Source organism: Bufo bufo, chromosome 5 (genome assembly GCF_905171765.1).
Source record: "Bufo bufo chromosome 5, aBufBuf1.1, whole genome shotgun sequence".
NCBI lineage: Eukaryota > Metazoa > Chordata > Amphibia > Anura > Bufonidae > Bufo > Bufo bufo.
In genome coordinates, this window is record NC_053393.1 from 507,062,911 (window position 1) to 507,351,268 (window position 288,358).

Sequence of the window (288,358 nt, forward strand, 5' to 3'; positions counted from 1 at the left end):
AGGAATGAGCAAATTTTGCGTTATGAATTTCCTTCACACTTCGTTCGGTGGTAAAAGCAGAATTGCGTTCTGGATTCCATTGCCATGACGCAATGCCTTTAGAGGCATTACGTCATAATAGAAGTCTATGGACTGCAAAACCGATCCGTCCTGTTTTCGTTCTGCAGGAGAGGACTCCCCTGCATAACAGAAACGGGACGGATCCGTTATGCAGCCCAAATACTTCTATTATGACGGGATGCCTCTAAAGGCATTCCGTCATAGTCCGTGGTAACTGAATCCAGAACGCAGTTCTGCTTTTACCATCAAACGAATTTCAAAATATGAAATTCGCTGATTTCTAAACCTGAGCCCTCAAGTGCAGTCTTCTATGGTGGCTCCTTCTACTAGTGTAGATACACAAGTCTGCTCAGGTGGAAGGAGATACGACTTGTCACATTGAGCGTTCCTCGGGTTGTTTAGTTGGTGCAGACGCACACATTAACACATTTTGTTACAGCGTAGCCACCCTTTTTTTTTTTCATGCTGTTTTTTTAATGCCAAAATCAGGTGTGGAGAGAAAACATTAAGAATAGATACGACTTTTTTTTTTTTTTATCCACTCCTGGTTTTGGCTCCAGAAAGCCTGAATGTGCGGCAGCCCCCTTAGGACATTTTTACCAGTCTTCACACAGGTGATGTAGATGTGAAATGGCGACTTTCGTCTAGTATTTCCTTCAACTGGAGCAGTGTTGTGGTAACCACCACAGTATCACTTCTAAGTCCCAGCTCATATCTCCTGACCTCATTATAGCTACGCATAATATGGCTCAGGCTACAAGACACGTGTCACGTAACAAAAGTAGGGCGACTAGGGATGAGCGAATCGACTTCGGATGAAACATCCAAAATTGATTCGCATAAAACTTTGTTTCAATACTGTATGGAGCGAGCGCTCTGTACAGTATTAGAATGTATTGGCTCCGATGAGACGAAGTTATTACTTCGCGAAGTCTCACGAGACTTCACATAATAACTTCAGAAATTGACTTAGACTGTAAAAAAAAAAAAAAAAACATTTCCTGAACTATGGTTTGTTTCCAAGTGGTACTTTGGAACCGAACCTGAGTTTCGGAAACGTTTTTTTTTTTTATGCAAGACTTCGTGAAGTAATAACTTATTGAAGTATTGAAACAAAGATTTATGCGAATCGACTTTGGATGTTTCATCCGAAGTCGATTAGCTCATCCCTAATGGCGACATCTGTCTCTAAAAAGTTGCGTGATATTTTTTGTAATTGTTTCTGAAAGGGACATGCTGCAACTGTGACGCAACAGTTGCACAAAAATCCGACTTGGAGGGATTTTTTTATTTTTTTTAAATAACTGACCTGTCGCAGTATGTCACATGTCTGATTGTAACACAATGTTGTCTTCTAGCATGAAATGAGATCAGAGAGAATGTTTCACATGAGACGTCAGCTGACGGGACTGTAGTCATTTTTAACCTCTATCTCAAAAAACGGCTGAGAATTTTTAATAAAGACCAATTTAAAAAGTTTTATTTATTTTTTAAGCGTAAAATGCAGTTATTAAAAAAAAAATAAAAAAATCGCCCCCATAGGTGTCCATAGCTTTTAAGAAGCAGAAGCTGCTTCTTAAAGGCTAGTTACTACTCCTAATGATAGCAGCTCCACAATAAATACATTTGTCCTCTTCACCCCAGCCCGGTCAGTATTTTAGCATGGTCAAAAAGGCAGACACTCTGTTTAAAGACCTATTGCAATAATGTAAAAAAATATCCAAATACAATTAAAATGAAAGAATCTAATTCGTGACTTACAAAAATTCATACTTATAAAACCCCACCAAAAAAAACTAAGCATTCCACTCCTTTTTTTTTGTAGAGGAGGCAACTAAGAAAAAAAAAAAATTGGAGCAGTTTTGAGGGACAAGGTTCTGCTATAAAAAAAACTTACTAAATCAAAAATACCAGTTATCTTGGTTCACAAATCTACATGTGATAAGAGTTCTTCACGTGCATCCACCATACTGTCCTAAGAGATGGCTGGGTCTTTCAGTGTGATTGGTGACCAGGGGCCAATTTGAAGCCTTTACATATACATTTGTGGACATGGCAGCAGCGCCTTTCATTAAGGTAACCCGTATGTTTAGGTTTAGTGATATTTCGAGGGGTGTTTTGTATTCAACGCAGAGCTTTGCTGTGAAATATTGTTTGTATCCGAAGATCTAAAACCTTTCATTCTAACGCTCTCTTCTTATAAAACACAAACTCTATAAAGTAATTGTTCCTTTATTTTCAAATTGGATTTTTTTTCATTTGTATATAACCTGTTAAAATTTTATGTACAGTCTTTTATAATAAACCATTCTCCTATGTAATCCAAACGCAGCATTTGTTTCAGAATGGCGCTTGTCGATCACGGGAAGAATGACAAAAAATATTCACATTGCGTGTCATGGTCTTTTATTGTTTGCACAGGTTTTGGCCACAAGAAGACATGTAGCGCGGAACACACAGCAGATACATTCAGTGCATTAAGGTGACGGCAGAATTGTCAATGGCATCACAAGGCCGCAGCGTCCCAACATGGTTTTTAAAAATGTCTCCATAAGTCCTACATATACAATTCTATCTGTAGGCATTGATAAAGGAGTTGTGCAGTACCAACCTACAAGTGGTGCCGCCACTACACCCCCTATAACGGCTGATTTGAAAGGGCACATTATAAAGGTATCACAAGGGGGCTGTTTCTCCTGAGGCACAGAAACTGCGCCACTCTTATTCATAGGCTGTGTCAGGTATTACATGCAATAGGTCTGAGCTGCAACACCAGACAGTCCAAGGACAAGAGTGGTACTGGTTCTGGAAAAGTAGATTGAATTGATATGGCACAGGTCAGAGACAGCTCTGCAGACCCTCTAAAGTTAAGGACAGAAGTAGTGGGGTCTGCCTACAACCCTGCCCACATACAGTGGCCAATGGCTGCCTGATTTTTGAGGGTAATGGCTTTACCGGAAAAATCATGCACCCATTGGGCACCAGGGTTTTGGCCCCATGTGGATGGCGCATTATCTCTGCCTACCCTCGTTGCAGCACATTGAGAATTCTGCCCCAGAGAGTTCACAGGCGTAAACGAGGCTCGAAACAATGGCCAGATACAAAAAAGAAAATAGCAGCTGTGGCACAGATAATGGCAGTCTGAGATATGTTGCCTCCTAGCATTAAATGATTGTTTATGAGGTCAGGAGATCAGAGAGAAGGTTTCACATGAGCCATCAGCTGACGGGACTGTAGTGATTTTTAACCTCTATCTCAAAAATGGCTGAGAATTTTTAATAAACACCAATTTCCCCCAAAAATATTTTTTGCCTAAAATGAGTAAAATACAGTAATTAAAAACCGATGGGCTAAAAAACGTGTTTCATTGCTTAAGGTACATGGAATTTTTAATTTTTTTTTTACTTTTAAAACTCCTCTCTCAGGTCTGCTATCTGCCCTGAGGATACAATAGGATGAGGGGGGGCTACAAAGTTCTGCAATATACAAAGTCACAGCACGTAGTGAGTCCAGGGGTCATCTTCCCCTGTTACTGATTGACTGTGATACATGGAAAACTGTCCTTTCCTCCAATCAGACATTGCACATTGGTAGGGAAAAAATAATAATATAATAATTCCAATTATCACAACAATTTCCATGTAGTCAAAATTGCCGTAATCCAACATTTCTCGTTCATAGCAAAGTTGAGCGGGGCTGGGACTACACTGACGTGTGACACTGCGGTTAATGATAGTCAGTGTGGTTGTGCTGCTACAGTATGTGCAACATGTTGGAGGTTAGATACCGATACTGAATTGATTTTAACTTTGGACCTACAATCCCATAATAAATGTGATTGTATCTAGACAGTGCTGTAAAATTCAGAAAAATTATGTGCAGCACCAAGGGAACGTGGACCAAGATCCACAATTTCTGCTGCACGATAAGCCAACCAATAGGTTGTATAACACTTGATATGTGCCTGCAGCAGGTCTATTGCGGATTTCACGCTTTGCAGGGGTTCAAATCCACAGCCATGTCTGCTGCAAAAAAAAAAGGAAAAAAGAAGATCATGAAATGTATTTTTTGTCACTGGTCCTGTGTGCACGGACCCTCAAAGTTATGTTCCTGATAGGAATAGTTTACATGGCATCATCTGGGGGAAAATTCTTTCAGAGACCCAATAGTGGAGTAACCGCTCACTAAGGCTACATAATCTTTAAACCATGATGGCATAGTTAGGCTACTTTCACACTAGCGTTTTTTGCGGGTCCATCATTGGACCGCTTGTGAGAGCCCATGACGGATCTCAGAAACGGAAACCAAAACGCCAGTGTAAAAGTAGCCTTATCAGGTAGGATATGCCAGTCAATCGGCTGGGTCCTGAGGGCAAGGGACTGGCTGTGGTTTCTGTACCAGTCAAAAGGTCAGGTGCCCACAAAAGTAATAATGTAGCCAAAAAGGCCACATGTATAAAAACTAATGCAGACAAACAATGGGACAGTTACCTATAGAAACCTATCAGTTCACATACATATTTTTTTTCGAACATTAAAGGGGCCGCCTCATCTAAGATATTGGTGGCATAGCGCTAGGATATTAGATAGGTGCGGATCCCACCTCTGAGACCCGCTTCTATTTCCAGAACAGGACGGAGAGCAGCTGTGCGTGTTTGGCCGCCCTCCATTTATTTCTATAGGACTGCCGAAAATACTGGCTTGGCTATCTTCAGTAGTACCCCATCTCCAAAAGGGGCCTCAGAAAGTGAAGGAGAGCACACTGCGCATGTGCTGCGTGCTCTCCATCCATTTATTTATTTGGAAGCTCCAAAAACAGAAGTCCGATAGAAATGAATGGAGAGCGCAGTGCGCAGGCCCGGACTGCTGGAGATAGCTGAGCCAATCAAAAATAAAACGGAAGGTGTCCAAGCATGAGGCTGCTCACTTTGGGGGGTCCCGTTTTGGAGATAGGAGCAGGTCTCAGATGAGGGACCCCCACCTATCTGATATTGGTGACATATCCTATCGATAGGCCCTTTATTAAAAAAAAAATTGATTGCTATGGGCAATTGCAGGAGCTCTAAGCAGGAGTGATGTCCCATGTTCCTAAAAGGCTTGTCTACTTCTGGCTAATTCAATAGTGGTCTAGAAGGACAGTGGTCACGAAAGCCTTTCATATCACTACTGCATTGAAAGAGCGAGGAGAAAGATGAAATGTCCACCGAGCAGGGGTATACGGTATATACATTCACATACATAGAAGACCCATGGTTCTCTTCTGACTATTGGAATGGTGTTAGTGCCCGTCACAAGTCTTGGGATCCTGAGATTTTTCTAAGTTTGCAAGGCTTCATGAATATCAACCGGGGCCCCTCCGGTCCTAACCATTAGCCTTGTTTGGTTCAGGACCTAAATGTTTATTTTAGCCAAAGATTTGGAAAAAAACACAAATATACAATTATAGTGGCTGAAATGACAAACGATGGGAGTAGTGCTGTTGGCGTTACTGGTAGATAATAGATGCAGCTGTGGTTTTATATAGTCATTTCCACTCCCCCAACTAGAAATCCATAAAAATACAAAATATATATATATCACGAGATGTCCAATAAGGTATGCAAAGGGTTAGCGGACCCGTCACCTCCCCCTTACTTCTCTGTTGTAAATATTAGTATTCCCCACAAATCTCTTTGTGGAGGTCAGTATTGTGCACTTCCTCTATTATTCCTCCTAGAAAATTAGGACTACATTAACCACTGACTGTGTAGGGACAAGATGAAGGATAACACCCAGCTGTCAATGTATTCATACTCTATTAGGGGGAATGACACACAGATTTCTAAGTAAAGATGCCCTAAATGTTTTAGTTTTTAAGGTGAATACAAGTATTTACTAAAAATGATGTCATGAGAGGTGATCGAGATAAAATCTTATATAACCAGTCAAATGTGACCTGAGGGCTGAAATTCAGAAACGCTGCATTAGAGGAACACCAAGCCTAGAAAAGAATGATAGAAGAACATGCAGAATGTCTTGCATCTTCCAGAAGAGATTGGGGATGAAAAACCAGTATCACCTATCCACAGGATAAGAAATAAACCATCACTGGTCCCGAGGATAGGTCACCAGTATTAAAGTCTTGGAAAAGCTTTTTAAGGGCTCATTCAGACGGCGGTATGCTGTCTGCAAAAATGCGGATCAGTTGCAGACCTTTCCACCTCTATGGGGCTCTTTTCTTCCGTTCTACGGCGCCACAAAACAAATAAAACACTTGTCAGTGAAAATGAGGACATGTCCCCATTGAAGTCTATAAGTCCGCAAAAATGCAGAATGCAATCTGATTTTGCAGACATACTGAACTGTCTGCAGAAAAACGGATCCGCATTTTGCGGACATCGTACTGCCGTCCAAATGAGCCCTAACACTCAGTGGGGCACATTTACTATAGACTGGCCTTTTATACACCAATCCTAGGACTCATGCACGCGACCATATGCATTTTGCAGGCCGCAAAATGCGCATCCACGAAATAAAGATACTGTCTGTTTTGCCGCCAAATATAGGCCATGTTCGATCTTTTTGCAGAACGGACAGACGGAGGCGGAAAGCACACAGATCATCCCTGTCCGTTCTGCAAAATGACACCAGACCGCTGACCCATTGAAGTCAATGGGTTTGCAAAGAAATAAAAACTGGACCACAAGATGCATACGGTTGTGTGCACAAAGACGAAGGCTAAATTCCGCTGGAGTAAGATGCATCTAATTTATTAAAGGGGTTATCAAAGACAAAAAATAATAATAAATGTACCGCCTATGCCCAGGCCTCTCACACCGAATCTACTTACCCGGCTCCCCGTGCCGCTCCTGGCCTCCGCTGCTTCTCCCTGTGCGCGGATGGAAACATCCGATGTCAGGGGAGCAGCCAATTGCAGGGGAGGCTACGGAGGCTTGTCCCCGTCCGCCATTTACTGCTGCCCCTGACACCGGATGTTTTCATCCGAGCACGGGGAGAAGCAGCAGCAGCAGTGTAGGGAGCCAGGTAAGTATATTCAGTGTGAGGGGCCTGGGCATATGGGGGACATTTTTTAGTCTCAGATAACCCCTTTAAGAGGTGCACACCTCTTAACAAATGTACCGCATCTTGTACTGCCCATGTGCCACATGCTGCAATCTATGCCGGTTCCTAGCTTTCGGTTATAATTGACACCAAATTATTGTAAATGTGTCCCTCCTCTGTTAAGCTCCGTCGACTTCTCTAGAGAGAGAATGGCGGAGAACTGTCAAAAGTCTCCAGTTTTGTGCAGAATGCCTTTTGATCTGAAATTTGCAACTTTTCTGCCAGAATTGGCGTGCAACTTTGGTAAGCGTGCTGCAAACAGAGCCATGGCGGAGGTGGATTGTTCTACCGCTAGACGCGGGACAGTGAGAGGGGATATAGCCGACCTCCTGGGAAATACACATCAATCAGGTCTGACCGCAATACCAGACAACATAGGAGGACGGAGAGAATTACTATGGTCAGTGTTCCTTTAATGCCAAAACATCCGCTCTCCAATTTTAGATGAATGGCACAATGATTGAGACATGGGGGCTGAAGAATTTGACTAAAAAGATAATTACCGCCGCCACGTGCCAGATTATTGGATATTATTTCACCCTACACAGTCTCTAATACCTCAAGGCCGTCCAACCAGTCGCTGCCACTTCGTTCTGTTTCAATGATAATATTAATATTCGATTAAGAGCTAGGATAAAAAAAAAATACAATTAAAAAATAACTTCTTTGAGATCCAGAATAGATTTTATGCTTTTAAATAGATTTTGCCCCCTCTCTTTTAGACATAATATGGCTTTTACACTGATAAAACCTAAATCTTTAAAAAAAAATACAGTACTGTCACGGTGAAAGGCGTAATAAACATCTCGCAGGTTCTTCTCGAAAAGTCTTTTTGGTGGCCCGCACAGGAAACCGGCTGTGTTTCGGTAAGTGTGGCTCGAGGCACTGTTTGGTGGTAGCTGCCTGGTGCAGTTCAGGTTCTCCATCACTTGTCCCTTGTTAGCACAGTTTCTGTCAGCTGAATGAGAGCGTCTCTCTCGGGGGACGGCTGCAGTTTGCTGATCTCTCGGATTGCTTCGCTACAGTAGCGCTGGGCGAGGTAGGTGGTTTGGTGGACACCGTCACTCTGGTCAGCGGACAGAAAGAGAAGTTACTCGTCGGCTCAGGTTATCATACAGGGACGGCATCACGTTTTCTGATACAAGTGTTTATCGCTGGTCACTGGCGGCAGATTCACCGATAACCTAATGTCTATGGAGGCTGGCAGGACATCAAGGTCACGATTAGAGGGGGATCAAGGAGGTAAATGAGTCTCTGCTGGAGATAAGCGGTGACAGGTTCCTGGACTTGCTCTATTGGGTGTTTAGGTGCAATTATTTTACGAGCACCCACATATAGCCCAATGTGTACTAACGGGACAAGTCCTCATAAGCATGGCAGTGTGAACATCCATGTCATACAGAGCGGTAACATGGCATCTATCACCCACTGGCTCGTGCTACACCACAGTGCATCTCCGATTTTATACTGAGCCCCCCCCGGGGTTAGGCTGGCTCCGCTGTATGTAGTATTAGGGTTATTCACTAATATTCACTTTAGAAAAAAGACGACTGAGGGGAGATCTAATTACTATGTATAAATATATCAGGGGTCAGTACAGAGATCTCTCCCATCATCTATTTATCCCCAGGACTGTGACTGTGACGAGGGGACATCATCTGCGTCTGGAGGAAAGAAGGTTTCTACACAAACATAGAAGAGGATTCTTTACGGTAAGAGCAGTGAGACTATGGAACTCTCTGCCTGAGGAGGTGGTGATGGGGAGTACACTAAAGGAATTCAAGAGGGGCCTGGATGTGTTTCTGGGGTGTAATAATATTACAGGCTATAGCTACTAGAGAGGGGTCGTTGATCCAGGGAGTTATTCTGATTGCCTGATTGGAGTCGGGAAGGAATTTTTTATTCCCCTAAAGTGAGGAAAATTGGCTTCTACCTCACAGGTTTTTTTTTTGCCTTCCTCTGGATCAACTTGCAGGATGACAGGCCGAACTGGATGGACAAATGTCTTTTTTTTGGCCTTATATACTATGTTATTATTGAGGTATTGCTTCCAGAGTACAATACGGTCTCTGTGGGCCCATAAGGATGCCAGAAGGCACTGCACTAGATCTGCGCACATAGCTTTGGCGTGTGAATGAGGCCTAATGCTACACTGAAACAAAATAAAAACCTGATAGTGTGCCAATTGTTCAAGGCCATTTTCTGGCCATCAACCCTCCCCCCATAGTGCCACCAGTATGATTAATGACCCACCCGTTAGTGGCCCCCAGCATTATGAATGCCCCCCATTAGCGGCCCCAGTATTATGACTGCCCCCATTAGTGGCCCCCAGTATCATGAATGCCCCCATTAGTGGCCACCAATATTATAAATGCCCCCCTCCCCCTTAGCGGCCCCAGTATTATGACTGCCCCCATTAGTGGCTCCCACTATCCCCCCTTTCGCCCTTATTCTGCTTGTGTAAAAAAAATTTTTTTTAAATAATACCTTATCCACTTGCTCGCGCAGCGACACCCGCTCCTCACTGGATCTAGCAGGAAAGGACCTGTGCTCCCAGTGTGGTGATGTCATCTCTCTGGGAATGTCAGGTCCTTCTGCATCCAGTGAAGAGCAAGTGTCCCTGCGCGAGCGAGTGGATGAGGTGTTAAATAAAAGTGCACCCATTTTTTTTGTGCACTCCTGTCTAAATGACTGTTAAAAAAGGTCTCATTGATTTCAATGGGGTCTGCCTGGCCCTGAAAACAGACAAAAATAGGACACTATTCACTGGCCCTTAAAATAAAAACATCCATGTGAATAGTCTTTGAATTGACTTCAATTGGCTCTAAAAAATGGCTGTTACAAATAAAAGGTCTGTCACACGCCCGTTGCTCTCTGCCGTGTGATTGTGGCTGAAGCGTCACTTCAGTACCAGGAATACATTACAGAGTGCGATTCTCTGTCGACACAATTCCTTAACAGTTTGTCGGAGTTCCCTTATGCTGGTCTGTGGTGAAGGTTCCCAGCAGTCAGTAACATTACGTTTGTATCCCCATATTGTGCATCTTACCTGTCTGACATACTGCCATGCTTGTTCAACGTCTCCCGGTAAACTGAATCTCCTCATTATCAAAGCGTTCAGCTCGGGGAACTACAGGCAGAAGACACACCATTAATAATCATACAATATCCACATTACACTGGGACTGCCGATTAGATCAGTCATGGTGTTTGGTATAGGACGGCAGGGAAAGCCTGATGTGAAATAATCAGAGGTACGCTGAACCAATCATACAGAACATGGAATAGAAGACGCAGGGTTTATCCCGCCATGCCTCACCTTTTGACAAGCGAATAAAACTGGACCGGTGGCTAATCCTAATTTCAGATCTGCAGCCGCTGGTTTTCCCAACTGATCAGCACAAGATGTATAATCTAAGACATCATCGATGAGCTACAAGGTGGAACACATTAGACGTGATGTAAGCAATAACATAACAGCTGCCCCCATAGATTGTGGGGATACGGGGTGTCCAGCGAAATCACTTTCAGCAGCTACAATAATGACAAAGTGATGTTTAAGCCTAAATCATGCAAATACACTGAGCTTGACGCGCTACCATTAGCCATTCTTACCCTGGATGACCCAAACCTTCCAAGGCTAAGCTTAAACTGTATAGTAAACAGGGCACTCAAGGAAACGGTGACCATGCATTAGAAGCAAATATGAGCTTTATTAATAAAATATAGTTAATAAATAGTGAATCACAATTAGAAATGCAATACAATAAACTACAAATAAAATATAATCGATTGGCCAAACCAGTATATAATCGATAATCCGATCCAATATTATCAATTATATACTGGTTTGGCCAATCGATTATATTTTATTTGTAGTTTATTGTATTGCATTTCTAATTGTGATTCACTATTTATTAACTATATTTTATTAATAAAGCTCATATTTGCTTCTAATACATGGTCACGGTTTCCTTGAGTGCCCTGTTTACTATATATTTTATGCTCTTTTGTATTGAGTGAGTGGTCTCAATTAACAGGAGCACCTGGTGTCGTTTAGGTGTTCTTAGTGTGACATCTTATTTATTTATTCATAAGCTTAAACTGTCCCTAAATGTTTTTAAAAGTTTTAGTTGAAGTGTTAGAAATGCCCTAAATTTTTTTTCTTCTAATATACTTTATTTTCTACATTTTACCACCAATAGAGGCCCCTGAAGTTCCTGCCTCCTGAGTGCTATTCACTGCAGGTCATACAGAATCCCTATACCGCGGCCATGCATGTGGTGTATGGATACTGGTTCGTACAATATGCGTTGCAGTGAGCTATGTATCGGCAGAAGCACACCCCGCTACTCCTGCCTGTGCCCTCCGCTGAAGGCTCTGCCATAGAACACGTGGGCAGGATACCCTAAAACAGGGATCAGCAACATTCGGCACTCCAGCTGCTGTGAAACTACAGATCCCAGCATGCACACTTATTTGGCTGCTATTGTAACTCCCATAAAAGTGCAGAGAGGATTCTGGGAGTTGTAGTTGCAGAACAGCTGGAGTGCCGGAGGTTGCCGATTCCTGCCCTGCAGAGATTTCAGCGGGGCGCAATGAGAACAGACAGGAGCAGCCATGACCTCGCTGCGCTCCGCTAACACTTCTGCATATAACATCGGTGTAGGGCAGGAATGTCAAATTAGTTGCCCTCCAGTTGTTGCAGAACTACAACTCCTAGCATGCCCTGATAGCTGGCTGGAAGTTGTAGTTTTGCAGTAGCTGGAGGGCCACGAATTTGACATATGTGGTGTAGTATCCTGCACTGAGGTTCTATGGCAGAGCTTTCAGCAGAGGGCACAGGCAAGAACAGCAAGGTGTCCTCCTGCCAGTACAGCGGTCACTACAGCGCATGTTGTACATATCAGTATCCGTACACCCCACACATGGCTGCAGTGCACGGATTCTCTATGCGCTCAAGAAGGAAGGGACTTCAGGGGACTATTTTGGTGGTAAAATTAGAAAGTAAATAAAATATTAGAATAAATATTTTAAGATATAACTAAATGGTCAACTAAAGTTATATTTTAAAGTAACTGTTGTTCTGTATTTATTTGTGTAATTTATTGGGGCAGTGATGCTGACCATTTTTGTAATATACTTTGATTACTGAAATCAGAAATTTCTATTAGAAAAATAGCTCTTAGGCCTCTTTCACACTTGCGTTGTCCGGATCCGTCGTGTACTCCATTTGCCGGAAGTGCCCGCCGGATCCGTAACACCGCAAATGAACTGAAAGCATTTGAAGACGGATCCGTCTTCAAAATGCGTTCAGTGTTACTATGGCACCCAGGACGCTATTAAAGTCCTGGTTGCCATAGTAGTAGTGGGGAGCGGGGGAGCAGTATACTTACCGTCCGTGCGGCTCCCGGGGGCGCTCCAGAATGACGTCAGGGCGCCCCATGCGCATGGATGACGTGATCCATGCGATCACGTCACCCATGCGAGTGGGGTGCCCTGATGTCACTCTGAAACGCCCGGGGAGCCGCACGGACGGCAAGTATGCTGCTCCCCCGCTCCCCACTACACTTTACCATGGCAAACAGGACTTTAGCGTCCTGGCAGCCATGGTAACCATTCAGAAAAAGCTAAACGTCGGATCCGGTAATGCGCCAAAACGACGTTTAGCTTAAGGCCGGATCCGGATTAATGCCTTTTAATGAGCATTAATTCCGGATCCGGCCTTGCGGCAAGTGTTCAGGATTTTTGACCATGCTGCGGTATTTTCTCCGGCCAAAAAACATTCCGTTCCGGAACTGAAGACATCCTGAACGGATTTCTCTCTATTCAGAATGCATTAGGATAATCCTGATCAGGATTCTTCCGGCATAGAGCCCCGACGACGGAACTCTATGCCGGAACAGAACAACGCAAGTGTGAAAGAGCCCTAAAGTGGCCCATTTTGAGCCTTAGCAACGCTCCTCTGTCTTGTTTACATAACAGTGGAGACTTGCTAACACTGACTGTTATGTAAACAGAAGACAGAGGAGCGTTGCTAAGGTTCAAAATGGGCCACTTTAGAGCTATTTTTCTAAAAGAAATGTATGATTTCAGTAATTAAAGTATATTACAAAAATGGTCAGCATCACTGCCCCTATGCATTATACAAATAAATACAGAACGACAGTTACACTTTAAATTTTTTGCATGAGACTAGTAAAAATTTTCTTTTTTTCTGGAAAAAGCACAATTTTTACCCCACAATTTTTTTTCTGGTACTGCAGTTATGACCATTCACGTAAGTGGTGCAACTTCTGGAAAAAAGCAGGTCATTTTTTTGCTACAAGAACTATGAAGGAGGATCCTGACGCAAATTTCTTAACTGACATACTGGAAGATACAATCAAGGTAATATCTACCTGGAAGGCTATTCCTATGTTCTTTCCATACTGGTATGCAATCTCATGGACCGCAGGATCAGGAGAGGCCAAGATTGACACCTGAAATTAGAGAAATGCACTGTAAATACCCCCCTTTGCGCTAATATATATGTGTATTTTTTTTTTTCTTAGACAAAGACTATAGTTTTACTAGGAACAATTAGTTCTTAAGAGTCACAAACCACATACATCTAGGTCCTAAGCTGGGTCTCCCTTGGACACGTCTGATGTAAATAGATCAGTATCTGCACAGTAGGATGGGCCACCAGTTGAGAGTTTACCCCAGGTAATCATTGATGAGGACCTATTATAGGACATTCTTTGAACTCTGCATTATGTTCCTCATTTATCCCTCAATGCAGTGTTCTAACAACAGAACTTGTATTTTAGGGCAAATAGAAGAATTTAGTAAAACAGACATGTCACAAACTGTGACAGATCCCCTTTAACTTTGAGGATGCAGCAAGAAGCCATCATAATAGAAGAACCGCCATTAAATGGGTTTTCCAGCACTCAAACATTAATGACCCATTCACAGGAGAATAAGCGTCCGACTCCCTGCACCCCTGCCGTTCAACTGTCTAAAGGGGACAAGCGCTGCGGCCATAGCATACCAAGCAGAGCGCCATACATTGTATTGTGGCTGCTCTTTGTATTGCAGCTCGGTTCCATTCACCTGAATGGGAGTGAGCTACACAAAGGCCATGTGACCAATGGACATGACGTCACAGGCCGAGGAAGAGTTCATGGTTATCGCCCAAGCGATGGGGCCCCATCAACAGCTGATCGGTGGGGGTGCTGAGAGATGGATCTCCATTAATCAGATAGATATTGACCTATCCTTATGAAAGGTCATCAATACTGAAATCCTGGAAGACCCCTTTAACGGGGCTGTCCAGTGTCATGATATTAATGACTAATCCTCAGGATGGCTCATCAATATGAAATTGGCGGGGGTCCAACACACCCACACTGTTCAACTGTTTAAAGAGGCCGAGGCTTTCGTGTGCGAGTGCTACCACCCTCTTCAGTGTTTACCTGCGCGGCGATGAAACTGCAGGTAACCACTGAAGAGGACAACCACCGTAGCCGATCATGGGGGTCAGACCCCCGCCGATCTGATATCGATATCCTGAGAATAGATCAATGTCATGCACAACCCCTTTAATTATCTACCAATGTTAATAAAAATCTATTTGGGAGGAAGTGAGTGAACGCAGTCTGCGTGTAACGATCTGTATATGGCCTCTTGCACATGACCGTATTTTTTGCAGATCGCAAAATACATACGGATAACATCCGTGTGCATTCCGTATTTTGCGTAACGGAACAGATGGCCCCTAATAGAACAGTCCTATCCTTGTCCGTAATGCGGACAATAATAGGACATGTTCTATTTTTTTGGAGGAACGGAAATACGGAAACGGAATGCACATGGAGTACCTTAATTTTTTTTTGCGGACCCATTGAAATAAATGGTTCCGTATACGGAACGGAAACGGAATGAAAATACGTTAGTGTGCAAGAGGCCTAACTGGGGGAGATTTTCCTATGGTGTTGTAAGATTAACGAGCCTACGAAGGGCAAACGTCTTAAATGTATTAAAATGGTGGACGTACCCCGATAATGGCATACAGCACACAGTCATGATAACTCACTAGGCAAGTTAGCCACTCGTACACCAATAATGGTGCGTTATGCTTAGAAAATCTCCCCAAAGTACTAGAAATAGGAGCCTGTATTGCGCCTCCTGCTAACAGAACAGTCACGAGAGCTCAGTTTGCTGCATTTAGCTAGAGAAAATGCGGAACGTACATACTGCTTTACAACTGTTGGCTATCAGACTCGCCGTCTTCTTAAACGTCTTCTCGAGGTAGTGAGCAAATCGTTCATTTTCATTTTCTTTGGAGCCCAACTGAAGAAATTCACCTAAATATCATATGATAATCAAGATTAATGCATGGGTAAATATCCATAGGGGATCATTTAAAACTCAGTTACCAATGAAAGCATTGTGCTATGGCTATATGTAAGGGTAGGATGCGGAGGTGGGGATATGTAATCTGAAAACCCGGCCATGGGCACCACCCCTGTGTACATGAAAGGAGCTGTAGTGCACGGGGTCCACTCCTTCAGTAACAGCTGACCGCCCCTAGTTGTGATTACAGAAGGCCATCTCCTCAATCCTCAGCGACCCTACAAAAGCACAAAGGCTATATTTAATTATATATAAAATTTTTACTAACCACGTACTAAATCTTCGATGACCTGAGATAACACAGAGATAACTGTGGCATTTCCGATTCGTGCCAGGGCTACAGAGGCTGCAGACAATATGTAATCGCCTGCCAGGACAGCCTGAAAAACAACCGGCAATAAAACAGGTTAGACAATTATACCCGCCTGTCCCTGATCTCACACTATGTAATATGATAGTTACGGGTCACACCGAGTACAGCTTCCTCCACAGGAGCCTCACCAAAATCATGGAAAGGCTGACTAGTCATTCTAGGTGGTTACGGGAATGCGATCAGCAATATGTCTATTAGCAGACGACTATGGGGGTCATTTATCATTCTGAAATACTCCTAAATTTGGCATATTTCAGGCGCAGATTGTGACGCAACAGCTAGTTGCGTGGCAATCTGCAAGGAAGGGGACGAGCCGGAAGACCCCTCATTTACCATTTTCTACGGCGTAGAAAAAGGTCTAAGGGTTTATTCACACATCCGTAAGTGTTTTGCGGATCCGCAAAACACAGACACTGGCAATGTGCATTCCGCAATTTGCGGACCGCACATCGCCGGCACTATAATAGAAAATGCCTAATCTTGTCCTATTCTTGTCTGCAATTGCGGACATGTTCTATTTTTTAGCAGAAGCATGGATGCGGAAGTGCGGATCCGGACAGCACATTCCGGCCCCATTGAAAATGAATGGGTCTGCACCCGTTCCGCAAAATTGCGAAACGGATGCGGACGTGTGAATGAACCCTTAATGTAAGACGGCTAGGAAGCAGTCTTACATTTAGAACTGCCTTTAGAAGCCTCAGTCTCCATAACTTCGGCGATCCACCGCCAGCTTAGGGCTGTATTAAGACAGTCGTCTAAAATGCCAGTCTTAATAAATGTGCCCCTATATGTATTAGCAGACGCCTCCTCTGATTCACATAGCAGCAGCTGCGGTAAATGCAAATCCCCCCGAGCTGTCCTCTAGGCGGCATCAGCAGAATATTGGGGACATTTCCAACGGCCTGTGTCTCGATACGCTGATGGTAACTGCTCCAAATCTTCAAAGTATTCTGTTGATACTGCCGGGAGGGCAGCTCTGCATGTCTTCTGAATGTAGACAAGACCACTGACACACTCATTTAGTGCAGATTATCTCGCCCAAAAACAAAAGAAATGGGCATGTGAAAATCAAACCGCTTGATGCTTTGTGTCCCCAAAATCTGCCATCGGCGTGAACTCAGGATACCCCCGTACACATTACATAGTTGGGCGGTCTCACTGAAAATCGGTGGATTCAACTGTCCTTAATGTGTATGCACAGTAAAAGTAATTTTTATTACTGATGACCTACCCACCGGGTAGGTCATAAGTATCTGATCGGTGGGATCTGACACTCAGGACCCCCCCCCCCCCCCAGATAATCAGCTGTTTGAGAAGGCAGTGGTGCTCGCAGTAGCAGATGTGTGACGTCACTTTCATTGGTCACATGGTCCAGGCGCAGCTCAGACCCATTGAAGTGAATGGGGCTGCGCTGCGATACCAAGCACAGCCACTATACAATGGGTGGCGCTGTGCTTGGTAAGATGTGAGGAGGCCGCAGTCTCTTCAAACAGCTGATTGGCAGACCCCCCACCGATCACATGCTGAGGATAGGTTATCAGTATCAAACACTCAGACAACCCCTTTAAATGCGGTGCCAGTGTTTCTGTTGCATCTGCTATAACTGAACACAATTTACCTTTCTTTCACCCCATATCTGGTTGACCGTCTTCTTTCCCCTCCGTGAATCAGAACCATCGATGACATCATCATGTACTAGACTCGCCGTGTGGATCATTTCAGCAATGACTGCAATAGACCGTTGGGTGGGGTGCACTTCCCTGCAGGGACAGAGAAAGGAGGACATCACACCTCCACCCCTGAACAGAATGGTACTTTGAATGAAGTGTTATTTTCATGACCTAATGGGATTAACGTAACGTGAGAAAACTGCAGCCAATGACCAGATCAGGGAGGATGGAGCCATACTTACCGGCAATTGTTATGGTGGATGTTGCAGGCTCGTGCCATTAACACCACCAGCATTGGCCTCAGTGCTTTCCCTTTTCCATCAAAATAATATTCGCACATTTCCCTCAGCTCCTGCGTCGTCATAAACAGCTCCTGTATAATAAATGGGACAAGCGAGGTCACGGGAAATCATTATTCTGCCTGAGGCACGTGAAGCGGCTATAAAGAAACGTGTCACACGAGGCCACTGCTGCTCACTAGTCACGAGACACCAGCCCCTCGTAGTCACAGCAGACCACCTCCTAGTAGTCTGATCAAGCCTTCCTCCAATTCTCCAGTAGTCTCAGCATCTGCATATAATAAACCCTCATGTTGCTCAGCAATGCGGGCACATATGAACATGGGGTCAACACAGATGCCTTCAGCTGCCAAGCGCACATGTAACAGGTCAGCCGGTGTCATAGGGACAAAACTGCTGACAGATGCCCTTTAAAGAACTTAGTAAAAAGAAGAAAGTTTGTCTATTAGTGTATACAATGTCTTGTGTTCTTAAAGGGGTTGTTTCATTTCAGCAAACGGCATTTATCATGTATATAAAGTTAAAGGGGTCTTCCAAGACTTGCATACTGATGACCCATCCTCTGTATAGGTCATCAGTATCTGATCGTGGGGGTCCGACACCCGGGACATCTTTGCTGGCCTGGTTAATTTTTCGATCGCATTATAGACTGCTCGTATCCAGGGGTTACGACCACCCTGCAATCCAGCATCGGTGGTCATGCAGGTACACTATAGAAAAATGCGCCAGCTTATGTGCACTCCCACGATCCCGGCCACCAGAGAGGTATGAAGGAATCCGGCCAGCAAAGGAGACAATATGGACAATCACAATACATTAGTAAGTGGAGGGAGACAACCGCTTGAGCAGAGAATAGAAGTTTTCAGTCATTATAGGAAATGTCTTCAAATAGGAACAGCCAAGTCTTAATATAAAATTTAAAAAAAAGGAAGATATTCTTCAGGCTGGTAATGGCGTCCTAGTGACAGATCCATGTATTCAATTTACCGTTCTAGTAAAGAGCGCTGATCTATCACGAGCGTGTCAAAATGAAATAAGAAGAAAGTAAGATGAAAAGGAAGAGAATAGATCAGGTATTCACATATTGGAAAAAAATACAAAGTATACCAAGAAACCTAAGAATAATTCACTATAATGTTCTGATGTCATCATGTGCATGAAGAATAATAATAATGTATCGATGATGTCATGTATGAGAACTACTGCCTGGGTATAAGAATCTATTTGAGGAACCAAAAAGCAAAGATGAGGCAGCACTCCGAGTATAGTGAATGGGTGGTGGACCCATTTATTCCCAAGGCAACGTTTCAGCCGCTCCACCACCCATTCACTGTACTTGGACTGCTGCCTCATCTTTGCTTTTTGGATCTTTTAGTGCACCACTGCCTATTGTCCCGGAGGGATTGCACCCGACGATTAACAGACTGTGCTGCTGTTTTCTTCTTTTTGTTTTTTGGAGGACGCTACCATTTGATACCATTCCATTCTACACTCTGACTTTCGCAGTCGGCCTGCCTTTCAATCCGCCATGTGTGAATTCTTTCCCAAGAAGAACTGTCTATAGAACCTACTTTAGCTGCTGGTGGAGTCCAACAATCAAAGCAAGGCTTACCCCTCTGCCGGAGGCCAGCAGAGAGTCACTTCTGCCCACCTACTCACCTCCTGCTAGGAGGCTACATACAAGCATGTCTATTGCCGGCTGCTGTATACATCGTCCTGCTCTATATGGAACAAGCTCAGAATTCTATATCCGTAGGAATACAAAGGATGAATTACCTTCTTGATATCCTCATAGAGATTCTTCAGATCTCTGCTCCCAAGTTTAAATGGATCCTTGTATTTGGCCTCGCTGTTGGTCTTACTGTAGCAGCACGGTACCCGGGATAAATGGAGAAGCCTGGACTGTGGCCTGCTGGAGAAGATATGAAGAGGGAAGATGTTGAGGAAATATCAAGGCCAAGTGAATGGGTAGAAGGTGCAATCCCAATGCAACCCCTTCAGAGTAAATCTCCAAAGTCTGGAAACCCAACTCTGGCAATGTCCATTCACAGACCAGAGGACCTGCGATGATGTGGCCCCTGGTCTACTTCCTAATAGCACAGGCTGGAGACATAATCTGATCTATACCAATATCTTTAGGGAGGCAATAAAAGGTTGACCTTTCGGGGATGTAAAGGAAAAAGAAAAGCATATTCATCAGACGTAATAACCTGAGAGGCCTTGGCTTCATCAAGGATAGCTTTCAATTCACGCTTGTAGATATCGGTAGGATCTCTCTCAAGGATCTCTCAGGTCTCATTATCAGACAATACATTTTTACACACATTCCTATAGTGCACCGAGTCCATGACCACAATATTGCCCCCCTTGTCAGCAGGTTTGATAATGATATGGGGGTCATCAGATAATGTAGAGATGGCAGTGGTCACCGACCGTGCAATTGGAATAATGTGAAGAGATCTTGAGGTCTTCTAGGTCTTTGGTGACCATGTTTAGAAAGACATCAATGCAGGATAAACATGTACATGTAACACACAATGGCAAAGCCCAACTGGTGTTTATGGGCATTGATCTGGTTAAACGTCCACCCAGAGGAGGTGACTGGGGTAGGAATCTCTTCCAGCGTGAATCACGCTGGATATTCTATTTAAAAACGTCTGCCCCTCTGGGTCTGAATGAGAGACTGAAATATGGCTGCTTCATCTAAGACATACATCTGCCATCTTAATTCTCTCAGGGTGTATAAATGGGGAACTTTTTGTATATAATCTGGGTTTACGATCTAGGTCTTTTGCCTCCGGTATTATCATTTTATGCGTCATCTAATTATTTCAGACTTTCTTCTAGGCTCCTGTTGTCGATAATCCTGCAATAAATGCCAAAATTATTATTATGCTGTGGTTTGTATTCACAGCGCCATTATGGATGCGCAAGACCTATGCGCCCTACATGGTTTCCAGGCAACCACATGCACCGCCTCTCCCTATCCAATTACTGGCTGCCCATCCCACGTGACCACGGCGCTGGCGCCTGACGTCACGAGCGGCGCCGTTTCCTTTAAGAGAAGCAGGCAGGTATTATTTAAACCCCACAGATTAGGTGTTTTATCGCGGCTGGTAGATCATAGTGTTGTTTATTCCCCCAACCATAGGGGATCTGCCATATAGAGGATTATCATATCCTCCTGACCGACTAGCATTGGATCACCATCTCCTTTGCAGATTTGCATCCCAGCACTCAGGGGTGGCAAATACAAGTTCATTTGCTTGACCCAGTTACTGCTGCAGGGTATATACCTGCGGCTTCTTTGTTCTTTTTTCTTGTTGCAATTTTCCCCTGAAGAGTCGACACGGACAGAAACGTGCCACGTCGGGCGGTCACTAGGAATGTATTAACTGGCCACGTTCTTTAGATTTAGGGATCAGGCCTGAAGTAGGGACAGGTATCCGGACGGGGTCGCCCCTATCGGGGCGGGTGCTCTGTATAGATAGGCAGAATGAAATCAGTCCCCTTCCCCTCTCATAGGGTCTTTTAGGGCACAGCTCTGCATCAACTTTACAGACGCCACCCCACAGCGAGACCTCGTATCCGGTATATACCCGATGTCCTTGGACACCCTCGCTGATCCCAGTATTTTCATTGGCCTGGTAAGACTGCTCGCACCTTACACCAGGTGGAGCAGGTTTATTATTTCTCTACCAGTACTGGGGTACCAGGCCTGGACCCCATATGTTTTTTAGATATTGCATCATTGTGGTGGGTTTTAGTTGCATTTTGAATTAAAAGTTATATTTTACACGTGTGGGACAGCAGCGACCGAGGACCAGGGTGTATAGATTGAACAAAACTGACCAGACCAAACTAGAATATTTGGAGATTCCCTTTAAATAAGGCAAGACTAGATCTGCCGGGTACTTACCACAAGAGAGTGCTCAGTGAGCTTCTTAAAAACATTGGCTGCATGAGGGAGCAGTGTACCTGCAAGAGAAGCAAGATGGCACCATGAGCGTCACCGCAAAAACCTCAGAAGAGCTAATCATTACCAGTCTTCAAATGTCAGAAACTGCTGGTGGTGGTCAGTGTTAGGCTACTTTCACACTAGCGGCAGGACGAATCTGACAGGCTGTTCACCCTGTCGGATCCTTCCTGCCGCTATTTTGACATGGGGACGGGGGCGGAGCTCCGGCGCAGCACGGCGAGAGGCCGTCGGACTAAAAAGTCGGACATGCAGTACTTTTAGTCCGGCGGCCTTTCGCCGTGTTGCGCCGGAGTTTTCTGCGTTCCGTATACGGAACCACTCATTTCAATGGGACCGCAAAAGATGCGGACAGCACTCTTTGTGCTGGCTGCATCCGTTGCTCCGTTCTGTGGCCCCGCAAAAATTATGAGAATGCCGTTTTGCGGACAAGAATAGGCATTTCTATAATAGGCCTCCTGTTCCGTTCCACAAATTGCAGAAGGCACACGGGCGCCATCTGTGTTTTGCGGATCCGCAGTTTGCGTACGGCAAAAAAATGGCACAGTGGTGTAAACGAGCCCTTAAGGCGATACTGATTGTGTCATGGTCTGTTCAGGGGGAAAAAAAAAAACTATAGTTTTGCACACAAGTTCAATTAGTTTTGTCTGCAACTGCGTTCACTGTTTGCTTTTTTACTGTCCGGATTGTATCTGGAAAAACTAAAGAATAACAATCTACATCTCCAGCGACCACCAGTGAAATAAATGTGCATTGTATCCGGATGTCTTCCATTTTTCACACAAGCTTAATTCACTTCTATGGAGCCAGGGCTGCGCGAAAAACGCACAATATATAGAGCATGCTGCGATTTTTCTGAATGCAGAGATAATGCACGAAAAACGATGCTCATGTGCACACCCCCCCATTGACACGAATGGGTCAGGATTCAGTCTGGATGCTGTGTGTTCACTATATGCATCACATCCAGATGGAAAACGTGCTTGTGTGAAAGAGGCCTTATTCACCAAACAGGGGGAAGTCTTTCCACTACACCTCATCTCTGTGTAGCCTCCAATTTGAGCGCAATCCCTGATGGAAAACACTGATGTGTGAATAAGGCCTCAAGTGACGATTTCCAACCTTGTGAGCACCTAGGGTGTCACCATTTAAGCAGAACAGGATTGCCATCATTATACACTGCTGAGCTCTGATACAATTAGGGACATGTATTAAAGGGGTATTCCAGTTACATTAAAGGGGTCATCCCATGATTAATGTACAAATGAAAATCAAGACATCATAAAGTACTTGACAATCTCTATCTAACAAAGCTAGAACCAGCCCTGTACCTCACATGGACCCAGGGATCTCCCCATTCATTGCTCTGCTAGATTTATGTCAAGCTGGCAGCTCGGGGGCGTGTCCATGCTCTCCCTATCAAAGCTCAAGGGGCGTGTCCATGCTCTCCCTATCAAAGCTCAGGGGGCGTGTCCATGCGCTCCCTATCACAGCTCGGGGGCGTGTCCATGCTCTCCCTATCAAAGCTCAGGGGGCGTGTCCATGCGCTCCCTATCACAGCTCAGGGGGCGTGTCCATGCGCTCCCTATCACAGCTTAGGGGGCATGTCCATGCGCTCCCTATCACAGCTTAGGGGGCATGTCCATGCGCTCCCTATCACAGCTTAGGGGGCATGTCCATGCGCTCCCTATCACAGCTCAGGGGGCATGTCCATGCGCTCCCTATCACAGCTTAGGGGGCGTGCCCATGCGCTCCCTATCACAGCTCAGGGGGCAGTTGAAGGATGAAACTGAGCATGTGCGACCATCTCAGTGAACTGGACAAATAAGAAAAAAACAGCAGGTGACACTATACAGATACATTTTATTAAATTACTCAGTGGCTATGCTAAATTTTTAATTACATGCAATTACAAAAGTATTCAGATCCAGGTGCTGGTTTGAAAACGGTAAAATATTTTTCGTGAGAACCCCAGGATAGGGGATATCTAATAGACTGGTGGGGCTCCTACTGCTGGGACCTCCACTGATCACAATAGCTCGGGAATGGATGGAGCTGCCGGTCAGGCATGCGTACAGCCACTCCATTATTTTCTAAGAGAGTTCAGGGGATAGCCAAGTACAGCACACGGCTAGCTCCAAAACTCCCATAGAAATGAATAGAGCAGCCGCACACATGCCTGACCAGCAGCTCCATTTAATTCAGGGGACTGCAGGGGATATGGAGCCCCTGTTCTTGTGATCAGTGAGGGTCCCAGCAGTAGGACCCCCACTGATCTAATAGTTATCCCTTAATGTAACCGGAATACCCGTTTAAATGTTTCCTGCCACTATTCTGGTATAATAAAGTTGCTAAGCATGGGGCACACCATATCTGCACCACAATATGCAACTATTCACTGCTCTTGTCACTTTTCAAAAGTGATAAAAAAGTGGATGGGTCTTACTGGGAGGGGGCGTGGCCAACATTTACTACCATTTACAACAGTTGCGTCTTGTGATGCGCATCATTTTGCACCATGTGCACATTTCTGCCCATAATATGCCCTTAACCCTTCGGGATGTGCGTCATATGACGCACTTCCACCTGTGTCTACAGTACAGCAAGCTACTGCCTTTCTTGTATATCGATCGTTTAGCGATATCTGGTGTGTGTCTGCACCTGGCCGTTTAAAGGGCATCTGTCAGCAGATTTGTACCTATGACACTGGCTGACCTGTTGCATGTGCACTTGGCAGCTGAAGACGTCTGTGTTGGTCCCATGTTCATCTGTGACCGCATTGCTGAGAAATATTATGTTTTAATATATACAAATGAGCACCTAGAGACTCTGCTCTCTCTGCAACTGCTGCAATTTGACAGGGCCAGGCAGGTGAGATCATATTTACACTGCCTGGCCCTATCAATCACAGTGGAGAAGGTATGACAGTTGCAGAGAGAGCAGAGCCTCTAGGTGTAATGGTAACGCCCCCGTTGCTCCTAGAGGATCATTTGCATATATTAAAACATCTTTTTTCTCAGCAATGCGGACACATATGGACATGGGACCAACACAGATGTCTTCAGCTGACAAGTGCACATGTAACAGGTCAGCCAGTGTCATAAGGACAAAACTGCTGACGGATGCCCTAAATACTGCTACATGTTCCCCTGAAGAAGCCAAAGCAAACACGCGTTGGGCGGTCCGCCATCGGTACTTTCATTATTAAGGTCATCTCTGTGTGCTTTTCTATTCTATCAGGTACTTTAGCCCCAGTGGTTTCGTGGCTCACTGTCACTGCTGTGTATTCGCACACTGCCTCAATACATACCCCCCTCCACTCGCTGACTCGTGTGACGCCGCTCCATCGGCATTTATTACTATTATGTAATGGTTATCCTCTATCCCTGTGACAGCTAACCTCCAGCACTCCAGCTGTGGTAAAACTACAACTCCCAAGATGCCCCCTTGCTTGGCTGTTCTCAGAACTCCACAGAAATGAATGGAGCATGCTGGGAGTCGTAGCTTCACCACAGCTGGAGTGCCGGAGGTCAGCCATCACTGCATGTGCCAACCACAGATGTTCCTGCTTTGTGGGTATTGTTCCCCTTTTTACGAGTGTGAAATAGCGGGAGAGGCCCGACGTATTGCAGCAGGGGGGAGTCATGGCAGAGCGGAGAGGAGGCGGCACAAGCACTAGATGGCGGCGTGCCTCACCTCTGGGCACCTTACTGGCTCATTTGCATAACAAACAAACCTGTTTTTCAGAAGATAGAAAACAAGAATCCGTAAAAGAAAGGCACATTTGGAAATCAGGTAGTAAGTGCTATAAGGCAATATCTTTATATTTCCTTTAAAGGGGTTGTCTCACTTCAGCAAATGGCATTTATCATGTAGAGAAAGTGAATACAAGCACACCCTGCAATCCATCAGCAGTGGCCGTGCTTGCACACTAAAGGCAAAAGCACCAGCCTCTCTGGTGGCCGGGATCACAGGAGCTAACCATAGGCCGGTGCTGTTGGCCAAGGTGTGCAAGCACGGCCGCCTTGTATCTGGATTGCAGAGCGGTCGTAACCATGGAAACAAGCAGTGTGTAAAGTAATGGAAAAATAAATCCGGCCAGCAAAGGAGGCAATATGGAGAATCACAATACATTAGTAAGTGCCTTGTATTAACTTTCTCTACATGATACGGTATATTTACACAGGACAGAAAACCTGCGGACGGAGGCAGGTACAATTGGAGTGGATTACAGTAGAAGAGGCTTTACAAATCTGATCAGGATTTATTATTAAAGCCTCATTTTACTCAACGGTCTGTGGACCAAAAAAAAATCCCTTTAGGGGTCTCTAATAGTAAAATGTACCTTTATCTATTCAATATTAAAACCCGAGTGTGATAAGGAAAAACTAATGTTAAACTTTTCAGAGTGCAGTGAGGTGTATTGTATAATGGACTATTAGCTGCTGATGGTTGCTAATAGCGACTCAGGGATTTTGTCCCATTCAGCAGCTATTTAAACACCCCTTATAATGTGGTCAGTTGTGGAAATGCTAAGGGCAAATCAGCTGATAAGTATGAATGATTCCCGCTAGTATCGGCAGGAGGTCGTTTTACTGCCTCTATATCCTTAATCAGAATGGAGTGTTTGCAGGGATGCGGGTGTATAACTTTATTCACAGTGAATCTGTACACTTAGCCCAGCAATCTGATACTGCATGGCTGGCTAGACTCGTCACACACTCATCTCAACTATTCTCAGCGCTCAGTACGTATTGTGTCCAGTAGTTCGAAGACCGATACAACAATTTGTAGTCCTTCTGGGCTGCCCCTGATGTGTTGCCTTGTACTCGATTTGCAACAAGTGTAGCCGGAATTGGTTACCTATATTTCACTTGGTTTGCCCTTTCCACTGACTTAAAAGGGATTCTGTCATGACATTTTAGACCTATGACCTAAACATATGGCCAGGTCCGTCCAAATAGCATGAATCCGAAATTGTACTTATTAAATGTGCCTGTGGCTCTATTAGCACATAAAACGGGTTTTTATAACCTGTCAGTCATTCACCTACCTAAGGTGCCCAAGGGGACGTTGCTTCATAAAGGGTTGCCCGGCTGCAGCCATCTCCGTCTGGTGCCCAGCGCCGCCTTCCCAGTTAAAATCGCCGCCTTCCTCACCTCAGCCCCGCCATCGTCCGATCCCTCAGGTTATGCCTAGTTCGCACGCGCGGGATCTGGCAGAGGGACCGGACGATTGCGGAGTTGGGGCTGAGGTGAGGAAGGCGGCGCTGGGCTCCAGACGGAGATGGCTGCAGCCGGGCACCCTGTATGAAGCGACGTCCCTTTGGGCACCTTAAGTAGGTGAATGACAGGTTATAAAAACCCGTTTTATATGCCAATAGAGCCACATTTAATAAGTACAGTTTCGGATTCATGCTATTTGGACGGACCTGGCCATATGTTTAGGTTATGGGCCTAAAATGTCATGACAGAATCCCTTTAAACTACTGCTACAGCCGACAACATGAATGCTCTATTACTAACTGACTTCCGCAGACATACTTCTGACTTGCTCTCAGCTTCCTAATGCTCCTATGTAACTGCTCACTGCTACACTAAACACCCCTCCCGACATGTTTCGCCACTATGCGGTAGCGGTACTAAAGCCTCATTTACTCCACGGCGCTAATCTGCGTGCTGCTGACACTTTCCACGCGGCAAACTGCGCATGCTGTGGATCTTCAAATTAAAAGCGCATTATTACGTTGTAGATGTGTTTTGCGGATTTCACTCCTTTCCATCTGTAGCCAGGGTGAAATCTGCATGGAAGGCCTCATGCACACGACCATATCTCTTCCTGGCGGTGTGCATGCCACCATTTTTTGTAAAAAAAAAAATGTTTAAACTCCTGTAGAAATGTCCTACTGTTGGCCAAAAAAACAGAAGAAGAGAATAGGACGTGCTATATCTTTTTCTCCAGGGCCATGGAAAGCACGGTGTGCATTTGCGGCCCCTTTGAAATGAAGGGGTTCCACTTCCGAGAATTGCAGATCAGTTGCGGACTGAAAATATGGTTGTGTGCATGGGGCCTTACACCGCTGAGATGTTCTGACCGGCGTGGACGTATGTGGTAAAGTAAGGTTTCTATCAATCGGAAAACACGGTGGACGCTAATCTATAACCGGCTGTAAAGATTACCCGGAGTCCACAGCTCGGCCCCCGCTGTACGTTATATGCCATGGGGTCAGAGTCTATAACATGCCCTTAGTCAAGGACAGGACGCACACGTCATACGGGGGACAGTAACTATATACATTCATACGCTGGATCCATAAACGGCACAACCCTGTGTCCCCCAGGACCAGATACAGAAGCAGGCGACCACTGCCATCCCCACTGTGCAATCTGACACCGAACATAGAAGTCAAGAGAATGTGCACAAGCTACAGCGCGGGGAGCGTGACCTGAAATGTAGCGCACGAGTAACTGCATCTGTTAGAGCAAATAGCGCACGTGAAAACGAGAAGCGCGCGGTTCAGGACCGGCGTGGAGACAGCAGCACGATGTCTGAGGCACTTCATGGGGTTTAGGCCTCCTGCTCAGGAACGCACTTGGTTTCCATGGCCACTCTGTTATTGTTTTGTTTTTTTGCAGATAGGAAGCCTGATCAGCTGTGAGGAGATTGCAGCACTGATCAGCAGGGGCGGACCCCGGACTATTTGACGGACGGTACAGCGCAGAGCACACAGTAGGGTTGACACAGCCTTGTACAGCGCAGAGCACACAGTAGGGTTGACACAGCCTTGTACAGCGCAGAGCACACAGTAGGGTTGACACAGCCTTGTACAGCGCAGAGCACACAGTAGGGTTGACACAGCCTTGTACAGCGCAGAGCACACAGTAGGGTTGACACAGCAATGTACAGCGCAGAGCACACAGTAGGGTTGACACAGCCTTGTACAGCGCAGAGCACACAGTAGGGTTGACACAGCCTTGTACAGCGCAGAGCACACAGTAGGGTTGACACAGCCTTCTACAGCGCAGAGCACACAGTAGGGTTGACACAGCCTTGTACAGCGCAGAGCACACAGTAGGGTTGACACAGCAATGTACAGCGCAGAGCACACAGTAGGGTTGACACAGCCTTGTACAGCGCAGAGCACACAGTAGGGTTGACACAGCAATGTACAGTGCAGAGCACACAGTAGGGTTGACACAGCCTTGTACAGCGCAGAGCACACAGTAGGGTTGACACAGCAATGTACAGCGCAGAGCACACAGTAGGGTTGACACAGCAATGTACAGTGCAGAGCACACAGTAGGGTTGACACAGCCTTGTACAGCGCAGAGCACACAGTAGGGTTGACACAGCCTTGTACAGTGCAGAGCACACAGTAGGGTTGACAGCCTTGTACAGCGCAGAGCACACAGTAGGGTTGACACAGCCTTGTACAGTGCAGAGCACACAGTAGGGTTGACACAGCCTTGTACAGCGCAGAGCACACAGTAGGGTTGACACAGCAATGTACAGCGCAGAGCACACAGTAGGGTTGACAGCCTTGTACAGCGCAGAGCACACAGTAGGGTTGACACAGCCTTGTACAGCGCAGAGCACACAGTAGGGTTGACACAGCAATGTACAGCGCAGAGCACACAGTAGGGTTGACACAGCCGTGGACTGTGCAGAGCACACAGTAGGGTTGACACAGCTGCCCATTAGAACCAGGCCCGGCGCAGCCTCCACCAATGAGAGCGCTCCGCACACAGCCGCATGTGCCGGTGACACCGTGACCTTCCCCCTGTCCTCACCTGCCCCGCCGCCGCCGCCGCTCTCCCTCCTCCCGCGGCCCGGCTCCAGCCTCCTCCCAGGCCAGCGTGCACTCCTCGTACCCCGGCCAGGGCGGCGGCCACCTGATGTCCACAGCACGATACCCTCCAGCCCCAGCCCATCCTCAACCTTCACTTGGTTGAGACACCAGACACTCGGCCCTCCTCCACGCCCCCTGACGCTTGTCCCGGACCCGGACGTTACGAGACGGAAGTCGGAAATGACTGTTCCGCCATATTTACTGAGGGTAAGACTACATTGGGTGTTTCGGCCCTTTCTCCCGGGTACCGGGTTTCGCATCCTCCCCGCGTTCAGTCAGGACGCAGATATAGTTGAGGAGCTGGCGGGAACCATTTGTCCCCTTGCTACGTCATTGCGCCGCCTGCCACGTTCCGCAGGAGCGGGTCTGCCAAAAGAGGCCACGCCTGCATCGCTGGATGACGTCATGGGAGCGGGGAAAGGTGCGTATGTTTACCCAGGGGCACAGAGCATGAGGCTGTATAAATGGAGACACAGAACCTGCGCCATTTGAATGAGCCACATAACGTGGCACTATATAAAAGAGGCACAGAGGCTGAAGGGCTGTATAAGGGTCAGTTCACACCATGGCTGCTACCATTAGGGCTCTTTCACACCTGCGTTCTTGTCTTCCGGCATAGAGTTCCGTCGTCGGGGCTCTATGCCGGAAGAATCCTGATCAGTTTTATCCTAATGCATTCTGAATGGAGAGTAATCCGTTCAGGATGCATCAGGATGTCTTCAGTTCCGGAACGGAACGTTTTTTGGCCGGAGAAAATACCGCAGCATGCTGCGCTTTTTGCTCCGGTCAAAAATCCTGAACACTTGCCGCAAGGCCGGATCCGGAATCAATGCCCATTGAAAGGCATTAATCCGGATCCGGCCTTACGCTAGACGTCGTTTCGGCGCATTAACGGATCCGACGTTTAGCTTTTTCTGAATGGTTACCATGCCTGCCGGGACGCTAAAGTCCTGTTTGCCATGGTAAAGTGTAGTGGGGAGCGGGGGAGCAGTGTACTTACCGTCCGTGCGGCTCCCCGGGCGCTCCAGAGTGACGTCAGGGCGCCCCACGTGATGACGTGATCGCATGGATCACGTCATCCATGCGCATGGGGCGCTCTGACGTCATTCTGGAGTGCCCCGGGAGCCGCGCGGACGGTAAGTATACTGCTCCCCCGCTCCCCACTACTACTATGGCAACCAGGACTTTAATAGCGTCTTGGCTGCCATAGTAACACTGAACGCATTTTGAAGACGGATCCGTCTTCAAATGCTTTCAGTTCACTTGCGGTGTTACGGATCCGGCGGGCACCTCCGGCAAATGGAGTACACGACGGATCCGGACAACGCAAGTGTGAAAGAGGCCTTATAAGAGCAGAATAACGGAAGTGTCAGATTCTTAACTGACCCTGGTTTCTGTTCAGGATCCCACGTAATTAGCAGGCAGGACTCTTCCGTGCTGGTTTTGCCTTAGGCCACATGCACACAAACGTTGTTTGTTTCCGTGTCTGTTCTGTTTTTTTGCGGATAGGATGCGGACCCATTCATTTCAATGGGTCCGCATCAGTATGTCCATTCCGCAGCCCCGCAAAAAATAGAACATGTCCTATTCTTGTCCGTTTTAGGCACTGTTACAATGGATCTGCAAAAAAAAAAAAAACTTATGCCATTCGTTTATTTTTTTTTCTGCGGACCGCAAAACACATACGGTCATGTGCATGTAGCCTAAACCTGTGACAGACGCCCTAAACCGAATCACTTGTGTAGATGTAGACAAGTCCCAAAAGAGGCACTGCGGAAAGGGGGCTCACGTCCTGGCTCTATATAAATAGGGCACAGAACCTAGTTTTCACTTGCAGTCCTATGTAACACCACCACAGGTAACACAGTGATACCTCTCTGAGTACAGATAATGTGGTAGATGTCACCTGCAGTCCTATGTAACACCACAGATAACACAGTGATAACACTGAGTACAGATAATGTAGTAGATGTCACCTGCAGTCCTATGTAACACCACAGATAACACAGTGATAACTCTCTGAGTACAGATAATGTAGTAGATGTCACCTGCAGTCCTATGTAACACCACAGATAACACAGTGATAACTCTCTGAGTACAGATAATGTAGTAGATGTCACCTGCAGTCCTATGTAACACCACAGATAACACAGTGATAACTCTCTGAGTACAGATAATGTAGTAGATGTCACCTGCAGTCCTATGTAACACCACAGATAATGTAGTAGCTGGTACCTCCTATGTCCATGGCTCAAATCTGGCTCTGCCTCCTGCTTGCTGTAGCCATCAATCCAAATGCTGGATAACCTCCTCGCCTGGCAGCCCCATGGAGAGATCTCCGCAAAATGCCCTGTGCAATTCAGCGCAGGGCAAAGGAGAGCATTGGAGCATGAAATGCTCCGATGCTAACATCAGGGGGGCTGCCTGGGGGAAATTATGGGTATGTCCGGGCTCAGCTCAGAACCCGGACAACCCCTTTAACCTGAATACCAATATAGTGTATCTTCCATGTACCTTATCATTTAGCTATAATAACCTGCCTGCATTCAGTGCGCCCTGCGCTGTCCATAGTGCGCCCTGCGCTGTCCATAGCGCGCCCTGCGCTGATGAATGGCAGGAAAAGTCTAAGGCATATTTGTACACCATAGACTTTTACCAGGGTGTCCACAGAGAGAGCTCTGAGTGCCGCCTCTGGCATCAGCGCCATAGGTTCGCCACCACTGATATATCCTAACACTAGAGAAAAAAAGGTAATTTTCTCAGCAATGTAACAGGTCAGCCAGTTACATAGGTACAAATCTGCTGATAGATGCCCTTTAGGCCTCAGGCACACAACCGTTGTGTGTTTTGCGGATCCGCAAAACATGGATGGCGTCCGTGTGCGTTCTGCAATTTGTGGAACGGCACGGACAGCCATTGATATAACTGCCTATTCTTGTCCGCCAAACAGACAAGAATAGGACAGGTTATATTTTTTTTGCGGACCACGGAACGAAGCAACGGATGGAAGTGAATGGGTCCGTATCCAAGCTGCAAAAACTGCGGCTCAGATGCGGACCAAAACAACGGTCGTGTGCATGAGGCCTTAAAATGAAGTTCAGTGAGAGTTCAGTTCCACAACTCCAGCTCTGCTGCATCAAGTTGAGCACCACTACGCCAGCACTGCTACATCAAATGAGTTCCAGTAGTCTAGCTCCACAGCATCAGTTTAGGTTCACTGCATCAAACCTACTACATCTGTGCATCACATCTTCTATTCTTCCTCCACTGTAGCTCATTCCTGCATCCACTCTGCTACATCAAGTCCAATACAGTGCAACCTCAACTGCATCAGGCCTCCATTTTGCCACACTGGTTCTCCAGCTCTGCGACTTCCAGTTTACTAACAGATTTCTGTTTTCTGGGGGTAAAATGTCACACAATTTGGTGTACACGATATTTAAACTTAAATTTGCAACTGGAAGGGGATACCTGGGAGGGAGCCCGCCTCTTTCTGCCGTCTTTATAATTCCTAAAGACACAAAAACAACGTAACATTTTGTGCTTATAGCATAGATGACATGCCTAAATGCAGTGCTGTCATTGGCTGCTACAGAATGTCACCAGCCGAACCGGATCTTTCCTGTTAGTGACCAGTGATGGTCAGTTCGCAGTGTTCGCGGGCTGCCATCTTTAGTAAGGTAGACTCACCCGTCCGACGATGCACAGGTAGCCGGTCTGAAATCAAATATGGTCACCGGGAGCAGGCAGTTCCGAGAACAGCCGCCGGGGGCCTTCATCGGGCTGTTCTCGGAACTGCCTGCTCCTGGTGACCATATTTTGATTTCAGACCGGCTCGCGGCACAGGCACAGGTAAGGTCTTACCTGTGCATCGCCGGACGGGTGAGTCTACCTTACTAAAGATGGCAGCCCGCATGTGTTCGCTGGTGAACACTGCGAACTGGCCATCACTGTTAGTGACGAGTATAAGGAATGGTCGGAGCTCTCAATTTCAGTAAGTGTATTTTAGAATAAATTAAGTTTTCAATATATGCAAATGAACCTCTAGGAGCAACGGGGGCGTTGCCGTTACACCTAGAGGCTTTGCTCTCTCTGCAGCTGCCGCGCCCTCTCCACTTTCATTGATAGGACCGGGCAGTGTAAGTATCATCATGCCTGTAGAGAGGGTGCGGCAGCTGCAGAGAGAGCGGAGCCTCTAGGTGTAATGGCAACGCCCACGTTGCTCCTAGAGGCTCATTTGCATATAATAAAACATAATTTTTCTCAGCAATGTGCGCACATATGAACACGGGATCAACACAGATGCCTTCAGCTACCAATTGCACATGGAATTCTATTAAAGTGTTTATTAGATTATCGCACATTGTCCAGTTTTAAATTTTTTCAGAAAAACGCTTTTAGTAAAACTTGTAGTAAATGACCCCCAATGTAAAGATGACTTTTCCATTTGTGGTATAATTTGACTTTATATGGATTATTTTGACCATAGCTCTCATTTTCCCAGTGAAGGAGGAATGACGTTTCCTCATTGATGTCCTGAAGAAGAAGCGATCTGAGTAAATGGGAAGAGGTCCTCACAATGCAGGGCGGCTGCGGTGCTCTGGTGTGTCTGTGGGCAGCACAGGGCATCTGCGGCCTGACCTGGAAACCTAACATCCCTCCAAGGGCAAGGAACGGCAAGCAGACATTCCTCATCAATACGCTGAACAGCAGTGACCACTGTCAAAGGAAACACAAAGTATCAGCCCTGGGTCTATGGAGCGCGTCGCTGGACGATGATCTCGGTACGCTCATTCTGTACTTGATAGGTTCTGTCTGAAAATATTATCAAAATAATCAACCTCTGGGTGCTGAATTATTAATCCTGGTTTAAAATCTAGTTTCAAAGGCGGGGACCTACATCGGGCACCCCCACCAATCAGCTGTGTGATATTCATGTCCTATCCTCAGGAGCAGGTCCTACACCAGGCACCCCCACCAATCAGCTGTGTGATATTCATGTCCTATCCTCAGGAGGAGGTCCTACACCAGGCACCCCCACCAATCAGCTGTGTGATATTCATGTCCTATCCTCAGGAGGAGGTCCTACACCAGGCACCCCCACCAATCAGCTGTGTGATATTCATGTCCTATCCTCAGGTGGGGGTCCTACACCAGGCACCCCCACCAATCAGCTGTGTGATATTCATGTCCTATCCTCAGGAGGAGGTCCTACACCAGGCACCCCCACCAATCAGCTGTGTGATATTTATGTCCTATCCTCAGGTGGGGGTCCTACACCAGGCACCCCCACCAATCAGCTGTGTGATATTCATGTCCTATCCTCAGGAGGGGGTCCTACACCAGGCACCCCCACCAATCAGCTGTGTGATATTTATGTCCTATCCTCAGGTGGGGGTCCTACACCAGGCACCCCCACCAATCAGCTGTGTGATATTCATGTCCTATCTTTAGGAGGAGGTCCTACACCAGGCACCCCCACCAATCAGCTGTGTGATATTTATGTCCTATCCTCAGGAGGAGGTCCTACACCAGGCACCCCCACCAATCAGCTGTGTGATATTCATGTCCTATCCTCACGAGGGGGTCCTACACCAGGCACCCCCACCAATCAGCTGTGTGATATTCATGTCCTGTCCTCAGGAGGAGGTACTACACCAGGCACCCCCACCAATCAGCTGTGTGATATTCATGTCCTATCCTCAGGAGGAGGTCCTACACCAGGCACCCCCACCAATCAGCTGTGTGATATTTATGTCCTATCCTCAGGAGGAGGTCCTACACCAGGCACCCCCACCAATCAGCTGTGTGATATTCATGTCCTATCCTCACGAGGGGGTCCTACACCAGGCACCCCCACCAATCAGCTGTGTGATATTCATGTCCTATCCTCAGGAGGAGGTCCTACACCAGGCACCCCCACCAATCAGCTGTGTGATATTCATGTCCTATCCTCAGGAGGAGGTCCTACACCAGGCACCCCCACCAATCAGCTGTGTGATATTCATGTCCTATCCTCAGGAGGAGGTCCTACACCAGGCACCCCCACCAATCAGCTGTGTGATATTTATGTCCTATCCTCAGGTGGGGGTCCTACACCAGGCACCCCCACCAATCAGCTGTGTGATATTTATGTCCTATCCTCAGGTGGGGGTCCTACACCAGGCACCCCCACCAATCAGCTGTGTGATATTTATGTCCTATCCTCAGGTGGGGGTCCTACACCAGGCACCCCCACCAATCAGCTGTTTGATATTCATGTCCTATCCTCAGGAGGAGGTACTACATCAGGCACCCCCACCAATCAGCTGTGTGATATTCATGTCCTATCCTCACGAGGGGGTCCTACACCAGGCACCCCCACCAATCAGCTGTGTGATATTCATGTCCTATCCTCAGGTGGGGGTCCTACACCAGGTACCCCCACCAATCAGCTGTGTGATATTCATGTCCTATCCTCAGGAGGAGGTCCTACACCAGGCACCCCCACCAATCAGCTGTGTGATATTCATGTCCTATCCTCAGGAGGAGGTACTACACCAGGTACCCCCACCAATCAGCTGTGTGATATTCATGTCCTATCCTCAGGAGGAGGTCCTACACCAGGCACCACCACCGATCAGCTGTGTGATATTCATGTCCTATCCTCAGGAGGAGGTACTACACCAGGCACCCCCACCAATCAGCTGTGTGATATTCATGTCCTATCCTCAGGTGGGGGTCCTACACCAGGCACCCCCACCAATCAGCTGTGTGATATTAATGTCCTATCCTCAGGAGGAGGTCCTACACCAGGCACCCCCACCAATCAGCTGTGTGATATTCATGTCCTATCCTCACGAGGGGGTCCTACACCAGGCACCCCCACCAATCAGCTGTGTGATATTCATGTCCTGTCCTCAGGAGGAGGTACAACACCAGGCACCCCCACCAATCAGCTGTGTGATATTCATGTCCTATCCTCAGGAGGAGGTCCTACACCAGGCACCCCCACCAATCAGCTGTGTGATATTCATGTCCTATCCTCAGGAGGAGGTCCTACACCAGGCACCCCCACTAATCAGCTGTGTGAATAAATCTTTTTTCACCACTGAAGATTTTAAAAACTGTCAGATGACCTATTAAAAGACTTGTCTGATTAGGACAACCCCTGTCCACATGCTGTATTTGGAACTCCTAAAAGGGAGTCTCTTGTTTGCCACCCCCTCTATGAATACTTCAGAGTCTTCTGCAGAGGAACTGCCTGGCCACCGCTTTCCCTGCCAAATCAGCTGTTTGTTGGGACGGTAAAGAGATCAGCCCTTTCACATGGAGGCTTCAAATTGTACTCGGTTGTCTCATCAGGGGACATTAAAGGGGTTGTCCCATGAAAAATATTCTGCAGTTTTCAAACCAGCACCTGGATCTGAATAGTTTTGTAATTACATGTATTTAAAAATTTAGCATAGCTGCTGAGCTATTCAATACGATGTATGTGTATAGCGCCACCTGCTGATGAGACACTCCCCTTGAGCTGTCAGCTAGCAGAGCAATGAGTGAGGAGATCTCTGGATCCACGGGAGGTCCAGGGCTGGTTCTAGCTTTGTTAGAAAGAGATTGTCATGTCCTATATGATGGCTTTACATTAGTCATGGGATAAACCCTTTAATGTGGAAAAGAACAGGTGTGTCTTTTGGTCTGATCTTGTGTACCGCCATGCGGCTGTATAGTTGGAACACATGGTTTCAATGTGTCTCACTTGTACAAGTCACTTACATGTCCGGGCACCCTTACAGGCCATGTTTTACCATAGTTTATTTTTGCCTTTTCAATTTTCAGCCAAATTGCCAATTGATTCAATCCGAAGCAATTATGTAAGAAAGGTGAAAGACTGCGTCTTCTCCCGCACCTACCCTACTCCGTTCATGACTGATGTACGTCTTGTTGCCATCTCCGAGGTAGGTCACGTATCTTCCTCTGACCACCATTGCACAGTTTACAGAGAAACTTTGTAAATTACGGTCGAGAAGAGCATTCCCTGTCTTACAGACTTCTGAAATCTCCTCACAATCCGCTGCTTGTTCAGGGTCTGCACAGAGCTTTTTCTAGCGATTTGAATTCAGAAAAGTTTAATCTTCACACCGGGCACTGCCCAATAATATATCAGAACAGCTAACTGCCCCTCTCAGGTTTACCTGGAGGCAGAGTAGACCTTAGTCTTTTTGGTGGATCCAGAGGAAGGGACTTGCTGAAGTAAACATTGGTACAAAACTTTATGGGCCTGTATATCCTATATCAGCGCTTACAGGCTGGAGGACACCCAGAGACGGCGAGAGGATGATTGCATGGGTGCCGGATATTGTAAAAACGCAGCTCAATTTTCCGCCTTTATTTTGAGCAGATAAACATTTTAAAGCCATAACTGACTAAGGCTGCATTCACACGTTTTCCGTGGTGTGTTGCGGACCCGCAAATTGCGGATCCGCAGCACACCCGCCCGGCACCCCTATAGAAATGCCTATTCTTGTCCGCCAGCAGCGGACAAGAATAGGACATGTTCTGTCTTTTGCGGAGCTGCGGACCTGAAGATCGGGGCCGCGCTCCGCAAATGCGGATGCTGACAGCACACTGTGTGCTGTCCGCATCCAGTCCGTCCCCATAGGAAAATGAACGGGTCCGCACCCGTTCCGCAAAATTGCGGAACGAATGCGGACCCATTTGCGGACGTGTGAACGTAGCCTTAACTTGTGGCCTACTTAAAGGTAACATGTCAGCAAGAGGGAGTAGTGAAAATGTGATGTTTTATTCTGCTTCTTAAAGGAGTTTTCTGGTAATAATTTTTTTTATCAAGTGCCCACAGCCTGCGCACTGAAACAAAAGATTCATACCTTCCTGCTCCGTGCCGCCCCGACGCTTTTTATATGCGGCTGGCCTGGTCACATGCACTGCTCCAGCCAATGACGGACTTCAGTGGTGACGTGGCCACCAGCAGCAGGTCACCCCTGAAGCCAGGCCCATAGCCAGCCACAGCGTGGGAGCGTATAGAGCAGAATCTGGCAGAATAAAACCTCATATTCTCACTAGTCTCCACAGAAGGTGCACTATATGGAGAAAAGTATTGGGACACCTTCACATTACATCCACACTGTAAATCCATAGGCATTAATATGGAGTTGGTCCCTCCCTTTTACAGCTAAAACAGCTTCCACCCTTCTGGGAAGACTTTCTACACGATTTTGGATTGTGTCTGTGGGAATTTTTGCTCTTTCATCCAGAACAGTTACTTATCACTCAGCAACAGTGTAAGGGTCCATTCACACGTCCGCAAAATGGGTCCGAATTCGTTCCGCAATTTTGCGGAACAGGTGCGGACCCATTCATTTTCAATGGGGCCGGAATGTGCCATCCGCACTTCCGGATCCGAACTTCCGTTCCGCAAAAAAAATAGAACATGTCCTATTTTTGTCCGCAATTGCGGACAAGAAAAGGCATTTTCTATGAGTGTGCTGGCAATGTGTGGTCCGCAAAATGCGGAATGCACATTGCCGGTATCCGTGTTTTGCGGATCCGCAAAACACATACGGACGTGTGAATGGACCCTTAGATGTGTAAAGTAGGGTTCTGCTTTTGAACCCGCTGCAATCAGCTGATCGTCAGTGAGTCCTTCTTTAGTGAAGGGATTGTCACTTTTAGGCCTCATGTACACGAAGTTCCGTGAAAATCTGCTGCCCTCGCCATTTCTGGGGGGAGTTTCTCGAAGCGGGCCACCTGATAGGCTAAAAGAGGAGGCATGTTTGTGGCTGCGCACCATAGCTCCGGGTACCAATATTTTGCAGCCGATTGCTGTGAACGCGCGGGGGCAGCTGAAAATAACGGGCTACCGCGCATGCGCGATATGTGAACGCGCCCAGAGTGCCAGGAACGCACCAGGGCAGCTTACTTTTACGGGCAATCGCGCATGCGCGATGTGTGATCGCGCCCAGGGATTGACAGGAACGCGCCAAGCTACAGGGCAGCTTATTTTCGCGGGCCACCGCGCATGCGCAGGAATAGTAAGTTATCTTAACAGGTATACAGCGCCAGGGCAGCTGAAATTTACGGGCTAGCGTGCACACGCGCTTCTCAGGAACAGTATGTTATATTTACACGGACCCTGCGCCCAGCATCACCATCACCATCACCTAATTGGCACAATAGAGGTAACTGGCACAAAAGGGGGGGAGGCATCTCATCACCATAGGGACACTGCGCCCAGCAAGCACCCCATTGGCACAGTGGAGGTAACTGGCACCAGAGGGGGCATCTCATCATCACAGGGACACTGCGGCCAGCAAGCACCCCATTGGCACAGGAGAGGTAACTGGCACCAGAGGGGGCATCTCATCATCACAGGGACACTGCGGCCAGCAAGCACCCCATTGGCACAGTGGAGGTAACTGGCACCAGAGGGGGCATCTCATCATCACAGGGACACTGCGGCCAGCAAGCACCCCATTGGCACAGGAGAGGTAACTGGCACCAGAGGGGGCATCTCATCATCACAGGGACACTGCGGCCAGCAAGCACCCCATTGGCACAGTGGAGGTAACTGGCACCAGAGAGGGCATCTCATCATCACAGGGACACTGCGCCTGCGGTCAGCAAGAACCCCATTGGCACAGTGGAGGTAACTGGCACCAGAGGGGGGAGTGGGCATCTTATTATCACAGGGACACTGCGCCTGCGGCCAGCAAGCACCCCATTGGCACAGTGGAGGTAACTCGCACCAGAGGGGGCATCTCATCATCATAGGGACACTGCGGCCAGCAAGCACCCCATTGGCACAGTGGAGGTAACTGGCACCAGAGGGGGCATCTCATCATCACAGGGACACTGTGGCCAGCAAGCACCCCATTGGCACAGTGGAGGTAACTGGCACCAGAGGGGGCATCTTATCATCACAGGGACCCTGCGTCCAGCAAGAACCCCATTGGCACAGTGGAGGTAACTGGCACCAGAAGGGGGAGTGGGCATCTTATCACAGGGACACTGCGCCTGCGGTCCTCAAGCACCCCATTGGCACAGTGGAGGTAACTGGCACCAGAGGGGGCATCTCATCATCACAGGGACACTGCGCCTGCGGCCAGCAAAAACCCCATTGGCACAGTGGAGGTAACTTGCACCGGAGGGGGCATCTCATCATCACAGGGACACTGCGCCTGCGGCCAGCAAACAAGTAAAACATGTTCTTTTTTTTGCGGTGTGGAGGCACAGAAAGAAACCCCACATAAGCACTTCGTAGTGCTTCCGTGGGGGTCTGTGCCTCCGTTCTGCACCACTCTTTCCGGACAGTGTGTACACAGCCGGTGCCCATATATATTGCGGACCCACTGTTTGCGGGTCGCAATATGGGAGCGGCCATGTGCATGAGGCCTTAGACACAGGGGCGTAGCTATAGGGGTGCAGAGGTAGCAGTCGCTACCAGGCCCAGGAGCCTGAGGGGGCCTAAAGACCCTTGTACCACATAAGAAGACACCAGTATTATAGAAAGTGCATGCCGTCGAGTTACACCTCTGGCCGGAGGGAAGGGGTTATTTAAATTTTTGCCTCAGACAGCAGGAAGGCTATGTGCGTCCCTGGCCACAAAGCACTGAGGGAACGGGGGGGCCCAAGCTGAACTCTTGCACCAGGGCCCATGAGCCCTTAGGTACGCCCCCTGCTTAGACAGACCTTTCATGTTAGAAACGTCCCTTGAAAAAGTGTGATCACAAATGGACTCCAAGCTGGTCTCCTCACCTATCAACTGTAATCTGTGGGGAAATCTAGCAGTAAGTGTGCAGTTTCCCTGCAGCGCCACCACAGGGGAATTGAAGCATTACACAGTGTCCATTCACATCAATGGATTGTCTAAATAACGCAGGACAGCACATGTCCTCCAGATGCAGAGAGGCTCTTTGTAGCTATTATGCACCTTCTACTATCTCAGAATCCTCTAATATGAGAATGGGTTTTCTAAATCAGACAAGCCGTGGCCTGGAATGCCCTTGAACCCATTTTTAGAACTAAAGTTGATATAATGTCAGTTTGGAGATCATACAACATATCCTCCCCTGATAACTTCTATCTGGGTTGGTATGCCCGCTATTGTATGTGAGATGGCACAAATATAACCCAGATCATTATTTTCGCAGGAGGTCCTGGAGAATCTGCTGGATGTGGACATGTCTGCTGTGAGCACGGACGATTTCCTGCAGTTTGTCAGCGGGGGTAAATCGATTTCAGGGTTTGCTCCTCTGACGCACAGATACGGAGGCCACCAGGTGACTGCAGATGACATTGTATAGTAGTTGCTGACGTAAGGGAATCGGTGACTTTATGTCTATATTATAGAAATTGGTAATGCAGACATAGTAAGGCTACTTTCACACTGGCGTTTTGGCTTTCCATTTGTGAGATCCATTCAGGGCTCTCACAAGAGGTTTTGGTGTCCGCTTGATGAAACTGAGCCAAACGGATCCGTCATGGCACACAATGTAAGACAATGGGGACGGATCCGTTTTCACTGACACAATCCGGCACAATAGAAAACGGATCCGTCCTACATTGACTTTCAATGGAGTTCATGACGGATCCGTCTTGGCTATGTTACAGATAATACAAACGGATCCGTTCTGAACGGATGCAGACGTTTGTATTATCTGAACGGATCTGTCTGTGCAGATCCATGATGGATCCGCACCAAACGTGAGTGTGAAAGTAGCTTAAGTTACTGAAAGTTGCTTTTTCATTTGTTCTTTTTTCTGTTTTTGCTCAAATTTCTTTAGTTTGGTGTTTGGGCAGGCCAGCTGGGAGATGGCAGAGCGCATTTGATTGCCACCTACATCAACAGGTAGCGTAAATTACCCCTGACATTAATGATGTGTGATCAAGGGACCATATCACGTGAATGAAGGAAATCAACTTGCGCATTTATACAGTTGCAAGAAAAACTATGTGAACCCTTTGGAATGATATGGATTTCTGCACAAATTGGTCATAAAATGGGATCTGATCTTCATCTAAGTCACAACAATAGACAATCACAGTCTGCTTAAACTAATAACACACAAAGAATTAAATGCTACCATGTTTTATTGAACACACCATGTAAACATTCACAGTGCAGGTGGAAAAAGTATGTGAACCCCTAGACTAATGACATCTCCAAGAGCTAATTGGAGTGAGGTGTCAGCCAACTGGAGTCCAATCAATGAGATGAGATTGGAGGTGTTGGTTACAGCTGCCCTGCCCTATAAAAAACACACACCAGTTCTGGGTTTGCTTTTCACAAGAAGCATTGCCTGATGTGAATGAAGCCTTTCACAAAAGAGCTCTCAGAAGACCTACGATTAAGAATTGTTGACTTGCATAAAGCTGCTTGCAGCGTTCGGGTGTTCGCCTAGCCGTGCGGAGGCAAGCGGAACCGTCCAGACTTACAATGTAAGTCAATGGGGACGGATCCGTTTAAAGATGACACAATATGGCTCAATCTTCAAATGGATCCGTCCCCCATTGACTTTCAATGTAGAGTCATCCGGATCCGTCTGAAGCTACTTTCACACTTAGAATTTTTTCTACAATATAATGCAGACGGATCCGTTCTGAACGGATCCCAAGTCTGCATTATATGAGCGGATCCGTCTGGGCAGACATCAGATGGACCCGCTCTGAACGGTAGTGTGAAAGTAGCCTTAAAGGGATTATCTGACTATTTGTACCTGATGACCTCTACTCTAAATAGAGAAAAAAGACCAAACCAGATAAAGTACAATAATGCCATAGTCACAAAAACATTAAAGTGCTTATGCTACGCTTATTTATAAAGTGAGATGCCTGGCAAATGGATTTTGTACAAAATCCTTTGAGCCCTGTGACGAATAGCAGACCTCGTGCCCGCTTGACGTCACCTACGTCCAGCTCACGAGCCGCGGTATGGTCACGGGTTACCAAAGCGTGACGTTACGCCCTCCAGAGGAGCAGGTAAGGTCAGCTTAGTACAGTTTACACAGACACCTCTTGTCCACTCGGGTACAGAGAGGCAACCAGCGCCTCCTCAGCCCGGGAAATCTGCCACCAGCTTCTCGTTTGATATAAGCCCGGTCCACTAACGGGATTATATAGGGTGAGAAACCAACCCGCAGTAGCTTATAACTAGGCCGAAACACAGACGTGGGGATTCGTGATTGGGATACAAGATAGCACAAGATTAAATTATATATTTAATCGCCTTAAGGGCACACTAGATATAACACTATACACACAGAGAATATATACAGTGGTCTGAGGTTACAGATACAGGCTATATGGGTACAACAGGGTTAAGCCGAGCAAAAGTCAGTTACCGGGTAGATGAAAGTTCCTTTGGGCTATAATGGTGGAATAGTCCTTGGCTGCAGTCACGTGGGGGCAGTGAAGTCAGCTGGTTCCCGGTCTCTGCAAACACATTGGCACGATGTGACCCCCTTCAGAAAAGACCCTGCCTGCTGGCTTGCATGGACTTATGACCTGTAGCCGGTCGCTCCCCTCCCCGCCTATGGGTAGGGTCCACTCCTCCTTCTCTGGTGCTGGCAGAAAATGACCCATAAAACCCCTTAGGGCTCATAGCCCCAGACCAGAATGTCGCAGGAAGATGGTTCTGGGCGCAATGTGGGCTAAAACTAGAGTCCAAGCATGGTACCGATATTTGGTTTCTGTGGGGAGATATGTATATCTCCCCTCCCGAGCATCCTAGCATCAAGCCAGGACCACGTGGATGTTTGGCTTTGCCCCAGGATCGCAAAAAGATAACCAAATTATGCCTGGGATGGACGGACGATTCATAATTCCTTATGAAATGTAGGTGCCAACATGTCTGGGAGGTATCATTGATCCTGGGCAAGGGCTGAGACCTCATGCTGGGGGTTTTCCTGCAGGATTAGCTTGCCTCCAAACTGGCTGGTTGAGGTGTGACTTTATCCACCTGGGGCCTCCTTGAAGCCTGGACCCCTGGGGGCTTTCTATCTGACAGCAGATGGCTGGGGGGTGAGAACATATTTTGCATTTACACTGACCAAGGTGAATCAAATGACAATCAGGGCTGCCAGTAAATGATAATCCATATTCCTCACAAGCCTGTCTGCCGTACGTCAAGGCGATCTCTGTAAGACGGGAACCTAACACTAAATACTACCTGTTATGCGCCATAATGGCCGCCATAAAGTTCAGGAAGTGTTGGTTCCACATGCATGCTGGGTCCACTTTGCCTTTTACCATTTTTGGTGCCATAATGGCCTCCATTACTTCCAGGGGATGCAGCTACCAACATGCATGCCGAGCCCACTCCATACCTCTCCTGGCGCCAGACGGCTTCCAATGAATGTAGTGAGAGCAGGCCACAGCTTTATACCGAAACTAATTAAAATCAGCCTATGGGGCAGAGTGCACGACTCGCTGGAGTGCCACACCTTCAGCATTGTAAATCTGCAAAAAAAGGGGGTTAGTCAGCACATCCCAGTGGATAGGTTATCAGCATCTGATCATTGGAGGTCTGACACCAGGGACCCCCGCCGATCAACTGTTTAAGAAGGCCCAGTGCTCCTGTGGCCTTCTTGCTGCTGAACCTAGACCAGTGACGTCACGAGCATTGGTCACGTAGCCTAGGGGGCCACCCAGCCCCATTCACAAAATTCCCTTCATAATAGATTGAACCCATGATGTGAATTTCATGTCAAGTGAGGTACTAATAAGAAGAAGGCTGCTCTTTGCAGGTATGATCCCTGAAATAAATAATAGCAAAATGCACAGATTACCCAGCCTGGGAAAGTACAAAGGGTTAAAAATCCAGTTTACTACCATATTACATGTGGTTAGCAGCTGTGACCTTGGCCGATGAAGATGTTCGCATTGGCCACTAGGTGTCTCCCTCACGATGTGCGGTTCAGGCACTGGCCGGCAGCTCCATAACATAGGACGCGTTACCTTACTTGCATTTGATAATGGAATATTATTGATCCCAGAAGCATCGATATTTTCCAGAGTCTGCTTGACTTAGACCTAAAATGTTTTCGTTTGAAGTGATAAAAAAAAGAGAGAAAATCAATATCAAGAACTGTAACGCCTTCTCTAAAGATGATTAAACTTTACTGAAGAGCAACGTGGGAAAACGCGTCAGCAAAGTACACCAACAACGTCCGCCTGAGACACAGAATTATGGGGTCATCTCACCACAATTAGGCATTTTTAGATTGACACTAACAGAAACCCCCAGCAACCAAGTGTTATTGCAGAGGGAAGCTGCAGGCAGCCATACATTCCCATTGCACTGCCAAGCATGTCATTTCAAGGGGTTGTGCCAAGAATTATAGTTATCCCCTATGCACAGGACAAGAACTAACTATTTATTAGTGGGGGCCCCCACAGACGGTTAGACCCCCATTAATATCTTCTGTCCTGTGGATAGGGGGTAGCAATACTTGGTACAAACCATTTAAGGACAGGTCCAATCCATATACACTAAAGCGAGGTTACAAATGCACCACTGCCCCAGCTCAAGTGCCCCCTCCATGTTTGCTTGTGTTGTGGGACATTCCCAAACGTTCCCTTAATAGAAAAACATTGAAGTTGTCGTAATGTCAGCATGTAGCCCTAGCCTTAAAGGGGTATTCTATCTGTCTGTCCATCTATATCATTTTTTTCATCCTACTATGTAAAATCTTTCTGGCAGGTACGGAGAACGATGGGAACTTCAGTTAAAGGGATCAGGAAAGACTCCTTATTCTAGGTAATACACTACCAATAAGTATAAAGGGGTTGTCCAGTTACAACACATCCGCTGTCCACAGGATCGGGGATTCGTGTCTGATCAGCAGGAGTCTGACCGCTGGGGCCCCAACTGGGTTCACATCCTCCCGTTTGAATGGAGCGACGGAGCCATTTCATATTACTGTTCATAGGGGAGTGCTTGTACTCTGCTATGTCTGGCGGTCCCACATAGCTGAATGGAGTGGCAGTGCGCCTGCCTGTCTGGCACTCCAAACGGGGGAACACTGCCCGCGTTCTCTTGATCTGCAGGAGTCGGTGGTCAGAGCCCTGCCGATCAGACACTGGATAAGTTGTTGTAATGGGACAGCCCTTTTCATGTGTGATGCATTTATATGACAGCCTTTGGTCCTTTAACTTTATCTGAAGCTGGCCATGCACATTAGGCCTCATGCACACGACCATATGTATTTTGTGGTCCATAAACCGTGGATCCACAAAATACGGATATTGTCTGTGAGCCATCTGCATTTTTTTTGCTGACTCATTGGGGTCTCGTGGACCCCAATAGGGCATATTCTATAATTTGCGGAATGGACATATGGAAGCAGAGAGTCCCAAGACTTAAATTTAACCCCTATCCACAGGGTAAGGAATAAGTATGTGAAGTTTTTATGTGAAACATATATACACTGCCTGTCCAAAAAAAAAAGTTGCCACCAGGATTTAACTACGCAAATAGTTCTGAGCCTCCTATTGGATTATTACTGCATGAACGATTATCTTTCAGCTGGCAACAAGTTATTTAACCCCAACTGGTGCAATGAGTTGCTTCTCATTCCTAAACAACCACGTCCAAAGACACATCTCGTGGTCGTGGAAAAGATGTTAGTCTATTTGAGAAGGGTCAGATCATTGGCATGCATCAAGCAGAGAAAACAGGAGATTGCAGAAACTACTAAAATTGGGTTAAGAACTGTCCAACGCATAATTAAAAACTGGAAGAATAGTAGGAACCCATCGTATTCGAGGAAGAAATGTGGCGGGAAAAAATCCTGAATGATCGTGATCGGCGATCACTTAAACATTTGGTGAAATCAATTAGAAGAAAAACAACAGTAGAACTCAGGGCTATGTTTAATAGTGAACGTAAGAGCATTTCCACACGCACAATGCGAAGGGAACTCAAGGGATTGGGACTGAACAGCTGTGTAGCCGTAAGAAAACCACTAATCAGTGAGGCAAACCAGAAGAAAAGGCTCCAATTTGCTAGGGAGCATAAAGATTGGACTCTGGAGCAATAGAAGAAGGTCATGTGGTCTGATGAGTCCAGATTTACCCTGTTCCAGAGTGATGGGCGCATCAGGGTGAGAAGAGAGGCAGATGAAGTGATGCACCCATCATGCCTAGTGCCTACTGTACAAGCCTGTGGGGGCAGTGCTATGATCTGGGGTTGCTGCAGTTGGTCAGGTCTAGGTTCAGCAACAGTATGTGCTCCAAGAATGAGGTCAGCGACTACCTGAACATACTGAATGACCAGGTTATTCCATCAATGGATTTTTTCTTCCCTGGTGGCACGGGCATATTCCAAGGTGACAATGCCAGGATTCATTGGGCTCAAATTGTGAAAGAATGGTTCAGGGAGCATGAGACATCATCTTCACACATGGATTGGCCACCACAGAGTCCAGACCTTAACCCCATTGAGAATCTTTTATTTTTTATTTTTTATTTTTTGGTGGCGACTTTTTTTTTGGACAGGCAGTGTATTTTATAAGATATAAGATATTGATTTTTTATTTTATTTCCCATGTCCCATATTTTTAAACAGTAATCCTAAAACCATGCAGTTTTTACACTGGCCACTAGACTTAGTGTCAAGACTTCCTGTTCTTTGAGAGCAACTTTGGGAGGCGCCGGCCTCTCCATAACTTCGGTGCATCCATCGCCAGTTTTAAATGTAAGACCGCTTCCTTGCTGTCTTACATTTAGACCATTTTCAATGCCTAAAACGGGCAAAAATAATGATGAATGAGACGGGCCTGCCGGCCTGTTCCCTTCCCCGCCCGTGCCACACCTACAAATGTAGTGCATGTAATAGAAATAAGAATAGCGTGAAGGTGGCGGTACCGCTGATGTCTCCAAGTAAATAGTGGATTCCCATGAACACCTGTCTGTATCAGCAGGGACTATGGTGCTCAGCCGCAAAAACACAAGAAGTTCTTACGTAATATGGGTAGGTACGCAAAAGGCAGCACTCACCACTGCAATAAAAAACTTCCTTTTTTCTTCCATCTGGATATAATAAAATTCGGAATGGGGCGGACACTTGTCTCTTACACAGAACGCGAAGTTGCGACGACCGAGGCGCGTAAGCGCGAAACGGTCGTCGCCACTTCGCGTTCTGTGTAAGAGGCAAGAGTCTGCCCCAGTCAGAATTTTATTATATCCAGATGGAATAAAAAAGAAAGTTTTTTATTGCAGTGATAAGTGCCGCCTTTTGCGTACCTACCCGTATTACCCACAATTTTAGACCTGGCAGCCTAATTTAGGCGTATTTCAGAATAGTAAATGACCCCCAATGTACAGGAGAGGACACTACTGACGTCTATGGGAGAGTTTTCTAGGCATGCTCTGTGACCTCGGCAGAGGTCAGGAGGTAGAATATAAGCAGTGATATCACCTATTGTGAATGGTGGATCCTGTGTTATCTTTACAGAGATGATACCTGTCATTGTAATGCGGTGGGTGATGATAATAAGATAGCTACTGAAAAGTTACCTGTACAGAACAGGACGTCTGAAGATTAGGCCTAGTGGCCAGTGGGAAAACTGCACTATTTTAGATACATTTTGAAATATAGCTAGTGACATGGAAAATTAAAACCAAAATTTTTTAAAATATGGGGTCATTTATGATTAGATATATGCCACTTTTTGGCGTCTATTTGTTACAGAAGTTATTTGTGGCAAAATCTGCGACTTTTGAAAATAGTAGGCCGCTCACGCCAGTGCCGAAAAAAGGGGGCGTGGGCGTGTAAAAAGGGCTTGGCCGGCGGGCCTGTCTCAATTATCATTTTCTACACCAGTTTTTGGCGTAGAAAATGACTTAAATCTACGCCAGCACGGGAGTTGGCTTGGGTTAAGACTATTAAATGTCCCCCATAATCCCGGGCTCCTCACAGTGAATATACTTACCTGGCTCCGCGCTCCCTGCGCCACTCCTGGTCCCGACACCGCCGCTGCTGCTTCTCCCCGTGCGTGGATGAAAACATCAACATTGTGAGGGGCCCGGGCATATGGGGGACATTTAATAGTCTTTGATAACCCCTTTAAGCTTGGTGTACGCCGGCGGACCATGTGCCGAAGTTATGTAGAAGCCTGCCTCAAATCTGCTGCAAAAAAAGTCTTGTTTTTCCTAAAATAAGTCTGCCACATCTCAGTGTGGTCAAAATCTACACATTTATAATAACATAACTAATATTTGGTCATTTATTCCTAGGACTGGAGATGGGAGAGCTGTGCTGCGCTCCTCTGTAAGAGAGTTCCTGTGCAGCGAGGCCATGCACTACCTGGGTGTTCCCACCAGCAGAGCCGCCAGGTACATATATACATCTCAGTCTACGCTGTCTTATGGGTGAGCTCGTTACTTTACAATGGGCAGTTTACTTAGCGTTCTCTTATAACATTTCTGAAAGAAGGTGGAGTTATTCATTAACCTGTTACAGAGGTCACTAATGGATCATAGACTAGGCCTCCGCATTTTTATCGTGGCCTAGTCTAAGCACTGCATGGGTCTTGAGAAGAGGTAGGCTTCTGCTTTGAAGGGAACCTGTCACCGGGATTTTGTGTATAGAGCTGAGGACATGGGTTGCTAGATGGCCGCTAGCACATACGCAATACCTAGTCCCCATAGCTCTGTGTGCTTGATACATATGCAAATTGACCTGAGATGAGTCCTGTATGTGACTCATCTCAGGTTAATTTGCATATGTATCAAATCGTTTTTTTTACACAATAAAAGCACACAGAGCTATGGGGACTGGGTATTGCGGATGTGCTAGAGGCCATCTAGCAACCCATGTCTTCAGCTCTATACATGAAATCCCGGTGACAGGTGCCCTTTAATGGGGCGGTTTACTGGAAGCGCTGATCTGGGCTGTTTAATGGCTTAGATGTCGTGGTCAATAGCGACCGCAACATCTAAGTGGTTTAGAGGGAGGGAGCTCCCTCTCTCAGGCATTGGCACTGCCGCGAATGAGATCACAGGGTAGAGATATCTGAGTATGGTATCTGGAGGCCTAATGAAGGCCTTCAGGCCTGCCCTCAGCGATTGCCAATACCTGAAAGTGCCTGTATAGTACTTATCAGACGATCGCATGTCAAAGTCCAATTGTGGGACTAATACACTGTAAAAATAAAAAAATTAAAAAAAAGTTCAAGTTAAAAAATACACCTTTTCCATTTAAATATGCTTTATTTCTCATCCGTATCAATTTCAGTGCAGTAATTACCATTGCTGAATAGGCAGTATAGCGTTTATTTCTCATTCGTATCATTGGTGGACACAGGCTTGACCATGGGTATGAAAAAAAAGTGTCAGCTCTTGGAATACGACAATGCACTGGTCGCACAGACATTTCCATTTCAGTGCAGTAATTACCATTGCTGAATAGGCAGTATAACGTTTATTTCTCATCCGTATCATTGGTGGACACAGGCTTGGCCATGGGTATAGCTGTTGCCGCTAGGAGGTGGACACTAAGCACAAAAAAGTGTAAGCTCCTCCCCTTCAGCTATACCCTTCCTACAGGGACTAAGCTAAATCAGTCCGAAGGTGGTGATCCGGCTGGAGCAGGGGGGCAGCAGACGCCGGACAGGGTCAGGTTCGGGTTCAGTCTGACAACTCCACTGCAGTGGCTTACCTCAATCACCAAGGAGGTGCCCGGCAGCCATGATTCTCAGCTGGGCGGAGAAACATGTTCCGGCGCTGTCGGCAGTTCACATTCTCAGTGTCGACAACAGGATCGCCGACTTCCTCAGCCGGGAGCGTCTCGATCCCGGCGAGTGGGCTCTTCACTCACAGGTCTTTCGAGCCATCTTTCGAGCCAAGAGGTGGGTCAGGTCCGAAGAACTGCCTGTCATTGTCGTGGCCCCCGATTGGCCGAGCCAGGTGTGGCACGTGTCTCTAGTCACCCTTCTTGCTGACGAACCCTGGCGTCTTCCTCTTCGGGAGGACCTCCTGTCGCAGGGGCCGATCCTCCACCCGAATTTAGGTTCGCTACATTTAACGGCATGGCTGTTGAAGCTGCTGTACTAAAGGCTTGGGGTTTCTTGGAGGCGGTGGTCCAGACCATGATTCGGGCCAGGAAGCCATTGTCTTCCCGAATCTACCATTGGACTTGGAAGTCCTACTTTAGTTGGTACGAGCGGCATCAGCTGTCTCCCGTTCAGTTCTCCTTGCCGCGTCTCTTGTCTTTTCTGCAGGCGGGCATGGAATTGGGGCTGGCTCTCAGCTCCCTCAAAGGGCAAGTTTCACCTCTCTATTCTTTTTCAGGGAAAGTGGGCATCGCTTTCGGCGGTTCGGACTTTTCTGCAGGGGGTGGCGCATGCTGCTCCCCCTTCCCGTCCTCCGTTGGATCCTTGGGATCTTAATCTAGTGCTCAACGCTCTCCAGTCTTCTCAGTTTGAGCCTTTGCAGCAGGTGTCGCTTCGCTTTCTGTCTTATAAGGTGGCATTTTTGGTGGCTATCACCTCTATCTGTAGGGTTTCGGAACTCGCAGCTCTATCATGTCGGTCGCCTTTTCTGGTCCTCCATCAGGATAAGGTAGTCCTTCGTCTTGTTCAGGCCTTCCTTCCGAAGGTGGTATCGGCATTTCATTTTAATGAGATTATTCTCCCTTCATTTTGTCCGGATCCAGCTCATCCTCGGGAGAGGTCGCTTCACACTCTGGATTTGGTACAGGCCGTTCGGGTGTATCTGTCACAGACGGCGTCTTTCCTGCGGACGGATTCCCTGTTTGTGATTCCGGAAGGGCCGAGACGAGGGCTGGCAGCGTCGAAGACTTCTATTTCCCGATGGATTCGTTTGGCCATTGCGGAAGCGTACTGCGTTAAGGATCGGGCCCCACCCTTCTGGGTAACTGCTCATTCGGCTCGGGCAGTAGGGGCCTCTTGGGCGGTGCATCACAGGGCTTCGGCCCTTCAGGTATGCAAGGTGCACACCTTCTCGTCGGCTGACGTGTCTCTGGGGCGTAGAGTTTTTCAGACGGCGGTCCACCCCGGGGACTGCTCTGTAACGTCCCATGGTCAAGCCTGTGTCCCCCAATGATACGGATGAGAAAACTAGATTTTTGTACTTAGCGTAAAATCTGTTTCTTTTCCGTTCATTGGGGGACACAGCTCCCACCCATTCTCTTGTTTATGGGCCTCTTCGGGCCTGTGTGGTCCTGGGTTTGTATATACTTTGGTTTTCCTGTTTTGTCTTACACCTCCTACTGCTTTTGCACAAACTGATTGCGCTTAGTCCCTGTAGGAAGGGTATAGCTGAAGGGATGAGCTCACACTTTTTAGTGCTTAGTGTCCGCCTCCTAGCGGCAACAGCTATACCCATGGTCAAGCCTGTGTCCCCCAATGAACGGAAGAGAAACAGATTTTACGGTAAGTACAAAAATCTAGTTTTTATATGATGTGTTTGCTATAATTTCATCCATTACCTCCTGTTTGGAGAGGGTTCTAATATTCTTAATCATTTATGGTAAGGAAGCTCCATGTTACTCATTCACTAAATAATAATTCTGCAGACAAGGGCTTTGGACAGCGGAGATGTGCCTTACATTACGTTGTAAAGTGTGCCCCCGTACAGTGCCCACCACAGTATGCCCCACCATATAGTATAGGATGTGTGTTCCTCCCACTTGTGTCCCCAGAGTTACCCCGAATCCTGGTTATCTGGCTAATGGCTTTTTCTGTTTTGTAAAACAGCCTTGTTGTGAGTGACGATGTCGTCTGGAGAGATCAGTTCTACAAGGGGAATGTTACAAAAGAACGGGGTATGTGCTGTAATCCAATGCTCCAATAATAATAGGTGTCCACTAACGATAGTGTCTCTATGTATGTTGTTATTATTATTATATGTAATTATATTGCTTACAGATGCGATAGTATAATGATTGAAAAGACAACAACTTGGAACACCCTTATACAAACTCAAATGGTCGTCAGAGAAAGGCCTGTTTCACACTTGCGTTGTTGTTTTCCGGTTTTGAGATCCGGCAGAGGATCTTAATACCGGAAGAAAGCATTTCAGTTTAGTCCTCATCTCCTTCTGAACGGACAGAGATCTGTTCAAGATGTCTTCCGTTCCGCCAGCATTCCGTTTTTGAAAGCAAGCTGAGGTTTTGTGACTGGTCATAAAAACAGGAAAAAAGATCAATGTTCAGATCAAAGAAAACAATATAAAGCTACTTTCACACTTGCGTTTGGTGCGGATCCGTCATGGACGGATCCGTTCAGATAGTACAACTGTCTGCTTCCGTTCAGAACGGATCAGTTTTAGTATAGCCAAGACGGATCAGTCTTGAACACCATTGAAAGTCAATGGAGGACGGATCCATTTTCTATTGTGCCAGATTGTGTCAGTGAAAACGGATCTGTCCCCATTCACTTACATTGTGTGTCAGGACGGATCCGTTTGGCTCAGTTTCGTCAGACGGACACCAAAACGCTGCAGGCAGCTTTTGGTGTCTGCCTCCAAAGCGGAATGGAGACTGAACTGATGCATTCTGAGCGGATCCTTCTCCATTCAGAATGCATTAAGGGCAAAACTGATCCGTTTTGGAGCGCTTGTGAGAGCCCTGAACGGATCTCACAAACTGAAAACAAAGCGCCAGTGTGAACGTAGCCTTATCTGTAACATAGACAAGACGGATCCGTCTTGAACACCATTGAAAGTCAATGGAGGACGGATCCTTTTCTATTGTGTCATAGAAAACGGATCTGTTCCCATTGACTTACATTGTGTGTCAGAACGGATCCGTTTGGCTCAGTTTCGTCAGACGGACACCAAAACGCTGCGAGCAGCGTTTTGGTGTCCGCCTCCAAAGCGGAATGGAGACGAAACGGAGGCAAAGTGATGCATTCTGAGCGGATCCTTTTCCATTCAGAATGCAGATCCGTTTTGGACCGATTCTGAGAGCCCATGACGGATCTCACAAGCGGAAAGCCAAAACGCCAGTGTAAAAGTAGTCAATGGTGACGCATCCGGTTTTTTAGGAGCCTTAGTGACTGATCCGTTTTTTTATTTCACACAACCGCATCCTAACGGAACAGATGCATCCTGATGTGCAAAATCAAAACTGATCTGTTTAGTTCTGGTATCAATGAAAGGTTCAGTTTGCCCCGCAAAAAATGAGTCCCCAAACAGCTCTGTACATATAATTACAAAAAAGTTATAGGGGTCAAAATATGGCGATAAAAAAATAAAACTGATTTTTTTTCCCCACTTTTTTATTATTTGATCACTATCAAAATGCAAGAAAAACTATACATATAAGGTATCGCCGGATTCGAACGGACCTGTAGAATGAAAGTAATTGGTCAGTTTTATCGCACATCGAACTTCGTAAATAAAAAAAAACCTAAAACAGTGGTGGAATTGCTTTTTTTTTGCAATTTCACACCTATGGATTTTTTTCCCGCTTCCCACTACATCATATGCAATATTAAATGGTGGCGTTGGAAAGTACAACTTGTCCCGCAAAAAAAAAGCCCTCATGGCTATGTGAACAGACAGACAAAAAAGTTATGGCTCTGAGAAGGCAGGAAGAGCAAAATGAAAACGCAAAAACAAAAAAACCTCCAGGGTAGAAAGGGTTAAAGTATTTTTTCTCAGGAGAACAGTATTGACTTACCCTCAGGATAAGTCATGAATTTCTGATCGGTGGAGGTTCAACTCTTTGAGCGCTGTCATACCAAGCACAGCGCTGTACGTTGTATAGTGGTTGTACATGGTATTGCAGCCCAGGCCCCTTCACTTGAATGGGACTGAGTGACACATAGGCCATGTGAGCGATAAACGTGATGTCCCTGGACTAGGAAGAGGCCGCAGCACTCACTCCTGAGGATAGGTCATCACTTTTGTACTCCTGATTTTGATTAATTGAAATGAACATTTGAAAAACTATTAAAACGCAGTAGTTCCAGGATATAAAGGTAACCCAAACCTAGTAAAGAATTGTAGAAGTAAAGTGACGTTTCTATATCTTTCCTTTCCATGTAGGAGCAGTGGTATTGAGAGTTGCCAAATCTTGGTTTCGTATTGGTTCTCTGGAAATTTTGACTAATTCTGGGGAATTTCACTTGTTGAGGTAAGAGGGATAATGTGTTTGTCACCAGCCCGTAGCAACGAGCAAAGTATTCTTCTGGAATAGTTTCTACGGATGGGATCAAAACATTAAGCTGCATTAAAGGGCATCTGTCAGCAGATTTGTAACTATGACACTGGCTGACCTGTTACATGTGTGCTTGGCAGCTGAAGACACCTGTGTTGGTCCCATGTCCATATGTGCCCACATTGCTGAGAAAAATGAAGTTTTGATATATGAAAATGAGGCTCTAGGAGCAACGGGGGCGTTATCATTGCACCTAGAGGCTCAGCTCTCTCTGCAACTGCAGTGTCCTCTGTATTTTGATTAACGGGACCAGACAGATAAAATGCCATCCTGTCTGCCTGGCCCTGTCAATCAAAGCGGAGAGAACGCGGCAGTTGCAGAGAGAGCAGGGCCTCTAGGTGTAACGGTAACGCCCCCGTTGCTCCTAGAGGCTCATTTGCATATAATAAAACATCATTTTTCTCAGCAATGCGGACACATATGGACATGGGACCAACACAGATGTCTTCAGCTGCCAAGTGCACATGTAACAGGTCGGCCAGTGTCATAGGTACAAAACTGCTGACAGATGCCCAATGTCCACCACTTTGAAAAAAAAAAAAAATGGGTCCAAATTCCCTGCATATGCAGAGCTAAACTAAACTGGGAGGAAGAAGGAGTTTACTGCATATGACTAAAGCTGGAATATACACCCCCCCCCCCCCCCCCTTGCTCCCTGATTCTGGGAGAAGATGACCATCTAATGCAATGTCCTCAAACTGCGGCCCTCCAGCTGTTGCAAAACTACAACTCCCAGCATGCCCAAACAGCCTACAGGTATCGGCCTACAGCAGGGCATTGTGGGAGTTTTACAACAGCTGGAGGGCTGCATTTTGAGGATGCCTGATCTAATGTGCATGGGGGCCGATGGAAGATCAGGAGATAAAGCTCAAGCAGCTGGATTTCCCTTTCTGTTCTTGGGGAGACAAACCCCAGCAGATGTGCTTTGCAGCAGTTTGGAGCTTTCATCTGTATGGAACCTGCATAGACGTGCAAGCTTCCATTCCCTCCGCACACGAGGGCTCAGCCATCAGCTATCTAATGTGTGTCGTTGGCCTTAACCTTAAGGGAATGTTCACTCAGAGCTTTTTGCAGCTGATTTTGACACTTACCCACCTCGAAATCAGCTTCATAAAAAGCCTCAACTACCTCCTATTGATTTTAATGGGAGTCAGCACTGTTTTTAAACTGTGCAGATTTTTTCAGCACGCTGAAATGAGAAGTGTCCTGCCCTATCTTCAGGCAGAATCAGCACTAAACGTCCTAGTCAATCAATGGTAAGCAGAAAAGAATCTAGTCTTCAGCATCCAAATCAGCTCCAAAAACAGCTTGTAATAGAACAATCTGCCCCAACAAACAAGCTGCTTTTAAGGCCGATTCAGCTCCTGTTTTTTCTCTTTCCTCTGCTTTTAAACCACGTGAACATCCCCTAAGTGACCTCCATCATGACACAGCGTGCAGTAAGCTCCTGGGATCCCCTTGGTGGTGGCCCCAGGCGGGCAGACTGTTGTCATTGAACGCTATGTCTATGCAGGGCCTTTAGAGTTCAGTATCGGAGCAACACGTTTGCAAGGTGCAGCCAGGGGCCAAATGAAGGCCTACCATGTCTGCCATTTTTGTTAATGATCGAGCAATTTGCTTTGTTGAGTCCTCTAGTCGGATTAAAGAAAATGTTTAAAAAAAAAAAAAAGCTAAATCTAAAAAGTTATAAAAAAATTAAAGAAAAATGAAAACCCCCAAAAATCCTTAATATCTGAGCAGCTCAGTAAATGTTAGTTTTCATCTAAGGCTACTTTCACACTTGCGGCAGGACGGATCCGACAGGCTGTTCACCCTGTCAGATCCGTCCTTCCGCTATTTCGCCGGACCGCCGCTCCGTCCTCATTGACTATAATGGGGACGGGGGCGGATCTCCGGCGCAGCACGGCAGTGCACGGCAGTGCACGGCGAAAGGCCGCCAGACTAAAAGTCCTGCATGTCCGACTTTTTAGTCCGGCGGCCTCTCACCGCGAACTGCCGTGCTGCGCCGGAGCTCTGCCCTCGTCCCCATTATAGTCAATGGGGACGGAGCGGCGGTCCGGCGGCACGGCGAAGTAGCGGAAGGACGGATCCGACAAGGTGAACAGCCTGTCGGATCCGTCCTGCCGCAAGTGTGAAAGTAGCCTTATTAATTATGATGTTTATATCGTCAATAAAAGACTTGTGTCGCCACTATAAGGTCATCTCTGTGCGACAGCTACATTATTACACTGCCTTTACAGTATACATTTTGTTTTTTAGGGAATTAGTTGACTTTATCATTAAAGAACACTTTCCAGCTATCATCCGAACAGATCCTAATAGAGTTTTGGTGAGACCACCCCTATATATGCAGTTTATATGCTGTATATATACCTATTATTGTTATTTTATCATGTTGATGCCACTCATGTTAAAGGCATTCTCTAACCAAGTGTAATCAGCGTAGGGCGTGTTCGCAGATAAGATTTTTGACCAGGATTTTTGTGCAGTTTCTGTACTGAAATCCACCTCTTATCAGTATACACCTGTATAAATCTCTGTGTAAGGGTGTATACAGGGATAGCCATCAGTCACTAAGAAGATGGCCCCGTTGTACAACTGAGCTCAGAAAGAGCAGACTTATAAATGTATAAATTACAGTGGTCATTTACGAAGAGATATGCGCCACGTTTTGTCCTATATCTGTTGGAGATTGTGGCCCTAGGTCTAAAAAAGGTTGCGTGGCATGGGTGGGGAAAAAGGCACGCCCGTCTCCTGTTTTAGGCCTAGAAAATGCTCTAAATCTACACCAACAAGGGAGCTGGCATAGATTTAAACAAGTGTAAAGTCCGCCTAAATTATTTGCCTCTACATAACTTAGGGGGATGCATCGCCAGCACAGGATGGACGAAGTCCGGCGTCTAAATCACCGGTCTTCAAAAATGTCCCCCTAGAAGTTTTGCTGAATCTCACCAAACTATATATCAATCTGCTCAGCTCCTTCTGCTCTATAAGGTGCTGCCTGTAGATCGCACGCCATTTCTTGGTGACAGGTTCTTTTTAACATGCACCTTATTAATATACGGTTAGTTGCACCGCAATCTGCGACTTCGCCCTGCTCACACCAGGTCTAAAATTATGAGTGTGGTGGGGAAGGGGGCTGCTAGTAGGCCCGTCTCATTCATCATTTTTTACGCCTGTTTTAGGCATAGAAAATAGTCTAAAGCTGTCTTACATTTAGAACTATTCAAGAAGTAATCACCTTTTGAATTGTTTGATGGGGATTGCCCGTTCCCGCCCTGACGTATCTGGCGGATCGTGAGCTGTCTGATCTATGCTTTGTTACATTTAGAACTGGCGCTGGATGCGCCAAGGTTATGGAGAGGCCTGCGCCTCTTCATAACTTCAACAGATCCTCCACCAGCTTTGGGCCTTTATTTAGACCGGCGTCTAAAACGCCAGTCTAAATAAATGTGCCGCTATGTATCTGCTGCTTTACCTATACGATCGGACTACCACCCACTGTGCTCGTGAGCATCAGATTGCCATCCGGAGAAACCAAAAACATCAAGGGGCCCCAGAATCACAGGATCCAGTTGTAGCTTCAGGCCCTTTATTCAATTAGGTCCATACCCCGTGACGAAGTGCGATGTTTCGGCAGTAAGACTGCATGCTTGAAAAAGGCAGTTTTACTGTCAAAACATTGCACTTTCTCGTGGTGTATGGACCTGTTTGAATAAATGGCCTGAAGCTACACCTGGATCCTGCGATGCTGTGACCTGTCGGTGTTTTTGCTTGTATACCCAGCCGCCTTCTGTCATTGGTGACAGGAGTTAGAGGAGACAGAGAAAGGTGTAAGGAAGCATTTTCTTCATCAGTACAGAAGACCCAAAGCCATAGCTTCTTTGTATTCTGTCTTAGCGTCTACTAACCGAACACTACATCATTTTATTAGCAGTTTCATATAGTAGCCCAGCGTATCCTTCGCTATAAAACACTTCCCTTAAAGGGAATCTATTACCTCTGGCAAGCCCTAATAAATACAGTAATACATGTGTTAGGCTGCCGACTCTGGATCAGTAAATTGTGTGTCGATATACACTCCCTTCCCCTAGCTGTACACCCCCAAACCAGCCATGCAGTGCATTGAGAGGACTCCTGTGCCTGCGCACATGATTGAGAGGTGTGCATTCCTCCGCTCGTTTGTGGGCGCCTAGCTGTGGAATGGGGGTGAGTATCGCAGGTCTTCTATAAATGCGTTTTTGTACTTAAAGGGGTTATCCAAGACTAAAAAATGTCCCCCATATGCCTGGGCCCCTCACAATGAATATACTTACCTGGCTCTCCGCTTCCTGTGCTGCTCCTGGTCCCCGCTCAGCCGCTGCTGATTCTCCCCGTGCATGGATGAAAACATCCAGTGTCGGGGGGTAGCAGCCAATGGCAGACGGGACGAGCCTCCCTAGCATCGCGGGTGACGCTAAGGAGGCTCGTCACCGCCTGCAAATAGGACTTGCTCCCTTAAAATAGGGCAGCATATCTGCTTTCATTTTGTCCTGTAAGAGGAGATGGAAAAGATGGACAAGTCTCCCACAAACATATCGGGATCTGCTGGTTGGTGGTGCCAACTCTTTTCTCGAGAAACAGAGAGAAATGGCTGATGCTACGGGCACTGCTATTCTGATGTGGTGAAGACAACATTGTCATACATTTCAGCTCATTGATTTTATTCAGGTGTTGGAAACCTCATAAATATAAGATTAACAGCAGATTCTGTCAAAATCAACAGGTGAAATTGAGGGGTGAGTGGCATGATGTATAACAAGACTTATCATTGCAGGCTTTCTTCAGCATAGTTGTGTCTCAGACAGCGGATATGATTGCACGGTGGATGTCTGTAGGGTTTGCACATGGTAGGTTAATACAGTAACTTCCTGATAATCCAGTAGCCTCAGGATTAATGAATTTCTTAAATCTGCAATAGTGTTTATTTGAGACTATTAGATATTTAATTTACATTATTTTGAATATCTAGACAGAGCTGCACACAACGTTTGTCTTTCACTGAGAAATGTGCACATGCCGTCAGCAGCAGTTCTCAGCTCTGATTCCAGCTCTTTGACAGCTAAGGCTACTTTCACACTTGCGTTCGGTGCGGATCCGTCTGGTATCTGCACAGACGGATCCGCACCTATAATGCAAATGCTTGCATCCGTTCAGAACGGATCCGTCTGCATAACAGCTTTTTCAGATCTGAGTTTTCACATCGTGAAAACTCAGATCCGACAGTATATTCTAACACAGAGACGTTCCCATGGTGATGGGGACGCTTCAAGTTAGAATATACTAAGAACTGTGTACATAACTGCCCCCTGCTGCCTGGCAGCACCCGATCTCTTACAGGGAGCTGTGATCCTCACAATTAACCCCTCAGGTGCCGCACCTGAGGGGTTAATTGTGCGTATCATAGCCCCCTGTAAGAGATCAGGTGCTGCCAGGCAGCAGGGGGCCAGACCCCCCTCCCTCCCCAGTTTTAAATTCATTGGTGGCCAGTGCGGCCCCCCCTCCCTCCCCAGTATTAAATTTTATTGGTGGCCAGTGCGGCCCCCCCTCCCTCCCTCCCCAGTATTAAATTCATTGGTGACCAGTGCGGCCCCCCCCTCCCTCCCCAGTATTAAATTCATTGGTGGCCAGTGCGGCCCCCCCACCTCCCTCCCCAGTATTAAATTCATTGGTGGCCAGTGCGGCTCCCCACCCTCTCCAGTATTAAATTCATTGGTGGCCAGTGCGGCCCCCCTCCCTCCCCAGTATTAAATTCATTGGTGGCCAGTGCGGCCTCCCCTCTCTCCCCCTAATTAAAATTCCCCCCCCCCCCATCATTGGTGGCAGCGGAGAGTTCAGATCGGAGTCCCAGTTTAATCGCTGGGGCTATGATCGGTTACCATGGCAGCCAAGATGCTACTGCAGTCCTGGTTGCCATGGTTACTTAGCAATTTTAGAAGCATTATACTTACTTGCACTGTCTGTGGCCGGCCGGGCGCTCCTCCTACTGGTAAGTGAAAGGTCTGTGCGGCGCATTGCTCATAGCACAGACATTTCACTTACCAGTAGGAGGAGCGCCCGGCCGGCCACAGACAGCGCAGGTAAGTGTAATGCTTCCAAAATTGCTAAGTAACCATGGCAACCAGGACTGCAGTAGTGTCTTGGCTGCCATGGTAACCGATCGGAGCCCCAGCGATTAAACTGGGACTCCGATCTGAACTCTCCGCTGCCACCAATGATGGGGGGGGGGGGTGATTTTAATTAGGGGGGGAGAGGGGAGGCCACACTGGCCACCAATGAATTTAATACTGGGGAGGGAGGGAGGGGGGCCGCACTGGCCACCAATGAATTTAATACTGGAGAGGGTGAGGAGCCGCACTGGCCACCAATGAATTTAATACTGGGGAGGGAGGGGGGGGCCGCACTGGCCACCAATGAATTTAATACTGGGGAGGGAGGGAGGGGGGGCCGCACTGGCCACCAATAAATTTAATACTACTGGGGAGGGAGGGGGGGCCGCACTGGCCACCAATGAATTTAATACTGGGGAGGGAGGGGGGGGGCACACTGGCCACCAATGAATTTAAAACTGGGGAGGGAGGGGGGTCTGGCCCCCTGCTGCCTGGCAGCACCTGATCTCTTACAGGGGGCTATGATACGCACTATTAACCCCTCAGGTGCGGCACCTGAGGGGTTAATTGTGCGGATCACAGCCCCCTGTAAGAGATCGGGTGCTGCCAGGCAGCAGGGGGCAGTTATGTACACAGTTCTCAGTATATTCTAACTTGAAGTGTCCCCATCACTATGGGAACGCCTCTGTGTTAGAATATACTGTCGGATCTGAGTTTTCATGATCTAACTCAAATCCGATGGTATATTCTAACATAGAAGCGTTCCCATGGTGATGGGGACGCTTCAAGTTAAAATATACCATCGGATTGGAGAAAACTCCGATCCGATGGTATATTAATAGGGACTCCTGACTTTACATTGAAAGTCAATAGGGGACGGATCAGTTTGCAATTGCACCATATTGTGTCAATGTCAAACGGATCCGTCCCCATTGACTTGCATTGTAAGTCAGAACGGATCCGTTTGGCTCCGCACGCCCAGGCGGACACCAAAACGCTGCAAGCTGCGTTTTGGTGTCCGCCTCCAGAGCGGAATGGAGGCGGAACGGAGCCAAACTGATGCATTCTGAAAGGATCCTTATCCATTCAGAATGCATTGGGGATGAACGGATCAGTTCGGGGCCGCTTGTGAGAGCCTTCAAACGGATCTCACAAGCGGAACCCCAAACGCAAGTGTGAAAGTAGCCTTAGATGCCACAGTCAGTAGCGACTGCAACATCTAAGTGGTTTGATAGAGGGAGAGGGCTACCTCAGTGACCCTTTTGCCCCCTGTAGCTCCATATGATGACACACAAACAAATTTTTATCTTGAAAAAGTATATCTACTAGATCACACCAGCCAAGGGAACATTATTAATAAGGTCATCCTTCAATGTTTTACTATTTATGAATATAAGACGTCATAAAGGCACATGTGTAGTAGAGTATTCAGGCTGAGCAGTCTCCTAAACTGACTGCCGGGGCTCCCGGGTCGATTTGATTCTCCTGCAGATATAAACTATCTGTGATTGCTGCTGTGAAGTTGTCCCCGGTCACAGCGCAAATCTCTGATCTGTGTTATCTTGTCTACACGCTGCTCGCGATGGGCTTATGAGACTAAAACACTGTGACCTTCCCTCCAAGTCCTTATCTCTCCTCTCATGTAGCTTTGGTGCTTGTCACAGATTTAGGAGCAGTGCTTGTAAGCATCGTATTTCATTTATTCATTTACTTTGCTTATATAGTGCCGACATATTCTGCAGCATTATGCAAAGCCCCAAAGGGTCTCTCAGTCTAGTATCCCTATCTAAGACACACATACACATGGAGGCCGGTTTCTTAGTAAGGTGATCAACCTATAATTTTGGAGTGTGAGAGAAAACCAGAATATCTGAAAATCAACACGACCATGGGAAGAACATAGAAACCCCATGCAGATGTTGGCCTTGACCACTGAGCCACCATTTTAGTAGACATTTTGATGGAAATATTGATTGGAACTACATATGGCTTGAGGAGCTTCCTGCAGTGCTGGACCACCTATCACTGGAGATAGGTGCAGGTCCGAGAGGTGGGACCTGCACCTATCTGACATTTCTGACATATCCTAGAGATATGCCACCAATGTATAAGGTGAGACAACCCTTTTAAATCACATATCCATTCAATTGAATAGGGCTGTGGACAGGCCGCTGCTGGCCACTTGTTGTGCGCGGGGCTTGCACTGTGACCCCCACCAATCCAGAGAACATAGGGGTACAGTCCAGCCTTACCCACTGATTTCGGTAGGACTAGCCGACCATCTAATTTGCATTAGATTTTCAGCTGGCATTAATTTGGTAGGTGTCGAAGAAGAAGGTAGTTGAATTTCAGCATGCCCAATCCTTAGTTCTCAAGATAAGCGACTGCCAGAAGTATCTGACAGTGACTTACTCTTTTCCCCATTTACAAGATGCACGCACAGCTAAACCGAGCATGCCTGTGTATGTCAAGGGGAAGAATAAAAGCACTGGAGAGATACAATACGGACGTTCATTCAAGGCCAGGGACTTGAAGCCCTCTGTCAGCGAGTCACCCAGCCTTTGTATAGGATAAGTAACCAATAATAAGGCAATGCTCATTTGTAAGGTTTCTGTTTTTTTGAATGCAGGTGTGTGCAATACAGATAACTTCAGCCTCCTGTCAATCACTATTGATTACGGTCCGTTTGGCTTCATGGAAAGTTACGATGCTGGTGAGATTCCTCTACCTACTGATACTCATTCTCCCTTCCTCTTCTTGAATGTGGAGGGGTATGTTATCTACTATAGACGGCCAAGGGTACATGTCTGGCAGAACGCATTTACTTATGTTTTCATTGCACAGTCCTGATCTATTGGAGGAATGTAACTGGCTGGGCATACCACATAAATGTGGCAGATTATTTTGATTATTTTCCTCCTGATTATTTTGTGCAATCAGTAAAATATGGTACAAGCGTCTATGCAAAAATATAAGTGGTTTATTTTACAATAGTTTAAAATACAATAAAAAATGAATCAACATAAATTTCAATAATATACAATGATATGCAGAACCCAGAATTCACCACTATATCGTGCCAACAAAACACTACTTAACCAACAGAAAAATATTATGCAATACGGCTTTAAAATTGTGAGAGATATACAATCAATGGATTATGCGAAAAACTCAATCAAGAAGATGACAGATACGAGCCCTTGCTGTGCCCAAAATGATGACCAATCTCAGATAATGGTAGTATTGCAACAGAACTTATAAATGATTGGCTTGATGTTGAACTAGGGAATATAAAGATTCCCAACAGAGAGTTTCTCCAATATTGTCCCCTTTATTCAGTTATATGCATCGTAACTGAAATCAGAGAGAATACTGATGTAGCAACTAACGTTACACGTCCGCAAATGAGCGGGTATCTGGCTAAGTATCAAGCCAATTAATTTAGATCAATACTACATAAAACAAAAATATACATTACCCAAGGGTCAAGTGATGTGCAGAGTCTTGGGGCAGCCAGCTCTCAAGAGTTTTTCCCGATAATCCAAATGTTTCTCCAGAAATCTATAATCCAAAATGTTTCTCCAGAGATCTCCCTTTCTTTCTTAGTTTTTTTTTTTTCTGTCTCTTTTTCTGTCTCTTTTGGGGCTGGTTTCTTAACCCAAAAGTTATCAGATGAACACACCCTCCTAGTTTGGAACTTTCCAATCATTGTTGGATGGGTGTGTGCATTGATAAGGAGCGTGACGTCATAATACTATCCAGAATGCACTTTTGCTACTGGTGTAGTATTAACTGCTCATATCTAGGTGGCACTGTTGTATAAGCTATAAGCATCATACTATTAAGGGTTAACTCATACATGCCTGATATTTTCAATACTACACACCTATGACATCTGGAGGCCTTGTCTCAGAGCCGAGGGACAAACTTTGATACATGAATGTATACTTTGAGGAACATCTAGACAATTCTCACACTGTGGAATTCATGTTCAGATAGGAAAAACAATGAAGCCTCAGAATCTGCAGGTGTGGTGTATCATCTAACTTTCTAAATGTATAATATATTGTTACAATAACACTAGCTTTTGAACAGCACAGTAATCTTCTCATGGACTTACTTTGGCCTACATGAAAATCCATACAAAACAGTGAATATAAATCAACATTGCTCTTAAAGGCAATGAATACCCATTATAACTAAAATACGTAGATATAACTGTTTACACTTATGAAAAAGCACAACAGGAGAGGTGAGTGAAACAAGCCATTTTGCCTTGTCAGTGGTATTTAGATGCAGGACTAAGACCGCAAACTGAACCTTTGCCCTGGGAGAAGGAAAGTTAGGTATGATCTTGCCTATTGACTTTATAGTGTCAGTAAAGGCCCCTTTACATGGCGCGATGTAGCAAGGGATGGAAGCACTCCTTCCCGACAATCGCCTGCTCATCAGTGAAGGAGTGTGCAGCTATTACATGCCGCAATCTCCTCCACACTATGGAAAGGAGCAATCGTTAACTCCATTGCTAGTCCCCATACAGAATTATCACTTGCCGGCAGCAGAGTGCTGTTTAGCCGGCACAATCTGCTGCAGGCAAACAATGATTTAAATGATCCTATTACCTGAATAGCAGCAGAACCTTTACACCGGCAGATCACTGTGAACAAGCGCCCGTACGAATGCTCGTTGGCGATAATCTGCTCGATTATTGGGCTCTTAAACCTCATCTCCATTCAAGTGAATAGGGCTATGCACAGACCACTGCTGGCCACTAGCTGTGTGGGGAAAAACTGTGTCCCCACCAGTCCAGAGAACATAGGGGTATAGTGCGGGTTTAGCACTGCAACCCCCTTCCCCGCTGGACCTGAGGAGGACATCATAGTTACCCGCTGCCCACCACTGGGTTCCAGCTCATTTCGGCTACTGCTGTGCCCTCATGCTCTGATCTCAGCTTGTAAACCTCTGACACGGACAAGGATCGCGTGCGCCTCTGAAGCCAATGACTGTCCAGAACGACAACATGTCTTCAAAGTGGCATTTGACACAATGATGCTTGGGGGATACATCACCACTGCAGTGGCACACGTGATCCCCATTGTTGCTGGAAGTTTATAAGTGAGGACGAACGCAGCAGTGGACCAAAGGAGCCAGAACCGAGCATCGGGAAGATGGTAAGTATGCTCTGGCCAGGCAGGGGTAGCCAAGAAGTATTAAAAAGCTGGTCTATCCCTTTAAAGGCTATGTACACCTTCAGGGGCAATTTTTTTAAGATTGCATTTTGGGCAAATTTTTTTTTGTTTCAATTGGTCTTTATTAAAAATATTGAGCCCTTCTGTCACAAAGGGTTAACAGTTTTTCTAGCTGTGTGAGTGGTACTTGCACTTTGGGCTAATAACCCTTATCTGTAAACCTTATCTGTGTACCAGGTCTAAAAAAAGGGAGTGGCATGGAAGGGGACGGGCCAGCAGGCCCATCTCATTTACCATTTTCTACACCTGTTTTAGGCGTACAAGATGGATGGTCTAAATGTAAGACCGCTCCGAAGCTGTCTTACATTTAGAACTGGCGGAGGATAATCCGAAGTTACGTAGAGGCCAGCGCCTCTTCATAACTTCAGCAGATCCACCGCCAGGTTAGAGCTTTTTAAGTCCATCGCCTACAAAGCCGGTCTTAATAAATGACCCCTTGAGTTTTAATGAGTGTTTATAAGGTCATAGATCAGAAATAAAGAGCCAGTCACCTCCCTGCCTGACGGAGCAGAGAGAAAATTCTGAACCAGCTACTAGATGAACTCAAAGCTGTGCATGAAAAACGTCTCAATATTTTTAATAAAGACAAATTGAAAAAATTATTTTTAGCTCAAAATGAGTACATTGCAATAATAAAAAAAAAATTGCCACCAAAGCTGTACATAGCCTTTAATTTTTTTGGATCAGTTGGGGGTCAGTCGGTCCCCTACTAATCAGAAGGTAATGACCTAGTTCCTTCAGTGAATAAGCCTCATTTTTTTTTTATTTTTATATTTTATAATACACAAAAACATCACTTCCTTATAGTAAAATCCCATCCACGTTCCACTTTCTTTCTTTGTTACGTTCTGTGCAGAGCACAATTGCGCGCTGAATACCTTGCCCCTAGCACGGAAGGATTTAACATATTTTCCTAAGAAAACAAATGTTCGAGATGATAGATGAGCATTGTGCGCCGGCCACAACTCACACAGATTACTCTGGTTAACATAACAGGGAACGTTTATTACGTACCACTAACAACCGAGCGCTTTACAATTTGCGTCTGCCAGGAGGATGATGGCGAAGAGCATCTGGAAATCTGTAGCCTCTCCTGCGAAAATAAATACCCTATAGCTTGCAGCGCTGTGAACGGGAAGGGTTTGGTTCCTTCTAAGCTTCTCATTTAGTTATTGAGCCAGAAATAAGGTTCATTGTTGAAATGGCTGCAATTACTATTTATTTGAATTCCCCTTTTTTTCTGTACCTCGGTAATTTGTGCTCTGTTTTCTTTAAATAGATTACGTTCCAAACACATCTGACGATGACGGGAGGTACAGGATCGGAAACCAGGCCAACGCTGGAATGTATAATCTGAACAAGCTGCTTGTAGCATTAAACCCCCTGATGGACAACAGACAAAAACAGATGTGAGTCCCCCCCCCCCCCCCCCCCTCCGTCTACCCTCAGGACCCCGTGACACTGGTATTGTGGCAGTGCAGACTGCCACTGACGGGTGTGTGCTCTTTTGCCCCTTTGAACATGTTTATACTAAATCCCTTGGAGGATCACGACGGACTTTGAAAAATGTTGTGTTGATGAATGACCAACGACAGATGGAATTAGGTGTTTATTTTTGTAAAGAAAAGACTGACCCATTTCCAAAAGCCGCATGACAGCCCACTGGAAGCCTAATAAGCCTACACGGGAAGCCTTTAGGCTACTTTCACACTCGCGTTTGGTGCGGATCCGTCATGGATCTGCACAGATGGATCCGTTCAGATAATACAGCCGTCTGCATCCGTTCAGAACGGATCCGTTTGTATTATCTGTAACATAGCCAAGACGGATCCGTTCAGATAGTACAACTGTCTGCAACCGTTCAGAACGGATCCGTTTGTATTATCTGTAACATAGCCAAGACGGATCCGTCTTGAACACCATTGAAAGTCAATGGAGGACGGATCCGTTTTCTATTGTGCCAGATTGTGTCATTGAAAACGGATCCGTCCCCATTCACTTACATTGTTTGTCAGGACAGATCCGTTTGGCTCAGTTTCATCAGACTGACACCAAAACGCTGCAAGCAGCATTTTGGTGTCAGTCTCCAAAGCGGAATGGAGACGGAATGGAGGCAAACTGATGCATTCTGAGCGGATCCTTTTCCATTCAGAATGCATTAGGGGAAAACTGATCCGTTTTGGAGCCCTGAACGGATCTCACAAACGGAAAGCCAAAACGCCAGTGTGAAAGTAGCCTTATACAGGTGAACTGCCGTACATGGTAGTCCGAGGCAGGCGTATGAGGCTTATAATCCGGTGGGACATGTGTGTTAAAATGCCTTTTTACTCTGGACAATCCTTTTTTTGCTACACATTTCGTCCGATGATAGCATTACACAATTTCCCATGGAAATCAAGGGGTATTTTACATGTCACGTGTGGTCATTTTAGGTCCTCCGGTGGGAGAGATGCTTTTTGTAGCTGCTGTAGCTTATAGATAAGAATCCTGAATAAGGACACCCCCGCTTTAAAGGGGCTGTCTTGCAATGCAAACGTATTCCCTATTCACCAGATATTCGATCAGTGGGGGGTCCAACTTCTGGGACCCCCACAGATAACAAGAACTGGGGTCCCGAGTCCTTGTATGAGTGGAGGGGTAGGTAGAACTTACATGCTGCCGCTCCATTCATTCTCTATAGGACTGCCAGAAATAGCCAAGTACAACGCTCAGGTATTTTTGACAACCAATAGAGAATGAATAGAGCGGTACTGTGCACGCTTGACCTGACGCTTCATTCATACGGGAACTCGAAAATCCTGCTCTCGTGATCGTTCGGGGGCCCAGCAGTCAGACCCCCACTGATCGGATACTTATACCCTATCCTGAGAATGACTGCAGCATCCGACTACCATGATTGATAACCATGAATAAACATAGAGCGTCATTTATTATACTGGAATACGCCATCTGTGACTTCTCCTCGCTCACGTCAGCGTGGCGGGGAAGGGGACAGGACGGCAGCCCGTCTCCTTCACTATTTTCTATACCTGTTTTAGGCGTAGAAAAAAGTCTAAATGTAAGACAGCGAGGAAGCTGTCTTACATATAGAACTGTCGCTGGATGAGCCGAAGGTATGGAGAGGCCGGCTCCTCTACCAGCTGTGGGGCTTTACTAAGACCGGCTAAAACACCGGTCTTAATAAATGTACCCCATGGTTCTGCATTGGAGCTGTATACACGAATCAGCATTATTCATTCACTTATGTAGTTAGGATGTATTGGAGCAGTAAATGCATACATACCCACTAACTGCATCCATACTGATATACTAATGTTTTGGGATTTCAGATCTTCAGCCATTCTGGCAGGCTTCCCGGATCAGTATTACCAGAGGTATGTCATTGTTGGGAATGGCCTCCTCGTGGTCGGTGCTGGTAGACAACCCATTCCTCATTCTTCCCTTTGATCACAGGTTCACAGAGCTCTTTAGGGCAAAACTGGGATTTTTAGGTGCAAGAGAAGATGACTTGTCCTTGATTGCGTCCTTTCTTAATGTAAGTGTTATTTGGCAGGTGTTCGGGTACACAGGCAGATACTGTAGTACCCTGTTTTTGTTTTCACCTCTTGCAGATGATGGAAGATACAAAGGCTGATTTTACAATGTCGTTTTGTCAGCTGAGTGAGCTAGCAGACGTCCAGCTAAGGAAGCTTACCATTCCTGAGGTACCTGCAGACGGAATAGGACCAATCCTTATCTCTGGGGGTCCGCAGAATGGAGGGGTCCCTTCATGGTTTACATAGGCACAGCACCAAACATACAGGTGCGGCTGTCCTGGTATTACAACTCAATCTCCATCATGTTCCTGATCAGTGGGGTTCCTTTAAAGTGGTGCCCCACTGATCAAATATTGATGGATAGGCCATCGATATCTAAATGTATTACCTGCTTTGGGCAGTCTCAACCTATTAGCCTTGGCAATAAGTTGATCACAAAGTACACCTCTTCTAGGACCCTCAGTGATCAGCTGTAATCTGTGAGGAAACCGGCCCTGACTTACCAAGAACGGCATCTGCCACACCGGTCTTGGTAGGGCTTTGTCACTGGAAGGCGCAGTCCATGCGCCCTTTAGTCCTCATTTGTGCCCGTTTTTTGTGTAAATGATAATAAATGTGCCAGGGCCTATGGCCCCACCCACACTGTACCCTCCCCACACCAGGGTGGCATAAATATAATTTTAGTCGAAATGGTGTTTAAAAAGCTGCAAAACTGGGTTTTGAGACTCTTGTAATGCCAAAAACATGGCGTAGGGGGATGATAAAAGTGTTTAGTTCTCCTGCAGCGCCTCCAGAGGGGAAACTAAGCATTACACTGTGCCCATTAAAATCAATGGACAGGACGGGTTTTCCAGAGCCAGAGATGCTCTTTGTAACCGCTTTACATTCTGAACAGAGGACTCTCCGCTGTTAACTAAATTGTTTTTCTAAACTGGACAACCCCTTTAAGTCCCGGAAAAGAAACCCATCTATATAATAATTTTGTGTTCTCTTGACCTTGAAGTCCTTTGTAACAGCATTGGGTACTGTGATAGCGATCAGGACCTGTTTTTTTCACACTTTAATGGAATAGGTATTTGAGAAGGATCAGTTTCAGGTACTTTCTTGCGGAGTTTCACCGACCTGTTGCTTTTATGTTTTTTGCTTATTGATTAAGGAATACTGGGCCCTACATGACATTAGCCAACATGTGGAATTCTCAGCGTGGGTCACCGCGTACCTACAAAGATTACAAAGGTAAAACAGTATGAAGATCTCAGTCCTTAGCTTCTGTTCTAATAAGTGCCATGATTTATTATCTGTGTAGGGTCTGTAAGGCTTTTGATGGGGTGTCAGTATTTTTAGGGGCAAGAATAGCACGGCAGCATTTCTTATTAGTAGCACAATTTCTGTGGCTCATCTTGAGGGGGATTGTGGAAGACCTGCATTGTAAGAGAGTAAGGTCTATGACTCCATGCTGGCACTGCCTGTGCCCTCACTGCTATTGATCAGCAAATTGCATCATTTAAATTTTTTTTCCAGGTTTTAAATATTAATGAACTATATGCTTTGGCCTGTGATGTCATGTCGATCAGTCACATGGCGTTTGTGCAGCTCAGTCCCATTCAAGTGAATTGAATTGAGCTGCAGTACCGAGCATAGCCATAGATACGATGGAAAAGTGCTGTGCTTTGGAGGGGTTGTGGGGGGGTGGGTGGGGGTTGGCTTGGTGGTGTGGTGTGGGGTTTGCCGGGAGTATGATCCCCCCCACTTATCATATAATGATTACCTATCCCGGAGCAAGAAGCCAAAGAGGGGGAAGGGGATGAGTAGAGGATTATACCGCGCAGGAGCAGCATTACTGACTAGATGCGCAGGCGCGAGATTTCAAAACAGGCTGATGATTAAGAATTTGGGGGTGCAGCTAGTCAGGAAAATCCTAAGCACAGTGGACGAATCTCAGGTAACATAAAGGAAGCAGAACTCATGTTAGATCATTTAGAGATAGGGTGGGAAAATTTCGGCAATGACTTGTGCAGTGAGGGGGCATCTGAAAAGGGCACTTTGGGGCTCATCAACTAGTATAAGTATAAGCAGAACAGACTTTTGGAAGTGGGGGGGTTAAATCGGCTGACAGGTTCGCTTTAAAGGGGTTGTTTCATCGCAGACAATGGGGGCATATCGCCAGGATATGCCCCCATAGTCTCATAGGGGCAGGTCCCACCACTGGGACCCACACTTATATCGAGAACGGAGCCCTGAAAGTGGTGGTGCACAGCCGCCCTCCATTCATTTTCTATGAGGCCGGCGAAAATAGCCGAGCGCTATTTCCATTTGGCCCATAAAAGTGAAGTGAGCGGTGGCCGGTCATATGCGGTGCGCTCCCATTCACTTCTATGGGGAGAGCGCGTGGTGGTGGCCGGACCAGAGTCCTCCAGCCACCACTTTGCAGAGCTCCATTTCCGATATAGGTGGCGGGTCCCACCACTATAAGACAATGGGAGCATATCCTAGCAATACGCCCCCATTGTCTGAGATGAGACAACCCTTTTAAGTTCCTGCCAATCAGCAATCATAGCATCTCCACATCTAAGAGACAAGAGGAGCCAGTGCTGAGCAAAGCATATATGACTGTACACTGGGCACTTGTCTCAGGTATCTTGATGCCCATGTAGGCCATTGCCTTCTGTACAATGCCACAGCGAGCATTCACATAGTGACATATACTGATGACATTATAGTAATACCAGAATACCTCCGCTTCCATTGGTGGAGGAATGCTCCAGGATACATGGATTCCATGTCTCAAATGCTGATCACAAATTGATTGTGTTTAAATTACTTTGACATAAGTTAATAATGTGTGACGGAGCTAGGACCCAGCGTGTCCGAGTGCTTCCAGATGCCTAGAATGGCTCTCGCACCCAGAAACCATCCACACCACCCATTTTATTGAGATCCGGTGAGATAACACAAGTGTGCTTGGAAGATGTGTATATTTTTATGTTTAAGGTGAAAATGCACAGGAGCACGAACGATGAGGCAATGGAAGCTGCTGCTGTAATACTGCAGGCTCTGCGGAGTAACGTGGTATCAGTACACGCTCACTACTACATGAAATGACCCATTCCGGATGTACATGTAAGGCAGCCATACCCATTAGGTAGCTGTCAGCAGAATGCTCACCTTCCCTGGACTCTTGGCTCGGTCATTCATTCCCATTAGAACTAATAAATGGCTATGTTTAAATTCAATAAGCCCTACCCTTCAGGAATCTGCATACAGGACCGGCCCAATCATCTGTATATCGTAGACGTTAGATATTTGGCCGATCCTGCTGAAGTTGGTGGGCTTGTGGTTTGGGACCTTTAGCCTTTAAAGGGGTTGTCCAGCTTCAATCCCAATTTTAGCCAGAGCCAGAACAGTGCCGTACCTAACGTTAAAAGAAAGCACTTGCCCCCTCTCTGCTGCACTGTTCCAATGCCAACCGTTCAGAACGGCTCCTTTGGGTCCCTCCCCATCATGTAAACCTACTCACACGGTCATCTGCACCACTGCAGCCAAGCATTGGCATCAGCGGTGATTTGCCCCAAGTGGCCCGTCACTGCAGAGTCATGTGCCACTTGGGGACGCGGGGACAGTGATTGGCTGCACAGATGCAAGTAACCCCCTTCTGGGAGATTACACACTGGAAAGTAGAAGGAGTCAGACTGGAGCCTCAGCACTGGAACAGAGCGGTGGGGAGCAGGCGAGTGCCTTTTAAATTTAGGTATAGTGCTGTACCTAGCCTGTCTAAAAGGGCGATTGAGGATGGACATCCCCATTAAAGTGTAACTAGTGTCAACTTATTTTTAATATAGTGTAGGGACTGGGATGTTAACATTTTTTGTAATGTACTTTATTAGGGAAAGATGTTTCTTTGGACAAGAAGACGGGGTGTAAAGGATCTGAAGAAAGCTCTAATAGTATTCCTAGGGAGAATCTGTCTTCAGTGTGCCTGTGTAAGTCAGATAGGCATGGTGATGGGCAGTGATAGGGCACAAGTACTGTATGTTACACACGGGTGTCTTCAGCGCTCAGTAGAACTGAAGACAGACTCTCCCTAGTAACGCTCCGTTAGAGCAGGGATCACCAACCCCCAGCATGCACACCTATTGTCTGTTCTTTTACATCCCATAGAAGTGAAAAGAGGATTCTGGGAGTTGTAGTTTCAGAACAGCTGGAGTGTCGGGGGTTGCTGATCCCTGAGTTAGAGCTTTGCTAAGGAGACTCTTTACACCTTGTTTTCCTGCTACAAGAACATGTTTCACTAATAAAGTATATTACAAAACATGTTTTGCACCCCTGTCCCCGCACTGAAACGACACTAACACTTTAAAGAGGTTGTCCGGGCTTTTTCTGTTGATGACCTGTCCTCAGATCGGCGGGGGTCCGGCACCTGGCACCCCCGCCGATCAGCACGTGCCGTCTTCCTGTCCGCTGCTGCTGTCCCATAGACATACAGTAGAGAGCAGGAAGAGGGAAGGCGCGCCGTCTCCTCGAACAGCTGATCGGCGGGGGTGCCAGGTGTCGGACCCCCGCTGATCTGATATTGATGAACTATACTGAGGATAAGTCATCAGTATTAAAAGCCCGGATAACCCCGTTAAGGTGTCCGCCTGCACAAATTCCATAGTCTGAAATGTACAGTGTACTTCAGATAAATTCAATTAATATTGTAAGCCTTATTTTCTCTTTTTACTTAGTAACCCACATGATTCAGATTCTAAAAGAAGACAACGGATGAAAAGTAAGATCAGTGACCGAACCATTGGGACATTGGTTTCTAATTTAGTGTGCCTTGCCATTGCTGTAGCTTCAAAGGGGTGGCCCCAACTGGTGACCGTCTGATCACCGCAGGTCTGGTTTGCTGAAACTCCTTTCAGTCAGCTGTTGCCGGAAGAAGCTGCGGGTGGTAAAACATTAGTATTACACTTAGTTTTGCATTCAGATAAATAAATGGTCATGTGGTGTATGATTGTGTGAAGTAAGCGGGATGCCCGCGGTTTATATGGGTGGGGGTCACAAGCGGAGAACGCCTGCTCCAGTATTCTATCCATGTTCGGTAACAGTTCACAGATAAAGGTTGTACAGTTGGAACTATCCCATTAAACAGAAAATCCTGGGGCAGATTTACTAATCCCTATGTAGAGTGTAACCTAAAGGTGCTATCACACCAGCAGAGGTCATACAGATCACGATAAAGGATCGAAGATGTAGCGACTCGTTAACAACGAAAATGTTGCTTATTATACACATAGATAATCATTCGTACTCGCGGTCGTTATTTATTTGCTTTTAAATCGTTCCTTGTTATTACATGTAAAGATGGGGGACAGATGCTTGGTCAGAGGGCATGTATGAGATCGTTAGCGAGTAGACGGCTCCATATTATATGAAAGATCACAATGGACGAGAAACGAGCCATTTGTCGCTCATCTTTGAATCGTTCATACTTATCACATGATTCCCATTCATTTTTGCCCTCATGCACGAGAATCTGTATGATATTCGCTCCATGTATAGGGCCTTTAGACTAAAGATGTGCTAAATCTTTCAAAGTGGATCAGGCTGGATGATTAATTTTGGCTCATCTGTAGACACTTTTGTCTAATTTTACACCACCTTTTGTTTGGCTTAATTTGCACCAAACATTTGGCACATCTTAAGGTTTTTTAAAGTGATGCTCGTCCTCAGCATAGGCCATCACTGGCTGATCGGTGGGGGTCCAACACCCCTGCCAGACAACTCATTTGAAAGAAGTCCGAGTCAGAGCTACACTGAACCATTGACCTTGTAGTTTCCGGAGCTTGCTCCCACATCGCCGCTGTCACTGCTATTGTTTATGGTGCTGTATAGCTCTGGCGCTGACTTCTATCGACAGAGCTACACAGACCAGCTGATAGGTGGGGTATGGGTGAGGGACCCCCACCAATCAGCTAGTGATGACTGTAACGGATCTCCTGGCACCCCGACCGGGTACCTCCGTCGATGGATGCTCCTAGTGCTTCCCGAGGACTCCAAGCACTCCACTTGACACCGTAAGCACTGCAGACCCCACAAACCGCCGAAGCTTGGTTGAGGTCTCGCCGTCTCCTACCCATCGTGGACCTACGACAAGGCTCCAGTGGGTGAACCTCTCCTAAATCCAGAGAGCAGGAACAGCTCTAACAAGAGCTAATAGTATAGCCAGGGGAGTATAGCAAATCTTCAGCGTATAGCAATCCCCAGTGTTGATCATTTACCCAAACACCAGCCTCAACATGATGAAGGGTAAAACAGGAACTCTTTATTGAACACACAAGCATTGACTTATACACATTTTCCAACAAGGTTACCACCCACAGGGTTTTGTAAAAACAACCAATAAACACGTACAATACAGTAAAACACTCCCACACAAAATCCTCCCCTCTGCCTGTGATACAATTACCTTACATGGGTTAATGTAATCATCACAGGCAGGAGAATACACAATGTCTTCTGTCCTGGAGACAACCGAGGGGTAATTCAATTATCTCTCAGGACAAAGGGAAATCGCCAATAGACACGTGGAGACAATAGGACAGACATCACTACTCAAATATACAATGTCCCACCCTTTACAGTACACATAGACATTTAACATATCCCAAAATGGCACGAATTAGACCAGGGGTTCAAAAGTTTAGCATGGGCTTATGAGAGGGCCCATAATCCTGGGGCAAGAGGCTGGCAAACAGGCCCCTCCAAAACCCAGTGGCGAGGTTGGTTTCGCCACAATGACCTATCCTGAGGACAGGCCATCTCTTAAAAAACCCTGAACAACCAATTTAAACTGCGTCTTTTCTTGCTAAGTCATGCTCATTTCATGCTAAATGGATGTTGCCTTTGTCGAGCTATACTCAAATGTGTCTAAAAATAATAATAATTATGGACACTAGTTTTTTAACCGCAAAATAAGATAGAATTCTGGTTTAGCTTTTTAGCTTAATAAGTCTTCCAGTGTTTTCTTCTGCTGTAATTAACCATGAGCATCGTTTGCTTACAGCTACCAACCCTAGATATATATTACGGAACTGGATGGCAGAATCTGCAGTCCGCAAGGCAGAGAGAAATGACTTTTCAGAGGTTAGTTTGGGATTAGTGAAGTTTGCAATCTATCTATCTATCTATCTATCTATCTATCTATCTATCTATCTATCTATCTATCTATCTATCTATCTATCTATCTATCTATCTATCTCATTGTTTATTTGTCTTTGCCTGATCAGAATAGACACCCCTAAAGGGGTTCTCCGGGATTTTCCTATTGATGGCCTATCCAACAGATAGGTCATTAATATGAGACCGTAGTGGTCCAACTCCCAGCACTAGAGATGAGCGAATTTCATATTTTGAAATTCGTTCACACTTCGTTTGATGGTAAAAGGTGAAATGCATTATGGATTCCGTTACCACGGACCATAACGCAATTCTATGACGGGATGAATAACGAAATGCCTTTAGAGGCATTCCGTTATTCATTCCGTCATAATAGAAGTCTATGGGCTGCAAAACTGATCCGTCCCATTTCCGTTATGCAGGGGAGTCCTCCAATGCAGGGGAGGAAGCACTGGAGCGCCCGTGAGCGCCGCAGCCTCCTCACAGCTTACCAGCTGGTTGTGCTTGGTATTGCAGTTCAACCCATTTCACTTGAATGGGACTCAGCTGCCCCTAGGCCATGTGACTGATGTATGGTAGGAAGAGGCCTAAGCACTCGCGGAGTGTGGTGTCCTTTTCATACAGCTGATCGGGAGTCCCTATCTGATATTGGCCTATCCTGATTTAGGCAATCAATATCAAAATCCCATAAATCCCATTTAATAATCTTTAGCCCCATCCTCACTTGTTCTCTTCAAGTGTGTGTGAGTGTGTAAACCTAAGTACCTTAGAATGCAATAACCACATTTTAGAAGGTTCATTTTTGAAGAGCTGGTTTGACATAATTATTAAAAGAATTGCCAGAGAATTAAGAATACAGCAAAAACGACATCAAAGCCGTCTTATGTGAAGATGCCTGCACACTGAACCCGGCATCTGCATGGAGGTCGTTTTAATAGTAAGATCTTGATTTTTCTTCTCTGTGCCACAGGTTCACCAATTGCAGAAAGTTTTACAACGACCTTTTGAAATGCAAAAGATAGCAGAACTGGCTGGATATTCCCAAGAAGCTCCAGAATGGGCCAAAGACTTGAAAGTCAGCTGCTCGTCCTGATCCAGCCTTAAAGGGGTTGTCCAAGGATTTTTCTTTTTAGATTCCCTCTACCACTCAGCTGGACCCATGACACCATCTGTACTCACCTGTTCCCCATTGCTCCATTCTAGCTCTGTGACTGCCGCACTTCTGGTCCATGTCAACTGCAAGGGTCGGCTCACCTATGCAACTGCAGCCAATAACTGGCCTCTGCACTGGCAGTCCATAAGTGCCTTGTCACTGCAAGGCCATGTCCCGCTTGAGAACACATCACTGCTGAGACCACTTTTTGGCTGCAGTGGCTTACGTGAACCTGAACCCATTCAGGAAGTGACACAAAGGTCCGAAAGTGCAGTGAAAGTCACCCTGGGAGCTACACAGAGAGCCCAAACGGAGTGGCAGGGAGCAGGTAAGTATAGATCTCTTTACAGGTCCGCTGGCTGGGTGGAGGATTAAAAAAAAACAAAAAAACTTTAAATTGTGAATGTAAAAATTATCAATAAAGTGTATATATACACCATGTGCACTGTATACTGTATGCCTGTCCACTGGGTTGATAGAAATAAATATATGTTCCCTTCCAATCAAGTGAATGGGGACGCCATACTTGTAATTGCAGAGCAGAGAAAGCAGCCCTGCCTTCTCTTCAAACAGCTGATCAGGGAGGGGGCCAGGAGACAGACCCCCGCCGATCTAATATTGATGACCTATCCTGAGGATAGGTCATCAATAGTAAAAAGTGGACAAACCCTTGAAGATACATCCACACAGGTCTTAAGCTGCTGCAGAAAAACCTCTGCGGATTTTTCTAAATCTGCCGTGAATCCATGGCAAGATCCGCATTAGTTGAAAAGGGTGAAATGCGTAGTATACATTGACATGCTGCAGATTTAAAAACCACACGTTATCTTTGTGGCTACTGTAAAATATTGCAGATTTTCCTCCTGCAGCGAGCAGGGTCTGGAAAGGACCGAACCTTTAAAGGGGTTGTCTCAATTGGGACATTTATGGCATATGCGGGTCCCATCTCTTTGACCTGCTCCTAGGTCTAGAACAGGGCGCCAACGTAAATGAAGAGCACACAGCACATGTGCTATGTCCTCTCCATTCGCTGCTATGGAACTTACAGAAATAACTGGTCGAGCTCACTCGGCATAGCAGTGAATAGAGAGCAAGTGTGGCCACCTCTCTATTCACCATCATGGGACTAATGATAGTAGGCTATTTTCAGATGAAGAATGGCCATACTTGCGTGGCTTGCTCTCCATTTACTTCGGGGTCCAGTTCTGCAGCTATTTGTCATTTATGGCATATCCTAGCAATATACCTTAAATGCCCCAGATAGGATAGCCCCTTTAACATTGACCAAATATTGTGGAAATATGAGTGCGATGGTTATTCTTGCAAGTTTCATGTGCCCTATTAGGACATCTGGAGATCATAGAGGGGATACCCCAGTAGGGACCCTTGTAGAACAACCAAGTAAAAGCATTTCCTGCTATGTCGGACCCAATCCATCCATGTGTTGGAATTTAACACGATGTTTTCTCTGCAATGTCAGGAGCAGGTGATATATATATATATGACGGATGTCATTTTAGAAGGGGTTGTTTTCAAGAGAGCCCTTTTAAAGGCATTTACCAGGACTTTAACACTGATTGCATATCCTCGGCCTGTGAGATTGCGTCTATTGGTCAAATAGCCCTTTAAGTGAATGGGACTCGAGCTGCATTACCAAGCAATGTACAGTGCTGTGATTCATATACTATGAAGTATACAGCTGGCCAGCAAGGGTGCCGGCAGTCGGATCCCCCCAGCAATCAAATATTGATGATCCATCCTGAGGATAACAGTTCATCAGTATTTAACTCCCGGAAAACCCCTTTAAATATACATTCCCATACAAAGCCATAGAACAGCCTAAAGGGGTATTCCTATGTGAGACAATGGGGGCATATCGCTAGGCTATGCCCCCATTGTCTTAAAGGGTTGGTCCCACCACTGGGACCCACACCTATATCGAGAACAGAGCGGGGAAGGTGGTGGCTGGAGGACCCCGGGTTTCTCTAGGTCCGGCCACCTCCAAGCGATCTCCCCATAGAAGTGAATGGGAGCGCACCACGCTTGCACGACCACCGCTCCCATTCATTTTGATAGAGCCTACGGAAATAGCCGAGCCAGTGCTTGGCTATTTTCGGTGGCCCCAGAGAAATGAATGGAGGGCGGCTGTGCATGTGCCACTTTCAGGGCTCCGTTCTTGGAGCCGCACCTATCAGACTCGCACCTATCTCTGGGACCTGCACCTATTAGACAATGGGGGCATATCCTAGTGATATGCCCCCATTGTCTGTGATGGGAAAACCCTTTTAACTCATTGGAATTATGAAACCTTTGTGCCTATGACATACAGTGGCGGAAATAATTATTTGACCCCTCACTGATTTTGTAAGTTTGTCCAATGACAAAGAAATGAAAAGTCTCAGAACAGTATCATTTCAATGGTAGGTTTATTGTAACAGTGGCAGATAGCACATCAAAAGGAAAATCGAAAAAATAACTTTAAATAAAAGATAGCAACTGATTTGCATTTCATTGAGTGAAATAAGTATTTGAACCCCTACCAACCATTAAGAGTTCTGGCTCCCACAGAGTGGTTAGACACTTCTACTCAATTAGTCACCCTCATTAAGGACACCTGTCTTAACTAGTCACCTGTATAAAAGACACCTGTCCACAGAATCAATCAATCAAGCAGACTCCAAACTCTCCAACATGGGAAAGACCAAAGAGCTGTCCAAGGATGTCAGAGACAAAATTGTAGACCTGCACAAGGCTGGAATGGGCTACAAAACCATTAGCAAGAAGCTGGGAGAGAAGGTGACAACTGTTGGTGCGATTGTTCGAAAATGGAAGGAGCACAAAATGACCATCAATCGACCTCGCTCGGGCTCCACGCAAGATCTCACCTCGTGGGGTGTCAATGGTTCTGAGAAAGGTGAAAAAGCATCCTAGAACTACACGGGAGGAGTTAGTTAATGACCTCAAATTAGCAGGGACCACAGTCACCAAGAAAACCATTGGAAACACATTACACCGCAATGGATTAAAATCCTGCAGGGCTCGCAAGGTCCCCCTGCTCAGGAAGGCACATGTGCAGGCCCGTCTGAAGTTTGCCAATGAACACCTGAATGATTCAGAGAGTGACTGGGAGAAGGTGCTGTGGTCTGATGAGACCAAAATAGAGCTCTTTGGCATTAACTCAACTCGCTGTGTTTGGAGGAAGAAAAATGCTGCCTATGACCCCCAAAACACCGTCCCCACCGTCAAGCATGGGGGTGGAAACATTTTGCTTTGGGGGTGTTTTTCTGCTAAGGGCACAGGACAACTTATTCGCATAAATGGGAAAATGGACGGAGCCATGTATCGTGAAATCCTGAGCGACAACCTCCTTCCCTCTGCCAGGAAACTGAAAATGGGTCGTGGATGGGTGTTCCAGCACGACAATGACCCAAAACATACAGCAAAGGCAACAAAGGAGTGGCTCAAGAAGAAGCACATTAAGGTCATGGAGTGGCCTAGTCAGTCTCCGGACCTTAATCCAATCGAAAACCTATGGAGGGAGCTCAAGCTCAGAGTTGCACAGAGACAGCCTCGAAACCTTAGGGATTTAGAGATGATCTGCAAAGAGGAGTGGACCAACATTCCTCCTAAAATGTGCGCAAACTTGGTCATCAATTACAAGAAACGTTTGACCTCTGTGCTTGCAAACAAGGGTTTTTCCACCAAGTATTAAGTCTTTTTTTGTTAGAGGGTTCAAATACTTATTTCACTCAATGAAATGCAAATCAGTTGCTATCTTTTATTTAAAGTTATTTTTTCGATTTTCCTTTTGATGTGCTATCTGCCACTGTTACAATAAACCTACCATTGAAATGATACTGTTCTGAGACTTTTCATTTCTTTGTCATTGGACAAACTTACAAAATCAGTGAGGGGTCAAATAATTATTTCCGCCACTGTATGCATCCAGTTTCCTTGAGTTTTAGACCTGTTGCTTATATGTGAGTGCAGCAATCCATATCTGAAGTGATGGCACCGGGCACAGTGTGTATAATCGGGATTTCGTCAGAGGCGATGCCCGCAGGCGGAAGTGCTGTCTCTCATCTATCCCAGAAGATATTTTCCTTTGCTAATTCTACCCATCTATAATTACTGTCATCCATTATGTGCCAAGCGCAGCTGCCTGAACAGGTCTGTGTTAAATTGGGAGCAGGTGGTAATTGTAGGTAACGCCAGACCCCCCCGCCTGGACAGATTGCTTTCACCCAGTGTTATATTTACGTAGAACGCTCGTTATACATTTGGCAGTTAATTTTCTGTTAAGTTATGAGTCTCCGGAATTTAAAGTGTTCCCTATTACGTCTTATTAAGCATAGCAATTACGTCACCATTCCCACCATGCCCGTGTACTTTCATGGTCAACCAGATACAGTTAGCGGTTGTCTCATCAGTATTAACTCTTTTAGAGATCACTGCGGGTTTGGTTTCTGGAACCCCAGACAACCAGCTGCAATCCTTGGGGGAAGTTTTCTACAGTTGTACAGGGGACCTTCCTTTCCTTTTGACATCCATATATTTTAACATAACGTATGAACAGAGTATGTGTTGAAGAGGCAACAACCCCTTTAAAGGCCATGGACGAGAGATAAGCAAATCGATTTGTCTCATTAGCCAGACTTCTTCACCTGTGGGGGACTGCTCCGAACAGGTGACGAAGCGCCCACCTTGTCTTATGATTGAAAGAGCTGGACCCCCCCCCCCCCCCCGGCCAGGTAATGTGACTGCACTGCTGCCGAAGTGAGCAGCTACAATGGACACCCTTGGGGACATTTTCTATTACTGCATACTACTAATTTTGGGCTAAAAATCATTTTTTTCTATTAGTCTTTTTTAAAATGTTTCAACAGTTTTTCCCCTACACCTGCCGAAGCTCTCTGGATCTGACATTGCTGCACGTTACCAGAATGTCCACCGGACCCCATTATAGTCAGCAGTATTTGTCCGGTCGAATCCCGGCTTATTTGACGGGTAGTGGCCGGATCTCCTCCGAACCCGTTAGAGTCAATGGGGCCAGCGGGCATTTCGGTAATGCCTGGCAATGCGGGATCCAGAGAGCTTCGGAAGGATGTTCTCTGCCAGAACCTCTGCCTGCAGTGTGAACCAGGCCTTACTGCCTCTGATGTACAGTTGTGTTCAAAATAATAGCAGTCAGACATCACTAACCTGATCAATCACTGTTTTTGGTAGATATGATTTTCTACATGGCAAATAATTTACTAGCAGTTGTAGTAGAGTAATAGAAATCCAACAGTCATGACATGCATGCTGCTGACTCTGTGTAAGTCAATCACTTATTGAAAGGGGCATGTTCAAAATAATAGCAGTGTGGAGTTCAATGAGTGAGGTCATTCATTCTTTAAAAAACTGGTGGCAATTATTGCCCTTATTTATGGAAGGAAGGCAGCAAATGTTGTACATGCCGATTACAGTGCATTTCTCTCTGAAATTCTGAGGAAAATGGGTTGTTCCAGATATTGTTCAGAAGAACAGCGTACCTTGATTAAAATGTTAATTGGAGAGGGGAAAACATATAAAGAAGTGCAGAAAATGATAGGCTGCTCAGCTAAAATGATCGCAAATGCTTTAAAATGGCAACCAAAACCTGAAAAACGTGGAAGAAAGCGAAAAAACTACCATTCAAATGGATAGAAGAATAGTCAAAATGGCAAGGACTCAGCCAACAATCAGCTCCAAGAAGATCAAAGAAGGTCTAAAGTTACCTGTGAGTCCTGTTACAATTAGAAACATTTTACAAAGTGATGGCATATCACCGAGTCCCCTACTGATCATACAGTAATACACATTTCATCACCATATAAGATGGGTATAACACTTCAAAGAGTAACTACACAATTTTTTATGTCATAGGGACATATCAGAAGTGTTGATCGGCGGCGATCCTAGCTCTGAGATCCCCCACCTATCGCTAGAACGAGGGGTTAGAAGGGCTCAGCCGCTGAGCGCTAAACTGTAGAAGAGTGAGATGTATTGAGTTCGTCTACAGTCTCGCGCTTCAGCAAGGAGAAGCTGCGCTTGGCTGAGCGTTACTAACCCCTCGTTCTAGCAATCAATGGGGGTCTGAGAGCTGGGACCCCCATGATCAACACTTCTGATATGTCCCTATGACATATCAAAAATTTAAGAAAGTGTAGTTACTCTTTAAGTTGTAACTGAACTTTCAAAAAACGTTTGACGTGACATATCAGAGGTTTTGATGGTCTGAGTGCTGGAACGCTAGAACAGTCAGAGTTTCCAGTCCGTTTCCAGTCTGTATTCAGCAGCTCGGAGAGACAGCCTGTGTTTGAGCTTTTCTTTTTTCTCGTTCTAGCAATTGGATGGGGGTCTCAGCACCTAAACCCCCACCGATCAAATCCTTTGATATGTCACTATGACATAAACATTTTTTTGAAAGCACAGTTACACCTTAAGGAGCCCCTTACTCTTTACCAGAGGGCACTCCGCTAAACACTAGACTGGATATCACATGATATTCTCAAACTTAAAAGGCAATTCGAATTTGAGCATCAATGCACAAAAGAAAGTTATTAGTTCACATTTTTTTTTTACACACAGGCCTTACAGACACAAATATTAAAATGCAGAAATATGGTATGCTCCAGCTTTTACCCTAAATAGAACTTTTTGTGCTTTACATTCTTGTAGCCGCTAATAAACCCTGACAATGAAACATGCTGGGAATCCTGAGTTAATTGGTTGGGTCCTATATTCATTATCGTCATCTATTAGTCAGTGCAAAGGCCATCTGTTGCTCTGGGAGACCCAGCATGTCCTTTCATTACGTGGACAAGCCACTGATTTCAATGGGCACTGAAATGTTTCATTTTTCCTGTGTTGGTGCTGAAGGGAATCTGAACACTTGCTTCCAGGCTTCCCTACAGATTGCAGGTGATAACTGGGATTCCCAGAAAACCCTGTGATAAGCTTATTGGTAACCCTTCGAACAAAATAGATTAGCTCTATCATACCATAGCTTTATATAACGCTATTTTTACAATGGTTTTTCATTGTCTTTTAGCACAAGAAATTTTAGATCGACATTTCTTATATATAACCCTAAAAATAATTCAGTCCCTCTGGTTTGCTTTTTTTTGCTTTTTCACGCCTTCGTTTCGGCATTAAATTCTACATGATGTCCATTTAATTTGTATTTTCTCTCTTCTTCTGTAAAGCCTTCATCAGATCAGACATAAAATCTGGTTGACCTCCGGCACTTTCATTTGCGCTAAGTTCCTTTGACCTCAAAGCTGTATTGTCTATTCTTTTTGGAGGATTAGGTGGCTGCTTTTTCACTGGGAGCTGTGGTGGAGCTGAAGCAGTAGGTGGCGGTGGGGGTGGAGGTGGGGCAGCTGGGGTGCCTGTGGGTGGCGCTACAAAATGCCGTTGTGGAGGAGGTGGAGCATAACCAGACATTGAATTAGATAATGGAGGTGGTGGAGGTAAGAAGTCAGGTGGCAAATCAAAGAAATCAGGAGGAGGAGGAGGAGGAAGGAAATCATCATCCAGATGTGAATCTTCTGGAGGTGCAAACTGTGGTGGAGGTGGTGGCATATTTCCACCTGGTTTGGCATTAGTTGGTAATGGACAGGGTGGTACAGCACTGGTTGATGCTCTTATAGGCACAGCTGGAGGCTTTTTTGCTAATGTTGGTGTTGGTTGCTTCATCACTTGAGGCTTGGAACTTTCATGTGATTGTGGGTCCTACAAAAAGAAAATACAAAAGAATAACCCGTAAGCTTGAAAACATCAGCGTTTTATGTTCTTCATTATTATATACTGGTGTTCTCATAGTAGATGAGCTTGCAGCTTAGGACCCCTCAGAACACTTCTTTTACATGACCTCCACCACTGATACCCAATTGGACTATAAAATTGTACACTACAAAGAATTAAAATTTTTGGGTCCCTGAGGTCCCAGAAGAAGGATCCATTAAGATAAAATCTAGTTTTGCACATTTTCATTAATTGAAAAATATATATATTTTTATATTTACCTTATTTTTCACCCCATAAGACGCTCTTTTTCCCCTCCAAAGTGGGGGAAAAATGTCACTGCGGCTAATGGGGGAAATACTAATGAGCGCTTCCATTATGTAAGTACTCATTAGTACCGGAGGACCAGGAAGGGGTCCTGGAAGTGATGATTTGACACCTACAGAGCCCTGATCTCAACATCAACCAGTCTGTCTGGGATTACATGAAGAGACAGAAGGATTTGAGCAAGCCTACATCCATGGAAGATCTGTGGTTAGTTCTCCAAGATGTTTGGAACAACCTTCCTGCCAAGTTTCTTCAAAAACTGTGTACATAGATTTAGATTTCTTTTTTGTTCATTCGTTTTGTATTTTGTTAATTGATAAAAATAAATGATTAACACTTGTATTTTTGAAAACATTCTTAGGCTCCATTCAGACGTCCATAACGTGTTTTGCGGATCCGCAAAACACGGACAGCGGCGATGTGCATTCCGCATTTTGCGCGTCGCACATTGCCGACACTAATAGAATATGCCTATTCTTGTCCGCAATTGCGGACAAGAATAGGACATGTTCTATTTTGTTCGGGAACAGAATTGCGGACCCGGAAGTGCGGGTCTGCAATTCCGTGTCCGGGCAGCACATCGTGCTGCCCCATAGAAATGAATGGGTCTGCAATTTTGCGGGACGAAATTGCGGACATGTGAATGGACCCTTACATTGCAACATTTTTCCACACTTGCCTACAGTACTGTACTATACACTCACCTAAAGAATTATTAGGAACACCTGTTCTATTTCTCACTAATGCAATTATCTAGTCAACCAATCACATGGCAGTTGCTTCAATGCATTTAGGGGGGTGGTCCTGGTCAAGACAATCTCCTGAACTCCAAACTGAATCTCAGAATGGGAAAGAAAGGTGATTTAAGCAATTTTGAGAGTGACATGGTTGTTGGTGCCAGACGGGCCGGTCTGAGTATTTCACAATCTGCTCAGTTACTGGGATTTTCACGCACAACCATTTCTAGGGTTTACAAAGAATGGTGTGAAAAGGGAAAAACATCCAGTATGCGGCAGTCCTGTGGGCAAAAATGCCTTGTGGATGCTAGAGGTCAGAGGAGAATGGGCTGACTGATTCAAGCTGATAGAAGAGCAACGTTGACTGAAATAACCCCTCGTTACAACCGAGGTATGCAGCAAAGCATTTGTGAAGCCACAACACGCACAACCTTGAGGCGGATGGGCTACAACAGCAGAAGACCCCACCGGGTACCACTCATCTCCACTACAAATAGGAAAAAGAGGCTACAATTTGGACGAGCAAACCAAAATTGGAGTGTTGAAGACTGGAAAAATGTTGCCTGGTCTGATGAGTCTCGATTTCTGTTGAGACATTAAAATGGTAGAGTCCGAATTTGGCGTAAACAGAATGAGAACATGTATCCATCATGCCTTGTTACCACTGTGCAGGCTGGTGGTGGTGGTGTAATGGTGTGGGGGATGTTTTCTGGGCACACTTTAGGCCCCTTAGTGCCAATTGGGCATCTTTAAATGCCACGGGCTACCTGAGCATTGTTTCTGACCATGTCCATCCCTTCATGACCACCATGTACCCATCCTCTGATGGCTACTTCCAGCAGGATAATGCACCATGTCACAAAGCTCGAATCATTTCAAATTGGTTTCTTGAACATGACAATGAGTTCACTGTACTAAAATGGCCCCCACAGTCACCAGATCTCAACCCAATAGAGCATCTTTGGGATGTGGTGGAACGGGAGCTTCGTGCCCTGGATGTGCATCCCTCAAATCTCCATCAACTGCAAGATGCTATCCTATCAATATGGGCCAACATTTCTAAAGAATGCTATCAGCACCTTGTTGAATCATTGCCACGTAGAATTAAGGCAGTTCTGAAGGCAAAAGGGGGTCCAACACTGTATTAGTATGGTGTTCCTAATAATTCTTTAGGTGAGTGTATATATTTAGTATATGTACCTTAGTTGCTTCTCCACGTTTCCAGGCATCTGAGAAGCTTGAGCTGACACTTGTTACATTTTGCGGTACCTGTCCATTTGCTTGAGCTTTACCTAAAATAAAATGAAAGTGACTGAGCAAACTAAGGAAATAACATGGGAAATTTCTAAGAAAAGTATATATTTCTCAATAAAGGACATATGTCCTTCTTTGAGAGAACACAGTAGATGTTATATAAGTTATATTTATATAAAAAGTATATTTTGAGTATTTTTGTAAATACTTGACATCTTGTACTAGTCTGGAGTTAGAGCCTGCATTACACTCCAGAGCTGCATTCACACTTCTGGTTATCATTGGAATCTCTGAACAATCTGTCCTCCATTAAAAACATGTACAGCTTTGAGCCATAGAGTAAATGCTGTAGATGAGTAGAGATAATACAAATTACTCATCATCTGGTACAATCATACCTTTATTCTTCATATAAACGCATTTTCCACAGAGGGATACAGTTATACAGATAGCGATCACAGAGGTGCAGATCCTTAGTGTATCCTCCTCCCATGCTGCCAGCACCCCCTGCCGATCCCAAGCACAATCGCTATACAATATCACGTGAGCCCAGCCGCCTCTTTAAGTCTTGTAGCAGCGGTATCAGGATACAATCAAGGCGCAAAATACACCGACCAGGACACTCGCATGAAGAATAAGAATCTTCTTCTTTATTGAGTTTTTTTCTTTTTATGTCAAAAAGACTCTTTTTGAACCTGATGAAGGGGGCTTGAGTACCCCAGAAACGCGTTGTTTTGTTTTATTTGACATAAAAAAGAAAAAACTCAATAAAGAAGATTATTATTTTTCATGCGAGTGTCCTGGCCGGTGTATTTTGCGCCTTGATTGTATCCTGATACAGCTACTACTTTGTCTTTTGGAGATTGGGCCTCCTCTCCGGAACCTTTGGATACTACGGCAGCATAAACCGACATCTTGCACAAAAGTGCTAAACCTACAGTAGAGTTGGGCCTATTGATAGCACAACTCTTTAAGATGAGCCACCATTTTTTAGTTCTATCAACCTGCCACAATTAACTGGAAAACACTACCCTATGGTGCGCTTCCTTTATGCTTTCCTAGCTACTGTACGCCTTTACATATAAATCTTTAAGTCTTGTGACAGTTTAGCCCCTTTAAGTCATGTGACAGTTGAAGGATGGAACTGAGCATGTGCGTCCACCTGATGATGTTAGTGAGGTGGACAGAGAAATAAATAAAAGAACAAACAGCAGGTGATGCTGTACAGATACACTGTATTGAATTACTTGGAGGCTATACAAAATTTTTAATTAGATGCAATTACAGCAGTATTCAGATTCAGGTGGTGGCTTGAAAAATGCCATATGTGTCAAGAATAAACTTGTATCAGGCCATTTGTATAACAGGGCTTTAGGTCTCACATGACTGACAGTTACAGAGGTACATGTTAGGGATGTCCTCTTCACCCATATTCTTCAACAGAAAATATATAGATGCCCTTCAGCACCACCATGTCTAACTTCACACTATTAATAACATATAACTACACAAGTACCCATATTTTTGGATGACATACTTTTATTTATTTGTAAACCCAAGCACAGCATTGAACAGTTCCATAGTTTGCTGGAGGGGAGTACCCACTAAGGCTATACTATGAACCTAGAAAAATCTTAAAGGGGTTGTCCCATCTGGACATTTATGGCATATACACAGGATATGCTGTACAGTAAGTATCTGATAGGTGCCAGTCTCACCTCTTTGACCCATTCCTATCTCTAGAATGAGCCCTGTTGCATGGCTCTGGGAATAGAGAGGTGGCTGTACATGCATGACTCTAGAGAACCTCCAAAAATAGTTGAGCACGTTTAGTGGTGGGACCCATACTTATTGGACATTTATGGCATACCATAAATGTCCAGATCATACAACCCCTTTAAGTACTATTTCTGAAAGACTTCAGTGACCCATCTTTAGACTTCTAGCTGTCTTCATGAGCACACTTCCAGGCTCTTATCCAACCCATATTATACCCATTTTTGTTGAGTTTACTCTGTGTTTCCTACCAAGCATCATAAGCCCAATTTTCCTCACCTACAATTAATTTGGAAAGTCTTCAGACCTTTTCAGTTTTTTTACATTTTGTTATGTTGCAGCCTGGTGTTGAAATAATAAAAAAAAAATCTAATTTTCCCGTCATTCTGCACTCAATACCACATAATGACAAAGTGAAAACTGAATTTTAGAAAATTTAGTAAATTAAAATGGAAAAACTAAAATTTTGCATGGACATAAGTGTTCGGACCTTTGTCTATGACACTTGAAATTGAACTTTGGGCCCCCATTTCTCTTGATCATCTTTGAGATGTTTCTACACCTTGATTGGAGTCCACCTGTGATAAATTTAGTTGATTAGATGTGATTTGGAAAGACACCTCCTGTCTATATAAGGCCTCACAGCTGATAATGCATATCAGAGCCATTACCAAACCGTGAGGAGGAAGGAACTGCCTGAAGAACTCAGAGAGAGGATTGTGCGGAGGCACAGATCTGGAGAAGGGTACAAAAATGTCATCTGTGCGGTGCCTGCACTTTCCTGTTTTTAACCAGAATAAAGTTGCAAACAGAATCACATGGTCAGTGCCGTTATTCATTTTTCCTTCATTTGTTGATTTTTGAATGGCTATCAAGCAGAGCACAACCATATATCGCATGATGGTAGTGCAGGTGTGAGAACCGTTGGACATTTACCACACTCAGCAGTGCCGACACCATTCTTTTGTATGGGTACAAACATTTCTGCTGCACTGAAAGTTCCCAAGAGCACAGTGGCCTCCATAATTCTTAAATGGAAAAAGTTTGGAACAACCAGGCCTCTATGTAGAGCTGGCCACCCCACCAAACGAAGTAATCGGGGAGAAGGGCATTGGTAAAAGAGGTGACCAAGAATCCAGTAGTCTCTCTGGCTGAGCTCCTGTGTGCAGATGGGAGAAACTTCCAGAAGGTCAACCATCAAAGAAGCACTCCACCAATATGGGCTTTATGGCATAATGGCCAGAAACAAGCCTCTCCTCAGAAAAACCCGTCTGGAGTTTGCAAAAAAGCACCTAAATGACTCTCAGGCTGTGAGAAACAAGATTGTCTAGTCTGATGAAACCAAAATTGAACTTTTTGGCCTCAAATCTAAGTGTTATGTCTGGAGGTAACCAGGCGCTTCTCATGACCTGCCCAATACCATTCCTACAGTGAAGCATGGTGGTGGCAGCATCATGCTGTGAAGGTGTTTTTCAGCTGGAACAGGGAGACTGGTCAGGTTTGAGGGAAAGCTCTAAAGAGCCCTGCTTGAACCCAGTTGAACATCTCTGGAGATACCTTAAAATGGCTGTCCACCGACAGTCACTGTCCAACCTGACAGAGCTCCAGAAGATCTGCAGAGACGAATGGCAGAAAATCCGCAAATCCAGGTGTGCAAACCTTGTGGCATCATACCCAAGAAGACTGGAGGCTGTAATGACTGCTGAAGGGTTTTCAACTAAGTCCTAAGTAAAGGATCTGAGTAACCTATGTCAATGCACGATTTTAGCTTTTCATTTTCAAGAAATTATCAAAGATTTCTAACATAGTGTTTTAATTTTTCATTATGGGTCATTGATTGCATATTGATGGGGAAAAGCTTTATTTTTATTTTTTTTAACTCAAGGCCACAACATAGCAAAATGTGAAAAAAGTGAAAGGCTCTGAAAATTTTCCAAATGCACTGTAAACAATAGCATTTTAACAAACTAAACAGACCAAAAGTAACTAGATATAGTTTTATTATAAACTTTGCATAGTAGCATGCTTACCTGCTGTGCCTGCTACAGATGGATTGCTGAGCGAGGACCAATGAGAGGCAAGGCCGGCTTTGTGGACCGCCATCTTATAGTTATCGTATAAGGTTTTTCCATACTGGAAACAAAAATAAAGTTACATTTCCACATGAAACCAGAAATCATTGGGAGCAGATCCTGTCTAAAAAGACAGGCCACTGAAAGAGGCCCCAGATTTATCAGTCGCTCAGGCTGGATGATAAATTTGGTGCATGGCTGCACACTTGTGTTCAATTTTACTCCATTTATTGTTTGACTTAATTTGTGTCAAACTTTTGGTGCAATCTTGAAGAGTGTTTTTGTATCTTAAGCCACACCCACACTTGAATGGGGCTGAGCTGCGCCTAGGCCATGTGATCAATATACGGTGGCGTCTTTGGCCTAGGAAGAGGCCTAAGTGCTCACGGAGCTCTGGGGCCTCTTCATACAGCTGATTGGCGGGGGTCCCGAGTGTCAGATCCCCGTCAATCTAATATTGCTGAACTATACTGAGGATACGTCATCAATATGAAATTCCTGGATAAACCCTTTAATAAATCTGCCTAAAATGAGATGTGATATTGTGAGACAAAAATGCACCAAAATTGTGAGCAAAATACGACAGAATTCAGGCACACCTGCAATAAAACATAAGCCCCTTTGTGTATTATGAGAATTAGGGGATAGGAAGAAAGGTTTAAGGGTTTGTATGAGTGTGTTCATTTTTAGCACAGCTGGTAAAAGCTAAACTTTTTGAGATTTTTTCCTGTTCTATTAGCACCTATCAATATATACAATAAAGGCCTCCAGACTAGACTTGATGTTTCCTTAGAAGATCAGCGATGAAACACCAAGGCTTGACCATGAGTGGGGCCTTAGACATAAGTCCATTAAGAGGATTCTACTAATAAAGTGGCTTGGAACAACTTTCTTGATGGCACTGAAACTATTGCAGCTGCTATCACTGGTGGTATAAAAGATGGAACATCTAGAACCAGCCAAAGGTCTCTGTGTCAGAGACTCTTAGAATTGAGGCATTCTTAGTGAACATGGTCAATTTGTCTGAATGTGTTTGTAAAAACAAGATAGAAGATCTGGAATTTGTTCAGAGTTTCTTTACTGTCTTACCTTTGCTATTCTTATACCAGTCACCCACTGGTGGAGAACCCATGGATCATCACAGCACAGGTATTTTATGTATTGGGATTCCTTTTGAATTTGTGGATGCTAGAAAAGAAAGAGAACAATCAGAAAACCTCATGCACATCATATCAAATCACAGAAAGATTACACAGCACAAAGCAGAATGTTCTATGTCTCTTTAAATGGATGAACACCTAGCTTCTCATCCGGGGTTACTTGGACCCCAGGGAGTTCCCACCAGCTCTCCAAGGGATCCTCACATTGTCCTGTATGATGTAATTATAAAGGGATGTCTTAGTTTAAAGGGTTGTCACATCTGACCATCTATGACACATCAGTAGGATATCCCATAAATGTCTGAGATTTTTAGAAGTCCCATAGTAGTGAATCGAGCATGCGCTCCATTCATGGTGGGGCCTGGGACCTGCAACCAATTTTTCTTCCTGTTGATATGCCATAAATGTACCCTTTTCACATTTTCTTAGGCTCTGCTTCTCAGGTCTCATCTGAGCCGTCTGTCAGGCGTATACATCAGGAGCATTGCCTGATGTGCAGATGTGTCCACCCTTGCCTTTGCTTGATTTTGGTTAAAGAGGTTGCCTCACCTCAGAAATTAAAGGGTCGGCACCACGATGCAGAGTGCATATGGCTGATGCCTGTGTTTTGCAGATCTGCAGTTTGCGGTCCATAAGAAGGGGAGCAGATGTCTCACGGTCTAAGGTAAATGTTAGATTTTATTTCAAGACACGGAGGCTCCTATTGCTTAACCCTTTCTTTACTGTCCACAATAGCAGCAAAGAAAAAACATGACATAAAGGAAGAAACCATGAAGACAAGCCCCTCCCCATATGTGCCATTATATTAGACCCCACATCCATAAGTCCTTCCCCTTTCTTTGCTGCTGCCACCAAGATAAGTACACTCCATAACAGTTACTTTCCTTGCTTGTACCTATCTCACTGGTTGCGTTTGATTATAAGTTTTTCTTCCCTCAGGTTCGCCTATGGATTTATACATGTTTATATCCTTATAGGTCTGGTTTTATTTCGGCATATATATATATATTTTTCTCCCTGTTGTCATCGCTCCCACACCAGTCTCTGCCCAGGGGCTGGTGTAATTTTTCTTGCTTCTGAGGATCCGTTTTTCCCCCTTTTATTTTTTGTTCCCCCCCCCCTTTTCTTACTGCGTCGTCCGCCATTGCTTACCTTCTCTTCTCTTGGCTCCACCTCCTTCTCCTTTCTTCTTCGTGCGCTCCCTGACCGCTCCGGTTCTGGCCCGCCCCCTCTGATGCGCCTGTAGTCTCGCGAGACTTCTGGCACTTCACTCTTTATCCCGTTCGGCAGTTGCGGTCGTCGCTCCCATAGTCTCGTGAGACTTCGGGCGCCCCGATCTTCATTCCGGCCGGTGGTAACGGACGGCAGCACTGGTTCTCTGGCCTCTGGTATATATAATCTGCTCTTGGGCTAGTATTTTTGCCCCCTCCCTTGTTCTATATACCCTTGCTGCAGGAGGGATCCAGGGTCAGGCTGACCTGCTGCCCTCTATTAGTTCTTATAGGTACCTTAGAGGGATTCATTATGTCCAAGCATAGGGTGCCCCTTTGTGCCCCTTCCCTTGGGGACCTTACTTCTGGAGAAACCCCAGCTAATCCTGGCTCCTTCTCCCCTGCGGGAGTGGATAATCCCCGGGTGGATGACTCCCAGGTCCTTGCGCTCCAGCGCTCTATGACGGACGCCATTATTGCGGCCATGGGGTCCATGTCCTCCCTTTTGGCCCAGCCCTCTACTTCCAGACTTCAGGTTCCCCATGCCACCCTTGAAGCTGGATCTTCAGCTCCTGACCCGTCAGCCTCCAGAAACGATATGAGCGGTGTGACTTTTGCCACCCTTGATAGCGCGCCTATGTCGCGCAAAAGGGCCTGTACGCGCCAGGCAGAAAGAGCGTGCCCGTGGAAATGTGCCAGAGCACAACCAGACACTGAGTCCGAGTCGGACTTTGGTTCAGATGAGGAGGCTCTGACTGACGCCTTTGGCGACGCGGAGGGGGATCTTGGGGATGTTCCGATGGACCGACCCTTCTCAGCCCCTTCGGCCAGCGGCTCCCTAGCTGAGGCCAACACTGCCTCTGCCACCACCCTTATAGACCCATTTGGTGAACCTCATTTTGACACGGATGCCCTCCACCATCCCAGATCGCCGAAGTGGCTCCCGGTAGACCACGTGGGATGTACTTGGAGGCCCATGTGTGGTGCCCCCTTTAGTAAGGAGGCCCGCAATAAGCTACGGGCGGAATGCCGAGACCCCTGGTACCTAACAAGGTCTGTGAGACTCCAGTGGTGGACCCTAAAATGGTACCATATTTGGCCAAATCGGGTTGGAACCCTTGCAAGGGGCTAGAATCAGCCTTAAAAGCCTGCCAGGACAAACTCCTGGATGTCTTTGGCCCCTTAGCAAACATTTTTGAGCTGGCAGAGACTGCTAGAGCTGAGGACAGGCAGGTGGACCCAGAGGAACTCCGGGGCTGGGTTCAACGCGCCATTTGTATTACCGGGAATGTTAATACTTCCCTTTCTATTGAGAGGCGCAAGGCCATCCTGTTTAAGATTGAACCCAAATTGGCCAACCTTGCCCTTACAGAGGCGGGCAGGGAGGCACAAGGTTTGATCTTCGGTGATTCCTTTATCAAGGATATGGGCCGTTTTGTGGGCGCCTTTACGGCCTTGGACAAAGCCCAGTCCTCCATGAAATGGGTGTTTCAGAATAGGGTTTCTGCCAGGGCCTGCAGTTCCAGGGGCCGTCTGTCCGGCCGGTCGACCTTCCAGACCCGAGGCATGGGTCGAGGCTCCTTCTCTCAGAGGTCCTTTGCTCAGAGGAACCCCTACCCGGAGGCGAGGCAATCATCTTCCTTCTTCCCCACTTGTGGCGGACCGGGCCGTTTCAGAGGCTATAGAGGTTCCACGGGATCAAGACGTCCTTTTGTTAAGTCCAACACCTCCTCTGCATTTTTCGGATTGTTGTGTAGGGGGGCAACTCTGTCTTTTTTCTCATGCTTGGTCCAGCATCACCTTGGACCCGTGGGTTCTTTCTACTGTTCGGGGGTTCCACAAAGAGCTGGTAGACGACCCTCTTTTCCTTCCCACACCGCACATCCAGGTGTGCTCCAATCAGGCGCAAGCTTTGGTGGATCAAGAGCTATCGGAACTCTACCAAAAAGGGGCGGTGGAACGGGCCCCGGACGGGCATTCGGGAGTTGTCAGCAGCATTTTCCTAGTGGAAAAGAAAGGAGGGCATATGCGCCCAGTCATCAATCTTCGAGCTTTGAATGCGTTCGTCAGGTACCGCCACTTCAAGATGGAGGGGATTCATGTCCTCAGAGATCTTCTTCTACAACAAAATTGGATGGTGAAGCTCGACCTCAAAGATGCATATCTGACGTTTCAGGTGTCAGAGTCTTCCAGGGACCTTTTGCGTTTTCTCTGTAGAGGGGACATTTGGCGTTTTACATGTCTCCCCTTTGGTCTCTCTTCAGCTCCATGGTGCTTCACCAAATTAATGCGTCCAGCTATGGCTTGGCTGCGCAGTCGAAGAGTACGGCTCATAGTCTACCTGGACGACATCCTCATCATGGCTCAGGACTGATCCGTCCTTCTCAGTCATCTAGATTTGACGGTGCATCTCCTGTCCCGTTTAGGTTTTATTCTCAACAGAGAGAAGTCTGTGCTGAGACCATCTCGCTGCATGGACTTTCTGGGATTCACGGTGGATTCGACCACGTCTACGCTACGCCTCCCTCGGGAGAAGATCCATTCCATCCGCAAGGAGTTGCGCCGCGCCTTGGCGGCTCCTCAGATCTCGCTGCGCCATCTGGCCCGGATTATCGGCCTTCTGGCCTCCTCTATACAAGCGGTCTTCCCAGCCCCTTCATATGCAGATCTCATCTCGCTGGACTCGGAGACCAGAGACGAGTTGTTATGGTGGATCCACAATCTCTCGGCCTGGAATGGTAAGGCGATTTTCGGGCCCCAAGCGGACTTCACAGTGGAGTCGGACGCCAGTCTGCGGGGCTGGGGTGCTCACTGTGAAGGTGTGACCACCGGAGGATGCTGGTCGGAGGACGAGTTCCACCTCCACATCAATGGTCTGGTGCTTCTGGCGGGATCCTTCGCGATCCGCAGTTTTGCGAATGGGGTAGCCAGGGCGTGCATCAGGCTGCGTATGGACAACATCTTGGCGGTGAGGTAGGTCAACGCCATGGGAGGCACTCATTCAACTATGTTGTCTCAGCTAGCAAAATATTTTTGGTCATTTTGTCTGGCCAGGGACATTGTGGTTCGGGCTTAATTCCTGCCAGGGCTACACAACACTCACGCGGACTGGAGCTCTCGATATCTCAGGGATGGCAGCGATTGGAAGTTACACGAACAGGTGTTCGCTGCTTTGTCATCTCACTGGGGTCCCTTTTTTATCAACCTCCTCGCTTCCCGTTTGAACGCTCAGCTCCCCCGTACTTTCAGCTGGGGCGCCAGCTGGAAAAACGGAACTGCAAAATTTAGTAAGGAGCTGCAAAATTTCCGCTACAGGAGCCGAAAAGGGATCCACGTCCCGAGCAAGGCACCAGTTAGTCCAAGATCTCCAGGCCGCTCTATAAGATCTTCTTGTGTCTGGAGCCCATGCGTCCTCCAAAAGACGCTGAGTCGCTTCCGAAATTCCCCGGATTCACAAGGAATTCCCGAAATCATGCATGCCAGGAGCCGAAGAGAGCCGTCCAGTATGAGAGGGTGCTGAAGCCCCGACGGTCCTCGTAAGATATCCAGAAAGCAAGGTAGGAGGAAGGGCGAGTCGACTGTCAGCTCTAACAATTGGGGAAACCAAGTTTGGGTGCCCCAGAAGGGGACCACCAAAACAAGCTCGGCCAATTGCTGGCGAACTTGACTCAGGATCCGCGGAATAATGGAGAACGGCGGAAAGGCGTACATCAGTGACCCCGACCAGTCCTGTAGGAAGGCATCCACCGCTGCTGCGGCCTGGAGATCTTGGACTAACTGGTGCCTGGCTCGGGACTTGGATCCCTTTTCGGCTCCTGTAGCGGAAATTTTGCAGTTCCTTACTTCCTTGTTTTGAAGAAGGCAAGGCTTACCGCACGATTAACTTGTTCAGGTCGGCTATCTCCTCCTTTCACCAAGGATTCGACGGGCGTCCGGTAGGCCGGCACCCCCTGGTGTGTCATCTACTCCGTGGTTCACGCCTGGCTAGGCCCCCGAGGCCTCAGTTCTCCACGACTTGGGATGTGTCTTGTGTCTTGTCTCTTTTTTTCTTTCTGGCCGTCTAACGCGGATCTCTCCTTGCGCCACTTGTCGGCCAAGCTAGTTACACTTCTGTGTCTCATCTCTTGTAAGAGAGTGTCCGATGTCCGGGCTCTGGACTATGATGCCCGTTCATTCACCCCAGAGGGCGTTGCTTTCAATATTACGCGCCGCACCAAGACGCACATTCACGTGGTACATTACCCCGCTTTTCCTGCTACCCCAGCGCTCTGTCCGGTTGTCTGCCTCAGGGAATATGAGGCTCGTACGTTGGCATATCGCTCTCCCGCGTCTCCGCAGCTTTTTCTCTCGTTCCGTCGGCCCTTCTCCCCTGTCACCAGCACTACGTTGGACCAAACCGTTGGGTTAAGTGGATCATGTCCTTAGCGGGAGTGGACACGTCAGTCTTCACGGCTCATTCCACCAGAGGAGCTGCGGCCACTTCTATGGCGGTGGCAGGGGCTAAACTGGAAGACGTCATGAGATTGGCTGATTGGTCCAGGGTTTCCTACTTCAGGGAATTCTACTTTCGACCGTCACTTCATGCTTTCTCGTCGGTTATGGGTCGGCTTTGAACTCGCAATAGGAGCCTCCGTGTCTTGAAATAAAATTGCATGATTTTCCTATTTTATGACGTAAAGTCATGATTTTATGAAAGACACAGAGGCGAGTATTGCCACGCCCTTTTACCCGCCCAGGCAATCTTTATTGTGTCGATATGTGGTTCTTTGCCTTGATTAATTGCATTGATAATAATATGTTTAATTTCAGGGATGTTTGCCCCATTTTAGATGTAATTCCGCAATGTTCTGTTTTTCTTGATTTTGCAGGATAGAATCTTCGAGATCATTAGGAGCTTCGCAGTGTGGCTTCAGTGCTGAGTTCGCCAGACCGTGGCGGTGTTTCCAGTTCCGAAGAGTTCAGTGGTTCGTGCTGCATCGGTTGAAAAGGATTGTTCCTGTTATTGAGTTGGTGTCGCCTCGTTAAGAAAGAGGAAGGACTTATGGATGTGGGGTCTATTATAATGGCACATATGGGGAGGGGCTTGTTGCCATGATTTCTTCCTTTATGTCATGTTTTTTCTTTGCTGCTATTGGTGGACAGTAAAGAACGGGTTAAGCAATACTCGTCTCCGTGTCTTTCATAAAATCATGACTTTACGTCATAAAATAGGAAAATCATGCAATTTTAAGCTCCTATACGTCTTTTCTTACTTGATCTCTGTCTGCTAATGTCGTATAAATGTGTCTCACTGTATAACGTTTGCTCTGCATTACTAATGAATATGTACAGTATTTGCTTTATAAACCAATAATCATGAAAATCATAATAATGATGATAATATCGTAATTGTAACTAAACATTATGTATTTTTCCCATTTCACCAGCAGATGGCAAACTATCCCCTGGAATGCTTCAACCTGATCTGACTCATACTTCTTGCTAACTTTGCGGATAAAAGGATTGGATTAAAGTGGATGATGCTTGAACTCGAAGGGTAATTAGAATTATGACAAACATGTGTCAGATAGGAAGTACCAAATGGAATTATGGTAATCTACTTTGTGTGACACTCAGCAGATGTAAATCAAGGTCAGATGCCTCCACCACTGTATGGTGATGCGAGGATCCCCCGCACAAGATTCAATAGAACCTTAAAGGGGAGACAAGTCAGATGTGAAAAACTGGATGCAATGAATGGAAAGACGCTCAGCGTCTATTGTCATCACTGTTGATACTGAGTTGATCTGCCAATAGTGGAGTAGAGATACATTATGACCTTTGCTGGCCATGGAGGCCTGGTCCAGCTGTATTTATACCTCTCTGATCCTTTGCTTCTTGTGGAGACAAGTGCCGGTGGCCATGTCTCATATGCGCTTATCTTGCCCCATAGTGAAATAACCTAAGGGCTTGACTACACAAAATTGTATGTTTATGGGTCATAGGAGAAGACAGCTGTTGGATTATTATCTGACTGACAGATATAATAAAAACGATATTGTGTAGACTAATCTGGTAGGATCCCGAACATATAAATGCATTTTTTGGCTTTGCCATGTTAATATGGTTTTATCCAGGAGGACGAAGAAACTACTCTACTGACCCTCTAAGTCAATGCCTGGTGTCTTTAAACATTCCTTGGGAATCAGAATCTTTCCCTTCAGGAAAAGTCACCCATTAACATCACTTGTCATGTATACTCCCAGATGCAGATTTTACCAAGACCACTTTCACACAATCAGTGTTTGATCAGTGATTTCCATCAGTGATTGGGAACCAAAACTAGGAGCGGGTCAAAAACACAGAACAGGGGCAGTTTTTTCCATTCTGCCTTATCTCTGTGTAGCCTCTGTTCCTGGTTTTGGCTCACAATCACTGATATAAATCACTGATCAAACACTGACTGTGTGAAAGCAGTGCATTTTCCTGTCTGTGATGCTGTATAGGCCTTGTTCACATCAGCGTTCAGCCTTTCCGTTCTCCTGCTCCGTTATAGGAGCAGGAGAACGGAAAGGACGGATTCGGCTCATAACTGAGCCGAGCGGAGCCTACGGACCTCATAGACCCCCATAGACTATAATGGGGTCCGTTAGGTTTCCGCTCAGAAGATGATTTGGAGCGGAGACAAAAGTCCTGCATGCATAGGTTTTCTCTCCGGTGCTATCATTGGATCTGTGCCCTGAAGTACAGTGTACATACCGTATATCAGTTGTGTCCGGCTCCAGAATAAAACTGGCCAGGCACAACTGATATATGTGAACCTAGCCTAAGATGTCTTGGGACTTCCAGCTTTCTTTGTATCATATGGGTGTCAGCCAGATGCCATGTTGGGAACTGGTTGATTTGGAGCTTGCCCATTCGTTCACGCCAGAGTCTGTATGTTATCTTTTGTATATATATCTTAAATTATTTTATCATAGTTTAGTAAACTTTTTATACACCTAAACCATGTCAAGCTAATTTATTCCCTGGTGTCAAAATTCACAGTAATACAGGCACAAGCACAGTTTTGCATGTAAGTGCTGCACACGGATGTTTTGCCATCAGACCATATGGTCTCTGATGATCCCAGTAATAATTTTAGGATCTGAAGACATTCTTGTAATTCTTTATGTTAGAGGAACAGCTGAGGGGTAAAGGTGAAAATGAAAAGTAAGCCCCATTTGCAATAACAAACCATTCCTAATGAGCTGGCTGCGGGCTAATTACCTATGAGGGGGATAGTTATAGTTACATTGATTTTTAGCCTTTGGTTCATGCCAGCGACATACCTTCAGGACGAAACAGTGATCGGTGGGCGCTTTGTACTTCACTTTATACTGCATACCATAATAAATGTTGACGTTATCAAACTGGATGAAACAAGCCAAATCACGAGACGTCTGCAAGACATGCACATAGTTGTAATTGAGACATTGAAGACAATTATTACATGTACACAGACGGCAGTCTGAAAATAAACAGATTTCATAAACCGACTCTGATCCCAGTAAAACACTTCTAATGGTTGTGTGTCTATAGGGTCGTATATCAGATAATGGACAAATTGGGGCAGATTTTTCCAATGTGTGACTGAGAATAAAGAATAGATAGATCTGAAGATGCTAACAACAGGCTTATGGAAACAGAAAAACCTGGTTCCTTTCTTACAGAATTGGCGCCATTTTTGTTCATAGGTTGTGTCTGGCGTTGCCGCTTAGCTCAATGTAAAGACGTTGTCCGATGGGATAAAATTTTTGATATAAGAAGTAAAATGGGTTAAAAATGAATTACCTTATAGAACCCCCAATTGCTCCACTTCCCCAACGGTTTCCAGGTCCCTGGTGGTTTGTCTTATTTTATATTCCATTATTGACTTATATCTAAGATCTGGCCAAAATGTTTTTTTTTTTTTTTACATAAAATAAAGTATTGGAAAATACTAGGAATACAGTAAAACATATTTTCTTGTGCAAACGTACTACAACAAAAAAAGTGCACATATTTGGCACCAGTTGATAAGTTTTAAATGTTGCTTATACTGCGTGCTAAACAGCACAGAAAAGGCAAACAAAACAATAGCAGACTTGTCATTACAGAGCTAAATGATAAAATTATGTCTATCTGCAGTCACCACTAGGTGGTGCTAAGAAGTCTACTGTATACTATGTTCTTAATGAGTTCAAGTAGCGACTAGCTGCATTATTTTTTCAATTTTTTTTCTAGTGCATTTATATTCACCTAAGGGTATATACGTACAAAACGGTTAAAGTAAATGTACTCAATTGGAGAAGGGAGAGGTGTAAAGACATGATCTGAAGAAGAGGTTCAACATTCAATTGTGTTATACTTTCACTTCATTTGGCTATTTTAATAATGTCTGGTAGTTTTGCACCTTAACATTAAAGAGGTTCTCCAAGACCAGTGCAGCAACTCTTGAGGAGCCAGAGCAGACAGTGGGAGTGGTAGTAGCTCTAACTATATCATGTATCACGGTGGTCTCCCTCAGGCCGACACAACTAATGGAGGGTACACCCGTTCTTCTCTCGTGCCACACCCCGATTCTGGGGGGTCCTGCCTAATTGTATTTGGGGTGTCTGTGATGTTAACTGTCCGAGTGGGTGCAAGGCAGGGTATTGAATGCAATGGTCAGCGTATGGAGTAGTAGGAGTCAGAAAACCATGCCAGAGGTAGAATAAACGTCTCATTTTAATGAGTGAATCCCTACAAGGCAGCGAAGTCTGAATAGCTGTAGTGTAGTAGCAGGTTACCTTGCTAAAAGACTCCTCATTCAGCCATTCAGATTATCTATATTATTTACTCCAGGCTCTTTCTTCCCTCTTGCTAAGGAGCATGCAGAGAGCTGCGAGTCTCTGAAGCTTTAAGCTGGGACCTGGGGAGAGGAGCACATGGTCTTTGCACCCTCTTCTTACAACCTCTCCCTCAGTCACTAGTCTAGACTCTCCCTCTAGTCAGGAAGTAGGACTAGTCCACACCTGCCCCTCCTGAGAAGGGTTAAACAGAGTTATTAACCCTATCCCTGAAAACCGTACCAGGCCATGCTGGGTGTACTTTTTATTACACCATATTAAGAAACATTTTCAGATACTCCCTGTTCTAGGGTCACGCAGCAGAAACTCCTTTTTATATGGCTAGGGAAGGTGCAGGGTTAAAATAACTCACTCACCTGTTACTAGTGCACTCGTTTCGGTGCTGAGCTCCCTCCTCCTCCGCTTACAGTCCCTGCTGAGCTAGAAGTGTGAACTGCTGTCTATACTTACTAAACTGCTGCCATCCGATCAGTGGCATCAGCTGTGATGTTCGTCTAGCAACGATGGCATGCCGGTAGATGGCACGTCACACTTCTGGTCCATTGGGGACTTGAAGCAAGTAGGAATGGAGATCTGTTCTGGAACCAGAGTGCCGGTGACAGGTGTTTTTAAAGAACCCCTTTAAGTTACTGTTTCTAATACCCAGAACAACTTTAGTGGATTCCAGAGGTGATACTTATGAGTTCATAGTTTTTGTGACTTTGACACAATCACAACAGCTATTCATTTTGTTTGCCTCGTATGATCGCCGGCAGAGTCACGTTCCTGGAAATGATCGCCCGTCACATGGGATGCCTCACCTTCGTCTCTGATTTGATTTCATGGTGTGTCGCGTTCCATACTATGGTGCTAATGGCAATTTTATAATAAAAAATCGCGATTATATAATATTTTTTTTATTTCTGGCTGCATTTTCCTTAACGTTTTTTTATATTGATCTACCCTCCGGGGAAGTGAATGCATGTTGTTTTCTTTGTATGTAAAATGACAGTGTTAGAATAGATTTGCTATTATGTGGCACCTCTTTTTTCCTTGCCATTTATTATAAAATCACTCTTTTTGTTCTTCAGCGGTTGCTATGGCAACCTGAGATAACGGGGACCCGGTAGCTGTTTGGATGCAAACATTTCACGCTGCGCCTATTCTCGCAATTTAAAATATTCCATGAGGCATAGAAGTGACATAAATGCACGTACAGACACCTCTACCATCCACCATGTATTTAGTGAATATACAAATGAAGCAATGCCATCTTGCTGGAGGTAACACAAGTGACGCCATTCTCTCTATGCAATTCATTTTTATTGTGTTTTATCTGTTAAACCAGGAGCATGATATATATATATATATATATATATATATATATATATATATATAACATTTCTCTACATCAGATGCTTTCTTATTTTCACTGTGTTTGAGGACTTGCTCAGTGCTTCAATGAGCTTTGACATGAGTGGAGTTGCTGGTGCAATACCCCAGATATTGTATCTGCAATTGTTTGTTATATTTCGTACTAATGTCATAGTATGTTATGCATCTGCCGTATGCTTCAGCAATGATAAGGTATGGTTGGCATTAGGAATGGAGCTTTCTATTCCATTCCTCACCTGTTGGTGGGAGTGGACCAGTCCTACTTCCTCCCTTGAGGGGGAGTCCTAGAGAGTTCTATAGAGAGGTAGCTGAGCAAGCCTGAAGTCAGGGAGCACGACCATCTGCTCCAAGGACCTTTGAGACTAAGATCCAGCTCAACTGTGAGGACCACTACTCCAGGGAGATGGCAGGGTCCCAGCCCATCAATAGATCTGCAAGCAACAGCATTTACAGACAGCAAAGGGATCAGCACTACAGCTATACAGACTCCACTGCAAGGTGAGGGGATAACAAGTTAAGACACCCATCACCACAGTTAAGGACAGGTACATGAAAAAGCCTCATTTTACAAGTGGACATCTATAGCCACAAGTGCCAGCTTATTGCTGTTAGGGAAGGGAAATCAGAAGAGAGAGAATGACTAGAGTGCCATTGATTTCCATCAGTTCAAACAACGTACCTCATTAACTGGTGACAAAAACTGCACCTTGAACCTACTGTAGTAATTGCTGGATGTACCACGAGTTATCTTTTGTACTCAGTAAAGAAAGAAGTCTCATGTAATATAACATTTAGTGACTTGAAAGAAGCCCTTTGCTTATTGTAGACCAGCAACCGAAACCTTCAGCTTTATGAGGTCTTGTCAGGTAGTCTGCATAGAAAGTGATCTATGGATCTGGAAGGAGTTGTCAGACCACTTATTAAAAACAAAATATCCAGAATGGTGTAAAATTTTTAAGAAAAATATTGATCACTTTACAGATCTCCTTCTGCTCTCTCACTTCCCAAGTCCTCCATTGGTCTTTGTACTTTCCGGTCCCTCTTGACACTGGCTATAGCGGGTCACAGCTGGGGCAAGCGTTAAACTGCAGTGTCCCATGTCTGGGTCGAGAGAGAACAGGAAGTACCAAGATCAGGAAGTCTTGGAATGAGAGCAGTGGGGGATCTTTAAGGTGATTTTTACTTCTTTCATTATTTTATACCATGTTACCCCCCATTTTTTAAAGGGGTTTTCCAGGATTGTCATATCAATGACCTATCCTCAGAATAGGTAATCAGTATGAAAACAGGAGGGTAGCGAGAAAGCACTGAAAAACTATAGGGAAAAAAATAGAATATGTAAAAAACAAATAAAAGCCGCCAAACTAGAGACTAATTAATTGCAAAAGAGAGCAAAACTAACCCTAAAATGTTCTTCAATTATATAAATGGTAAAAAGTATAAATCTGAAGGTGTCGGCCCTTTAAAGAGTAATGAGGGGGGAGTTGCGGAGAGCGACGAGGAGAAAGCAAAGCTATTAAATATTTTTTTTCTCCACTGTATTCACTGAAAAAAATAAACTGTCAGATGAAATGCAGAATGTAAAAGTAAATTGCCCATTAAAAGTGTCCTGTCTGACCCAGGAATAAGTACAACAGCGACTTAAAAAGATTAAAATAGACAAATCGCCAGGGCCAGATGGCATGCACCCCCTTATCCTAAGAGAATTAAGTAATGTCATAGCCAGACCCTTATTTCTGATATTTACAGACTCTATACTGACAGGGAGTGTTCCACAGGATTGGTGCATAGCAAATGTGGTGCCAATATTCAAAAAGGGTGCAAAAACAGACCCCGGAAATAATAGGCTGGTAATTTTAACATCTGTTGTGGGTAAACTGTTTGAAGGTTTTCTAAGAGATGCTATCTTGGAGGATCTCAATGAAAACAAGCAAATAACGCCATATCAGCATGGCTTCATGAGGGATCGGTCATGTCAAACTAATTTAATCAGTTTCTATGAGGAGGTAAGTTCTAGACTTGACAGCGGCGAATCAATGGATGTCGTATATCTGGACTTCCCCAAAGCATTTGACACACATTTATCACATAAAAGGTTAGTATATAAAATGAGAATGCTCGGACTGGGAGAAAACGTCTGTATGTGGGTAAGTAACTGGCTCAATGATAGAAAACAGAGGGTGGTTATTAACGGTACATACTCAGATTGGGTCACTGTCACTAGTGGGGTACCTCAGGGGTCAGTATTGGGCCCTATTCTCTTCAATATATTTATTAATGATCTTGTAGAAGGCTTGCATAGTAAAATATCAATTTTTGCAGATGACACTAAACTGTGTAAAGTAACACGGTAGAGGACAGTATACTACTACAGAGGGATCTGGATAGATTGGAGGCTTGGGCAGATAAGTGGCAGATGAGGTTTAACACTGACAAATGTAAGGTTATACACATGGGAAGGAATAATGCAAGTCACCTGTACATACTAAATGGTAAAACACTGGGTAACACTGACATGGAAAAGGACCTAGGAATTTTAATAAATAGCAAACTAAGCTGTAAAACCAGTGTCAGGCAGCTGCTGCCAAGGCCAATAAGATAATGGGTTGCATCAACAGGAGCATAGATGCCCGTGATGAGAACATAGTCCTACCACTTTACAAATCACTAGTCATACCACACATGGAGTACTGTGTACAGTTCTGGGCTCCTGTGAACAAGGCAGACATAGCAGAGCTGGAGAGGGTTCAGAGGAGGGTAACTAAGGTAATAACTGGAATGGGTAATTAAATATGCTTTGCAATATAGTGGCTCACCTCTCTTGGTGATGGTGCTCTGCCAAAAGTGATTCACCTAATTGCTTGACTTGATTTATATAATTAGCAGGCACTCACCATCTGTATTTCATATATATCAGATTTATTGTATAATATTAATAAATATGATATTAATAGATAAGTGAATGGTAAAATGTAATAAAAACACACAGCATAAATTTGGACCATATGATAAAACAGTATATTATCAAGTAAAAGAACTAACATCTAATAGAATAGCAGCATGTGGTAAAAATATAGAAAGATTATCAACATTAGGGTTATTCACTTTAGAAAAAAGACGACTGAGGGGAGATCTAATTACTATGTATAAATATATCAGGGGTCAGTACAGAGATCTCTCCCATCATCTATTTATCCCCAGGACTGTGACTGTGACGAGGGGACATCCTCTGCCTCTGGAGGAAAGAAGGTTTCTACACAAACATAGAAGAGGGTTCTTTACGGTAAGAGCAGTGAGACTATGGAACTCTCTGCCTGAGGAGGTGGTGATGGTGAGTACAATAAAGGAATTCAAGAGGGGCCTGGATGTATTTCTGGAGTGTAATAATATTACATGCTATAGCTACTAGAGAGGGGTCGTTGATCCAGGGAGTTATTCTGATTGCCTGATTGGTGTCGGGAAGGAATCCCCCCCCCCCCCCCTTAAGTGGGGAAAATTGGCTTCTACCTCACTGGGGTTTTTTGCCTTCCTCTGGATCAAATTGCAGGATAACAGGCCGAACTGGATGGACAAATGTATTTTTTCGGCCTTATATACTATTTTACTGTGTATGTAGATTGACTTCAGGTTCATCATTGACATGGCCTAGGCACAGCTCAGTCCCATTCAAGTGAATGGTGCTAAACTACAATACCAAATAAAGCCACTATCTAACGGATGGTGTTGTGATTGGTAAGCTACAAGGAGGCCATAGTGCTTACTGAAATAGCTGATCAACATAGGTACCCAGAGTTGGATACCCACCAATGTCATATTGATGACCTATCCTGAGGAACAGGTCATGAAAACCCAGCAAGACTCCATAAATATAAAATAGCTGGACAACCACTTTAATAATATCAAAAAGTACAACATTGTCTCATACTATATGAGATATAATTGATTAGAATCCACAACACCACGGCTTTGTCTGCTAATAAAGTAGAAAACAACATTTTCACAATCTGTTAACTGTTGCCAAGAATTTTAGAAAGTATGTATCAGGCTAAATGCAAGTCAATGTTTTCTTGTCTACATGGAATGTATTATCATATCAGCAACATATCGAATGTCTTCTTTGACTACTTGCATTAACATATGGCCATTTAACATATTTGGCCAGCAGACAGTTGTCCTATTGATGAACACACTGAGCCTAGGTTGCTTTGGTGACTATGAGTCTAAGTTAAAGGCGCTCGAAAGAAATTTGTTGGCCATCCATTGGGGAATAGAGTTAATATAGCTGCATTGATCAGAAGAATGTCAAGGTCTCTAAAGTGTTTTGGCTAAAACAAACCTAATACTCTTATGTCTGCAAATAGAACACACAAAAACCCAAAAGAAGGCAAAACCTTAATATTTACACAAGTGGTGCAACTCTCGTGTGCACCAGACATGTCCAGGAGAAGCCACCCTGGGAATTCTTTTCTTTCACCCTCATGAATTCCTTTATTCCTGAATAGTTTTCTCTTTATATACTGACCTTTGTCTTTCCTTTAGGCACATAATAAATTCCAGAAGCACGCAGGAGAAAATATCTTTTTTTCCAAGACTTTTTGCCATCTTCTTTTAAATAAAAAGCTCCTTCAAGATCAGGCACGACAACAGAGGCTCCACAGAAGCTTTGCTGCAAGGGAAGAAATAGCATGTGCATATAGCATTTAATTGTGAAATGGACAAAATAAGAAAAATGATCAACAACTGCTTGCCATGCATTTTGGTTTTCGATCTTAGACTATGGCGGCAGAATATCTTGGATAGATCCTATGTTTGTATTTTGAAATCCTGGATATTCTTAGGTTGGTATCTGAGAATGCTCAGTAGTTCCCTGCAGTTTTGATCTTGCAAAACTGCTGACAGTGGTAGGTAGAGGACAGCAGGAGAAACATACCTTTTGTGGAGCTTTTATTATGAGGAGTAAATATGAATTTGTATTCTGCCAGGTTCTGCTCCTGCAATGAAGGAGGCAGTGCTTCACTGTAAAGTGCTCTATGCATTGAGCTACTTCACAGCCCTGCCCCTATGCCCTGATGGCAACTGTAGCAGCCTCTTGATTGGATGTTAAAGCTGTCACTCTGAGCAGTGGGAAGGGCCATGAAGAAGCTAAATGCAGAAAGCACTTCACAGAGAAGTCCTGGCTCCAGATCCTGGCAGAATAAAATATCATACAGTATATTCACTATTCCTGATAATAAAAGCTCCACAAAAGATATGTTTGTACTGCTCTCCCCGGTCCTTAATTAATGTTGTCAGCACTTTTGCATGGTCGATGCTGCTGACAGACTCCCTTTAACACTAGTTCTGCTCTATCATTGGCATCCAAGACAAGACATTACTGCAAGAAATGCATTTGAGGTTTGGTCAGATAGTACAGTTTTACTTGTTTTTTTGGTAGGAACCCTTTTCTAGCAGCTCCACAGGGACACTGAATGGCTAAATAACCTCTGAACTCAATGAAGTGGCCTGCTACCATAAAACCCAAGACTAGGTACATTATATAGACGGGCATCAAGTATAAATTCATGAAATATTCCTTGGTCACAGCTAACTTGAGAAGGAGATTTCATGACAGCAGTTGTTTTTTTGTGTGTGGCCAAGCAAGAGAATTTCCAAAGGGGTAGACATGGAGCTGGGGCTGACAAGAGCCATCGCAGGAACTGTCTGGAGCTCAATGGAGGTAGATAAGTTGAGAAGAAACCTCAACACGTCAATTCTATTATGAGTATCCCTTAATTACTCAAGTAGTGAGATTGTGGGCAAAGGACTAGAATAAACACCACTAATTAGGGTTGAAGTCTCTGTAATGTTTTTTTTTGCACGCATCCCACAAACATCTTTAATATTCAGGGACAATTTATTTACAGTAAATATGATATATGTGATAACATAAACTGCTGAGACCCCAGTTTTCCCTTGTACAGTGGTATCCCTGTCCACCCTCTATGCAGAGAGCTGAAATGCCCATTCCTTTCAGTGGAGATCCTTCTCTCCCCAACATCATCTGTCGGGGCAGAGTTGGGAGCTGCCCATACACATTAGATTGTTGGCTGGCCCTCCCCAAAACTGGCTGCTTCGGCTGACAACTTAATTGGGGGTGTTGAATCTTTGGCCTACTAGGAGTCGCCAGACAGCAAATTAAATTATCCGAGTATAGATGGTAAAGAAAGACAATAAAAGAAATATATTACAGAAAATACGCACAAAAAGAGCCTGGGGGCAACAGCAATATCATACTAAATGTTCAATGTTATAAAAACCAAATACGCCTATCTTACAAGACTTTGATTAGACATATGCTGGAAAACAAATTCAGCTTGAGCCATCCTGCTATATGGAAAACAGAAAACTTGGAACAAGAACAGAGAGGATGAACAAATCTAATTTAGGAACCAAGACATATGTGGAGGCTTTCAAAGGGATGGGAGGCCGTGAGGAGGTCTGCATAAGTCAAATAATAAGGGATTGTTTGGCTGTAGTGTAAACCGAAGGACGAGGTGAAATAATTTGCCTCAATTACTGGAAATAAAAGGAACGATTATCAAAGATTCAATATGTAAAAATCATAGAGACCATGGCAAGAAGTTACAAGAGAACCTAAAGGTCTTTAGCTTCATTATTTTCATAGATATAAGTATTTGGGTATGGAAATAATCGTCACACAAGGGTGTACATAATATAGAAGAAGACCATGTGGTTGATATGGGGCCAAAGAGAAAGGGGGCCCAGTCATGGTCCATCACTTTTACTATTGTATAGTGCGAACCTATGTAGAACTACAAACAGAAGAGTATGGGAATTGGCTGACTGGTCAAAGAAAGGAAATTAAGGGTTAAAACCAATACCAGACCCTTCTGTCCAGGGTGTAAAAACACAGAACCATAATAGGGGACGCATTATCGTCTCAAATCAAGGTAAATCTTCATATTAATTTAGCCAACAGAATCTAAGAAAACATTTTTTTTTTTTTAGAAAACGCATAAAAATGAATAGATCCAATCAGGGGCAGATTGGTAACTGAAAGTGACCCTGGAAAAAAACTAAATGTGGCCCCATGTTGTAGGCAGGTCCAAATTGACAGAAGGTGGGGCAACAAAGGTGGCGGGGCCAGCAATATCCCAGTGCAGTACAAAATACTGCTGCCCGCACCACATTATAAAAATGTATCATTGTCCTGATCACGGCAATATAGTTGAATTCAGGAGGACACCTGGCCAAGTGGATAAGTGCTTGATGCTCTTACATTAATTAAAAGGGTTTTCTGAGATTTGATTGGTGGGGGTCCGACACCCAAGACTCCCGCTGATCAGCCGTTTGCAAGGGCATTGGCACTCCTGTGAGCACTGCTTCCTTCTCTCAGCTCCCCAAGCACAGCGCTGTACATTGACTAGCGGCTGTGCTTGGTATCACACTGAGCTTCGCCTAGGCCATGTGACCAATGAACGTTTTGTCACTAGGCCTAGGGAAATCAGCGAGAAGGCCGCAGAGCTACTGCGAGCGCCGGTGCCTTCTCAAACAGCTAAGTGGTGGAGGTTCCGGGTGTCGGACTCCACAATCAGATACTGAGGACCTATACAGAGGATAGGCCATCAGTTTTAAAATCTCGAAAAACCCCTTTAATGCCGTGAGCCTCAGATCTTTATGTACTTGCTTGGTGGCTATGAGGATTGCTTGGGCGGCCCTCTGGTCAAAGAACCAGCGGGAAATTTCCCTGTACGGTCTATGGCCAATCCACCCTTAGATCCAATAGCCTTATTGCATAGGTATGGACACCCCTTTTAATGAACACCATGCATATCTCACCAATCATATTCAAAATACTGTCAAAAAATAATTAACAAATCGGCCACTTATACAAGCTATGGCCCTAAGGCGGCCAAAGGGGTCTACATTTTAGCCCTTTTCATGTGAATGGGAGCCTATAGATAGGTTTGATGTATGCACAGGGAGCTTTCACACACACATGGCAAGTGTACACTGCAAAGGCAGTGTGATGAGTGCTTCGGTTTTAGCAAACATTTCACATGTCACAGAGAAATGTCAGACTTTTGCATTGGTGGGGGTCCCACTGATTACAAAAACAAAGGGGCCTTTCAGCTAAGACATCATGAGCTCTTAGATGGCTGCAATACATTGAGATGTATTTGAGATACACCGGTCTTAGATAATGTCATAGGCATCTGCTTTTATACTTGATGGAAACAAACATGATAAAAAAGAGAAACATGTTTAAAAAAAATCCAATAATGGGGCTGAACTTTGGATCCATTAAGCTGTAAAAGCTCCCCAAATCCTTTTTAGATTATTTTATATTTAATCTTACCTCTAGCAGAGAGACTTTATTTTTCTCATTCATGTCCTTTACATCAGAACTTCCTTTTCTGGCCATGTAGAAATTCTGAAAAACACAGAAAAATGTGTGAGAGTGATATGCCGTAAATAAGAGCATGCACAAATAATGTACATGTAGATTAGAGAGCAAATCAAAATGTGGCTCCTGATGTATTTTACATCAGTGGTTCTTGTCTATTGCTGCCCCATTACTTCCATTAGCAACATTGGGGGAGATTTATCAAACTGGTGTAAAGGAGAACTGGTTTAGTTGCCCATAGCAACCAATCGGATTCCACCTTTCATTTGCCAAAGGAGCTGTGGAAAATAAAAGGTGGAATCTGATTCGTTGCTATGGGCAACTAAGCCAGTTCTACTTTACACCAGTTTGATAAATCTCCCCTATTATTCATTGATCTACTACTACTCCCTATTTTTCACCACCACTTCCCTCCTCTCCCCTCTTCTCCTTGCTATGTGCAGTTCCGCGCCTGCTTCTAATTCTAATTATTACTCAGCTCCAGCTATACATGCTGGACTGTCCTCTCACTCCTTGCCTGAGTTTAGGTTCCTAGTTTGGTGTGCTACTCTGATTGTCTGTCCATGTACCGAACATTTGCCTGTTAACCGACTCTGATTGATATCCCTTGGTTCATAGCATCGTTGTCTCCGACCCCCGCGGCTCAGCTGCCAACTACACCAGAACTATTCCAAGAGGTAGTGGCCGGATGGATCCCCTGCAGCAAAGACTAGATCCCTGTATAGGGGTTAAAGGGTGAAAACCAGGAAATCACCAGGATAATGCCCATAGGACTAGCTGAAAGTCAAAACAGTTACAGTGTATTAGTTGGATGGTATGAATCCTCTTCATACCTAAACAGAGAGGTACACTTTAAGGTTGAACACACTGCCACCCTTCACTTACCCCTCATAGGACTGCATACCAATGGTGTATATGCCATATAGGCAACCCATGCTGCTGATGTAGGTACAGTAGAAGGGGAAGCAGTTTTAATTTTTCGCCATGGGTTATGTTAACCAGCACAGCTTGCGCGGTAAATTAATTAATGGGGTCCTGCTGTACAATTTGAAATGGGTCACTACTGTACATGACCACTGTTCCATGTATCTTTCCCTACTGCACAGGGTTAATGCTCAAAGTAGAGACATGGGGGAGAATTATCAAAACTGGTGTAAAGTAGAATTGGCTTAGTTGTCCATAGCAACCAATCAGGTTGATCCTTTCATTTTCCAAAGGAGCTTTAAAAAATGAAAGGTAGTATCTGATAGGTTGTTATGGGCAACTAAGCCAGTTTTCCTGTACAACAGTTTTGATAAATCTCCCCCTATACTATAAGGGCCTATTCCCATGAAAGTATGGCCATCCTGCTGTGTTGCAGACTGCAAAAAGTCGGTCCACAAAGCACGAGCACCGACCTTGTGAACTGCGCATCGCGGATGCGGACCCATTGACTTGAATGGGTCCACAATCCGATCCACAAGATACTGCAAAAGATAGGACATGTCCTATCAGAAGCCCACGGAAACACTCGAATAATGCACAAACTGATTTCACCCCTCCAAAAAAAAAGCACAAAATAATATCACACTGTGACTATAATATTTCCTTCATCTCCTAATGAACTGCATTTAGTCATCCATAGTCATCAACTGCACCTCATCTCTAACTGGAGGGTGTCCTCTTACTTGATAAGCCCTATAGCAGCTAAGGCAAGGTTCACACAGTATTTTTAGTACTGAAAAAAAAACTATTTTTATGTAGTTTTCGGTGCAGTTTTGGCGAGTATTTTCATTCCTGCTTATTTTCAATAGATCCTCCAAATGCGGATTCTCCATTGAAAAGAGGAAGTTCTGAATGCATTTTTGGAACAGATTTTTGGTTTTGGCGTGCACCAAAATCCATGTCCTACAGTAAACGCTCTATGTGAACCTAGCCTAATATGCCTGCTACTACCATGGTATTATGTATGCCCAATGCAAAGGCTCCAGCTATCTACAGTTACAGCAACATTAAAAGGGTATGCCCAATATCTATGGTATATGGTCCCACCTATGGAATCTGCTCCTATCTCCAAAATGGGCGCCCATCACGTCCTTCACCTCCATCGCACTTCCAAAAATAGCTGGGTCAGACCTCAAATATTTTTGTAAGTGTTATTTAATTGAACTGAGAGAGCTGTGACGGGGCCCCATTTTGAAGATCTAATTTATGAGAGGGGGGACCCGTACTTATCAGACATTTATGGCATATCACGCGGATATGCCATAGGTGTCTCGGATGGGACAACCCCTTTAACCAACAACTATGAAGGATACGACCAAACATTCATGGAAGTTGGTGGGGGATGGGGAGAATGTATTTGCCCTCTGTCCCAGAATGAAGCAGAGCACTGGCATGAGCCCGCAGGAACTTCATTATCCATACAGGGGGTAGTGAGCCCAACGTGAGCAGAATGCATGAAGTGTCACTAAATACTGCAGAACGCTCGATTCCAGCAGCTGCTGCCCACATTGCTGTTTGCACTGGGCGTAGATTCATCTGGTAGCTCCTCACGTATGAACCTGGTAACATTGCACAATTTGTGCAGATTCGAATATTTAATACCTGAGCAATTTTCTAAATGATGATTTATCCGCATGGAGAGGCCGATTACCATTTCCTAACAAGGTGCTGATTATTTGCAGCTGTCGTGGTGTTCAGTTACCTAATATCACGTAGAATGGAGCAGACGGCCTCCAGCAGTGAGGAGAACAGCTTCACTAAAGGGGACATGGAGGAAATAATAGCTTTTCTGCAACTGCAAATGGCTGCAGCAGCGATGCAAGATTTTTAAATGGAATTAATACAATTCCGCATTACATAATGACCATCTTCAATAAAAGCAGGTTACTAAACTAGCCTCCCTATTGATAGAATTTTATCAGCCTAAGGGCTCATGCACACGACCGTATGGCTTTTTCAGTGTTTTGCGGTCCGTTTTTCACGGATCCGTTGTTCCGTTTTTTGTTTCCGTTCTGTTCCGTTTTTCCGTTCCGTTTTTCCGTATGGCATATACAGTATACAGTAATTACATAGATGAAATTGGGCTGGGCATAACATTTTCAATAGATGGTTCAGCAAAAAACGGAACGGAAACGGAAGACATACGGATGCATTTCCGTATGTGTTCCGTTTTTTTGCGGACCCATTGACTTGAATGGAGCCAAGCACCGTGATTTGCGGACAAGAATAGGACATGTTCTATCTTTTCACGGTACGGAAATACTGAAATACTGAAACGGAATGCACACGGAGACACTTCAGTATTTTTTGCTGAACCATTGAAATGAATGGTTCAGTATATGTTCCGCATACTGAACTACAAAAACGGCCAGTATACTGAACGTAAAATACTGTCGTGTGCATGAGCCCTAAGGCCTCATGCACACGACCGTATGTATTCTGCAGTCCGCAAAAAATACAGATGTCATCCGTGTGCATTCTGTATTTTGCGGAACGGAACAGCTGGCCCCTAATAGAACCCTATCCTTAATAGGACATGTTCTATTTTTTTGCGGAACGGAAATACGGACATACGGAAACAGAATGCACACGAAGTACCTTCCGTATGTCCGCAAAAAAATGGACATGGAATGAAAATACGTTCGTGGCCAGGAGGCCTAAGGGCTCATACACAAGACCATAGTTCGGTCCGCATCTGATCTGCATTTTTTACGGATCGAATGGGGAACTATTCATTTCAATGGTACTACAAAAGATGCGGACAGCACACCGTGTGCTGTCCGCATCTGTATGTCTGTTCTGTGTCCCCGCAAAAAAATAGAACAAGTCTTACTCTTGTACACTTTTCTGACAAGAATAAGTAGTTATAACAGAGGGCAAGACGTGTCGATCAGCAAAATGCAGAACGCACATGACCGGTATCCGTGTTTTACAGATCTTCAATTTGCAGACTACAAAAACGGCTGTGTGTATGATCCCTTTAGATATGTCCATACTGCATATTTATTCAATGCACATTTGCTGCTCCGGATTTGGTGCGGCAAATCTACAGCGTTGTACAGTACCAGAGAAGTGGATGAGATATTAGTAGTGTTGGGCGAGCATAGCGATGCTCGGAACATCGGGGTGTTCGGCCGAATACCGCGTGTGATCGAGCGCGATGCTCGAGTCTCCTCCCGGCATATTTGTTGCCTGCTACGCAGCCAATAAACGTGCAGGTAGGTACTGCCATTCACTGTAATGCCGTAGTCATGTTGGCTGCTGGCATTACAGTGACTGGCTGGCCGGAACGCATCATCAGGTGCTATATAGCACCCGATGACACGTGTTCGGCTCAGTATTAGTCAGGGAGAGCTGGAGAGCAGAAGGGAGAGATAGTGTAGGGATTGAAATAGCAATATTTTAGTTTTTATACTTGTTATAGACCCAAAAGCCCTTTAAGGACTATTGTAGTGTGTGGCAGCAGCAACCTGCGCTAAATAGCTTGCAATTGTTTGGCCGCTGCAGACAGCGACATTATCTGCGCTACATCTCCTGTCTAACGTGTGTGCAACCTAAAAATATCTGTGACATCCAGCGTACTTTTTACGTAGACGGTGTCCGCTGCGGACAGTTACATTACCTGCGCTACATCTCGTGTATAACGTTTGCGTATCCGAAATATCAGTGACATTCAGTCCCATTTTTTTACTGCTGGTGACAGCGACATTACTTGCGCTATACCTCCTGTATAACGTTTGCCCATCCTAAATATCAATGACATTAATTCAGTGTAATTTTTTATTAGGCGGTGGTGACAGCGACATTATTTGCGCTATACCTCCTGTTTAACGTGTGCGCATCCTAAATATCAGTGACATTCATTCAGTGTAATTTTTTATTAGGCGGTGGTGACAGTGACATTATTTGCGCTATACCTCCTGTTTAACATGTGCGCATCCTAAAAATATCTGTGACATTCTGTGTACTTCATTTGCGCATACACTTACAAAACCTGCGCTACTGTACATGTGACATACTTGAAAGCATATATACCATTTAATATGCGCAAGTCGAGCAGTAAGGGATGGGGAAGTGGCCATGCTGCTGATGGTGCACGCAGAGGCTGTGGCCCTGGGCGCGGTGAAACTGTGCCTGCTGCCATAGCACAAGAAACACACTCATCCACGATACCTAGCTTCATGTCCCAGTTTGCAGGGCGGCGCAAGGACACCACTCTCGAAGTCAGACCAGTGCGACCAGTGGTCGGTTGGTTTGCAGCAGGTAATGCTTCCAGTCTGTTAAGCACCAGCCTGTCTTCCACAAAGTCCAGTCTCAGTAGCCAAGAGTCTGGTCAACAGAATCCTCACCCTGATACTCCTTCCACCCACCATGGAGAGTCTTGGCAAACAAGTGATCCCACATTCGGATATTCCGAGGAGCTGTTTTCATCTCCATTCCTTAATTTGGGCCACTCACCAAGCCCGCTTGAAGAGGGACATGAGGAGATCTTGTACCCTGATTCCCAAACTCTGGAGCATCCACAGTCAGAAGAATATGACGGTGGGGAATGGCAATTAGTGTTTCACGAGGTGGATGATGATGATGAGACACAGTTGCCAATAAGTCAACCGCAATTAGTGTCTCAAGAAGTTCATGATGAGGATGAGACACAGTTGTCAATAACTGAGGTTGTTGTTAGGTCAACAAGTCAGAAGGAGAACCAGAGCGAGGAAGTGGAAGAGGAGGTGGTGGACGATGAAATCACTGACCCAACCTGGGAAGGTGGCAAGCCGAGCGAGGACAGCAGTACAGAGGGGGAGGGATCCGCAGCACCGCAACAGGCTGGAAGAAGCAGTGGGGTGTCAAAAAGGAGAAGGCGGGCTACACCAAACAGGCACACAACTGTTCCCCAGAGAACTCCCTTGTGGCAATCTCTCTTGCCAAGGGTTAGGTGTTCCGCAGTATGGCGCTTTTTTGAGGAAAGTGTGGATGATAAAGGAATTGTCATTTGCAACCTGTGCGGTACCAGCATGATCCGCCACATGGCATCAAAGGACCCTAATAGGTGGGCCGAACGCCTGGATCCACAACCAATGTCTGCGGGTCACACCACTTCCTCGTCTTCCCCTGTGTTACGTGCTGGCCAATCCCCATGTCCAAGACGCAGGATGCCTCCTGCCATGCACCTGGACCTTCACAAGCACCATCAGCTAGCACAAGCACTTCTGTGTCCCAGCGCAGCAGACAGATGTCTATACCCATGGCCTTTGAACGAAAGCGCAAATACCCAGCCACCCACCCACAGATCATAACACTAAATGCGCACCTTTCCAAATTGCTGTCGCTGGAAATGTTGCCATTTAGGCTTGTGGACACTGAGGCTTTCCGCAGCCTGATGGCGGTGGCGGTCCCTCGTTACTCAGTCCCCAGCCGCCAATATTTTTCACAATGTGCAGTCCCAGCCTGACACCAGCATGTGTCCCGTAACATCACCCGTGCCTTGACCAACGCAGTTATTGGGAAGGTCCACTTAACGACTGACACATGGACAAGTGCTTTTGGCCAGGGACGCTACATTTCCCTGACGGCACACTGGGTGAACATTGTGGAGGCCGGGAGCGAGTTATACCCTGGGATGGCACAGGTGCTACCGACGCCAAGATTGCGGGCCCTCCTTCCATCAGGGTTTCCGCCACCACCTACGTTAGTGGCTGCAACCCCCCCTTCTCCTCCTCCTCCTCCACTTCCACCTCTGAATTATCATCTTGCAGCACCAATTATCATCTTGCAGCACCAGTCAGACATCAGTCAGTAGCTGGAAGCAGTGTAGCACTGCAGTGGGGAAGCGGCAACAGGCCGTGCTTAAACTGATCTGCTTAGGTGACAAACAGCACACCGCTGCAGAGCTGTGGCAGTAGATAAGGGATGCAATAAGAGACAAGAAAAAAAGAGGTTGAGTGGTTCCCCCAGGACTAGAGGTCCTGGGGAAAAGGCGCCAGAGGGATGAAGAAGATGGAAATGTGGATAGAAGGAAAAATTATATAAGGAAAAATATAAGATATGTTATATGAAATAGCACCACAAACTGAGTGCCGTTCAGTGACTATTTAGGGAAGGCTGCACAAGTGTTATAGGGAGGTGAAAAGAGTTTTCATTTCCAATAGACAAATACCAGTAGCGGGTGAACCTAGTCTGGTGGTTCCAAGTGCACCAAATGGATCCAACCGGACGTGATTCAAAAAAACAGAAAACACTGTAAAAGGCGCCACTCCCAAGGATATGAAAGAGATAGGTGTGGTAGGTAGTGCCCCCTATACTGGAGGATAGTGTTATGATAATGATAAAAACATATATAGAATGCTCTCCTAAAGGGAGATTCTTATTTTGAGAGTTAGAGTACTCACTTCGAAGGGGGGGTAGTCACAGGATAAAGCTCAAGACACCCGTGACTAACTGCCCCCCTAGCCAGGATCTCCTGTCAGATGGTATGAATTGATGGCAGCCAACGACAAGGCTTCTGATCAATGCAGTTTATTATAGTAAAATACCCCAATGCGTTTCGGAGGTCTTATAATCCTCCTTCTTCAGGGGTATTAAAGAAGAAAAAAGTTCAAGACATACAATATAGTCAAATCAGTTCCATATACAAACAAGGAAGTACACAAAAAAAAATATACTCATAAATGGATATAATCAATAACTTGGAACACCTGTGGTCGCAGTTATATCAAGTAGAATACAGAGTCAGACTGTGATATATTCCATTTGTAGATAGTGTCCTATAGTATATGAATTAAGTAAAATAGGGAGTCAGGCGGTAATATAATATATAAATAAAAATAAAATAAAATAGGGAATCAGATTGAAATATATTCCATTTGTAAACAGTGTCTTAGTATATGAATCATTATATCAACCCAATCCTCACTCCAAGCAGATTTAGATTCTATATTTAGTAATGTATTGTAGCATCAAAAGATTTTTACCTTCAGGGGTCTTATCATAGAGGACTCCAGTGCTTCCAAAGGAGATATTCCTTTTGGATGAACTTCCTCTTTAAATGAAATTTAGGCAGCACATGGGGGTGGCGTCCAGGAAAGAAAAGGCCCAAACCGGAAGTTATTTATCACTCCTGGTTAAAACCTAACAGGTGGCCACAGTGGCGAGGGAATATTCCATTTGACTGACCTCACATGTACACACAGTCTTCACCGTATTTTCGGTGTTAGACTATGAGTTTAGGGCCGGAAAAACAGCCGGATCGCCGTGTGTTCCAGCGTGGAACGCACTGCGACTTCCGGTAAGCGGCCCACACGTAAAATACGGTGAAGACTGTGTGTACATGTGAGGTCAGTCAAATGGAATATTCCTTCGCCACTGTGGCCACCTGTTGTCTTGAACTTTTTTCTTCTTTAATACCCCTGAAGAAGTAGGATTATAAGACCTCCGAAACGCGTTGGGATATTTTACTATAATAAACTGCATTGATCAGAAGCCTTGTCGTTGGCTGCCATCAATTCATACCATCTGACAGGAGATCCCGGCTAGGGGGGCAGTTAGTCACGGGTGTCTTGAGCTTTATCCTGTGACTACCCCCCTTGTGAAGTGAGTACTCTAACTCTCAAAATAAGAATCTCCCTTTAGGAGAGCATTCTATATATGTTTTTATCATTATCATAACACTATCCTCCGGTATAGGGGGCACTACCTACCACACCTATCTCTTTCATATCCTTGGGAGTGGCGCCTTTTACAGTGTTTTCTGTTTTTTTGAATCACGTCCGGTTGGATGCATTTGGTGCACTTGGAACCACCAGACTAGGTTCACCCGCTACTAGCAGTAGATAAGGGACCAGACTGAGCTGTGGCTCTCGCCACTCAACCTAGAACCAGGCATGGTTGTGTCTGATAATGGCCGTAACTTGGTGGCTGCTTTGGAGCTCGGCAAGCTCACACACATACCATGCCTAGCCCATGTGTTCAACTTAGTGGTTCAGCGGTTTCTCAAAACCTACCCCAATTTGTATGAGCTACTGGTGAAGGTGCGCCGCGTGTGTGCACATTTCCGCAAGTGATCGCCAGCTTCAGCCGGTCTGTCAACGCTACAGCAGCGCTTTAACTTGCCTGCTCACTGGCTGTTGTGTGATGTGAGCAAGCGCTGGAACTCCACGTTCCACATGTTGGCCAGGCTTTGTGAGCAGCAGAGGGCAGTAGTGGAATACCAGCTGCAACATGGTCGTCGCCTTTCCAGTCAGCTTCCGCTAATCAGAAGCGAGGAGTCGGCATGGATGTCTGACCTCTGTGACGTTTTAAGAAACTTTGAGGAAGCAACACAGATGGTGAGCGGCGATAATGATATTATCAGTGTAACTATCCCACTTCTGTGTCTACTCAAACGCTCGCTGCTCACAATTAAGGCGGACACTTTGCATGTGGAAGAGGTGGAAATGGGGGAAGACATTACACAGGGTGATAGCCAGAACACCCTCAGTTCGTCTTCTCAGCGCAAATTGGATGATGATGATGAGGAGGAGCAGGAGACGGTTGCCTCCACTACAGAGGGTAGTACCCATAGAAGTTTTATTCCATCTGTTCAGCGTGAATGGGTAGAAGAGGAGGAAGAGTATGAGGAGATTGAGAGTCATCCTCCTGATGAGGACAGCGAAGTCTTGTCTGTTGGGACTCTTGCACACATGGCTGACTTTATGTTAGGCTGCCTTTCCCGTGATCCTCGCGTTGTATGCATTTTGGTTAACACCGATTACTGGTTGTTCACCCTTCTCGACCCCCGCTACAAAGAGAACTTCTCATCTCTCATTCCTGTGGTCGAGAGGACGAGCAAAATGGTGCAATACCAGAAGGTCCTTGTGGAAAAATTGCTCCAAAAATTTCCAGCTGACAACGCTGGCAGCAGAGTACATAGTTCCTTGGCTAACCGAGGAGGGGAGACGAGGGGAACACACAGCAGTTCCAACAGATGCAGGGCAACACTCTCCAAGGCCTGGGACAGTTTTATGACACCCTGCCAGCACCCTCAACCTGATGGGCGGCCTAGTGTCACAAGGAGGGAAAAATTTGGGAAGATGGTGAAGAAGTACGTAGCAGACCGTGTCAGCGCCCTCAGTGATCCTTGTGGGCCTTACAACTATTGGGTGTCCAAGCTGGACACGTGGCACGAACTGGCGCTCTACGCCTTGGAGGTGCTGGCCTGCCCCACCGCCAGCGTTTTGTCAGAGCGTGTATTTAGTGCTGCAGGGGGCATAATAACTGATAAGCACATCCGCCTGTCAACTAAAAATGATGACCGGTTGACTCTTATAAAAATGAACAAGGCCTGGATTGCCCCTGACTTCTTTACTCCACCAGAGGAAAGCGGCTATATATAAAGGCACTCTAAATGTGGCTTTTATGGTGTATTGAATACACTGTATTCCCATGCACCCCTTCCACCACTAAAAGGGTATATGGTTCAATCTTCATTTTCTCGTCCTCCTCCTCCTCCATCATATCAACATGCTTATTAGGCTGCCCTTGCTCCTAATGTTTTAGAGGGTCAGCTCAGCAGTGGGCCCTCACTCATAATGTTTTAGAGGGTCACCAGCAGGCCCTCACCCATAATGTTTTTGAGGGTCACCAGCAGGCCCTCAACCATAATGTTTTATAGGGTCAGCTCGGCAGCAGGCCCTCGCCCACAAATTTTTTTAGATGGTCAGCTCGGTAGCAGGCCCTCGCCCACAAAAATTTTTAGATGGTCAGCTTGGCAGCAGGCCCTCGCCCATAATATTTTAGACGGTCAGCTCAGCAGCAAGCCCTCGCCCACAACATTTCTTTGATGGTCAGCTCGGCAGCAGGCCCTCACCCACAAAATGTTTTAGATGGTCAGCTCGGCAGCAGGCCCTCGCCCCCACAAAATTTTTTAGATGGTCAGCTCGGCAGCAGGCCTTCGCCCCCCAAAAAGTTTTTAGATGGTCAGCTCGGCAGCAGGCCCTCGCCCACAAAATGTTTTAGATGGTCAGCTCGGCAGCAGGCCCTCACCCCTAATGTCTTAGATGGTCATCTCAGCAGCAGACCCTCACCCCTAAAGTTTTAGATGGTCAGATCAGCAGCAGGCCCTTGCCCCTAATGTTTTAGAGGGTCATCAGCAGGCCCTTGCTCCTAATGTTTTTGAGGGTCACCAGCAGGCCATCAATCATAATTTTTCAAGGGTGTGTATGATGCCCTACTTTATGTGTAATAAAGGGTGTATTGGAGTGCCGGTTCCTTGTCATTTTTGGCAGCCCTTTCCCTTATTGCATAGGCTTTATGAGTGTAGGAGTCCCACTACCTGAACAATTGTACCACAATGTGAATGAGGCCCTGCTTTATGTGATATACAGGTTGTATCGGAGTGCCTCTTCCTTGTAATTTCTGGCAGCACTTGCACTTTATATACAAGTAAATATACAGGAAAGAATGTTTCCTAACAATTGTTCCTCTAAAATCGATTTTATCTTTGGTTTTGTGCGTATTACTGTCAGCCTGTAAAAGTGGCGTACTACTTGGACAACATCGTTCCCAGCAGTGACCTGGGAGTCCAAGATGCATCCAGACATCCTTCCTATGCTGTTACCGAACCATTTTAGTGGTGTTTCTATCAATTTCTGACCTTTTCTTATGAACCAGACACCCTCCCCTCTTCAGATCAGGGGGTGCCTGGTTTAATTCTTGCGTTCTCCCATTTACCTCCATTGAGCATCTCGAGGTGTTCTACTCGAGCACCCGAACACTTTGGTGCTCAAGCAACACTAGATATTAGCATCCACACACTGAAAAAATCCACAGTGTAAATTGGCCATGTCAATGTAGGCTGTGGATCTCCACTGTGGATTTCATCTTTTGCAATGCATAGGGTGAAGTTCCGGGGAAATCCACCCATGTGGCTGTAGCCTAAGGCATACTTGCCAACTTCTGAGAAGGGACATTCTGAAAGCAATATTCAAATTGGTGCACGCATGGAGAAGGCATGTCCCCAATCTATGGCATTTGAATCATAAATAGTGCATCTGACCCCCTTCATCACATTCCAAAATGTCAGACAAGGTCCCCTAAATAAATTCAGACCTTAAAATAGAAACCTATAACAAATACAAACCTCCAGGCTCGGAGTTGCCCACAGGGGAACAGGTAAATCCCTGAGCTAGTGGGCCCCTAGCCCCCCACCCAAGCCGTACATGGCACAGTAGACTCTACTTAGTAAAGAGAGACTCTATTTATTATAACCAAAGGGGCCTGTTCATTGCCTTTACTGTCCGCCGGTCCTCCTTCTGCTCTCCCTCTCTTTACTCCTTTGCCTTTCCACCTGACATCAAGTGCACCACAGCTACCACGAAGCAGGAGCCCCTGAAAGCTCAGGGTATGCCCCAAGGGGAAGAAGGGTTGAACCCCTCCACTCATGAGAGAGGATTAGTCACCGTGAGGACTACAACCACCCTCACTGCCGCAGCCTCCACTCCAATCCTCTCCAACACTCCACCACCACTTCTCACCTGCTTTCCGGTGCTCTGCACATGTGCATATATTTTAACATCCTGACAGAAGATGGCAACTAAGGACTTTGATTCTGATATTTGGATTTAACTTGGAAGTGGTTTAAGCTATGTTCCAGCATAAATTCCAGATATTGGCTGGACAAAAACAGATGCATTATAGTCAATTGGGATCCAGCAGTACATGGTCGCATCAGGCAGTACCGGATACAGTGAGCTTCAGTAGCCCGATCCTCAGCCGGATCAGGCTACCGGAATTCAAACGTAACTGTGAACGGGGCCTTAGGATTTATACCACACAACTCTTACATTCACCCTGTTCTGGTGGTTTATATTATGTAGACAGATTTACCATGAAAGATACCAGCTATATTGAATATGGAGTTTTATGAAATATATATATATATATATATATATATATATATATGCACATTTTACTTTACTAATGTACAGTAGTGTATTAACATGCCGCTTGATTAATTGCCCACCCAAGCAAATAAATTAGCTATGAGTCATTGTTATAACCAAGGGCTCATTAGTTTACATCTTATATAATGTAATCTTGACAGTAATCATTTGAAAGCTTTAGGCAAATATATATTACTGATTCATTCTTCATGCTGACATCTAGCTCTCATAAACATGCATGCTCAACTCGAGCTGAGTGTGAATTTTTTTTCAGTAAGGGAAGAGGGACATAACAGGGGCATGATCCTAGTTACCCTTGACATCTACCACAGGGGATTCTCACATTGCAGCCAATTAATGGAACTGTCCAAAAGAAAAACTGTGTTGCAGATACAAACGCCAGTCTTAGTATGAAGTCAATTGGTGCAAATGCGCCAAATGTATTAAGAAGCACAGGCCTCAACAGTCCAAGCACCAGAAGTTCAAATCTTCACCAGCTGGAGGTCGCACCCGTCAAGCTTCGCCATCTTTTCTCCACGAGAAGAGTAAAAAGATGCAAATTATAGAGGGATTATGGCATGTGCCACAATTTGGTAATCTTTTTACACCATTAAAATAGTGTAGAAATCTTAATGAATGTGCAAGCTTGTCTTTGTTGCACATGGCAATCAAACGCAGCACAGCTTTCAGTAGGCGACTTAGATAACGGTCTTAGGAGTATCGTTAAGTCAAATCTAGCTCCAGAGGCTCCAATCAAATGGCCAATGTGTAATACCCCAGATCTGGGGGTACTACTGTGGTATCTGCAATTGTTTACTGTTTTATATGCAATGTGAATATAATCACATGTAATACAGTTTGTACACCAGCAGTTGGGGTGTGGTTGGAAGTGTTTGACAGCAGGCATGGAACTTACTATTCCATTCTTCCCCTCTTTGCAGAAGTGAGCTGGTCCGACATCCAGCCATGAATGGATAGTGAAGAGTGAGAGAGCATCCAATCCATCTCCCACTCCTCCAGGCCAGAAAAAACACAGAGGAAGCTCACCTAGGAGGATGTAATTGCCCCAGGTGGACCACATAAGCGGCTCACCTAGGAGGATGTAATTGCCCCACGGAGACTACAGGGTCTTAGGCACAGAGGAATTGCAAGCTATGGAGTATTAGAGTCAGCAGAGTGATCAAGCAACCAGGCTATCAAGACTCTGCTGCAATGTGGTGGGTAACATGTTCAGACACCATCACAAGAGTTCAGGACAGGCATAGCTAGAAGGCTGCATTATTCAGTGGATACCTACAGCCAGAGGTGTCAGAGTAAAACCATAAGGAAAGGAATCCAGACAGAGAGAGACAGCATCAGCTAGCAAGTTTCTAAGTGTCATCTTTGTTGAATTGCCAGCCACCATACCCCATCATCTGGTAGAAGGGAAAATTAACTGTGTACAGACTGATGCTGATGAATGTGCTGTTATCCCTTTTTCACTCAATAAAGGGAGAAGTTCTTTGTTCCATAATCTCTGCCTGATTCCCTTAATCATCACCTTTTTTACTGCATCGAACTCCAGGGAGTGAAGGCCTGAAGTCGGACACTGTGACACAACAACATCTCATCAGGGCCACTACCACTCCCATCCTCTGCACTGGTTCCTCGGGGCTCACTAAAAAAGCAGTACCTTGGATACAAAGTTGGTGACAGTAATCAGTAGATCTATGATAAATGCATTGGAAGTGGATATTTTCAGCTGGTTCTTGGAGCATACCCGCTGCTTATACATCTGTCAATGGGTGATTAATGGTTGTTCTTGGCAGTATTCCTGAAGGTATTCATATATACTTGGTGAATTATTCCTTTCTGGGTTGTCCTGAGATGCATGACTTATTGTAAATATAATGCTGGCTATATGCATGAATTTGACTGAACCTACTGATATAGACAGAACCCACCGACCAGCTTTGGGGTTAGTAAAGAGTGGGCGATGTTTTTCAACTGCTGATCTTTTTGTTCAATGGGAGAGAAGCCTCTGCTAGAGGTGTCTGGCATCCCCTGACTCCCCTCACCCTATTCACAACACATGTACATGTGACTGAGCCAAGCATGCATGTATATGTGGTAATCAGGAGAAATAGCTGTGGTTGAATGAGCAATCAGATATCTCATCTTTCTGGCTGGCTTTAGTGTGAATGTTTTTGTCAATATCTGATTCTAAAGCTGGCCATACATATTGAACTGAAGTTGATTGACGGCTGAACATCAGTTGAACAAACATCTGGTGAACATTCATTTCACAGACGGCCGTACACACTTTAGTCCATATTGGCTGATACAGTTGATCACACTGTTCATACATTTTCAATGAAATCAGGCGATGGAGGTAAGATCTTTCTGGGAACATTCTTTCAAAGAAAGATTTTATGTCTACAAATGATCTTTCTTTGAATGAAAGATCATTCATCCAACTATAGGATGAAAATATTAAACATGGCCTACTTTTAAAATGACCATTCATAGTTGTACCCGATGAACAATCGTTTTGGTTGAAATTGTCCATTTTGATCAACTTTAGACTAATGTGTATGGCCAATGTAAGAAAAGATTACAATAAATCTCTGAGGATACACTAATAACTGTATAGACCATAGGAATTTTGCATATAGATTGGGGACTCGATCTTTAGGCAAGAGACAAAACAAACAGTAATAATCAAACAAAAAGTCACCTTGCGGTGTTGGTGGTAATTCACACCATGCGGCAACTCTGCCTCAAAGACTCCTTGAGCATAGCAGCACCAACCTGTTTTCACGACAAACAGGTAGCAAGTCTTCATCCAGACACAAGGCTCCCAGATCCCAACACAGAGACCTGGCTTCTGAGCCCAGCTGCCTATTTAAGGATAGCCAGGTGCTGCCAAAACCCGGACCGGCACTTAAAATCCGGTCCGGTATTTGACCTCACCTGGCTGTAAATCAGCCGAGCAGCACATGCTGGGAGGAAAATACCTGTTTTCCTAGACAAAACCTCTCACTGTGTCACAATAGCTACACTTAGAATATTTTCAAAGGGGTTGTCAGGGGTCATCAAGAAGGTCCCAGCTTGGAGAATATGTACACTTTGTCATTTGTTTCTTGAGGCATTGTGATTAAAGTCTTGAGGATCACACACCATGGACATTTGTGCGTTATTTTTTTGCTTTATACACATAATACTACTGATTTTATGTATGTACTTTGTGCAAAGTCATAGAATTGCTATACTGAATTATCATCTGCTAGGTCCCCATGATCCTTGGCATAAAAGAGCCATAATTCTGCTTTTCTATTGTGTCATTGTCCTCCACTTTGTAGAGACCTTATTCCCCTTTGTTCTCAAGAGATCCAGAGATCAGACCTCAATGATCCCAGCGATATTACATACCATTACATGATGATAATACCTCTTTAAACATATGAATAGGTGAACACTATGTCAGTGTGAGGAGATTTGTTACTATTGGTTCCCAAGAAGTGGACCAATCTCTCTCCTAGTGCAGAAGGCTCCACAGTCCTCAACAAAATGCATGTCCCATCCATTGAAGATTATAGTGATGGAAACAATGCCGTTATGCATATTGCTATACTGTACACATATAATATGTGGACATCTGTAATAAGCAGAGTTTGATTTGATGGTGGAAGTGACCATGATATAATTCAAGCATAACCTTGCTTACTTTCCAGGGACATAATTATATTTCCATGATGCTCAATGGTTTACAGCTGTGGAAGAGAGTACCCGGATGTTCAGTCATGCAAATCATCATTTGACCCCATGCTTGATCCTAGAGTTTTCCATAATCAGTAACCAGAGATGCAATAAGAAGCATTTAGTAATAGGCTTGTTTTACATGAGCCATTTCCTTACAAATCAATGTCTTGGTGGGTCCTACCTGGTGGTCATGCTTTGATGTCTGATTTACATTTATGGATCTCCTGTGTAAACCCATTATGCCTATCTGGTGGTGGAGATGGTTTGTTGCCTAAGGATCTGGACAACTTGCCATTACTGAAGGGGCCATGAATTCTGCACTGAACCAAAGTTCTAAAATGGGTGATCTGATTTACAAAACACACCAAGAAGTGCATAAAAAAGCATGTAAAAAAACACATTAAAAAAATGCAAAAGTCAGTAAAAACTACATAAAAAACTACATGGGAACCCAGCACACAAGCTTCTACAACCCGGGAAACATGTTCCATGTGACGCCCTCATTTCCTGGATTGACCATGGCTCGTCTGAACCGAACTTATTGCTTCATAGTGATTTTTGATGCTGTGAGGTCCTGTCCCACTACTGGACTGTGCTCACCGTTCGAGTCACATGATCCGTGGATGGTCTAGGACATGCAGCAGTCATACAAGGCACATTTCCTGGACTGAGCACGCTCATGTAAAGCTAGCCTTTGGGTATAATCTCACATAGCAGAATTGTTGCAGATTTGTCCCAGAATGTACCCAAAGGGCTCTTCCACAGAGTGTTCTTTTCTGGCATTGTAAACTACATAAAATCTTATTTTTATCATGGGTTTATAAGTTGTTTTTTGGGGCATTTTGGTGACATTTTAGTGTCATTTTGTACATGTGTTTTTCCTGGCGTTTTTCATGTCCTATAGAGAGGTCTATGAGAAAAATTCAAGAAAAAAAACAGTGTCCAGAGCATGCTATGCTTTGAAATATTGCACCGCTGACCCTAAAAACACCACAAAAATGCCACAAACCAAAATAGTTTGTAAGTAGCGCATTTTTTATATCATTATAAGTTTTAAAGGGGTTTTCCCAGAATATTTATGTCCTATCCTCAGTATAAGTCATCAATATCAGATCGGTGGGGGTCCAACATCTGGCATCCTCACTATCAGCTGTTTGAAGAGTCAGTGGCATTTTGGTAAGTGCTGCTGCCTCATCACAGTATACCAAGCACAGCGCTGTACATTGTATAGTGGCTGTACATGGTATTGCAGCCCATAACCATTCACTTGAATGGGACTGAGCTGCATATATGCCCTGTGACCGATGAACGTGACATCACTGGCCTAGAAAGAAGCAATTAGAAATGAAACATAACACCTTCGAATATGTTGAGTTATAAGAAGGTGATCCCACATCGAAGACTCTCATCTACTAGTCCTAAAAAGTTTAAATGCTCTGGTGGACAGGCACATCTGGCATTACTTGGACAGCTTATTGATTTCAAGAAGAATTGTGTAATACTTCACTTAACCTCTGGAGGTGCTGCAGGGAAATTAAACATTTGCTGCCAGAATCCCCAAAGGTTGTAGCTGATGACTGGAGTTCTCAGCAGGAGAACACTCTGAGATATCATCATAAAGGGATATTTTTCTATAATCCAGAGATGTGACTTGAAACTCCTGGGCTCAATGCAAAATTTGTATTATCTCTGTTATTAAAGGGGTTTTCCGGGATTTTAATATTGATGACCTGTCCTCAGGATAGGTCATCAATATCAGATCAGCGGGGGTCTCACACCCGGCACCCCTGCTGATCAGCTGGTTTAAGGAAAGGTCGCGCCTCGTGTAAGCGCAGCCTTCCCTTGTTTGTTTTCCTGCTTACCGCTGCAATGTCGATGGTGAACAGGTAAACAAAAAAGGGAAAGCTGCACTTACACGAAGCGCGGTCTTTCCTTCAACCAGCTGATCAGCGGGGATGTCGGGTGTCACCCCCGCATGTGCCACCCCCACATAAACTTTAAGGGGTTTTCTGGGATTTTAATATTGATGACCTATCCTCAGGATAGGTCATCACTATCAGATCGGCGGGGATCTGATATTGATGACCTATCCTGAGGATAGGTCATCAATAGATGACCTATCCTGAGGATAGGTCATCAATATTAAAATCCCAGAAAACCTCTTTAAGTTTATGTGTTACAGTGGTCTCTCAAGTCCATAACTCTATGGAAAACCAGTAATTGGTTCTCCAAAGCCCAAAAATTTCATCCCAGAATTAAAAAAAAAAAAAGTTTTAAGAAAAATAAGTAGAAAACCAAGACATATAAAGTACAGACAGGAAAAGATGCTAGAACCTGACTTTCTATGGTAAGGGCAGGAGCTTCTTAAGGGTCTTCTGTAGTACTCACGTGTACCAGAAAAATAACATGGCGTCCGAAGGAGCAGCTCATTCTGGCACAGACGGGGGGGCGTACAGAACATTTAGTACTGCAGAGGAGCTACTAGACAACCAATAAAGGTTTTTTACTAGATAAATGGTCATGTTGATTGGTTGGCTCTGAGTCTGAGGAATTGTAAGTTGAGTCTAGATTCAACTTGCGATGGCCAGAAAAGACAATTGTATGTTGAAAATATTGTATCCTGAGGCCATTGTAATTTGAGGGACCATTATATGTTTTTATGTAGAAGAGGGCCTTCTGGACACCCCATAGCTACACTGCTGACCTGGGGGAAACATGTATATGAAAATATCTCAGTCTGTAGCTCTATATTTCTCACAAGGGTATAACGGTACATAACCATTTAAGACCTTATAATCTACAAGACTTAATTGAGATGTCAAAGACGACTCGTGGGTGGTAGATGAATGGCCCTGGAGAACGTGTCGTGTGCATAAACCCTTCAGTTATAATGGCCAGCGATGCAGTATGGGCATAGAAAGAAAAATATTTAGACAGTTGTAATTATGGCGTCATGCTTATATTACAGCGCTCGCCACTACTGTTTATATTGTGCTGGGTGGGAGCCTGGCGAAGAAAAACACAGACGAGCAGCTTGTCCACCCAGCGTATCTAATGACATGTAAGGATGTCATTTACTGCAGAGAATATTCCTATCAATACAACTAAGGGTTAAAATAAAACAAAAAAAATCACAGAAAACAGATAATAATGCACTAACACAATAGATGCAAGCATTGTATATGGACTAAGCCCTAAAGGTGGTCTCAGTCAGGCAGGTCCTACTCTAAACCTATCTATGCCGTTGTGTATCTACATTCAGTAGAGAAGACTAGGGATGAGTGAATCGACCTCGGATGAAACATCTGAAGTCTATTCGCATAATACTTTGTTCGAATACCGTACGGAGCAGGAGCTCCGTACAGTATTAGAATGTATTGGCTCCTATGTTATTCGCATAATAACTTCATAAATCCTAGTCACCTCTATGTGCATCCAGCAACCAATGAGAGGAGGAGCACCACAGCTATATGTACCACCTAATCAAGGCCGTCTGTTTGATAGGAGGGGCAAAAGTGCACAATAATGATACTCCCAGGATAAAATACAAGCTCATTCACACTTGAAGGTGCCACTCCCTCAAATCATGATTTTTGCTTAAAAATATAATCACCATAAACTGATGAAGTATTACCGCAAATGAATCAGATAATTACCATTAACTTAATCGTTCTGCTATTAAAGGGAACCTGTCACCATGAAAATGCAATGTAAGGTATAGGCAGGAGGAGCTGAGCAGATTGATAAATAGTTTTCTGGGGGAAAAAATAGTAAAATTTGTAATTTATACATTTAAATTCTTGCTCGTTCTGGGCTTTGAAGTCATGGAGGCGGTCCTATCAGTGATTGACAGCTCTCTCTGTATTCACTGTCACCGAGGGAAGGCTGTCAATCACTGCCTAGATGATTCGACAAAAATTCTGTACAAATCTTATAGAATTGGTTGAGGCTAGAACAGCTTTCCATATGATTGCCTATGGATTTAGAATGGGATTTAAAAAGTGTAAACTTAGGCAGTCTAAGATGCTACTAATTTATCACAGTAGCATCTTGCTACTAAAAGAAAAACTTCCGCCAAAAATGTTATTCTCGGACCTGTTAGAAACGTACATGATATCATCTGTAGTGAAGGTAATCTTCTCACCACTGACTGTATTTGTGAGTTATAACCTCCCTTCTGGTTCTCAGCTGTATCATGTGACCAACACTCTGACTCTCTAACTGACACAGCATCTTATGTGTGGACAGGAAGTCGTTTTCTCTATTATAGCTATGGGATCCTCAATGTCAGTCTCATAGGAATGAATAGAGAAGTAACTGTATTGGTCACATGACATCACTTTCTAGCAGGTCAGAGAATAAACATTTTGCCGGGAGTTCTACTTTGAGCAGGGTACAGGCGCTCCATAATAAGACCAGCCGTGTATGGAGACCTATAGGAAGTGCTCCATAGTATGGAGGCTTATTGGCAATGCTTCATGGGAAAATAATATGCAAAGAGGTATCTCCCAAGGCAAGATAGCCATCTCACTAGTGCCACCTTGGATCCATTTGAGTAAAAATCTGACTTTTTAACAAGGAATGTGTAGAGCATCTTGCTAGACATGGCAGAATTTTTTTTTTTTGCATAAGTTTACACCACCTAGTGGTTGACTTACTTAGCACTAGGGTTGAGAGGTGACGTCATCGCAGAGCCTGCTGAATGAAGATAGAAGGACCTGCAGTGACGTCACCGCGCTCACCACGTGGTGAGCACGGTGATGTCATCGCAGGTCCCTTTTGCAGGTCCTGCAGAAAGAAGAGGATACCGGCAGCGCGATCAAGAGGATGAGGTGAGTTTTTTATAAAAAATTTTAACCCCTCAATGGCCATTTTATTTAGCATTCTGTCTTAAGAATGCTATTATTTTTCATTATAACCATGTTATAACGGAAAATAATAAAGTGAAGTTCGGGTCCCCATTGACTTTAATGGGGTCCGGATTCGGGGTCAAGTTCGGGTCCCGAACCCGAACTTTGACCTGAAGTTCAGCCGAACCCGAACTTCCACAGGTTCGCTCATCCCTACTTAGCACCAACATTTTGGAATGATTTTGCTGGCATATTAAGCCCTTCCTTCCAAGCCACCTCCGTTCCTTTTAACCACGACCCCTTGTCCAATGAGTCACAAAAATTGTTGAAATAATAAATAATGAATAAAAAATAATAATAATAATAAATGTGGTGCAAGGCTTGTACCCCAGTTGTTGTTTTTTTTACTATATAGGTGACTAGTAAAGAATACAGCTGAGAAGGATATAAAAAGTTATGGGTGGATGACCTGAGGCTTCTGCTTTGGGCCAGTGGCAAACTTTCCCCTTGCTGGGACTGCCAAGGATCACCAATTATCTGTGGGGAAACTTGGCAGTAAGCATTCTTTTTCCCTACAGCGCCACCACAAGAGAAACTATGCATTACATAGTGTCCATTCATATCAATGGCTTGTCAGAATTATGCAGGACAGGACAGAACAGGACAGCTCAGGTCCTCCCCGATGTTTGCAACCACTCCATACAAGAGTTGAGAATCCCGAACAATGGACCCCCTCCATTAACTCAGAATTCCCTAATAGGGTGTATGAAAATAAGTTTTCTATAATGCACATCCCCTTTAAATTAAGTCGTTACAGGTAATGTAATTATTCCAAGTGACAAAACCCAGAAATGTATATATACTCATCACCTGTGATTCATTGCACTTTCCTCACTTGAGCAGCCTGATGTTAGATAATAAATACAATTCCTTTGAGTACATGTCCTGCGTCCACAGGAGGAATTCATCACTGGCCGACAACTGTTTGTTTAGTCTCCACAGCCGGGCCCATTGTCAATATATATTGCTTATATATTAATTTATTTGCTCTGTTAATGAGACGTTTCAGTGCTAGGAGACGGCTTCAGGCCGCAGTGCTGTAGGTTTTACTTTTCTCTCTGGTTAGAAACATCTTGGATCTCCAGCGGTTTAGGATATCTCACTCTGACATTGCTTCTGCACGGCTGGTGGTCGTTTATGTAAAACCGTAACATGCAAATGTCTCAATCATCACAAATCTGTTGCATTTCTAGCGGTGACTTTCTTTTGGCTGCGGCCGTGTGATGAGCACATTTGTGTTTTTACACAGATCACATTACTATGTAAATGAAAAAGAGAAAAACGCCAGATGCAAATGTCGGGCAATAATTATCAGAATTAGAAAATTACTATTACTTCTGTCAGTGGAGCAAGCGTGAGAGAATGATGTATACAGCAATAATATATTTACGTATACTCTGTCTGACTTTCTATCTGTACATCTATAATGTATATTATAATGTAAGTTATAGTATCGTTTCTGTTTCCTTCCAGTATATGAGTGGGTTCATGTAGTGCCCTTTAAAGTCTGAACATTTTGTGGACATTTGCCCCTATTTCGCCTATGCAATGTCTCCAACTCCTTACTTTATTTCACTTTAAAGGGTTAACTTGAATTGGCTTATACTGTTGAATACTGTGTAACTGCATTTTATATGTATGGCATCATATATATCCTGTTCATTTGCACTGTGTGCACAGCACTTTGGAAAGGGTTAATGAATACTGAGAGAATTTTGGGACTTTCTAGCTAATAGCGAGAAGCTGGTAATTTTCCACATAAGGTTTAAAGAACAGCATGTCTTGGAGAGAAAAAGCCAGACTTTTTTACCACCAGATCCAGATTTTAGCTATGTTATTATGTCCGAAGGCTTGTTTTTGTCTTGAAAAACTACTCTGTCATTGCTATTGAGTATCATTGAAGGTCTAATGCAAGTCTATGAGAGACAGAAAGTGTAACATTGTATTTCTTTGTGCTGAGTTTCTCCACTCCACCCTTCCCGAAGGTTCTAGTTTAGCTAGAAATTGTATTTAAGGAGAACAGTCAGAACCCCTCGTGTTCTGCAGTTAAGGAACAGTGCTTAGAAGAGGAGACTCTGCCATACTACTTTAGTGACCAGAAGAAGAAGCTGAGATGGGAATACTCTGCCACAGACCCTGGGCCTCCAGCCTTTGGCCAGGGTACCAGCCTTGTGAGAGAGAGGGACAGCCAGTTCAGGCCTTTCCTCAGCATCAAACCCTTCTTCTGCCAAGGAGAAGACTAAAGAAGCCAGTTCAGTGCATTGCCTATATTGTTTTGCACCTGAATTCTTCCAGTAAAGAAGCACACTAGTGTACTGCAGACCCTGACTCTTTGGACTTATTTCCCATCGGGGTGCACCACCCCTTACCATCCCTTTTGCAGAGCAACACATGATGTCCGGGGGACTCAGCGTAGCGTTGGGGCCACCCCAATCCTGGCCACTGCATTCACAACACATTTTTGCCATCTGTTTAACATATACAAAAAAACATAAACGTTAGCGGACGCCTCAGACTGATGCCATACAGTGGCATACGTTCATCATAGATTTCCATTGTGAAGTATACTTTAATGCAGGGCTCGACAAATCCCAGGCGCCAGGTCGCCATGGCGACCAGGAATTTAGTCCTGGCGCTTGGGTATTTGTCAGCCCGTTTTCAAAGGTGCCCGGGCGATGGGTGCGGAGCTGCCGTTCTGTCCGGAGGCAGCACCGTGTGAAACAGCTCCGTCACAGCACACAATAGCAGAGACGCTGGCAGCAGGGAGGGGAGGGGCTCGGGAGGAGTGTAATCTGATCCTAGAGTGGAAGCTGCTTCTGCCAGCCCCTCCCCTCCCCGCCCACCAACCAATCAGAGCTGAGGCAAGGACTAGCAGTAGCAGCTCTGAGCCCGAGTCACTGACACAAGTACAGGGAGTCTAAGTAAGAAAGAATCGAATGAGTCTCAGGTTAAAAGAATCTAAAGATCCGATAGAGACTCATTTGATTCTTTGAGTTAAAAGAACCGTCAGTCAGACTGTAGAACAGTTTACACTGAGGCTCGGCTGATGCTTTTGCAGCAGTGATAAGGTTAAGGGACAGGAGCAGAGAGATAAGAGAAGTGACAGGACACAGTTTAGATTACAGTTTGAATTAACCCTTTAGGATCAAATTGGCTTCTCAAGGAGATCTATGTTAAAGGCATCCCTTCTTCTGTCTGATTCAGTAGCTATAGAACTAAGGCTACTTTCACACTTGCGGCAGGATGGATCCGGCAGGCTGTTCACCCTGTCGAATCCGTCCCTCCGCTGTTTCGCCGGACCGCAGCTCTGTCCCCATTGACTATAATGGGGGCAGAGCTCTGGCGCAGCACGGCAGTGCATGGTAAGGCTACTTTCACACCTGCGTTCGGGTGTCCGCTCGTGAGCTCCGTTTGAAGGCTCTCACAAGCGGCCCCGAACGCATCCGTCCAGCCCTAATGCATTCTCAGTGGAGGCGGATCCACTGAGAATGCATCAGTCTGGCGGTGTTCAGCCTCCGCTCAGCGAGCGGACACCTGAACGCTGCTTGCAGCGTTCGGGTGTCCGCCTGGCCGTGCGGAGGCAAGCGGATCCGTCCAGACTTACAATGGAAGTCAATGGGGACGGATCCGCTTGAAGATGACACTATGTGGCTCAATCTTCAAACGGATCCGCCCCCATTGACTTTCAATGTAAAGTCTGGACGGATCTGTTCAGGCTACTTTCAGACTTAGAAATTTTCTAAGTTATAATGCAGACAGATCCGTTCTGAACGGATGCAAACGTCTGCATTATAGGAGCGGATCCGTCTGATGAAACATCAGACGGACCCGCTCCGAACGCTAGTCTGAAAGTAGCCTAAAAGTACTGCATGTCCAACTTTTTAGTCCGGCGGCCTCTCACCGCGAACTGCCGTACTGCGCCGGAGCTCCACCCCCGTCCCCATTATAGTCAATAGGGTCCGGGGACGGAGCGGCGGTATATGTAACATGGTATACAGCATTATTGGGGGGGCTCTATGGAGAAGTGGGGGGGGGCACTATGGGGGCACCTACTAGGGGCTTTATGACGCGGCTCCGCCTGGCTCCTAACTTTTTTAGCTGGCTCCTAGATTCCGAGGAAATTTGTCAAGCCCTGCTTTAATGTATATGTTTTTTACCGGACTCTGCAGGATACAAAAGTGTGGTGTGCTACGCTTATGTATCCTTTTTTAAACATATGCAATATGTTAGAGCGGACAGCTAAGCCTGTCCTCATGTAGGTACCAGCCATGGCAAGGTAAGAAAGAACAAGAGAAAACCTACAAAAGCAGGCCAGAAGAAAGAGATAGAGAGGTGCAGAGTATTGTTGAGGTGAAATGCAGTACAGTAAGCTTTAGACTTTACAGCCCTAGTGTCCAGTCATGTAAAGACTTCTAGCCTGGACATATTCCACAACTTGCTCATCTGCATGACAAGATATCCACATCCTACAGTGGAAATTGTGGAGTTGCAACCTGTTCAAAAAAGTTGCAGAGCATAGTCTGACATTTATGGTTTACCCTGTTGGCTGCATTGCAAACAGAATAGTGTACATCCCATGCCTGGATGCAGGGGCGTAACTACCATAGTGGCAGACCATGCAACTGCTATGGGGCCCAGGGCAAGAGGGGGCCCAGCTGGGATCATCTCCTCTTCTACTGGGGGTGAAAACTTGTTCAGGGCTCTACCCTCTAAAGAAATAACTTTTAGCAAACGAGGCAGTGCAAAAATGGCCCAAAGGTCATTGAAAAAGGTTTAGGCAGAAACCCTTTTGTCCTGTGTTGGGGGCCTGGCTTGATCCTTGATATGCGGCCCTTACTTCTCTATGTACACCACGGCCTGAAGTGAAGCATAAGGAAGATTGCTCTAAATAGATACATGGGGTGGACTGGTCGTAGAACATACAGGGAAATTTCTTGCAGGGCCGATGCCCAGGGTGCCACCCGAGCACTCCTCACAGCTGCCGACTGAGCAATCTAATGCTCTAAGCATTAATTAATGCTAGGAGTATCAGGTACTTAAGCACCTGGCCAACGACCGCAGATGCCCTCCTGAACTCAACTGTATTACTGTCCACAGGATGGTGATACAGTTGAATACTGTGGTGAAGGCAGCAGTATTCTGTGCTGCACTGTAGTATTTGCATCTGCCGAGGCAGTATTTTGTGCTGCCCTGTGTTTTTTAGTTTTGCTGTGGGAGTGTTTTGTGCTGCACTACAGTATTGTAGGCCCTGCCTACTTGTGTTGGCCCACCTTCTGTCAACACGGGGCCACTTTTAATTTTTCTTTCCAGGGCCACTTTAGGTTCCCAGTCCACCCATGATAGACACTTTGGCCTATTAATTACTTACACAGCCATTAAACCATGTAGAAAATGCACTTTGTGAACAGCTGTCAGTCCATGCATGCCAAGAACTCTCCTGATCTGTTTGCAATTTAATTCTTCAGTAATGAACTGTGCTGTTGCACAACTGCCTCATCATTGCTTTCTGCACTGCTACACAGCACCAACATCCCCAGCTGCACCAAGGGACCCCTTGCGCCTCAAAACATTCAACATCAAGTGCAACTCAACCGTCATCAGGCAGGTGAACCTCAGAGAATGCCCTGAAGGGAAGATAGGGGAGCAACACAGTGAGTGAGTACTACTACCACCATTCTTGCCTTCCACCTCTGCTCTCCTTCCCTGCAGCACTCTATCTAGCCTAAGTTAGTTCTTGGAAGTTAGAACATCAGCTTTAATTTGAACACAAGGAGAAATGCTTTCATCTGAAGTTGTACTTTACTCGGAGCCTTCATTGTCGTACTACTTACTGACTGAACAGTACACTTACACCTTGGTACTTACCTGTGGATTTTTAAACACAGCATATTTTTCAGACTTTTTCACAAAGTAAATTTTGTTTTCGCTGTCTCTTGTCCAGTCTGAAATGATTTCCACAATGTTTTCATGGTCTTCAAAGAATCTCTCTGAAAGTAAAAATGCAGAACATAATTTTAAAGGGTTTTCCGGTCCTTTTCCCTTTCATGAGAGGTCATCGATAGCCGATCTGCAGGGTTCACTGATCTGAAGATCAACTGCAGTAGCTCCAGCACAGGAACTACCTCTCAATCCATTGTGTTGTGGACAGAGCTGGTTATTGCAGTGCTGCTCGAATTAAAGTGTGGCAGTAACCACACAATAGATGGAGAGGTAGTTCCAGTTCCAGAACTGATTGGCAGAGGTCCGGAGTGTCGGATCTGGAAAACACCTTTAATACTGTGGCAGGCCAGTTTTCCACTCACATTCTTGTCCTAAGGGGGCAGCATTATAGTACTCAGTGCTAGTATATTAAACATATTATGAACATGTTCAATCCGACATACGTAAATCCTGTCTGGCAGCAAACAGAGTGGCTACAAGTCTCTTTTACGGACCCTTAGGTACTCCTGGTACTTCTGTGTAGTGCCTCTATGAGATACCATATCCTCCACAAGTACCAACGCTAACATGGTAGAATACCCTTGTAATATAGCACTCTGTTTAGTCAGGATTTTTTAAATAGAATATTTGAGAAATAAACACTGTGGGGGAAATTTCAGAATGTCAGAAGGTTTTTTACCATGGCCCTCACAGTCCCCTGATCTAAAAGATCATTGAAAATCTGTGGATAGACCTCAAAATTTCAGTGCATGCAAAACGTCCCAGGAATCTCACAGAGCTGGAAGACTTTTGGCTGCTATTCTTGGGTCCTACTAGGTACTAAGCATGCAGGGTCCATTTTCCTTTTTTTACTTTGAAAATGTAAAAGATGAAAAAAAAAGAAAAGTTTTTTGCTTAAAATACAAAGGGGATGTGTCATCTTTAGCTTTATGTGTTTTGGAGATCATTTATTTTTCAACTTGCTTAACTGTTCACAGTAACAGTTATTGTGACCAGGGGTACCAAAACTTTTGCATGTCACTGTATCTACCGATCTATCTATTGTGGGGACTCGCTCTGGTAGACAGGATTAGCGGATGCAGTATAGAGACAACAACAAATTCTTTGGATCAAACAGTTCAGTGTTTTATTCACACTATAGGCAAGAGACAAAGCAAGCAGTCATATTCAAACAAAAAGTTACCTTGTGGTGTTGGTGGTAATTCACACCATGCGGCAATTCTGTCTCAAAGAGTCCTTGCTGATAGCAGCACCAACCTGTTTTTATGTCAAACAGGTAGCAAGCCTTCATCTAGACACAAGGTTCCCAGATCCCAACACAGAGACCTGGCTTCTGAGCCCAGCTGCCTATTTAAGGACAGCCAGGTGCTGCCAAAACCCGGATCGGCATTTAAAATCCGGTCCGGTATTTGACCTCACCTGGCTGTAAATCAGCCGAGCAGCACATGCTGGGAGGAAAATACCTGTTTTCCCAGACCAAACCTCTCACTGTGTCACTCTATTTATCTATCTATTTATCTATCTATCTATCTATCTATCTATCTATCTATCTATCTATCTATCTATCTATCTATCTCTCTCTCTATCTATCTATCTATCTATCTATCTATCTATCTATCTATGGAAGAAAAAAGGCAGCACTCCAAATTTGTGATGAAAAAAGTGGACGGTTTATTCACCCATCTAGCAGCAAAGTTTCAGCTCTCTCATTGGAGCCTTTGTCCAGCTTGACATAAAAACAGGTTGGTGCTGCTATCAGCAAGGACTCTTTGAGGCAGAATTGCCGCATGGTATGAATTACCACCAACACCGCAAGGTGACTTTTTGTTTGAATATGACTGCTTGCTTTGTCTCTTGCCTAAAGTGTGAGAGAGCTGAAACGTTGCTGCTAGATGGGTGAATAAACCGTCCACTTTTTTCATCACAAATTTGGAGTGCTGCCTTTTTTCTTCCATATACACTTGGGACCTTGGTCTCAGGCCCCCAGGAGGACTTGCACCCGTGTTTAATGTGTGCTGCTTTATTTTTTTTCTTTTCCTATCTATCTATCTATCTATCTATCTATCTATCTATCTATCTATCTATCTATCTATCTATCTATCTCTATATATACACACGTCTATTTATCTATCTTTCTATCTACACACATGCATATCTATCTATCTATCTATCTATCTATCTATCTATCTATCTATCTCAATGCAAACAAAAAACATCAACAAATGAAACTGGCTTAATAGACTGCCGATTCATGCGAGATTAAACATATTATCAAAAGAAACCAGTTTTAAAGGGATTCTGTCACCTCGTATAACACAAATTCAGATTTTAAACCAGTCATGCTCCACAGCTTACCTTGAATCGGCTGTGCTGTTCTATATTGTAATCCGTCCAGCAGTTTTGCAGAAAAACAACTTTTATAAAACCCTGAAGGTGCCCAGAGGGGCGTTATGTTCCCCTTTGTGTGCCCAGTAACGCCCCTCTTACAGTGCCCAAAACGCCTTCCTCCAGAATCCCTAACCGCCCACAGCGTCTCATCCCTCTCCTCCCCCTCCCTGACGGCCGAGTGAAGTCTCGCGCAGACGCAGTACCCACTGAGGGCTGCGCCAGTGTGATTTGCTGGAGACTGAGGGAAGAGTGAGCATCGGACGTCACAGGGCATGCGTCGAGCCCAGTGACGTCCGATGCTCGCGCGAGACTTCGCTCGGCCGTCAGGGAGGGGGAGGAGAGGGATGAGACGCTGTGGGCGGTTAGGGATTCTGGAGGAAGGCGTTTTGGGCACTGTAAGAGGGGCATTACTGGGCACACAAAGGGGAACATAACGCCCCTCTGGGCACCTTCAGGGTTTTATAAAAGTAGTTTTTTCTGTAAAAATACTGGACGGATTACAATAAAAAACAGCACAGCCGATTCAAGGTAAGCTGTGGAGCATGACTGGTTTAAAATCGGAATTTGTGTTATACGAGGTGACAGAATCCCTTTAATAATTTCTTTAGGTGCCAGTTTGAAAATGTAAAAGAATAAGGAGTTGTCATAAAAAACACTTTTTTTTGCATTTCCCAAATAAAACAAAAATGGAAAAAAAAAATCTAAAAATGTATTAATAAACATCACCGTGTGTCAGGATAAAAACTTAGCGCTGCTTTGACAGTGATTGGCTCTGACGGAGAGGTGCTGATTGCAGGCACAACACTGTGCACGTCTCAGTAATCTATTCATCTATCTAGGCTCCTGAAGTCACTCTTTATATGAGTAGTGTACACACTGTCCACTTTTTAGGAAAACGGGGATTCCCTGGTGGCAATTTGGTGGTCCTGTCCAGCCAACAGAGGTCGACACACATATCAAGTCTAAGGGAGTCTGTAATTGGCTTGGATTTATGCAGAACATCTATACAATTTAGTGGAGAAGGCCATAGCGTTAGGTACTTACCAATCTGAAGCTCTGGATTTTCCTCATATAAACACCACTCAACTGCATAGTCACAGTGAGTCTTCTCAAACAGGTTGTCCAGTATTTCACGGACAGTTTGACGTTCATCCACCATCAAGGTCTTGGTGCTGCTGTCTGTCATGTGAACCTTAACAATCATCTGTAGACAAAACAAGGCAGTCATATACTAAAGTGCTAGAGACCATGTAGACACGATATACATAGTGTGCCAATAAAGGAAATAAAGATTAAAGACCTCATCACAATATGTTTGGATATGGTAATATATTGTCTGTAAAGATACATTTAGGTGTAAAACTTCAATGCAGAACAGAGTGGAGAAATAGGACATAGAGCATCAACCAATCGCAGCTGTACTCTTCTAAGCACTATTTAGGCAACTGGTAGATTGAGACCTATTGGTAGGTCTCACATAGGATCTGAGTAGATCATCAATATTTTAATTCAGCGTTGAGTTGCTTTAGTTGACAGTCCACAAGTGTTGGATAGAGCTGCAGTAATTGTCCTGAGTCGTTGCTAGGCTTTCGTCCACCTGGGGGAACTAACCCTTTATAAATACCTGGCACTTGGGACACATACCTCGTTATGTCCCTGAAATTTTATTACCATAGCCCATCGGGGTACCGCTGTTTTTGTTTGTGTTACCATACTGACTAAGGCCTCATGCGTATGATCAGAAATCACAGAAGTTGTGATCATTGTAAAGCATGCGGACCCAAACAGACAGGGTCAGACTGCAAACGGATCCTCCACTTTACATGGCAAAGTTGCCCTAAGAGAACATAGGTCCAACAGAAGTCAACCACATGTGAAGGTGACTGGAGCAGATTGTAGTACCCCAAACCTGGTGGTACTACTATTGTAACTGCAATGGTTTGTAATGTAAATAGAATTTATGCTATACTGTCATGCTATACACTCTGTTCACCAGCAGATGGGGTACGATTGGCAGTGTTTGGCAATAGGAATTGAACTTAGCATTCCATTTCTCCCCTCTTGGTAGAAGTGGGCTGGTCCAACTTCCTGCTGAGAGAGGGTCTGAGTGAGTTAGAGGGAGTTTAGAGAGGAGGAGTGAAGGAGCATGTGATGCATCTCTTGCTCCTCCAGGCAATGTGGACCACAGAGGCAGCTCATCTAGGAGGACATCATTGACCCAGAGAGACTGCAGTATCTTAGGATACAGAAGATTTGTAAACTACAGTGTATTTGTGTCAGAGTGATCAAGCAATCAAGCTATCAAGACTCCTCTGCAAGGTGGTGGGAAACGTGTTAATACACCATCGCCACAGTTCAGGACAAGCATAGCTAGAAGCCTGCTCCATACAGTGGACACCTACAGCCACATGTGCCAGGGCACTGCCATAGGGAAGGGAATCCAGAGAGTGACTTTGGCAGGTTGAAAACTTGTTTCATTTTCTGCCACATTACCAGCCACCGAAAATTACACTTTGTATGAACTGCTGCTGGATGTGCTGCTATTGGTTTTGCTCTCAGTAAAGAAAGCCATTCTTTGTTCCATAACCTTTGCCTAGTTCCTTCACATCATCAACTTTTTTCACTGCACCGAACCCCAGGGACCAAAGGCCTGTGAAAGGACACCGAGACACAATCACATCTCATTAGGGCCCCTACCACTGCCATCCTCTGAACTAGCTCTTCAGGGGCTCGCCCCAAGATGACGTAATACTTGGGCACTGTTGGGTAACCTTATTGGTGTAGCTCAGGCTCTTAATCGAGAAAACTGAACAGTAGGTAAATTATGTGTTTTACAGCAAACGGGGAAATTCAATGAAAACAGCAAAAAGATGTGAACTCTATAATACATTGCTCAAAAAAATAAAGGGAACACTTAAACAACACAATGTAACTCCAAGTCAATCACACTTCTGTGAAATCAAACTGTCCACTTAGGAAGCAACACTGAGTGACAATAAATTTCACATGCTGTTGTGCAAATGGGATAGACAACAGGTGGAAATTATAGGCAATTAGCAAGACACCCCCAATAAAGGAGTGGTTCTGCAGGTGGTGACCTGACCACTTCTCAGTTCCTATGCTTCCTGGCTGATGTTTTGGTCACTTTTGAATGCTGCCGGTGCTTTCACTCTAGTGGTAGCATGAGACGTAGTCTACAACCCACACAAGTGGCTCATCTGGGACATCACGTCTCGCACTATCCACCAACGTCACGTTGCACCACAGACTGTCCAGGAGTTGGCAGATGCCTTAGTCCAGGTCTGGGAGGAGATCCCTCAGGAGACCGTCCGCCACCTCATCAGGAGCATGCACAGGCGTTGTAGGGAGGTCATACAGGCACGTGGAGGCCACACACACTACTGACCCTCATTTTGACTTGTTTTAAGGACATTACATCAAAGTTGGATCAGCCTGTAGTGTGTTTTTCCACTTTAATTTTGAGGGTGACTCCAAATCCAGACCTCCATGGGTTAAAAAATTTGATTTCCATTTTTTTTTTGTGTGATTTTGTTGTCAGCACATTCAGCTATGTAAAGAACAAAGTATTTCAGAAGAATATTTAATAAATTCAGATCTAGGATGTGTTATTTTTGTGTTCCCTTTATTTTTTTGAGCAGTGTAGTTCTCTAAACTTAGATTTTGATAAAAGTTCACTGAAAATCTGAGCTCAGCCTGGATTTACATAAGTGCCGCTTTTAGAACTAGTTCTCCTTTTTTGGCAACACTGAGCTGGTATGTAAAGTGCCTCATTTGTTTTACAAATAATTCACAAAATAACAATCAGCATTAAGATATTGTACTATGAAGGCAGGTCTACTGGAGATAGAAAAAAACAAAACATAAAACCTTTTTCCCTGTCATATTATGGTCCTTGATTGTACTCCAGCTACAGTGGTTTTCAGAAATAACTGGCCATACAAGTCGAAATAAAAAAAGGACTAAAAGAGAGATTACAATATGCCTGCTCCTTGGTTCATGCAGGAGAGGTGTCTGGAAGAGTCCTATTCCCCTCAACCTATTGTAATAAGCATACATGCTTGACCAAGCTGAGGGTACATGTTTATAATGGAGTTGGATGAAATAGCTGTTGGCCAAATAACCATTTAACTGACAGCTCTACAGACCCTCTTTGACATCCATGATCAGACGCGCTAAACTTATCTAAACTTAATTATTATGTTTAGATAGGCTGTTATTGATTGGTTTATGCCAGTTTATGCCAAAGCCTGCTGGAACCAAGACAAAGCCTGCAAATCGTTTGGGTGAAAGTTTATTCAAGTAAAGCTGCCTTTGAATTTCATATCAAGGTCTGGACTCAAGTTATTTTTCTTCATCCCTCAATTATTCCCCTTTTTAATGCTATGGAGCCAAAGGCTGGGGTCCCGATTTATCCAGGTAGGAGCATGTGACACATAAAGAGACATATAGGCCGCACCACACCACTCGTCATTCCTATAAACCTGGGACGCGATAGGGCCCTGGGGGGCAGTGCGTTGCAGATATTGAGGTTAACCAGTGTTAGGACTTGGAAGTAAAGAAGTGTAGGGAGTGAGACATGGTAAATAAGGCTCTGTTCATATCTGTGTCCACATTGTAAGATGGTCCTTGGTGGCGCCCGATGGACCTCATTGACTTATAATGAAGATTCTCAGGTTCTGCTGGGGTGTCCATCTTTCTGATGGGAAAAATAGCACTACATGCAGATCATTTTTTCGCATAAAAAATTATGGAATCTGCAATGGAGGCTTGTAACGGAGCATGTGAACATGGCATAAATGGTATGGTCTGTGGTCTGAGGTTTGTATTTATTTGTGAGTTTGGTATGGGGGTCTGGTCTAAATCCTGAAATAATTTTGTGGTCTGGTCTGGGGTCTGCATTAATTTTGAGGTCGGTCCTGACGCCTGAATTAGATTAAGGAATCCAACGTGAGGGAACTGAGCATGCATATATACTAAATAGGGGAACTCCTGAAACCAAAAGGTTGATGCAGTTGAGGTCCACCATGCCTGATCCTTATCATCCCTAACACAGTGGGAGAGTTGGGAAGCCCCATACACATTTAATAGTCGGCCAAACCCACCGAAGTCAACAGGTTCAGCCAACATGGATCTGTTATTTATGGCCAGATTAAAGGGTCATTAACCTGGACAGGAACATTCATTACTTGTGTGTGGCCGTGAATGGTTGTCACTATGTTCAGCTACGGTATGTGGAGCATTATCCAGGGGAGTCTATGGTTCGCATTTCATTTTTGGCACCACATTTTTGTAATTGCCCTTGAAAATGTAAGAATGAAATATTTCAAGAGCAGAAACCTCTTTATACTGAAGGAACCAGGCTAGAAAAATGAGTATACAATACTGTACAATGCAATACTGTATAGTCATTTCAATCTGCATAGTAAAATAACAATGACATACAGTACAGACCAAAAGTTTGGACACACCTTCTCATTCAAAGAGTTTTCTTTATTTTCATGACTATTAAAATTGTAGATTCACACTGAAGGCATCAAAACTATGAATTAACACATGTGGAATTATATACATGACAAACAAGTGTGAAACAACTGAAAATATGTCATATTCTAGGTTCTTCAAAGTAGCCACCTTTTGCTTTGATTACTGCTTTGCACACTCTTGGCATTCTCTTGATGAGCTTCAAGAGGTAGTCCCCTGAAATGGTTTTCACTTCACAGGTGTGCCCTGTAAGGTTTAATAAGTGGGATTTCTTGCCTTATAAATGGGGTTGGGACCATCAGTTGCGTTGAGGAGAAGTCAGGTGGATACACAGCTGATAGTCCTACTGAATAGACTGTTAGAATTTGTATTATGGCAAAAAAAAAGCAGCTAAGTTAAGAAAAACGAGTGGCCATCATTACTTTAAGAAATGAAGGTCAGTCAGTCAGCCGAAAAATTGGGAAAACTTTGAAAGTAAGGGCTATTTGACCATGAAGGAGAGTGATGGGGTGCTGCGCCAGATGACCTGGCCTCCACAGTCACCGGACCTGAACCCAATCGAGATGGTTTGGGGTGAGCTGGACCGCAGAGTGAAGGCAAAAGGGCCAACAAGTGCTAAGCATCTCTGGGAACTCCTTCAAGACTGTTGGAAGACCATTTCAGGGGACTACCTCTTGAAGCTCATCAAGAGAATGCCAAGAGTGTGCAAAGCAGTAATCAAAGCAAAAGGTGGCTACTTTGCAGAAACCTACAGGGAGTGCAGAATTATTAGGCAAGTTGTATTTTTGAGGATTAATTTTATTATTGAACAACAACCATGTTCTCAATGAACCCAAAAAAACTCATTAATATCAAAGCTGAATATTTTTGGAAGTAGTTTTTAGTTTGTTTTTAGTTTTAGCTATTTTAGGGGGATATCTGTGTGTGCAGGTGACTATTACTGTGCATAATTATTAGGCAACTTAACAAAAAACAGATATATACCCATTTAAATTATTTATTTTTACCAGTGAAACCAATATAACATCTCAACATTCACAAATATACATTTCTGACATTCAAAAACAAAACAAAAACAAATCAGTGACCAATATAGCCACCTTTCTTTGCAAGGACACTCAAAGGCCTGCCATCCATGGATTCTGTCAGTGTTTTGATCTGTTCACCATCAACATTGCGTGCAGCAGCAACCACAGCCTCCCAGACACTGTTCAGAGAGGTGTACTGTTTTCCCTCCTTGTAAATCTCACATTTGATGATGGACCACAGGTTCTCAATAGGGTTCAGATCAGGTGAACAAGGAGGCCATGTCATTAGATTTTCTTCTTTTATACCCTTTCTTGCCAGCCACGCTGTGGAGTACTTGGACGCGTGTGATGGAGCATTGTCCTGCATGAAAATCATGTTTTTCTTGAAGGATGCAGACTTCTTCCTGTACCACTGCTTGAAGAAGGTGTCTTCCAGAAACTGGCAGTAGGACTGGGAGTTGAGCTTGACTCCATCCTCAACCCGAAAAGGCCCCACAAGCTCATCTTTGATGATACCAGCCCAAACCAGTACTCCACCTCCACCTTGCTGGCGTCTGAGTCGGACTGGAGCTCTCTGCCCTTTACCAATCCAGCCACGGGCCCATCCATCTGGCCCATCAAGACTCACTCTCATTTCATCAGTCCATAAAACCTTAGAAAAATCAGTCTTGAGATATTTCTTGGCCCAGTCTTGACGTTTCAGCTTGTGTGTCTTGTTCAGTGGTGGTCGTCTTTCAGCCTTTCTTACCTTGGCCATGTCTCTGAGTATTGCACACCTTGTGCTTTTGGGCACTCCAGTGATGTTGCAGCTCTGAAATATGGCCAAACTGGTGGCAAGTGGCACCTTGGCAGCTGCACACTTGACTTTTCTCAGTTCATGGGCAGTTATTTTGCGCCTTGGTTTTTCCACACGCTTCTTGCGACCCTGTTAACTATTTTGAATGAAACGCTTGATTGTTCGATGATCACGCTTCAGAAGCTTTGCAATTTTAAGAGTGCTGCATCCCTCTGCAAGATATCTCACTATTTTTGACTTTTCTGAGCCTGTCAAGTCCTTCTTTTGACCCATTTTGCCAAAGGAAAGGAAGTTGCCTAATAATTATGCACACCTAATATAGGGTGTTGATGTCATTAGACCACACCCCTTCTCATTACAGAGATGCACATCACCTAATATGCTTAATTGGTAGTAGGCTTTCGAGCCTATACAGCTTGGAGTAAGACAACATGCATAAAGAGGATGATGTGGTCAAAATACTCATTTGCCTAATAATTCTGCACGCAGTGTAGAATATGACATATTTTCAGTTGTTTCACACTTGTTTGTTATGTATATAATTCCACATGTGTTAATTCATAGTTTTGATGCCTTCATAGTCATGAAAATAAAGAAAACTCTTTGAATGAGAAGGTGTGTCCAAACTTTTGGTCTGTACTGTATATACTATAGCATTTAGCTTTTCTATTCAGAATCAGAAATCTGTGACACTACAGAACATGTATCGTGACCTCACAGCACCCGTATATATATATAGCATGGCACTTCCTAGTGCTGGTGTCACTAGCTCAGACACCATAACGATTCTTTCTATTTCTATCAGAAGCAGAGATTTATTTTGCTGCAGATGCTTCCTGAAGACATGCAGCTGCAGATAACGTACTGGTGGGCGATTTATTACCTCAAGCTATCAGCTGGGTGCCACTCATCATCTGGTGATGCTTGCTTGAATAGATGAGACAATGTACTGTCAAGAATGACTTCATAGTATAACGACGACGCCTGTTTGTAAGACTGCAGAATGCCACCTATAGCGTCACTTTTCCCAAGTCCTAAATGTTGGTACTCAGCTATACTAGGAATGGCTGGACCCCACATCAAATTTTTGAATGGGGCCCACCTCCCAGCAACTTCTTCACAACCTGCTCCTCCCGTGCAAACCTCACTTCTGTGGCTAGTCAAGCTCTCTCAGACCAGGCTTGACAGCCTCTCTGACCGCTTCCTACACGTAAATACGGTATGTCGTGTCACTGTCTATACTGTCCTTGTATATAATGCCATTGTATAATACTGTTGAGGGGTCCTCACAATAATATCTTTTAGTTCTCCACCCAGGTGAGCCCCTTTCTGATTTCGAGCCCCAGCAGCTTGCCCTGCTTCTACTATAAGCTATGACCCTGCCTAGGACTTAAGTGATGCAGATTACATTACATAACAACTGGACAGACAGGAAAGATATATGAAGCAAATATTGACAAGCAACAAATACAGAAATATAAATTCACCAATTGATGACATAAAACTGGATGTGGATGTGGCAGTGGATAAAAAAGATGGATACTGAATGTCAGATGGCAATGGCATAAAGGTGGAGAGCGATTAATGTAGGTAAGAGAAATAAAACCTAGCAGAAACTGACCCTGAACTGCTAAGTCCAACAAGGCAGTAGAAAATCAAAACCCAAACCCAGGCCATGGAACCACAAATTCTAGGAAGCACTCATACAAAGCCAATAGACTAGGATTTAAGACTCAAGAAATAAAACTGCACAGACCTATCACTACAACCGGCAAAGAGGCACAGAAAAGAAAAGGCATAACAATCAATAATGAGAAAACACCAGACTAAGCAAGTTGATAACAAAACCAGATTCAGTCGTAAGGATGGTTTCACATATATGTTTTTGTGGCAGTTTTTGTGCCAAAGCAAAAATTTGGTTGGAACGGAATAAAAAATACAAAGGAAAGGCTTATGCTTCTACTTCCTGCTGGATCCACTTCTGACTTTGGCTCAAACAATTACCATAAAAACTTCAAGAAAAACTGCCACACAAACCTATGTGTGAACCCACCATAAGGTAATTGCATAGCAACTGCCTGTAACAAAGTTAGTGAGGAATAGGCAACAGATCCTTGATGCTTGTAACACAAAGTGGGCCTCATTTATCAAAACTGTCTTACAGGAAAACTGTCTTAGTTGCCCGTATTAACCAATCAGAGCTCACCTTTCATTTTTTAAGCACACTTTAAGAAATAAAAGGTGAGCTCTGATTTGTTGCTGTGGGAAACTAAAACAATTTTCCTGTTAGACACTTTTGATAAATGAGGGTCAGTGTGTCATAGTATTCGGTATGATCATTACTGAAACATTAAACATTAAAGTGACATTAAATACAGAAAATACTGCTCTGTTTGCAGAGCTCAACCCCCTTGTCAAAGCACCGCCTCCACAGAAAGATTTATTAATAAAGCTCAGTTCATACCATGGCGCCGTACATATGAAAGGTGTGCACATACATAATGCAAAACAAGTACAATAAACATGTACAGGACAAGCTACAAACTGGTGCAGAAGCAGAGAGGACCTTGCCCACGAGGGTTTACAATCTTTAAGGGAATGGGGAAGGATAAAGTAGTTGAGGATAAGGCTGGTGTTACACCATTATGGCAGCAGGGTTACTGTAGGTTGTAGGCCTGTCTGAAGAGGTGGGTTTTCAGGTTTCTTTTGAAGGTTTCCAGTATAGGTGAGAGTCTGAGATTTGGGGTAGAGAGTTCCAGAGTATGGAGGATGCATGGGAGAAATCCTAGAGGCAATTGTGGGAAGAGGAGATAAGAGGAGAGTAGAGAAGGAGGTCTTGTGAGGATCGGAGATATCGGGAGATCAGGTCACAGATGAGTGTAGGGGGACAGGTTTTGGACGGCCTTGTATGTCATAGTTAATGTGTTGTATTGGATTCTCTGGGCAATGCAGAGGAATAATGGGGGGAGAGGTGGATTAGCTGGGCAGCAGAGTTGAGGATGGAGGTGCACCATAGTGTCAGATGGAAGGCCACAAAGGAGAATGTTGCAATAGTCTAGGAAGGAGATGATAAGGGCATGCACAAGCATTTTTACAGACTCAAGGATGAGGAATGTGTGGATTCGAGATATATTTTTTAGTTGGAGGCGGCAGGAGGTGGATTGGTCTTGGATGTGCAGTTTGAAGGACAGGGCAGAATTGAAGGTTTTCCCAAGGAAGCAGACAGAGCATGGAGCCATTAAAGGCAATAGATAGGTTTGTTGTGGAGGACTGAGTGACCCCTGTGTTCTCTTTAGGAATTCTATATGACTGTGTATGTCAGGATCATGCAGAAAATTCTGCAGACTGATAGTGAGGGCAATCATAGTTCTTCACTTTTATCATCTATTTCTCAGTGTAGTATTCCTTTAAAGAATTGCTTAAACAGCAATTCCATAAAATAACATGAATTGCTCTCTTTAACTATAGGAATTTTTCAAGAATAGTACTTCAGTGCTCGTAAGAATCCATCAGAGGGAAAGATTGATAAGCAATGTATGCCATGATACACTTGGGTTTTTCCTAAGGAACTGCTACCATGTGAGTGCTTGGTGGCAGCATGCCACTCTGCCTTGGCAGTTAGATACAGGGTTAAGCCAGCAAAGTGAATCTATGTCCCTGGTGAAGGAAATCTTGAATAGTGCGCTACCATAGACTGTTGGAAAACAGATTAGTTTGAAGTGAATTGCAGACTGCAAGGGAACAATTACCAAATATATTCTTCAAGATAGCTATGAAAATGATACCAAAGGTTGGGTAAAATAGTGAAATGGACATTTACGTGGGTATGATCTGCACTGAGAATATTTTCATATGCAGATTATCAAGTGTACTAATAAGTTTCCTCAGCAGATAATGTATCTACTTCTGATCCTACCATAATTGAAATATTCTCCAAATAAAATTAATGACATATTAATATGGACCAAAACCTTTGGTGGAACTACGAAGGTGCAACACTTCTCAGAGCACAGTACACTTTCAGACTCAGCTTTTGCACCATTTGGAGCAATGATCCATAGAATGAATACATGATCCATATCCCACATGCTGGAAAAGCTAAGCGGAGCAGATAAAACCCAAAGGTGCAGAGCGCTTCAAGAAGTGCTGTTTCACCTTGGTAGTTCCACCAGAAGTTTAGGTTCCCTTTGATATTTCTGTGGCCAGGGGATCTTCTTAGCAACCAGCCAATCTCTAGGCATCTAAACATTTTCCAGCAACTACTTTTTTAGTGTTTGACTAAAGATTTGTGTACTGTATTTCAAAGTAGACACAGCGTGTGCAATTCCTTTCGCTCACCAGAGGAAGTGATTTGGAAGGTCCACCATTATACAGAACATGGGCATGTACTTTGGCATCTTAATAATTGTCATTTTACACACAGGAAATAGAATCAATAAAGTCTGATGGGTTATTTTTGATTTATCTAATAAGAAATAGACCCTAGGGACAAGTGATTGTCTCCACAGTCAGTTCCAAAGGGATTGTCTTCTACTGGACCCAGGAGCCAGATTGTCTTCTCCTGGACTCACCGAAGAATCCTCTACTACTATAGTCTGCCTGCCTGACCCTGTGTATTTTTTTGCCTTACTTACTTTTTTAACTTTGGCTTCTTTCATTTTTCCTAAAGCAAGCTTTATTTTGTCGGCTTTGGCTTTTGACTCGTCTTCATCCTACAATAAATAATGACAAAAAACTGAAATGATTTCCCCGTTCGGGTAAAATTTCACATATTACGTAACATCCAAATTATGAGATGTCTTAAAAAAACAGTGTCTCTGAAGAGAACTACATTATTATTATCAAATATTGTATGGAAACTTCCCTGTGAGACTATAAAGTCTGCTACAAGTGCTGTTTTCAGTTCTCTTTCTAACACCCTCTTTAGCCTTGTATGCAAAACACAATATGCCAGGAGCCCAATGGAGAGCATGTGATGTCTATATCTGTGGTGGGCAACTGGTGGAGTGAAAGTGACCAATGGGACCGCTGCCAAGGAGTCTCATGTCCTTATTTGCAGATATAATTACCCTCTATTATGTAATATGGTGCATATCTAATTATAAATGAGGCCATGGTGCACTCTATATTTGTTTTATAGGTGTGCAATTTTATAAATAAAGGCAGTGAATGTTTTTGTCACTGCTGGGACCCTCAGTGATCAGCTCTAATCCCATTAGAACCGATCAGTAAGTATTCAATTTTCCAGCAGCGCCACTACAGGACAAATGATGCATTACAGAGTTCCCTTCTAAATCAGTGGGCCATTGCTTTGGCTACTAGATAAAGCCACTGTTTGGGAGACTCCTGTATATTGAAGATCCTGGTAGGATATTTGGAAATGGGCTTTCTAAACCAGACAACCCCTTTAATTAGGATAGATATATGTAATCCACTGTTTTAAGGACACTTGGTATGGGTGGCCACCACACAGCCATGCCCCCTGATCCCCTTTATGTCTTCTACCTGAGTCTTTGGTTCTTCAGGATCAGACGGTGGAGGAGGAAAATCCATTTCCCATGCACTAGGAGGTGGTGGTGGGAGATAAGACAGGTCATCCATGGAACCAGTGGCCAGATGATCAGTATAGCTAGGGTGATAATTGCTGGTGTCCGCATAAGGAAAAGGGGGGGTGCTATTATAGGTCTGATTGTTAACTTGCAGTTCGGCATCTTTGCAGTTAGCCACGAGGTCAGCCATTAGAGCGTCCAGATCGTTGTCTTCAAGGGCATTAAGTGACTCTGAAATGATTAGAAATATACACTATGTGGTTTTCATTTGCCAACATTTTGTTAAATGCAACAAACCCTATTCTCTGCATAATAAAAAAATCTCTGATTGCAGTCAATGGTGGGAACGTTCTTGCTTACATTCTGAGCAGATATGCAGCTAGTCTTTCCTTCACCTGGGGCAATGATTTAGTTTGTTGCCCCAACCCTGTTTGTAATTACCCTGGTGGTGTCCTGTGGAGCCAAAGAATAAGTGTATGGCAGACTAATGTGGTAATAAAAATAATAATGGTCACTGGGTGACCGCGGCATGATCAGAGGGGTCCGCCCCTTTGATTAGATTGCCAGACTTCCTAGTGACGTAATCAGGTACTGGGAAGGTAAAGGTGGATTTACAGGGGGCAATTATTGGGTTAATTATCGGAAATGGATGTTAGTACGAACGCTTGTTCCCAATAATTGGCCCATGTAAAGGTGCAGTGAATGACACGATGAATAAGCAAAACACTTGTTCATCGAGTGAAATCGTTTATGTGGTCACCTAAATCAACGTTCCTGGGCAGAAGATTGTGCTGTGTGAAAAGTGATCTGCTGCCCAGAAACAATAAATCTGTATGAGGATGAGTGATTGCAATAGTCATCGCTCGTCCCCATAGAGTGGAAAAGATTGCTGCATGTGTAACACCCCAGAGTGGTGTTACCACTTCTGCACCTTGCTACTATCTTTTATGGTCTAACCTGTATGTCACGTATATATTTATTTCCAGGTCCCTCAACACTATGCATTTATAATAATGTTATGTAACTGTTCGTGTAATGTGCCTGGTTCACCACCAGGTGGCAGCAAACACGGCAGAGCTATAGTTAGATAGAATGGAACTCACCATTCCATTCTCCCCCCCTTTGGTCAGATGTGGGCCAGTCCTGCTTGCTACCAGAAGGAGGTGGGGCAGTTCTGGTTTGTGCTGGTTGAGACTCCATGTTGGAGCTGCCAGGATTCTAACCTGTTCCTTGACTGAAGATACAGATGTAGTAGAGTTAATACTCATTCTTTATGAGATGTGTTATCTAAACTAAATGCATTAAGCAAACGGCTTCAATTGCTTTTCAATGGCTTTTGTTTCAAGATAACATGATGAGTTAATAAATTTGAGTTAAGAGTTTGAGTGTTAAGCCTACTACATATGTAAGTCCGACTAAAAAGTGAAGCATAAAAAAGAAGCCAAGTTACCAAGTCAGCTTGTCAGTACAGCAGAGTGAGAGAAGGATATAGCAGAGTTGAGTTTGCCTGCCAGTTTAATGCTAAAGCCTGCTGGAACTAAGACAAAGCCTGAAACTGTTTGGAGAAACGTTTATTCAAGTAAAGCTGCCATTGAACTTCATCTCAAGGTCTGGACTCAAGTTATTTCTTCAAATCCCTCAATTATTCCCCCTATTTATTGCTTCAGAGCCAAAGCCTGGGGTCCAGCCGTATCTAGGTAGGAACACCGTGACACTTTAGGCCGCAACATACCACTCAGCATTTCCTATACCTGGGACGTGACATGGAGGGCCCTGGGGCGCGGCCACCTGTTGCACATGTAAATACAGCTCTTTACCTCTACTGATGAGCAGGCAGTTATCAGGAAGAAACAGTCCCTTCCCCATAATTGCCTGCATGTAAATGCGCCTTAAGGGAACTTGTCAGCATGAAAATGCAATGTCAGATAAAAGCTCCATGTTATAGAGCAGGAGGAGCTGAGCAGATTGATGTATAGTTTTGTGGGAAAAGATTCAGTAAAACTTGTAATTTATTAATGTCATTTCCTGCTCATTCTGGGCTTTGAAGTCCAGAAGGCGGTCCTACCAGTGATTAACTGCTCTCTCTCTATACAAAGACATAGAGAGAAGGCTGTCAATCACTGATAGGACCGTCTCCTCATAGAGAGAAGGCTGTCAATCACTGATAGGACCGTCTCCTCATAGAGAGAAGGCTGTCAATCACTGCTAGGGCCGTCTCCTCAAGAGGGAAGGCTATTAATCACTGATAGGACCGTCTCCTCATAGAGAGAAGGCTGTCAATCACTGATAGGACTGTCTCCTCATAGAGGGAAGGCTGTCAATCACTGATAGGACCGTCTCCTCATAGAGATAAGGCTGTCAATCACCGCTAGGACCGTCTCCTCATAGAGGGAAGGCTATTAATCACTGATAGGACCGTCTCCTCATAAAGAGAAGGCTGTCAATCACTGATAGGACCTCCTCCTCATATAGGGACAGCTGTCAATCACTGATAGGATCATCTCCTCATAGAGGGAAGGCTGTCAATCACTGATAGGACCTCCTCTTTATAGAGGAAAGACTGTCAGTCACTGATAGGACCTCCTCCTCATAGAGAGAAGGCTGTCAATCACTGATAGAACCTCCTCCTCATATAGGGACGGCTGTCAATCATTGATAGGACTGTCTCCTCATAGAGGGAAGGCTGTCAGTCACTGATAGGACCGCCTCCTCATAGAGGGAAAACTGTCAGTCACTGATAAGACCTCCTCCTCATAGAGGGAAGGCTGTCAGTCACTGATAGGACCTGCTTCTCATAGAGGGAAGACTGTCAGTCACTGATAGGACCTCCTCCTCATATAGGGACGGCTGTCAATCACTGATAGGACCGTCTCCTCATAGAGGGAAGGCTGTCAGTAACTGATAGGACCTCCTCCTTATAGAGGAAAGGCTGACAATCACTGATAGGACCTCCTCCTGGACTTCACAACCCAGAATGAGCAAGAATATAAACTGAGTAAGGGTACTTTCACACTAGCGTTAGTGTGATCTGGCAGGCAGTTTCGTCATCGGAGCTGCTTGCCGGATCCGCCGATCAGTGTGACAACTGACAGCATTTGTAGACGGATCCGGGTGCGGATCCGTCTACAAATGCATTGCAAGAACAGATCCCTCTCTCCGCTTGTCATGCGGATGGACGGATCAGTCTTGCAGTCTTTTTCACCGTTTTCCCGGTCTGCGCATGCGCAGACTGGAAGGACGGATGCGTCCTTCAGTTGTTTTGCAATGCCGGATCCGGCACTAATGCAAGTCAATGGGAATTAATGCCGGATCCAGCATTCTGGCTACTGATCAGGCATTTTGGCCGGACATAATACTGCAGCATGCTGCAGTATTATGTCCGCCCAAAACGCCTGACAGTGACTGAAAGGAAGGCATACTGATGCAAACTGAACGGATTTCTATCCATTCAGAATGCTTTGGGATATGCCTGATCAGTTCTTTTCCGGCATAGAGCTCTTTTGACGGAACTCTATGCCGGAAAAGAATAACACTAGTGTGAAAGTACCCTAAATGACACGTTATACTGAATATTTCCCCATAAACTATGTATCAATCTGCTCAGCTCATTCTGCTCTATAACAAGCTACCTGCAGCTCAGACACCATGTTCATCGTGACAGGTTGTTAACTTGACAGCTGAGAAAAATATCTAGGAGTACATTAAAGGTCTGTATGTGGATAAATGTGTACATACCATTTAAGTCTTTGAATCCAAACGAAAAGTTAATCTCTGTTTCTGTGCTGGTGGCTTGAAAAGATGGGTTATTATCTATGCCCAGGCTCTGTAAATACAGAAAATATTAATCAATGTCTATATGAGCCTGGAAAAGAAGAATTGAAGGTTATGTTCACATAGGCATCATAGCTTCTGATGTACTGCACAATGGATTCATATGGCACCGGATGGACTCCACTGTCTTGCAGTGAGATCTGTCCACGTTCCTCTATGGTTTATGCTATTTGGACAGCAAGAACTGCTCTGCATGCTGTGCTATCCTTGCCATGAAAAAGTGTGAACAGAACTCAGAAAAGTAGTAAATAAACCATAGCAAAAACAAGTCAGAGGAACAGCAAATATCCTGAAAAAGAGGAATATGGTATTAATTGCTTGGGTTCAATTTCTTGGGTTCCATAAAGTATCAAGAAAATCCAGGTTGCTGGAAAATGTACTCATATTTGTGGTGGTTTATTCCACCCATGAGACAACCAGAGGAAATAATTTAAGTGAAATTGCAGAAGCCACCGTATATACTCGAGTATAAGCCGACCCGAATATAAGCCGAGACCCCTAATTTTACCCCAAAAAAAGGGAAAAATTATTGACTCGAGTATAAGACTAGGGTGGGAAATGCAGCTATAATGCAGAGTGTATGTGTATATAATGCACACACTCTACATTATATACACACATCTGCAAGAGGGTGACTCAGATTGATGGGAGTCTGACTCTGACTCCCTGTATTTAATGCAGAGTGTGTGCATTATATATACACACACACACTCTGCATTAAATACAGGGAGCCATCCACAGATCTCCCCCCTAAACAGTGTATCTCCCCCCTAAACAGTGCCATCCACAGATCTCCCCCCTAAACAGTGCCATCCACAGATCTCCCCCCTAAACAGTGCCATCCACAGATCCCCCCTAAACAGTGCCATCCACAGATCCCCCCTAAACAGTGCCATCCACAGATCCCCCCCTCCCCTAAACAGTGCCATGATGGCACTGTTTAGGGGAGGGGGGATCTGTGGATGGCACTGTAGGGGGATCTGTGGATGGCACTGCCATTCACAGATCCCCCTACAGTGCCACCCACAGATCCCCCTCCCCGACGCTCACAGCAGTATATTTATAAACGAATCAGTAACTACGGTATCTTACTTTGTCTTAGCTCCGGTAATAGCAGGCAGTGCAGGGGGTGGCGCTCACTCACTGACGTCACGCGCCTGCTCCCACTAGGCGCTGCTCCCACTAGGTCAGTGAGTGAGCGCCGCCCCCCGCACTGCCTGCTATTACCGGAGCTAAGACAGACCTAGACTCGAGTATAAGACGAGGGGGCTTTTTGAGCACAAAAATATGTGCCCAAAAACTTGTCTTATACTCGAGTATATACGGTATTTGAAGAAGGTGAAACATTGTCCTGTCAAAAATCTGCCCACTACGCTTGAATTACTTCTGCATCATCTTCTATATACAGGTTGGACTAGAGATGGTAGAGTCAGGTCCATGGAAGCAACTGTGCCCAATTATTGAGCTTGATATCAATGGTGCTGCTCCATCCTTTTGCATTGCCCACCCGCAACACAAGAGAAACCATCTTTCTATGGCCCCACTACGTAAAAGAGTATTAAAATTTTAGCAAAAAAAATACAGATTCACTACATAGTAACATAGTTTGTAAGGCTGAAAAAGGACATTTGTTCCTCTAGTTCTTTTTATCCTGAAAGTTGATCCGGAGGAAGGCAAAAAAACCCTGTGAGGTAGAAGCCAATTTTCCTAATTTTAGGGGAAAGAAATTATTTCCCGACTCCAATCAGGCAATCAATATAACTCCCTGGATCAACGACCCCTCTCTAGTAGCTATAGCCTGTAATATTATTACACTCCAGAAATACATCCAGGCCCCTCTTGAACTCTTTTAGTGAACTCACCATCACCACCTCCTCATACAGAGAGTTTCATAGTCTCACTGCTCTTACCGTAAAGAATCCTCTTCTATGATTGTGTAGAAACCTTATTTCCTCTATATGCAGAGGATATAACGAGGGTATAATGAAAAGGGATATTTTTCTCTGGACAATATTTTCTGTGTTCAATATATGTGCCTGTAGTCACTGAATGGGAGCTTTCATTGTTTCCTCTTAGGAGCTAAAAATCTGCCCTGGTTATGTGATGGACATACATGAAATCTTGAGTAAGTGCCATTCTTTTTTGACCCATTTCATGTGCAGTACATCTGTGAGGCTGTAGTTTGCACATCAGAGATTGGACTATTCATAAACCGGGCTAAAAAAGATTGGTGTATATGCAAGATTTTAATGAAGACGGAGAGGACTTACAAATGAAACCCCCCAGGCCATCAAAATTTTCAAATTGGATAAAAGTTGATTTTCTCAAGAATAAATATGCTGTGAACGGTGACAAATGCATATGTGCATACATTGGTAATTGTCCTACCAAGCACTGGGAATTGTCTGGTAGGGCAACGTCACCGGACAGACTCACGTTAACCAAATGGATACGGCCACATGATCAGGTTTCCTGATACAGTTTTGAAGGCCAAATCAGGAGTGCATCATAAAAGGAGAGAAAGTATAAAGGACAGATATAATGTTTGGATTCACTCCTGGTTTTGGAGTAAAAAACTGCATTAGAAAAGCTGAGCATGTGTCTGTACCCTAAGGGTCCACTCATACACAGTATCCTGAAATCCACTACAAAGCACTGAAAGTATCAATGTCACTGTATTTCATGTATTGTATGTATATACTACTAATCCTACAAGGTTGCATAGGGAGTGGGAGGTCCCAAGTGGCTAGGAAGGACTGGCCCCACCATTCCCACCTTGGGCAGATCCTATTGGGAGATCCAACTTCCCTACCGACTATGTGCAGTTTATGTGCCAGCCATTAGAAGGGGAAAAGATGTACAGAAGATTTAGTGGTCACAAAGGAATTGCGGACTACTTTGACATAGAAGGTAACCACTGCAAATCTGCCTATAGCCGAGGGACATTTAAGGAGCAAAAAGGGACAGAGGAACTTGGGTCAGAAGAATACTTGGGAGGTCTGCAAAGGGTAGCAGGAGTCTTCATGGGGTATGGAGTTTCCCACAAATGGCTTAATATAAGTGTGATCACTTTAAGTGTAACCACTTTATTCCCCTGGACACTTTAACTCTGTGATTCATTACAGACATTTTCTGTCACTGTCACCATAAAGGATCGTCATCAATTATTTTTACTAATCAAACCAGTATGACAAACCAAGGCAAACTGGGCACCTGCATAGAGCGGCACTGTTTAGAGGCAGCAGTGAAACAGGTTGAAGGGATGTATTTTTCCTGGCTTTATGGTTATTTGATTCTCCATAGGAGCTTATTCACTTACACCTGTTCACACACCCACTTTTTTGGCCGATATTTGTCACTGGAAAAGGTGACAACCTTATGGTGACATGATGCTTTCCGGTAGTGCCCACTCTTAAAGGCGGCCATACATAGTGATACATGGTTATTTGGCCTGACTATAAATATGTACACTTGCATTTTTATTTCAGTTAGAGAATGAGCAGCACAAATCTCCTCTATCTCCTCTGATCAATCATACATCTTTGGTAGGTCATTGTATAGATGTACTAACCTAAAGGCAACCATGAGAGGTGATAACATTTATTTCTATCAGGGATGCCCAACCTACGGCTCTCCAGATGTTGCAAAACTATAACTCCCAGCATGCCCTAATACCTGTAGGGTGTTAGGGCATGCTGGGAGTTGTAGTTTTGCAACAGCTGGAGAGCCACAGGTTGGGCATCCCTGATTTAAATGAACATGTGTCCCCTACTTAATCTCCATTGAATTCTTCTTCTTCTTACTATTTGGTACCCTATGGTACCCTGGGGTAGTTTATTAAAGGGAAGGTCTTCTTCTTCTCCACCCCCCCCCAGTAAGTAGATGGTTTCGGAAGCGTCCAGTTCAGAGACCCCAGGAAACTGAATATGCAGGCACTGTCTCCTGCCCACTTGCATCATGGCCCCAGAGGCTTAAAACAATGATTATTCAGTCAGGCAAGCTGCTTGAAGATCTCTCTTAGGTACAGTCAGGTCCATAATTATTGGGACATCTACACAATTTTAAGATTTTTGGCTCTATACACCACCACAATGGATTTAAAATGAAAGGAACAAGATGTGCTTTAACTGCAGAACGTCAGCTTTAATTTGAGGGTATTTACATCCAAATCAGGTGAACGGTGTAGGAATTACAACAGTTTGCATATGTGCCTCCCACTCGTTAAGGGACCAAAAGTAATGGGACAATTGGCTTCTTAGCTGTTCCATGGCCAGGTGTGTGTTATTCCCTGATTATCCCAATTACAGTGAGCAGATAAAAGGCCCAGAATTAATTTGAAGTGTGCTATTTGCATTTGGAATCTGTTGCGGTCAACTCTCAAGATGAGATCCAAAGAGCTGTCACTATCAGTGAAGCAAACCATCATTAGGCTGAAAAAACACAACAAACTCATCAGAGAGATAGCAAAAACGTTAGGTGTGGCCAAAACAACTGTTTGGAACATTCTTAAAAAGAAGGAACGCACCGGTGAGCTCAGCAACACCAAAAGAACCGGAAGATCACAGAAAACAACTGTGGTGGATGACCGAAGAATTCTTTCCTTGGTTAAGAAAACACCCTTCACAACAGTTGGCCAGATCAAGAACACTCTCCAGGAGGTAGGTGTATGTGTGTCAAAGTCAACAATCAAGAGAAGACTTTACCAGAGTGAATACAGAGGGTTCACCACAAGATGTAAACCATTGGTGAGCCTCAAACAGGAAGGCCAGATTAGAGTTTGCCAAACGACATCTAAAAAAGCCTTCACAGTTCTGGAACAACATCCTATGGACAGATGAGTCCAAGATCAACTTGTACCAGAGTGATGGGAAGAGAAGAGTATGGAGAAGGAAAGGAACTGCTCATGATCCTAAGCAAACCACCTCATCAGTGAAGCATGGTGGTGGTAGTGTCATGGCGTGGGCATGTATGGCTGCCAATGGAACTGGTTCTCTTGTATTTATTGATGATGTGACTGCTGACAAAAGCAGCAGGATGAATTCTGAAGTGTTTCGGGCAATATTATCTGCTCATATTCAGCCAAATGCTTCAGAACTCATTGGACGGCGCTTCACACTGCAGATAGACAATGACCCAAAGCATACTGCAAAAGCAACCAAAGGGAAAGAAGTGGAATGTTATGCAATGGCCAAGTCAATCTCCTGACCTGAATTGAATTGAGCATGCATTTCACTTGCTGAAGACAAAACTGAAGGGAAAATGCCCCAAGAACAAGCAGGAACTGAAGACAGTTGCAGTAGAGGCCTGGCAGAGCATCACCAGGGATGAAACCCAGCGTCTGGTGATGTCTATGCGTTCCAGACTTCAGGCTGTAATTGACTGCAAAGGATTAAAAAGTGAAAGTTTGATTTATGATTATTATGTTCCATTACTTTTGTTCCCTTATCAAGTGGGAGGCACATATGCAAACTGTTGTAATTCCTACACCATTCACCTGATTTGGATGTAAATACCCTCAAATTAAAGCTGACAGTCTTCAGTTAAAGCACATCTTGTTTGTTTTATTTCAAATCCATTGTGGTGGTGTATAGAGCCAGAAATGTTAGAATTGTGTCGATGTCCCAATATTAATGGACCTGACTGTATGTCTTGGCTGCTCTCCCTGTCACCTATAGAGTGCTGTCAGCAGTTTTTTGGGTTGAAAACTGCTGACAGATACCCTTTACCATGTTTCCTGCTAAGCAGGATCATCTCATACCGGCCCAGAATTTTGTATTGACATATAGTAAGCGTGACATTTTCAGCATTCTTTTGATATTATCTTACATCTGCTTCACAATACCAGCATATTTGGGGATTTTGTTTAGCCATGTCCTTATTGTGTCATAGTGAATCAATGCTGAGTCTACGTACAGATGTGTTCATAGGTAGACATGTCAGTGCTTTGTGTTTCTTGGTAGCTAGTGCTCCATTTGCTGTCATTTGGAACGCCATCCTGTGGGTGGTATGTTGCTAAGTGGAAAGGGGCAAATCTGTGAAGAGGGAGTGTTCAACATGGAGCCCATTTTTAAAACTCCTATTTTGGAACCGAGTCGATATTTTCAAATGGGAACGGGTCATGTGATATGAGAAATCCAAATCTGTGCTTAAAGGGCATCTGTCAGCAGATCTGTACCTATAACACTGGCTGACCTGTTACATGTGTGCTTGGTAGCTGAAGACATCTGTGTTGGTCCCATGTCCATATGTGCCCGCATTGCTAAGAAAAATGATGTTTTATTATATGCAAATTAGCCTCTAGGAGCAACGGGGGCGTTGCTGTTACACCTAGAGGCTCTGCTTCCGCAACTGCCGCGCCCTCTGGACTTTCATTGACAGGACCAGGTGATGTTTTCACTGTCTGGACCTGTCAATCAACATGGAGAGGGCGCAGCAGTGGCAGAGAGAGAAGAGCTTCTAGGTGTAACGGCAACTCCCCCGTTGCTCTTAGAGGCTCACTTGCATATAATAAAACATCATTTTTCTCAGCAATGCGGGCACATATGGACATGGGACCAACACAGATGCCTTCAGCTGCCAAGTGCACATGTAACAGGTCAGCCAATTTCATAGGTACAAATTGGCTGACAAGTTATCCCCTATCCAGGGGATGGGAGCAGGGCCGGAGCCACCTGTAAGGCGACCTAGGCAGCCGCCTAGGGCGCAATTTAGCAGGGGGCGCCGGCCCCGTGCGGTTTTTAAAAAAAGTGTTGCCGCAAGTTTTTTTTTTTAAGTACGGCGGGCGGCGGCGGGCCCTCCCCTGCACCGGGCGGCTGCCGCACTGCCCAGAGAGAGGGACTGATTGGAGGGAAGCGCCTCTAATGTAGCGTGGCTGAGCTCTGTTCAGTCCGCGGTACAGGAGCTTTTGTTTCCTGTCCCCGGCTGGACTGACAGGAAGTGCTCACTTAGTGTGCACTTCCTTTCAGTCCGGCCGGGTACAAGAAACAAATGCTCCTGTACCGTGGACCGAACAGAGCTCGGCCATGCTGCACTAGAGGTGGGGGGGGAATGGAATGAGAGTGACAAGGGGGGGGAAGGAAATGATGAGAGTGACAAGGGAGTGGGCGGGGGGAAATGATGAGAGTGACAAGGGAGTGGGGGGGGGGGGTGAGAGTGACAAGGGAGGGGGGGAGGAAATGATGAGAGTGACAAGGGAGTGGGGGGAATGAGAATGACAAGGGAGGGGGAAATCAGAGTGACAAGGGAGGGAGGGGGGAGAAGAGAGTGACAAGGGAGGGGGGGGAAGAGAGTGACAAGGGAGGGGGGGATAGAGTGACAAGGGGGGAGAGAGTGACAAGGGAGGGGGGAAGAAGAATGTGATAAGGGAGGGGGGGAGAAGAATGTGATAAGGGAGGGGGGGGAAGAGAGTGACATGGGGGGGGGGGGGGAAGAGAGTGACAAGGGAGTCCCCAGAGCCAGACCAAGAGCCAGACTGCAGACAGAGACCAGATCATCTTATTGTCCTGGTGGTAAGTAGACAATGCAATATGTTTATTATTTATTTGTTTAGTTATTAATACTACATTGGAAACTAATTTACCTCACATTAAAAGGACACTATAGTCCCAGAACCAGTACAGTTTAATAGTAGTGGTACTGGTGTCTATAGCCTGTTCCTGCAGAGAAAAGACCCTGTGCAGTACTGGTGGTAAAGGAGCACTATAGTGCCAGGAAAACAAACTCATTTTCCTGGCACTATATAGTTGTTAGGAGTGGGGCACCCTCGTGTCCCCCTCCCACTGGGCTGAAGGGGTTAAAACCCCCTCAGCCACTTACCTTTCTCCAGCGCCGGCACTGGGAACTCTTCTCCCCGATCCTCCTCTCTGCTGCGAATGCGCACGCATTCAAAACTATGTTCCGCGTCTTCCCACTGTAATTTTCACAGTGAGAATCGCGGAAGCACCTCTAGCGGCTGTCAGGGAGACAGCTACAAGAAGCTGGATTAACCCTAAGGGAAACATAGCAGTTCTTTTAATTTAAATGCTGAGAAAGGGGTGGAACATATGTGATGTCATGATATGGGCAGATCATCTGATAAGGGGGGCAGCAATTTTTATCTTGCCTAGGGCGGCAAAAATCCTTGCACCGGCCCTGGATGGGAGACAACTTTCAGATTGGTGGAGGTCCTACTGCTGGGACCCCCACTAATCACAAGAACGGGGGCCCCATACCCTGTGGAGTATTTATAGTTATCTCTTATCCCCTAGATTGTGCTGATCTCTGGGAGTGCAGTACTCGAGTCACTGCAGCAGATTTCAATGCTCAGCACTCCCTGGAGATCAGCACAATCTCTGTCCTGCCCTTGCGTGTTAATCTCTCAGCCATATCTGTGTCTGTAACAAAGAGAAAATTATTAATAAATTTGTCCGGAATAAAGGCACGTCCCATCCAGATTTGGATTCGTCATGAGATTCTCTATCAGATACATACAGTACAGACCAAAAGTTTGGACACACCTTCTCATTCAAAGAATTTTCTGTATTTTCATGACTATGAAAATTGTAGATTCACACTGAAGGCATCAAAACTATGAATTAACACATGTGGAATTATATACATCACAAACAAGTGTGAAACAACTGAAAATATGTCCTATTCTAGGTTCTTCAAAGTAGCCACCTTTTGCTTTGATTACTGCTTTGCACACTCTTGGCATTCTCTTGATGAGCTTCAAGAGGTAGTCCCCTGAAATGGTTTTCACTTCACAGGTGTGCCCTGTCAGGTTTAATAAGTGGGATTTCTTGCCTTATAAATGGGGTTGGGACCATCAGTTGCGTTGAGGAGAAGTCAGGTGGATACACAGCTGATAGTCCTACTGAATAGACTGTTAGAATTTGTATTATGGCAAGAAAAAAGCAGCTAAGTAAAGAAAAACGAGTGGCCATCATTACTTTAAGAAATTAAGGTCAGTCAGTCAGCCGAAAAATTGGGAAAACTTTGAAAGTAAGGGCTATTTGACCATGAAGGAGAGTGATGGGGTGCTGCGCCAGATGACCTGGCCTCCACAGTCACCGGACCTGAACCCAATCGAGATGGTTTGGGGTGAGCTGGACCGCAGAGTGAAGGCAAAAGGGCCAACAAGTGCTAAGCATCTCTGGGAACTCCTTCAAGACTGTTGGAAGACCATTTCAGGGGACTACCTCTTGAAGCTCATCAAGAGAATGCCAAGAGTGTGCAAAGCAGTAATCAAAGCAAAAGGTGGCTAGTTTGAAGAACCTAGAATATGACATATTTTCAGTTGTTTCACATTTGTTTGTTATGTATATAATTCCACATGTGTTAATTCATAGTTTGGATGCCTTCATAGTCATGAAAATAAAGAAAACTCTTTGAATGAGAAGGTGTGTCCAAACTTTTGGTCTGTACTGTATACATGCACCTCTTACCTTTTGAAAATATCAACTTGGTTCCAAGATGGTGGCTTTCGAAATAGTTACTGGGTTGGACACCACCCCTCACAGATTTGCCCCCTTTCCCTTAGCAGCATGCCACACATAGGATGGTGCTCCTAAGAATCGTTTTCCATTTATTCAGGGGTCTCCGTACTTTTGGACTACCCTGTAGATATTTATGTGTTATGACTGGATCTGTTAAAGAGTTAACCTCTGGCAGGAACATGTACGTTCTTGGAAAATTAATTGGTTCTTAAGCATTTTGCTTGTTCACAACGGTAACAATACGTGCTGACATATTCTGAAGGAGACTTTTAGATAATTTGGCCTGAGTTTAGAGTAGATCTGTGTTTGTGGTGCTGAGATACAGCTGCTCCTTACAGTTTACTCCTATGATGTCACACGGACTGTTCCTCACACAATGGGAGAGGATGCCAAATAGACTGTAGCGATTTATTCCCTTTGAAATCCCCTTTGTCAATATTTGTCCAGTCTGGAAAGTCTCTGCATGTAAGTGGAACGCTCAGTGCGGTATAGGAACAAATGTGGGATCGTGAGGGGGGTTTTATCCTGTCTTGTAGACTGTGCGGTTCTCCTTTTGATAGGACTCACCTGTGTTAACAAGTCCATTTCCCCCAGCAGGTTACTAAACATTTCATCTATTTCTTCACAGGTCTGCTCCATCTGCAGAGACAAAGTACACCAGTTACATATGTGTCAATGGAGACAATTAACAATGCTTCCACTTTGTCAGATTAAGTGCAGGTCTAATTAATTTACATATTTAATGAATCCTGAATGCATATCTAAAATAGGTTATACAGAATTAGAAAAAAAAAACATGGCTGCTACTGCAGTACCCCAGACCTGGAGGTACCTGCAAAGTTTGGTTTGTTTATATGTCTGTAATGCTACTATAATGTACTGCTAACTCAGTATGTTCCAGCATGAGCCAGGCATGGCCAGAGGTAACAATCCTGGCCCAGCCCTCTCTGGAGCTCAGGGTGTAGGCTGGCTCCACCCCCTCCGGAAGATTCTAGTTAGAGTAGCTATAGAAAGGGAGGAGGAAGAGAGCAGTCTCCATGTGCTCCTCTCCTCCAGACTCCGGCTACGAGCCTTAGAGCCCTGTCACCTCCACAAGCTCCAGGAGATGAAAGCAAGCAAGAACTAAAGGAGTAGGATTTACATGGCTGCTGCGAGAAAGAGACAACAAGGTAACCCAGCTCAAACCATTCCAGACCCCGCTTCTGCAAAGGGAAACAAGTTAAGACACCCTATGCACTCCAGGATAGTGGAAGTGGACACTACAGCTACAGTTGCCAGATTGTAGTTGCTAGCCAGAGATCCCAATAACAGGGACTTTAGCAAGAGCAGAGAAGGAGTAACTAAAGGGCCATTACTCGCAACAAACTCATGCTTGGACAACTGGGAGGAATTTTCATTGTGTAAAGATAACTGCTGGATGCACTACAACTCCTATTGTTCACACAGTAGAAAGAGACCTTTGTTAAGTTCAATGTGGCCTGATCTCTGACTCTCTTAATTGACCACAGCCCTCCTTCACAACCCCTTAAAAATTTTATTTTTTTATTTACCATCAATTAATTTGAATAATTGCTATTTATTTATTTTTATATTTTAGTTCTATGGATTGGTACTGATCCTTTAAGGGGTTGTGTCATCTGGGCCTTTGATGGCATATGGCTAGGTTAGGCTACTTTCACACCTGCGCTTTACCTTTTTGCTATTGAGTTCCGTAATAGGAGCTCAATAGCGGAGGAAAATGCTTCAGTTTTGTCCCCATTCATTGTCAATGGGGACAAAACTGAACTGAAGGGTACAGAGTGCACCAGAATGCATTCCGTTCCATTTCATTGCGTTCCTGTGATGCACACAAAAGCGCTGCAAGCAGTGTTTTTGAGTGCATCCTGAGATATGGAGCATGACGGATCACTGAAGGAAAAGAAAACGGATCCATTCCCCTTTGACTCACAATGGTTTTAGTGACGGATCCGTCATGGCTATTTTAGAGATAATACAACCGGATCTGTTCATAATGGATGCAGACAGTTGTATTATCATGATGGAAGCTTTTTTGCTGATCGATAACGAGTCCAGCAAAAACGCAGATGTAAAAGTAGCCTAAGCCGTCAATGTCAGATAGGTGCGGGTTCGCTGAGGCGCTGAGCGCTCTCCATAAATTTTTATAGGAGTTCTGAAAAAAGTTTAGCAAGTGTGTAATTTCTATAGAAATGAATGGAGAGTGCACTGTGCAAGTGCAGCCACCACTTTAATACAGTGTTCATAGAATTCTCTGGGTCTATACTGTGAAGAAAAATAGTGACATACTCTGTAGCATGCTGTACTACAGCATACTTGACAACTTTTGACATTCTCTATCTAGAAGATAGTAAATGTGACGCGTGGAGCATGCCCACTTACATAGGCTATGCTTTTTTTTTTTGTGACACATCTGATCCCTTTTTATGACATGTACACCAATCAAAGCACGTTTTATGCTTGGACTGACCATCCTGGCAGCATATACAGTGGAAGTTCATGGAGAAGTGCTTTCCAACTCTCCCAGGAGTCAGGAATGTCTCTCAATTTTACAGGAGAACATGATGCCTCATGAATGCAAAATGGAGGTGTATATTCGGTTTTGTAATATGGACTGGTGGGGACAACCAGTTGTAAGAGTTGCTTCCTTCAGAATGACCCAGACTAATAGATTGAAGTAATAATGTTCATATTTTACAACAGTCACACAAGTCTACCAACTGGTTCTTAAGCTGGGGCTGGGAATCTTGCCTTATAATGGACACTCAACCAAGTCGAGTGCATCAAAGTATTGTCCGCTAGTGATGAGCGGCAGGTGCCATATTCGATTACGACGAAATTCGCGAATATTTCATATTCATCGAAATCAAATATTCGTCATTATTCTACAAACCGGATTCCAAAAAAGTTGGGACACTATACAAATCGTGAATAAAAACTGAATGCAATGATGTGGAGGTGACAACTTCTAATATTTTATTCAGAATAGAACATAAATCACGGAACAAAAGTTTAAACTGAGAAAATTTACCATTTTAAGGGAAAAATATGTTGAATCAGAATTTCATGGTGTCAACAAATCCCCAAAAAGTTGGGACAAGGCCATTTTCACCACTGTGTGGCATCTCCCCTTCTTCTTACAACACTCAACAGACGTCTGGGGACCGAGGAGACCAGTTTCTCAAGTTTAGAAATAGGAATGCTCTCCCATTCTTGTCTAATACAGGCCTCTAACTGTTCAATCGTCTTGGGCCTTCTTTGTTGCACCTTCCTCTTTATGATGCGCCAAATGTTCTCTATAGGTGAAAGATCTGGACTGCAGACTGGCCATTTCAGTACCCGGATCCTTCTCCTACGCAGCCATGATGTTGTGATTGATGCAGAATGTGGTCTGGCATTATCTTGTTGAAAAATGCAGGGTCTTCCCTGAAAGAGATGACGTCTGGATGGGAGCATATGTTGTTCTAGAACCTGAATATATTTTTCTGCATTGATGGTGCCTTTCCAGACATGCAAGCTGCCCATGCCACACGCACTCATGCAACCCCATACCATCAGAGATGCAGGCTTCTGAACTGAGCGTTGATAACAACTTGGGTTGTCCTTGTCCTCTTTGGTCCGGATGACATGGCGTCCCAGATTTCCAAAAAGAACTTCGAATCGTGACTCGTCTGACCACAGAACAGTCTTCCATTTTGCCACACTCCATTTTAAATGATCCCTTGCCCAGTGAAAACGCCAGAGCTTGTGGATCTTGCTTAGAAATGGCTTCTTCTTTGCACTGTAGAGTTTCAGCTGGCAACGGCGGATGGCACGGTGGATTGTGTTCACTGACAATGGTTTCTGGAAGTATTCCTGAGCCCATTCTGTGATTTCCTTTACAGTAGCATTCCTGTTTGTGGTGCAGTGTCGTTTAAGGGCCCGGAGATCACGTACATCCAGTATGGTTTTACGGCCTTGACCCTTACGCACAGAGATTGTTCCAGATTCTCTGAATCTTCGGATGATGTTATGCACAGTTGATGATGATAGATGCAAAGTCTTTGCAATTTTTCGCTGGGTAACACCTTTCTGATATTGCTCCACTATCTTTCTGCGCAACATTGTGGGAATTGGTGATCCTCTACCCATCTTGGCTTCTGAGAGACACTGCCACTCTGAGAAGCTCTTTTTATACCCAATCATGTTGCCAATTGACCTAATTAGTGTTAATTGGTCTTCCAGCTCTTCGTTATGCTCAAATTTACTTTTTCCAGCCTCTTATTGCTACTTGTCCCAACTTTTTTGGGATTTGTTGACACCGTGAAAATAGGAATCAACGTATTTTTCCTTTAAAATGATACATTTACTCGGATTAAACGTTTGATCTGTCATCTACGTTCTATTACAAATAAAATATTGACATTTGCCATCTCCACATTATTGCATTCAGTTTTTATTCACAATTTGTTTAGTGTCCCAACTTTTTGGGAATCCGGTTTGTAGTTATCGCGATTAATATGCGATTTAAATAATCGCGTATTGCGATTTTAACTTAAGGCTACTTTCCTATTGGTTTGATATCTAGAATTAGCGAAGATGACGAATATGACGAATGTATTCGTCATATTCCTCAAAACGATGATAACAAAGTATTCTCCATCTTTATTTCTAGCTACCTATTCGTCAACTTCGCTAATTCTAGCAATCAAATAGGAAAGTTGACTATAGAGACAGCTAAGTTTAATTCGCTATGCGATTATATTTGCTTTTTTTTTTTTTTTTAAATTGAATAGTTAAATACTTGATTATTATAATGATTCTATTTATAAAAAAAAAATAAAAATAATATAATCGCATAGCGAATTAAACACAGCTGTCTCTATAGTCAACCTTCCTATTTGATTGCTAGAATTTGCGAAGTTGACGAATATGGAGCTAAAACGAAGATGGAGAATACTTTGTTATCTTCGTTTTGAGGAATATGATGAATACATTCGTCATATTCGCTAATTATACCAAGCCAACCATAGTAAACCAGGTCTAAGTTGAAATAGCAATGCAATTAATTCAAGTTATAATAATCAAATTTCGATTTCAACTTAGCACTGCTATATTCCATATTCGTTAATTCTAGCCTAATATGGAATATAGCAGCGCTAAATTGAAATCGAAATTCGATTATTATAACTTGAATTAATCGCATTGCTATTTCAACATGGACCTCGTTTACTATGGTTGGCTTGGTAGAATTAGCGAATATGACGAATGTATTCGTCATATTCCTTAAAACGAAGATAACAAAGTATTCTCCATCTTCGTTTTAGCTACCTATTCGTCAACTTCGCAAATTCTAGCAATCAAATAGGAAGGTTGACTATAGAGACAGCTGTGTTTAATTCGCTATGCGTTTATATTACTTTGCTTTTTTTTTTTTTATAAATAAAATCATTATTATAATCAAGTATTTAACTATTCAATTTTTTAAAAAAAAGCAAAGTAATATAATCGCATAGCAAATTAAACTTAGCTGTCTCTATAGTCAACTTTCCTATTTGATTGATAGAATTAGCAAAGTTGAAGAAGAGGTAGCTAAAACGAAGATGTAGAATACTTCGTTATCTTCGTTTTGAGGAATATGACGAATACATTGGTCATATTCGCTAATTCTACCAAGCCAACCACAGTAAACCAGGTCCAAGTTGAAATAGCAATGCGATTAATTCAAGTTATAATAATCGAATTGCGATTTCAACTTAGCACTGCTATATTCTATATTCGTTAATTCTAGCCTAATATGGAATAAAGCAGTGCTAAGTTGAACTCGCAATTTGATTATTATAACTTGAATTAATCGAATTGCGATTTCAACGTAATTCTCAAATCCGACAGTACATTCTAGTATGGAGACGTTCCCATGGTGATGGGTACGCTCCATGAGCACGGAAGTCGTCAGAAGCGGCAACGGGCACTGACTGGAGCAGCCAAGGAAGACAGGAATCCTAAGGACAGGTAAGAACTACTTTTGGGAAGTGGGAAAGAAAAAATATAACAATAAAAATAAAAATAAAAAAAAAAAGCGAAGTGCCGATATTCGCTAAAAAATTCAATATTCGAATATTCACGCTCAACACTATTGTCCGCTATTGTCCATTCTTCTCTGAGAGGCTACTCTCTCCCACAGCTGGCCGCATCTATGCAGTAAATGCAGGGTTCCACCAGTCACTTAGTGCAGTATTGTCCTCCACTTCTGTGGGTCTTTATGGCTACGCCACTGCCTTTCATGGTAACTTGACTACCCTTGGCTGCAAGCATAGACACTGTGTTGGGATACAGCCCAAAGAATAGAGTGTCAATACAGTTCAGGAAAAGTCCTTTAAAAGTGGCAACAGTGGGGACACAGCAAATATGTCAACAACAAACTTAGAAAAACACACAATTACCGTAAGGGAGTAATACCCCCCTAACAAGCTGAGTAATTGATATATGTATGGTGAAAGCCATGTCAATTTGCTCTGTTCTGGATGCTATAAGGACTGTTAAACCCCACTTATCCAACACACATAATCACGCCAAACAATATTGTGGCAAACAATTATGGCACTAGCACTTTTTATTTACAACACTAAATGCACAGTTGGCTGACCTGGGTGCAGCACCTCATGCATTGGCCCAGGGCGCACCTGCCCCTGGCCCTCCCACAAACTAGGAGGACTTGGTCTCGCTGCTGACTCTCCCTAAGCAACCGACAGTCCTCCTTGTCCAACCTTGGAAGTTTTCTGACCATGTCCCATAATTACCAAATCCTGACTTACAGCAAAGAACATCACAACAAAACTAATAATATGTTATGGCAGTGGGTGTGGAACCACTGCTTCAACCAACGGGTTTGACTTTGGGCTAAACCTAAAGGTGTTATCCTGGCAGTTTCCTGGTATTCACGCTTTAACTCCTATAGAGGAAACTAGACTATGCTGCAGGAAAGCCACTAGCCTGCTCCCTTTTGGAGTAGTCCTGTTTTGATTGACAGCTGACTGTTGCAGAGCACCAAGGGATCAGGCAAAACCAGGGACAGGCCGAGGTCAGGCCAGGCAGAGTACATGGGAATCCAATAAACAGTCCAAGGTCAGGGCAGGAAACAAATGTCAATATGATAAACATGCAAAGGTCAGGACAGACAGCGGAAAATAAGAGTCAGGAATTGGGCGGGGTCAGCAGACAAACGAAACAGAACACCTTTGCACGGATTAGCAAGCTAAAAATGCCTATTGCTCAGACAGCTTCCCACAGGAGAAGGTTCCTTAAGTACACAGAGATGACCAGCTAAAGGATGGCCACACTCTGGCCCTTTAAAAGATAGATGGAGTGCACATGAACCCTATGGAACAAGGAAAAGGAAACAGGCTGCGACCTGCAAGAGAACAAGGCAACAGTGGGCAGTGATGACTCCGGCTGCTGGGCCTGTCGTAAGGCAACAGGACTGGGATGCCACATACAGACTGCCGGATCACCAGAAGAATGGTGAATGAAGTGCTTGTGCCACTCTGGGAGAGCGAGGCAGCAGCAGACCGCCAGTCGAGCATGATAAGGGCTAGGTGGGTGGGTTATGCTTTATCTTGTAATGTTGAAACAGAATGAGCCAGCTATCCCTCAACTGCCCTTCTTTAAATCCCCCATACACTTTTCCTCCCCTAATTCTGCCACTGAATTACCTTTACATCCATAATACATCCAAGCACCTACCCCTTATAGTTCTCTTACTTCTCCCTTAGGCTACCTGGCAACGGCAGCCATGTTACCATCTCCATTTTGCACAAAAGAATAGCTGTCCCAAAGCTCCTCAACCTACAGGAAGTATCCCAATGTCCCCACCACTACCGCTTTGTGGGCCAGGAATAGGAATCTTCATTGTATTGCCATCTCACACATTAATGGCATATTGCTAAGACATATCATCAATGTCAGATACGTGTGGTTCCCACCTCTGGGACCTGCTCCTAATTCCAGAAAGGGGGCCTCCGAAGTGAACGGAGAGCAGCAGCTCATGGGCGGCCATCCTCTGTTCACTGCTATGGGACTTGTAAAAAATAGCTGAGCGCCGCCTCGGCTATTGTCAGCAGTCCCATAATGGGGAATAGAGAGGAGGCAGCGCTTGCACGGTGCGCTCTCCATTCACAGATATGGGACTTCCAAAAATAGCCCATTTTTGGAACCTCTCCTAGAGATGAATGGAGAGCACACTGTGCATGTGCTCTCCTTCATTTTGGGGGCCCTGTTCTGGAGATAGGAGCGTGTCCCAGAGGTTGGTCCTGCATCTATCTGACATTGATGGCTTATCCTAGTGATAAGCCATCAATGTGTAACATGAGCCAACCCCTTTAAATAAAAATATGTTCTGGTCATGTGGTAGACACAGGTGCGTGGCTAGTCTGAGGTACAGTACGTTCATTAGAGCTGTGTAACAAGCCATGGACTTGTGTGACCATCAAATGACCACAACAGATTTCTATCCCCAATGAAGATTTCCGTTAAATTATAAAAAGCAAAGATTCTGAAAACCATGAGACTTTGATATAGTATTTTGGGAAAATTATAAAACGTTATAATAGAAAGATTATCCTTTATTTGCTGAAACTAGAATAACCCCTTTAAGTAAATACAAATGCTGATACAATTTAATTCCACTGTACCAGCCATGGCTCTCTTCAATGTGGCATACCACCGCTATGGCACCAGTATATCCAAGAGTATTACGAGATACGCTTCAGTGGTATTAAAGAGCTGCTGTTTTATCTCTATCAGCAAAATTATCATAGTTCCTACATCTTAGTCTTATTTCCTTCTGTGGCATGCAAAAATATAGATGAGGGAGGGAAGAAGTCATGTGTTTCTACTAATGTGCACATGGAGCAGAATGCTTTGCTTGGATTTTCTTTTGTATTTCTTTTTCAAACCTTTAAAGTTATGACAAGACTTGATGAACTTCATGTGCTTGTTATATTTGCGTAGAAAAGTTGATATCATTGACCCTTAGTGTTTCCATTCATGATAACACATGAAAATAGTGGACACCTATATTTGTTAGTCTTGATACTGATCTATATTAAAATATGTAAAAAATGGTTATTTACATGTAGGTTCAAAAAGTCATAACTCATATAAGTCTATGTGATGCTTTTTATAATCGTAGTCTCTGATCAAAGGCATACGGTACTGGTTTGTAGAGGAAAGCTTTAGGCTTCAGACAGATTTCAACATGTGCTTACCATTATGGCTTTTGGGTTTCTGAAAAGCCTCCCTCTCAGTGGCCCATTGTAAAACAAATAAGTCACTTTGTAAAACATTATAACTGTGAAATCTTCTAGATAAATGAGGCTGTCAACTTATCATTCCCACAAGTTCGTTGGCCAAATTTTGTGTTGGTATCAGATAGACATCCCAAAAGATAACAAAGAAGGAGGTGGATCATGTTGACCATTATTAGTCACTAAACATCCATCAATTTCAAAAAACCTCCTAAATATCTTTCATATTGCATCGTCCTTCAACATTCTTGCGTTCAAGAACCACAACTCTTATAGAGACCTCTCTAAAATGATGCCATCTACAGTAGGTAGATAAAAGGGAGACATTAGAAGACCTCACATGGAGAAACCATCAATGGTTTAGCTAGGTTAAGGTTGTCTCATCAAAGCTAATCCCTTTCAGACTGCAGTGCCAGTGGTGAATAGTTCATTCTGCCTGGCTTTCAGCAAATAGCTGATTTTGTAAATGAAGCCTTCTCTAGCCAGACATGAAAATGTACTATTACATAGTGGCCATTTATAAATGGACCGTTGAGTTTGCGGAGCATAAGCTGCTCTCAAACAGCACATCTCCATTATGGCACAAAGAGGGTTGCATGCCCTATTGGAGGATATGGATGTTATAGAGTGCAGTTCCTAGCGAGGAAACCCACTCTATGTCAACTATATCCCCTCAAAGGTCATATGCAGGAGTGTTGATCTTCATGTGACAACCGCTATAAAGTGGATAGATGTGATTTCTATTGCCTTACCCATGCAGCATGAGATTGAGAAACTTTACAAGAGATCAGCCATTGTAAAGAGGTGTTTGAGATATTAAAATATATTTCAGGAGATTATTAGCTGCCTGGACTCCACCAGATGGTATCAGCGACAATACTGCTCTGTTATATAAATTTATAGTGTTCATACATTTAAATATAACAGGATCAGACTGGCCCACCAGAGCACCGGAGGATCCCCTGTTAGACCCTGGCTTTGATACAATAATGGGCCAATACGGCATTTGGATCACAAATTTGTTATGGATTTATTCGATTTTATTGATGATATGGATGATCATACATTCTGTATAGGTGAAGGTTGGGTACTTTCCTCTTGTAGACTCAAGATTCCCCAGTCCTGACTCCTGAATATAGATATATATTAGGATTTAAATGACTGTGATTTCCTTAGGTATGGTTTAAAGGGAACATGTCATCAGAAAATGATAAGGTTTTTATGCTAAACATATTTTTTAAGAATTTGGGGTGATGCTTCTTCTAATTTTACTTGCCATTTTCTATATTACAAAAAATAAAAAATCCTGAAACCTTGCTAAAATAGAAGTTAGAAAAAAAATAAAAGAATAGATTATCAGTATCTGGTTTATCCTGAGGATAGGTAATCAATATAAGAAATATCTACAGATGCCTGTAGAATACATTCACTGCTCATTTCTCATAACCATATACTGTATAAAGAACATGCTTGGGACGATATTGAAGGGTTTGGCCAAGATTAAAAGAGATGGCAAATTCTCGGACTGTCTGATTGGCAGGGGTCCAACACCCTGCACCCATGCCAAACAGCTCTTTTGCAGTAGCTCTGGTGTCAAAAGTCAGCCTCAGAACTACATATCTCCATTCCGTGTGTAGTGGATGGAGCTGGTTACTCCAGCACTTCTCCCACTGAAGTGAATAGGAGCAGTGTTACCATAACTAGAGTTGACACCGGATTTACTGCAGATAAGCAGTTTGGTGCGGAGAGTTGGACCTCTGCCAATCGGACAGCGATGGCGTGTCTTGTAAAATCCAGGAATAGCCCTTTTAGATTTATTAATTTATGGTATCAGTTAAATGTTGAGGAAGTGTGTGTATTTGTGTCGGAAACATGGTGAACACTGAGTCAGAGCTGAGACAGAGGGCGTTGAGAATTTTACAGTTATAATGGGTTTCTAGCAGCTGGCCTGCTTAGTTATTGAAGGTTTACAATTACTCTATAATATTCTTAAAAGTCAGATTTAAAAACTGAATAAATGCACTGTTTTTGTATAGAATACTATCATTTAGATTTTCATTTATTTCCTCATTGTCATTTTTTCAATAATTTACAATGTTTCATGCAAAAAATACAGGTACATGCACGACTGCAGGGCGTGTCTGATACGTGGTTAAAATAGCTCCATCAGCTTTAAAGATTGTCTTTCGAGGAAAACTTTCTGAAACATAACTGACTGGTATATGTAATCTACGTTCAGAATAGCAATCATAGCTATAATTTGCAAGCTTATCTTGGCATAGTGATAAAAGTGTCCATGTGTCAGACAGAATTAGACTTCAGAGACTGACGTGGCCTCCTGTTTATTTTTGGATAACATTTGACTTTAATCCTGCAGCACATTTTATGTGTCTTCTAGACATAAAGCCCATCTGTACAAACCATCACATTTCCGCAGCATTTATACTGAATGTACTAAAAAAAAGAGATTGCTAGCATGGCATTAATTTGTGGATTTCCTAAATATCAGTGATCCCCATGTTAAAACGTTTTACAACAATTCCTACATCTCGACAGCCACTACCAATGGGTTCCACCAGTGGCTGAGTGGGTTTCTTTGGGCCCACCAGAAGAAATTATTCTCAGGACCCAACCCCTGTAGTATCAATAAAGTCTAATAGATTTTGATTTATAGAAAAAGACCCTACTGGGGCAAGTGATTGGCTCCAAAGGAAGCTTCAAATGAGTTTGTTTCTCCTGGACTTTTGGGGCCCACTATGGTATCAGGGCCTGGACCCACCAGAGGATCCTGTAGTACTCTGGTGGGCCAGTCCAATAGTGGGAGGCACTAGCAAGATGTTCTCTTTCTATGGGAGATACCTCTTTGTATATAATTTTCCCATGGAGCATTGACACTAATTCATTATACATAGTGGGTTTTCTTAAATGTGTTTTCCAGGACCCAACTGCTCTTACAAACCCACCTTTATTACAATTAACATGCTGGTAGGTGAAAGTTTGTAATATACCTACCAATCCGAGGCCACGTGGATCAGCCTCTCGGAAACTCAGCCACATTATTCTCCTCTTCTGAAAATCCTGTTTTACCAGGTTTCTAGCCCGGGTTATTGATGGGACATCACTTCCACTGTCGATAGGGCCAGTACCTCTTCCTGGCACATGCACAAATTCCTGAATCCATTGCATCTGTGCACTCGCCAGAGAAAGCTATAGTTCTGGTGCCATCCACAGTGGAGATGATGTGCCATCCATAGCCCAGGTTGTAAACCTGATAAAGGACGTGACATAGGCAAAAGCAGGATTTCCAGAAGAGGAGGGACCTGTGACCAGATTCCCAAGAGGCCAATCTGCAAAACTTTGGAATGGTGGGTACAAAATTTCTCATACAGGCATGTTAATAAAGGTGGGACCTGCAGTGAAAACCCCTTTGAGGAGAGCCATTACCTCTCCTAAGCTGTGTCCAAGGCATTTCACTTAACCAGGCAGAATCCTACTCTGTACCGCTGAGGGGCAAGAACCCCAAAACAGCTGCCTGCAGATGGATACTGTATATGGCTTGCCTATGTTTCCTTGTCATGTTCCAAGGCTTGTTGAAAAATTGACATTAAATCATATGGAGCTACTTCCAATAGGTGGTCTCTAAAGGTTGTGGATATCTTTGGGAGTAATTTTTTTTTATCATTGCATTTTACTCATTTTGAGCTATAAAATAATTTTTTGCAAATGGTCTTTATTAAAAATATTGGAACAGATTTTTTTTCTACAGATTTCAATTTCAGTGCACTTGCAGACTAGCAAGCTTTCTGCTTTACACTGAATCCGCCAGAGAACTGCTCTGATGACTTGACCTGTAGCTCTTATTGCTGAGCTCCTGACAGCTCATAAACACTTATTTAAGATGACTATGCCATCCATTATTACCTAGGATGGGACATGGTCTCTTGCTGCCCAAGTGATGGGGTTTCATAATGTGCTCCTTCCCACCATTGATGCATAAAGTTGCAGAAGTGTTTATACACATGGTAGTCAATTCACATTTTCTGCCACTCTTTTCACAAAACAAAATATTTTGCCAAAGTTGTGACAGAAAAAGCAGTCTGATGGTACTGTGTGAATAGACCCCAATAACTGTATTCGCTCTTCAGCAGACTTACGACTTGCTGGCTGGCTTCATGGTAAATGTCTTTGGGAATTTCACTCTTAGTTGTACTTTGCATATAGAATGGCAGTAGTGGTGATATTACTTCCTTAACAGTAGCCCACCAAATGTTTGCTAGTTTCAAGTCCTTAAGCCCGAGTCAAGCGCTGCTTTTTTTTTTTTGGTTCTCTCATTCTGGGGCATATTTACTACTGAAAATGTGCTAGTTTTTTGGTGCATTTTGCGTCAAAAAGCAGGCATGGATTCTCTGCATCACATTTACTGTTTCTTTTCTAAGCATTTTATGCCTTGTCTCAAAAAGGGGGCATCGATTCGCGGGAAATGGGCGCGACCTAAATGCAGCTCTGCAGCTCGTTTGGGTGCATTTTTGGAGTGAAATTACATTAATTTAAAGGTGGCATAAACCTAGACTAGACAGTTTTTTTTTGGCGCATGGGCACACATTTTTGGAGCACTGACAACGTTTTGGGTGCACTGACAAATTTTGGGTGCAAAAACAAGATTATGGCACCTGGAAAAAGTTTTGGTCTATGAACAGAATACTAGTGCAAATCTGGATTTATGATACTCCAAATGTACAAAGGTCCATGTGACAGAATAGTAAATTTGTCTAATGTTAAGACTGTGATTTATATTCCTAGACAGTGCAAAGTTACTATTAGTAAATCTTCCCCAATGTCTATTTTGGTCATACCCCCATTCCCCCAAAAAACAAAAACAAAAAACACCCCCAACAAATGCTCCCCTAGCAAACACTGTCTTGTTGTCTTATTGGTAGCCGAAACTCAATTTCTATACATTGCACATCCAACTTAGGGTAATTAACAGTTGGCAATAACAAATACTAAAAAACATTTATTTTCAGGAACATTACCGTATATTACAAAAAAAATTACTAGAATGTAAAAAAAGTAGATTTTTATAAATTCTAATAACGGCTGTATCTGGTCCTGAAGGCTCAAAATACACTAGTCCTCAACCAGTTAAGAAACCATTGTGGACAGATGGTCCTCCTGTGATCCACCCAGCACTGTATGTTTGGCTAGCAGAAGATATACACATGTGTTCACCATCTCTGCGGTTTGTCGTATTGTTTCATCTGCTCAGGCCCTGCTCTCATTGACAGCTTCTGGTTACTGTGAATTGACTGGGAGACTTGAAAAGTAATTTTTGGTACTAGATCAAAAGTTTACTTCATTATGAGAAGAATACACAGTGAGTGAGGCTGTCGTCCATTCCCATCCTCTTGGAATCCCAATGATGTAATCCCAATGATGTCACCACTAAATTTTCCATTTAGTAGGAGAATTTCTGCTTTCTTTAAATAAGATTAGCATTGCCAACAATGACTTATAGAGCACTTTTAAATCTAATGTATCTGTGTTTGGTCATATTCACACCAACTTGCTTCCATATTATTAGACCCTGGCCCCATGGACATGTACCAAAGTCTTTTGCACATTCCACATGGTCTCTTGGTGTCCCCAATTGCATGGCTAGATACCATTGATTTCTCTTTGGGCCTCTCATGTACCAAGGCCTGGTGCAACTGCAACCTCTGCCCATCCTAAAGCTTCATGATGACTTAATCCTATTTTCAGATCCTTCTATTCAAAGTGTTAAGAGATAAGGGATTTTAAGGAACCAGAAAGGCTTTTATCTGTAATACCTTAAAATACAACAAAAAGCTTCTTATAGCACAAGATACCCAGAAAGCACACTTCCATCACATAAACAAAAATAAGGATAAATATAATAGACAAAGATATAAAACACCTGAAGTTATCAGTCAATGCATGGCATAAGTATAAGTATAAGAAATACAACTGACCTCCAATGGGTGTATTACCTCTAGATGGAAAGGGGTTAAGTTGCTATAACAAACACAATTTCCACAAAGTAATTATATACTGTGGGTCACTCAGGTAACAGGAAACGTTCCAGTTTCACCAGTTGACTTTCCATTAATCAAAAGTAATGAGCTCTGGTAGTATGAATTAACACTTCCCAACTCCCCCACCATATGGTACAAATCAGGCAACATACAGGAACATTTAGCAAAACAGATCATATTATCTTTTATGGTGGAAACATAGCCTTTAGAGACACATGTCCACGGCTTGGAAGACGGATGTTCAGAATATAATGGGCTGTTTTGTCATACATCGACTTTTGTGCCAAACTACTTAAAGTAGTGTTATGTGAAGAAAGAAGGGAGTTTTGGTTCATACTACCACCTTTAACCCAGGAGGGCTCAGTGTTCCTTCATGCCGAGGTACTTAGGATAATTCACTGCAAAAAGTTGGCAGAGTTGCTCTTCGGTATTAGGGAAAACTGGGTGATAGACCCGAGGGAGATCTAATGTGAGACATTACATAATCTTGATGGACCATGGAGATCAGTCACTAAATTAGTGTTGATACCGTCCACCATCATTTCACTGGAGGAAGATAGCTTTCTGGAGCCTGCATTCTGTGGTTGTGTATGAGGTAGCGGAGGGTGTTGTTAAGTCCAGGAAAGACATTAGTGCAGATTTATACATTTTGGTACAGTTTGGTGGACAAGATCTGGAGTAGAGAATGGCAAAGACTTGTGTGACACATTAATAACGTCCAGCCACAATTTCTTTTTATTGCATATTCTCCTTATGACTGATAATTGCAAAGTTTGGGGGTATCACCAAAATTACCCTAAGCATGTCCTAAATCTATGAAGGGCTTGCAAAACGTTCTACTGACTATTAGCCATGTCAGGTTAGGCCAGTATGAGTTTTGTTTTGGGGAGTATGCAGTATCCCAGACCTGGGGGTAACTGCAAAAAGGAGAGTTATTACAAGGACACTCCGTAAAGTTACAGCTTCAAACACTATTCTATATGCCAAACCATTGCACGCCAAGCATTCCAGTGGGTGAATTCACCCGAGCAAAGTGCAATAGTTCAACATCAGATATATTTCAGGAAGAAGTAGGAAGCATTAGAAATAGGTTAATCCTGCTGCTATTCTGATCATCAACATTTCAACTGATCTGGAATTTTGGACAGCATGCTGCGATATTTCCTCCGTCCAAAACGCCGTTCAGTGACTGAACTGAAGACATCCTGATTCCTGATGCATCCTGAATGGATTTCTCTCCATTCAGAATGCATGGGAATAAAACTGATCAGTTCTTTTCCAGTATTGAGCCCCTAGTGTGAAAGTACCCTGAAAGGTCATAAACACTTATTTAAGCCCCATTCTTATCAGTAAAATAAGAATTGAGCTATAGTGAGTGTTTATATGGTCAGAGATCTGAGATAAGGAGCCGTCAGCTGAGCTGCCTGACAGAACAAAGTTAAAATACAGAGCAGCTACTATAGAATCTAAAGTCTGCACAGAGAAAGGTACTAAAGATTTTTGAAAAAAAGATTTTTAGCTCAAAATTAGTACAATGCAACAATAAAAAAATTGCCCCCAAACACAAAAACGTTGTGCTACATCTCAGTATCACACCATGTGTTAAATACACATGCCAGCGATAGCTCCCACCTTATAGTACAAGGTATTGAATGAGTCACAGGTTTCGATCAGAGGGGGTGATATACCTGTACAAAGAAAACTATTAAACACTGAAGTCCAGAAGATGTTCAAATTAAAGAATTGCAATCCTGCGGGCTTGAATAGAAAGCTAATACTGATGATCGAGCATGCTCGGCTGAACACCTGTTCAGCTCGAGCATGGCGGTACTCGGCCAATAAACGTTCAAGTAAGTACTGCCCTCACTGTAATGCCAGTAGCCATGTTGGCTACTGGCATTACAGTGATTGGCTGGCCGGAATGCATCATCGGGTGTTATATAGCACCCAATGACGCATGTTCAGCTCATTCGTAGTCAGGGAGAGCTGAGCATAGGAAGGGTGGATATCTTGTGCTATAAGAAGCTTTTTTGTTGTATTTTCAGGTATTACAGATAAAAGCCTTTCTGGTTCCTTTAAATCCCTTATCTCTTATCACTTTAATTAGAAGGATATGATAATAGGATTAAGTCATGAAGCTGTAGGAAGTGTAATTTAATATTTTTTTTGTACAAAAACGTATCAGAGACTCAAAAGTCTTTGTAAGGACTATTGTGTGTGACAGCAGCAATATATGTTTGTAGCGCAACCTGCGCTAAATTGCTCAGTGCTAGGGATAGCTGTGCATAGGAATGGACGGACAGTGTAGGGAGTGTAACAGGAAGATTTTTATACAAAAAACTTTTCAGAGACCCAAAAGTTATTTTAAGGACTATTGTGCGTGACAGCAGCAATATATTTTTTTTAGCGCATCCTGCGCTAAATACCACGTAATAGGCCACTGCGGAGAGTTAAATTATCTGTGTAAAGTGTGTGCATCCCTAAAATATCTGTGACATCCAGTGTACTTTTTCTGTAGACAGTGTCCGCTGCAGACAGCGATATTTTCTGCGCTACATCTCCTGTGTAACGTTTGCGCATCCCTAAAATATCAGTGACATCCAGTGTACTTTTTCTGTAGACGGTGTCCGCTGCGGACAGTTAAATTATCTGCGCCACATCTCCTGTGTAACGTGTGCGCATCCCTAAAATATCAGTGACATCCAGTGTACTTTTCTGTAGACGGTGTCCGCTGCGGACAGTTAAATTATCCGTGCCACATCTCCAGTGTTAAGTGTGCGCATCCCTAAAATATCTGTGACATCCAAAGTACTTTTTCAATAGACGGTGTCCGCTGTGGACATAGAGAAAAAAGACCAGATAAAGTACAATAATGCCATAATCACAAAAAACATTCAAGTGCTAATGCTACGCTTATTTATAAAGTGAGATGCTTGGCAAATGCATTTTGTACAAAGCCATTTGAGCCGGTCTGCCAAACGTCAAGGCGATCTCTGTAAGACGGGAAGCTAACACTAAATACTACCTGTTATGCGCCATAATTGCCTCCATAAAGTTCAGGAAGTTTTGGTTCCACATGCATGCTGGGTCCACTCTGCCTTTTACCATTTTTGGTGCCATAAAGGCCTCCATTACTTCCAGCGCATTGGGATGTGCGTATTATTGTCAGTCTGTAAAAGTGGCGTACTACTCTGACAACATCGTTCACAGCAGTGACCTGGGAGTCCAAGATGCATCCAGACATCCTCCCCATGCTGTTCCCGAACCATTTCGGTGGTGTTTCCATCAATTTCTGACCTTTTCCTATGAACCAGGCACCCTCCCCTCTTCAGAGCAGGAGGTGCCTGGTTTAATGCTTGGGTTCTCCCATTGACTTCCATTATACTAGAGCACCCGAGCATCCCGATGTGTTCGGCCCGAGCACCCGAGCACTATGGTGCTCGATCAACACTAAAAGCTAGAATTATTTTTACACTATTGAACTCCCTGTTATAATAGGTCTTACCCTCGATATTGGTTACTGTTTTGCACATTGTTTTATATTTTCTTTGTTCTATGCTATATATCATTATTTTATTTTTGTATTTTGCATTATCTATTTTTTACTAGGGAATGAGGGGATTAACCTGATTTATTTGCTTCAGGTGCGCACCACTGCCTCGATGACTTTGGTGCACATTAAACTCCTTTAAACTCCTGTGAGCATGTCTAGTTTGTACATTATGCTTAAAGGGGTTGTCTCACCAAAAATATTCTACAATTTTCAAAACAGCACTTGGATCTGAATACTTTTGTAATTGCAGTAATAAAAAAAATTTGTATAGCCAGTAAGTTATTCAATAAAATGTATCTGTATAGCACGGTAGCACCAGTTGCTCTTTGTTGCTTTCCTTATTTCTTTGTCCGGCTCACATAGATGGCCGCACATGCTCAGTTAGATCCTTCAACTACCTCCTGATCTGTGATAGGGAGAGGATGGACACGCCCCCTGAGCTGCCAGCTTGATATAAATCTAGCAGAGAAATTGTAGCAATGAATGGGGAGATCTCTGGATCCATGTGAGGTCCAGGGCTGATTTTCATTTTTTGCAATAATCATGGGATAACCCCTTTAATGGTACATTCAGCATCCAAAAAGCATCACTGTAACTCTGCCTGTATTCCTGGGTTCCGGCACCATGTGATTTTAAAGAAGGTCTAATAAATATTCATATTTTTCATTCATACATCTGGCTAGAACCTACGTTTCGCTGTTGTCTTCGGTTCTCAACATTCAGTGCCGGATTTCATCTGACTGAAGCTGGCAATCTTTGGTATTCTTATCCACAATTTTTGCTTTGTTATATAAGGTTTGTAATGTGATGTCATGTTTGACCTGTGCACCAGCAGGTGAGGTATGGTTGGCATCAGGACTAAGGCTAATCACCAAATTCCTCCCCTCTTGGTTGGAGAGGTCTGGTCCCATTTCCTACCAGGGGAGAGGAATGTTAGCTAGGAATGTGAGGAGTTTGCAAGCATGTCCTGTTGCTCCTGCTTGAAGCACCTTAGGAATCAGAGAACCAACTTGTCTGTGGGAACTCTACTCCAGAGAGACTTCAAGAATACAAAACTACAGATATCTTTAAAGCTACAGTATTTGCAGCCAGTAGAATGACCAACTACCACAGCTATAAAGACACTGCTGCAGGTGAGGGACTACAACTTAAACACCCATCACTCATATCACATCCAGGCCAAGCCAAATAATAAAAGCCTGTGTTTTCACCAAGTGGATACCTACAGCCACATGTGCCAGCTTTCAACTGTTATCCAGAAGCTCAGGAGAGGGACAACAGCAAGATAACATACCAGAGGTGCCATTATCTGCCTCCTTGCCAGCCACCATACCTCATCATCTGGGAAGAGAAATTTCACTGTATACAACAACTGGATGTACTACAACTTCTATTTTGCACTTAGTAAAGAGATACTTTTATTTTTCTAATTCTGGCTTGATTCCTTAAAACACAGTTTCACTGCACCGATCCCCAGAGGGATTACACCGTGACACATCATCTCATCAGGGCCACTACCACTCCCATCCTCTGCACTGGCTTCTTAGGGTCTTGCTGCAAATGTATCCCAAACTACTGTATAATACTAATGTATGGTGGTGGCATTAATTCCATCCACGTCCTCTTCATACATATGTGTTTTCACATAACTACTATGTCTAATTAAACACAAAATGCATGTCCCATAGTTATCCCAACTTGGCTATGGGGCAAACAATACCCATTCCCAGGAGAGCCACCAGGACCAGCAAAAGATTGGAACAGTTATACTCCTACATAATAAAACAGTAAACAGACGCTTGTCTTCTGCAGTAGGACATATGGCAAACTGAAGAAAAACATGATAAATATAGCTTTAAAAAAGCTCAATATATTGTCCTGAGAACAGTGTCTTGGGTATGATGTGCACAGTTTATACATGGCCATAAAGTGAATAAAGATAGACGGATGGATTTATAAAAACTGAAAAATTTAAAGGTAGAATTGGTTGGATTGGTTGCTAGTGGGTCAACTAAGCCAGTTTTACTTTACACCACTTTTGATAATTCTCCCCCAGAGTCTTTTCCAGAAATAAATGAGAGAATAGCAACATGCCCAAAAGGGTCAGCTCTCTGCTTTGGTTCACATAAAACAGATCTGCAAAATACAGATAACTTCCATGTACATTCAGAATTTTTCTCACTCTCATCTACAGAAACAGCTATTCTTATCTCGACCGCAATAAAGACAAAAATAGGACCTTCTCTATAATTTGATTAATGGTCACAAAGATCTCGAAAGATACGGATGTGTGCATGGAAAAAAAAATTAGGACAGTAAATGGATAAAAAATACAAAGCCTTTTTTTTGCATCCAAAGTCCTATATTGTAAGTCCATCATATTCAAGAGTATGCATGCTGTCATATATCTGGTGTGATATGATCGTAAGCTAATAGGGACTGAGCTCTCTTTACTGCTCTTATGTCATCATATTATAGTTTTCAGTACAATACTCTCCTATATGTCCTCCGATGTATTATGCGTTCTTATCTATATATCACTTCTTGTTGGGTACCGTACGCCACCAGGAAGGAGATGGTCCTGTGTAAATGCATGCAGGAGCGTAGCTACCATTTAAGCAGGGGAAGTGGCTGCTACGGGGCCAGGAGGAGGACAAATAGATTTACTTTCATGGCCCAGGGAGCTGTAAGTATGGACCTCCTAGTCCTAATATTACTCACCGCTCCTTGTTCTTTTTCTCCAGGCGTCTGCACTGCTCAAAGTCCTGGTAGCGCACAGTTTTAGGACGTGACATAGCACTATGACCTGACGCTGTGCCACATCAGGTCACAGTTTATTGTGTGCCTAGATGCAGTGCTGCACAAAGAGCCAAAGTGTCCTCAGGAGAAGAAGAGAGATGACTATATATAATTTGGTCTGGTCTGAGGTCTGCGTTAAGGGGCTTGAGGGCAGTGGGGGCCTGTTCAAAATGTTTCCTGTGGGGCGCCGTCAGTTCTAGTGACGCCACTGAATGCATGTATATGTGCACTAAACTGTGGCTGAGGGCCTAGATTGTTATATATAGATATAGTTCAGTTCAGCCTCTAAATGTTAGGAGACCACAACTATTGTAGTGTGAGAACAATGTACACAAAAAAAACACCCGCCTAGTGTAAAACAACCACATACGATATGCCTGAGATACCAATGGACCGCACCCTCCGAATGAACCAAGCAAAATATTTACAGCATAGAACATTCCTGTACAGATGATAATACTGACATAACAATAGTTTATTAGAGAACCAGTTATGCTATTATTAATATTTTTGTGTTTTAAAAATAATATAATACTATTAAAAAAATACGATCAGACTCAAAATATGTGCGCTTTATAGTGTTTGCTAATACTGAAAAAAATGTCCTTCAAAGGATTTGTCTACGATGTATTTTTTTTATTTTTATTCCACCCCCCATCAAGTGGCACCTGTCCCACCGGTCCCATGGGTCCTGAACTATCTTCATTGCACTTCTGGTTCCCACATGAAGCTTCCTACATGGACAGGGTCACATGTGCCGCTGCAGCCAATAACTAGCCTGAGTGATGATGTTTCCCCAAGTGGCACATCACTGCTGGGTCACATGCAGCTTGGGGAAACATCACCACTGAGGCCAGTCATTGACTGCAGCAGTGCATGTTACCCTGTCTGTGTAGGAAGTTTACATGCGGAAACTGGAAGTGGAAGTACAGTGAACATAACCCGGGAGCCGTGGAGCAAGTGGTGGGGAGCAGGTAAGCATGACACCCCATCATTGGTCCCACTGGGTGGGAAAGGGAATTTTAAAAAACGTAAATGGTGGAAAAGCCCTTTAAGGACCGCACATTTTTATTGTATAGGTCTAGGAAGTTCAGGAAGAGTAAATGTACTTTAAAGGGGTTTCTGGGACTTTAAAGGGGTTCTTCTGAATTTACATATTGATGACCTATCTTCCGACAAGTGCCCGAAGTGGCAGTGAGCTCTGTGGCCTCTTCCTAGGCATGTGACATCATGTTTTCAGCAGTCATAACGCACATCTCAGCCTCAATACCAAGCATAACCACTATACAATTTTCGGTGCTGTGCTTGGTGAGCTGCGAGAAGGCCTCTAACTGGAGTGCTGCGGCCTTCTCAAACACTCACCTATCCATATGTTAATTCTTGAGAACCCCTTTAATATTGATAGCCTATCCTAACCTCTGGGACCCCAACTATTAGAACAATGAAGGATCTGCAACACTTCCACATCCCATTAATAGTCTACATGGTCGCAGCTGCTCGTCCATATTTCACATGGGACACTGGAGCACACACAATAGGCCAGTTTTAGGAAGATAATTTGGGAGCTTTGCTGTGTGAATTGAAACAGAGTCAACAAGGGAATCTGGGGATATACTGACAGCTGGAGACCTAGATAAAACAGGATAGTAACGCTATATACACACAAACAACAGCATGGAGCAGTTTGTGTCTGACCGATTCTCAGAGTTTTTGCCAGAATGCGGCTGGATCTCTGCCAGATCCCATTATACTTAAAAAGGCCGGTGGGCATTCCGGTTGCATCTGGCAGTGCCATATCCAGAGAATTCCGGCAGGCTGTTCTCTACCGAAACAGCCTGCCGAAATATACACTGTCCATATAATGACTCTACATTACAACATTTGTCTGTAAATGCTTTTTGCCAGACAAATCCAACATGTCCTCTCACTTAACAAGTTGCCCTCAGAACGGTGTCTGTGGCTTCTGAGCAAGCCCAGTAACTGAAGGTCCAAATCATGCCCTTCATTGGCTTGCAAGCAGTCTGTCAGCCTCTGAACCAATCAGGGCAAATCCCCTCCCTCTCAGGTTCATGTCATCCTCCATCTTTATCCTCAATGTTATTTTCCACGCCAACAGTAAAATGGCACTAGAATCTTTTTTGAGTCATGTGGGCGGTCCCAATACTCAAAGTTTGTGCCAGAATGCGGCTGGATCTCTGCCAGATCCCATTATACTCGCAGTGCCAAATCCAGAGAATTCCAGCAGGCTGCTCTCTACCGAAACAGCCTGACGAAATATACGCTGCAGGTGTAAGAGTAGCTTAATAAAGGTGCAATTAAACGTGCCCTGCTAAAATGTAATGAACTGCTTAATTATACACAGCAGGAAAATTGCAGCTGTTTTTCGGAATTTAAAAGAGATGCAATTATACGACTGCTTCTACAAAGGCACGGAAATTGACGCACTGAAATGCGCTGAAGTACATACAGTATAAACATTAGCAAAATTGAAACAGGTTTTTTTTTTTTTTAAAAAAAGGAACATTGTACAGCGTTTGCAGCAAAATGTATGCCGTCGGTGCCAGGAAAAAGCTTATAAAACATTTATGTCTGTAAAAACTTGAGTTAAAAAATAAAATAAGGCTGGCTGGCTGTTCATATACTGAAAGAAATGAGTAGATATGAGCGAATGTCTTCAAATCGATTCTGCTGCTTCGCCAATTTTTTTAAAAGATTCGCTTTGTGACGAATTACTTTGTCACGAAGAGCATTTTTTTGTAAGTAGCGGGTGCAATGACAGGGAGCTGCGATAGCTTATTAACTGACAGCCTTCCTTGTATGCATAGGCATTCTGTTCACATGACTCCTAAGGTTAGAAAGAGCAGTGGTTTATGAATAAGTTACATGTTTCACTAAATCTTTTCCCACAAAACTCTGAGGGGGTACCCCAAATAAACAGGAATTCCTTATTAAAAAAATAGTCTATTATACTTATGTACATTTTGAAACTTCAGTCTCCTTTAAAGTGCTCCCCAATTTAGCATTTGTCTAAACTTTTTTTCCAGTGCTCAAAACATTTTAAAACTCATAGTTGTCTATGCCTTTGAGTACTTCTGCTGTTCTTTGTTACATCTCGTCAACATCAGCAAACGTCAAACGTCTTCCCTTGAGGTCTTTTTTAATTTGCGGAAGTAAAAAAAACATCGCATGGTATCATGCTGTTTTCTGTGAACAATTACTTTATACACCGCACTTTGTGGGCAGGTGTGTTGTCATGATGGAAGAACCAGTCACCTGTTTGCCACAAATATGGACATTTTTTCCTTAAATCGTGACTCAACTTGTGTTTTACCCCATTTTCCATGTAGGCTGTTTATAGCATAACAACCGTTTCCTCTCCTTTTTTTCCCCAAAAATAAACACAATTTTACAACTGGACTTTGTTCGTATGAATCAGCCATTACAAAAAAATAAAAAAAGGCAAAAGATTGGACAACATATTGAGAAAAAAATCTCTGGAGCCAAATGGAACCTTCCCCAACAATGTCACAGTGGCATAGTTACTCAGCGGACAGGGTTTAGTGAACCTTCACCTAGCAGCAGAAGCCTGTACTACTAATGGCCCACCCCTGAGAAGAATTCCTAACATGGAGAATATGTTATTGTAACACCCCAGAGTGGTGTTACCACTCCTGCACCCTGCTTCTGTCTTTAATGGGCTAACACAATGTCATCTTATGTATTCTTGTCCAGGTCCTCCACAATGTGCATTCCTAATATATTTATGCTACTGTTATGTTCATGTAATATGCCTGGTTCACCAGCAGGTGGTAGCAAATATGGCAGAGCTGTACTTAGATAGAATGGAACTTACCATTCCATTCTACCCCCCCCCCCCCCCTCTGGAGAGAAGTGGGCCAGCCCTACTTCCTGCAGAAAGCGTGGGGACCAGTTAGTTCCAGTCTAGTCTTCCCTAGACAGGGGAATGGTGTGCAGGGGCACGTCTCTGCTGTACATGCTCACGTCAGCCAGAGCACCTTAAGTTCTGCTAGCCATGGAGGCAAAAGCCTAAAAGCCTAAGGAGCCAGGAGTAAACTTCCTTGGCTGAAGATAAGTCTGACTAAAGTGTGAAGTGCAGCGTAAATAAAGAAGAAGCCAAGTTACTAAGTCAGCTTGTCAGTACAGCAGAGTGAAAGAAGGATAGAGCAGAGTTGAGTTTGCCTGCCAGTTTAATGCTAAAGCCTGCTGGAACCAAGACAAAGCCCGTAACTGTTGGAAAAACATTTATTCAAAGTAAAGCTGCTGTTGAACTTTATCTCAAGGTCTGGACTCAAGTTCTTTCCAATCCCTGAATTATTCCCCTTTTTATTGCTTTGGAGCCAAAGCTTAGGGTCCAGCAGTATCCAGGTAGGAGCACCATGACACATAAAGAGACATTTAGGCCGCACTACACCATTTGGCATTCCTACACCTGGGACACGATATAGGAGGGCCCTAGGGGGAGGCGCCCATTGCATTATTTCCATTCCTTCCTTTCACAAGTGCTCATATATAACATTCTCTGTTCGAGGGAAGGAGGGATTATCCTCCAAAGCACCCTTACTAGGGCGTCTGTCCAATGGGCACAATGGGGTACAAGATTGAAGATGAGGGATGTTGGAGGAAGTTCAACCGATATCCAATGATTTCACTCATTTCACTGGGATCCAGATATTCCAAATGATTGATGGCTTTGTTTTACCCAAAAGCCACCACTGAGTAGAGAACAAATACCATCTTAGTCATTTATCAAAATTTACAATTTGGAAGGAATGTATAGAGGCCTGCCATATAAATCATCCATCAATGCTGAAGTTGTTTCTGACCTGAAGCATTGTATTACAGGGGTCAGATCATGATAGATGTAAATAGATGGAGGGGGTGCATACAGGTGTGAATGGGGGATTCTGAAAAGGCAATGAATGTCAATGTGCAGACTGAAAAGGTCAGCAAAATTGTTAATGAACCTGCAGTCAACCCTCATGAGGAAGTGGTCGTATCTAGGAATTCACTTTTAGCTCTTTAAAGGTCTAGTTTATTGTTTCAGCTTACTGTAATTCTGATCTAAGGGCCACAGGTTAAAGGCTGCTCACAAGTCAGAAGAGTTGCAGGGTTGTGAAGGATTTCAAGTGCAACCTATAACACACATTTTAGGACAGTCCTCTTTAAAGTGACCAGTGACTAGTTTGTCCTAAAATTTGAACGTAATGTTTGTAGATGAATCAGTGGGAATCAGTGAATATGTGGCAGAAGAACTAAATAGGAGGGCACTGGGTAGTTTAACTGTACAGCACATTCCCCATGTTAGGCTAAAATTTTATGGAGAACCAGAGGGTTACTTTAAAGGGGTTGTTCAGTTTCTATCAATTCCCTTTAATTTTCTCTACTGTGTGGACATCTTTCACTTTGCAATACATTGTAGTTACCCGAATGTAAGCTATCTCTCGATCCCAAATGCAGTAACATGACCCTGTCTGTTCTTCTCCTACAAATTCCTGTGGTATAATGTCCATTTGTTTTAAGCCTGGTCTTCTGCTCCCTGCTAAACTAACCCAGTGGACCAGATCCACCTTCTGCTGTACTTATCTGGTTGGGCCCAGCCCATGAGCTCACTCAGTCTCCATGCAGGCTGCAGCTAGCCACTCCTCAACTAACTGTAGGATGCCCACCTGTGCTCCTTCCAGTTTTTTAAAGGGCCAGTGTGCACATCCCAATCTTCATCAGCCAATGGCTGGCAACCTTGGGTACTTCAGGCACCTTATTCAGTGGAAAAGTGCCTAAGCAATAAGGTCTATTAGTTTGCTAAGTATCCTGCGAAGGTGTGCTCCTCTTTTGTCTGCTCGTGTGCCAATCTTTGCCTGTTTATCCATATCTACTCTGTGCTTGACCTATGCCTGTTAACCTGTGTTGATCCTATACTGCCTGCCCTGACCTCAGACCTATCACCATATTGCTTGTACTCCCTATGCCCTGACCTAAGCCGGACCCCTCGATGCTCTGCTGACCCCCGTGGGTCATCTGCCAACCACACAGGGACTACTCCAAGAGGTAGTGGTTGGGTGGTCCCCTGCAGCGAAGTCTACCTCCTTGTATATGGGTTAAAGGGCAAATACCAGTTTCCACTCACCATCATACACTCATGTGATAGGGCATCAATGTCAGAAGCCTGGAAAACCTCTTTTGGTTAAAGATGGGTGCAAATTACATTAAGTGAAAGAGGGTTGATAGAAACTGGAAAAACCTTTTAAGCCACAAAAAAAGAGAAAGAAACACGTATAATTTTGTTGTTGTTGAGAAAACCGATCATACAGTAAATCTACAATAGGCCTATGGGTGTTAGAATTGACTAAAGGCTGATGAGCACTGCAGGGCAGGCCAACACCAATGTGCGTGATCCCTAAGAACTCGAAGAAAATAGTTAATGGCAAGGAAAATAAGCATGGGTATCATTAACTAAATCACAGTTGTTCTTCCACATGAAATTCAAATAAAGACATGGAAGCCATCTTATTATTGGTGTGTAAGCCTATGTAAGCCTGAAGACATGAGATGAGCAAAGCTCTTGAATCGATTAATTCTACTAAAATTTGTGTATGACACTCAAGTCTCGTATTTTTTTCTCTACTCTCATATTTTTTAATTTTATTTTTAAAAAAATTCTCTCTCACTGCTACTAACCATACACAGCCACACATCTCCTGCCTTGTATGTCTGGTTCCAAACTGTGCTGCTTCTACTGCCTCTACTATTACCACTACACAGCCACACATCTCCTGTCTTGTCTATCAGATTCCATACTGTATAGCTGCTGCCACTACTCATACCCCTACACAGCCAAATATCGCCTGCCTTTTCTGTCAGGTTCATACTGCTGCTGTGGCAGCTCCTACTGCCACTACTGCTACCCCTACACAGCCACACATGAACTGCGGTGACCACCTACTTCCAGCAATGGCAACATCTGGACCACCCCATAGATCTACTGAACTGAAAGAGTTACATTCGGAACATGGACACAATTTATCCATCTGCAAGAGTCCTAAGGTGGCACCTGGAACAAATTGTAAAATGTATATATGTTGATGGAAATGCATAAACATTATGATATTGTTTGGATCATTTAGCAAGAACTCATAAGCAAATGGTTATTCTAATGATTTTTAGATCGTTAACTGCAGACAGTAGATTGCAGATCAAATGAATTGTAACAATCAGTCAAAACTTATAAGGGTTGTCCATGGCTAGAAAATTGTATGCTATTTTTCCAGATATAGGGCTGTTTTTGTAAATAGGCCGTACCTGGTACTACAGCGCAGCCTTATCCACTTCAGTGGAGATCTTCAATACCTGATGCAGTGCATGGACAGGTGTGGCACTGTTTCTGGAAAATTAATGTAGTGGCATGCTGGGGTGGTCCTAATTCTACACTGGGTCCCCTGCACACTGTCAAAGTGTCACCACATGCTGCTTCTCTCCGGAGAGAATGGTATGGTCTGGTGCAGAAAATCACAGAAATAAGATAATAATGCACTTAGTAAAGTAGATGCAAGCATTATATATGGACAAAGTCCTCACTCTGATATGATAATATCTGAGACTCTTAGCCAATATATTTTGATCAAAACACATCTGAGCCCGCCTACCAAGCGCCAAGGTGGTCTCAGGTCAGGCGGGTCCTACGCTAAACCTATCTAAGCCATTGGGCTTCTATGTTCAGGAGCGCAGACGCCGCACATATGGTGTGCTGCTCCTAGTCACCTCCATGTGCATCAAGCAACCAATGGAAGGAGGATGTTTTTATCTTAGTTTTTTCTGTGATTTTTTTGTCTATGGTCTGGTGCACCCCAATGGGAAATGTAGTGCCCTAGAGCAGCAGGGCATTTGTCGACATTTGCCTATTTCCCCTATGCAAAGTCATCAACTCCTTACTTTATTTCACTTTTAAAGGGTTAACTTGCATTGACTTATAATATTTAATACTGTTTAACTGCATTTCATATGTATATGTCATATATATCCTGTTCATTTCCACTGTGTTTGCACAGCACTGTGGAAAGGGTTAATGAACACTGCAAGACTTTTGGGACTTTCTAGTTAATATTGAGAATCCAGTAATTTTCCACAGTTACCATGAGGTTTAAAGACAATGTTTTGGAGGGAAAAAGACTTGTTTACCACCAAAACCAGACAGACTGACCTTTTTAATGTCCGGTTTAGCTCTGTTATTATGTCTGAAAACCTGTTTTTGTCTGGCCATTGAGTATCATTGAAGCTCTAATGTAAGTCTATGACAGACAGGAGTTCTTACATTGTACATTGAATTTCTTCACCTTCATAGAAGGTTCTACTTTAGCCAGAAACTGTATATAAGAACAGTCAAAGCTCTTAGTGTTCTGCAGTTAGGGATCAGTGCATAGAAAAAGAAAGTCTGCAAGAGTGCTTGAGTGACCAGAAGAAGACACTGAGATGGGGATACTCTGCCACAGACCCTGGCCCTCCAGCCTTTGGCCCGGGCACCAGCCTTCTGAGAGAGAGGGACAGCTAGCTCAGGCCTTTCCTCAGCATCAAACCCTTCTTCTGTCAGGGAGGAGACTGCAGAAGCCAGCCCGATGCCTCACCTGTATTGTTTTGCACCTGAATTCTTCCAGTAAAGAAGCACACTGGTTTTCTGCAGACCCTGACTCTCTGGACTTATTTCCCATGGGGGTGCACCACACCTTACCAACCCTTCCGGAGAGAAGCAACACACGGTGACACCTCAATGGGGACCCAGTGTAGCATTGGGGCCATGCCAAACCTGGCCACTGCAGAAATAAGTCCAATCAGGGTTGTCAGAAAACCAGTGCACTTCTTTACTGGAGGAACGCAAGTGCAAAATAATACAGGCATGGCACTGAGCTGACTAATCTCCCTAGTAGAAGAAGATTTTGTTCCGAGAAAAGGCCTGAGCTACCTGTCTCTCTCTCTCATAAGCCTGGTGTCCTGGTCAAAGGGCTGGTGGCCCAGGGTCTATAGCAGTGTATCCCTGTCTCAGTGTCTTCTTCTCTTCACTCAGTTTGTCAGAGTCTCTTCTACTAAACATTGCTCCCTATCTATAGACAACCAGGGGCTCCAACTGATCACCTTATATTCAGTTTTTAACTGAACTAGAACTTTCTAGTGGGAGGGGGGGGAGTGGAGAATCACAGCCTAAACTGAATCATTTTTGTCATTTCAGTCTCCAATACAGGTTTCAATACAGGTCTAACAGCTAAATCCGACAGTTCATTTTTTTCCTCTCCAAAACTTTGCATAGTCCCTTATAGCAACTGTGGAAGATTTCTGTGCTTAAATAGAAAGTCCCAAAGTCTCTCAGTAATAGCTGGCTGTGCATTAACCTTTTCCACTGTACAACAGTACAGTACAGTACAGATATAGTGCAAAACAGTGTAAATGGACAGGATATATTACAATAAACATATAAAATGCAGGTCAACAATATAAAACAGTTTAAGTATAAACAACGGCATAAATTATAGTGCACTAAAGTAGGGAGGCTTTGCATAGTAGCAATAGGAGCAAATGTCCACAAGCGTCCACATGGCACTACATTAACAGACCTGTTTTTCTAATCCTGGACAACCCCTTTAATAGATTTTTATTGATGGTTTTACTGTCCCTTGGCATCAATAACATAAAATGATGTGGTATGTACAGATTATATCCAAACTACAAGTTACAACATAAGCTTGTCTTCAAGTCTCATGGGGGCAGGGGAATGCTTCTGAATTGTATAGACTTTAAGTCTGTGGCTCAGTTTGGAAATATATTTTCCCGTGTAAACTGTCCTGATGCAACATTATATCAGATCATACATTGTGGTTAAGTAATCATCTTTCACAATCAAGATTCTCACTGGCAGTGTGCAAAATGAAAGTTTTACACATTTTATTTTTATAATGAGCTTTATATGTTTTTTCGTTTCCTTGTCACTCAGTATTTACATATGGCGCACTTACATCATAAGCATAGAAGCTGGATGACCACAGAAAAGTGAAAGACTTTATATTCATGGTGGTGATAATGTTTGTATCCATAATTGTTATATGGGTACAGCAAGGTCCGCCATCAGGGCAGTAAAAGGACCACAGCCATAAAAATAAGGTGCCCACCTCAGCCTATTCACAAGGCAGTGGTATTTTTCTGGCAGAAAGCCAGCGTTCATGCCGGAAACCAGACAGAACCCATTATAGTGAATAGGGGTCTGTTGGCCCCGGTGGTGTCCCTTGGAACCGAACCCGAGTTCGGGAAATGGTTTTATACAGTACTAGCTGAAGGACTCGGCTTCGCTCGGGTATATTTAATCTATTTCATTTAATGTTTGTGTGTGTCGTTAAAAGATATCAACACTATCCACTATAACAGTGACCTCTACAGCACCCTGCCCCTTACCACTGACCTCTACAGCACCCCGCCCCTTAACACTGACCTCTACATCACCCCGCCCTTTAACATTGACCTCTACAGCACCCCGCCCCCAAAACAGTGACATCCACAGCCCCTCACCCCTTAACACTGACCCCCCCACAGTGCCCCATCCCTTAAAATTGGACCTCCACAGCAGCCCACTCCCTTAACTTTGACCTTTACAGCAGCCTTCCCCTTTAACAGTGACTTTCACAGCGTGGCCTAACTGGGCGTGTCCTTTTGAACAGCTTTTCCGCATTTCCGGAGCACGGCCCCGATCTTACGGTCCGCAGCTCCAGAAAAAAATAGAGCATGTCCTATTCTTGTTCGTAATTGCGGACAAGAATAGGCATTTCTATGGGGGTGCTGGCCGGGTGTATTGATCAACAATTTGCGATGCACAGACGTCTGAATGGAGCCTAAGACAGCAGCACTGTGCTGTCTGAGTGTAAGCTGCAGGTAGAAAGTCCCCCTCCCTCCCACCCCTGCAGCTGACAGAAGTAGATTTTTACCTTCATTTTTTCAATCCCTGTTGGCGTGGGAGTGGCGTGGCCTAACCGGATCAGGGGCGTGGCTTGGTGGGACCTGGGGGTGTGGTTTTAAGTCTTTTAAGGGTGGACACATTGTGGCAGGGGGCGTGTCTGGGCTCCTTCCTGCAAGAGTGACGGCCCTCTGGGCACCTTAATGGGTCATTTGCATACCAAATAAACAGAATTTTCAGAGGATAAAAACATCTATTGCTGGAACAAAGGCACATCTTGAAATAAGGTACCAAGGGCTATTAGGCCATGGCTTTACTTCAATAGCGATTATCCTGGTGACAGATTTCCTTTAAAGCTCCCCTACAGCAGTGAAGAAAAATGGCTGGTTTGTTATGGAAACCTGGAGTAAAACTGTGTATGTGGAGGCTAATGGCCTGTGAGCTTCTATTGGCTGATAAGGGTCATGTGACCAAGCTTCTATTGGCTAATGCATTTTTTAGGAATATCTCAGGAACGGTACGTCCTAGAGAGCTGAAACCTGGTCTAAAACCTTCCCGGGCACCTGATGTACCTGTGTGCCAAATTTCGTGATTTTAAATATGACGGTACGAATTCCTTTAGCGGACATACACACATACACTCAGCTTTATATATTAGAAGATATCAGAAGGACCCGTCTTCGCTCGGGTATATTTAATCTATTTCATTTAATGTTTGTGTGTGTTGGTAAAAGATATCAACACTATCCACTGTAACAGTGACATCTACAGCACCCAACCCCTTAACACTGACCCCCTACAGTGCCCCGTCCCTTAAAATTGAACCTCCACAGCAGCCCACCCCCTTAACTTTGACCTTTACAGCAGCCTTCCCCTTTAACAGTGACTTTCAGAGCATACTACCCCCTTTACAGTGACCTTCACAGTGGCCTTTACTGGATCGGGGGCGTGTCCTTTTGAACAGCTCCCTCTAAGACAGCAGCACTGTGCTGTCTGAGTGTGAGCTGCAGGGAGAAAGTCACTCTCCCTTCCACCCCTGCAGCTGACAGAAGTAGATTTTTACCTTCATTTTTTTCAATCCCTGTTGGCTCAGGAGTGGGAGTGGCGTGGCCTAACCAGATCAGGGGCGTGGCTTGGTGGGACCTGGGGGCGGGGTTTTAAGTCTTTTGAGGGTGGACACATTGTGGCAGGGGGCGTGTCTGGGCTCCTTCTGCAAGAGTGACGCCCCTCTGGGCACCTTACTGGCTCATTTGCATTTCAAGTAAATTGGATTTTCAGAGGATAGAAACATCTATTGCTAGAACAAAGGCACATCTTGAAATAAGGTACTAAGTGCTATCAGGCCATGGCTTTACTTCAATAGTAATTATCCTGGTGACAGATTTCCTTTAAAGCTGACCTACAGCAGTGAATATAAATGGCTGGGTTGTTATGGAAACCTGAAGTAAAACTGTATGTGGAGGCTGAAGGACCTGAGAGCTTCTATTGGCTGATAAGGGTCATGTGACTAAGCTTCTATTGGCTAATGCATTTTTTTGGGAATATCTCAGGAACGGTACGTCCTAGAGAGCTGACACCTGTTCTAAAACCTTCCCGGACACCTGATGTACCTGTGTGCCAAATTTCGTGATTGTAAATGCAACGGCGCAGATTCCTTTAGCGAACATACACACACACATACACTCAGCTTTATATATTAGATAAATCAATTTCTGAAGTTATTATGTGAAGTCTTGCGAGACTTCGCAAAATAATAACTTCGACTCATCAGAGCCAATACATTCTAATACTGTACGGAGTTTTATGCGAATAGACTTTGGATGTGTCATCCGAAGTCGATTCGCTCATCCCTAATCACTGTATATTATTGTACTATTATGTTTGGTTTTTGGTTATTATTTCACTATGATTCCCAGTACTTTCTTGATAAAAGCTAGTTACATCAACAAAGCTTGTAAAATTAGCAGAAAATACTGCAGCAGGTTTTGCAGAGAAAATGTATGTGTCCTGCGGATTTGTAGTGAATTTTGGTGAGGCTGTCACTCCATACATTGCAAGGGTGAAATCCATGGTGGATACCTGCAATAGACATTGACATACTACGGAGTTAAAAAGTGCAACTCAGGACAATGGAATTCTTTCTGCAATATTTGTATGAGATTTTCCCAAATCTCTTTCTTTCTACTGTGAATGATTAGCATTTTCCACCTTCAAATGCGTGGCAGAAAATATGCAGGGCAACTGTCCCGTGTGGACATACCCTTAAAGGGGTTGTACGAGATTAGAATAGAACAGCATCATTCTCTGTAGTATTACAGCTCAGTTCCATTAAAGGGCACCTGTCAGCAGGGTTGATCCTGCTGATTAAATTGATACCTCTCTTGTGTAAAATTGGTCGCGGCGTTCCTTAGAAAACAAATTTTTATTCTTTATCCAAATGAGGGCCCTGGAAAGCTGAGGAGCTGAGGTGCACTGAAGGGTTAGATCCCGCCCTATAGTGCACTGATGCCCTAATTGGCATAAATAATAAAGTTCTTGTTTTCTCTGGAACGCTACAACCAATTTTCACAAGACAGATATCATTCTAACCAGCAGAATCAACCCTACCAGGCAATATGCCTGGTTTCGTAGTGTTGATCCTGCTGACAGACGCTCTTTAAGTTGCTCAACTGTTCCTATGAAAATGACTTCTTGACATGTATATGAATTGTCTCTCTTTCCAATGCTGTTACTCTAGAAGACTGGCTCCATTAAAAAGGTATTCCCATCTGAGACAATGGGGCATATTGCTAAGATATGCCCCCATTGTCTGATAGGTGCTGGTCCCACCTCTGGGACCCGCACCTACACCAAGAATGGAGCGGGGAAGATGGTGGCCGGAGGACCCCAGGTTTCATAGGGTCCGGTCACCACCAAGTGCTGTCCCCATAGTAGTGAATGAGAGCGCACCACTCTGGTTAGGCTATTTCCTTCGGCCCCATGGAAATGAATGGAGGGCGGCTGCGCATGCACAGTGGGCCCTCCACAACTATCGGGCCTCCGTTCTCAGTGTAGTTGCGGGTCCCAGTGATATGCCCACATTGTCTCAGATGGGAAAACCCCTTTAAGACTTAATGAACCACAGCTCTAGCAAAAACAAAGGTCATATGTATCCTATAGGCAGTCCACGCAGCTTCTATGGGGTCCGAGCCCAGTCCTGGTTGGTCCTATCCCACCTTCTAGTACAGGGATCAGCACTTCAGCTGTTCTGAAACTACAACTCCCAGAATCCTCTTTTCATTTCTATGAGAGTTACAAGAACAGCCAAGTAAGTGTGCATGCTGGGAGTTGTAGTTTCACAGCAGCTGGAGTGCCTAAGATTGCTGACCCCTGTTCTAGTCGGTGGCAAGAACCTATGCAGGGCTGCCTCCTCCACAAACTTCTGCTGAAAGAACTCATATCATTTTCTATTTTAAAATATGTAAAATTAGGTAACGACTCCATTATTCCCAAATTCTCAGTTCCTGTTCTCACTTTCATCTGGAGTTTCACGTGGCCTCTCTTATGTAGCCATTAACATCATCCTTGCACGGGATTTTCCTTCGATTGGGTGCAGCTTTTAGTAGAACCTCACTAGCCACGAATGGGTTAAAGGCAGAAGCTCCGCTGTCCATTAAGCAATGAGGAAATGAAGGGAAGTGTGAGAGATCAGCGCTTGCGATGGTGTAAGGGGAAATGACATGTTTAGGTGAAACTGTCCAAAAGGTCGGGCCGTACTGAACCCCAGCTCACGTTAAATACACTGATTGCTTCCACTGCAAGATAAGCAGAACTAGACCTTATCTCGATATATTCAGAACTGTCAGATGTTACTGTTTATTGCACATCTTCTACAAATTCTGTGTTTTTAAAGGGCTATTCCATTTTCAGCATTTACTAGAATTTTTTGTATTTTCTAATGTACTGTCTGCCTCGGTTTTTTGCACTTTTTGAGCACACCGCTTGGGATCATTCTATAGGAGCCTGCTTTGTTTGGACCACATTCATGTGGCAGTAATTTGGTCAGTATTTTGCTTCAGGATTTGTAAGCCAAAGCCAGAAATGAACAAACGTGGGGGAGAACGCCCCTTACCAGCATCAATACAGGACCGAGGTATATGATAGTGTCGTCTGCGTTTCATGGTGAGTAGATATACAAATTCCAGCACTGCCGATCTTCAAACTGGAAACTTTATTGAAGTAAACTCTTGCAATAAAAACTTTCCTTTCTTGATGCGTTTCGGGCAACTCTAGCCCTTTGTCAAAAGAATAAAAACAATCAAGCAAAGTTAGAATCAAAGTACATGTTTGGAGATTGACCAACCAGTCAAAGACTAGCACGTCATTAGTCCGGTGGGAATTAACCAACCAACCAGAGGCTAACTCCTCATTATACCAAAATAGGAAACACCTGAGATAGGAATCAACATTGAAAACTCTCGGATATACAATCATTCAAACATCAATAGAGTGTATTTTTTAAATATTTTATAATTGCAAAAAATAAAACTTGCTGATAATCGTTAAACCTGCATAATATTAATAATAATAAATGACATCCAGTCTTTTGTTTAAGGCTCCATTCACACGTCCGCAATTTCGTTCTGCATTTTGCGGAACGGAATTGCGGACCCATTCATTCCTATGGGGCAGCATGATGTGCTGCCCGGACACGGAATTGCTGATCCGCACTTCCGGGTCCGCACTTCCGTTCCGCAAAAAAATAGAACATGTCCTATTCTTGTCCGCAATTGCGGACAAGAACAGGCATATTTTATTAGTGCTGGATATGTGCAGTCCGCAAAATGCGGAACTCACAATGCCGCTTTACGTGTTTTGCGGATCCGCAGCTCCGTGTATCCGCAAAACACGTTGCGGACGTGTGAATGGAGCCTAAACCTGCTGGAACCCTGGTTTCCAACATAAAAATCCAGTAGGTTTCTCTTGCTAGTAATTTTCTTCTATGATCTCCACCCCTTTGTGGTCTAAACACTCTTTCCATTCCACAAAAGGTGAATGAAGATAAATCACCCTTGTGGACATCAGAAAAGTGCGTAGACACTGCAGAGACATTCAGGGTCTTTTCATTATTCCCATCGGACAAAGTTTTAAGGGTATTTGTAGTGCATCCCACATGCTGAAACTTTCACGTCATTCAATACAAATAACAGTTACAATATATTTTCATATATTAATAGCAACACCAAATTTGTTGTGTATCTTATTAACAGTAATTCTTATAAGTTGCAGTATGTGGGATGCACTACAAATACCCTTAAAACGAGGCTACGAAAGCATTCGTCTGACGTGAATGTCTCCGCACTTTTCTGATGTCCACAAGGGTGATTTATCTTCATTCACCTTTTGTGGAATAGAAAGAGTGTTTAGACCACAAAGGGGTGGAGATCATAGAAGGAAATTACTAGCAAGAGAAACTTACTGGATTTTTATGTTGGAAACCAGGGTTCCAGCAGGTTTAAACTAAAAACTGGATGTCATTTATTATTATTAATGTTATGCAGGTTTAATGATTATCGGCAAGTTTTATTTTCATTTTTTGCTATTATAAGATATTTTAAAAATACACTCTATTGATGTTTGAATGATTGTATATCCGAGAGTTTTCAATGTTGATTCCAATCTCAGGTGTTTCCAATTTTGGAATAATGAGGTGTTAGCCTCTGGTTGGTTGGTTAATTCACACTGGACTAATGACGTGCTAGTCTTTGACTGGTTGGTCAATCTCCAAACATGTACTTTGCTTGATTTTTTTGCCAAAGGGCTAGCGTTGCCCGAAACGCATCAAGAAAATAAAGTTTTTATTGCAAGAGTTTACTTCAATAAAGTTTCCAGTTTGAAGAGCGGCAGTGCTGGAATTTGTATATCTAAAGTCAGAAATGGGTCCAAAATACAGAAAAATTGCAACTTCTTCTATTAGGCCTCGTGCACGCAACCATATCCGTTTTGCTTTCTGCAAAACAGGGATCTGAAAAGCATGGTTGACGTCCATGTGACGTCCATTTTTCTGAACTCAATGGGTCTGTGGTCCGCATTTTGGTGCCAGGAATAGGACATGTTCTATCTTTTTGTGGAATGGACACACGAATCCATAGAAATTAATAGGTCCTTGTGCAATCCGCGAAAAGTGCAGATCGGACGTGAATTCAAAATACGGTCGTATGCAAGAGCCCTCATACTTTATCCTGGATTGGGTCGTGTTATGACCAGCAAGACAACCCGACTGTTGGCAGAAATCCAATTCTGCTGGATTTCTATGTAACCACATTAGCTATCATTAGTTCTGACTGGTAGTACAACATTTGCAGTCTAAGGCTGGGTTCACAAGTGACTGAAAATCCAGCGTTTTTGCAGCAAAAAACACAAAAAGGCTGTATGTATTACTTTTGGTTTTTGCAGCAGAAAAGCTAGTGTATTAACATTGGAAAGGCTGAACTCTGCAAATCCGCTGTATATATTGACACGTTGCAGATTTTCAAATCCACAATGCGGCACCTTTTTCGCTGTGTTTTTATTTTACGCAACGTGTGGATGAGAATTCATAAATTCTTATCCACTTTGCTGATGCTGTACAATGCTGCGGAACATCCGCAGCTATTCATTTTTATGTCAACCCAGCCTAAATTTTGCATGGCCAATGATCTCAGTGTAGTCCTAGCCTAAGGCTACCTGAACACAAGCGCGAGTGATGCAGAAATTCGGAGCGTTTTTTCATGCGGAATTCTGTGCATTTCAGCACCAAATCTGCACCAAAATATGCATGTGTTAATTTTACGTTGCGGATTTTCCGCAGATCTCACCCTTGCATTGATACCCACTTCTTGTGCTGTCATAGGGCATTATTTGATTCCTTTTTTGTGGGGTGGGTTGATTGAATAACTAAGTATATTGGAAAATTGTACAAAGAATGGCATTTATTTGCGGAAACGGGGACTACCCTATTAAAATTAATCTGTGACTAAAATATGCTGGGATATAAATGATATATTGACAGGTCCACTTGTAAGGTGGTGGCAGCACGCACCTTACAATCTAATGGTAAAGGAGTTGTCCAAACCCAGCACCAGCACTGAAAAGTGCTTTATAAAGAAAAAAACTGCGCTCATCTATTTCCTGCTGCTATGTTCCAATGCTGAGGCTCCTGTCCCCACTCTTTCCAGTCCCCAGTGTACCAGAAGTGTGATGTCCCATCTGTGGTCAACCATCCACTGGCGGTGACGTCAGTGGTGACGTGTCCTCAAGTGGCACATGACCACAGAGGTTCAGCCTGTAAAGTGTGTAAGGTGTAAGCTGCTGTAACCACTGTAACTTTTGCAGATGTGGTGGCACCAAGGTAGCGGAACCTACTTAAGAACCTGTGAGAGAGGTCAACTAAAGAGGGATGGGTTGGCGTAGAGTGGGAGGCCTGGAGAATTCGCACCTGGGAGGTTCTCACCATTAGAACATGTCAGCTACTGTTAGTAGTTGTGTGGAAGGTTCAAAGCACTGTGGTGGGCCAAGAGCGGCCTGAGTTGAGCCCTGTGTTGCTTGAGACCCAGACCAAGAATTGATAACCACCATGACAATTGTGCAACACTTTGTTAGAGAACTGTGTCCTCGAGCATACTGAGAGAACTGTAACCAGTATGCTTAATGTCTGTTCACAATAAAGTAGGACAAGGCGTATTCAGCAGTTTTGGACTCTCTTCTTTTACAACAGTGCCATAACTGAAGTACCTGACATAACCTGCCCCTGGCCCCTACACATTGAGGGATTAGACCAAAGAAAATGGTACCATTTGGCTCAAAGAGCTAACACAGAATACATGAGAGCACGATCATGTCTACTTCTGCCCCTTCGCTTAGTGGCTGTCTGCTGTTGGTAATAGGGGAAAGAGAAGGATATAGTGGACAGAAAAATGGGACACAATCCAAGATGCGCTCTCTAAGAACACATACCTATAGATATAACAAACACTTACAAAATAAAATTGTCTCTCAGTAATTTATGTGCGACTTTTATTAAATCCCCCCTATACATACAAAAGTCTATAAGTTCTAAAAATTTCTACACAAGGAATAATATACAATTCATATATTATTAAAACCTTACATTTAAAATGTAATACATTAGATGATCCAGGTCTCTAAATGCGGAGCTCTCACATTATTAGTAAAAAATAAGATAAAATAAAACTATAAGTGGCTATAAAGTTAGTGGGATATACATAGCTATAGATGTTTTGGAAAGGCTTGCCAGTCTGAGAGCATGGTTGTTACTTGTCTCGTTTTCAGTGCTTTCTATGGCACGTCCACAGATTTAGCCCCCTTCAATGGGTTTACTCCTGGTTTTTGGGAAGTTTGTGTGTGAACACCACATTGAGAAAGGATGCGTCCTTATGCAGCTTTATGAATGTCCTCCGCTCCGCAAAAGATAGAACATGTTATGTATATCTTTGGTCGTATCTTGAGGATCACAGACACATTCAAGTCAATGGGTGCCCATGCATTGCGGACCTCAATTTTGTGGTCTGCAACATTGAGCCATTACGGTCATGGAGCCCTAAGGCAGCCATACACACTCAATAGCTGGCAGCCGGACGATTACATATCAAAGGGGAACTCCTATTTTAACCATATTCTACGGTTAAAGGGATTGCAAAGTATTAGAAAAACATGCAGCTTTTTTTTAAAAAACATCACCACACTCCAATCCACATGTTGTGTCTGAGACTGCAGCTCACTCCAATCTACTTAAGAAACTGTGTGCTTACTTCATTTTTCTTAAAGCTCCCTAGATTGCTATGGGCCCATACTATATCTCTATATGCCTCTGGTACTATATGCATCGAGCCCAGGAAGGGGAGAGGAGGATGTGAGTGTTGGTTGTGGCCCTGAGAGGTGTAGTAGTACTCACCACTCACAGGAGGAGTCCTCTTTCTAGCGATCCCTGCAATAAATGGAGGGTGCACCCTTTCTTCCCTTGGGGCACACCCTGGTATTGAGGGTCCTGCTTGGTCTTAGTTGGGATGTCCTTGGTGTATGGACAGTGTGCAAGGCAGGAGGGTGATAAGCTGCTGCCAGAGGTGACTGGCACACCTGCCGAACTTAACGTGTATGTGTATAAGGAGAACAGCTATCTCTCCGGACTCCCCCCCCCCCCGATTCCACGATACACATACACGTTAAGTTCGGCAGGTGTGCCAGTCGTCTCTGGCGGCAGCTTATCAACCTCCTGCCTTGCACTCAGACCATACGTCAAGGACACCCCAACTACCACCAAGCAGGAGCCTCAATACCAGGGAAGAAAGGGTGCGCCCTCCATTCACTGCAGAGAGTGCGAGAGAGTGGACTCCCACTGTGAGCGGTGAGTACTACTACGCCTCTCAGGGCCACAACCACCACTCACATCCTCCTCTCCCCTTCCTGGGTTTGATGCATATAGAACCAGAGGCATATCGAGATACAGTATGGGCCCATAGCAATCTAGGTAGTCTGTAGGGAGCTCTAAGAAAAATTAAGTGCAAAGTTTCTTTAAGTGGTTTTGTGAGCTGCAGTCTCAGACATAATATGTGGAAGGGTGTGGTGATGTTTTTGAAAAAAAAAACAGCATGTTTTTGTAATAGTGTGCAATAGGAGTTCCCCTTTGATCATTTAAAGGAGTTTGTTGGTGAGTTGAGCCCCGGGCGGCGCTCCTGTTATCTCTCATCACAGTGCACATTTCCTGCACTCGCACACTACAGTACCTCAATGTGAGCTGAGACTCACTATGCCTCGTAGAACCTCTGCCTCTTTCTTCTATAATAGTGTCTGTGTTTATAAGCACTTGAAATAACTTTTTCGAATGAGATGATTAGGAAGTTTGCAGAACTATTTTTTAGGTGGTTCCCATTACAGGACAGAGAAGTAGAAATGAAGGCTCCTTACATGGTTTTCATTCGTAAAGCTGGAACTACGTGGATGAATTATTAAGGAAATGTATTATTTATACACGTTTTTAATGTAGGATTTCTCATGCAGACAACCCCTGTCCATGTGCGCTAGTAGGGCCATGTAATACTTCATTTCCCCTGTAGTGGTCACCGTTGAAAAGTGTGGATGCCAGCAACTCCGCCTGTCAGACCCCGGCTGACCAGCTGTCAGCCAGCGGGTCCTCATTTAGAAAAGTGTTCTTTCAGATGGGGAAGCCCTTTAAGCATTATGTGTTATACATGAGAAAGATTAGGGTTAGTGGAAAATACATAGAACCGTATAACAGCTCAGAACAGACCTCTCCTGACATGTCTTTTTACCGAATAATTTTATTCCCCCTGCAGTAAAGATTTTGGATCATCTATGTTGTTCCGTCCCTCAATTATTGCCACCAGAAGATAATTAATGAATTGGCAACTGGTTGTTACCAGTGGGATGTATGGAGACCTTGTGGTGAGCACTTCAATCCTGCCTTTGCTGTGCAGTGACACACTGCTCCAACTGCTGATGTGATCTGAAGAGCCTTCACCTACGACAGTCGGTCACCTCTAGTAGTAATACAAGGGACACTAACATCTCAGTGATATGTGCAGGACATCCTGCGGCCACATGTGTTCCTCTCATGGCAGGGCATCCAGCTGGCATATTTCAGCAGGATAATGCTCGCCTCCACTAGTGATGAGTGGCAGGGGCAATATTAGAATTCGTGATATTTTGCAAATATTTGGGCGAATATTCGACATATATTCGCAAATTTGAGAATTCGTTATCTCCAGTCATTATTTTCTTGATTGCGGAAATCGGCAAAATTCGCAATTGGCCCACAAGCTAGAAGCAGGGAGGGATCATGTGTACTGATTAAAACAAAATCTTGAATATTCGAAATTACGAATATATATCACTATATTCTAAATATTCGTGAATTCTCGAAGTGCTGATATTCGCGATAAAAATTCGCAATTCGAATATTCAATCAGATTTATCACCAATCAAACAGTAAATCAGCTTCAGCAACCTACGAGTGTACAGGATCTACAGGCTCATCTGCAACATCTGGGGGCAAATGTTCCGCAGGCTAGAGGCCGTATCTCATCTTGTATCCAGGCTAGAGGCCGTATCTCATCTTGTATCCAGGCTAGAGGCCATATCTCATCTTGTATCCAGGCTAGAGGCTGCATCTCATCTTGTATCCAGGCTAGAGGCCGTATCTCATCTTGTATCCAGGCTAGAGGCCGTATCTCATCTTGTATCCAAGCTAGAGGCCGTATCTCATCTTGTATCCAGACTAGAGGCTGTATCTCATCTTGTATCCAGGCTAGAGGCTGTTTCCTATCTTGTATCAAGGCTAGAGACCGTATCTCATCTTGTATCCAGGCTAGAGGCTGCATCTCATCTTGTATCCAGGCTAGAGGCCGTATCTCATCTTGTATCCAGGCTAGAGGCCGTATCTCATCTTGTATCCAGGCTAGAGGCCATATATCATCTTGTATCCAGGCTAGAGGCTGTTTCCTATCTTGCATCCAGGCTAGAGACCGTATCTCATCTTGTATCCAGGCTAAAGGCTGTATCTCATCTTGTATCAAGGCTAGAGGCTGTATCTCATCTTGTAACCAGGCTAGAGGCTGTATCTCATCTTGTATGCAGGCTAGAGGCCGTATCTCATCTTGTATCCAAGCTAGAGACCGTATCTCACCTTGTATCTAGGCTAGAGGCTGTATCTCATCTTGTATCCAGGCTAGGGACCGTATCTCATCTTGTATCCAGGCTAAAGGCTGTATCTCATCTTGTATCCAGGCTAGAGGCCATATCTCATCTTGTATCCAGGCTAGAGGCCGTATCTCATCTTGTATCCAAGCTAGAGACCGTATCTCACCTTGCATCCAGGCAAGAGGCTGTATCTCATCTTGTATCCAGGCTAGAGACTGTATCTCATCTTGTATCCAGGCTAGAGGCCGTATCTCATCTTGTATCCAAGCTAGAGACTGTATCTCATCTTGTATCCAGGCTAGAGGCTGTATCTCATCTTGTATCCAGGCTACAGGTGGCCCAACAGGGTCCTAGAACCGTCTATCTATTGTAAATTTTCTCCCAATAAACCTCTCCCTTCACTCTAGTATTGTATCACTTACATACGTATATAATCATTACATTCACACAGAGAAAGTTTCATTCAATTCCTTCTAGGTGCTTAGTTATTACATTTGTTTTTGTCAATGAGTGTATATAGGAAAATTGCTCCACCCTATAATGTATCTTTTATCAGGCAATAGGAAACAGTGTTGCCACATTGTAGCCATGTGGCAATGAGGAGTAATCACATCCCACATCACAAGTGGAACCATCACCTGCCCTACAGCAGCCTTGTACTCCATAGATGTGGCCTCAGCAGCTCTAGATCTAAAGTCCACAAGTAACCATATCCTTAAAAGGGTTATCCGATATTTAAAATTCCCCCCCCCCCCCCAATTCCCAGGCCCCTGGTATGGATTATAATTACCTGCTACCCGGCACCCGCATCTCTCTGGATCCCTGCACGGCCGCTGCTGCACCCATAAAACATCTGGCGACGGGAGAAGAAGCCAATAGCAGTCCGCAAAGTTGACCAGCCTCAATGGGGCTCATTCCCGTCGCGGCCTGCTATTGGCTGCTCCCCCCATCACCTGGTAAGTATAATCCCGGGAATGGGGGGGGGGGGGGGGGGATTTTAGATATCGGATAACCCCTCTAATCATGCAATCCTCCATTTGTAGTCATACTTAGTATCAATTCCTTCTTTATATACAGTAGGTTAAGGGTTAATTATGCTGAGCATTTGAGGAGCGAGTACTAATTATCCACTTCATCAACCGCCGCATAATGTAAAATGCAAAGCTATTAAATATTCATGTTTAAGATTGACCATAATAAGTTAACCCTTCACTGCCCTGATTCAGCAGAGGCACAAATGGAGTGAAATGTCTTCAGTCTATTAGAGTAACAGTTCAGCCACCACTGGGGTTTATGATCATATATACTGGTATTGTGTGGTCATAGAACAGAAGGTAAAAGACCGTTAGGAAGAAAGACTAAAGATAATACTATGCGGAATGTGCCAAGTTTTCTCATGACCCTGTATACTTGAATACAGTCTCCCTTTAGATTCTGTGTTTGCACATGGCAGATTTCAAGCTCCTGCAGCTGGAATGGATCCTATACCTCTGAATGCGGGTTGTAAAAATCACATGCCCAACCCCACTCAGATGCAGAAAATGGATTTCTGCAGCAGAAACTTTTCCAAAAAAAGGTTTCCCACATGTGAACACACCCTTAAAGGAGCCAAACACTGGCCATAGACGACTTGGTCGGTTGAAAAGTCTAATTTAGACCGTTTTCTGATGGTCGGTGGTGCCTTGCCATGCCAAATCTGTGGAAAAGCCAAAAGCAGATATCTGTGGAAAAGTTAGCCCGCCATGTGAGATATCTTTGGTCATTTTCAGACGCTGTAGTTGCAAAGTTGTAGCAAAGTTATCAATCTGTATCCCATCAATGCAGGCCACGAGCAGACCAGAGACCATTCTATGATTTCTCTTATAGATGAATTGTCCAAAAAGACAACCTTCAGAGGCCAACCATAACCACCAGTCATTCAGAAGATGATGTCCATTGTAAAGCATGAAAGCTCTTACTGCAAAGAACCCTTTCTACTTCATACAATGGCATTGCTACATACAAGCTCAATCTCAACAGAAGATTTCTGCTGTCTATAAGTATACGTTTAGGAAAAAGTTTAGGAGAGTCTCCCAAGAAACATAACATTTTTAGTGAATCCTGTACTCTACGAGGTCATTACTCTGAGGCCACATTGACACGACCGTATTTTTGCTCCGTATCCAATCTGCATTTTTCGCAGACCCATTCATTTCAACGGGGCCGCGTGCACTCTGCATCGGTATGTCCGCTCTGCGGCCGCCTCCCCCCAAAAAAGAACTTTTTACGGACAAGATTAGGCATTGTTACAATGGGTCTGCAAAAAAATAAAATAAAAAAATAGACACAACATGGATGTTATCCCTATTTTTTGCAGACCTGCATTTTGCAGAACGTAATATGCATACGGTCGTGTGAACGCGCCCTTACTGTAAAGAATTCCTTCTAGAACATATCAGAGAAATCGCCGTATCTCCAGCCACTGAGGTCTCCTCCAATATGGGAGCTGGCATCATGCCTTTTCACGTACGATACATCAGCTGCCATAGCAGCAGCAGCATATTGTTGATTGCCCCTTACCTTTTCGATAGGTTGTAATCTGTTCTTTCTGGAACGCGGCGAAACGTAAAAGAAATATGTCTTACTTTACAGAGATGAGTATTTATGAGTCAGTGTGAAATGTCTTCCTCAGTTTAAATATGCCACCCCTCCCCCCAAAGAGGAAGTGGTGTACCTAACTAACAAAGAGCAGGGACGGTGTATCCTCCATGCTGTGCCTTTCACAATCTGCACATGTATGTTTTGGGATCTTTTTAGCAAAGAAACGTCTGCTTTTTTTTTCTGCTTCCATGCAATGCCACACTTGTCCTTGGGTTGTGTCAGGCGCTGCAGCTGAGCTCCAAAATCCAGACGCAGCCCATTCGTTTATCTTTTGGAGACCCTTTGAGTGGACTACCCCTTTAAGTGTTCCCTTTAAGTATTCTTTGAAATCAAATATTTACCAACTGGACCTTTGGATCAAAGAATCCCTCTGAAAGCTGAACTAGGGGCATTATTATATCTTTCTTAGGGAAGGGGTATGTAACGAGCCCTATAGCTACCCCGCTAGAATTACTACTAGATGCAAGCTTAAAGGGACTGTCTCACTTTGCTGTGTTGATTCATTTTTCCATCACATTATACACTGCTCGTTTCCATGGTTACGACCACCCTGCAATCCATCAGTGGTGGTCGTGCTTGCGCACTGTAGAAAAAAAAAAACCCTAGCCTAAATGCGTGCCCACAGTCCCAGCCACCAGAGAGGCCGACGCTTTGTCCTATAGTGTGCAAGCGCGACCACCACTGATGGAGGGTGGTCGTAACCATGAAAACGAGCAGTTAGAACATGAAAGAGAAATGAATCCAGCCAGCAAAGGAGGCAATATGGATACTAACAAAACATTAGTAAGTGCCTTGTATTCACTTCCTCTACATGATAAATGACACTTGCTGAAGTCAGACAGCCCCTTTAAATGGGTTGGCTCAGCTCAGAAATTGATGGCTTTTTGCTAGGATATGCCATAAATGTTAGATAGGTGCAGGTCCCACCTCTGGTGCCTGCTCCTGTCTGGAAAATGGGGCCCTTGAACTGAACGGAGAGCAGTCGCTCCTGCGCGGCCACCCTGCGTTTACCGCTGTAGGAGTTCCAAAAATAGCCGCTTGCTAGTTCGCTATTTTCAGCGGTCCTATAGTGGTGAATGGAACGGGTGCGCTCTCCATTCACCCCTAATGGACTTCTGAAAATGGCTAAGCGTGCTCGCATATTGATGAATGCGGAACGCCCTGCACATGGTGTGCTCTTCTTCACTTTCTGGGACCCTCATCTATCTGACATTGATGGCAAATCCTCGCAACTTGCCATCAATTTCTGAGATGAGCCAACCCCTTTAATAATATTCGAAATGGAGAAAGACAGCTGTCAGAACACATTGGGTGTTGTAGTCTCGCATCAGCCACAGATAGAGGTTGGAGACTGTTGCTATATAGAATAATACTACTAGATCTAGAGGCCATCAAGGGGTACTTTTTTCCTACGTACTTGCCTAGTTTAATGTACAATTACTACATATCTCTGAAGAAGGCATGTAACAGTTCAAGCTCAGCGACACTGGCAGCTATCCAGCAGAGCCGCAGCCGTCACCCACAGCTATTACCATCCCATTGATATTCCTGCCATGTAGCGCCTTAGTGAAAGCTACACGATTCTCTGCCAGTGATAACAGAGGCAGGCACAGCGCAGAATGCCATTCTGTATTAGGTGACTGCATGAAAGCAAAAGACCCAGCCCGAGCCGGACAAAAGAGGAACCTACGAAATAACATTCAGCATTTAATATACAGCATTCCAGATCTAGACAGACATTTATATATGTGAAATGTATTACCCCTCACAGTCTCCATCTAGTGGAGGAAAATATTGTTACAGATTCATTGTTTCAGTGTGGAATCTATCGCTCTGTTATCTATCTTCTATCTCTATATCTATCTATCTATCTATCTATCTATCTATCTATCTATCTATCTATCTATCTATCTCATATCTATCTATCTATCTATCTATCTATCTATCTATCTCTCTCATATCCATCTATCTATCTATCTCATATCTATCTATCTATCTATCTATCTATCTATCTATCTATCTATTATCTATCTATCTATTATCTATCTATCTATCTATCTTCTATCTATTATCTATCTAATGTCTATCTATCTCATATCCATCTATCTATCTATCTATCTATCTATCTATCTATCTATCTATCTATCTTCTATCTATTATCTATCTAATGTCTATCTATCTCATATCTATCTATCTATCTATCTATCTATCTATCTATCTATCTATCTATCTATCTATCTATCTATCTATCTCTATTTCCTATCTATCTATCTATCTCATATCTATCTATCTATCTATCTATCTATCTATCTATCTATCTATCTATCTATCATCTGTCATCTATGTATCTTATCTAATTTACATTGTAATCATTGTTATGACTACACCTTGAGAATAAATAATCAATAATATCTATTATGTGTGAAAAGTGATTGTCTCCAAAGTCCGTCCATATAGGGTTATCTTCTGCTGGACTTTGGGATTCCAGTTTTTAGTTTGTAGACATTAAGACCTAGCAGCCATTTATAGTAAAGCCCATCAAGATCTAAATAATTTGTCAATACATAATAACCGCCCTTAGCAATTGTGTTGCAGACAAGACTGCAAGGATATTAGCCACTGTCACCTCTTTGGCACCTGAACACTAGTGAAGTTTGCTCATTTACCCAAAAATGTCTATCTAAACTGAATTTAGCCTGCATCTGGAGTTGCATTTAGTGCCTCAAATGCCTTTGACCTTTCAAATTTCAGTGACATTTTTTGCTTGCTAACAACAGGAAAATTTGCAATGTTTTCTTTCCTTCTTCTTTCCAAGCCAATACGTAGCAACAAAGTTCAGGTTCTTTTAAAATTTAGTTAATCTTTGAGTCAGTAAGTATAGATGTAGCTGAGCTAAATGTGTTATAAGTAGCAAAACTAGGTCTTATGGTGGTTGTAATATGTTTGAAGGGAATCTGTCATCTTCAAAACGCAGGGTAATCTGCAGGCAGCATATTATAGAGCAGGAGAAGTTGAGCAGATTGATCTATCATTTTATGGGAAAAGATTCAGTGTAACTTGTAATTTACTTATTTACATCTGTGCTCATCCTGGGCTTTGAAGTTCAGGACGCGGATCAATCAGTGACTGACAGCCTTCCCTCTATGAGGAGACGGTCCTATCAGTGATTGACAGCCTTCCCTCTATGAGGAGGAGGTCCTATCAGTGATTGACAGCCTTCCCTCTATGAGGAGACGGTCCTATCAGTGATTGACAGCCTTCCCTCTATGAGGAGGAGGTCCTATCAGTGATTGACAGCCTGCCCTCTATGAGGAGGAGGTCCTATCAGTGACTGACAGCCTTCCCTCTATGAGGAGGAAGTCCTATCAGTGACTGACAGCCTTCCCTCTATGAGGAGGAGGTCCTATCAGTGACTGACAGCCTTCCCTCTATGAGGAGGCGGTCCTATCAGTGACTGACAGCCTTCCCTCTATGAGGAGACGGTCCTATCAGTGACTGACAGCCTTCCCTCTATGAGGAGACGGTCCTATCAGTGATTGACAGCCTGCCCTCTATGAGGAGGTGGTCCTATCAGTGATTGACAGCCTTCCCTCTATGAGGAGGAGGTCCTATCAGTGATTGACAGCCTTCCCTCTATGAAGAGGAGGTCCTATCAGTGATTGACAGCCTTCCCTCTATGAGGAGGAGGTCCTATCAGTGACTGACAGCCTTCCCTCTATGAGGAAGAGGTCCTATCAGTGACTGACAGCCTTCCCTCTATGAGGAGGAGGTCCTATCAGTGACTGACAGCCTTCCCTCTATGAGGAGGCGGTGCTATCAGTGATTGACAGCCTTCCCTCTATGAAGAGGAGGTCCTATCAGTGATTGACAGCCTTCCCTCTATGAGGAGGCGGTGCTATCAGTGATTGACAGCCTTCCCTCTATGAAGAGGAGGTCCTATCAGTGATTGACAGCCTTCCCTCTATGACTGTGTATATAGAGATAGCTGTCAATCACTGATAGGACCTCCTCCTCATAGAGGGAAGTCTGTCAATCACTGATAGAATTATCTCCTCATAGAGGGAAGGCTGTCAATTACTGATAGGACCTCCTCCTCATAGAGGGAACGCTGTCAATCACTGATAAGACCGTCTCCTCATAGAGGGAAGACTGTCAATTATTAATAGGACCACTTCTTATTTGAGGGAAGACTGTCAGTCACTGATAGGACCACCTTTTCATAGAGGGAAGACTGTCAATTACTAATAGGACCACCTCCTCATAGAGGGAAGACTGTCAGTCACTGATAGGACCTCCTCCTTATAGAGGGAAGGCTGTCAATCACTGATAGGACCATCTCCTCATAGAGGGAAGACTGTCAGTCACTGATAGGACCGCCTCTTCATAGAGGGAAGGCTGTCAATCACTGATAGGACCATCTCCTCATAGAGGGAAGGCTGTCAATTACTGATAGGACCATCTACTTATAGAGGGAAGACTGTCAATCACTGATAGGACCTCCTCCTCATAGAGGGAAGACTATCCGTCACTGATAGGACTGTCTCCTCATAGAGGGAAGGGTGCCAATCACTGATAGGACCGTCTCCTTACAGAGGGAAGCCTGTCAATCACTGATAGGACCACCTCCTCATAGAGGGAAGGCTGTCAATCACTGGCAGGACCACCTCCCTGACTTCAAAGTCCAGAACGAGAACAGATATAAATAAGTAAATTACAAGTCGCAGTAAATCTTTTCCCATAAAACTATATATCAATCTGCTTAGCTCCTCCTTTTCTTTTATATGCTGACCACAGCTTGGATATGATTTTCAATGTGACGGGATACCTTTAACGAGAACCACTTTTCGCTCTTAACTGTGTTCTCTGTAATTGACTTAAAAATTTTAAACTCTGCAGCAGGTAAAGCTGTTATTTGGCTTTGTTAATCCTTGCTAGTATGCTGTTTTAAAGCGTACCTAAATTTTTTACTAAAAGTTTGCATAATGGCTGTGCTTCTTTGTACAATCAAAACTGTGAAGGAACAGTTATGTTTGGGCTTTCCTAATGTTTTTCTTCAGCCATATAGTACCTGTTTCAGCTGCACAGCTATATGCATTTCTCTCACAAGCAGTGGGTGTCTCCCTTCTGCTTGTACTATTTGCCACAAGCTTATTTCTCTTACTTCCCACTATGTTTATTTATTCTAATAATAATAGCTCAGATAGCTGATAAGCAGGAAGATATCTGACTTATAGACACACAGGAGCATCTATGCTCTTTAGAAGCAGTGTATAGGTAATGTTTCTATCAGGTTCAGAAGCTCAGCTAGCTCTGACACGCGCCCACTTCCTCTCAGCCATGTTCTGTGTCTCTTTTACCAGGGATGGATCTTGCCTGACAACAGGCAGTGGACTGAAAATTAGGTGGAAGTGAGTCCCCTAGTGGCCATGACTTTACAGCTTCTTTCAGGTGGATGGGGGCAGATTTCTTAAATGAAGTGATTTAGAAATTAGCTCTAAATGAAATTGTGTGAAAGTACAGTGACCTTTTAACCCTCTACTTTTTAGAATGCACAGCTGTCATCAACTTTATGCTACCCCCACTGAGGGTGGCGGTCTGACAAGAGACTCATGATTTACAAACCCAATAACTGCTTTACCTGCTGCAGAGTTTGGAATTTTTAACTCTTTTCATTCCATAGAACACAGCATAGAGGGATCAGTGATAATAGGTGGTTGTTAAGAACTTACCGTGTGTTACTGCTTATTCTGTAGAGTAGAACTGTCAATCAGCGGCAAGTGGAGCGCGAGCTCACAAGTAACGGTGACTCGGCGCAGGATGCGATGATTATACAGCAAGCTCACAGCAACCACTTAATATTAGCTCCTGAGAGACAGACCAATGAAAAAAGCAAGCCTGTTACTCCTTTAGGGTACCTGCCCACAGGTGCAGGTAAGCGTGCAGAACATCCGCACAAATATCCGGATTTCTGTGCTTTTCCGTACCTTAATCCGCACGTTACTTCTGTTTTTTTGGTGCAGATGAGATTTGATATGAGTATTTGAGATGTATGAGATTTGATACATACACTTGTTACATTTACATATATATACAGTACATATATATATATTGTAGGAAGGCACAAGGAACCATCGTTGATGGTAGATATGTGTCCTGGCCTCGGTGAAGTAGGAGCCAGTATTTCAGATGTGTCAGCGGCAGTAGCTGGTTGACACTTTGTTATTTAGTATAGCTGTGAATAGCTGATCCGGGACGGCTCTTATTGGGAGTAGTCATAGTGCTAGGTGGGTGACTACTCCCCACGTTCCAGGCCAGGTTTTGACTGGCCTACAAAAAAACTGCCAGCAGTGTCAGGTGGGGGTGATGACCTCTCTCTGACAGTGGAGCTCTGTGGAGTGCTGTGTGGAATCAGAGTCTGAGCTGGATTTGCAGTGCCTGAAAGACTGGGGACAAAGCGAGGTCCACATACACCCCGTGGGTTTACGGTACTGTGCAAAACCATACCTGTGTTGTGCTATAGATACGGGACTTTTTTGTTTCTTTAAGGCCGGCTGGAGCAAACCGGTCACTGCCGTTTACTGCCTTATTGTTTTGTCAAGAATAAAAGACAACCGTTGCTTTGCTTTCACCACTAAAAGGCTGCTGCTGTGTTCTTACCTGAAGGCTACCATTGGGGCAGATCCCTACAATATACATATATTTGTTAACATGCACTTTGCTAGAACTGTATTTTGTTGCATTTTCAACGTGTACAGGTACTCTAATGCTGCCCTCATAAAGCTGATGGCCAGTTTCCTTTGGATGTTTAATTAGTGGTTACCATAGGGCTGGAGACAAACTCAATAATTTCATTTAGCTAATGCACAGTGCACTACGGTTATAGTGAGTCTGTCAGCAGTTCTGGATATACTGGACTGCTAACCAGTGATGGCCAGTTCGCAGTGTTCGCCAGCGAACACATGCGGGCTGCCATCTTTAGTAAGGTTAGACTCACCCGTCCGGCGATGCACAGGTAAGCCCTTACCTGTGCCTGTGCGCGAGCCGGTCTGAAATCAAATGCGGTCACCGGGAGCAGGCAGTTCCGAGAAAACAGCCCGATGAAGGCCCCCGGCGGCTGTTCTCGGAACTGCCTGCTCCCGGTGACCGCATTTGATTTCAGACCGGCTCGCGCACAGGCACAGGTAAGGGCTTACCTGTGCATCGCCGGACGGGTGAGTCTAACCTTACTAAAGATGGCAGCCCGCATGTGTTCGCTGGCGAACACTGCGAACTGGCCATCACTGCTGCTAACAGCACTAGGTAGTTCAGTAATACCTTCAGTGATACCTTTTGTGGAGATTTTTTTTATCAGGAGCAGTGCGAATATGAACTTATATTCTGCCAGATTCTGCTTCTGCAAGTGCCCTGCAATTAAGGCTTGGATGGATTCTCATCTTTCTGCATTGAGCTGCTTTACAAACCCTCTGCTCCTAGTGACAGCTGTGTCATTCAACCAGGAGACCACTACAGCTGTCAATCAGAGCAGAGGGGAGGAGCTGTGAAGCAGCACAATGCAGGAAGCACTTAAAGTGACCAACCGTCATTAATTTTTTTGTAATGTGTAGGGGAAGTGATATTATTTTTGTAATGTACTTTAATTACTGAAATCGTACATTTCCATTTGAAAAATAGCTCTAAAGTGGCCCATTTTGTGCCTTAGCAACGCTCCTCTGTCTTCTGTGTACTTAACTGTGGAGACACGCTCCAGGTTGACTGCTGCTGCCCTCACTGCCTCTCTTCTTTAGAGGAGTGTTGATAAGCCATAAAATGGGCCACTTTAGAGCTATTTTTCTAACAAAAATGTACGATTTCAGTAATTAAAATATATTACAAAAATGGTCAGTATCACTGCTCCTACACTTCCCCCCCCCCCAAAAAAAAAAAAAAAAGAGAATGACATTTACACTAATAGTAAAGCCCAACCAGGGCCCTTGCAGGAGCAGAATCTGGCAGAATAAAAGCTCATATTCTCACTACTCATAATAAAAGCTCCACAAAAGGTATATTTGTTCTGTTTTCTCCAGCTCCTACCTACTGCTGTCAGCAGTTTAACATGGTCAAAACGGCTGAAAGGCTTCCTTTAAGGATGTCCTAATCAGCTTCTCAGTATAGTCCAGGGGGCCTTTTTTATATTCAGGGCTTTCACTGTGTAACCATTAACTATAGAAACCCTCAGGACAGGTCATCACTATCTGATAATGTGGGTCTGACTCCTGCCACCACCATCGATCAGCTGTTTGAAGGGTCTGCGTCCTCTTCCTAGGCCAGTGACGTCACGTTTATCGGCCACATGACCTAGGTGCAACTCAACCTGATTCTGATGCTACACAATAGACGTGATATGTTTGGTAAAAGCTGTGAGGAGGCAGCCGCACTCAAGGTTTATTCAAACAGCTGATCAGTGGGGGTGTTTGATGTTGGAACCTCTCTGATTAGATATTGATGACCTAATCTGAAGATAGGTTATCAGAAATAGAAGTCTTAGAAAACCCCTTTAAAGGGCTTGCATGACAAAAACGTTAGACCTTGTTTAATTTGTAAAAAATTACAAAAAAAGCATTTTTCCTTCAGGGAAACAGTGCCACGTTCGTCCATTGGTTGTGTCTGGTATTGCACTTCTGCCTCATTCAAGTGAATATGGCTGGACTGCAATACCAGATGCAACCCATGGAAAAAAGTGGCGCTATTTCTTTTTTTTTTAAAACACATTTGTTTGTTAACATGTATCTTATGTCTCTTGGTTGTCAAATGCGTATATATAACCATCCCTTCGGCTAGGGCTACACGGCGACATGTCGCGCGACAATCTTTATAATAATATGGTGTTACACTGCGACATGCTATGAGACGACATTCGCAGAAAAATCCATCTTGTGAGACATTATAGACTAGCATTACAAAATATGTTGCACGACATTGGTGCAACATCAATATCGCCCGACACATGTCGCCATGTAGTCCTAGTCTCATTTTCCTCATCACATCACGTCTGCGCCAGGTTCGGCCGAACTTCAGGTCAAAATTTTTGTTCGGGACCCAAACTTGACCCGAACTTGACCCCGAACCTGGACCCCATTAAAGTCAATGGGGACCCAAACTTCACTTTATTATTTTCCGTTAAAACATGGTTATAACGGAAAATAATAGCATTCTTAAGATAGACTGCTAAATAAAATGCCCATTGAGGGGTTAAAAAAAACCAACAAAAAAAACCTCACCTCATTCATTTGATCGCGCAGCCGGTATCCTCTTCTTTCTTCTTTCTGCAGGACCTGCAAAAGGACCTGCGATGACGTCACCGCTTTCACCAGGTGGTGAGCGTGGTGATGTCATCACAGGTCCTGCTGAATAAAGATAAAAGATCCTTCTATCTTCACTCAGCAGGACCTGCAATGATGTCACCGTTCTCACCACGTAGTGAGCGCAGTGATGTCATCGCAGGTCTTTTTGCAGGTCTTGAAGAAAAAAGAGGATACCGGCTGCGCGATCAAGTGGATGAGGTGAGTTTTTATTATTTTTAACCTCAATGGCCATTTTATTTAGCATTCTGTCTTAAGAATGCTATTATTTTCCGTTATAACCATGTTAAGTCTGGGTTCGTGTTCGCTCAACTTTGCAGTTCGGGTTGGCTCAACCCTAAATACTGCTAATATTATACAGTAGATACAACACAAAGTGAAGCCTATGATCTGCGGTATGGCCCTATGTATGCTTTCTATAGCTTTTTCTTTCGAGCATATCTCCTCATGACCTCCTATGATTGCTTCTCTCACTCTCTCTCACTCTCTCTCTCTCTGTCTCTCTCTCTCTATATACACTCACCTAAAGAATTATTAGGAACACCATACTAATACGGTGTTGGACCCCCTTTTGCCTTCAGAACTGCCTTAATTCTACGTGGCAATGATTCAACAAGGTGCTGATAGCATTCTTTAGAAATGTTGGCCCATATTGATAGGATAGCATCTTGCAGTTGATGGAGATTTGAGGGATGCACATCCAGGGCACGAAGCTCCCGTTCCACCACATCCCAAAGATGCTCTATTGGGTTGAGAACTGGTGACTGTGGGGGCCATTTTAGTACAGTGAACTCATTGCCATGTTCAAGAAACCAATTTGAAATGATTCGAGCTTTGTGACATGGTGCATTATCCTGCTGGAAGTAGCCATCAGAGGATGGGTACATGGTGGTCATGAAGGGATGGACATGGTCAGAAACAATGCTCAGGTAGCCCGTGGCATTTAAACGATGCCCAATTGGCACTAAGGGGCCTAAAGTGTGCCCAGAAAACATCCCCCACACCATTACACCACCACCACCAGCCTGCACAGTGGTAACAAGGCATGATGGATACATGTTCTCATTCTGTTTACGCCAAATTCGGACTCTACCATTTGAATGTTTCAACAGAAATCGAGACTCATCAGACCAGGCAACATTTTTCCAGTCTTCAACAGTCCAATTTTGGTGAGCTCGTGCAAATTGTAGCCTCTTTTTCCTATTTGTAGTGGAGATGAGTGGTACCCGGTGGGGTCTTCTGCTGTTGTAGCCCATCCGCCTCAAGGTTGTGCGTGTTGTGACTTCACAAATGCTTTGCTGCATACCTCGGTTGTAACGAGTGGTTATTTCAGTCAACGTTGCTCTTCTATCAGCTTGAATCAGTCGACCCATTCTCCTCTAACCTCTAGCATCGACAAGGCATTTTCGCCCACAGGACTGCCGCATACTGGATGTTTTTCCCTTTTCACACCATTCTTTGTAAACCCTAGAAATGGTTGTGCGTGAAAATCCCAGTAACTGAGCAGATTGTGAAATACTCAGACCGGCCCTTCTGGCACCAACAACCATGCCATGCTCAAAATTGCTTAAATCACCTTTCTTTCCCATTCTGACATTCAGTTTGGAGTTCAGGAGATTGTCTTAACCAGGACAACACCCCTAAATGCATTGAAGCAACTGCCATGTGATTGGTTGACTAGATAATTGCATTAATGAGAAATAGAACAGGTGTTCCTAATAATTCTTTAGGTGAGTGTATATATATATATATACACTCACCTAAAGAATTATTAGGAACACCTGTTCTATTTCTCATTAATGCAATTATCTAGTCATCAATCACATGGCAGTTGATTCAATGCATTTAGGGGGGTGCTCCTGGTCAAGACAATCTCCTGAACTCCAAACTGAATGTCAGAATGGGAAAGAAAGGTGATTTAAGCAATTTTGAGCGTGGCATGGTTGTTGGTGCCAGACGGGCCGGTCTGAGTATTTCACAATCTGCTCAGTTACTGGGATTTTCACGCACAACCATTTCTAGGGTTTACAAAGAATGGTGTGAAAGGGAAAAACATCCAGTATGCGGCAGTCCTGTGGGCAAAAATGCCTTGTGGATGCTAGAGGTCAGAGGAGAATGGGCCGACTGATTCAAGCTGATAGAAGAGCAACGTTGAATGAAATAACCACTCGTTGCAACCGAGGTATGCAGCAAAGCATTTGTGAAGCCACAACACGCACAACCTTGAGGCGGATGGGCTACAACAGCAGAAGACCCCACCGGGTACCACTCATCTCCACTACAAATAGGAAAAAGAGGCTACAATTTGCACGAGCTCACCAAAATTGGACTGTTGAAGACTGGAAAAATGTTGCCTGGTCTGATGAGTCTCGATTTCTGTTGAGACATTCAAATGGTAGAGTCCGAATTTGGCGTAAACAGAATGAGAACATGTATCCATCCTCTGATGGCTACTTCCAGCAGGATAATGCACCATGTCACAAAGCTCGAATCATTTCAAATTGGTTTCTTGAACATGACAATGAGTTCACTGTACTAAAATGGCCGCCACAGTCACCAGATGTTAACCCAATAGATCATCTTTGGGATGTGGTGGAACGGGAGCTTCGTGCCCTGGATGTGCATCCCTCAAATCTCCATCAACTGCAAGATGCTATCCTATCAATATGGGCCAACATTTCTAAAGAATGCTATCAGCACCTTGTTGAATCAATGCCACCTAGAATTAAGGCAGTTCTGAAGGCAAAAGGGGGTCGAACACCGTATAAGTATGGTGTTCCTAATAATTCTTTAGGTGAGTGTATATACACACACACTGTCTAAGTATATTAAATTTTCCTTCTCAGCTGATAATCTGCTTGTCACGTCAGGTAAGTGTACACTGCAGCTCCGAGGAGACAAAAGTCACACATGATGTTGGCCTATCACGACTTGCCTGACGTCCCCGAGGCATACTAATACTAATGCCAAGAGACAGCGCAGTCTAAGCCTGGGAACACTACAAGCAGAAGGAGCTCAGTACAAGGATATGTGAGATCAGTCCAATGCATTCTGCCACTTCTTTACATTCTCTGTTGATTTCCATCCTAATTTACATGATTGGTCTATGGGTGAGATAAAAAGCTTGTAAAATGAAGGAAGCAGTTTATAGGATGGGTGTGAACAGTGAGCAGAGATAAGGTTTACCCTGGAGCTAGATGATAACAGCCATTGCATATTGCCTGGTAGTTATGAAGGGGAATCGTTACCACATTCATCTTCTTTCTATTCCAAGAGATGGTGCAACATATCATGTCACAAGAGCGGAGGCAGGAGGTAGTTCATATGTCAGCTTTATGTTACACTTTAGGGTGGAGGATAATCAATCATTTAAGCTTCCTATAACCTGAGATTAATAGGATTTTATAGATGCTAGATTAGTGAATAGATAAATAAATAAATAAATAAATATATAAATAAATAAATATATAAATTAATCAACAGATGGCCATAGAAACCTATATATTATTTAAAGGGATTATCTACTAACAAACATTGGCAGAGTCAGACTCACAAGCCAATGTTCGCATGAAGAGGAAAGCAACTTGTCTCTTACAAGTCTTTTACATGGCTGGATGTGAGGCCACAACAAGTGCCAATTGATGATATAACAAGTCAATTGGCGCTTGTTTAAATACGTTACTATGATCATTTGTACCTTATACACCTTACATTATGTCAGCAGCAGATCCCCTCTTTAAGATGGAGTGATGTGCTGCCGACCTGTATGCATTTATATATCTGTATAAGGATCCGATCAACTAACAAACGGGTGTCTACTCGTATTTTGGCTGTTCACTGCCTAGTTTGCAGTGGGCCAAACCTAATGTAAAAGGGCCCTAACTTTCAGCTCCTGGGTCCCACTGAACCCAATCTATACCAGGGACCCAATCTGCCATGTTCAAATTATGAAACTGATATCTTCTTATGTGGTAGAGGTAGAATGAAATGCTACCCTAATGCCTCCTATAACCACGACCCTGCCACTTCATTCTAGCCATCACCACATTGGACCGGACATTGGTGGCATTTCATAATGAACTGTTAGTCATGAGACAACTCCGAAGCCTCGTTCTTCAAATTACTTTTCTGGGAAGTTTGTAGTGCAGTTTAGAGCTTGTTTGGTAAGTTTTGTTTATTTTTTTTGCATTAAATTTTGTTTTAGAAATGTTTCTATGGTAAAGGTGTGTAGAAAGTGTTGCTAAAGGGCATCTGTCAGCAGATTTGTACCTATGACACTGGCTGACCTGTTACATGTGCACTTGGCAGCTGAAGGCATCTGTGTTGGTCCCATGTTGATATTTTCCTGCATTGCTAAAAAATAGGTTTTAATACATGCAAATGAGCAATTTGCTCCCAGAGGTTCATTTGCATATATGAAAAACATCATTTTTATCAGCAATGCAGGCACATATGAACATGGGACCAACACAGATGTCTTCCGCTGCCAAGCACATACTGACCTTTTGCCTGTCTGGTTTAGCTCTGTTGCTTACATCTGAAGACTTGTTTATACAAGCCTGATCAAAAGTTTAAGACCACTTGAAAAATGGCAAAAAATCATATTTAGCATGGCTGGATCTTAACAAGGTTCCAAGTAGAGCTTCAACATGCAACAAGAAGAAATGGGAGTGAGACAAAACATTTTTTGAGCATTCAATTTAATGAAAACAACGAATAAACTGAAACAGGTTGTTTTTCAGCTGATCAAAAGTTTAGGACCACACCTCCAAAAAAAAACTAAACCCCCCCAAAACAGAAATCCAACTTCCAAACATGAACTCAGTAATGAGTAGCTCCGCCGTTATTGTTTATCACTTCAAAAATTTGTTTTGGCATGCTTGATGCAAGCGTTTCCATAAGGTGAGTGGGAACATTTCTCCAAGTGGTGAAGACGGCCGCACGAAGGCCATCTACTGTCTGGAACTGCTGTCCATTTTTGTAAACTTCCCTTGCCATCCATCCCCAAAGGTTCTCAATTGGATTTAGATCAGGGGAATACGCTGGATGGGCCAAAAGAGTGATGTTATTCTCCTGGAAGAAGTCCCTTGTCCTGCCGGCATTGTGTACTGTAGCATTGTCCTGTTGAAAGACCCAGTCGTTACCACACAGACGAGGGCCCTCAGTCATGAGGAATGCTCTCTGCAACATCTGGACATAGCCAGCGGCCGTTTGACGCCCCTGCACTTCCTGAAGCTCCATTGTTCCACTGAAGGAAAAAGCACCCCAGACCATTATGGCGCCCCCTCCACAGTCTATGACGGACTGAAATTGCAACGTTGTTTCGGTTTAGGCTGTACTATATCACTGCACCCCTCCCACTAGAAGGTCGTAGTTCAGTTAGAAACTGTTAGGGCCCCTAATTGTCTGCAGATGGGGACCAGTGTTTGGTCGAAGAGACACTGCCAGACTTCCAAAGTGTTCAGAAGACAAAACTGAGATGGGCATATGTAACACCCCGGAGTGGTGTTACCATTCCTACACCCTGCTACTGTCTCTAATGGGCTAACATAAATGTCATCTTTGCATTAATTTGCAGGTCCTTTACATTGTGCATTGCTATGATTATTATGAAACTGTTTTGTTTTTGGAATATGCCTGGTTCACCAGCAGGTGGCAGCGTGTATGGCAGAGCTATAGTTAGAGAGAGAATGGAACTCACCATTCCATTCTCCCCCCTTTGGGCAGAAGTGGGACAGTCCTGCTTCCTGACGGAAAGGTGGGGCAGAAGTTTCCAGTTAGTTCTAGTTCCGAGCTAGAAAGGAGAGGAGCAAGGTGGGGCATGCTCAGGCGCGCCTACGCCAGCCAGAGTACCCTAAGCTCTGCTGGCCATGAAGAAAGATGTCTGGAAGCCATACGGGCCAGAGGAATAGTTCTTCAGCCACCCTAAGATAAATCAGCAAGAGGAAGAGTTCTTCGGCTGAAGATAAGTTTTACTGAGTGTCAGGAGGGAAATAACAGTCGACGGTACCCCATCCAAGGATACCAGAGCAGATCTAAAGTTCAGAGTTAAGCAGAGTTTAGTGCATCATAAAGGAAGAAAACAAAGTTATTAAGCAAGCCTGTCAGTACAGCAGAGAAAGAGAGAAAGCAGAGTTGAGTTTGCCTGCCAGTTTATGCTAAAGCCTTCTGGAACCAAGACAAAGCCTGCCAATCGTTTGGATGAACGTTTATTCAGCTGAAGCTGACATTGATTTTCACCACAAGGTCTGGACTCTTTGGACTTTGGAGACAAAGCCTGGGGTCCAGCAGTATCCAGGTAGGAGAACCGTGACACATAAAGAGAAATTTAGGCCGCACTATACTACTCAGCATTCCTACTACACCTGGGACGCGATAGGGGCCCTGGACGGTGGCACATTGCACATACTCTGCCACAGAACATGGGTCACTAGCCTTTTGACCAGAGGGCCAGTTGTACAACTGAGCCACAGAACCTGGTCCACCAGCCCTATGGCTAGTGTACCAGCCTTCTGAGAGGGAGAAGGACAGCTAGCTCAGGCCTGTCCTCAGCAAACCCCCACTCTCTGGGCTTATTTCACATTGAGGTGCACCATGCCTTACCATCCCCTTTGGAGAGCAGCAACACATGTGACACCTCGACTGTGTCTGGGGGACTCAGTGTAGCATTGGGACCACCCCAAACCCAGCCACTACACTACAAACTGCAAATATGCTTTTATATAGAGGTGTCTAATAGCGACTGGTACCCCGGAAACGAACCTGAGTTTTAAAGGGGTTTTAAACTGTAAAAATCAACTACCAAAGTTATTCAATGAAGTCACGCGCGACTTCACAAATAACTTACTTCGGTTCATTGGAGCCCATACATTTGAGATGGATCTCCGTACAGTATTAATCCGAAGTTTTGAACTAAGCGCCTTCGGATGTAGCATCCGAAGCTCACTTTGCTCAACTCTAATTACAATAAATCCTTGAAAAACATTAGAGAGCAAAGCATGCTGGGTTTGGTAAGCATACTGTACTAGGCAGGAAGCTGAGGGAAACAGGAAGTTCTGCATGTAAACATCCTGCCAGGAGGCAATGATGCAGAGAACAAGGGAAGGAAAGTGCCTACATGAAAAACTGGTATATTGGCCAAAACAGTGCAGTGTTTGGGGCACTGTGGGCAGGCCCGGCGCTATAATAAGGTAGACCAAGCGTCTGCCTTAGCGCCGCCGGCCGCCCGCCCGCGGCTGTCCTCCTCTGTGTGGTCCTGGTATCTTCTCTCTGGGCTCCTGACAAGTTTGAAGACCTTTCTCATTTAGCCAATCAGTGGCCGCAGCTGTGTCACATGTCAGGCCAGTGATTTCCAGCTGAGCCAATCACTGGCCTGACACGTGACACAGCTGCGGCCACTGATTGGCTGAGTGGAAAAGGTCCTCAAACTTGTCAGAAGCCCAGAGAGAAGATACCAGGACCACACAGAGGAGGGGGAGCTGCTGAAGATGGGACCAGGGCAAGGTCCAGGTGAGCATAATGTTTTTTTTACACAACATTAATAGGGGGGGGGGGGGTGACGTGGGAGGGGGGAACTGTGCCATGGAGGGGGAGAAATGTGACATGGGGGGTGAAATGTGACATTGAGGTGTGAAATGTGACATGAAGGGGGAGAAATGTGACATAGAGGGGGAGAAATGTGACATGGAGGAGGAGAAATGTGACATGGCGGGGGAGAAATGTGACATGGGAGGAAAAATGTGACATGGAGGGGGGAGAAATGTGACATGGAGGGGGGCGAACTGGAAAAATCGGCATGTGAGGACTATTTAAGTCATGGTCATTAGACAGAAGTGCACCCATCTAACAGTCATTAACAATAGGTACAAAAGGCCTTTTATGGGTTAAATAAAAAATAAATAAAAAAAATACTTACCTCATCCACTTGAAAACATGGGGACATTTGCACCTCACTGGATGCAGAAGGAAATGGCCTGCCCTCCCAGAGTGATGACATCATCACTCTGGGAACGAAGGTCCTGCTGTTTCCAGTGAAGGAGACACTTACATATGACTGTATGCAGCAGGAAAGGACCCGCTCTTCAATGTAATGCATCATGCTGGGAGTGCAGGTTGTTTCTCCCTGTATTCAGTGAGGAGTGAGTGTCCTTGTATGTTCAAGTGGATAAAGTGTTTTTTTTTAAACAAGCAGAATGGCAGCCAAGGAAGGGGGGACGGACGGACGGACTACTTGGGGCACTAATGGGAGCATTATTAATACTGGGGGCCACTAATGGAGGCATCATTAATACTGGGGCAACTAATGGAGGTATTAATACTAGAGGGGCACTAATGCTAGCATTAATCATACTGGAGTTTATGGGGGGCATTATGTAAAAGTAGGTTGGGATTTAAAATTACCATTTTAACAGTCTTTTAAAATGGATGGAAAAAACTTTAAAAAATGGCCAGGAAAAACAGACAGTGTGACAGTTTTTCACTGTTGTGTAAATGTAGCCTTATTTACACAGCCCATAGCCAAAGTTTACATTTGTTAGCTGAACCTCAATTGGATTGAGGTCACCCAACACAATGGACATTATAAAGGAATCCCAAACATTTCAAGCTCCATGACTTGATTTTAAAGCTGCAGGTGTTTTCTTAGTCCTTTTTGTTATGTACTATGTTGCTGATGCCAAGAGCTCTACAGATTCCACTGCAATGACTTTCTTTGGGAAATAATTAAAACACCGGCTCATTTTACTCTTTATGTGAGTTACAAAGAAGATATTGATGCCAGCAGCAATGATGTACCGTACCCAGGGCCAGATTGGGACTGAAATTCAGCCCTGGCAACAGTAGTGCTACTGCCAATACTTTGCTTGCTGTACTCCTCAATGTCCCTAAATACTATACTGCAGAAATAATAGTGTCATATAGTCCCCCACATGCTAATAGTGCTATCAAAAGTTCCACCAATTATAACTCTTGCACAGAGTTCCCTCTTTGCTAATAGGCCCCTACAGTGATAATGTTCCCTAAGAGTCACCTTGTTGGCAGTAGTACCGTCCAAATTGTACCCACTAATAATGCCCCCACAGAATCTTGAATAGTAATAAAGACCCCTAAAGTGACCCCAGTAGTAAAGCCCTGTGGTTATAAGTAATAAGGCCCTAGTAGTTATAATGTACCTCTTTAGTGCACCTAGTAGTTATAATGTTCCGATGTAGAGCCCCTAGTAGTTATAATGCCCTCTATAGTGCCCCATTAATAATTTCTCCCTGTAGTGCCGCTAGTAGTTATAATGTCTCCCTGTAGTGCTCCCAGTAGTTATAATGCCCCCACTGTATTGCCCCAGTAATTATAATGTCCTCCTGTATTGCCCCAGTACTTATATTGCCCCTCTGTAGTGTCCCCAGTACTTATAATGTCCCCTTGTGGTGCCCCAAGTGCTAATAATGCTACCCTGTAGTGCCCCAGTAGTTATAATGTTCCACTGTAGTTCCCCCAGTACGTATAATGTCCTCCTGTAGTGCCCTAATTACTATTAATGCCACCCTGTAGTGCCCCAGTAGTTATATTGTCCCTCTGCAGAGCCCGCATTACATATAACACCCCCTGTATTCCCCAAACAGTGACAAAAAAGTACTCACTTGAGTGCTGCTCCCTGTTTCAGTCTGCAAAGCAGGCCACAGGCTTCTTCGCCTGCTGCCTGAGTAACCTGCGTCCAAGTACAGGTGGTCACCATGAAGTCATATTGCTGCCTGCGTCCTGACATGATGACATCTCTTGGTGGTGATGTCAACTCTTGGTGACTGCCTGCGTTGCCCCATAGGCTTCAAATTCTTCTACACATCAATCTTTCACTCTGATGGCTTAACGGCAGTTCAATACTTTCGGTCTATGTATGACTTGGCCTACAGCCTTGGTGAGTTCCTGCTACATGTCTTGATTTTTGCACTCAAGCATAACTTCTTTATGTTTAAGGGGTCCTTCTTCCTGTAGCTCCAGGGCACTGCCATGGGGATGTCTTGTGCACCCTAATAAGCTAATTTATTCCTGGGTCTGTGGGAGAGGAATATCTTTGGGTCTAATCCATCTCCTTTATTTGAGAAGGTGCAATATTGGGGTATATACATCAGCGATGTCATTATCATTTGGCACGACTCCATTGATGATCTGAAAGACTACATAGATCACTGAACAGAAACAATCTTAGCATCAAATTGACCTATAACTATTCTGGTACTAGTGTAGAATTTTTGAGTATTAATCTTCAGGTTGATGGAGAAGGACGTATTCAAAAAGACATATCGGAAGGAGACAGCAGTCACCTCTCTCTTGCATGCATCTCCGTCTCATCCTAAACAGTCAGGACTAACTTGATCATGAAGAGACATCAACCATTAGCTAAAGCAAATAATGTGAGGTTCATTCCGGCATTTAATATGTGGCCAGACATTCAACGCATATCGGAGAAACATTGGGACATCCTGATGATGCATGTTACATTAAAGGGGTTTTCGGGATTTTAATATTGATGACTTATCCTCAGGTCAGGTCATCAATATCAGATTGGTAGGGGTCCGACACCTGGCAGCCTCACCGATCAGCTGGTTGAAGGGAAGACCATGCTTGCCGTTGACAGCACAGCGATGGCAAGTGTAACTACAAACCGTATCATTCATTTCAATGGGACATCTAGATTCTATTCAAGTGTATACTACAGGGCCATCCCATAGAAGTGACTGGGACTGCTTACACCTGCTTACCGATGCGCTGCCGACGGCGAGCAGGTAAACAAACAAGGGAAGGCTGTGCTTGCGGTCTTCCCTTCAACCTTCTGATCGGAAGGGGTGCCAGGTGTCGGACCCCCCCAATTTGATAGCGATGACCTATCCCGAGGAGAGGTAACCAATATTAAAATCCCAGAAAACCCCTTTAAAGGTCTGTCTGCCGGCATGACCAGTGATCACATAGCGTAGATCTGATAACCTAAGGGATGTCCTTGTGCATAGTGTTCATCTTGGGACAAGACAAGATTGGATTTTTGGGGCAATAGTGGGCCTGTAGGCTGTTCGGGAAATGCATGTCATATTCTAGCTTCCAAAAGGCCATGAAGTTGACTAATACAGCTGGTGATAAGACCTATAAAATTACGCATATCATTACATGCAATATATTGGCATCATATAATACGCGGTATGCCCGTGTGGATTGATTTACATTGGTCTGACTTCCTGAATTGAAAGTGCGAATTCGGGAACGTTTCTTTGTGGATCTATGCTGCTGCGGACGTGGAGGATATTTCCACACTGAAAACCTTTCCTCGTCATTTTAAGCGCTTCCATAACTGTGATGGCTTGCAATTGCTTATTAGGGACATTGACTTGTGAGTTGCCATGGTGGAGATTGCAAGAAAATGCTGGAACAGCGTGAAAGGAGATGGATTACCCTGTTGGAGACTGTTCCTCCACAGGGGCTGAATGAAGGTATGAGCTTTGCTCCTTTTCTGGGATCTTAGATTGTTTTCTTTCTTCCCTAATATTTTTCTTTTTTATGTTCATTTTTGCCTTCATCTTTTGGTCTTTGTACTTAAGTTGTTGTTGTTGTATGTGTATAGTTTTAACTTGTTTTTATTTGTCTTTTTACTCTCTAGGGGTTTTGTTTGTTCTGCATACGATCATGGGGGAGGAATACTGTCAACAACATTTTGGACTATCTAGATAAAAAAAAAGTTTTTTTCTGTTTATATTGTTTTTTTCTATTGATATGTTCATATTTTCTTGTTTATATTTTATATTTCATCTTATATGTCCTAGTGATTCTGTAATTTCATTTTTTCCCACCTTTTCCTATTTTTTCCTTTTTTATTTAATAATGTTTACTTTTTTATCTTATTTCACATTGGCCACTTTTACACTTATTTACAACTTTGTTCACATGTATCAATATTTTTTTATTTTTTCACACTGATATGATAATTACCTTCACAATTTTTTATTATTGAATTTCCAGTGTGTCCCATAGGGCTTTTCTTTCACCTCCTGTTTCTTTCCTTCCCCCCCTTGTTCTGCATCTTTTGTAGCTGATACACAAATTGGTATTTTATGGAAATCTTGCCGATTCAGCAGCCCTGCTATGGGTGTTCCTCATATTGAAAATAGCATTCGCTGTACAGGAGAGCTAACCAGCGTCTTGTAAATTCAGAGATTTACACATTAGCATATATATAATATCAGGTCCAACCACCATTATTTTAATTTTGTCCTGTTAATAGTTCCACCAATTCTTAATGCATATTAATAATAAAAGATACATTTTAAGATTTAGTGGATTTTTTGGTTACGGTTAGAGGGTTATTATAGGGATTTTCTTGCTTAGCAGCAAAGGAGTATTGGTTTATTCCCCTGCAGGACCAAAAGATAATTTGAATTATACTTTCTCTACCACACCTAGATTGCTGGCTTGTGTTTGTAATTGCCTTTTGGGCAGATACGGCCAAGACACATGCTCTCAGATAGCGAGCTGCACACAGAATGGCGCATATAGCATTCTCAGCACAAGAACCTATGAGAATCCTGCCCCCTGATTGGCTGACAGGCTGTTAGCCTCTAAGCCAATTAACACAATCCTCCTCCCTCCCATGGTCATGTGATTCTCCATCTTCTTCCTTCCTGTCATTTTCCACACCAATTTTTACTGTAAAATGGCTCTGTTGCGGTTTATGCGCAATTTGCCAAAACTTCAGGTTCGTTTGGCAGACAAATTTTTGCGAAATTTGTAACAAATCAGATTAATTCAGAATTTATTCACATTTTTTCATTTGGTTATCACTGGGTATGCCCTAACAGCCATTAAATGGGTTTTCCTATCCTCTGGATGGGTCATCAGTGTCTGATCGATGGGGGTCCGACACCCGGGACACCCCGCTGATCAGCTGTTTGAGACGGCAGCAGCGATGGCAGTGGTGCCGCCTCCTTCTCGCAGCTTTCCCTAGGCCAGTGATGACACGTTTATTGGTCACATGGCCTAGGCACTGCTCAGGCCCATAGAAGTGAATTGGGCTGAGCTACGATACCGAGCAAAGCCGCTATACAATGTACGGCGCTGTGCTTGGTAAGCAGGGAGAAGGCCATGGTGCTCACAGGAGCCTCTGCCTTCTCAAACAGCTGATCGGCGGGGTTCCCGGGTGTCAGACCTTCAACGATCAGACACTGATGACCTATCCAGAGTATAGGTCATCAGTATTAAAATCTTGGAAAACCCCTTTAAATTGTAGACAGTCCCAGGAACTTTTAATGGGCAGTATAAATTCATCAGTCCAATCTAGTAAATGGGGGTAACAGAGACAAAACAATAGCGCCCCCTCTCTTTGCCAGCACCATGATCCACATGTGGAGCTTATGCCAGCACCATGATTGATTGTGGAGCTTATGCTGCCTAAATGCCCGCTGGCCCCATTAACTATAATAGGGGCCCGCAAAGATCTGGCCGCAAGCTTGCAAATTTGCTGAGAATCGACTAAAACTTTTGAGCGCAGTGATATTTGTCTGGCAGATTCTCAGCATATTTGCCGGATTGTGGCGGGATCCCCTCCGTTCACCATGATAGTTAATGGGGCCAGCGGGAACTTAGGCAGCATCCAGCAATGCTGGATCCAGAGAGCTCCGGCAGGTGTTCCTTGCCAGAACAGCCTGCTGGATCTCTGAACGCTAGTCTAAGCAGCATAGGAGTTATAATTGACAAAACTCCCTAAAGTACCACAATCTATCTGGATCATGGTGCTGGCAAAGAGATGGGGCACCTATTGTTTTGTCCCTGTGAGCCCCGATATCTAGATTGGACTGAAGAACAGCCTGCAGGATCTCTGAACGCTAGTGTGAAACACACTGACATACATGCAGGATTTACTATATTCGTTATTTAGCATTAAGGGGTTAGTTCTTTATAAAATTGGCTTATAAATTGCATCTTTTCCCTTTTTTGCATTTTTTTTTATTACCTTTTGTATTTTTCTAGTTGTCTAGAATTAAGAAAAAACAGATATGGTAATAGTAAGAGAACTGTAATTTTTCCAGTTGTGTTTGAAGGATGTAGAACAGAGAAAGCCATGGAAAACTAGGAAAAAGGAACCGTTGCGTTTAATGAGTGCATGTAATTACAGAGTACCTGCTAACCATTAAATCATAGCAAGAAATGTTCTGTATGGCTTATATAAAGTGCTCCGTAGGACGTGTCTGGACAATGCTGATGATGTAGCAGTAGGAAAATGGCATGACACAATACTTACAAGACTGTGACCTGGAAAAATATAGCCATGACACACTTCAAAGTGGATCTTAATTAAAGGTTTAGCTTTTTCAGAAGCAAAAACCCTTTGGGAATCAGAATTACTGCACGGTGATCTGTTCTGTAAAGTTATGTAGATTGCAATTCATAACGGGCTGGAAATTCTGCAACGACACAAGTACGACAGGTCTCTGAGCTACAGCCGACCTCAGAAAGTAATGGTGCATGAGCGATAGACACCTGTACAATGTCCATATTCATAGGTGGTTGTGAAATATACCATTCCAAAGCAACAGAAGATAATCAGGGGTTATTCTCCCCCTTAAAGGTATACTAACTAACTACAGAAAACTTTTGATAGGTCATAGAGACGTATCAAAATTTTAGATTGGTGAGGTTCTGATTGCTGAGACCCCCACCAATCCCTAGAATGAGGGGATAGAAGCACATGCATATCGTACTCTCTCTCCTTTATCTCCAGAACGATGCCCCCGATGTGAATCGAGAACAGCTATGCATGCTGCCCTCTATTCACACCTATGGGAGTTCCAAAAAGCTAAGCGCTCAGCTATTTCTGGCAATCCAATAGCAGTGAATGGAGAGGTGGTTGCGCTTGCACGGTACGCATTCCGCTAGGGGAGTTCCAAAAATAGCCGAGCATGCTCACTGACTTAGTGATGAATAGTGATGAGTGGCAGGGGCAATATTCAAATTCGTGATATTTCGCGAATATTTGGGCGAATATTCGCCATATATTCGAGAATTCGCGAATTCATGATCTCTAGGCATTATTTTCTTGATTGCGAAAATTCGCATAAAATTCGCCTAAAGAATTTGCATAAAAATTCGCATGAACTGATATTTAAAAAAAATTGAATATTCGCGATTACGAATATATTTTGCGATATTCTAAATATTTGCGAATTCTCGAAGTGCCGATATTCGCGATTAAAATTCGCAATTCGAATATTCGTGATCAACACTAGTGATGAATGGAGAGCATGTCTCACATGTGGTGAGATTCTTACGTGATGAAATAATACCCTACAAGAAAGACATCCTCAAAGCTGTAATTGTTGCTAATGTTCTGCACCTTCAGGATATGGATGAGCGAATCGAAGTTGGCGAAGTGGAATTTGATCTGAATTTCATGAAAAATTTGATTAGTCCCGAAGTCGAAATTCCTCGCACTTCGTGGTAACGAATCACATTTTTTTCTAAAATAGCTGCTGCACATGTTGCAAAGTGAAAGTAAGAAGCCTGGGAATGAGGGAGCACCCATAATGCCATGCAGACAGCCAATCAGTAGATAGCCAGCCCCTGTGATGTCACAGCACTATAAAAACCTCTTCCTGCCCGGTCTCCGCCATTTTACTGTGAACTTAGTGCAGGGAGAGACGTTACAGGAACTAGGGACAGTGATTAGGAAAGACTATATAAAAAAAAAAATATTGAGCTGTATAGGGAAAGATTATTCATAGTGTAGGGAAAGGATAGGAGGGCATTATCCACACTGTAGGGAGAGAGCAGAGACCATAGGAGAGTGTAGAGTCTGGGTAATAGGAGCTATTCTATTACACCTAGCTGCACTAATTGGGGTTACTAAAAGTGATCTCTTACTACAGATTTTAGGTTGTTTTAAACAGTAATTCCAGTAATCCTAGCATCCTAGTTATTGGGTTTAAAGTGCTGTCTGGTACACCCCAAAATTGGTTGTATTTATTTTAAATATATAAAAGTACTTCCATTCAGTCTTGCTTTTGGGGTGAATTTGGAGCCGGATACAAACAGTTTTGGGGTGTGTTTATTTCATATATAAAAGTACTTTCGTTCATACTTTCTCTTGGGGTGAATTTGTGACCTGATACAAAGAGTTTTGGGGTGTGTTTAGTTTATACATAAGTACTTGCAGTCTGGCATGCTGCATGGGTGAAGAAATCATGGTCCTCGGGCTTAAGAAAAAAAAAAAAAGATACTAGAGGTGATCACACCATAGAGGCCAAGAACAGATAACCCTAAAAGGGTTAGCCACCAAGGCACCAGTGTAGTGAGCCGTCTACACGAGCGACATTTCCCCAATGTCGTTGCTGGTACCTCAAACCAACCGCCACCCCACAAGTGACCCCATTTTGGAAAGAAGACACCCCAAGGTATTTCGTGAGGGGCATGGCGAGTTCATGTTAAATTTTATTTTTTGTCACAAGTTAGTGGAATATGAGACTTTGTAAGAAAAAAATAATAATAATTTTCCGCTAACTTGTGCCAAAAAAAAAAAAATTCTAGGAACTTGCCATGCCCCTCACGGAATACCTTGGGGTGTCTTCTTTCCTAAATCGGGTCACTTGTGGGGTATTTATACTGCCCTGGCATTTTAGGGGACCTAAAGCGTGAGAAGTAATTTGGAATCCAAATGCGTAAAAAATGCCCTGTGAAATCCTAAAGGGGTGTCTTTTTACATATACCGTACCCATGCTGGGTGAGAGAAATATCTCTCTAAAATGACAACTTTGTATAAAAAAATCGGAAAAGTTGACTTTTACAGAGATATTTCTCTCACCCAGCATGGGTATATGTAAAAAGACACCCCAAAACACATTTTCCTACTTCTCTTGAGTACGGCGATACCACATGTGTGACACTTTGGGGCCCAAATTCCAAAGAGTATCTTTCTGATTTCACAGGGCATTTTTTACGCATTTGGATTCCAAACTACTTCTCACGCTTTAGGTCCCCTAAAATGCCAGGGCAGTATAAATACCCCACAAGTGACCCCATTTTGGAAAGAAGACACCCCAAGGTATTTCGTGATGCGCATAGTAAGTTCATGGAAGTTTTTACTTTTTGTCACAAGATAGTGGAATATGAGACTTTGTAAGAAAAAAAAAATATAATTAATTAAAAATCATTTTCCGCTAACTTGTGACAAAAAATAAAAACTTCCATGAACTCACTATACCCATCAGCGAATACCTTAGGGTGTCTACTTTCCGAAATGGGGTCATTTGTGGGGTGTTTGTACTGTCTGGCCATTGTAGAACCTCAGGAAACATGATAGGTGCTCAGAAAGTCAGAGCTGCTTCAAAATGCGGAAATTCACATTTTTGTACCATAGTTTGTAAACGCTATAACTTTTGCACAAACCAATAAATATACACTTATTGCATTTTTTTTATCAAAGACATGTAGAACAATAAATTTAGAGAAAAATTTATATAGAAATGTAGTTTTATTTGAAAAATTTTACAACTGAAAGTGAAAAATGTCATTTTTTTTCAAAAATTTCGGTCAATTTCGATTAATAACAAAAAAAGTTAAAATGTCAGCAGCAATGAAATACCACCAAATGAAAGCTCTATTAGTGAGAAGAAAATGAGGTAAAATTAATTTGGGTGGTAAGTTGTATGACCGAGCAATAAACCGTGAAAGTAGTGTAGTGCAGAATTGTAAAAAGTGGTCTGGTCATTAAGGGGGTTTAAGCTAAGGGAGCTGAGGTGGTTAAAGAGAACTGTGTCCTAAAATCTTACAATGGCTCCACCATCCCCTAGCTTGCTACAAGTTCAGCTAGTGGCTTCAGTACAAAGATATCACTAAATGAAATTTTCTAAATTGGTATTCAAGAAAGAAAAAACTTAAGAGACAAAATACTAAGATTCCGCATTTGGATCCCAGGGCCATGCCCTATTACCCAACATGCCAGTCTACCCTTGTTAACAATGTTGTCCTCGATAGAGATATATGTAATACACAGATGTAGGGGTTTTCCAGCACTTGGAAATTGATGACCTATCCTCAGGATAGGTCATTCATATGAGATCAGTGGTAATCCGACACTCCACCGATCTGCTGTTTCATGGAATGATTGGAACAGGAAGCACAAGGTTCCGTCCACTTTGTAGTGTCCATGCCACGCTGGCACCAAGGCCTTCCTTCCATTGTATAGTTTCAGATGCCGGTGGCTGCCGAATCAGCTGATTGGTTGGGTTGTGGGGTTCAGAGTTCAGACCCCCCACTGATCCGATATTGATCAATATCTAAGTACCAGAAAACCCCTTTCAGATTTTTCATTTTAAGTTTCTTTACTATAAGGCGGAGTAAATGATCACACTGGAACTGACTTTTAGTTGTGATATTGTTTTGATGCCATGCCATGCCATGTTCTGCACAATTTCCTCCCTCTTTGTAGTAATCATGAGGTAGATGTCAGAGTAACAGCTCATTTTAACAGTCTTTCATTTACTTCTATCCTTCTCTCTGTGTTCTACCAGCAATTATGTTACCTTTCATCACTACACCAGCTCCTCTACTATTCATCTCAAGGCATTGTGAATATGAATACAGTTGACCTGTTAATTTAGAAGTGAGACACCTGCATAAGGAATGTGGTTATGAAGTTTACTGACATACTGTATAGATGAAGCTGAGCCTGAAGATCTCTAGTCTCTCTGATTTTTAAAAAAGTTCGGTTCAGGCTGAACCGAAGTTGCTCTAATTGCCATAACAATTGGTATATAACCCCCTCTAGCCTCCTAGGACTCATAATGTCTAGGAAAACGTGTTATCTCTTTTTGTTTATTTTTTATGATTTTGTTTTCCCCCCTCCCCAAGCTCTGGAAGGCAAAGACAGCAATAGTAACGTCTGAATCACGTCTGGGTAACCACACATTTTATGTTTTTATCATGCTGTGTGTTTAAAAACACACAGCGCCGACACGTCTCATATCTTTTCATATTCCAAAGCTTCCAAATAATTGTCCGGGCAGATGATGTTTAAACACACACGAGATTAAAAAAAATAAAAAGTGCATTTGGGGAACATAATGGTTCGTAAGTGGCATTAGTGGCATGATGCAGGCCGCAGCAGCAGCCGTACAGAACATGATGTTAGTTAGGCAGACAGCCAGAAGCAGTGGCAAGATGGGGCACCACCGGCGAAACGAGATCTATTCTTCTGGAATCAGCCTGAACTGTAAGAAAATGTCGATATTGTTTCAGTAATAATGTACATTTATGCTGCTTAATCTGTTCCGGACATAGGGCGTACCGGTACGCCCTGATTTCCCAATCGTTAAGGACACAGGGCGTATCGATACGTCCTATGTATCTCCGATCATCGCCGCTAGGCGGGCGGTGATCGGAACCCGGTGCCTGTTCAAATCATTGAGCAGGCACCTTGGCTAAATGCGAGGGGGGGTCCTGTGACCCCCCGTGTAGGCGATCGCAGTAAACCGCAGGTCAATTCAGACCTGCGGTTTGATGCGTTTCCGGGTTATTCGGGTCTCTGGGGACCCGGAACAGAATGGTGATCGGTGTTGTTATAATACACCACCAATCACCATCCTTAGATCCTGAGAGGTGATGATGACATCACCTCTCAGGATCGCTCTCATTGGTGGGCTGGGCGGGCGGTTCATTCAAATTATCGCAGCGCTCCTCTCCTCCTCCTTTTCAGTCCGGAGCCCGAGGAGAGAGGAGCGCTGCATCGTGTCCCAGAGCCAGCACCCACCATCTGTTCAGAGCCCAGGATCCAGCACCCCATCTGTGCCCCAGCACCCACAGGTATTTAGGGAAAGGCTAGGGACAAGAAAGATTAGACAGGGATATTTAGGGAAAGTTAGTTGAAGAAAAAAAAATAAAAAGTTTTGGTTGCATCACCCTAAATTGGGTGTCTGGGGTCCACAGCACAGCTGTGTGACTCTAGACCCCCCAGGGGTGCTGCAGCTTGCCCCCCCCCCACCTTTCCCCCCACAACTTTTTTGGGGTGCAGGCATTTTTTTTTTTGTGTGAGTACGCTGACTGTGGCCGGCACTCTTAGCGTCCGGCCACTGTTAGCGCATCGCATTTCACATTTTTTCCCCTTTTTTTTTTTTATCTGTTAGGTTTAGGGTGAGTTCGCGAACACCCGTGCCCACACACGCACACCAAATAAAGATTTACATGCACGCAGACACACACGCAGACACACACTCCCCTATGGCCCACCGGATGTTCTCGGCTGAGGAGGCATACGCCCAGTTTGCCTCCGAGTCCGAGAGTCCCAGTGAGGACGAGGATGACCCCACTTTCCTGTTGTCATCCACGTCCTTCTCATCATCTAGCGATGATGATGAGCCCCCAAGGCGGCAGAGACGCCGCCAGGCGGAGCAAGGGGACCGCCATGCTAGGGACCCTGTGGCCCACCCTAGTACGAGCAGCTCTGGGGCTCGTACTAGTTTTCAGGCCCACCAGTTAAATCCACCGGAGCCCCCTGCCGGTGAACTTGTCTGGTGTACCCCAGAGCGTTATGAGCCCGTGATTCCTGATTTTGAAGGCCAACCAGGAATCCAGATTTCCACAGTGGGCTTCACTGAATATGACTTTTTTAGTCTTTTTTTCAGTGACCACTTTGTAAATCTAATGGTGGAGCAAACAAACCTGTACGCCCAACAGTTTTTTGCTCAACACCCGGGCTCCTTTTTGGCTAGGCCCGGTGGCTGGACGCGGGTCAGTGCAGCCGAGATGAGGACATTTTGGGGCCTCGTGCTGCATATGGGCCTAGTCAAGAAACCTAGTGTCAGGCATTGCTGGAGTGGGGACGTCCTCTACCAGGCCCCACTTTACAGTATGGCCATGACACGCTCTCGGTTTGAGGCCATCCGGAAATGCCTGCATTATTCAGATAATGCAGCATGTCCCCCCTCCCAAGGTGATCCTGCCTATGACCGCCTGTACAAAATCAGGCCGGTCATCGATCACTTTGGGGCCAAATTTGTACAGGCCTATGTACCCTGAAGGGAGGTCGCGGTTGATGAGTCTCTCATTGCGTTCAAGGGGAGACTCCTTTTCCGCCAGTATGTTCCCTCTAAGCGGGCGAGGTATGGCGTGAAGCTGTACAAACTTTGTGAGAGTACCTCAGGGTACACTTACAAGTTTTGTGTGTACGAGGGGCGAGATTCCCGTATTCAACCCCCAGAATGCCCCCCAAACTGGGTGTTAGCGGGAAACTTGTGTGGGACCTTATGTACCCACTGCTAGATAAGGGTTACCACCTGTACGTGGATAACTTTTATGCTAGTACCCCCTTGTTCCAGTCCCTCGCCGCCAGATCCACGTCCGCTTGTGGGACCGTGCGGAAAAATCAACGCGGCCTCCCTACCTACCACCTCCAGGTGAGACCCGTGCCATTACCACTGGAAACCTGTTGCTGGTCAGATATAAGGACAAGAGGGATGTCCTTGTACTGTCCACAATTCATGGTAACGGCATCACCCCTTTCCATGTGCGAGGTACCGCGGCAACAGTCCTCAAGCCCGATTGTATCGTCGACTACAATCGGTATATGGGAGGAGTTGATTTCTCTGATCAAGTCCTCAAGCCATATAACGCCATGCGCAAAACCCGGGCATGGTACAAAAAAGTTGCGTTTTGTGCTTTCCGGGAGCGCTGGCAACACAGGGACATTCCTTCAGTTCTATGAGGCAGTTCTCAAGGCCCTGATCTTTTCTGACCGGGAAAGAGCAGGCCGGAGTACCTTGGGAACTGTAGGCGCCCGGATCGTCCCTGGCCAACACTTTTCAGGTGTGGTCCCCCATACTGGAAAGAAGGGACAGACCCCAAAAAAGTGCAGAGAGTGTCACAGGAGGGGGATACGGAAGGACACCACTACTCAATGTGACACGTGCCCCGATCATCCGGGCCTCTGCATTATTGGTTGCTTCAGGGAGTACCACACTTCCATGGAGTACTAAATTTATATCCCAATTTAGCCACTGACAATCGGATAAAAAACTGGTTCTCAAAAATGGACATATTAGGTATCGCCGCGTCCGTAATAATCTGCTCTATAAAAACCCCTCAGATGAACACGGTCAAAAAAATTTAATAAAAACGGTTCAAAAATTATAATTTTTTTGTCTTTTTACATCACAAAAATTGTAATAGCAAGCGATCAAAAAGTCATATGCCCCCCAAAATAGTGTCAATAAAACCGTCCTCTCATCCCGCAAAAAATGAGCCCCTACCTAAGATAATTGGCTAAAAACAAAAAAAAAAAATACTCCTGGACTATGGAGATACTAAAATGTATTTTTTTTGTTTATAAAAAGATAATATAGTGTAAAACATAAAAAAAAAAAAAAAGTAGACATATTAGGTATCGCCGCGTCCGTAAGAATCTGCACTATAAAAATACCCCCCATAACCCCTCAGATTTTGGCAAATTTTCCATTTAAATCCGTTTTTTTCCAATAACAAAGTAAGGGTTAACAGCCAAACAAAACTAAATATTTATTACCCTCATACTGCAGTTTACAGAAACACCCCATATGTGGTCATAAACTGCTGTATGACCAAACGGCAGGGCGCAGAAGGAAAGGAACGCCGTATGGTTTCTGGATGGCAGATTTTGACGGCCTTTTATTTTTTGCACCATGTCCCATTTGAAGCCCCCCTGAGGCACCCCTAGAGTAAAAGCTCCATAAAAGCGACCCATCTAAGAAACTACACCCCTCAAGCTATCCAAAACTGATTTTACAAATGTCTTTAACCCTTTAGGTGTTCCACAAGAGTTATTGGCAAATGGAGATGAAATTTCAGAATTTCTATTTCTGGTAACCTTGCCTCACAAAAATGTAATATAGATAAACCAAAGATCATATGTACCCTTAAAATAGTCCCAACAAAACTGCCACCTTATCCCGTAGTTTCCAAAATGGGGTCACTTTTATGGAGTTTCTACTCTAGGGGTGCATCGGGGGGCTTCAAATGGGACATGGTGTAAATAAACCAGTCTAGCAAAATCTGCCTTCCAAAAACCACACGTCGCACCTTTCCCTCTACGCCCTACTGTGTGCCCGTACAATAGTTTACGGCCACATATGGGGTGTTTCTGCAAACTACAGAATCGGGGCAATAAATATAGCATTTTGTTTGGTTGTTAACCCTTGCTTTGTTACTGGAAAAAATGGATTAAAATGGAAAATTTGAGAATTTAAATTTTTTGGCAAATTTTCCATCTCCATTTGCCAATAACTCTTGTGCAACACCTAAAGGGTAAACGAAGTTTGTAAAATCAGTTTTGAATACCTTGAGGGGTGTAGTTTCTTAGATGGGGTCACTTCTATGGAGTTTCTACTCTAGGGGTGCATCAGGGGGGCTTCAAATGGGACATGGTGTAAGTAAACCAGTCCAGCAAAATCTCCCTTCCAAAAACCATACGGCGCACCTTTCCCTCTACGCCCTACTGTGTGCCTGTACAGTAGTTTACGGCCACATATGGGGTGTTTCTGCAAACTACAGAATTGGGGCAATAAATATCGCATTTTGCTTGGCTGTTAACCCTTGCTTTGTTACTGGAAAAAATGGATTAAAATTGAAAATTTGCCCAAAAATTGAAATTCTCTAATTTCATCCCCATTTGCCAATAACTCCTGTGCAACACCTAAAGAGTTTACAAAGTTTGTAAAATCAGTTTTGAATACCTTGAGGGGTGTAGTTTCTAGAATGGGGTCATTTTTGGGTGACTTCAGACCTGAACTGGTCCCTAAAAATTTGATTTTTGACAATTTCTGAAAAATTTCAAGATTTGCTTCTAAACTTCTAAGCCTTGTAACATTCCCTAAATGATCCAAACATGAAGTAGACATATGGGGAATTTAAATTAATAACAATTTTTGGAGGTATTACTATGTATTATAGAAGTAGAGAAATTGAAGCTTGAAAATTTGCAATTTTTTTAAAAAAATTGGTAAATTTGGTATTTTTTTTATAAATAAAAATTTATTTTTTTGACTTCATTTTACCAGTGTCATGAAGTACAATATGTGATGAAAAAACAATCTCAGAATGGCCTGGATAAGCCAAAGCGTTTTAAAGTTATCACCACTTAAAGTGACACTGGTCAGATTTGCAAAAAATGGCCTGGTCCTTAAGGTGAAATAAGGCTGTGTCCTTAAGGAGTTAAAGAAATTTAACCGCCCCCAAAAATTGTAAAATTTCAACTGTGTGGAAACTGAATACACGTAAACTGAAGTGGCAAGACGGGGCATCGGCAGCAAGGAGAGGTCTATTCTCATCGGAATCAGCCTGCCTGGACTGTGAGAAAATGTCAGTGTTGATGCAGTAATTAATAACATACATTTATGCTGCTTAAAGGGAAGCTGTATATGTGGATATTTGATTATAATCTAACTAATTATATACAATCATTAACTACTAAAAAGTACCTTAGATGTATTCACTTACTGGTGTGACAGATGGTTACCTCATAATATACACACAAAGATGCCACATGCCGCATGCTAATGAGATGATTTGAGTCCAGCGTGATGTCATTGAGTCCAGCGTTTATTTAATTAACAGCTATAGCCACTCCCCTGCCCACCTGCTGCTGATTCATATGGAAAAAAAATGTCAATCAGCCACAGGTAGGCAGGGAGAGTCAGGAGCTCATGAATATTCATGGCTCATCATTATCAGCTGGAGCTTTTCAATACAAGATGTTGGCAGATTGACTGGGTCAATTAAAGAAAGTGACCCAGCATTTTGCTAAGAGAATCAGTCACTTATTTATGTTGCCCTTAGTTAGGACACCATAAAACTGGTGACAGGTTCCCTTTAAAGAAATGTAACACCCCCCCCCAAAAAAATAAAAAATGACACAGTGTGAAAATTGAATACAGTACACGTAAACTGACGATTCAGAGGCATTAGTGGCATGATGCAAGCCGCAGCATGCAGCCATACATAACGTGATGGTAGTTAGGCAGACAGACAGACAGCAACAGTGGCAAGATGGGGCACTGCTGGCAAGGCGAGGTCTATCCATCCAGAATCAGCCTGCCTGGACTGTGAGAAAATGTCAGTATTAATGTAATAATAACAAACGTACATTTATGCTGCTTAAAGAAACCTCAACCCAAAATTTTTACATTTCAATTTTGTGGAAACTGTATACACACAAATGGAGGATTGAGGCATTAGTTGCATGATGCAGGTTCCAGCAGCCATACAGAATGTGGAGCCTGAGGAGCCACTTCTTTCCGGCTCTGCCCCCCCCCCCCCCCCACTGAGAAGATTGGGTATCTTTGCCAGTGCCATCCTCATCATCGTCCTCTTCCTCCTCCACCTCTGCCTCCTCCTCCTCCTCTTGCAGTGACAGCTCATCCTCCTCATCTTCCTCCTCCATGGCACATTCCCCCACAGCTATAGGCTGGACAGCAAGATGCGTCTGCTGCTCTATCCCTGCAGCATGAGCATCATGCCAAGGATGATGTTGTTCATAAACTTTGTGGCCACTTTGAAGGGCTTCAGTACCCAACAGGCGTCTCAGATGAGCTGCCACTGCCTGACCTCGAAGCAACACATGCTCCCTGATGCTGAGGCTGTCTGGTGCATGAAAAAATGCTTCATGGCTTTCCGCTGCTTGTACAGACGCTTGAGCATTTGTAATGTTCAATTCCAGCGAGTTGGCACGTTGCGGAATAAGCGGTGTAGCAGCAGGCCATTCTATCACTGCAGGTCTAGGAGAGCATTCCTCGCCATGTAAGAGTGGCTGAAGTGCTTGAACAGTCTCCTGGATTTTGCCAGCAGCATGAGTAAGCCAGTGTACCTATTTAGAGTGCACTGCACGGAGCATATGTTATTTCTCCTAGGTTTGAGGAGGCCATGATGTTGCGCCCATTGTAGCTGACCACCTTGGAGTCGGCGGGATGTTTGCTGCTTGATGTACTTGAGCAACTGCTCACCAGTGTGGCTGCTCTTTCCAGGCCAATCAGCTCCAACATGGCGTGGGAACTCTTGACCTGACACATGTGATAGGAAGGAGGGGTAGTGCTCTGTGCGGCCCTGTGCTCTGCTGCTGTTGGAGACGGCACCGTGTCCATGGAGGAAGAGGTGTAAGAGGCAGATAAGTACCTGCTGTGGGAGCCAGCCCCATGATATGGTGGGAAGTGGTCAAAAGGACCTGGCCATGTAGCTGGTATGTTGTCTCTCCACTGCCGGAAAAAAAACATTCACCTAGTTTGCTGTGAAAGACGTGCACTGTCCATGACTGTAACAGCTGCTCCAGGTTCCATCATGGAACACAGCCAGATGGGGGTTCATCTTGTAGACAAGCTAATTGCTGAGAAAAGTTTTTTTATAGATGTCTCATGATGGAGCCGAGGACAAGGAGGAGTCTTAGCAGGAGAAGAAGAAGGTGATGATGACAAAGATACCATATTGCTTGGGGATGCGGGTTGGCTGCCACAAAGCGGATCGGGAAAAGAAGGACATACTTGTTCTGATTGGGAATGCTGGCCAGTTGTATTTTCACAAAGGAACCGGTGATGCCGCCTCGTGTGCTGCATTAGACCTCTGGTACCTATAATTGTGTTTGAACGGCTATGGCTTATTTTAATCCTGCAGGTCCTGCACACCACTGTGATTTTTTGTGCAATAAAGAGCAGAGGCCATGTACCTTCCAAAGAACAGCCAGAGCCACATCTGCTTTGGGATCTGGTGATGCCGCTAAGGCTGTGGGTAGGTTAGGGCCAAAATGTGCCAGAGCTAAGCCCGGCTTGGCTGCCTGTAGCTCTGTGCAAGTCACTTCCGTATGATGCTTTTTCTCCAATGGCATTCTGCTCGTTCTGCTAGTGTAACTCCCTGTCTGCTGCAGCATTAATTGGCTAATCCAGGCTGTCCGTTAGCCTGGGAACCAATCAGGGCAGGCCCTCCATCCCACTTCCTCTCAGGGTCCTGTGAGAACCCTTCTTCTTCTTCCCTAGTGCTTTTCTCTTGCCGACATGTGCCCTAAAATGGTGCTACCTGCCGTTTGGACTCGATTTAGTCTGAACTGGTTCACTCATCCTTATCCTGTACTACAACTTACTAGGGTAATGGCAGATACAAAAAGATTTCTTTAAGGCTACCTTCACACATGCGACATACTGCTGGAGTCCTCTGGATCTGGCATAGCCAAATAGTGCCACGTGCTCTATAATGGGACTATAATGGTAACCTGCAGGTATCCAGCCATTCCCTGACATAAATGACCGGACAAAAACCATTGCGAGCAGCAATTTATGACCGGATGGATTTAATGCCGGGGAGCGGCCATATCCCCGTTGGTTCCAATTATAGTTAAAGGGGTTCAGCGGACACGTGGCATTATCCAGCTATGCCGGATCCAGAAAACTTGGACAGGCTGTTCTGTGCTGGAAAAACCTGCTGGATTACCGTGCCACAGGTGTGAAACTAGACTAAGCGTGATTTCACAATCACTCTCACATTTTTTGAAAACTTTTTGAAACAAAGCCAAAAATGTATTGAAAAGGAAATGTAAATGTATGATTTAACTTCTCCTTCCTGTTGGATTAACTTTTAGCTTTACCTAAAAAACATGTTTTTTTCCCCAAAAAAATTGTGAAACTAGCCTCACCCTGGTAGTAGAGTCCATATGCAGTCCCGTGCTGGACTATAATATACCCAAACCACACCCAAACTTCAAAATCTTAAAGTTTACACAGTTCCTGATCAACACTGCCTGCTAATGAAGTGAACTGTGTAATGTGTACCCCTAAAAATCCCTGAGCAACTGTTTATAACATATGATATGATAAATATAGATCTATTAAACAGTAACTTATTTTGTTTCCATCATTTTGATATGTGATTTAGATTTAGGGTTTTGGATGATCAGGATGTGCTATAGAAAGGTTATTTTGCCCTTTTTAAAAACATTTTTGTGGATTGTCCCTTTTGCATAATTTGTCTCCAAAGAGCATAAAACGGTGAGGTCATAAACATTTGTATTTTCAGCTTTCCAGGCTGAAGGGCTTTTCCAGGATATGACTGATGGGCATGTCATCTGTGGGGGGCGATTTTCGGGAACCCCACCAAACAGTAGTCATTAGTCAATGTCTTGGGAAGAGTTGGTTCATTAAATACCTTTTTTGAACAGAAAAATGATTAAAAAAGAAAGTGAATCACAGTAAACTGATTCTGAACCTTTAACAATATTTGGTGATTCAGGCTTATATCTACTTGTGCCCTCATTAATCATCAGGTTACCTGAGAAAGTATGACCTGGTTCTGGGCATCCTGAGATTAGCATACAGATTTTGATAATATGCCCTGATATTTGAATTTATTGACTTACCCATAACAAACATACCTCCATCTTCACCCATTTGGTCTTTTCCTGACAAATTTTATTTAGGGAAACAACCCTAGGACCAGACAGAGGCAGTTTTTGGGTCAGCTGAGTAACTTGATCCTAACTGAAAAAGTGGTAAAAAAGGGGTTCAGTAAGTGAAATTGCTCCAACCAGTTGGTTCTTCCCCCAGGTATTGCTGGAATCAGATCATTACATTTGCAAAGCAGATGTCAGATATCTGGATTTATATACAGGGCACACAAGAGTGTGTAGAATCTTCTGTTCCTCAGAGGTAATCTACAACAATCACAATCAATGTGGACAGTTATCAGAGGACCATCTGTTTATCTGCTGTTGTAAATAAGCAGTTATATGAATCTTTGTATGTTATGTCATACTCCTTAGAGTCGACTTTTTCAATTTGTCACAAATATCCATTTATTTTTCAAAATCATCTAACCATAAAATGAAGTTTTCCACCAAAACAAGAAGCAGAAAATTGTTTGCAAATTATTTATTAATAGAAAACAGGTCCGTGCAAATGATGGTTTAACGAATGTACAGGGAACACTGATTGCTGGTAGATGTTGCGCTTTTCTGCAGTACAGTGGTTAACCCTGAGCATACAGAGCTATTCTTGCTGCTAAATTGACAGGAATTAGACCCATCTGATGATTATAAAATGAAGCCATAGTGTAAGTGGGAACAGAGCCTAAAAGTACTGTTTTTTTTTTATGGAAAGATCACTGGTTTCCAACAAAAGCATTTTGTTTTATAACTGTTACCACAGTAGGCAGGAATACCCGGACAGTGAGCCCTAACTGGAGCCCTGCCTGCTTTCCCTGCCAACTTGCAGTGCAAGCTCTAGGTGGCAAGACCGCAACTAGTCAACATACTCTGCTACAGTGCAAAACAGACACACAAAGGGACAAAACAACACAGAGATGGTGTCCAAGGGGAATGGGTCCGAACCGGAAGGACAAAATAGTACAAAATCGCAAGACAGAGGGTACAGAGCCAAGCCAAAGTCAGAACCAGATGGGAAGCACAGGACCAAAACACCAGAGACTGGATAGCTCATCAGCATCTGATCGGCGGGGGCCCGGGTGTCAGCCTGAGCGCGGCTCAGCCCCATTCACTTCAATGTAGCTTAGCTGATACGAGTCATGATGTCACTAGGCCTGCAGCAAACAAAGAGTAGGCCGCCGCTCTACTGCCAGCGCTTCAGCCTTCTCAAACACCTGATCAGCGGGGATCCCGCTGATGATCCATCCAAAAGATTGATCATCAGTAATAAAAAGCTGCAGAACCCTTTGAAAATTCATCCGCCAAGTTCCTGCCCATGTTGCCGGCTTATCTAGGTCTTTCTGTAATATTTTACAATCAAGCTGGGTTTTAAGTATCTTACACAGTTTTGTGTCATCAGCAAAAACTGACACTTTTCTCTCAATCCTGTCCATAAGTTCACTGATAAAGATATTAGAGAATTGGGCCTAAGAGAAATCCTTGTGGTCCTCCCCCCCTGCTCCTAGTACAGAACATTGTGGTATCCTGCTGCTCCCAGTACAGATTTTTGAGGTACCCACTGATGACTTTAGCCCATTTTGAGTATGTGCTGTTTGCAACGACACTCTGTTTTCTGTCCCGTAACCAATTCTGTACCCATGTGCAAATATGTATTTTTTGTAAATACACAATGCCAACTGATTTTTATAAAATTAAATAGATTGTCCAACCCCGTTAAATGTTCTACAAACTGTATACAATATGAAAAGTGCCCCCTGCTGCTCCTGTGCCAACGCTGTTCCCTGGTCCCTCTGTTCACCTCACTCCAGCAATGTGACTGCTGCAGCCAGTAAGTGGTAGCAGCTGTTACCACTGATGTCAGCACAGTAACACTACAGCCAGTGATTGGAGCCGGTTAGCAGAGACCAGCGGTGGACTAGGGAAGTGTTGGCATGAGAGCTGCAGGGGATTGGTAAGGTGATTACTAATTATTTTGTTATTTAGACCATTGTAAGCTGTTTGCAAAGAAAAAAAATAATCATAAAATTGGAAAAACCCTTTAAAATGCATTTGAGTTACTTGCATACCGACACATAGGTTTTGTACCCACAACATCTATTTTAAGGGGAATTCACATGGGCATAATAAAAACACACAATCTTTAATACATAGTGAGGTCCATCACAGGACACAGAACTTGCGACTGCCAGAGATAATTTTCTCCAATGGTCTCCAGGCAGGGACGTAGCTATAGGGGGTGCAGAGATAGCAGTTGCTACCAGGCCCAGGAGCCTGAGGGGCCCAAAGAGCCTTTCAATTTTTGCCTCAGGCAGCACGAAGCTATAGCTTCCCTGCCCCTGGCCACAAAGCACCTGAGGGGAAGGGGGACCCAAGCTGAACTCTTGCATCAGGGCACATGAGTATTTTAGCTAAGCCCCTGCCTCCAGGTCCAAGTTCCGTGAGACAAGGACCAAAGTATGCATGCCACTAATTACTGATTATAATGCATCACTGACTGTGGGTTGGTGTGATAGCACACAGATGAAGCAGTCAAAATAGTAAAAATAATCTAGCAGTAATTTGGCTTACAAAATATGTTGGTGGTCAATTGCTAATTTTTGTGCGAATAAAATGACTCGTGAACAACAAAAGTTTTTGTTTCTAAACGGGTCAGGAGTCCTTGAAAATCTTCAGGAAAGCAGAGGGGCTTATAAAACAAAAAAAATAAAGCTTTACTCACTTGCTACAGTCCCTTCCAACGCTCACCTTCTACAGACCTTTCCAGTTCTCTACTCGCCTGCTACACCGGGTCCAGCTCTGCAGATTAAGTTACCAGGTTCTGGTGATGACATCATGTCCGTTGTTCATGTGACCGCAGCTCAGTCAATCCAATGGCTTCACTGTTCAGTAGTACTTGGACCAATATAACTTAGTCAGTCTCATAATAAGTAAATATCGGTGAGAAATATAAGAACTCACTCTCCAGAAGTACAATACGAGTCTTTCAAGCTTTCTTTGTATCTTCACACAATCAATGGTTCGTAGGCCTTTCTGTTATAAGAACGCTGAGCTGAGTTGTATCCCATACCATCAGGGCCGTTTGAAGGAATTTTGGGGGTCCCAAGCAAAATAGACAGGGAGGCCCCCCCCCCCCCGCCCGCCCCCCACGCCCCCCCCCCCCCCCCCACCATCGCTAACGCTAGTACGCACGCAAAGCCTACAGGAACCACAGTATAGCCATACAGTTTAAGTTCACCCACAATTATATAAATAAAAAAGGAGGTTTACAGTGCAAATTACTGCTGTTGCATTTAATGTGCATGAAATTTGAACATTTTCAACAATGAACATTGCAAAAAACACCATTGTACCATACAATCCAATATACATTAAAAAAGTGCACAATAACTAAATCCAACATACTTAAAACACACACATTAACATTTTTCAGTTCTTACAGTCCTTCTTATTCCCCCACCCCCATGTCCTTCTTACTCCCCCCTCCTTCTTACTCCAACTACCCCATGGTCCTTCTTAGTCCCCCCTCCCCTGTCCTTCTTACTTCCCCCTCCCCCTCCCTGTGTCCTACTTACTCTCCCCCTCCCTGTTTTTTTTTTTTTTTTTTTACTCCCTACCCTACCTTAGATAAGTTCCTAAGTTAATTCAGTCCTCCGGCTCCTTCCCTGGACCCTGTAGTGTGGCCGAGCTCCTCGGTCTCTACCTCCAGTCCTGGCTGTCACTCAGTGCGGCCGGGAACCGCGTGGTACAGGTCAGGAGATTCAGTTTCCTGTTCCCGGCCACGGCCGGACTAAAGGAAGTGAGCACTCGAGTGGTACACTTCCTGTCAGTCCGGCCTGGAACAGGAACTGAATCCCCTGTTCCTGTACCGCGCGGTACCCGGCCGGACTGAGTGACAACCAGGAGGTAGAGGAGGAGAGCTCGGCCACGCTACAGAGCAGCAGTCAGCCGAGTTGGAACTCGGGAGGTAACCAGGAGTGCTGCAGGCCGCCTGAGGCTCTCTATAGAGCTCTCAGGCGGCTGCAGCCTTAAAGGAAGCAAAACACAGCACCGGCTCTGCTTGGGACCCGGGCCAGCTCGGGGCCCCAAGCAATTTGCTTGTTTGTTGCCTGTCTGTAGCGACGGGCCTGCATACCATGCAACGTTTCGGAGGTCACGTCCCCTTACTCATGCGTCAGTAGTACTTGTGCGCACTTGACCTCTGAGGCCAGTGATTGGCTGAACGGTCACATGAATAAAGAGTGTGATGTCATTACTTCTGGTCTGAAGATCGGAAGCTCCAGGGACCAGAATCACAGAGCTGGAACAAGGGGACCTGTACAAAGGTCCGACTGGGGTTCCTTAGGCCCCTCAGAGAAAATTATTCTTGGAGCCCACATCCATATCGCTATAAAGTCTAATAGGTTTTAATCAAATAAATAGACCCAAGTAGCAATTGATTGTCTTTAATGGCAGCTCCAAATTTTTTCTTCTCCGGACCTTTGGGGCCCAATATAGTATCGGAACCTGGACTCACTGGAGGATCCTCTGGTATTCTGGTGGTCCAGTCTAACACTGGAACGGTAGCAGGTAAGTAAGGCTTTATTCTTTGTATTGTAAGCCCTTGTACTCCCTTGAAGGCTTTCAAAGCTCCTGGACAATCCCTTAATAATAGGATCAAGACATCTCTAAGACATTGGGGTTACAAGAGACAAGTGTGCAGTAAATAATGGAACTACTCTGTATACTGTTGGAGAACCTTGTGCCCACAGAAGGTTTGTTCCTTGATTCATGTGCATTTCTTGTGAATCCTCACGCTGTGCTCTCTGAATATCTTAATAAGAAATGCACCGAAAAGAGATTAAGGAAGAGAATCAGTGAAGCAAAGATGGTAATGATTTCTCTCAGCGAAACATCCTGGTTTATACGATTCATCTGTTTTATAGTAACATGTTTACATCTCGTAAGCTCTTAGGTGGCAGTGAGTATTAAATGTGAATTTAAATAGTTTTCATTTAAAGGAACATACCATAGAAAAAACTGTGATCTGCTGTATTTTTTTTAAAGATATTTAACTAAGTATGACTACTAGTACCATGGACCTGTAGCTATAATATGCCGCCCTTAAATACAGTTAATAGGATATTAAAGGGGTTGTCCCACAAAAAAAATTCAATTTTTTTTTTTAAACCTGAATACTTTTGCAATTGCATGCAAATCAAAATTTAGTATAGCCACGAGTTATTCACTGAACTCTATCTGTATAGCGCCACCTGCTGTTTGCCTAAATTCTCTGTCCAGCTCACTGAGGTTGACTTACATGCTAAGTGTCATCTTTTAACTGCCACCAGCACCAGCAGAAAAGACACACCCCCTGAGAAAGTGCACGCCCCCCGAGGTGCCAGCTTAAAATAAATCTATCAGAGCAATTGCGGCAGTGAATGTGGAGATCTCTGGATCCATGTGAGGTACATGGCAGGTTCCAAGTTTGTTAGAAAAAGACTGTCATGTACTATTTGATATCTGCTTTTTATTTTTTACATTACTCATGGGATAACCCCTTCAAGGTTGGGTTCACACAAGTGTACTAGTTCTGGTTTTTCTTCTTCATTAGTGAAGCAGAACAACAAAAATAATGGAGGTACCGGATTCAGCACATAATGTAACAGATGTAACCTAACAGATTTCGAAACAGAACTCGATGACTATAATAGGCTCCTTGGGTTTCTGTTCTGGACAAAAAAAAAATTATCTGCTCTTTTTGGCAGAATCTGCTATGGAGGCCCTGAACGAAGTCTCGAACTCATATATAAACAAGCCCGTAGTTGATAGATCCTTGACCTTCCAAGACATTTTTTAGCCACTGAGTTCTGGGATAGTCTTTTTTGTGGGATGAGTTGCAATTTGATGTCACACTGTTTATCTCGTCATTATAAAATTACATTTTTCAACTTTGTTCTACAGGTCTTTACAGTCACACGATACCATATGATGACATATATTTTTATGTTTTACTCCTTTTTGTATAATAAAAGCCCCCCCAAGGTATGGGGGGTTTGCGAATGCGATGATATAGAAAACCCCCTCCTCTGTAAATTTGGTTAGGTGATGAGGTCATTATTGACTATGGAAGCTAAGGGTTTTATTGGGGAGGAACAAACTTCTCTGATTTAATTGTGTGAATTGTGAATTAGGAAGTTTAGGAATTAGGAAGGTTGGGGTCCAGAAATATACATTATCTAGCCATCAATGCACATTATGCTTACAGGAATCCAAACCAGAGGAGAGTCCACTCTACTTTTTATCCTGCATAGAAGTTAGATTCCTCATTTATGTCATTGGTCAAATAGCTGATCATGACAAAGTGAGCATTGAGTGAGATCACTACGTTTCTCCTCTCAGTTCTGTCTACCATGCCACTTAGGCCGGGTTCACACGAACGTGCGTGACCCGTGGCCGTATTGCGGCCCGCAAATCGCGGGCCGCAATACACGGCCACAGTTCCGTGTGAATTCCGCATCACGGATGCGGACCCATTCACTTCAATGGGTCCGCTAATCCGGAATCGCGGAACGGCCGCATGGAACGGGACCCCTCGGAAGCACTACGGAGTGCCTCCTGGGGTTACGTCCCGTTGTTCCGTTCCGCTAAAAGATAGAACAAGTCCTATCTTTTCGCGGAACGGCCGGATCGCGGACCCATTAAAGTGAATGGGTCCGCGATCCGATGCGGCTGACCTACGGCCGGCGAACAAGCATTGCGGCCCGCTATTTGCGGGCCGCTTCACAGGCACCGGTCACACACGTTCGTGTGAACCCGGCCTAATGCTGTTCTTGGGTAAAGACCTTTGACTATCATATCATCTCTTCTCACTACATTTCCTATCTTGTACTTCTTCCAGCACTTTGCCTTAGTTTTTAAAATATATTTCTTTAAAGGGTTTGTCCATTGAAAAATGTTCTACATTTTTAACTCCAGCACCTGAATACTTTTACAATTGAATGTAATAAAAAATTTACTATGGTGGAATTGTGCTTTTTTTCTAATACCGTCCCATTTGGAATTTTTTTTCCAGCTTCTCACTACATACACAATATTAGAGATGAGTGAACCACTCGAGATTCAGTTTGGTTCAGGTTCATCAAATTTTTTTTAAAGTTCAGTTCGGAACCAAAGTTGTTCCAATTGCCCCGAAAATTAGTATATAACCCAGTCTAGCCTTCTAGGGCTCTTAATTTTGGGGAAAACTTGTTATCTCTTTTTGTTTATTTTTTATGAAATTTTCCCTTGTCCCTCCCCAAGCTCTGGAAGGCAATTACAGCAATAGTAAATAATGTCTGAGTGACACGAACATACATAGCTATGAGTAAAGAACGCGTTTGACTGCATTATCATACAGCGTGTTTAAAAAAACTTTGTCAGGTGGCATGTGACTTTAATAAAAGTTTTAGACAATTGAGAGTCTGGCTGCAGATTAAGGATCCCAGTTAAGTCCTTGGTCTTTGCTTAATTTTCCACAGATTTTTGTCGTCAAGCACACGAACATGTGGTGTCCGTGCCGCAGACCACAAATTGCGGTGGGGTCTGCACTGCAAAAAAGTAGTGGATGCACTACTTTTTTGCGGTGTGGAAGCACAGCCAGAAAATCCACGTTAACACTCCGTAATGCTTCCATGGCTTCAAGTCTGTGATACGGCATTTACTTTTAGAATGATCCTTCACAATGTGTTGAGACACAAATTTTTGAATTTTTCAGATGATCTCTAGGATCAATGGCTGTCTCTAAATTAACACATGTGATAATATAAAAATATAAAAATAAATATAAAAATAATCAGCAGGCACTCACCATCTGTATTTCACACATATATAACACATTTATTATTATTTAAAATTTAAAATATTAAAATAAATAAAAAAAGAGAAAATGGATAACAATATACCTTAATATACCTTAATTGTGCACACAGTATAGAAAGTTAATAACCATATGTTAATATATAATATAGAATGGATAAATGTGGTAGAGTCAATTAATAAAAAAATCGATTAAAATATTCCAATAAAAAAGATCGATTATATAGTCAGATAAAAATCGGATAAGTGGTCGAATAAATAGCAGAGAAGTGTCTTTAGATTATTTCATATAAAATTTTCGGATATTATATGAATATAATTTTGAAAATTCGCTAAGTAAACTTGTCTTCTTATTCTTATGGGTAATCCAACATATTCCAGTGTTAAATTAGTTGCAGAATGTTCATAATATATTATAAGTTGATAAATTTTCATACATTTCCTTAATTTATGTGATAATATGTTTAACCGCCTCACGTCCGCCCATAGACTATAAACGTCCTATGGGTGGACGTCTATTTCTGACAGCACGTTTTAAAACGTCCTTTCAGAAATAGCAGCTGCACGCTAATCGTGCAGCTGCTGATCGGGTTGCCCGCTGTCAGTGACAGCAGGGCAACCCTAAGACAAGGCAGGGACAGTGCCCAGGTGTCCCTGCCTTCTAGATCGCTACAGACACAGCGCTCACCGAGCGCTGTGTCTGCAGAGCAGGAAGCGCTGTGCGCTTCCTGTTCCGGCCCGGCGGTCATGTGACCGCCGTGACCGGAGTGTGCAGGAGCTGTGTGAGGTCTCTCAGAGACCTCGATCAGCCCTGCACTGAGGCTGTACAGCGCTGGATTGCTGCTGTACAGCCTCTATAGGGGTGCATTTGTCCTGTAACTGGGGCTACTATGTCAGCCCCAGTTACAGGAGAAATCAACTGTGAAAAAAAAAAGAAAAAGTGAAGCAAATGTCCCCCAGAAGTCTTGTATGACCTTATGGGGGACGAAAAGTGTAAAAAAAAAATAAAGGGTTGAAAAAATAAAATAAAATAAAGTTTCACATGTAAAAAAAAAAAAAAGTTCCCAAGTTAGGAATAAAAAAAAAAAATTAAAAATAGAAAAAATAAAATAAAATAGACATATTTGGTATTGCCGCGTCCGTAAAAACCAGCTCTATAAAAATATCACATGACCTAACCCCTGGGGTGAACACCGTAAAAAAAAAACAAAAAAACTGTCAAAACAAGCAATTTTTGTCACCTTGCATCACAAAAGGTGCAACACCAAGTGATCAAAAACGCGTATGTCCCACAAAATAGTACCAATAAAACCGTCACCTCATCCCGCAAAAAATGAGCCCCTACATAAGAAAATCTCTCAAAAAATAAAAAAACTATAGCTCTTAGAACATGGAGACACTAAAACATCATTTTTTTGGTTTCAAAAATGCTATTATTGTGTTAAAGTGAAACATATAAAAAAAAGTATACATATTAGGTATTGCCGCGTCCGTAAAAACCAGCTCTATAAAAATATCACATGACCTAACCCCTCGGGTGAACACCGTAAAAAAAAAAAAAAAAAAAACGGTGTCAAAACAAGCAATTTTTGTCACCTTGCATCACAAAAGGTGCAACACCAAGTGATCAAAAACGCGTATGTCCCACAAAATAGTACCAATAAAACCGTCACCTCATCCCGCAAAAAATGAGCCTCTACATAAGAAAATCTCTCGAAAAATAAAAAAACTATAGCTCTCAGAACATGGACACATTAAAACATAATTTTTTTGTTTCAAAAATGCTATTATTGTGTAAAACTTTAATAAATGAGAAAAAGTATACATATTAGGTATCGCCACGTCCGTAACAATCTGCTCTATAAAAATGTCACTTGACTGAACCCCTCAGGTGAACGCTGTAAAAATAAATAATTAGAAACTGTGCTAAAACAACCAATTTTTTGGTCACCTTGCCCCATAAAGTGTTATAATGAATGATCAAAAAATCATATGTACCCAAAAATAGTACTAATAAAACTGGCACCTTATCCCCTAGTTTCCAAAATGGGGTCACTTCTTGGGAGTTTCTACTGTAAGGGTGCATCAGGGGGCTTCAAATGGGACATGGCATCTAAAAACCATGTGGAGTTCCTTTTCTTCTGCGCCCTGCCGTGTGCCCATACAGCAGTTTATGACCACATGTGGGGTGTTTCTGTAAACCGCAGAATCTGGGTAATAAATATTGAGTTTTGTTTGGTTGTTAACCATCGATGTGTTAAAGAAAAAAATTGATTAAAATGGAAAATCTGCCAAAAAAGTGAAATTTAAAAATTTGATCTCCATTTTCCTTTAATTCTTGTGGAACGCCTAAAGGGTTAACAAAGTTTGTAAAATCGGTTTTGAATACCTTGAGGGGTGTAGTTTCTACAATGGGGTCATTTATGGGGGTATCCACTATGTAGGCCCCACAAAGTGACTTCAGGCCTGAACTGGTCCTTATAAAGTGGGTTTTGGCAATTTTCTTATAAATTTGAAGAATTGCTTCTAAACTTCTAAGCCTTCTAACGTCCTAAAAAAATAAAATGACATTTCCAAAATGATGCCAACATAAAGTAGACATATGGGAATGTTAAATAATAAATATTTTATGAGGTATCACTTTCTGTTTTAAAAGCAGAGAAATTGAAATTTAGAAAATTGCGAATTTTTCAAATTTTTGGGTAAATTTGGGATTTTTTCATAAATAAAGGTGAAATATTTTGACTCAAATTTATGACTATCATGAAGTACAATGTGTCACGAGAAAACAATCTCTGAATGACTTGGATAAATAAAGGCGTTCCAAAGTTATTACCACATAAAGTGAGATATGTCAGTTATGCAAAATTTGGCCTGGTCAGGAAGGGGGCAAATGGCCCAGATGGGAAGTGGTTAAAATAAAACGTAACATTTATTGTATTAATTAATAAATCGCTTAACATAACACTCTCAATTAAAATTATCAGCTCAGCTTGTAGTCTGTATGATGTTTTTTGTTTTAAGTAAACTTCATAGTTGTTAATTTTTTAGCGTCTTGGGGGTACCTCTTGGAGGTGCTGCCAGCTATCTAATATTATAGTATATATATAGATGCTCTGCTTTGGCTGCTTTATATTTAGCAGCCCCTGCACGTGCTGTGCTGCTCCAGCTCTGTTATACCACTATTTTTGTGGTCCGTCACAGGAGTTGGCTAACTCTCCCTCCTATCTATTATTAACTGGTAGCTGGCGTGCTCTCCTCCTCATTTTCCCCTGTCTGACTGCTTAACTAGTGGTCATAGTTGTGGAGCTACGATACGGCATTCACACAGCTGGCACTCATATATTGTGGACCTGCTGTTTGCAGGCCGCAATATGGGCACAGCCCTGGTACAGTTATGTTCATGAGGCCTTTGTAATATGACCAGGTTTCTAAAGGGTCTAATGTTGGTCTCAGTCAAGATGCAATCAGAAGTGTGATAAAAGGTTTTGTCTGGTTACGTATACGCATTTTAAGATACATGTCTGCACCCATCATGTCCATGCATTATAACAATGGCTAATTTGTAATGTTTCATTTCCCCTGCGATGGCACTGCAGGAGAAAACCCCATTTGCTGCCAGGTTTCCCCACGGCTTACAGCCAATCACTGCATGACCTAATGGTGGGCTTATACCACTAGCACTTGTAGCTAAAAATGATTGCCCAGTGCAGACAGCTCTTTGCATGAAGCAAAGGGGATCTCCTGTTCTTTGGTGTAAATCCTCCTGTGTGCTAACCTGTGGAGGGAAGATAGTATTCTCAGTACTTAACCACCCTAGCACCACTGACTCAACCATCTCCACTGCGCTCTTGTGACGGCTGGATGTGTTCCTTAGTCTTAGTGTAAATGCAACAAAACAGGAAGACTCAGGAACACATCTGACTAGGATCTGAGTAGAAGAGAATCCAATCCTGGTGGTCATGTGAGTGCAGTGTTGGTGGCAGTTTTGGCGATGCAATGGATAGGTAAGTACTGAGCAGACTATCTATCTTTCTGCCACAGATCAGGACACAGGAGGATTTTCACCAAAGTCTGGAGAACACCTTTAACCTCACAAAGAAAAGAAATGGTATACTGAACAATCTGTTAACGCCTATAATAAAACATGCCACTATATGGTATATACTAGCATAGTCTTATGATACAATTAGGAGAGAAGAAACATGTATATTATATTTAATCATTCCTGGAGAAAAAGATTGGCAGAAAAGCATTTTATTTTGTAGCTGAAGATGGGAATTTAGTGGTCAGAGGTTGGGCATGGCATAAAAGTAGAAAAAAAAAAATCACTCACCTGTTCATAGCTCCTGTCTCCTCCATTTCCAATTCCCAGACGTTTGACGTGCCATCTACAAGAACATCACCACAGCATGCCAATCATTGGCCTCAGTGGTGGCTTGCCCAGAGACAACATGTGACCTAGGACATTGCTACTGATGTTGATTGGCTGGCAATGGTGACATGAATGTAGACCACACATTACACTTCCAATCTAACAAGGGCCGAAAGTGGGGGAGATGGGAACATGATGCTGGACCTCAAACACTCTGAACAGCTAGGTGATTTTAACCTAGAACCATTTGAAGGTGGACCTACTCTTTCAATAGTTGTCTTCTGCAAATTTCTTGGTTGACAGATATTCCTGGTGAACACCCCATACATATGCACACTTGGAGCAGTCTAACAAAAGAACAGGGGAATGTTCAGCTTATTTCACTTCAGAAGCATTGGACATGTCAAAATTCAATATGTCAACTCCTGTTTTTTTCCTAACATGCTGAATCGACTACTGTTCCTGGCTAATGGGTTTGGTCAAAGTCTAATGTGTATGTCTACTTTTATTCTGTAAATCAATGTCCAATCTCTTAAATTGCATTGAAACATGATATTAAGTCAAACCAACGGCACACATCTGTACACAGTACTGCTTCAGAGTGATTGCCCCTTGTTGGTAAAGGACAATGTTTTGGTTGGCCATGTGAGATGTTGTGTGTAGTGTTGAGTGCGAATATTTGAATAGCGGATTTTAATCGCGAATATCGGCACTTCGAGGATTCATGAATATTTAGAATATAGCGCTATATATTTGTAAAATCGAATATTTGTTTTTTTAACACAGTACACATCAGGTGATCATCCCTCACTTCTTCTAGCTTGTGGGCCAATGAAAAGGCTTTGTCACAGCTTAGCAACATCCTTAGCAACCAATAGAAGAGTTGCCTACCCCTTACTATTGCCGAAAATTCGCAAGCGCAAATATATTGGAGCACTCTGCATATAAAGCTATTCTAATGTTCTGCCGTGCCAACCATTTTCTCCAGTCTCAGGAAACTTATACCAGCTTGAAAAATGTGACCCACTCCTGTATTTCTCGCACATTACGCGAATATTACATTGCCGATTTACGCAATCAAGAATATAATCTCAAATTCGCGAATATATGATGAATATTCTACCAAATATTCGTGAAATATTGCGAATTCTCTATACATTCTCTCTTTAGGACAGACGACCTCAACCTTGTCAACCTTCTTTCAACTATGACAGGTGGTGTTGACCCGCTAGTGTTACATGGCTGTCACTGATATGATTTTGACAAGTTATAGTAATACATTGACAACCCCAGTGCCTCAATGGGATAATAGTGTATAGTACTACCTTCAATTGGAGATCCAAATGCAGGGATCCTGAGAGCCACATGGGGATGGGGAACACTAAATCAGGGAATATTTCTAGTGCCACCTATAGGTACAGTAGCTACTCTGGAAGTCAATGTCCAATCCATTATAGAACCTGGAAGTATCAATTAGGTTATCAGCCAAATCAGAGACATCCATGTGATATTTGGTAAAAAGAATATAAAATCCCACAAAAAATCTTTTAATTTAAGTCTTGGCATATAAATATCTATAGATCCTTTATTGTGACCAAGAAGAAACAAAGAAAGAGTTCTCTTTGACAGCTACAGGAGAAACAAGACGTTGAAAACAAAACCCTTATGTTTTCATTTATACATAAGTAAATGCAGTTTTAGGTATACCTATTATTGGCTTCTGTTTTTATTTTGGTAAGTAAATGATCTATCCCCACAAAAATGAAGGAAGTGGTCTTGAAATCCAATAGCTCTTAAACATCTTGACTATCGCTGAACCTCAGAGGGAGGGAAAAAAAGTTTTAGCAGCCTTAGTCTGGAAGAGGAGGTTGTCTGAACTACACAATGAAAAGCATTCCTGCCCTTGGCGACCATAATTAGGCTAAAACTAGGATTTACATCTACTTGAGTCACAAACCCTTAACCTCATTCTTTACCTCTTTTTTCAATGTGACAGCACGGGGCATACCATACCATATTATTTCATTAGGGGGTTAAGAATTATACAGAATAATGGATCTGTATTTATCATATATCATTGAGAAACTAGTTATGGATGTATGAGAAGAAGTGGAATTTCATTTTAAGGTAAGTTGATGAACTATTGGGGCTAGTGAGTGGAGGGTTAATGGGTGGTCTCTCAGAAATTCGAAGCTAATGAAATCTGAGGAATGTTGCACATTACATTCCCCAGCTTGTAGTTTTTTTCTTTGCAGAGGTCACTAGTTTGGATAGACTGAGTTCTCTGAACTGATGATAAGTCTTTAATTGGAGGTAGCAGCTCAGAAGACTTGACTCTTCAAGTCTTCCCAAGGTATTTCAGCCGTAAAACATCTCTTTCAGGATTCATCCTAGCTAAAGAAAATATTCTGAAGCAAGACACTAAGACTGAGACAATTGGAAACACATGCTTGAATGGCTTTTATGTCTAAACATTAAACAAATTTTTACTTTGCTGGCTTGAAGGAATACCTTTTAGTGCATAAGTGGTGGGAGCCGCTCCTCCAGTATTGCCACTATATTTCTGTGTTTTTGTCTTCATAAGTGGTGGGATACAAATAGATGGTAAGATGTTTGAGGGTTCTCTGTCTAGAAGGTGCTGCTTGCAATCTTCAACTATTTGCAAGGTTGCTCATGTTGAGGAAGGGTTGTTGTGATGCTTATTTTACTTAGCTTATGATTTTGTCTCTTTGCAGATAACCATGCTGAATTGGTGGTCCTGCACATGGATGAGCTGTCTGCTGTTCCTGCATGTATGTTATGGAATTCCAACCGAGAGATGTACTGGGGGTCAATCCTGCACCAGCAGTTCCACGGAGAGTGAGGAGCAAAAGCCATGTGTGGGTCTTAGATGTCCAGCTAAAGCAAGCAGGACCTCACACTCCTTCCAGCATGCAGCAAGCAGTGATATTGTCTTCCAACCTGTGAGAGCTAACCAGCAACCATCAGCCTCCTCAAGAATTGACCTTTCTGGTAGTCCTGATGCATGGGGAGGAACACACAGTAATGTCACCAGAGATTGCAAAGGAATTGAATGTAAACTGCCCCTAAGGATCCGTCTGAAGTCTCGAAGCAGAGTGCCTTGTACTGGGGAAGGATGTACACCTATGGAGGGACAACAGGGATTGGTGCGGTTGTCAGACAGGGCAGCTCATTTTATTGGGGAAGTACCAGATCTGCAGTTCTCAAATTCTGAGCTAGGAGGTGCTCCGCTGGGTGTTCAACTCACCTGTGATATTAAACCAGGTAAGTATGAATTGTAGGGTGCTTAATTTTAACTTAATGAGATAATAAAGAAGTTAGGACTGAAGTCAACTGTCACTACTGTATGTAACTTATCCTTAGATCGTCCTGCTATTAGTTACATTTTTATTTTTTTAATTTTTTTTGTTAAAACCAATGATAACTTCACTCTTTCCTACACAGACCTTTTAATATTAGAACATATAGAAAAAATATAGGTCTGAGGAATTGAATTGCTGAGGGTGAGCTTATAATGTGTACTGTTAACTCTGAAAGGGTATGCCCACCTGTGCAACCATTTTTCTGTCTTGCTGAAATGCATCTAAAATGGTCGATTACTTTTACCCTTTGATTAAAAATCTGTTTTGTGTATTGTATACAGTTCCCATTTAGAATTGTATCCCTGGTTACAGACTACAAACAAGTGTAGTCTGATCCTGCAATGACTCCTCCCCCTATCTGTTCTCTACTTCTAGGCATTATTGGTTAGCATGAAATAGGGTGTAGATACAAGTGACTATAACTGCTTCATTTGAATGGGACTCAGCTGTGCCTAGGAGTCAGACCCCCTCAGATCAGATATTGATAACACATCCTGAGTCTAGACATCAATATTTCAGACAAACCGTTTAATAACAGCCTATAAAAAAACATATTTTGACAGTTATTCGATCTACTGTTTTTAAGAGAGGATTTTCATCCAAAATCTGAAATTGTTCACATATTAGTAAATCAAAAGTAAGACTAGCAGCAAAAATGTGGTACTTTTTTTTTATTCACACAGACATTGTCATTTTTCATATTGGCTGTCACCTTTGAATTATCTTCTCAGAAACTGATGGTAAAACTGTCACTTTGTTATTAATTGCGCCTGCTGACAAAGTGATAGTTTACCACCAGTTTCTGATCATTCAAAGGTGGCTACTCTTCCTGTTACCATTTTTACAAAAATGGCTGCCAAACAGAACATTTTTTATATCTCTGTGGATGCAAAGAGATATTTCCCAAGAAAGCCGACCATCTCTCCAGAGCCACCTATTGGAAGTGACTCCCTATGAGTCAAGATCCGACTTTCCAACAAGCCTTGGGATTTGACAAAGGAAATATAGCCAAGCCAAATATCCATCTGTAGACTGCTGTTTCTGGGTGCTTGCCTCTCTTCATGGAGGAATCTGGCTGGCTCAGCGTGATGCCTTGGAAGCGGCTTCTATACTGATGAGGGGCAAGCACCCTGAAACAACTGTCTCTGGATCGATATCTAGCTTGGCTATATTCTCTTGTCATGTCCTAGAGCATGTTGAAAAGTGGGATCTTGACTCATAGGGAGCTCCTTCCAATAGGTGGCTATGGCGAGATGGTTCTCTTTCTTGGGAGATACCTCTTTGCATATTTGTTTCCCATGGAGCATTGCCTATAAGTCTCCATACTGGTTTCTTTAAAGAGATTCAGCACCCTGTCTAATGTTTCTGTAGATAATTACCAAGCTTTGCATGCTGCTCTAATTTCTGATTGACCAATAAATGGCCAATGATATGTTTCTGGTCTACTAGGTCTACCAGGTCCACGTTTACCATGCATATGTTTTTATGTACATTTATTGTCTTGGAAACTTCCATGAACCCTTTACATCCTTTGTAACAAGGCAGGGTATGGAACAGCTTACATTATAACTAGTGATGAGCGAAGTATTGGAAAATTCAATTTGGCTGCTTCGTCGAATTTTACAAAAAAAATTTGCTTAGGGATGAATTACTTTGTCAAGAAGCAAATTTCTTTGTAAGTAGTAAGCGCAAAGACAGGGAGCGGCGATTGCGCCGCTTCCCATCATTGTACCCCTCAGATGTCGAGTTCATAGCTGATGGTGGCATCTGACATCAATATTACAGTGTAAAATTAAAATAATAAAATCATACTCTCCCCTTATCCATTTTATCATGAAGAGCTGGGCGGCCAGCACAAAATCTCACACAGCCCGTGATGACATCATCACGTCAGCCGGCATGGTGACATCATATGTCACTGTGTAAGGGATTTTGCGTGGGATCTTCAATCAAGATGGCGGCGGCCGGATCTTTGTGCTCGAACGGATGAGGGAAGTATGATTTTTTTTATTTTTTACCGCCAGTCAGGGAAAATCATTTCGTTACCACGAAGTACGAGGAAATCCGGCTTAGCGGCGAATCAAATTTTCCCTGAAATTCAGATCGATTCGCTCAACACATATTCAATTTTTTTTTTTAAGAATTCAAAAATTATCTGAATTTATTAAAACAATCGTTTTCTTTCATATCTGTGGTTTTGAGTGAAAGAGAATGGCTTAATATGACATCTAGCAAATACATGTCTTGCACTAATTACTAAGTACAGAGACATCTGAAGAACAGTTGTTTCCATGTGCAGTTGTTCCTGTATTCTGCTACCATTTGACAAGGTTTACATGCCTGAGGCCAACTGGTGGATCATCTGGCACCTTCTTAAGCAAGTCCAAGCCTGCAGGACCATGTAAAAAAATCTTCTCATATTCAGGGCATCTTTCTCTGTAGAGCTGTCAGTCTTTCATCTGATTATTGATGTTGATTTTATAAAAGGAAACTGGATGACAGGTCCCAAGGGAGGAAGTGATTAAACGTTTTAGCTGTACTAATAATATGTTTTTAAAAAAAGTACAAAGGGAGACTAATGGAGCCTCCTGCCAGCAAACGCATGACTGGCTTTTGTGTAGAACTAGAGCTTTTGGGTAGAAGATTCCATAGGCAAGATTTTTCTATAGTGCAACTTCAATTCATTAGAGGGGAATTTATCATCACTGGTGAATTTGAAGTAAGTTTTAAGATTGGAGCTGCTATGGTAACCTGCGCAGCGTTTATGAACATGGGGCATGTTTTTTTAAATTAAATTTCGCAATGTTGTTGCACCTATCTCAGTGAAAGAGTTACCTGGCGCCAACTTTTTTTGTGCCATTTTAAAAAGTCACACTTCATAAATGTGACTTACAAGGAATCTGTCATGTTAATCATGGTGTCTGAGCTGCAGGCATCATGTTATAGCGCAGGAGGAGCTGAGCAGATTGATATATAGTTTTATGGGAAAAGATTCAGTAAAACTTGTAATTTATAAAATTAAGTTCCTGCTCATTCTGGGCTGTGAAGTCAAGGAGGCGGTCCTATCAGTGATTGACAGCCTTCCCTCTATGACTGTGTATACAGAGAGAGCTGTCAATCACTGATAGGACCGCCTTCTTGACTTGAAGGCCCAGAATGAGCAGGAATTTAATTGTATAAATTACAGGTTATACTAAATATTTTCCCATAAGACTATATATCAATATGCTCAGCTCTTCCTGCTCTTCTGTTTGCAGTTCAAAATCTATGAAACAAACTACAGGACACAGTTCATATATAGCAGATACATGAGCAGAATCATTAATAGGCAAAAAACTCCAGGGAACAGTTCAGACATAGTAAGTCCAGTTGCAGAAACTTGGCAAGGCAGATCAGACAAGAACTAGAACTAAGGGATACATTGGCTAACAGAACTAGGACAGAATTCAGACCACACATGGAACAGACTCAAGGACATGTCAAACAAAACAGGATAACAGATAGGGTCAGACTGCAGACAGACAAATAGACCTAAATGGGATCAGAGGAACAAACTTCACAGAATCCAGACATGGACTTAACGTGTAGTGATCCAACAGAATGTGATTGCAGAGCCAGGGGCAGGACACAAACTCAATATATGGCAGAGCAAATGCTTTGAACACATTAGTTAAACAGGTGCAGACACAGAGAGTCAGGGAGATTAACCTTAGTAGAAGCAAACTGAGGCGAGACACAAGCGCATGGCCTAATTGAAACCCACAAGAAGTCGACGGCTGCACTCACGGAACAATGGAGAAAAGTAAACCGCCATTATAACTAGTGTTGATCAGGAATATTCTAAATGCACATTTTTATCGCGAATATCGGCACTTCGAGAATTCGCGAATATTTAGAATATAGTGATATATATTCGTAATTTCGAAAATGCAATATTTTTTTTTAATCAGTACACATGATCCCTGCCTGCTTCTAGCTTGTGGGCCAATGAGAAGGCTGAAATATATTTGACTTTAGGAGCAGTGTTGATTGCGAATTTTCGTAATGTAAATTCTTATCACAAATTTTTTAATTGCCAATTTCCGCAATCAAGAAAATAATGACTGGAGATAACCAATTCTCGAATTCGCAAATATATGGCGAATATTCGCCCAAATATTTGCGAAATATCACGAATTTGAATATTGCCCCTGCCGCTCATGACTAATTATAATGTCTACAATGGACGACAGGGTTTAATTAGTGTAAATCTGCACATAATCAGTGGTGGTAAAAGCTATGTTGGTGGCCAAGCGATGGTTTGAGAATTGGTCCCTGAAGTTCGGCTGTTGGATGGACAGTTATTTATCTAATTGTCTTGGTTGCAGCTTTCCCAACAGATTTCTAGCACTTTTATATGAAAAAGGAAATAATTACTATAGAAGAGGCACAGCATTGTTTGTTTGTTTTAAATCCAAGTTACACCTGCTTTAACTGCACTATAGGTGATCATCTAACTATTTTCATGTGAATAGCAAATTAGTAGCAGGCATTGAACAAGACCAATTTCTGACAATATTTGTCACGGATGATGTTGCAGATAGCTGGAAGTTATGAATAAACGTCCGACTGGCTTGATCCGAAACTAAGGAGCATATAGGTGACCCCTATAAAACCCTAAGAGCTCACCCTGACTGCTAAGCACATACAAGGATCTCAGAGGTAGAAGATTGTATGCCCACATACCTAAGACTGTGACACCTGAAAACCATATAATAGTGAGGGGACACGACCACCGGCTCCCTGCACTTCATACAGAGGGAGTCAGGGTCACCTAGATTCAAGCCAGCAAGGAAACACAATACATGAATGGACTTATCTGAACAAGCAGCAGCAGAAGCCTCCAGCAGTAAACACTTCAATCCAGGAAGTAGTATAAACCGCAAAGTGAGGCAGTATGGGAGGGAATATAAAGGAAAGAGGATTAGTCTAAATAGGTGACACCTGGGAGAAGGAAATGAGATGAGAAAGTGAAACCAAAACAAAGAACATCATGCAAGAGGTAGAGAAGGACGTCTGTCAGACCTTCTCACAGAACTGGTATAGTAAGGACCAGCACTCGCTTCAGTAATAATTTCAAATAGATTTAATGGTCACATACAAATGATAAGTGACGCGTGCGTTTCGGCTACTGTGAGCCTTTGTCAAAACATGGCTCACAGTAGCCGAAACGCACGCGTCACTTATCATTTGTATGTGACCATTAAATCTATTTTGAAATTATTACTGAAGCGAGTGCTGGTCCTTACTATACCATTATCTGTGGATCTTCCTCCCGGGACGCGCGCACCGCTGAAAGCAGAAGTGCCGCTTGTATCTTCTCTTGGATCTTCTCACAGAACTGGCGGTGACAATATTCTGTTTTAAATTAACATGTTTCTTTGGGATTTTCTTTATTGTGCAATGGCTGCTTATAGCCCTGTCCACATGGGTGACTTAAAGTCTGTGTCATCTAAAATGGAAGATCAAGGGAGCCAATATAATACATTTATATGGACCAGCAGTGGGGATGATGATAAGTGAGACTGGGAATAATAATGCTGTGTCCAGAATACTAAACCTTGGATCCCTTCTGGTGCTCTTTCCCACTTTAAAGATTTACATAGGTTTTATGTTCATTCGAACAATGTTTAAATGTGCAAATATACAAAGCATTTCAGATCTCAACTACAGTAGATTCTTCATCAGGTAAAAGCACAAACAGAATCGAAATGACCTGAGTAGGGCAACTGGGCAATGCCTGAGGATCCAAATGCTGTAGTCACTTAGTTGCCCCTTTATGCAGATGACTGGACCCAGCAATGAAGCTCTGAAGTTGAGAGTAGTGCAGCGATTTGCTTTTCACAATACTAAGAGTGTGACATTTAGGTAACTGACTGGCTGAACATCTGATATCTTGTGAAGTCACTATACATGGCTCAGTGATGTCACTAGTCTCATCCCAGGAATGTCTTACAGTTGTTAATTCAGAATAAAGAAACTGCTGCCTCCAGGCCATATAGTTAATTAGTAGAGATGTTAGCGAAGTTTTGAAAAATTCAATTTGACTGCTTCGCTGAATTATACAAAGAAAAAAGAAATTCGCTTTGTGAAGAATTACTTCATTACGAAGCGCATTTCTTTGTAAGTAGCAGTTGTAATGACGGGGAATGGCCCCCGTCATTGAACCCCTTCTTGATTGAAAACACTACACAAAATCTCGCACATTGTGTCATGACATCATCACACTGGCTGGTGTGGTGACATTATACATCACCACGCACGAGATTTCAATCAAGATGGCCGCCGCGGCCTCTTCACGCTCAAATGGATGAGGTGAGAATGTTTTTTTTTTTTACTGCCATTTCAGGAAAATTGGTTCATTACCACGACGCAAGAGGAAATTCGGCTTCTCGGCGAATCAAATTTTTCCTGAAATTCAGATTGAAGTCCACTTCAGATACTTCCATTTGCTCAACACTATTTATTCGTATACCAGACTTTATAAAACGATCGTAAGGGTACAGCCACACAGTCAGGTTTCTGCATGTAGTTTTGGAAGCCAAAACCGAGAGTGACCTAAAAAAAGAGAAGTCATATCTGTCCTTTATACTTTGATTCCTTTTATGATCCACTCAGGTTTTTGCATGTAGTTTTGGAAGCCAAAATCAGGACTGTGTGGCCATACCCTTACTCTTCATGTCTTTATTTGTATGTGCCTAGGATGAAATATTCCCCATGCAATACCATCCCAACATCCACTTTCAGGATTTTCCTCCTATTTATTTTGTCTGGTTTCACCCTCTTACAGCTACTTCTTTATGAGACTTCATTAGTATTTGATCCCATGCATCTTGCTCTGTTCTGTATTATCTTGAGTTATGTGTCTGGGCAATATGCAACTGGAAGTAACATTTTCTAAAAGGCAGCATTATGTTTAAAAGTATCAGATTGCAGTCCCTGAGGTGCTGTCCATTTGATGTGCTGAATGAATGTTTAATTATCCACTGCTACACTGACTAGCTGATACTAAATAGGATTATGTACACATATAGGTAAGTACAAGCACAATATATATATATATATATATATATATACACACACAAATATATTGAGGACACTTCATTTACATCTACAGGAGCTTTTATGACACCCCATTTTGAATCCATAAGCATTAATATAGAGTTGGCCCTCTCTTTGCAGCTACGTAAAACAGCTTCCAACATTCTGTGAAGGCTTCCTACAAGATTTTGGATTGTGTCTGTAGGAATTTTTGCCCATTCAGCCAGAAGAACATTTGTGAGGTCAGACACTGATGTTGGGTGAGAAGGCCTGGCTCACAATCTCTGTTCTAGTTCGCCCCAAAGGTTTTGGATGGGGTTGAGATCAGGGCTCTGTGTGCGGCCAGTAAAGTTCTTTCACACAAAACTTACCCAACCATGCCTTTATGGACCATGCTTTGTGCTCTGGGCCACAGTCATGCTGGAACAGAAAAGGGTCTTCCGCAAATTGTTCCCGCAAAGTTGGAAGCATGCAGTTATCCAAAGTGTCTTGTGTGCTGAGGCATTAAAATTTGCCTTCACTGGAACTAAGGAGCCTAGGCCAACCCCTGAAAAACAACCCCCTAGCATTATCCCTCCTCCGCCAAACTGGTCCTTCAGACTGCCAGATAGAGGGCGTGATTAATCATTCCACATAACATGATTCCACTGCTCCAGACTCCAGTGGTGACATCTTTTACACCACTCCATCTAGAACTTGCCATTGTACTTGTGCTTCACTGCTAAAGGGTTAATGTGATTAATTGCTGAAGGGTTTATTCAGTTTCACTACTTTAAAATGCCCACTGCTATGCTAACTGCGAACTATACAGTATGTACCCCAAAAGGCTATATATGGGTAGGAAATAGCTAAACTGGCAGTTTTTAGTGTAGTTGCTGGGAGATACAGTAATGTCAAAGAGCATAGATAATGCTCACAATAGTATAAAACTACTGGGATAATAAGCAAAGTGATGTCACAGTTTGGGGATAATAAATACAGTGATGTCCCAGTAAGGGCATAATAAATATGGTGATGTCTTAGTAAAGGAATAATGCACACAGTGATGTCACAGAACATGAACAATAAACATTCTGCTGGAGATTTTTTAAGACTGGGGTCACTAATGTCATTCTTAATCTGCTTAATGGTGGTGTGAGAAAATAGTTTTTTTTTTTTTTGCAAAGCTGCTGATCTTGCTCCGTTCATCTCAGGATATGTTGGGCCAAAAGGAACAGTTTCTTCTTTGTCAAATACAGAGTGAACAGGATGAACTTGCTTCTGCTGCGTCAGCGGCCTTATTGTCTGTACATTTGGTTTCCTGTACCTATGGATCTTAAAGGGAATCTGCCAGCACAATTCTGGACTATTATCTGCAGTATTACACGAGTATTACTGCATATAAGGAGTCCAGATCGCTATTTTTTATTTTCCTACTGCACCGGGTTCCCCAGCCATCAGCACCCAAAGCTGCACTGAAATACACTGTCAGGACTGCTGTGCTGTTCTAACATAACAGAGAGGACTCCTGTGCGCATGCACCGTAGTCATGACATATAATGTGTTTTAATGCAGCTCTGAGAGCTGACAGCGGGAAAGCGGGGGGCAGTAGGAAAATAAAAAATAGTGAACTCGACTCCATATCTGCACGACTACTCGTATTTCTGTAGATAATGGTGAAAATTGGGGTGACAGATTCACTTATGGAGAATCAATAAAAGAGTCTGTGTTTTTATCCAGTGGCATGAACTTCTATTCCTTCTGCAGTTCTTCTGGTGAACTGCACCACTTCCATGCCCTGGATTACCCACTAGAGCTGGCTGTGACATATTCGATTTGAACTTGCTTCTATTATCCACCGATATTAGTAAATAAGAGTCAAAAAACGGGTCTGAACTGAAGATCAAACATTCCCTTGTCCTACAAAGAACAAACATAATATCTTGTTTAGGGTTTTTGTTTTCTATTTTTGCCATTCGACCTCCTGCTTCTTTATGTATTTTCTTACTATATGTCTATGTTGTAAAGCATTTTATTTTGTGCGATAACCTTATCCTTATAACATGAAGCTGTATACTGTCTTACTGTAAGATACATCATGCAATACTTAAAGGAAACGTGTCACCAAAAATTGTATCTGCCAGTTAAAGCCAGATAGCGACACATCTCCTTTTTTTCTAATCATTTTTTAGTTTCTGATTGAAGATTTGTTTATTCTTCTTTAAGTATTTATTCTTCTTACTTTACTTCCTGAACATGGTTATGGGGGCGGCCATCTTGCCTCAACTGTTCTTAACAGCATTAAGAAAATTTTGAAAGTATTAAGAAAATTGCTTTATGGCAGTCCCATGGTCTATAGGCACAATGGTCATTGACTTCTATGGGAGAGTTTTCTAGGCATGCTCTGTGACCTGTGCAGAGGTCATTGTACAAGGAAAGAATAGAGAAGCTTTGACGATCACCTATTGTGAACGGTGGATCCTGTCTTATCTATATACAGAGGTGATATCATTACAGGCAGGATGAGAATGACAGATAAGCAGATAACTGCAGTAAAGTGGATTTGTATAGACCAAGAAGTGGAACCTATTATATGGTTTAGTGGCCAGTGTGCGAAAACTGCAGGATTTTATGTTTTTTTTGTTTAAATATAGATATTGACATGAAAAATTAAAAATAACATCACCAAAAATTATATTAAAATATGCTAAACATAAAAACATGATTTAAACAACGTTAAAGTGAAGAAATGCTACGAATGACACTGCATAACGCTCAGATGGTAAAATCATGCTTGTTTTTGGCAAATTTACAGTTAGCAAATTGTTTGGGGGTATTTGTCTGCAGTCCAAGGTATCATGGCAAAGTTCATAAGCATCCTAGTCTGACCTGTCACTGATATAATGTGAGACACGTCTGTTCGGTGAATGCCTTTTTTTTAAGAGCATATGTTCTTAATAGCTGCAGGGCATACATGTGCGCACAGATGTTTCCCATCTATTCAACTTTCAATTAGATGGCCGCTTAATGCAAGGATTACATTTTAGGGAGCTTGAGATTAAACTATGCTGTATATACACTGGAATATAAATTAGTAAATTACATTTCCAAGAACTCGAGACTAAATGGTGTGACATGTACAATATTAGACAATATCTTGCACACAATATTTCATGTCACGTTCTTTATTATTATATCCATTAAAATTATCATCATTACCATAAAATTTTGACAAAATCCTATATGTTTTAGGAGAGAACGAAGTTCCATCAGAAGATGCTTTGATTCTTCAGTTGCAGCTTGCAAAAGGCCAGGAGAAGTTTGTGGAATCGTTGAAAATCCAGCAGAAGACCATAACAGATTTACAGCAAAAACTCTCTGAACAGCAGAACCTACTGGTTAACCAGCAAAGAGAAATTATAGAGCAGCAGAGGAGAATGTACGAGCAAATGGACATGGTCAAAGTCCAGTACAGCATGCTGTTTGACACCGTAAAGCAGATGTCCTTTCAGGGTCTACAGGAGGACATACAGCAGTATTTTGAGGCACATCTCCAAGGCTTGCAAAATCAAGTTCGAAATAATCTTCACAAAACATACTCTGTACATAAGATGGATGTGGACGCCAAAGTGATTGATGTTGAGGAACCTCTACCTGAATGTGGCGTCTGTGAAAGTGATGAATTTTGTAACTTTCAGAAAACACCTCCCCAGTGTGAAAAATGCACCTTGTGTCCTGCAGGATTTTTTCAACTGTCTGATTGTTCTGAAAATGCAGATCGAATTTGTCAAGTAAGTGATAAGCATTAGTGTTGAGCGCGAATATTCGAAAAGCAAATTTTTATCTCGAACATCGCAACTTAGAGAATTTGTGAACATTTAGAATATAGTGCTATATATTCGTTTTTTAGAATATTCGTCATTTTTTTCCTTCTGAAGTCATGAATCCTCCCTGCTCCCTGACTCATTGGCCCACAAGCAAGAAGCAGGGAGGAATCATGTGTTCAGATTGAAAAAATGATGAAAATTCGAAAAAATAATATATATATTCGTTTTTGACCAACGCCTGTATTGATCGCATAATATTTGCATATTATGCGATCATTACCTTGCCGATTTTCAAGTAAAAAAAAGAATGTAGAATATAACGAATATTCGAATTCGCAAATATTCTACTAAATATTCGCGAAATATCGCGAATTCGAATATTGCCCCTGCCGCTCATCACTAATAAGCATGCGTATAATTTACAAAATTTACAACCTTATAATAAAATGTCACAATAATGCCCACATACTCACCACAAAACCTTGAAGGCAGTCTGTCATCAGGAAATTCACTAGTAAACCAGGCACGACATCTCATTGGGCTCGCTCAGATGAATGTAATGATACCTTTCACTTAGCGATCCGTTGCTTCATTGTGGACAAAAAGTATTTTTGATCCATAGGCCGATGAGCCGTTAAATTCCCAAGGGTGGGCCCAAGTCACTCTGTGCACCCTTCCCCTTCCTCCTCCTGCTTACTCTGCCAGTCCCTCCCTTTCCTTATTTATTGGCAGGGTCAGGTGAGATGACTAGGCAGTGACCTGGCCCTGTCAGTCAAGACGGAAAAAGAAAGGCATAGGGAGCAGGAACTGTGTGATGTCCACTGGTATTTTTCTTTGGATACCACCTGCTTGTCACCTGATGTGTATGGGGGCTTTATCTGGAGCTACTTTGTTACCACCTTGTTGCAGGAGGGGTCTTTTTCCGGGTCCTGCTGTGGTGTCCTGACCATGCACAGCGGCAGGACATAGTGCGTGCCTACGTGCACTATGATCTGACACAGACAGCACACTAAACAGCCCAGCACACAGCGGGACCCAGAAGAAGCGATGGAGCGGTGAGTACTGATTATGCGGCACTGTCTAGAGCAAGGGAGGTAATTTTTTAAATATTTTTTTTTAAATGTCTATTCAGAGGTCTGATGGGGGATGCGGAGTGTGATCTGAGGCTGAGTGGGGTCGGGGATGGTCTGATTAGAGGTCTGCTGATTTGGGGTCTGCTGAGGTCTCATGGAAAATATTTTTTTCTTATTTTCCTCCTCCAAATCTCAGGTTCATCTTTTAGTCTGGTGCGTCTTATAGTCCGAAAAATACGGTAATAATATTTTCAGCAATATACTTAGCAAAAGAAAATTGTAAAATATGATTTGAAAGTGATTCTGTGTTAGCAATAATAGGAGATGTATTATGCATTCTACATTCTTAGTAAATGCATTATAGAGCATCAGACTATTGATTGTTATGTTGTTGGCAGCAGTTTTTATATCCATCTAAAAAAGATATTCAAAAAACAATCTCAATAACAAATTCATATTACTTCTCTGTATTCATATGTTGCCAAAAACAGAAACCAGAGCAATACCCAATATCACATGGGTTGCTTGGAAATAATTGTATTCATTTGTATTTTTTAGGACAGAGATGAGTGCATGAATACACCAAATATCTGCGGCGAGAGGATTAAGTGCTTAAACACTCCAGGTACTTCTGTGATTATGTACTAAATTATTGATGGATATTCTAAATAATTTCATTTTAATAAAAAAGATGCATGTTTTAGGCCTCATGCACACAGCCATATTACACCCTTTAGCCATATAATGCCCTTTTAGTTGTATACTTCACAACTACAGTTTTATGATCCACAGCCATACAGTACCTCTAATTTTTTTCTGCTTAATTCCTTAGTACAGTACATATATATATATATATTTTTTTACAAAAAACTGTGCAATTCAACAGCTGTTGATGCAAGAAAATTTTACATAGGACTGGACCACCAGAGTACTAGAGAATGCTCTGGTGGCCCCAGGCTCTCATACCAAAATGGATCACAAAAATCCACTGGAAAAAAAACTGTTGGAGCTGCCTTTGGTGCCAGTCACTTGCCAATTCGGTCTATTTCTTTGAGTGAAAGCCTATTCATGATATGGGAGTTGTGCCCCAACAATAATTTCCTCTGGTGGGCCTCACATACAGGGAGTGCAGAATTATTAGGCAAGTTGTATTTTTGAGGATTAATTTTATTATTGAACAACAACCATGTTCTCAATGAACCCAAAAAACTCATTAATATCAAAGCTGAATATTTTTGGAAGTAGTTTTTAGTTTGTTTTTAGTTTTAGCTATTTTAGGGGGATATCTGTGTGTGCAGGTGACTATTACTGTGCATAATTATTAGGCAACTTAACAAAAAACAAATATATACCCATTTCAATTATTTATTTTTACCAGTGAAACCAATATAACATCTCAACATTCACAAATATACATTTCTGAAATTCAAAAACAAAACAAAAACAAATCAGTGACCAATATAGCCACCTTTCTTTGCAAGGACACTCAAAAGCCTGCCATCCATGGATTCTGTCAGTGTTTTGATCTGTTCACCATCAACATTGCGTGCAGCAGCAACCACAGCCTACCAGACACTGTTCAGAGAGGTGTACTGTTTTCCCTCCTTGTAAATCTCACATTTGATGATGGACCACAGGTTCTCAATGGGGTTCAGATCAGGTGAACAAGGAGGCCATGTCATTAGATTTTCTTCTTTTATACCCTTTCTTGCCAGCCACACTGTGGAGTACTTGGACGCGTGTGATGGAGCATTGTCCTGCATGAAAATCATGTTTTTCTTGAAGGATGCAGACTTCTTCCTGTACCACTGCTTGAAGAAGGTGTCTTCCAGAAACTGGCAGTAGGACTGGGAGTTGAGCTTGACTCCATCCTCAACCCGAAAAGGCCCCACAAGCTCATCTTTGATGATACCAGCCCAAACCAGTACTCCACCTCCACCTTGCTGGCGTCTGAGTCGGACTGGAGCTCTCTGCCCTTTACCAATCCAGCCACGGGCCCATCCATCTGGCCCATCAAGACTCACTCTCATTTCATCAGTCCATAAAACCTTAGAAAAATCAGTCTTGAGATATTTCTTGGCCCAGTCTTGACGTTTCAGCTTGTGTGTCTTGTTCAGTGGTGGTCGTCTTTCAGCCTTTCTTACCTTGGCCATGTCTCTGAGTATTGCACACCTTGTGCTTTTGGGCACTCCAGTGATGTTGCAGCTCTGAAATATGGCCAAACTGGTGGCAAGTGGCATCTTGGCAGCTGCACGCTTGACTTTTCTCAGTTCATGGGCAGTTATTTTGCGCCTTGGTTTTTCCACACGCTTCTTGCGACCCTGTTGACTATTTTGAATGAAACGCTTGATTGTTCGATGATCACGCTTCAGAAGCTTTGCAATTTTAAGAGTGCTGCATCCATCTGCAAGATATCTCACTATTTTTGACTTTTCTGAGCCTGTCAAGTCCTTCTTTTGACCCATTTTGCCAAAGGAAAGGAAGTTGCCTAATAATTATGCACACCTAATATAGGGTGTTAATGTCATTAGACCACACCCCTTCTCATTACAGAGATGCACTTCACCTAATATGCTTAATTGGTAGTAGGCTTTCGAGCCTATACAGCTTGGAGTAAGACAACATGCATAAAGAGGATGATGTGGTCAAAATACTCATTTGCCTAATAATTCTGCACGCAGTGTACATACTGTGCTCGAGTTTCTGCACCTGTGTCTTTACTCCACAGTTGTTTTTACTGTTTTAACCACCTCCGGACCGCTGTACGCACAGACGCGTCCTGGAGGTGGTTGTTTCATTCCTCCTGGACGCGCCGGCGCGTCCTCTCGCGAGATGCGAGATTTCGGTCACAGCCGGCCCGCGCATGCGCATCGCGGGCCGGCAAAAGTTAAAGGACTATTGCATCAGCAACCTGCCAGCCAATGATCGTCGCTGGTAGGTTGCTGATTTTTAAAAAATCGAATCACAAGCCAGATAACAGATCATATTAGTAAATATGATCTGTTATATGGCTTCTCTGCTTCTCTGCTGGTCCTTTACGTCGGTTGGATCCAGCAGAGGAGCAGACATCACTGTGAGTACACACAAAACACTACCCTTAGCCCCTGATCACCATCCATCACCCCCATTATCCAAATTAACCCCTTGATCGCCCCCTGTCAATCACTTAGTGAAAGACAAAAAGTGATCAGTGTAAACTGACACTTTTTTTTTTCACTAGTATTGGCTGTTAGGTTTTAGGATAGTTTAGGCCCCTTGGTTAGGTAGTTTAGGGATCAGTTAGCGCCCAGCCCACCGCACCGCAGTCACTTTTATTCGCTGTTTAGCGTATCGCTAATCAGCATTTGTACTTTTATAGTATCTGTAAGTGATCAAAACTGATCACGGTCAGATCTCTAATAGTATTAGTGTCACTTTAGTTTGCCCTCCACCCAAAATGCAGTGTTTGCCCGATCAGGCCTGATCGGTCGCCCACACGTGCGTTCACCCACGCCCGCCCCACCGCAGTGACAAAAAATTAATTTTTTTTGATCACTGCACATTCACTTTACACGCTCTGCGGCGATCAAAAAATCAGTTTTGATATTTTTTATCAACCGCAGCGGCCTCCGGTACTTCACTAGCCTCCCCTTTGTAAGACAGGCTTGCTTTTTTTCTTGGGTAGTCTCAGGGAATACCCCTAAATTTAGTAGTCCAAAATGTCAAACAGGGGGTATTCTTCTGAAGAGGCCTACAGGATTCTGACCCAGTCGGATGAGGAATGGGAACCCTCATCTGACGAATCTAGCGGGTCAGAATATGAACCTGTAGAAAGCAGTGGCTCTCTGACCCAAAGTTCGGACGAGGAGGTTGAGGTCCCTGGCAGCACCAGGCGTACCCGGCCCCGTGTCGCTAGACCACAGGTTGTGCAGGATCCGCTTCAAGAGCAGAAGAGTGGGGCTGTCGCTGCCGGATCACGTGGTGAGGCATATACCAGCAGCGCAGCCCTCCCTGGACCTAGTACCAGCACTGCCGTACAACATGGTGAAGTAGCGAGCACCAGAAGGGCAGTTGAAGCTGGTACGGTGGCACGTGCACTAGTTACCCCGTCGCAGCCACCGCACAGACAGGCCCGTAGAGCCCCTAGAATCCCCGAGGTGCTGGCAAACCCTGATTGGCAGTCACCAACTTCAGCCGCACCATTAGTTCCCCCTTTCACCACCCAGTCTGGAGTTCGGGTTGAGACGGCTCAGATCAGTACGGCCCTGGGATTTTTTGAGCTGTTCTTGACTGCGGAGCTCTTGGACTTAGTCGTGGCAGAGACAAACCGGTATGCCACACAATTTATAACCGCAAACCCGGGAAGCTTTTATGCCCAGCCTTTCCGGTGGAAACCAGTCCAAGTTTCCGAACTTAAAATTTTTCTGGGCCTTCTCCTCAATATGGGTCTAACCAAAAAGCATGAATTGCGGTCATATTGGTCCACGAACCCGATTCATCACATGCCCATGTTCTTTGCTGCTATGTCCAGGGCACGTTTTGAGACCATCCTGCGTTTCCTGCACTTTAGCGACAACACCACCTCCCGTCCCAGAGGCCACCCAGCTTTTGACCGGCTCCACAAAATTCGGCCCCTCATAGACCATTTCAACCAGAAATTTGCAGATTTGTATACCCCTGAGCAAAACATCTGCGTAGACGAGTCCCTAATACATTTTACCGGGCGCCTTGGCTTCAAACAATACATCCCAAGCAAGCGTGCCCGGTATGGGGTCAAATTGTATAAGCTCTGTGAAAGGGCCACAGGCTATACCCACAAATTTCGGATCTATGAGGGAAAAGATCAGACCCTGGAGCCGGTCGGTTGCCCTGACTACCTGGGGAGCAGTGGGAATACAGTCTGGGACTTGGTGTCACCCTTATTCGGCAAGGGGTACCATCTTTATGTGGACAATTTTTACACAAGTGTGGCCCTCTTTAGGCATTTGTTTATAGAACGGATTTGCGCCTGTGGCACCGCGCGAATTAGTCGCGTGGGCTTCCCCCAACGGCTTGTAACCACCCGTCTTGAAAGGGGGGAGAGGGCTGCCTTGTGTAACGAAGAACTGCTCGCGGTGAAATGGAGAGACAAGCGTGACGTTTACATGCTCTCCTCCATTCACGCAGACACGACAATCCAAATTGAAAGGGCAACCCGTGTCATTGAAAAGCCCCTCTCAGTCCACGACTATAATGCGCTCATGGGAGGGGTGGACTTCAATGACCAGATGTTGGCTCCCTATTTAGTTTCCCGCAGAACCAGACGCTGGTATAAGAAGGTGTCTGTATATTTAATTCAATTGGCGCTGTATAATAGTTTTGTTCTCTACAGTAAGGCTGGGAGAACAGGATCCTTCCTCAAATTCCAGGAAGAGATCATCGAGAACCTCCTTTATCCAGGAGGTTCCGTGGCCCCATCCACCAGTGTAGTTAGCCGTCTACACGAGCGACATTTCCCCAGTGTCGTTGCTGGTACCTCAACCCAACCACCACCCCGAAAAAAATGTCGTGTCTGTAGCAGGAGTGGAATAAGGCGTGACACCCGCTATTTATGTCCTGACTGTCCGGACCACTCTGCCCTATGCTTAGGAGAGTGTTTCCGGAAGTACCACACACAGGTACACCTAGCATAGGGATCACATCTCACCAGGACAGGCACACAGGGCTATTAGGGCCCTTTCTCTCACAGCTGCTGCAAACCTCTCCTTTCACCTGGGATAAAGTGCATAACGTACTTCGCCACATCTTTGGGCGATTTGTGCTTTGCACATTGTCCCATGGGGAAGGAGAGGTTTGTTCTATAAAGGTAAAAAAAAACAAAAAAAACAAAAAAAAAAAAACACCAGTAAGCAAAAAGGTTAATGTTTAGTTCAAAAAGTTAAAGTTAATATGTTCTCTTCCAAA

The 288,358-nt window shown here is 43.8% G+C and overlaps 3 protein-coding genes across 8 annotated transcripts; 1 reads left to right on the forward strand and 2 right to left on the reverse strand.

Annotated features, from left to right (window-relative positions):
- Nucleotides 1-7,040: 7,040 nt before the first annotated feature.
- On the reverse strand, nt 7,041-29,927 carry PDSS1 (decaprenyl diphosphate synthase subunit 1). Of its 2 annotated transcripts, none has more exons than XM_040434392.1 (11): nt 29,669-29,927; nt 21,822-21,880; nt 19,679-19,811; nt 17,846-17,976; nt 17,552-17,693; nt 15,829-15,940; nt 15,402-15,511; nt 13,562-13,642; nt 10,480-10,593; nt 10,210-10,290; nt 7,041-8,226 (listed from the first exon to the last, which is right to left on the reverse strand). In XM_040434392.1, the coding sequence occupies exons 1-11, from the start codon at nt 29,807-29,809 to the stop codon at nt 8,086-8,088; spliced, it is 1,245 nt and encodes a 414-aa protein (XP_040290326.1). In that variant the 5' UTR covers nt 29,810-29,927; the 3' UTR covers nt 7,041-8,085. The 2 variants fall into 2 exon arrangements, with proteins under 2 accessions (XP_040290326.1, XP_040290325.1); XM_040434391.1 differs by having other exon boundaries at nt 19,679-19,814.
- Nucleotides 29,803-79,601, forward strand: LOC121002814 (protein adenylyltransferase SelO-like). Of its 5 annotated transcripts, none has more exons than XM_040434389.1 (20): nt 29,803-29,934; nt 34,237-34,511; nt 37,546-37,664; nt 41,877-42,005; nt 42,510-42,574; nt 46,427-46,483; nt 49,963-50,061; nt 53,445-53,512; nt 55,741-55,828; nt 58,172-58,241; nt 60,729-60,801; nt 64,691-64,774; nt 68,590-68,719; nt 70,640-70,684; nt 70,764-70,845; nt 70,922-71,014; nt 72,003-72,082; nt 75,571-75,614; nt 77,895-77,974; nt 78,978-79,601. In XM_040434389.1, the coding sequence occupies exons 2-20, from the start codon at nt 34,307-34,309 to the stop codon at nt 79,098-79,100; spliced, it is 1,734 nt and encodes a 577-aa protein (XP_040290323.1). In that variant the 5' UTR covers nt 29,803-29,934; nt 34,237-34,306; the 3' UTR covers nt 79,101-79,601. The 5 variants fall into 5 exon arrangements, with proteins under 5 accessions (XP_040290323.1, XP_040290321.1, XP_040290324.1 ...); XM_040434387.1 differs by having other exon boundaries at nt 29,852-29,934; nt 34,232-34,511; XM_040434388.1 differs by lacking the exon at nt 29,803-29,934 and adding an exon at nt 29,956-30,148 and having other exon boundaries at nt 34,217-34,511.
- Nucleotides 79,602-84,944: 5,343 nt separating this feature from the next.
- On the reverse strand, nt 84,945-217,177 carry LOC121002816 (amyloid beta precursor protein binding family B member 1 interacting protein). Its single transcript, XM_040434393.1, has 14 exons — nt 217,060-217,177; nt 170,725-170,796; nt 160,586-160,673; nt 156,807-157,081; nt 155,936-156,013; nt 145,020-145,179; nt 141,513-141,634; nt 114,050-114,124; nt 110,213-110,356; nt 102,778-102,888; nt 94,186-94,284; nt 93,055-93,157; nt 89,195-89,286; nt 84,945-86,918 (listed from the first exon to the last, which is right to left on the reverse strand). Exons 2-14 carry the CDS (start codon nt 170,794-170,796, stop codon nt 86,358-86,360), a joined length of 1,980 nt encoding a protein of 659 aa, XP_040290327.1. The 5' UTR covers nt 217,060-217,177; the 3' UTR covers nt 84,945-86,357.
- Nucleotides 217,178-288,358: the final 71,181 nt, after the last annotated feature.

Bases quoted from the DNA above. Each gene is read 5' to 3' on its own strand.
- PDSS1 (XM_040434391.1), bottom strand. From the start codon at position 29,809: ATGGGCTGGGGCTGGAGGGTATCGTGCTGTGGACATCAGGTGGCCGCC. The intron at 15,941-17,551 runs GTAAATTGTGTT...GTTGTTTTTCAG, and splicing joins AGATATGGGGTGAAAGAAAG to GCTGTCCTGGCAGGCGATTA. The intron at 13,643-15,401 runs GTATGTACGTTC...CTCTAATTTCAG, and splicing joins TAGCCAACAGTTGTAAAGCA to GTGTCAATCTTGGCCTCTCC.
- LOC121002814 (XM_040434389.1), top strand. From the start codon at position 34,307: ATGCAGGGCGGCTGCGGTGCTCTGGTGTGTCTGTGGGCAGCACAGGGC. The intron at 34,512-37,545 runs GTACGCTCATTC...TTCAATTTTCAG, and splicing joins GTCGCTGGACGATGATCTCG to CCAAATTGCCAATTGATTCA. The intron at 42,006-42,509 runs GTGACTGCAGAT...AAATTTCTTTAG, and splicing joins ACAGATACGGAGGCCACCAG to TTTGGTGTTTGGGCAGGCCA.
- LOC121002816 (XM_040434393.1), bottom strand. From the start codon at position 170,796: ATGGAGCAGACCTGTGAAGAAATAGATGAAATGTTTAGTAACCTGCTG. The intron at 160,674-170,724 runs GTGAGTCCTATC...CTGTATTTACAG, and splicing joins AAATGGACTTGTTAACACAG to AGCCTGGGCATAGATAATAA. The intron at 110,357-114,049 runs GTAAGATTAAAT...CTTCCCTTGCAG, and splicing joins ATAAAGTCTCTCTGCTAGAG to CAAAGCTTCTGTGGAGCCTC.